Consider the following 288,358-nt stretch of genomic DNA (forward strand, 5'->3'; position numbering starts at 1 on the left):
GGATATATACAAAGGTGTGGGATACGTGGGTCATATGGTGGTTTCATTCCTATTTTTTGAGGAATCTCCATACTGCTTTCCAGAGTGGTTGCACTAACTCGCAGTCCCACCAACTATGTATGAGTTTACCTTTTCCCCGACCTCCTTGCCAACACTTATGATCATTGTATTCCTGATAATTTCCATCCTGACTAGAGTGAGATGAAATTTCAATGTAGTTTGACTTGCATTTCCCTAATTTCTAGATATCTTGAACATTTTTTTTATATATTTGTTGATCATTTGTATTTTTTTGAGAAATGTCTGTTGAGTTCTTTTGCCCATTTGTTGTGTGTTTGTTTGTTGTTTGTTTTGGTGTTAAAGATTTTTGAGTTCTATTTTTTATTGGTTCTTTTTAGTTACACATAACATTAGTATTCACTTTGATGTAATTATAGAAGGCATAGAATATAATTTTCTCTAATTTAGTTCCGATATTTACCCTTTTCCTTACCTGTTCCCTCCCACTGTTCTCTTCCCTCTATTCTGTTGATGTTTCTGCTATTTGCTTATAGCTTTTTCAGTAGTGTCTTGTGAACATATATAATTGTGAGATTCACCATGGTATATTAATATATGTACATAGGAAAGTTAGGTCAGATTCATTCTACTGCTTTTCCCTATCCAGTCCCTCCTCTCTTCCCTTCATTCCCCTTTGTCTACTCCACTGATCTTTCTTCTGCTTTTACCACCCCCTCCCACATTTTGGATTAGCTTGTGCATTATCAGAGAAAACATTCAACCTTTGATTTGGGGGATTGCCTTATTTCACTTAGCATGATATTCTCCAGTTCCATCCATTTACCTTCAAATGCCATAATGTCACTCTTCTTTATGGCTAAATAATAATCCACTGTGTATGTATATATCACATTTTCTTCATCCATTCATCTGTTGAAGGGCACCTAGGCTGGCTCCATGACTTGGCTCTTGTGATTTGTGCTGCTATAAACATTGATGTGGCTGTGTCACTGTTATATGCTGATTTTAAACTTTTGGGTATATACCAAGAGTGGGACAGCTGGATCATGTGGCGGTTCCATTTTCTATTTTTGAGGAATCTCCATACTGTTTTCTAGAGTGGTTGCAACTAATTTGTAGTCCCACCAACAACATATGACTATATCCTTTTCCCCACATCCTTACCAATATTTATTTTTATTTGTACAATAACATTCTGACAGGAGTGAGATGAAATCTCAATGTAGTTTTAATTTGCATTTCCCTAATTATTAGAGATGTTGAACATTTTTCACATATTTGTAGACTATATTTCTTCTTTTGAGAAGTGTCTGTTCAGTCCTTTTGCCCATTTATTGATTGGGTTATTTGTGGAATTTTTTTTTTTTTTTTTTTTTGGTGTTAAGGTTTTTGAGGTTTTTGTGTATCCTAAATATTAATCCCCTATTTGAGGAGTAGGTGGCAGATTTTCTCTCATTCTGTAGGTTTTCTCTTCATGCTCATAATTGTTTCCTTTGCTGTGAAAAAGAGTTTTAATTTGATGCCATCCTACTTAATTATTTTTTATGTTACTTCTTGTGCTTTAGGAGTCTTTTTAAGAAAGTCAGTTCTTGTGTAAATATGTTGGGAATTTTGGGTGTACATTGTCTTCTAGCAAGTGTAGGATTTCTGGTCTAATCCCTAGTACTTTGATCTATTTTGAGTTAACTTTTGTATAGGGTGGGAGACAGGATTTAAATTCCATTCTACTACATATGGATTTCCAATTTTCTCAGCACCATTTGTTTAAAAGGCTATCTTTTCTCCAATGTCCAATTTTGGCACCTTTGTGTAATGTGAGATAACTGTATTTATGAGAGTTTGTCTTCGTGTCTTCTATTCTATTCCATTGGTCTTCATGCCTGTTTCTTGTGCTAGTACCATGCTGTTTTTGTGACTAAACCTCTATAGTATAATTTGAGGTCTGATATTGCAATGCCTCACTAAGGATTGCTTTGATTATTCTAGGTCTTTTATTTTTCCAAATGAATTTCAATACTGCTTTTCCTAGTTCTGTGAAGATTTTTCTGTATAGTGCTTTTGGTAGTATGGTCATTTGGATAATATTGATTCTGGCTATCCAAGAACATGGGAGGTCTTTTCATCTTCAAAGGTCTTCCTCAATTTCTTTCTTTAACATTCTATAGTTTTCACTGTAAAGTTTCTTTACCTCTTTTGTTAGATAGCTTCCCAAGTGTTTATTTTATTCTAATTTATTTTATTTCATTTTTGGAGCCTATTGTGAATGGTATAGCTTTCCTAATTTCTTTTTCAACAGATTCATCATTGGAGTATAGGAAAGTGATTAACTTCTGTATGTCGATCTTATATCCTACTGCTTTAAAAAATTTATCAGCTCTATAAGTCTTCTGGTGGAATTTTTTGAATCTTCTAAATATAGGACCATGTCATTAGCAAATAGAGATAATTTGAGCTCTTTGTTTCCTCTTTGCATCTCTTTAATTTTCTTTTCTTGCCTAGTGTTTCAAAAACTATGTTCAATATGAGTGCTGAAAGCGGGATCCTTCTCTTGGTTCTTATTTTTATTATTTTTTTATTTTTATTTTTTTTAATTTATTTTTTTTAATTTACTTTTATTATAAACAAATGGGATACATGTTGTTTCTGTTTGTACATGGAGTAACAGCATACCATTTGCATATTCATAAATTTACATAGAGTAATGATGTTTGATTCATTCCATTATTTTTTCCTTCCCCCCGCCCCTCCCACCTCTCTTTTCCCTCTATACAGTCCCTCCTTCCTCCATTCTTGTCCCACTCCCACGCCCCATTAAGTGTCATCATCCGCTTACCAGTGAGAACATTCCTCTTTTGGATTTTTGAGATTGGCTCATCTCAACATGATATTCTCCAATTTCATCCATTTGCCTGCAAATGCCATAATTTTATTATTCTTTATAGCTGAGTAATATTCCATTGTATATATATACCAGACTTTCTTTATCCATTCATCAATTGAAGGGCATCTAGGTTGGTTCCATAGTCTGGCTATTGTGAATTGAGCTGCTATGAACATTGATGTGGCTGTATCTCTGTAGTATGCTGATTTTAAGTCCTTTGGGTATAGGCCGAGGAGTGGGATAGCTGGGTCAAATGGTAGGTCCATTCCAAGTTTTCTAAGGAATCTCCACACTGCTTTCCAGAGTGGCTGCACTAATTTGCAGTCCCACCAGCAATGTATGAGTGTACCTTTTTCCCCACATCCTCGCCAACACCTATTGTTGCTTGTGTTCTTGATAATCGCCATTCTAATTGGGGTGAGATGGAATCTTAGGGTGGTTTTGATTTGCATTTCTCTTATTACTAAAGATGTTGAACATTTTTTCATATATCTGTTGATTGCTTGTACATCTTCTTCTGTGAAGTGTCTGTTCATTTCCTTAGCCCATTTGTTGATTGGGTTATTTGTATTCTTGGTGTAGAGTTTTTGAATTCTTTATATATTCTGGAAATTAGTGCTCTATCTGAAGTATGAGTGGCAAAGATATTCTCCCACTCTGTAGGCTCTCTCTTCACATTGCTGATAGTTTCCTTTGCTGAGAGAAAGCTATTTAGTTTGAATCTATCTCAGTTATTGATTCTTGCTTTTATTTCTTGTGCTATGGGAGTCCTGTTAAGGAAGTCTGATCCTAAGCCAACAAGGTAAAGACTTGGACCTACTTTTTCTTCTATAAGATGCAGGGTCTCTCGTCTGATTTCAAGGTCCTTGATCCATTGTGAGTTGAGTTTTGTGCAGGGTGAGAGATAGGGGTTTAGTTTCATTCTGTTGCATATGGATTTCCAGTTTTCCCAGCACCATTTGTTGAAGAGGCTATCTTTTCTCCATTGCATATTTTGGCACCTTTGTCTAGTATGAGAAAATTGTATTTATTTGGGTTTGTGTCCGTGTCCTCTATTCTGTACCATTGATCTCTACCTGTCTATTTTGGTGCCAATACCATGCTGTTTTTGTTACTATTGCTTTGTAGTATAGTTGAAGTTCTGGTATTGCAATACCCCCTGTTTCATTCTTCCTGCTAAGGATTGCTTTAGCTATTCTGGGTTTCTTATTCTTCCAGATGAATTTCATAATTGCTTGCTCTATTTCCGTGAGGTACGTCATTGGGATTTTAATTGGAATTGCATTGAATCTGTATAGCACTTTTGGTAGTATGGGCATTTTGACAATATTAATTCTGCCTATCCAAGAACATGGGAGATCTTTCCATCTTCTAAGGTCTTCCTTAATTTCTTTCTTCAGTGTTTTGTAGTTTTCATTGTAGAGATCTTTTACCTCTTTGGTTAGATTGATACCCAAGTATTTTATTTTTTTTGAGGCTATTGCAAATGGAGTTGTTTTCCTCATTTCCCTTTCAGCAGTTTCATCGCTTGCATATAAAAATGCTGTAGATTTATGCGTGTTGATTTTATGGCCTGCTATTTTGCTGAATTCATGGTTCTTATTTTTAAAAGAAACTTTTTCAGTTTTTCTCCATTCAGGATGATGTTGGCCTTGGGTTTGTCATATATAGTGTTTATAATGGAGAGTGAGAACTTTCTATCTCTAATTTCTTTAGTGTTTTAAACATGAATGGGTATTGGATTTGTCAAATGCTTTTTCTGCATCCATTGAGATAATCATGTGTTTCTTGTTCTTAAATCTTTTTATGTGATAAATGAATTTGTTGATTTGTAAATATTGAACCATTCTTGCATCCCTGTGATGAAATCCACTTGATCATGGTATAATATCTTTTTAACCTGTTTTTATATGTGGTTTCAAATATTTTATTTAATAATTTTGCATCTGTGTTTATAAAGAACATTGACCTGAAGTTTTATTTTCTTGATGTATCTTGGTCTAGTTTTGGTATCAGCATGACACTGTCTTCATTGAATGTTTGTGGAAGTGTTTGTTCACTTTCTATTTCATGAAATAATTCTGGATTAGTATTAGTTCTTCTTTAAATGTTTGCTCAAGTTCGGCTGAGAATCCTTCCATTCCTGGGCGTTTGTTGTTGTTTTTGTTTTTGGAAGGGTTTTGATAGTTGCTCCAATTTTATTACTCGATGTTGATCTTTTTAAGTTTTCTTAATCTTTATGGTTCAATTTGGGTAGGTCATATATCTCTAGGAATTTGTTCATATCTTTAAGATTTTCTAGCTCTTTGGAATATATATTTTCAAAATAGTTTCTGGTAATTCCCTGGATTTCAGTAGTGTCTGTGATGGTATTTTCTTTTCCATCTCTAATTTTGGTAATTTGAGTCTTCACTCTCTTTATTTTGATTATTTGACCAAAGCTTCATCAATTTTGTTTATCCTTTCAACAACAACAACAAACCAATTCCTTGTTTAATTGATCCCTTACATTGCGGTTTTTTGTTTTAGTTTCAGTTTTATTGATTTTAGCCATAATTTTAATTAATTTATGCGTTCTACTGATTTTGATGTTTGATTGTTCTTCTTTTTCTGGGCCTTGATAATTTATTTGGTATTATAATGGTTAATTTGAATTGTCAACTTGATTGTGTTAAGAAATGTCATTGATTAAGAGGCTTCTGGGTTTGTCAGTGAGGGCATGTCTAGGAATGATTGGAATGTGGGATAGTGAACTGAAATGGAGACCCTCCCTAAGCATGGGCAGCACCACCCAAAAGGATAGTGGCTTGGATGGAATAAAAGTTGGAAGAACAAGGAAGCAGATGCAGATGCAAACATGAATTTTCTTGAACGAGTTCTTGATTGCTGCTTTGGTCGTCTGAGGATATTGGACTCTTGCTTCTTTACTCTTCCTAAGCTGGCTCTGCCAGTGATTCTCCAGGGAGTTTCCATAAGACGTGGTCTTGAACTAGGATAGCACTGTTGATCCCTCTTTTTTCTGGGGCTTCTGCCTCTTGGACTGCACAACTACTGGTTCTTTCAGCTCTCCAGCCTGCAGATGGCCCTTTTGGACTATCCAGCTTCTGGGCATATAAACCAATCTAATAAATCCCCTTTTTGTAATATACTTCCTGTTGATTCTCTTCCTCTAGAGAACCCTAGTACAGGTATCTTCCTTTTTTTAATTTATTAATTCAGTGCTACAAACTTTTCTCTTAGAACTGTCTTCATAATGTCCCAGACATTTTGATATGTTGTGTCTCTACTCTCATTTGTGAGAGTTTTTATTCCTACCCTTAGTTCTGTTATCCATTCATCATTCAAATGTGTATTATATAGTCTCTGGGTGTTAGAGTGGTTTCTGTATTTTATCTTGTCAATGATTTCTAATTTCATTCCAATATTATCTGATAGGATCAAGGAATTATCTCTTTTCTCTTTGTATTTGCTAAGATTTGCTTTGTGACCTAAAATATGATGTATTTTATAAAATCTTCCATGCACTGCTGAGAAGAAAGTGAATTGTCACTGATGGATGAAATAGTCTGTAGATGTCTGTTAGGTCCATTTGATTAATAGTAATTTTTAGTTCTGAAGAATCATAGTTTTATGTCTGTATAATTTATCTAGTAGTGAGAGAGGTCTCTTGAAGTCACACAATATTATTGGTTTGTGGTCTATTTGATTCTTAATATTGAGAAGAGTTGTTTTATGTATGTAGATGAACCATTGTTTTAGGCATACATATTTGCCATCATTGTATTTTGTTGTTGGATGAGTCCTTTAACCAGTTGATGAATTTTGTCTTGACATCTACTTTGTCTGATTGGAGAATAGCTACCCCTGCTTCTTTTTGGGTCCCATTTGCATGTTATATCTTTTCCCATCCTTTCACCTTTAGTCTATCAATGTCTTTGTCTATAAGGTGTGTCTCTTGCAAAAAACATATTGTTGGGTCTTATTTTATAATCCAATCTGCCAATCTATGTCTTTTTTAATTGTTATCTCCTTTAAAATTTTTTGACAAGCATAGGTGCATATATTTAACATACACAAGAAATAAGTATACACCCATGAAACATCACCACAATCAATGCCATAAACCTATCACCTACAACAGATTCCTACCACCCTTTTACTTATTATTGACATGTTTGGTGATAAAACACTTAACATAAAATCTACCATCAAAAATAAGATATATTATCTTAGCAAAATTTTAAGAGTGTATTATTAAAATTGTTATCATAGGCTCTGAACTGTCTTGTCTTGGTGTAACTGAAACTTTGTGCCTTTGACTAATACCTTTCCATTTCTCCTTTCCCCAAGGTCATGACAACCATGGTTCTACTTTCTGCTTTTTTGAATAAAGCTATTTTGGATTCCTTATATTTGAGGGATCATGTAATCTGTGTCTTTTGATTAAAGAGTTTAAACTATTCATATTGAATGTTATTATAGAGAGTTGATTTTTGTTTCCTACCATTTTGATTTATTTCTGATGCTTAGTTCAGACTTGGTTCTCCTTTAATTGACTATTGTTTTAGTGTAACTTATCCCTAAGCTTGTTTTCATTCTTATTTTTCATTTCATCTTCATGAAATATTTCATTGAGTATGTTTTATAGTGCAGGCTTTGTGATTATAAATTCTTTTTGCTTCCAGTTTTCTGGGAAGTTTTTTGTTTCATCTTCAATTCTGAAGGATAATTTTGCTGGGTATAATATTTTTGGTTATTGTCCAAAAATATTATTCCAAGCCCATCTGGTTTTTAGGGTTTGGGTTTATATATCAGTTGAAATCTGAATTGGTTTACCTCTAAATGAGACCAGCCCTTTTTCTCTTGAAGTTTTTAAAATTCTATTCTTATACTGTATATCAAACTTTTCATGTAGATCTATTATGACTCCAATTGAAGTTCTGTATCCCTTTTGTATTTTGATTCACATCTCATTCCTAAGGATTTGGAAAAATCTAATATTACTTCATTAAAATTATTTTACATCCCTTTAGTTTATATTTTGGAGCCTTTATATATCCCAGTGATTCTTAAGTTTGATCTCTTGATGTTATTCCAGATTTCTGGAATATTCTGATCTTGGTTTCTTAACATTTTCTTAATGGTGAACTTTATTTTCAAGATTATGTACTTCGTCTTCAAGACCTGAAAATATATCTTCATAGTAGTCTGATCATATGATGATGCTTGCAATGACTTTTAATTTTGTTTATTGACTTTTTCATTTCCAGAATTTCTGCATGGTTCTTTTTCAGAATCTCTCTTTATTGAAATGATCTTTAACTTCCTATGCTTTTTCTCTTATTTCACTCCTTACATCTTCTTTTAGCTCATTGGACATTTTAACCATGAACTTTCTAAATTCTTTCTCTGACATGTGACAGTGTCAATGTAGTCAGTTTTTTAAGTGTTATGGACTTTTTGGAGTGGTTTGTTCCCTTGCAATGTTGCAATGAAGGTGTACTGTTGGCTATTAGATAACAACTAACAATCAGGATAAAGAGCAATATATATGATATATATGATTTAATGTCAAAGTTGATATTAAAGTTATTTCCAGTAAACCATGCCAAGGTGAAGAAAATTCTTGTGGAATCTTGGTATGGATCTCATTAGGATTTGGGACACTTAGAATGTGTCTATCATTCTTTGGCTTTGGATCTCTCTAGAAGTACTAGAACACATGAACCACTCCACTTAGTTGCTATGGACTGACCTCCCACTGGCTGGTTCTGGTTGGTCAGCTCAGGAGCCATTGACTGACTGCTCACAGGGTGTAGTATTGTTTCTGTTGTTTGTTTCTGTTGTGTGTAGGAGTTCAGAATGCAAGGATCTGCACTGTTGCTGTGATTACTGTGGGTCACTATATACTACAGAATCCTTTTCATGGTGGCATAGAACCTGGTGAGTGAATGCAGGCACGGGTCCTGTGGTTGCAGATTCTCCATGGATTATCTGTGGTTCAGAAACATTCCCCCTGGCCCATGCAGCTCACTGAGGTACTGTCCTTACTACTAAGTAAAGGACTCAGCTGGCTAACTGGGTTCTAGTTTCTACTGTCCCAGGTTTTGGAATTGGTGTCAATTCCTTTTGCTGACTGACTGAGGTAGAGTCCAGCCTATATGCAAACAGTTCTCTGCCACAGGGCTGTTGCAGCTTAGGGTAAGACTGGGGTCCTTTGCTCTCTACTGCTATTATCCAACGTAAACTTTTCACCTTGACTGACCTCCCACTGGCTATGGTAGTAATCTGGGTGCCTTCCCTTCAAGCTTCCTGGGAACTCAGGCAACTTCTCATCATGGCCTTCCACCATCTGCTGCCTCGATCTTGGGAACCATCCCTTTATGTTACGGGATATTCGGGTAGGTTCCCTTCTATATACAACAGGATATGTCCTGACATTATCACAAACGCATGGAACACAGCCTGCTCCAATTTAGTCCCGCCTGCAACTCTCCTAACTATTTCACTGATTGTTCTTCAATCCATTTACTTTTATTTTAATTAGTTTCCTGTGAATACACCTGATGCCAGGACCTACCATGCCACATCCATGCATGCGCGTGTCAGAGTTTGGTCTGATTCATTCCACTGTCCTTCCATTTTCTTTTCCCTTCTTCCTCCTACTCGATCTCCTTTGTCTACTGTACTCATCTTTCCTTTATTTTGAAAAATTCCTTGTTCTTTTTATTCTTTTTCCTTTCTAGATGGAGTCTGAGGAGAACTCACTGCAGGTTGCTCCTTCTGGTTTAGTTTGCTGCTATCTAGAGATGGGGTGATGCTATGTTGATTTATGGGCTGACTGATCAGTTCTGGGCTCCACAAAGTGACTTCAGAGCCTGGAATGGCCTTCTTTTCAAGATTTGGTTTATACTGCTTGATCTACTTCAAGGACACCAGTGTTCCATCACTCTTTAATTTTTTCTGTCTTTTTTCCCCCAGTTGTTGTTAAGGGGGTGAGTTTATATGCTTTTCTGCTTCCTCTTTCTCTTTCTCTCTCTATTGTCCCTCCCCACTTACCCTATGCTTTTCCAGGATCAGGATTAGGGAACTCTGCATTTAATTTAATTTGTACTCCAGTAACTAATCTTCAAGTTTCTGCAGGGCTGAGAATTTGTAATATTGGATCTTAAAGGATTTATTTTATCACCCACCTCTCAGATCGGTTGTTCTTTCACTGCCTCTTTCCTGTATTGTGGGGAGATTGGAGTATAACTCTACCATCTTCAGGACTCTCCCCTTTTCTCTTGGTAGTGTAATGTTTTTGATATATTCCAACAACAATTAATGTCGGAGTTCTGTAAAAACAAGTGATTAGACATTGATCCCTCAGAAAATGATCTTTTTCTGGACTTGGATTATCAAGATTGGTTTCACTAATGTATCAAAGTTGCTCAGATTGAAGCAATAAGAAATAAAGGGGTTTTAACAAAATCATATTTTGATGGTCTTTTAAACCACCCTGATAGAGATTTATTGTTCCATAGAATGTGCAGATTTATTATTTCTCTAGTAATACCGATAGGCTTGACAAATGATGTAATATTTCTTACAAATCTGGTAGCTTTATGTCAAATTAATTTTTGAAGGATTTTCCTTTCCAGTTTTTTATGTACTTGTAGGTTAATGGCATATGCATTCAGTTAATACAGCTCGGACATTCATCCAGTAATTTCCAAAGCAGTAAAAGAGGTTACCTTGTTGTCTTCACAATTACAATGGAGGGACTTGAATCTTATTTCTTTGTGTACTTGCTGTGCCATCTTGGGCATATGGTTTGACCTTTAAGTGCTTCTCCACATCTGTACAATAGGGGCGGAAATAAGAGTACTCATCTTATTGGATTGGTAAGAAGATTAAGAGCTAATCTATCTGAAGCACCTGAGACTGTATGGCACTTAACAATCAAATGCAGAATTTTTCTGGATTATTTTTTATTTCCATGAGGAATCAAAAGGATTTCTAGGCTATAAAATACTAGATATTAGAATTAACTATCTGCTTCATAATGTCTTATGGATCCTGACAGATTCTACTTCAGCTGAACTGGCTTTGGTGAGTTTACATTTAATTCTTTAAATTGTTCTACATAGCTCCTTGAAGAGCGAGGAGAGTCATTCCTTTACCATATGGCTCTAGTTTGGATCTTGATGGAGTAGGTTCTACTTAGAACAAGGATGTTTTCTTCTTGTTGAAAGAAAATACCTTGTGCAATTTAAGATTAGGTATCTAACAAAATCATTGACTTATTAATTTCCCCTTCAGACAATGTGAAGAAAAAAAAAACGTCTTCTGCCCACCCCTGCAGAAGTAACTTTTAAAAATTTTCTTAGCGCTCTCAAATGTCAAGTTGAATGCATTTTTCTTGGACATCCAAATAGCATGCAATGTTTTAATATTAATGCTTACATTCCATAGGAGAAAGTATCGGTGCTAGAAGTCCAACTCTTTCTCAGGGACTTTTTACAGACATCCTTGCAAAAATTGTTCATGATAACTAAATAAAGTCTCAGATTTTGTTTCTGTGAATATATAAGCCTTCAATTTCATTTAACAGTTTACTCTAAATAACTTTATAGTTTAAAATTCTATCTTCTTTTCACACAGTGCTCTTGTCTGAGTAAGAGTTCTCTTTGCAAGCAATAGTTAATTAGCATTGCTTATAGTTTTCTGACTATAGAAAAATTTTATTTGACTAGATCGAATGAGAAAAATATTTTCTGAAGATTCAATTAAAGAGAATAGAAAACAGACCAAAATAGCACAGTAAAGCTATTCTCCTCTGCTACAGTATTCTCATTGCCCTTAAGTATGTCTACTGATAGCCATTACTTTGAAGTAGGACATGTGGACACAGAAAACTGATATTCATGATGATGCTGATACACATTACAACTTATTGGGACAGTGTGTGAGATTTTGTCTATTGTTGACTCAAGCCATATGCCTCTGCTTCTCAGCTAATTGAATCCCAATTTGTTCAGACAGGGGCCTTTCCCAGAGATGAACTATACATAATTGATCTCACCCCTCTTGGGTGTGGTCTGATGATGGGCAGGTGACTAGTTCAGCCCATGAGATATGGAGAAACCTGGAGACAGTATGTTGAGTTTGTTTTACTGATTCAGAACACAAAGTTGTATAAAAAGGAAAGCTTTGACTTTCTCCCTTTCTGTATGCATGGAATATGGCTCTAGTTTCTGAGGTACAATGCATTATTTTGTGACATGAGTCTAAAGCCCAAGGAAGAAAGGTAAAGATGTTGAAACAGGAATATAGATGTGATCGTTAGCAGTTGAGTCTATTCTCCCAAATTCATCTTCTATTCTTTAAAGTTACTGAAATTAGGTTTTCTATTTCTTGTCTTGCAAATGAATGCCTGATGTGGGTGAATTTTCCTGAGGTGTGTTGTGAAAATCTATTACCAACATAATAGGTAATACGGACATCTCTGTTTGGGTTCCCTCAAAAATAAATTCTGAGGATTAGGGTGTAAGCAATTCATTTGAGAGGTGAAGGAAACATCAGGTAGGGTTTAGGGAAGTGAGACAGAGAAAGGAAACAGCCACTAAAGGGTGTATGATCAAGTCTTAAGACCCTGTTTCAAAGGAGAATATCTAAATGAAAAGTAAGTGAACAGAGATATTTTTATGCCAACTCTTATTATTTAGAGTTGTGGCCTATTCTGAGGTAACATTAATGCCCTAGCATATCTGTCTACCATGTAGGAGTCAGATTGGGCTTTTAGCAGTCAGAAAAAGCCCTCGGGAAAAGAAATGCAGGGACTGGGAGTTCGAAGTCCACCTCAAGTGCCCTGAAAGGCTAGGATACATGGCTGTGACTATAACTAATAAGGTGCTATTATAGGCAAATAAGGTTATTGGATTAGTAGATATACTCACTGCATTGATCTCTTATGAGAGACATTGTAGAGGTTCTTAACAGGAAAATGTGTCTTCCCGTTGACTAAATCTAGTCAAATTCTTGTGTCCTTCATAAATCCTCATAAATGTGTCTCAAAAGGCATTGGCCGTTGAATTCTTGTGCTTGAGATTGGTGGTAAAATGAAAAAGGCATGTATTCAATATAATCTTCGGCTATGACCTTGACTTACCTTGGCCAAGGAAAAGAAGACAATCAGTATTTGAGTGATTGGTATACAGACAACATTTATCTTATCTGTATTCATACTATTGTGTTTTCCAGAAGTACCATCCTAATCAGTTATAATAGTTTAATAATTTCCCCTCTATCTCCTCATGCCCCCCCCCAAATTCATCTCTCCTCTTCTGTAATTTCTATCCCATATTGAAAATAAAAACAATTGAATGACCCATTCACTTATGTTTTATTAGATTAACACACATTTTGGAGCAGAATGATATGGTTGCTAAAAGCAGCACTGGAATAGATGTTATGTGAGACCTGAATTCTTATACCAAATTTATGAATACACTAGCCAAACAAGCATGTACAATTCACTTAGCTTCTTTGCAGGCAAGTTTCCTGAAGAGGAAAATCCAGAATTTGGCAAAACAAACTTGAAGGGTCCTTCCAGATCTGAAGGTGCAATAATTCACTTGCCTTAGAGCCTGGCTGCCTCTATGTTGAGTTTATTTTATTGCTTGTCATACGTTATTCCCTCCTAAAGTCTCTCTACAGAGCTAGACAAGGGAGTGAGGTAGGAAGTTAATCCCATGGTTCTATTGAGAAGAAACTGAGGGACTCCTTTCCTCATTCAGTCCCTAGTGCCTGTCATTCCACTGGTGTGGTTTCCTTTTGCATTGTGTGCCAGTTTTGCTGAGTGTCACCTTGAAGAATTAGGCCTGCTCTTAAATGAACAAATGCCTCATCAGTTAACAGAATAGCAGAAAATAGTGAGGGTGGGCATGTGATGACAGGTAGAGGAATGAAAGAGTGTAAAGACCAGGAGAGAAGTTAAGAATGAGGCTACGGAGGAAGATGGAGGATGCAAAAAATAAACTTTACCCCCTTTTTTTTCTGACTGGAACCTACTTTATGCAATGCCCAGAATGGCCCCAAATCACGTGTGGGTGGATGATTTCCATGGAATAGTGACATGATGCTTTAAAACAGTGGTACTTATAGAGGTTAGAAGTTATTTGGGAAGAAGTATGAAATTAAATCAAAACAAAAATAAATAAATGTTTCCCAAAACATAGTCTTACTTTCATTCAGTATGAATCCACATCTGTATTTTGGATGTCGCATCACAGTGACATTTACAATCAAATAAATCGATTTTTTAAAAACACAGCTTTCAGCAAAATTTGTGCATTTATTAATTTTGAAATGATTGCTAAACTTTTGCTTGTGTAACTCCTATTATTTAACATCTACAGCAGCTACATGTGCTTCGATGGAGAATACCCTGCTATTTAGAGCTTCCTAGCCATCATCACACAGTCTGAGCGCCACTGAGCATGCTGTCATTTAGACAAAAAAAAAAAAAAAAGCCTCCTTATCTGCAATTTGTCACCTGAATGGCTCTCTAAAACTCTTCTTCACAGCTAGCATAGAAGTTAATCTGTGATCGTTTTTTAAATACATCAGCTTGATACACTCAGCACACGTACATATGCACAAAGTTACCAGCACGCCCCCTTTGTAGCCTCACCGTACCATCCATCATGTGTACACATGACATAAGGAAATAGCTCCAGATGTGGTAGTAAATCTATGGACTGTCACATTTTTCTATCAAAAGAAAAAAAAATGGAAAAATCTCTGGAACCCCACTCTTTGTGCAGTTGGTGTGAATTTTCATTTGGCCTCTGTTTCCCAAACATAGCCTGAGGTCTGAGAAACATTTGCTTCAGCAGGACAGATTGCTATTCCAGCAATGAACACGCCTGAACTCTATAGTACTGAACATGACATTTGAGTGCCTCTTCAGTACAGCCTGTCTGGATCTTTACACTAAGGCAAGAGGCAAGCAAAAGCAGACAGAGAAATGAGAGATCCCCAGGAAAGGAAGCCCCCTGATCAGGCTGCCTGGGCAGAAGCAGCTTTGCTCTGAAGATTCCCCGAGCCTGAAACTTCTGATGCCCTCTACTTGCTTTGGTTTCTGACAAACAAATATTCCTCTTTTTATATATGTTTGTATTTGTAATATCTTGGATTTTATCCTAAAAGAAATTGAACAAGCCCTTTGTGGAGAGTAGGTTGTGCTCTGCTCTGAATTACTCCATCACATGTAGAACAGCACTTTTCAGACTGCCTAAACCTTTGGTACTTCATTTTGTAAAGCAGTAGTTTGCCATAAGCGACTCCATTTTGAATTTAAGTGCTGAGGTGGAATGACTCAATACCTTGTTTGTACAAGTAAACAACCACCATCTCACAGGCACTACCTTAAGTCATAAACTGAAAATAAATTAATCATGCCAATAAGAATGTCCACCTGTGAACTTACTGAATTAATCAGAAGCACATGGATACATGGGCATATCAAACTCATATACAAAACAATGATCCATGAGTTTATTGAACGCACCAGCAAGCACACCAGACTACCACATGATGCAACCCCCTCACTTAAAAGAAAGAGCTCCCTAAGACTGAATATGGTGGCACTGTGATCACTTGTCCCAGGAAAATCACCACAGTGATGAACCTCCAAATGTTTCTGTTAAACCTGAAAATACCATTTCATTGAATTAACTTTTCACAAATAAATAAATATTATCATTTGGATATATAAGGTGTTCCCCAAAAAATCATGTGTGAGATAATGAAAGAAAGTTTAAAGATAAAATGTTTGGGTTATGAAAGCCTTAACGTAATCAGTATGATAATCTCTTGATAGGGATTAACTTGGTGGTAGCCTAGCAGGTTGCATGTGGTAGGAGGAGGTGGGTCATTGGGATGTGCTGTTGGGATATATATTTTGTTCCTGATACCTCCCTCTCTCTTTCTCTCTCTCTCAGCTGCTCTCCTCTGTCACTCCCTTCTGCCCTGATGCTCTGCCGTACATGGGGCCCAGCCCAATGGTGTCAGTCAAGTATGGAATGAGACCTCTGAAACCATGAGCTTCCAAATCAACTTTTCTTCCTCTAATTGTCTGGTCTTTTAGTCACAGCAGCAAAAAAGGTGACTACCACAACAAAAATTTTAATTATTGTTGACAGTTCTTTTATAAGACTTCAGTTACTTTCCTTTCATTACTTCAAATAGCAGTATTCAAAAAATAGCTTTTATTTCCAATCTTGATAGAGAAACACCAAATGCAAAGAGCCAGAAAGTATAAAATCAAAATAAATATTACATAACCATTAAAAACCATGTTTTTAGTGGAGACAGATAATGGAGAGTTATTGTTTGGTGAGCACACAGATTCATTTTTTCAAGATTAAAAGAGTTTTAAAAACAGTGGTAATTTTGCACAATAATGTGAATGTGGTTAATGCCAACAACCAATTAATGTGAATGCAATTAATTTTGTACAGTTGATCAAATATCTATCTCTTGAAAATTTTAAAATCTAAGAGAAAGAAAGCTAACTACCAGAGTTCTTTTCAGTAAAGTAGTTGTTCATATTTGTCTTGTATAATTACAGTGTGCTTTCGTTTTATACAAAAAAAAATGATACAGGAAAATATTCATTATGGAACATTAAAGTAGAGGAAAAAATGCAAGATAGAAATCAAATACAGTAATATCACAAGATTTTTTCTTAAAACTTTGCACAGTTCCACACTAGAGATTGGAAACACATGATTACCAAAATAATATTGGCTCCTTCTGGATCAAGGGTCAGCAAATTTTTTCTGGAAAGGATCAGAGAGTAAATATTTTAGGTGTTTCAGGCCTTCTGAGGTCTCTTCATTTATTCCGAGAAGAAGGTAGAAGTAATCATCATAATATCCTCCTTCATTTAGCATCACCTTGCCTAATAAAGTGTTATTCTTACTAAATAAATAAATAATAACTAAATAAACCAGAAAAACACAAATAGCATTCTTTCGTTGGTCTCTTGTCTCATGGTATCGTAAAATTTTCATTATGATTAGAATATAATAGTTTCAGAGAGATAAATTGTTCTAATTTGGGGAATCTCTTGGAGATCAAAGATAATGCTTCTTCTCCCCTCACAGGAGGTTCAGACAATTCAGATCTAGTTTATTTTTTTTCTTCTTGAACCTCTCCATACCCTCTGCTTCTCCAAATAAACTTTCTTTCCTTATTTTCTATTCTCAGTCTTCATTTTCTACTTTTTAAAAATTATCCTGATACAAATGATCAGAAATTCTTATATCCTAGAACCAAAATTCCTGAGCTTGCCAATTAAGTTTTACAAAGGTATTTTCTTTAATTATGAAATTCATGAAAGGACAATTTGGCAGTAATAGAAGTGTGTCTTTGAAGCCCCTCAGAATCATGGAACTAATCCTCAGGGTTTCATGGAGCTGCTAAGTGGTGTCAGAAGCTTCTCGTGTTTCTTGTGCAGCAACACAAGATTTAGTGACAGCCAGAGCAAGTCAGGAAGATGACCAGACATTTTACTCACAGGTCACACAGATTTTTGTTAATGTTAATCAGATAAGAGAAGATGCTTAGAGTACCAGAGTCCTCCCTTGTTAATTACTGGATTTTTATTCTTTAGGGACATAGAGTTGCCTGAATTAGCTCTTTGTATGCTTTGGTCATGTAGGATCTGCCCTAATTAAAAATGATTTTCGGAAATGCTCCTGTGATCAGAGGCTCTGAAGAGGAATTTTTAATATAAAATAAATTAAAGCAGCTACCAACCAAAGGCATGTTCCAATTTGTCCTCTTCATTGACCCTTCCATCCTTTTCCCTTAAAATGAACTTGTGATATTTTTATTAGCGCTTGTTCCTGACCTTGTGCTTAGAGAATGAATATGCCCTTTGTCATTATACTCCAGAAAGAGAGGGAGGCAGCGTTGGTGTTCAGGGCTGACTTGAGCTAATGAGTCAGCCCGTATTCCAGCAGGCGCAGGAGCAGGAGGGCTCTGAACACAGCGAGCATTCTGAGAGGAGTCTCATGGGCTGCGCTCAGGGTTTTACAGCCTCATTCATAATTTGCAAGTCATTATCTCAAGCATATCTCTGGTATCATTAAATACCATCCTCATTCTCTGTCCTTTTTTTTTTTTTTTTTTTTTTTTTTTTTTACTTTGCCTTCAATCTTTGAAAAGGGAGTTGGGTTTGTCACAGACAGAAACACCCACAGTAAACACAGTGCTTTTTGCCCTTCTTTCAGTTAATCTTTGCTGAGCTGGTCGGGTGGTGCTGTGTTCTCTGGCAACACTCCAGAGGACTCCAGGACTGACCCAGTCTACCTATCATTGTTTCCTTGGTGGGTTATTTCCCTCTGGTTTCCTCTAGTAGGAGCACCTCTAGTAATTGGAGCCACCTGTTGGTGACATGCCCTCTGTTCCCTGAGAGAAGCTGAAACTCCACGTGCTGCCCCATTGTCGCCTCACGTTGTTGATATTTGAATTAGATCGCAGAAAAGGAGCTCAACATTGGCTGGAACCAAAATGAACTTACTGTGCATTTTCAGAAACTGTGACTAAAACAAGTGCATGTATATTGCCCTGCATTTCAAGTGTGCTTTGATTTAAACAAATTGTAATATGCTAAAGCATAATTTAGAAAAAGTGGAATACCCCAAAGTAACAGTTTTTAGAAAAATAATCTCTTTCTTTTTTTTTTTTTTTTTTTGGTACTAGGGATTGAATCCAGGAGTGTTTAACCACTGAGCCCATCCTCAGCCCTTTTATATATTTTATTAGAGACAGGGTCTCAGTGAGTTGCATAGGGCCTCCCAAGTAGCTAGTATTACAGGCGTGCACCACCACCCCCAGCTAGAAATATAATCTTTTGACGATGAGGGATACCTAGATGTCACTCAATTCAGCTTTTGATCTAATATAGGAGTTTTTCTTTCAAAGAAACATATTCTCTCAAGAAGCACTCTGTGAGATTTTCAGAGAATGAAATTTCAGCTGCATATTAAGCCAATATCTAGCCCTGTCTTCAGCCCATTAGCTTGCATATGGAAAAAGAAAACTTTTCTCCCAAACTTGAACTGTTTAAAGACAATCATAGAACTCCACAGATTAATTTAATTTCATGATTTTTCATTTTTCATGATTTATAGATTTTTTTCCTTCCTTCATCATTCCTTTTTTATTCTCCCACAAAATTGTTTCCCTTAAGGTGTGAGTTCCAGAACCAAACTAGTCATAGAAAGGAACTTGTCACTTTCCTTAGAAGCTGTCTTCTGAAATTGTGGTCTGTGATGTTGTTTTAGATACACAGTCATGTTTTTTGCTCTACCAAACAAACCCCAATTCTCAACCATAGGGAAAGTTACCTTATAGTTGAGAAAGGGTCTGGAGACTATCCTCCATTTTGTGGCCAAGCCATTTGTTCCATGTGACTCCAGAGGTCACCTGGAAGTGAGGATTATAGAGTCACTCTGATTTTAAGAACTAAGCCTAGAAATAACTCACATTATTGTGATCAAGCCAGTAGACTACCCTGAGTTTTCAGCTAGAGAAAATGGTGTGGAAAATACATAATTTTGTCTCCACCACAGGTCTTGCTATTATAGCCTAAAGTCAACTTTGAAAACTGAACTCAGGTTATCTACTATAACTTGTACATAGTATGATAATGAATTTTATACCCACATACCTTATAAGTTGATATTTTTATTTCCACATTAAACAATGAAGAAACAGAGTTCAGAAAAGTTAAATAGTACAATCAGGGTCAGAGCTTGTTATTTTCTTGAGATTTTTCAAATAGTCATGTCTCTTTTCAAACTTAAAATTTAACTTGCTATGGTTTTAATGTATTCAGCATTTAAGAGCACATGATATATCAGTAGTGGTAGGAACTTCTAGAGATCATATAGTAGATCATTCTAATTTCTATCTAACCAAATGTCCCCTTTTTATAATAAGTAATGCCCTCTCAGCAAACATGAAGTAAAATTCATAATAAGATTATAATATTTGATAGACGAAACTAGACTAAAAGAAAAGAAGAAAATGAAAGTAGCTGTATCGGTCACTGATGCTATTGACAACAACCTGTAAGGTATCGAAGGTTTGTAAAAGTAAATATTTATTTCTTACAAGTTTTAGAGTTAGTCACGACACCTCTGCTGGAGGGCCTCTTCTCCTTGAGGCCATCATTCTCCTCCTGGAACCCAGTGGCAAAAGCAGCACTCCCTGTTGACTATGCCAAGAGGAAAAGTAGAAACAAACAAGGATTTTTTAGACCCAGGCTTGCAACTGGCATCACGCAATGTCTGCCCAAAAGTCCGAGAACAGAGAAAAGACATCACTTTCAAGGGGAGGGGAAGTACTGCACTGTTGCATGGCAAACAGCATGGGTACAGGGATGGTGGAGAATTGGGCCTACTAATTGATCTAACAATAGCTGGAGTATTACTAGTACTTCACTGATACCCCACTCATCTAGATCTAGTTAGAGCACCATATAAGTTTTATAGTGTCGCCTTAACCAAGTACCAGGTAAATAAGTAAGCTGGGTGGCTTAAACAATAGGAATTCACTCTCTCATAATCTGGAAGCATAAGTCTAAAATTATCAACCCTCACCAAGACTGATTCCTTCTAAGGACTGTGAATGAGAATCTGTCTCATCCTTCACTCCTAACTTCTGGGGTTTTCTGTACTTCTTGGTTTTCCTTGGCATGTAGATGCATCACCCCAATATCTTCCCTCATCTTCATATGACATTATCCCTGTGTGTGTCTTATGTTCAGATTACACCATTAGATAAGGACACTACTCATACTTGATTATGAACCTACCTTGGTCCAGTATATTCTTGTATAATTAATTACATCTGCTATGACACAATTTCAAAGTAAGATCACATGTTAGGTACTAGAAGTTGGAAGTTTGATATATTTATTTAATGTGATAACTATACTAAAGAATGCCCAGATAGCTGCTAAATATTATTTCTAAACATGTTCCTGAGAACATTTCTGGAATAGATTAGCATTTGAATCCATAGACTGAAAAACAGAAGATTCACCATCCCCAATGTGAGTAGATATCATCCAATCCCTTCAAGGCAGAAATAGAAGAAAAAGATGGAAGAAGGGTGAATTTGCCCCACGTTCTTAAGCTAGCATATCCATCTTCTGCCACTGGATATTGCCACTCCTATTTTATTGACCTTCAGACTCAGAGTGGGATTTATATCATTGACTTCCATGGTTCTCAGATCTCTGGGCTTGAATTGAAGCTATGCTTTTGACTTTCTTGAGTCTCCATTTTACAGATCTCAGCTCATAGGACATCTTCATGAACCAATGCCTCATAATAAATCTCTTTGTCTACCTGTTCTGTTTTCTCTGTTTCTCTGGAGAAACCTGATAAATAAACTTTAAAGTATACTTTTGCTAGGCAAAGTACACAATTTAACCCATAGCAACCCACCCCAACAGTTAGTTTTGAAGTGTGAAGGACAACCCATAACAACCCACCCCAATAGTTTTGAAGTGGTGGAGTAAAGAAGTGCCATCGTGTCTGATTGTGAAGGTTTTGCTCTGTTTCAAAGTTCTTGGTTAGTCAGTTGCAGGTGGGTTTGCAATGCAGTTTTGCTTCCCTCACCAAGCCTTATACCCAGAGCAGGACTTCCATCATCCCAGGAAAAGGAGAACTCTTTCCTAACTGGGATAGAAATACTTAGCAGTATGTACTAGCCAAGAACTCATTCGGTTTGTATAGTGGGGTTCAAAAGAGATGGAAGGGAATAGAATCAAATGCATTGGTGAAAAAATTATTTTTCTTAGACTAAGAAAAATAACACAGAAACAAAATCTTCCTACTCTCTAGGGAAGCACTTTGTATTCCAGTTAAAAAGTTCTGTAATATATATGGTTGCCTGCTATGTGCCACACATGTTGTCTCATATTCTTACAATAACTTGTGAGCTCGGCAGTACTGTATATGTGAGGAGCTTGCCAAAAGAGGTTAGAAAAATCGTTTAACTCACAGTTTATAAGACACTAGGTTTATCCAATTCCAAGGGTGCCTGTTACATCTCAGAAAAATTTGTCTGCTGTTGCATTTACAGCTGCTCCTACAGAACCTAAGAAAATCCCACATCATTGATTAGGATGTGACATCCTAGAAGTCGTTCCTGTCTGGACACAACATTCTTCATGGAATAAAAAATGAGAGGACAGTTTGATTGCCCGATTTTGACCTATAAGGCCCATTTTTGTGGACACTTTTATTCATTAACTCCTAATGCTTAATTTATTCCAGTTAGAATGTTAAATTTCTTTTCTTGGTTTCCAATACCTCTTCTAGGCTTACCTTTTAATATTTATCATGTACTTATTAATTTATATGGACTTTCCAATTGGACTACAGTTTAGAAAATTCTTTTGTCTTTGTGCCTCCATTGCCTAATATAGTGCCAGGATGTGGCTGGGGTCAGGAGTCCTGGAGGGTGTATTTTGAAATACAAAGGAAGATGGCCTCTCAAATGTCTTTTGAGCAAGTTGGGGATGGGGATTGGTGGAGGCAGTCTGTATCTCAGCACCAAGAGCTGTATTGTTGATGGGGAGTCAGAATCCTCCTCCCCATCCTCTCCACCCTTTAAGCAGGTGGGAATGGGCCTTGGTCTCTACCAGACTGATTGAATCTCAGGGCAGACAGGGCCAGTGACTATATGGAACCCCAGGTGGCGGAGGCTTCTGCAGGAGGCACCAGGTGAGTAGGAGAAGGGCCTTCGTTGACTGGGGATGGAGAAGCACCCACACCTCTGGGTGCTGGCTCTGTGCTAGCTGTAATGGGCTGACTCAGAATGCAGCAGATTCCTGACTGCTCCATGAAGCTGGGCCTGGTATGAGTTAACTGTCCAGCTCAGAACATGAGGATCCTGCCATAGGAAAGGCCAACTGGAAGCCCTGGAACTGCCCTTCCTTCCCAGATGGAAGCTAAAACGATGCCACACTGGGGATGTGACCATGAAAACCTTGAACACTGTGGGTGTGTGTATGTGTGGATGTCTGCACATCTGTGTCTTATACAGGGACAGGCTCCCCATCAGCTCAGGGAAGCATGACCCATGGGAGGACAACTTACTGTATGGAGCTGAGCCACTGCTCTAACATAAGGGACCCCTGACCCTGTGCCTGACCCACTTTTCGATTTTATCTTGCCCAACGCTCATTCTGCTTTTTTTTTTTTTTTTTCCTTCTTGACTTATCCACCCCCTTGTTCTGCATGGTGGAGTGTCTTCAGGGACCTCAATTGTCTTATCGCCCACAAGAGCTGCATGTTTGTCTTCCACGCAGGGATAAGCAGACTCACTGAGTAGTGTGGCAAAATCTACATGCATGTCAAGGAGAGAGAAATCTGGAAATGTGGATCCAGTAATCTTGGAGCATTTGGAAGGCATCTGTGGCCTGGGCCACCTCAGGATCTGCCTTCTTTGCTCACCAAGGAAAGGGTGAATATTTGATGAGCTTCTTGGGCATTAGGCAGACCCTGAGACCTTGTTTGGATGCTTTCCCTGAACCTTTTTCCAAGTGACTTGCAGGCCACAGCTGAAGTACACCTGTGGCAAAAGAAGACTATGGCCAGTCTGAGCCACCCTCCGCCCGGGGAGCTGGGCACTCATGGTGCTTGCTAGAAAGGGGACTTCTGTGGCCCTTGACCACTCTTTCCAGGAGATCACAGAAGCGTCCTTACAGCTGCAAACTAAGATGTACCCTCCTTGGTACCTCTTATGTGGAAAACAGATTGTTGGCATATGTACCTGTGAACCTGAGTTTCTGATCCTTCCTGCTCCAGGGTCCCTTTATGCTAGAGCCCACTTGGTGAATTACAAATCACATCTAAGAACAGGACTGGCACAAGGGCCTCCCCCATATGACCTATTTACAAAGACCCTCTGCTTCACATTTCACAGTTTCAGTTCTGAAGAATTCTCTTGAGTTGGCACCTCCTCATCATAAATGTAATGCCCTCTTCCTCTTTAATGGCAGAACCACATTCCAGTGAGAGAAGAACCAGTTTCACAACTCTCTCCCACTGATGGACAAACAGTTTGAGGCTTTCTCTACAGTAACAGTGGTGCAGGGCATATTGTAGTGTGAATCTGTGCACATGAGCATGAACCTTTTAAAAATCCAACAGTTGTTAACTAGAGGGAAAGAAAGTTGTATAAGAAAGGAAAAGTTATATTATGCTATAGTGGCTCATGGATGAGATTTATTTTTTTCATACAGACATTCTATTGTTATAGTGACATTTGTAGAAAAAGCTATTTGCTGTTGAATAGTTTTGAACTCTTTCTAGAAAATCAATTGCCCATAAACATGTAGGTCTGTATTCTATTGAATATATGTCTATCATCTGTCAGCACACACTGTCTTGACTATTTAAATCTTGAGATCTGGTATAATAGATCTTCAAATGATGTCATTCTTTTTAAAAAATTGTTTGGGTACCCTAAGACCTTAGCATTTCTGCATACTTTTAAAAAATTTCTCTATCTTCATTTTTTTTCATTTTCATAATCAGTAATTATCCATCCTTCTATTAGCAGGTTTATCAATAAGAAAGAAGAAAACTGACATCTGAAACTATCTGGCAATGAAAATACTGCAGGAAGCCTGCTCTTGGGAATGCACATACTTTTTTCTAATACCTTACTCTTTTTTGTTCTATTGTGGTAAATTTTGGGTAAGCACATACATTTTTTATTACTGTAAAACACAATAAAAATTACTTTTTAAATAAAAACTAAACAAATCCAGATTTCTTCCTCCTCAGCCACTCTACATTTTATTCAATGTACACTGCCAAAAGATCAACTCCTAACTAATTACAGCATTCACACAGCTATACCTGCAGGTTCATTGAAAATAGTTCCCTTGTCATCTCTTTTTATTTTCCAGGTGCCCCATGCTTGGGGATCATTTCCAATTCAGTCATCTCTTCTTTCTTGATGGCAGGTGCCATGGCCCATGCATGGATTTTCACCAGGATAACCTCTTCTTCTAAATCTTGCTGTGAAAATGAAGCTTTCTACCCTAACAAGTGCAGTATAAATCAAGAGAGGTATTCCTTCCTGTGTTAACACATCTCCTGTGACTCACATGTTGTCATTGAGTGGCCTTCAGGGACTCTAAATCTTCTCCAGCTGGAAGGGCCTCATTTTCAGATACTGTAGTTACGGTAGCGCTCCTGCTGCCTGGCTGTGAAAGTATAGGGGGGAGCAGGAGGGAGAGGCAGTGATCTGGCTCTACAACTGGAAACCTGTGCCATGGAAGTTCAGGAAATAACTATTCAAATTAAACACATTGGCAAAATTGGAGGACTCACCTAGTATTGCTTACATAATATAGGCAAAGCAACCCAATAGAAACAAGCTTCAAAACCTCATAAATCTGGGTGGATCATCTCAGTCCTCTAAGAATGATCTTGGAAGTCAGCCACACTGCCTGCCCACTTCGAATCTGTTCAGGACTCTCTTCATCCAGAGAAAAGCTGGAAAAAGTGCTAGAAACATCCTTCTCATTCCTCTGCACAATCACTAATTTATCTTCAGATGCTTTGTTCAAGTACCCAAGGAAATCAAGTTTGTCCAGGTTTTCCACCAAATAATCACTTGTGACTTCCTTCACTGGGCATTATGTGAGTTCTGTATCTCCCAAGGAAATACAGAAAACAGATTTACCTAGAATTGCAAAATATTACATTTGAAAAACACAGCAGATTCAGTCCTTCATGTTTAGATGAAGAAACTAAAGTTCTTGACAGCATGACTTGTTCAGGTCACACACACATGTCTTGTTTTTCTTACCACATTTATATGAAGAGGTGAACCACATTCATTCCCATATCCCATTCTTTATGCTTAGATATGAAAATAGAATTACTGACAAATTGTAGAACACAGTGATAATATCTCTCTGACAACCCAGAGACCCCTCATAGTTGGTTTACATATGGTCAAGTGTATATCTGAAAAGGTAACAACTTATGTGGTATCTCCAGTCAAGAAACAGGTTTAATCTAATTAGCCAACAGTGTCACTAATGTGTGGCCTAGATGTCACTGGCAGGGACTGCCACCACCAACAGATCCAATGGAGGAAGGGACTTTTGTCAGTTACATTTGTGCTTAATAGCACCTCACTAAATCATAGAAACACAGACAAACATAAAAATGCTAGTTTGAAATATGACACTTTATTTTTGGTAATTTTAGGGCAGAAATAGAGGACAGGGATGCAACCATTTTTTTCTGTCTCCAGTATATTTCTAGAATCTATCTCAGTGGCTTGCTCTTAGTACTGTTTACCAAATAAGTTAATCAATTAATGAAAACTTGTTTTTTACTAAAATAGGAACCTTGAAAGCTACACAAATCTGTTACCTCAGATCTCATTTGGTTATAATTCCCCCATTGCAATTAAAAGCCAACATCATTCCCAAGCATATCCGTATCTCCAGCAAAAAGAAAAATAGGAAAGTTATGAATTTACTCTATACCCATGGATACATATGACTTTTCAAATAATCCTGCCATTCAGAAGCCTGTTCTAGAACTCTGAAGAATAAGGCCTTAAAAAATGCTCATAGGTGAAATAGCAGGAAGCATCTTGAGCCATCTGAGAGGGAGCCTCCTGCTTCCACAAATAAAGTCACACATTCACAGGTGCTTCCTGTTTTTTCAGACACCTTGCCCACCTTCTGCACACTTAAGTGTACGTTCTGCAAAAACGTGAGCCCAACCGGAAACTGTCTACAAATTCAGGTAGCTTTTCTGACTCCTAAGGAGGTCTTGAATATACTTTCACAAAAAATGCCAGCAAAAGCTGTAGTCATTTGGGAAGAAACGCATTTCGAAGAAAAATACCCCAAGGACTAGCACCAAGAGGGTGAGAACACTTTTCTGTGAAAATGCTATCTCCATTTTACATTTTTAAACATATAAATGTGTTTTCTTTAGATATTTAGCTGCTGTGGGTGGAATTAGGAGAACTGACTGCGAGTGGGTGGTGTTTGTGGTGTTTGTCATTTCTACCATACGAGGAGGGGAGAGGAAAGAGGAAAGCTAGGGTGGGGAGTCAGAAGGAGGCTGTGTGGCTGGAATAATGTCCCAACTGAGCTCAGGGGAGGAATTATTCTGACAGTCTGTCTATTTCTGGAAGCTCACAAGCTCTTCCTGAGATTTCATCCACCTTGAAATGAGCAGGCAGAGCTCTGCTTAAGTTGTGATAGTGTCACAGCAAACTTTGAACGATTCTAGGGGATTTCTTCTTCACATGGTCACAGGTGGGCTGGTTGAATTGGGAATGGCAGGAGCTCTGTAACCACTTTTCAAAGGAAGTCAGAGTTGTTCAGGGTGATGAGTGCCAAATCACAAATCATAAGACTTTGGATAACCTTGGGTAATAGATTGATTTTTGAGTAACAAAATTCATAATGATGAAATTGTCAATTTCTAGTATCAGTTTTGGTTCAACTCCCAGCATATGACCTTATATTTGCTTTGGTTTTCATTCCATTTTTTTCTAATCCATATTGCCAATTAAATTAAACTATGTAAATGTTTTTGTTTATGAAATTCACTCCTTGATGTTTTTTTCTGAAATTAATCAATATTCACAAAGTTAACTGGTACAAGAATTCTGTGGTAGAATTTTTCTCTTCTAGGAATCAAATATCTGTTACTATTCTGATCATAGAAATCCTAAACAAGACCACCCTTAACTGTAAATTAAGGGAACAATGTTAAGAGTGATGAATGTAATTTTGTTTGTAGAAACAAGATAGAAGCACCTGATCATCTTATATGAAAAATGGAAAACTTCTAATTCTTTTAAAAGGAAATCTTATGCATGTAAGCATTGAAAACATTAATTATTTTTTTAAACTGTAAGATCTGTCCTCATAAGCATTTATTCTTCTTCCACCTGCCTTGTATGATTTGATAACAGATCATATCACTGTGTGTGAATATCTTTTGAGGACCCAGCATGTACATGCGATAGATTGAAACAAGTCCCATTCCTGAAGGAACAACCTCATCCTTTTAGGCCACACACATACCACAGTAAAAAGGTCACCAAGTAACAACAGAGGAGGGCTCGAGTTCATCTTGGTTCTGTCATTTACTCAGTTTCTCTGAGTTTCAAATTTCTCATTAGTAAAATAAAGGAATTGGATTGGGTTTTCTGTGAAACCTCCCCTGGCTTTAAAATGCACTGATTCATAGGCTTCAGGAGACCTGGGATAAAAGAAGCTCATGTTCAGTGGCAGACGTGTCGTTACGTGGTTCCGAGAAGGTTGAGACTGAAGTGCTGGGGCAACTGGGAAAGCGTCTGAGCTTTGGGCTGAGAGGTCTGCGCTGGGCCAGGAAAATGGGACCTGAGGAGGCAGAGATGAGGGGCAGGAGTTCACAAGATCAGGGAATGCTCAAAAATGACTTGATCACACCCTGAGTACCAAAGAAATCCTCTTCTCTGTTTCCTTGAAGAGGAGAATAATGGTCACTGAAGAAAGCTTTGGTAGCTAAGACTGGTGATGTACAGTGTCCTCAGAGGAAGGCCACCAAGAGGGACTGAACTTTAAACCTAGAATGCTGGTCAAAGCATTTTTTACTATCCTATATAGGATATTTCTGTTTGTACTGCCTACTGCACATTTAACTCCTCCCTTCTAAATTGTTGCTTCTTAAGGACATTCAGAGAATAAGATTTTCTGAAAGAAAAAATGTAAAACATCATAGGATTTCCTTTGTTGTTAGGCTGGGAAGGGAGTCACTAAACATACACTGACATTATCCACCACAGAGTGAAGCTTCCTACTTTCCAGTGGATCTGCAGAGCTCCTGCTCTGCCCTTTGGCCTCATTCTCTTCTCAGTCACTCAGTTCCTGTATGGTCTCTCTTGCCTCCAGTAGAACTCAGGTACCATGGCCAACTATTTTTAGATGCTCATACCAGCTCCTTGAAATCCATCACTTCTTCACACACCTACTATATATCATTTGCCATCCAACAATCCCACTGGTTATCCCCAATTCTGTTTCTAAACTACTAGGAATTAGGGGAGAAATTTGGAACTTTGTTACATGTGTCTTCATGAATTTCTTTGAAATCTTAATGGGACCAAATTAACTTCATAACAAAAAATTATTCAAAAAATATTCTATATAGAAAACAATGATGATTAAAGGATGAGTACTTTTAAAATATATACTAACAACAGCAATTGTGTGGAATTTAGATTTAAAAAAGTAGAGAAGGTTTCTGTTGTTTAGAAATGTTGGCTTATAACAAAAATAAAAAGGTAGACATTTTGTGTGTTATAATTTTGTTTTTGATTTCTCTGCCCTCAGTTTCCCACAACCTGTGCCTGAGGCAGGTACTCCTACTGCCCTGCCCTGTTCACCAATATTCCAAAATCTATGTCTGTCTTCAGTCTTAGCAGGGATGCAGGATATTTGACCTTAAAGTTTTATAATCATCTATCATATTATGTTAAACAAAGCAAATGTAAAACATTTTCATTCATTCTCTGGCCTTCCCAGTTTCTTTTTGATCTTGGGGCATACTGATCAGTAGCATGGACAAAGCCAATTTTCCATGTTCAAGCTCAACTAAGCAAGTTACTTAGCCTCTTGGTGTTTCCATTTCCTCCTTTGCAAAGTAGTGATAGTAAGAGTACATATGTCATCGTATTTGGAGTGGGGGACAGTTAAATGAATACACGTGGTGCTTAGAAACAAATTTGACACAAACATTCAAAATCTATCCATGCTCAATACTTCCATGTTTCTTCTTATTCCATATCCCACTTCCCATATCCTAGAAACTGCAAAGTCATCTCTGGTCTACATTCTTCTTTTTTATTCCAATTATTGCTTCCTAGTTCTTTCGTTAGTTCTCCATTGCAGTATTACAATACTCTCCCGGTTATCCTACCTACCACAATTCATTCCTACATTCACTAAACATTTACATAAATTCAACTATGTGCCAAACACTATTTCAGATGGGAGCAAATGAGCCTTTGGGAACTTATAATCAAGCAAAGGAAGGTAGACTTGTGAGCAAAGAAATGTTACACCATTTGCAGATGTTGTGGGAGGAAGTCCCTACAGGGTTCAGTGGTGGAACAAAGCAGGAAGTCAGAAATGCCTCAGGATGGAAGAAGCAGTAGGAAACAGGGAAAATTAGCATGGACTCTAGACTCAGACCAACCTTTACCCCAGTTCCTCTACTTCTTAGCTCCAGGAACTTAGGAAGTTTGTTTGTTTATGTCTTTATAAAACATCTCAAGCCTAGAGAAAAGTATTCAGAATAAAATGAGTGGCTATGTGCCTGTCATACAGCTTTGTTAAATATTTACATTTTCTCACAGTTCCATTTTTACAAAAAATAAAATGTTAAAGATAGAGTTTAAGCAAGTTGTGTGCCACCTCTCAACTCAGTTCTTTCCCCTTCCTCCCTTTTTCTAAAAGCAAACACTATTTTTAATTTTATATGTAGCATTCCCATGATGTTTCTGAATTTACAATGTATAGATAGCTAAAAACATTGAGTATGGTTTTGTGTTCCTAAACTTTATATGAAAGGTGTTATATTTTGCATATTTTTCATATCTTGCTTTGATCATTCAACATTAGATTGCTGAAGGTTATTCATGTTGATAGAGTACTTCCATTTATTTATTTTTAGTGATATGCAGTAAAATATACCACAGAATAATTATTTCAAAATTTGTCAATCTGTTCTCTTACTAATATTCACTTAAATTGCCTGCTACATATCACTGTGTTTAGCAACATTGCAGTGATACCCTTGCATGTGCTTCCTTGTGCACACAGGAAACTTTTCCTAGGATCCACTGTACATCATAACTGCTCTGTGTTTCCTCAGAACTGTGTGAGAGTCTCCATTTCTTCACATCTTTGCCCACATGAAATATTTTCATCGTTTTCAATTTGATAATCTCAAAAAGGGTATATTATTTTAATTTGCATTTTCAAGTTGTCCAAGACTTTTCTGCTTCATTATATGGAATACCAAAAAGGAATCCTTCTTTCATTTCTCTTGCTATATCATCCAGTTTAATGTCTCTTTGTTCAAATCTAATTCCTCTGGGCTTATTATTTTGGATGCCAGATTAGTCACCATTTTTTTTTCTGAGTAAATATATCACTCAGCAGGTGTTTGCATTTTGATAACAGAGAAAGATATCTTATTTGCACAAGTAGAATTGATATCCAAGTGCCAACATTAAGGTTTAGAAAGCATCTGTGATTTTCCCTCCAGTTGATAACCATGAACACCCAAAATACTGCACATAAAGTTATATGTGGGACATTGTGTTAGTTTGAGAAAATCGAGTCACTGAAAATCTGAAAAGGATGTGCTTTTGGCAATTTTCTACCCTTTATACTGGTTAGAGTTTTCAGCCCCAAACAGGTGCCAATTGGACTTGAATTACTTTGATAAAGCTCAAATAAGTGTCTAGGTTCTGGAGTTTTCAACACAAAAAATTATTTTTCCTAGGTTTTTTTTTTTTCTATTCCTTCAGGAGCCTTCATGCACATTTATTCTGTTTTTTTTTTTTTTTTGTTCTAATTTATACATGAAAATAGATAGCATTTTGATACATCATACATAAAAGGAGTATAAATTCTTATTCTGGTTGTACATGATGAGATTACACCATAATCATATGTGAACATAGGGTCTTAATGTCTGTTTTAATCTGTTATCCTTACTACCCCCCCATACTCCCTCCCCTCCCTTCACTCCCCTCTGTCTAATCCAGATTAACTTTATTCTTCCCTAACCCTGCCCCCTTATTGTGAATTAGCAACTGCATATCAGAAAAACATTCAGCCTTTGGTTTTTTGGGATTGACTTATTTCACTTAGCATGATATTCTCTAGCTCCATCCATTTACTGGCAAATTACATAATTTCATTCTTCTTTAAAACTGAGTAATATTTCATCATATATACATACACACACACACACATATGATGTGACTGAGTTACAGTTGTATGCTGATTTGAAGTCCTTTGGGTATAAACTGAGAAGTAGGATAGCTGGGTCAAATGGTGGTTCCATTCCAAGTGTTCTGAAGAATCTCTATATCGCTTTCCATAGTGATTGCAAAAATTTGCATTCCCACCAGCAGTGTATGAGTGTACCTTTTTCCCTACATCCTTGCCAACATTTATTGTTGTTTATATTCTTGAAAATTGCCATTCTGACTGGGGTGAAATGAAATCTTAGAGTATTTTTGATTTGTATTTCTCTGAGTGCTAAAGATGTCAAACATTTTTTCATATATTTGTTGATTGATTGCATTTCTTCATCTGTGAAGTATCTGTTCAGTTCTTTAGCCCATTTATTGATTGGGTTCTATGGTTATTTTGGGTGTTGAGTTTTTTGAGTTCCATATATATCTTGAAGATTAATGCTCTATCTGAGGTGCATGTGGCAAAGATTTTCATGTTATTAATTATTTCCTTTGCTGAGAAGAAGCTTTTCAGTTTGAATACATCCCATTTATTGAATCTTGATTTTACTTCTTGTGCTTTAGGGGTCTTATTAAGGAAGTCAGTTCCTAAGCTGACAAGGTAAAGGGTCTCCATTCTGTACCTAAGTCTTTGATCCACTTTGGATTGAGTTTTGTGCAGGGTGAGAAATAGGGGTTTAATTTCATTTTACTACATATGGATTTCCAATTTTCCCAGAATCATTTGTTGAAAAGTCTATCTTTTCTCCAATGTACATTTTGGCACCTTTGTTTAACATGAAATAACTGTAATTATGTGGGTTTGTCTTTGTGTCTTCTATTCTGTACCATTGGTCTACACGTCTGTTTTGGTGCCAATACAATGCCATTTTCGTTTCTATGGCTCTGTAGTATCATTTAAGGTCTGGTATTGTGATGCCTCCTGCTTCACTCTTCTTGCTAAGGATTAATTTGGCTATTCTTGGTCTCTTATTGTTCCAAGTGAATTTCATGATTGCTTTTTCTAATTCTATGAAGAATGTCATTGTAATTTTAATAGGAATTGCATTAAATCTGTATAACTCTTTTGGTAGTGTGGCCATTTTGACAATGTTAATTCTGTCAATCCAAGAGTATGGGAGAGCTTTCTATTTTCTAAGGTCTTCTTCAATTTCTTTCTTTAGTGTTCTGTAGTTTTCATTGTAGAGATCATTCACCACTTCTGTTAGATTAATTCCCACATATTTCATTTTTTTATTTAGAGGCTCTCATGAATGGGATCATTTGCCTAATTTCTTTTTTAGTGAATTAATCACTGATGTATAAGAATGTGTTTGACATATGGGTGTTAATTTTGTATCCTGTCACTTTGCTGAATTTATTTATTAGCTCCAGAAGATTTCTACTGGAGTCTTTTTATTTTCTAAATATAGAATCATGTCATCAACAAATAGTGATATTTTGAGTTTTTCTTTTCCTATTCGTATCCCTTTATCTTCTGTCAACTTGCTCTGTCTAGAGTTACAAGGATGATGTTGAGTAGAAGTGGTGAAAGAAGGCATTCTTGTCTTGCTCAGTTTTCAGAAGGAATGCTTTCAGTTTTCTCTGTTTTGAATGATATTGGCCTTGGATTTAGCATATGTAGCTTTTTCAATGTTGATATATGTTCCTACCATCCCTAGTTTTTCTAGTGTTTGAACATGATGGATACTGTATTTTGTCAAATGCTTTTTCTGCATCTATTGAGATGATCATATGATATTGTGCTGAAGTCTATTGATGTGATTATTTACATTTATTGATTTCTGTATGTTGAACTAACCGTGTATCCCTGGGTTGAACCCCACTTGATCATGGTGCACTATGTTTTTAATATGTTTTTGTATGCAATTTGCCAGAATTTTATTGAGAATTTTTTTATCATTCTATATATTGTTTATGTTCAACAGGGATATTTGCTGAAGTTTTCCTTCCTTGATGTGTCGTTGTCTGGTTTTGGTATCACTGTGATGCTAGCTTCATAGAATGAGTCTGGAAAGGTTCGCTCCTTTTCTATTTCATGGAATAATTTGAAGAATGTTGATGTTAATTCTACTCTGAAAGTCTTTTAGAACTCAGCTAAGAATCTGTCTGGTTCTGGGGTTTTCTTTATTGGTAGGCTTTTGATGGCTTCTTCTATTTCATTGCTTGAAATTGATCTCTTTAAATTATGTATGTCTTCCTGATTCAGTTTGGACAGGTCAAATGTCTCTAGAAATTTTTAATGTCTTCAAGATTTTCTATTTTATTGGAGTATAAATTTTCAAAATAGTTTCTAATTATCTTATTTCAGTAGTGTCTGTCTTGATATTTCCTTTTTCATCATGAATTTTAGTACTTTTAGTTTTCTTTCTCTGTTAGCTTTGTTAAGGGTTTATCAATTCTATTTATTTTTTCAAAGAACCAACTTTTTGTCAATTTTGTGAATTGTTTCTTTGTTTCAATTTCATTGATTTCAGCTCTGATTTTAATTATTTTCTGTCTTCTGCTTTTGGTATTGGCTTATTCTTCTTTTTCTAGGCTTGAGATGTAATGTTAGGTTATTTATTTGTTGATTTTCTATTCTTTTAATGAATGAGCTCAGCACAATGAACTTTCCTCTTAGCACTGTCTTCATAGTGTTCCAGGGGTTTTGATATGTTGTTATATCAGTGTTCCCTTTTACCTCATAAGTATTTTTTTATTTCATCCCTGATTTCTTCTGCTAGCCATTCGTCACTCATTTGCATATTATTTAATCTCCAGGTGTTTGAGTAACTTCTATTTTTTATTTTGTCATTGTTTTCTAATTTCGTTTCATTCTGATCTGATAGAATGCAGGGTAGTATCTATATATTTTTTTGTATTTGCAAAGAGTTGTTTTGTGGCATAACATGGTATATTTTAGAGAAGGATTCATGTTCTGCTGAGAAGAAAGTGTATTGGCTTGATAATGGATGAAATATTCCATATATGTGCATTAAGCCAAAATTATTGATTATATCATTTAGTTCTATAGTTTCTTTGTTTAGTTTTTTTTTTTTTTTTTTTTTTGGAAGATCTATCCAGGAGTGAGATAGATGTGTTAATGTCACCCAGTATTATTCTGTTGTGGTCTGTTGGATTCTTGAAATTGTAATGGGTTTGTTTGATATACATAGATGCTTCTTTGTTTTGGGCATAAATATTTACAGATATGTCTTGTTGATGTATAATTCACTTAAGCAGTATATAATGTCCTTCTTTGTCCCTTATGATTAACTTTGACTTGAAATCCAATTTATCTGATATGAGGATGGAAAACCCTGCTTTTTATGTGATCTATGTGAGTGATATGCATCTTTTCACCTGCAGTTTGTGGTGTGGATGTCTTTGCCTATGAGGTGAGTCCCTTGGGTCTTGTTTTTTAATTCAATCTGCCAGACTTCTTCTTCTTCTTCTTTTTTTTTTTTTTTTTTTTTTTTTTGATTGTTGAGTTTAGGCCATTAACATTCAAGGTTCTCAGTTATTTCGGTTCATTTCTGGTTTTTAATTTGATTTAGTTTCTCCTTTGATTGCTTTTTCCTTTAGTATAGTTCCTCTCTTTGCTGGTGTTCACTTTTTTTTTTTTTCATTTCATCCTCATGGAATATTTTGTTGAGAAACTTCTCTAGTATAGGCTTTCCAGTTGTGAATTCTTTTAACTTTCATTTATCATGGAAGTTTTTTATTTCATCTTCAAATCTGAAATTTAATTTTGCTGAGTATAATATAATTCTTGGTTGGCATCCATTTTCTTTCAGAGCTTCATATATATTGTTCCAGGACCTCCTAGCTTTGAGGGTCTAGGTTGAGAAATTAGCTGAGATTTGAATTGTTTTCCCCCTGTATTTAATCTGATACATTTCTCTCACAGCCTTTAAAATTCTATCTTTATTCTGCGTTCTAGGCATTTTCATTATAATGTGCTTTGGTGTGGCTCTGTTGTAATTTTGTACATTGGGGTCCTTTTAGGTTCTTGTATTTAAGTTTCCATTTCACTTTTTAGTCTTGGGAATTTTTCTGATATTATTTCATTGAAAATATTGTCCTTTCCTATGGTTTGTATCTCCACACCTTCATCTATCCCAATAAATCTTAAATTTGGTCTTTTCATGTTATCCCATAATTCTTGGAAGTTCTGTTCATGGTTTCTTTCTGTCTTCTCTGAGTAGGCAACTTTATTTTCAAGGTTATCTATTTTGTCTTTATTGCCTGACATTCTGTCTTCCAAATAGTCTATAGTCTGTTGGTGATACTGTCCATTGAATTTTCAATTTGATTGTTTCCTTCATTTTGAGGATTTATGCATGATTTCTTTTCAGAATCTCTATCTCTTTATTGAAGTGATCTTTCACCTTCTGAAATTTATCTCTGATTTCACTCCATACATTGTCTTTTATGTTGCAGATCAGGTGATGTATGTTCTAAACTCCTCCTCTGACATTTCTTCTACTGTGTTGTCAGTGGATTCTATTCTTGGAGCATCTTGGTTTGGGGCACTTTTTTCTCATTTTTTCATGTTGTTCATGTGTCTTCCCTTCTAGCAGAGTGTGTCTGAGGCAGCACAGTTTCTACCCTGTAGACTTTTAGTGCCCCTGAAGGTTTCCAGTACCTCACCTTTAAGGGGAGACCAATATTCACAGCACCCAATGTAAACAATATACAGCCTTAAACCAAATAGCTCCTATTAAGACATCTATAGTTTTGTCTCAATGAAAAGAAATTGATGTTTTTAATTATTGTCTGCAATATATACAGTAAATTTGCAAAAGAGTTTATAATTTCAAATGGTGGACAAAGAGAACAGAAGTGGTGTAGGATGTGATGTTTATGAGGAAGATGAGGAAGGAAGAGAGAATATAGAGGTAAATAGAAAGAGGAATTGATGGAGGCTGACTGTTATCAGGAGAAAAGAGAGAAAAAGAATCCAGGGAAATAGATAAGTGAGAGGAAAAATATACGTGAAGTAAATATATATATATATATATGAAAGAAACAACACAACTGTAACATACTATTCAAACATCCCAGTCCTCAATAAACTGATACATGAAGGATACTTGGTTTCAAAAATGTTTGAGATGTAAGAGATGAAAATATAAAAAGAATCTTGATAAAAAATTGAAGAGTTGTTTCCATTGGAGTTCAAAAGTTTCTCATCTTCCCTTCTCGGCTGATAGATGGGGTTCTTAGGAGTTTAATGCCAGCTTCACCCTCAGGATATTTGTGATTGCTATGGTGAGAGAATTAGTTCTGGAGGCAGAACTCCTGGAGGGCAGATGTAGGTTTAGGAATGCTCTTGGGTGGGAGCCTATTGGTCTGGAGATTTTAAGTCAGTGCACTTTCAAGGACCTGCAGTTGAAAGACTGCACCCTGGAAATCTTCTTTGGGTACCATTGTGTGGTGTATGAGCTTATTCTTAGCCCACTAATTTGCCTATGGACCCCATGATTCCTGGTCTCTGATTCAATCTCTGAAATTCTCTCCAATCACCCACGCCCCCGCTTTTGAATTCCCAGTCAGGTGCTTTTTTCCCAGCTGATGCTGCAGGCAACCTAGTTGGAGAGGGAGGGTGCCAGGTGGGTTTCTATGACCAGTATTCCAATGTGAGACCTCTTTCCATGCTTGATTTTCTCCCGGTCACTTAGGCACACTCTCTGTCATGCAGTCTGGGTTTGCCCTGCTCATTTGGGCCAGACTCTGGGTCTACCAGTAACTGGCTCCCCAAGCTCCTGGCCCCTATGCCATGGCTACTAAATGGTTCCTTCCACTGTCCTCTCTGCATGCTGCCAAGAGTGATGGTGGCTTCCCTCCCATATGAGTGTTGCCAAAAGCTTGGTCCTTGTCCCAGAGGACTCGGTTTTGAAAACAAAGAAAAAGAAAGTTTATTGCTTTGCTAGCAAAGGAGAAACACAGAGGGCTCCTGTCCCAAAGGTTGCCATTCTTCCCATCAGCAGGAATTGGGGACTTTTAAAGAGGCGATTCAAAGGCTACACTCCTCAGTGTTCTCTGTTGGAGTTGTAATTCACTTGTTAATTTGGGAGACAGTAATGTCTGAGATCTTCTGTTGCCATTCCCAAAGTATGGATTACTTAGTTCCTGTGGTGGGAACAAGGACAGATAAATCTACCTAAGATGGGGAAGAAAGGTAAAACTGTCTACCCTGAGATTAGGGAGGGGGAAAGATTAAAGAGGAGCATGGAGAAAGGAAGAGAAAGAAATGTCCATTTTAAAAATAAGTTGCTGCAGCAGGGCAGCAAGGGCAATATTCAAAGCATAAAGTAGACCACTCCTAAACACAGATACTGTGTAGCACAGCGTATTGTTTTTTTGAGCAGTGTCTCTGATCTCTAAGTTGTCTGTAACCCAATACACCTCAGTCTTCCTGAGAATGTGTTTCCTTTATTGCTTTACTGTGTTCACATAGTGACTGTTCTGGTTTGTGCCTCCAGTTGCTATTGTGGCTGTGGAGCTGGGGATCTTTCCCCCTTATTTTATTACACAAGATCTCTTGAGTTCCCAATCTATTTTGAGTGTTCAGTATTAAATTCCAGTAAATTCCCTAATTCTTGATCATTCACCCACCTTGGTGAAAAGCTGCCTGTCTACTTTTCTTGGTTCATGGCATAGACACACCAGGGAAGCAACCCCTCGTTCCACCATCTTCCTCTAAGTTCTACTTTTTATTTATTATATGTTTATTTATTTTTGTATTTTTAAAATTTGTTCTAATTAGTTATACATGATGCTTTGATACATCATACATAGATGGAGTATAATTTCTCATTCTTCTGGTTGTATGTGATGTACATACAACCAGTCGTATAGTTACGTACATATACAGGGTAATAATGTTCTATTCATTCTACTATCCTTCCTACCTCCATGCCCCTCCCCTCTCTTCACTCCCTTCTATCTAATCCAAAGTAACTCTATTCTTCCCTAGTCCCCCCTTCATTGTGAATTAGCATCCACATAACAGAGAAAACATTTGGCCTTTGGTTTTTTGGGATTGGCTTATTTCACTTAGCATGATATTCTCCAGCTCCATCCATTTACTCACAAATAACATAATTTCATTCTTCTTTAAGACTGAGTAATATTCTATCATATATGTGTATACACACACACACACACACACACATATATACACTACTTTTATTTTTTCAATCCATTCATCTGTTGAAGGCTACCTAGGTTGGTTCCATAGTTTAGCTATTGTGAGTTGAGCTGCTATAATCATTGATATGGCTGTGTTACTGTAGTATGCTGATTTTAAGTCCTTTGGGTATAAACCAAGAAGTGGAATAGATAGCTGGATCAAACGGTCATTCCATTCCAAGTGTTCTGAGGAATCTCTATACCGCTTTCCATAATGGTTGCACCAATTTGCAATGTATGAGTGTGCCTTTCTCCCTACATCCTCACTGACATTTATTATTGTTTGTATTCTTGATAATTGCCATTCTGACTGGGATGAAATGAAATCGTAGAGTAACTTTGATTTACATTTCTCTAATTGCTAAAGATGTTGAGCATTTTTTTTCATCTATTTGTTGATTGATTGTATTTCCTCTTTTGTGATGTATCTGTTCAGTTCCTTAGTCCATTTAATCACTGGGTTAAATGTCTTTTTGGTGTTAAGTTGTTTTTTTTTTTTTTTTTTTTTTGAGTTATTTGTATAATCCTGGAGATTAATGTTCTTTCTGAGGTGTATGTCATAAAGATTTTTTCCCATTCTATAAGCTCTCTCTTCACATTGATTGTTTCCTTTGCTGAGAAGGTTTTTAGTTTAAATCCACCCCATTTATTGATTCTTGATTTTATTTCTTGTGTTTTAGGGGTCTTGTTAAGGAAGTCAGTTCCTAAGCTGACATGGTGAGGATGTGGGCCTACTTTTTCTTCTATTAGATGAAAGGTCTCTGTTCTAGTGCCTAAGCCTTTGATCTGCTTTCAGTTGAGTTTTGTGCATGGTGAGAGATACAGGTTTAATTTCATTTTGCTACATATGGATTTCCAATTTTCCCAGCACCATTTGTTGCATAGGCCATTTCTCCAGTGAATGTTCTTGGCACCTTGGTCTAGTATGAGGTAACTTATTTATGTGGTTTTGTTTTTGTGTCTTTTGTTCTGTTCAGTTGGTCTATGTGTCTGTTTTGGTGCCAATACCATCCTGTTTTTGTTATTGTGGCTCTGTAATGTAATTTAAGGTCTAGTATTGTGATGCTTCCTGCTTCACTTTTCTTGCTAAGATTGCTTTGGCTACTCTTGATCTCTTATTTTTCTAAATTAATTTCATGATTGCTTTTTCTAGTTCTATGAAGAATGTCATTGGTATTACAATAGGGTTTGCATCTGTATAACAATTTTGGTAGTATGGCCATTTTTAAAAATACCTTTATTTATTTATTTGCTTATTTGTTTATTTATTTATTTATTTTTATGTGGTGCTGAGTAACGAACCCAGTGCCTCACACGTTCTAGGCAAGTGCTCTACCACTGAGTATGACCCCAGCCCTAGTATGGTCATTTTGATAATATTAATTCTGCCTATTCAGGAGCATGAGAGATCTTTCCATACATAAGTCTTTTTCAATTTCTTTCATTAGTGTTCTGTAGCTTTCATTGTAGAGGTCATTCACTTCTTTTGCTATATTGATTCCAAAGTATTTTATTTTATACTTTTGAAGCTATCATGAATCAGCTAGTTTTCCTAATTTCTCTTTCAGTAGATTCATCAGTGTTGTATAGACATGTGTTTGACTTATGGGTCTTGACTTTATATCCTGCTACTTTGCTGAATTCATTTATAAGTTCTAGAAGTTTTCTGGTAGAGTTTTTTTTTTTTTTTTTTTACATCTTCTAAATATAGAATCATGTCATTGACAAATAGTAATAGTTCGAGTTCTTCTTTTCCTATTCATATTCCTTTAATTTCTTTCTTTTGCCTATTGCTCTGGCTAGAGTTTCAAGGACAGTGTTACAAGTCTTACTTTTTAATTTCAGGATTAAAAAGGCAGATAAAGGTTCCCTGATTTCTTTAGAAAATCTCCCTCTGTCTTTATTCACTTCTTGATGTACTTTCCATTCTTATTCTGACAGGATTTAGAAGAACAATCTGATGTTCATCCTAGTGAAAATATCAAAATATCCAATACCTTCTGATGATTAAATGAAAAACAGTAGATAGTTCTACAGTGCACATCATAAAGCCTTTTTAAACAACCCAAAAAATGTCTGTGCATTTAGAAGCTTCAGCAGTGACCCACAGCTCAGCCCATCCCTACTGGGAAGGATGTGGTCAGAGCTCTGTACACAGTGAAAAATACTCTTCTGAGTCTCTTCATCCTGCAGCTTGGTGTGGATAAAATTAATTCCAAGTGAAATGTAAAGTTGAGTCATTACGCATGTTGAATTTGAAGAAGATATTGGAAGAATTAAGACAGTACATTAAGGACTGAAATTGTAGCTCAGTGATGAAGTACTTGTCTAGCACATGTAAGACTAGATTCAGTTCTCAGCATCACATAAAAATAAATAAATAAAATAAAGGAAAAAATCCTTTTTAAAAGTTTTTTGAGGAATCTTAAGTGATCTGAAAAATCTTTATAAGACTTAGTCTGTAGAAATACACTACGTATCTATTTGTATATCAATAACAATTGAATCTCTTTATCATGCAATTGGACAAGGAAAATACACCAAAATATCAACAGTGAGTATTATCCTAAAAGACTGAATTATTTCTGATTTTTCAATAGTTCTACCATCAACATGTATTATTTTGTAATCCAAAATGATTAGAATAAAAGTACTTATTAATGAATGAATGTGATAAGAGTTCTAGTAAGAGTCTTACAGCATCAAAACTTGATAAGGAAATATAATAGTGTACAATTATTTTCCTCCTTCCTTTTCTTTCATTTTTCTTTTTGTAAACTCTTGCTGAGTTTAACATAGGTTTGGGAGAATAATAATGGGATTGTAACTTTCCCAATATGTTTTGTAAATATATATTCAATATAGTTTATATGTGCAGGCAAGTTTGGCAGTCTACTATAGTTTATTTGCATGAAGGATAGAGGGTCATGGTAATCAGAAGTTATTATTTTCTTGGAGTTGATGGTCCACTATGTCCTCTTAGATATCCCATCCATTATGGCATAGGGGAATATTTTAACCTCCCAAGCGTTGTAGTAAAGAAGGCATTCATCATTACAGGAGAATTAGAGTACGCAAGCTGAATCATGGTTCACCTGGGGGCTAAAGAAGAACTTAGTTGCACTTAAATACAGTGACAATAAGCTCTGTTCCCATGTCTGAATTAGAGTCATGGCCTCTAAGTAAAGGAAACTACAAAGGAGAATGAGTTAAATGTATACTGGATTATAAATGTATACTGGTCACAAAACACTCAGGTTTATGAGTATACATCAAGGTATGATTACATTCATCCTTAACACAAAATCAAGAAGAAATACAATAGGTTATCATGTCTTAGATATCTCCTTCCCATCTTGAGTTCCTATTATATCTAATATAATCATAATAATAAATGAATTCTTGGTTAACAAATTTAGAGGATCTTCTTTATTTTAACTCATTAAAAACCATTTACACAATTTCCTCAAACTAGGAGTATTGAAATAAACGTTTCAAAACAATTTAATGAATATTCATGAAAAGACCATACAATGTGTCTAGCACCATACTAAACATTGTGAAAGCAAAAGAGGTAGATACTTCTTTCAAAGCAAGATACTGAGATCTTAAAGAGACCACATTAGGATACAAATAACATTGCACATTCTAGGAAGTGCAGTAGGGTGAAGTACAACATAGAAAGTTATCTGTTGCTGTTTTAGAATGAGAGCTCTAAACTTGGCTCCCCTAAATTCTCATCTCAGTTATCTCAATTCTTTCAATTACTGACTGTGTCTAAGGGACCTTGGACAAGTTATCTAATCTTTTAATGCCTCTTTCATAAAATGGTGAAATTAATATTTTTCACAATGCAAGCTGTATGTAATATGCTTAGAACAGTGTCTAATACTTAGCGCTCAGTAAACAAATGTCAAAAAAGACATTTGGTAGTAATACATATGAAACAGTGAATGAGATAATACTTTTAAAATATTGATTGTCAGAGTTGGACTAGACTTTTGACATAAAGTGACACCTTTTTAAAATGTCAAGGTAACACAAAGAACATTTCAGGTCATAGTTTATAAAAGTCTTAAGATTATTCTGTGGCAAATGCAAATCATTCCCATACAAAGAAGAAAATAAGTCAGAAAAATGTCAGTTAATTATGTTTTTTAAAAAATCATTTATCCCTAATCTGAGGTTCTTCTGGAGAGTTTCAAAAGTATGACAGTTCATCACTCATGATGGTGACAATCATAAGAAAACAGGAAAATTATCCCCTAGACAGGGAAAAGAAAATGTTCTGGGCTGGCATTGTGGCTCAGTGGTAGAGTGCTTGCCTAACAGGTTTGAGGTTCAATTCTCAGCCCCACATAAAAAATAAATAAATGAATAATAAATAAAGTTATAAAAAAATTTAAAAAGGAAAATGTTCTGAGGAGAGAAGCATATGCCATGAATCCAAAAGAAGTAGGAAATAATATTTATTCATATACTCTTTCTGCAAACATATACTAAGTGCTTACTATATGTTAGGCATGGTACAGGATTTAGAATCCAAAATTACCTGTTAGTCTCTGCTCTCAAGGGAGTTTATGAAATTCTAGTAAATAAGTGCATAAAATATAGTATGGCAAGGATTAGTATAAGGCATGGATCTGAGCCAGGAGAATATAGGCCAATGAAGGAGTTTTGCATTTATTTTGAGATAATGTGAGTCTGTTGAAAGATTTAAACAAGGGAACAGTATTCGTTTACTGGGAGCAAACTAGAAGGTGAGCCAAAGTTGAATTTTTTAATTTTATAACCATAAAATCATTTCTAGTTTTCTGTGTCCATAGAATGCAGCAAAGATAATTCCCACATAAAGCCATGCAGTTGTTGCTCCGATTTGGTGCCATTATCCATCAGCCATCTTCCTATAGTCCTGCTTAGTTCCTACAGTTTATAACGGGGATGCATGTAGACAAAACAAAGGAAGAGGAAGAATGAACTTTTGTTTTCTGTTTTTGAAAGGGAAACTAACAGAGAAACTCAGGAACCCACACCTTGAAGAGAGTATTATGCAGTGGTTAATAGCATAGAGGTTGGATTTAAAAGCCTGCTTTGTCCATTGCTCACTCTGTGACCTGGGGTAAATTTGTCTCTCAGGTTATTTTGGTACTGGAAGTAAAATTATGTCTATCTTTTATTAGTCAGAATTGGCAAACTACCATAACAGATAAACCAAATCCCAAAAGCCTAGCATAATAAAAACTTGTTTCTGATTCTTCAAGAAAGCACATTAAATCAGACAATAAAATAATTTATAAAGATATAAAGATAAAAGTATTATGTATAGAAGTAATTTTTCACATATATAAATAATTAGAAAAAATCATAGAAAAATCCTCATATATAATAGTAACAAAATTATTTAATACTTTGGGATGTACTGAATAGGAAATATGTAAAAACTATTAGGAAAACATTCCTGAAAAATATAAAAGCAGACTTAGACAAATGGAAGAATACTTGTAGGTTTTGGATCACATGACTAAATACCATAAACATTGACTCAAAGTTAATGTATAAATTTAACACTATTTCAATGAAAATAGGAATAAGCTTTTATATATGGAGGTAGACAAGTTGATATCAAAATTATGTGAAAAATCAAGCAAGACTAGTCAGGCAAACATTTAAAAAGAAAAACTGGGAGGAAAACTAATTTTATCAGACATTAAAACATACTATAAAGTCTTTATAATTAAAACAGTGTGATACTTGTGTAAAAACAGACAAACAGATCAAAAGAATATGTTAGAAAACCCAGAAATAAACACAAGTACCTTTGGTAATTTAATACAGTATATGAGGGCATCAAATATTACTGGGGCAAAAAAGAATCAAGAGAGGGTTCTGGAATAAATGGATTGATATTTGGAATAAAATAAGTTTAAATCCATAACTCATGCCATGTATAAGCATGAACTCCAAAAGGAAGAACGAGATAAATGTAAAAATAAAATTTTAAATACTTGAAGAAAACATGGGTAAATTCCTCTTTAACCTCGGTATAAGGAAATATTTCTTAATTATAACTCATAATCCAGAGGCAATTAATAAAAGATTGATAATTAGCTACACAAAAATAAATTTTTTTCTGCATGACAAGAAACACCATAAACAAAGTCAAAGACAATGGGTAAAGTCTAAAAACAATAGCAAAGTAAATCTATTTGTATATCAAATACAAATATTAATAATAAAGAACTCTTAAAACTCAGGAGGAAGGTATTTTTAAAAACATTTAAAATAGGGAAAAGACAAGTTCAGAAAAAGATATTAAAATGATCTTTTAAAATAATTAAAGATATTCAATCTCACTCATAATTGGAGAAATGCAAATTAAAACTATCCTGGGACACTATTTTTTTATATGATTGTCATACTTTAAAAATATGACAACACACACAAAAAAATGACAACACATTCTGTAGGGAAACAGGCACTCTTATACATTACTGGTGGAATGCAAACTGGTACAAATGTTTTGGAAAGAAATTGGGCGATACATGTACACTTACTGTTTAACTCAGCAATTTCGTTTCTGGGAATTTACCCAGAAGATACTTTGCTATTAATACAAAAATACATTTTAACAAGATTATTTATTGTGACATTATTTGTTGTTGCAAAATACTGAAGACAATATAAATATCCAAATATAGAGAGGTTAAACTAATTACATATGTCTACATTGCTGTAAGAAACAAAAAATCTAGAAGAGGATTTCTATGAACTAATTTGGATTGCTTTCTAGGATACATTACATTTTTAAAAGATGGTGCAAAAGAATATCTATTTTGTGATACTTTCCAGGAAAGAGAATCTTCTCCACAAACACACTTCAGACAGAGCACTAATCTCCAAAGTTTATAAAGAACTTAAAAAACGTATACCTAAAATACAAAGAACCCAATCAATAAATGGGCTAAAGAACTGGGCAGACACTTCACAGAAGATATACAGGTGATTGACAAATATATGAAACAGTGCTCATCATCCCTCGTAATTAGAGAATTGCAAATTAAAACCACCCTAAGATTTCATCTAACTCCAATCAGAATGGCTATTACCAAAAACACAAGCAATAATAAGTGTTGGCGTGGATGTGGGGAAAAAGGCACACTCATACATTACTAGTGGAGTTGCAAATTGGTGCAGTCACTCTGGAAAGCAGTATGGAGAATCCTCAGAAAGCTTGGAATGGACCCACCATTTGACCCAGCTATCCCACTTCTCGGTTTATACCCAAAGGACTTAAAATCAGCATACTACAGTTATTCAGGCACATCAATGTTCATAGCAGCTCAATTCACAATAGCTAGATTGTGGAACCAACCTAGATGCCCTTCAATTGATGAATGCATAAAGAAACGGTGTTATATATACACAATGGAATATGACTTGGCCATAAAGAAGAATAAAATCATGGCATTTGCTGGTAAATGGATGAAGTTGGAAAATATCATGCTAAGTGAAATAGGTCGAGCCCAAAACACTAGAGACTGAATGTTTTCTCTAATAAGTGGATGATGATATATAATGAGGAGGGGTGGAGGGGGGAAGAGAAGAATAAAGGAACTTTGGATAGTGTAGAGAAAAATGGGGTGGGGGTGGGAGGACAGAAAAATATTAGAATGAAACAGACAGTATTACCCTATGTATATTTATGATCTACATTGTGTACAACCATAGAAATGAAAGCTTGTACCCCATTTGTGTACAATGAATCAAAATGCAGTCTGTAAAAATAAAAAAAATTAATTAAAAAAATATATACACATCCATTCAATTTGTACCAAAAAAAAAAAAAAAAAAAAAAAAAAAAAAACCCAGAAAGGTTAACCCAGAAACTAACAAAAACTTGTCTACAGAGATAAATGGGGAAAGAGCAAGTGAAGGGAGGGATGACAGAGTAGGAAAACAAAAGTGAGTATAAATCTATAAACAGTTCTGGCTTTTAGAAATAAGAATAATGTTTCCTATATCAAAAATAAAAATAAATTCATTAAAACCAAGCATAAGGAGACAACCCCAGATTCAATACAAATGATAACAAATAAGCCTGTATCTATTTCACACTACATTGAAGGAGGTGGGCAAAGAGAGAATAAAGTTAAGAAACACTAAAAATCAGTCTTTGATAGTATAATCTAAGATCAAAAACAATAGTGTAAATAATCATTTTACACTAGTTAATAAGTTCCTGAACCCATAGATCCATAAGATATTAATTTTCAAGTTGGTTTATGTATATTTTAGGATTAGTCAAATTACTAAATAAAGTATGAATAATGAGAGGCAGATTATTTTTTACCATCAGGGAAAGGAGTTACAAATAAGGAAAGGAAGAAGGGTAGAATGGAATCCTGTGGTGGCAGATTGGAATCACATGTATTGGTATGAACTCATGGTGAGAGATTAGATAGATGATAGACAGACAAACAGACAAGAAGAAAAGGGAGAAAGGATACACACACGGATAGAGATTTAGATTATGTGTACATGCACGTGTTTTTATAAACATAAATTCTGTTCTAGCATTGTCTGATGAGAGAGCCTAGCAGTGACCACTCCAGCAGCAATGAGAACAGCAAGCAACCAGGTCTTGGTTTCTAGATACCATTCTCTAATAAAAGAAAACAGTATTCCTTGGAGAAAATACTCGTCTCAGAGTTGGAGCAGGGAAAGAACAGATGGCGCTGGAGCAACTGATGGTGCCAAGAAGAAAAGAAGTGCTCAAAAAGTTGAGGGTCACATATTTAAAGGACATAGGCATCAAGCTGAAGGGATGCCCAATGGTCATAGATGGACCAATTTCAAGAACAAAGTAAATGGTAATAGTAATGGATTATACAATACAGAATACAATACATACCCATGATTCCCTACTGATATAAATACATAATTGAGTAACTAATAAATGAGAGATATGGGAAATCTCTTTGCTAGAGAATTCCAATTAATTAATGTCAAAGAAATTATGGAAGTAGAAAAATCACCAGTTGGTATTAGTGGGCCAATATATGATTAGAAATGTAATATATGCATAGTCCTAAAGTATCTCTCTGTAATATACTCATAAAGTACAAAAGTAAAAATGGTTATTTTATAGTGAAAAACATGGCAGACAACACCTTAACTAAATGCTCGAAGTTAACATCATCAATAATTTTTAAAAATCAACAAAATGGACCCCCCTGGGGATGATGTACTGAACATCTTATGGTATCACTCTTGTATTCTTATCACATATGTATCAGCAACTGTACTTATATTAATTTAATCATAATCTGGATCCTTGACTATAAAATGGACATCAATAAGACAATTGACCAAAGTTAAATAAGGCCTGTGGATTAGTCAAGAATATAGTATCAGTGTTAGTTTCCTGACTCTGGAGATTATACTTTATATAAGTAAAACATTAGCATTTCGCTAAGTTGGGTAAAGGCTATATGGGAATTCTTTGCACTATTTTTGCAAATTTTTGTTAGTCTGAAATCATTTCAAAGTAAAAATTAGTAAAAATATTTTTGCTAATGAATAGTAAAGAATGAAGAATGAAGAATGAAGAATGAAGAGACAATTGCAAATCTTTCCTTTCCTGCTAGTTAGAAGAGTTCATTATAAAATCTGTCTTTCAAAATGAAAGGATATTTTTTTCTCAGTGCTAAAGAATACATACAGAAAGACATATATAATATAAATTCTTCTCTAGAATGTATGTTCCCTTTCTCTGACACATTGTTTTAATTTTCCTACTGTGATCTGGGTAATGAAAAAATTCTCTAGAAATCAACATTTTATCCTAGTGAATTTTAAGCACCTTAAAGTTTAATATTATGTATGTATTTTTAATCATCAGATTTAGGGAGCATCATTTTTGTACAAGCTACTAGATGTAATTTAGCACCAAAGAAGATTTGTCCCATGTTTAACAAGTACTCATGTGCAATTATGAAAATTCCTTCTTGATTTTGAAAAGGGGAGAAATAGATGAACTTATAAAGGTCTAGGGCTCTATAAGTTTAGGCCAATTTTACAAACTACAAGAGTCTATGGTTACCTCACTTCACATTCTTAACATGAAATAACCTGAACCAGATCATTTATATATACCACACACATTTTCATTTAGTTGCTAATTATGATGAATGCTGTCTTTATTTTTTTTTTAAAGGAAAGTTCTCACATTTTTATTACTAAGCCAACCTACTGCATAGTGTAGAAATAGAGAAAATTGTTTTTCTCAGAAAACCTGTCCAACTACCCAGAGAGTGTTGCTTTCAGTTTGGTGTGGTAAGATGATAGTGACCCTGATACAGCATAAATTGGTGTGCCATAGACCCAGCTTGGTTCTCCTCCAGTGTCTTCTCTTGGAGTTGTACCTGATTTTATCACCAGGTTTCAGTTGACTCCATTGGGGAATGGAACTATTTTGCTTGTTTCTTGTCCAGGAATTGTTTGTTCCTGAAAGTCTTGTCAGAAGACATAGTGAGGAATCACCCACACCCACACACTACCATGGCTGAGAAGGGGAGAGAGAGCTGACTTTATTGTTATCTTAATAAAATGTTTTACTTTGAAGAATTCAAAGAAAAATACAGCTGGTCACCTGATTTTGCCACCAGAGGGCATAAGACATTAAGAAATAGGCCAAATGAGGTCCTCTTGTGCTTGAGATTCTCTGATTTCATGTTTTAAAATCTTTGGGTAGCTATTTCAAGAAATAAACTCATTCAGAAGCCAAATAAGCTATGTGAAAAAGAGAAGAAGAGATTAGGAGGAGAAAAGTATTTTTATAATAATAAAAATTCTTACTTTTATAGTAACAATAACAGTGATAATGATAACAATGGACTTTCCAGAAACCACGGGAATCAAAGTTTTACCTCATCTATCTAGCCACCTGCCAAGAGCACTGTTCCTCCATCACCTCACATGTTGACAAAGAACTTTCCAATATGTCCCTTTCTTCCATAGTTCCAATAGTTAATGAGGAAAACTGTACTTTGTTTTTTACTGAGCAGGATATATGCACTAAAAACTTGTGTTCCCAATTCTATTTCCTGTTTCCCTCTTATACTCCACTGACTTAGAAGGACAAACCTCCTATTTCTTTTTAGGAATTTTTATTTTCTATGAGATAAGGGCTTCAGTCTTGGGAAATGGGGCAAATTTCCCTTTCAACCTACCATGTGTGCAGTACACATCTCTTTCTATACTTCAAGTTTCAATCTTTCTTATTTGTTCACTTCTTATGTCTTCAGAACTCCAGAGGTTATTTGCAATTCTCTTCATCTACCTTCCTTACATCTGTAGGTGAAAGTATGTACCTATGCTTTATAAAGGAATATAAATTTATTGGAAGAAATGGAAGACTCACATGGATCAGTCCTACAAGTCTCTTAAAACTAATAAAGAGCATCTATTTATGTTCAATACTTTTGTGCTACAATTTCTGTCATAAAGTTATTTTTTCCTACTCTGAATATCATCATGGATTCATAGCATTATGAACTCAACTCATTTATGAATAAATATTCTAAGTGATTTTTTTATTTGCATTATAGTTACACATAATATTGGGGTTCATGTTGGTATAATTATATAAGCATGGAATATAATTTTCCCTAATTAGTCCCCATTACTTCCCCTTTCCTTCTCCTCCTCCTACTCCCTGTTTCCTTTTCTCTACTTTTTACTGGTCTTTCTTCTATTTATCTATAGTTTTTAAAATTAGTGCTCTATAGACATACATGTAGATGAAGTTCTCTGTGCTATATTTATATATGTACATAGGATAGTTTGGTCAATATTATCCCTCTTTTCCTACCATTTCTCATTTCTCTTCTCTCCCCATCAATTCCCTTCCTCTACACCACTGTTATCTCTTCTATTTTCATGGAATTCCTCACCCCCTATTTTTTTCCTCCCTTTTTTTTTTGTATAGCTTCCATATATGATAGAAAACATTCAGCCCTTGACTTTCCGAGTCTTGTTTATTTCTCTGAGCATGATGGTCTCTAGTTTCATCCATTTACAGGAAAATGCCATAATTTCATTCTTGTTAATGGCTGAATAAAACTCCATTGTGTGTATATACCACTTTTTCTTTATTCATTCACCTGTTAATGAACACTTGGGCTGGTTCCATAGCTTGGCTACTGTGAATTGCACTGCCGTAAACATTGATGTGGTTGTATCACTACAGTATGCTGATTTTAGTTCTTTTGGATAACCACCAAGGATACAAGGTTGGTTCAATATACACAAGTCAATAAGTGTAAAATACTGCATAGAGTTAAGGACAATAGGTGCAGAAAAATAATTTGACAAAGTGCAGCACCCATTCATAGTTTTTTGTTTTTGTTTTTGTTTTCTTTTTTTGCTTTTAAAGCCAGATTTATTTGGAGGAAATATATGACAAGTACCATTATTTTCTCAAATGGCAATCTCAAGATATCTCACCCAGGAATGAAAATTATGATGTCATTTTGTCATTTTCATGGGTTCTAAAGGCTTGTTAGTAACTCTTCCCCATCTGATCACTGATCCTTGATTCTAAATTGAGATCAGGGCAGAAAGGTAGAGAGATATCTGGTTTTACCTAGAGAAACAATCTATAAGAAAAGGGAAAGAAACCAGAAATTAAAGTGACCCTTTCTCTCTGGAGGTCTAACTTTACTCTAGACAAGTAGCAACATCTGCAACTACAGGGCAAGCACCACTATAGGGCATTCTGTATAAAAACTGCAGGAAATTCCATCAAGGGGCCTTTATGTTTTCCCACATCTCTGAATCTACTACAAGTTCAAGGCTAAAAATGTGGACAGGGAGTGAGAAGATGTTTGTTTTCACTCTGATTCTACTGTGCAAACTCTGAAAACTCATAAGCCTTTGAGACTTTGTTTTCCCCATCTGTGAAATTATTGCATTGGATTAAAGACTGTTTAATTCTAGTACTACAATTTGCAGGAGATATTCATTTTTCCAATTCTCATTTGCCATTTAATTTGTTTGGATGCCGTGTCGAACCAGCCTTTTCTTTTCTTTTTTTTTTTTTTTACTTCTGTAACATTGTCTTTAATTGAGAAATACTTCAAAAATACAGAAAAACAGAAATATTGCAATATCAGATACCCGGCACCCACCAGTGAGATGGAACAAATACTACCATATTGCTACCCTCATTTGTTTAAAACACTAGAGAAACCAGGGATAGAAGGATCTTAACTCAACATTGTAAAGACTATACTAGTGATAGAAAGAACTTAATTCAGCATTGTAAGTTCTAGGACAACATCATGCTGAACAGACAAAAATCTAAAGTAGTTCCTCTAAAATCAGAACAAGATAAGACTATCCACTCTCACCCTTCCTATTTAACATAGTCCTTAAAAATCTAGTCAGACCAATCAGGCAAGGAAAGGAAATTAAAAGGATACAAATAGGAAAATAAGTAGTGAAATTATCTCTATTTGCTGATGACACGATCCTATATTGAGAAGACCCCCTAGCCCGTGCCAAAAAAACCTCCACCAGAAGACTTCTAGAGCTGATAAATTTAGCAATGTAGCAAGATATAAGACCAACACACAGAAATCAATAGCTTTCCTATACTCAATAATGAATCTGCTGAGAAAGAAATCAGGAAGACTACCCCATTAGCAAATCTAAAAAAACTAAAATACTTTGGAATAAATCTAACCAAAGGGGTGAAAGACTTCTATCATGAAAACTACAGAACACTGAAAAAAGAAATCAAAGAAGACCTTACAAGATGGAAAGGCCTCCCTATTCTTGGATAAGAAGAATGAATATTATCAAAATAGCCATACTACTAAATGCATTACACAGATTCAGTGCAATTCCCATGAAAACACCAATGACAGTATTCATAGAACTAGGAAAAATAGCTTTAAAATTCATTTGGAAGGATAAGAGATTAGCCAAAGCAATTCTGAGCAGCAAGAACCATACTAGAGGCATCACAATACCAGACCTCAAATTATATTACTGAGCTATGTAACAAATATAGCAATTTGGCAACGAGGCAGATGTGAAAAACAATGGGATAGAAGACACAGAGACAAACACACATGAATACAGTCATCTGATCTTTGAAAAAGAGGAATTTTGATCTATCACACTATGGAGTTTTATTTTTACCCAACAGGTGATTATAGAACAACTACTGAGTAGTCCAACAGTCCTCAAAAGAATCCTATGAGATAAACCCTACATTTATCCTCATTTCAAAATCTGGAAATTGAGGTCCAGGTCATACACCAAGCAGGTGGTAGTGCTAGGACATCAGCACATACAGCCTGGCTTTAAGCTCTGTCCCTTTAACCATCACACACTTTTTTATATATAGGTATTGACTCCATGTGATTTTTCTTATCACTCTAAGATTTGAAGTCTAGCCCAATTGGATGAATTGTTAAAAACTAAGTGAAACTTCAAAATCTATGAAAATTGTTGGTTTATATATATATATATTTTTTAATACAAGAAGACTGAAAATGGAAAAACATTTTCCTAAAATATCCAACCAGGTAGAAGGATTTAGCTGGGGAAAGGGAAAAGCCAGTGGTGAAAATGGAGTGTAATATTAATTTTCAAATGCATTAGAATGACATAGGGGGACTTCTGAAATTATAGATGCATAGGATTTATTACAGAAATTTTGACTTAGGAGATTTAGAGTACAGACCATGAAACTATATTTTTTAAAACTCTGCATTTGTTAAAGAAAAGTAAACCTGAGGTAACAAACAGATTCCTTAAGTGTTGGTACATTAAAACAATGGAAATTATTTCTTGTTCATAGAATGGTGAGGTTGGTAGGGAAGCTCTTCCTCATGCCCAGTTCAGTCGCCTAGACTCTTTCCCTCTGTGTCTGTCACCTACCCTCAGGATTCAGTTTGCATCTTCCAATGGAAGGGAAAATAGCATGTTAGGGCACATGTGGGGAGTGGTAATGGGCCAGACTGAAAGCAGCATGGATTTTCACTTTGCTCTCATCCCATTAAGGAGAACTCAGACACATGGTGATACCCACCTTAAAGGGAGAAAGGGAAATATAGTCTAACTGCTGAGCAAAGAAAAAGAAGTAGTTTTCAGGGAACAGGAAGCAGTCTGTGCCATAAGCTCACCATGTGATATTGATGTACGGTCCGTGTATGGTTTAAACTTGATGGTTGAAAACATGACCTTTCAGTCAAAATAATCTAGGTTCAATCTTGGCCATTTGACAGCTAAATATTTCCCTTGCCCTATGTCTCAGTTTCTCTTTGTTATAAAATCATAAACATTCTACATCTTAAAAATTATCCAAGACTGAAATGAGATTATATGTTCATCATTAGAATCACAATTGGTAATTTATTAACAGTAAGAAATGTTTTAATTGTGTCAGTTTGGGAGGCAAGGTATTTTATTTCAGGTAAGAACATAGGTGCATCAGCATCAGAATTAATGTTGGTCCAACCAAATGATTAGACTAGGAAGGTTTTGAATGTAGAGAATCTTAACACAATAGCACTGATTTCTAGCTGTCATAAAAATGTCCTGGACAAGTGGACAGCTCTCCATCACGAGACCATTAGGAGATATGAACTTTTTCTAACTAGTGGCTTCGCCATACGCTAGGAATTACAATCACCTTTGTCACTGTGTGAATAAATATGTGGAAGCAGTATGTGCTATGGTCCGAACTTTTTTCAATACTAGGAAATTTGAAATTCACGGAGAGTAAAATTACTCTAACTTAAAAGTGATATGAAAACAACCTTTGAAGGCTAGGGAGATAGCTCAGTTGGTAGAGTGTTTGCCTCACAAGCACAAGGCCCTGGGTTCAATCCCCAGCACCGCAAAAAAAAAAAAAAAAAAAAAAAAAAAAAAAAAAAAACCAAAAAAAAACCCTTGAGTTAAACTGAGAAAGAATGAAAATTTAGTCTTAAGCTAATATTTACAATAATCTCTAATTGTCACATATTTTCATTCAGAATGCTCAGAATGCTTTAGATTTAACTTTTGTCACATACAAATGTATATCAGTACACAGGAAAAACTCAGTGACTGCTGAGCTCTGGGGCGCTAATCATTGGAGGCAAGTGGTACCATTAGTGATGAGCTAAATGTTGTACCAATTACAGAGTGGTTCTGAAGTCTGCAGCACTCTGAGGGCACTGTCTAAACATAAAGTTATCTTTCAGAGGCAGAGAAAACCTTTGTTCACTATTTTTAAAGCTGACTAACACACAGCTTCTTTAAAAGAGAAATAATTTTCACTAAACCACAAGAATATATCTATGGTTCCCTGGTCTCCAGATCTCAGTCTGAGGAATACAACCATATTCTAAATAACCCAGACAAAATGTGTCTCTGCATGCTTCATCTTCCTGGTTTCCCCACCATTTTACAGCCCTCCCAATTTCAGAACTAATTTCCTCCACCCCCTTACCACACACACATTTCTTGTGCTGTTTTCTCCATCAAGCATCTCAGAACATTATCTTCTCCATCTGATTCCCTGGTCCCCAAACTGAAGCTTGTCTTTTAGGTCTTGTTATAATTTGATGCATTCTCGCTGACCAGATAAAAAGTGATCAGAACCTGGATTTTCCTGTCCTTAATGCCCTGACAGAGGTCAATGTTCTCAGCTCTGCAGCCTCCTCCTTCTGTGTTCTTGCCTTGACTGGATCACAAGTTAGGGTAGGGGGAAGAAAGGACATAAGGCCCAGGTGCTAGACCCTGTGAAGTCACTTGACTTATTACTCTGGGATTGTTATGATTTGGATGTGAGGTGTCCCCCAAAAACTCGTGTGAGTCAATGCAAGAGGTAGAGCAGAAATGATTGGGGTATGAGAGACTTGACCCAATGAGCAAATTAATCCCCTGACAGAATTGAGTGGTAACAGAAGGTAAGTAGGGTGTGACAAGAGGTCATTGGAGTATTTACCTTGTATCTGGCAAGTGGAGTCTCTGCTTTCTAATGATCACGTGAACCGTTTCCCTTTGCCACACTCTTCCACCATGATGTTCTGCCTCACTGAGAGCTGTGAGGAATGGAGTTGCCTGTCTATGGACTTAGACCTCTGGAACTATGAGCCCCCAAATAAACTTTTCCTCCTTAAAATAGTTCTTGTAAGGTCACAAGCATTAAAAAAGCTGACTAAAACAGGTATCCTCAGGAAATAACGAGCACTTGAGCTTTCTTTTCCTCCTTTGAAAATGAGGAATGTGACAATGTCCCAGGCTCAATTAATAATCACTGTTAACTCCTAAGTGTACTTGCTTTTCCATCAGGTGTCAGATGTATTATCTTATTTAATCTGCACTACATCCCTTGAAATCTGCCCCAAATCTCTCTCTAACATGGAGAGTGAGGGGTAGGAGGAGATGTGCAGTCAGTTTCCTTCTGAGCACATTTCAAGGGAAGTCATGCCAAGGTCAGGGATACAACCAGACCCAGTGATTTGAGACCATGGAGAGTGCAGTGTGTATTTAGATGAGGAAACAGAGGCAAAGAAAGGTTAAGTAAGTGGTTCAGTCAATTTGGCAAAGTCCTTTGAATTTTTGAGGTTTTCAGGTGATCTAGACTCAGTGTATTTAGTTGCTTCCTAAAGCACAATAAGAAAAGAAAACCACCAAGACCAGAGGCACACACAGATAAACACCAGTGTCTTGTGGGCTCCATTTAGCAGCGCCTCTGTGGTCATTCTTTGCCACACTGGCTCACTTTACAAAAAGTCAAGTACCATAAACTTACATTTGACCTAGTTTAATCAAACTGTGGGTTGTGGTTCAATGGTTCAATAATTGATTACTAAGAAGTTAAACAGCTTTGAACAACCACTGTAAAATCCACTCTTTTGTGGTCTCTCTCTGAAACTAACATCGCTATTTCTCACTACCATGAATGTACTGTAACTCCTTCCAAGAAACCTTACACTGCAGGGGAGTTACATTTCTGTAGACATTATTTTTCAAGCAGCATGGATTAAGAAAGACCATGGAGAGGTGTTGAGTTGATGGTCCATCTAATGCAAGCTCCCAAGGGCATTCTTAGGTTTAGTTTCTGCTGTTCACTGACAGTAGCATTGGAGTCTTCATTTTGCTCACTGATAATGTCTGCATTGCTTACTTCCTACCTAACAAGCAAACTCAAGTGGAGAAAAAGCAGAACAGACCTGGGATTTCTGGTGTCAAGAGAACAGACAAAGCACAGCATGCTGAGATCCACTGGTTGTGGCTCCCTCCACGACTAGCTGAAGTGAGAGGAAAAGGACAGAACAAAATTGGATATCTGAGGCCTCCCAGAAACAGCCAACCTTCTGAAAGCCAAGACTCAGCCCTGCTCTGCAGACCACACTGCACAGGCTAGAGGCAGGAGCCATTTCTAATAGAGAAAGACTGGCGAGAATATAGAGAATCATACAACAGACCCCAAAGCAAGAGGAAGTTGCCTTCTGCTTTTCTATTTGGGTTTCACAAGCCTCCCTCAGCTACTCTGGAAAGTTTGCACAAGCATTCTGCTTTGAGTTTGGAAAGGTGTGATGTTCCTTCATGTGGGGGTGTTAAGTTCATCATCAGAAGAAAAAAATTGCCAGACCCCTCCCTGCTCTCAGCAGTGCAGTGTGGAAGTACAGCAGATCCGCTCTGACATTTCGTTTCTGCCTCCCTTAGCCCTAGTCACTAGATTGCAGTTTAGAGGTTGTTTTGTTTTGTTTCTAATTGGTTTTACCCTTTACGCCAAGTGTCTAAATCACTTTAACTAAAGATCTAATAATTCTGACTAATAGGGGAAACTGGTATCAGCCACCTGCCAGGACTGGATCTATGGGTCTGCTCATGTTCCCTGTCTTATTTTACCCCTCCCCATCCAATCTGCAATCAGGGCAGTTATTCCGAGTGCAGTAGTGAGGGCTACTGAATGAAGAAGGGAGCATGGGCAGATGTGCCAACTTGGCAGAGACGTGACTGCAGAAAGGAGAAGAAACTGCCTGGCCAAGGGAACGCTGCCCCAAATCTCTCTCTAACATGGAGAGTGAGGGGTAGGAGGAGATGTGCAGTCACTTTCCTTCTCCCGAGCACATTTCAAGGGAAGTCATGCCAAGGTCAGGGATACAACCAGACCCAGTGGTTTGAGAGCTTGGAGAGTGCAGATCACCGCAGCCGCTTTAACTCCCATGGACTCAAATTCAGCAGGCATATGTTTGAAGACCACTAACCATACCTATTGTCATCACTTCATATGCATGACATGGTTCAAGTGTGTAAGCGCTTTAATTAAGGAAGGACAATTAACAATGCACAGAGGAGGGGAAGGCCTTTGCCATCAAGTGCAGAAGGAAATTCGCATGGTTTACCTAAAAATAGTGAAAGCTGTTCTTCTGTGGTGTGGTATGGTATTAGGGCTCCCTTGAGGATGGAGAGGAAATGTAAGGTGCAAAAGAGGAAGGTGAAATAGCATGGAGCGAGGAATGAAAACCCCTGGAAAGAAACTAGCAAGTGAGAGCACTGAAAGTGCAGGAATAGCCAAGATGTGCAGGAGGTCTCAGCTGCACTGCAACACAGGCTCTTTCACCATCTTGTCTGAGACTTATGTGGCCAGCTCAGCATGAAATGGTTGTCCTAGTTCATCACATTAGCTAGTAGTACATATTTTTAGCACTTTGACAAACATTTCTGTGAAATTTAGATCTAAGAGGTAGGGTTTAAGATTTGGGATTTATAGAGAAAGAAAGCCAACCCTATTTCCTCCAAACATGAGGGTGGTGGTTGTGACTGCTGAGTGAGGCACCACAGTAAGGACAGCCTCCTCTTCCCCTGACAGCAGACACTATACTGCACGCAGTTTTCTGCATCAGGAATTCTCAGTCTTTAGAAGATGAGTGTGGAATATGATATTCCAAGAGGGAGATATAATAAGACATATGTCACCAAGATATTTAACATTTGATGTCTCCCATTTATTTATTCATTTATTTATTTTTACCAAATCATTAACACCTTCTGAAATAATTTCTGCTGAGTTCAATTTGAAAAACACTAAGTGTGATTGTTAATTTTAGGTGTTTATTTGTCTGTGCCACTGTGACAAATATCTGATCAAACATTAATCTGGGATATTTCTATAAGGGTGCTTTCAGATGAGATTTATATTTAAATCTGGACTTTTATTGAGTATAGTATATTGCCCTCCATAACATGAGCCAGCTTCATCCATTCAATTGAAGTCCTTAGACCTTATCTAAGATTTATTAATTGCTTCACACATTGATTATGTATATTTGATTTTTATACATATACATGTGTCAAATAAATAATTTTGAACTTGATGTTTACAATAATGTCTTGAGAACATATGTCAAAGAAGTCACAATTCCAAAGTCAACATCAACAAATAAAGAAAGGGAAGATTATACTCTGTTTTAAAAACAAAGCAATAGAAACACCAGCAATGTTTGAGATTCAGTTCAACAATCATTAACTGAAGATTTCTTTCCAAAACTAATTTTTCCATTGGCATACCACAAGGGTTACTAAAACTGCTACTACTAGCTGTGATCTTAGACCAAGTTTTTTAGCTGCTCTGTACTTCTACTTTCTTATCTGCAAGTTGGTGATGGGAAAAAATAAAAATAATAAAATTTTCTCAGAAATTGATGCCATTTACATTACTGCCTATCAGTCTCATTCTTAACCCAGTGAAATCTCCTGAAAAAAAAAAGAGTCCAGAAGAAAAGCAGGGAGCCTACACTTATTGTGTACCTACTGCAAACTAGCATTCTATAAGTGATTTTATTTAGTCATCATAGCCTTGTGATAAAACACTTTTATCAATTATACAAGTGATATGGAGTCCTATAGGCCTCAAGGTTTAGATCAGAAGCTGTTAGTTACATGAAATATCTTTTCTTGCAAAGGATACTGTGTAGTGATGCTGCACTGAACAGAACTCTTCAGCCACCTTCCAGAGAACTGAAAATGGCAAACCAAAGAGTCCTGGACTTTCACCCAGGTCCACCTAACTATAAACTCTTGGTGGTAATGGTTTTCAGAAGCTACTCACTACCATGACCCTTTACACTCAAGAGTCATTAGCTCATTGGTTAGGAGAATAGATTCTGAAGTCAGGTTTAATCACAGCTGTTCTGTGTACTAGACACATGACCTTGGTACTATAGTCTAGATCTTAAGTGTCCCCCAAAGGCTCATGTATTGAAGACGTTTTCATCGGCCTATGGCATTATCAGGAGGTGGTGGAACCTGTAAAGATGAGTCTTAGTGGAAGGAAATTAGGTTTTTGGGTTGTGCCCTGTAATGGGATCTTGGGACCCTGGTCCTTACCTGTCCTATTTTACTTCACCATGAGGTCAGGGCTTCTTCCACCAACCACATCACCATGATTAATTCTTCATTGCAGGCCCAAAAGCAGTGAACTAATTGACCACAGACTGAAACTTCGAAACCATGAGACAAAGTAAACCCTTCTTCCCTTTAGGTTGATTATCTCATGTATTTTCTTTAACTCAAAACATGAAGATTACAGATCATCCTTCCTAAAGTTGCACCGTGGTTAAAAAATGAATACAAATGGCCAAGTTCAGGATCTGGCACACAGTAATTATTATTTCCTTCACATTTTTAAAATTTATTTCCTTTTTTCTTTCTCATTCATCTTCACAATTCATTGTCCTTGATTTCTTCCCATGGTTCAACCGAAACCAGTCAACCTAACACGACCTGTTCCAGCGACCTCCTTGCCATATCCAGCACTTCTTTTTTGATCTCATGCAGCTTTATATCCATTCTGTCCAACACATTATCCAGTGTTAATGGAGTCATTAACACTCCATTTTGCCTCCGCACTGGGTCATGCACTGGGCTTGGCATAGGTACACAGTGGTAACTACAGCAGGCACAATCACTACCTCATGGAGCTTTCAAGTTCATGATGAGACACTGATATTCATATATATCAAAATACACACACACATCGATTCCAACAAATTGTGTTATGTCAGAAAATAACAGCATATTCTACAAGAGAATGAAAGAAGGAACTTTTTGTTTAATGGTTGGGGAATGTTTGAGATCCAAAGTGAAGCCAGGTATGGAAAAAGTCATTTCCACTGAAAGAGTAGTAGCATGTAGGAAACCTCTAAGGTAGAAAATAGGTTGCTACATTGGATGAAGTGAAAAAACATCCACACAGCAGAACAAGAGGAAGGGTGGCATGAAATAAGGCATAAAAATGGGCATGCACGTAGCCAGCAGAGTCCTGCAAACGATGATAGCGGTTTGGATTGAATTCCAAGGGCCAATGGAGAGTTTAGAGCCAGAAGATTATATTAATCTCTGTGGGTCTGGTTTGTAGCATGGATTAGAAGGGAAATAGAAAGGAAGTTGAGCAATCACCTGGTGTGAGAGTCTTAGGTGAGCTGGAAAGTATTCTCATTGGAGATGAATTGGATATGATAACAAAGAAAGAGCAGCCATGCTCTTGGCTCATGATTTGAGCAGCAGGCTAGACAGTGGAGTCATTTACCAAAAGGAAGCACTAAATCACTCTCCAGGAGAAAGTTCTGGATCTTTATAGTTTTAGAAGTCTCCCAGGAGATTCTGATGGCTAATTCTAGCTGAGAAAATCTAGAGACATGGTATGTAATAGTGCTCAAATTTATTGGCTCATAAGTTTATCTTTTGATGTAGATAATCTACCTTTTTCAAATCTTACTGCTTACTGGCTGTATCACTGGGCAAGCAAGTTTTCTTATCTGTAAAGTGCCAATAGCAATATGTATTAATAATATAAAACACGGGGAACAATTTCAGTTACTATTTTTTAATAAATCAGTTGAGTAAACTCAGTATTTTCTCTTCTCTAAACATTAGCTCTTGCCCTTCCCTTTGATTGATGTGCTTATCTTGCCTTTTACGTGTTACGATTTCCTGTTTTCTCCTGAGAGATAACTTTCCTCGGACTATCCCCCCAAGTCACCACTGTCTCCAGCCAATCGTATGTGCCATTTCTCCCATTTGTATGGACTGACTCATAATTTTCTGCGGACACTTCCATTGTATAACATAACACATTATGTTAGAATTGCCTATTTTTTTTTCCCTTTGGATTGTCTCTTGGAGAAGACTTAGAACTCCTAGAAGTAGCTCATTTTATCTTACAAGTTACATCCACAAACTCAGACTGTTGTCATAACTCAAGGCCAATATACATTTGTTGGATCTAGTTGAATTTAACCAAATTAAAAGCAGAATACCCTCAGGGAACTCATCTCACAATTTCAGTTTCTTTATTAAAGTAGTGTCTAGTTGCAGATATAGCAGATCATGCCTAAAGTATGTAAAAAACGGACTCAAAGTAACTATTTAGACCCAAGCTTAAACCTAAGCTAGTCATGCTAAATATAATACCTTTCATATCTGCCTCTCACCTAGGCTTTGTTTTTCCTGAGAAATGTGGGACCCATGCCTTTCTGGGAAACAGAGGAAAGTAGAAGGAGTCGGGAGGAAGAGACACTCCTACAGCTTTACAAAATCTCCTCCCCTTGTTCAGAAAAGAAAAGAAAACTGCCATGTGTTCCATATGAACAAACATGCCTAGGTTGGGTGGAGTCCTTCCCAACCATGTGGACTTACAGTAGCTCCAAACACCAGCAGGCAAAAACAGGTGATATTACAGGCATGGTGAAAACTCTGGCACAACTTTTGTTATAGGACCCATGGTTTCTACCATGCTCTGGTGAAGAAGCAGAATTTAATCTCTCTCATACTAATGTTTCTGGAGCTTTCAACCTCTAGAACGTGTACACAAGTCATGCATTTTAAAGAAAAATAATTTGATGAAGGGTTTGGATTCCTGAAGGAAAAGTTAAAGAGGACTTTTTATTCTTTAATCTCAAGGCAGATGGACATAACAGAAAGCAGTATGACATGTGCAAATGGATAGTCTTTGAAGTCAAAAGGATTTGACTTCAAATTCTTAGTCACTAATGATGATGATAGCTAACACTTATATGTGCTTACTACATGCTGGGCTGTCTTCTAAGTGCTTTACATATATTACCATTTCATTCTTAAGAAAAATAAAAGAGAAAGACACTATCATTGTATTTTACAGTGAAAGAATCTGAGACATAAGCTAGAAAACAAAATCCAGGCAGTTGTACTCCAGACATCTATGTTGTCTTTCCCAGGTGCCTCAGGAGCTCATGGTCTGACTTTCAGAAACCAAAAGAGAACTGAAGGAGATAATATGAGTAGAACCCCATATACCAGAGGGGCATCCAGACTAGAGAAGTTTCTTTAAATTTTCAACTTGAACACTCTTAATGTACTATCAGATTTCTAAGGGAATTCTAGTAAGGTCTTGATGTAGCTAGAGTGCCAAAGAACAACAGATGTTTGTATATACTGAATAAACTAGAAACTTTAGCATTTACTTTTTAAATCTTTTCACTGATTGATCCAGAAAGCAATATTCGTCTGGGAAGCCAACTATCCCAATGCTTCTCAATTAACCATCAAAACTGTGAGATCCCAGAAGGAGACCAATTATTTAAACCTGAAGGGGCCACTTAGAAAAGTCCTTGAAAGATCATGAGAATTTATACGGAAAGAAAAGATGAAAGCTTAGTCTACTGAGGAATCTGCATAATCGAAGCACCCAGGAGGCACGAGAATTCACACAGGATTAGGAAAGGGTGAAGAAAACAACAACAGGAATGAAGGAAGCCTGCAAAACTGGACTAGGAAGAGGCTATAAAGGGCCTTAAATGGCAGACTGAAGATACTGGACTTGATTCTGAGTGCTGCAGTGAGCCATGGACAGTTTTTGAGAGAAAAATACATGATCCAACCTAACCTTTAGCAAGATAATTGGTGTTATATTCATTGTGTACTGAAGTGGAGAGTCCAGGTAACAGAAAGATCAATCTTGACATAGAAGTACAAGAAACCATTTGTTATTTTTGTACATCAGTATATTAAACTACACCAGTACACACCAACATGTTAAAATCTTCGGAGTTAAGAGCTATACATTATTTGTCACTGGACTAAAAATGGAAATAAATCTCTATAACCTCTAAGGAAGGTAAAACTGAGAATTTGGAGTTGTTACTGAAACTATCAAAATATCACATAAAACTTCAGACATGCAAAGAAATGGAATTGTAGAATCACACTTGTATTTCAACCAGAGAACAGAATCTGAGCAGCGTGTGTGAAGTAAGCAGTGTTTACAGCTTAAGAAGTGCCTCCTCTTCACCAAGAAGAGCAACTCTTGTTTTCTTTGAATCAACTCTTGAATTTCCTTAAAGAGAAGTCAGTTGTGTTATAGGAAGCTCACCTACTGAAGTGACAGTGAAATCAACAACCAAGATGAGTAAACTGATATTATGTCAAGGTGACAGTAATCACACTTTTGATCTACAACCCCAAAAAGTGAGGCCAGCAGACATTTCAAAAGAATTGTTTGGATACTAGAAAACAGCATTCATTTTCCATCATGTACATTCAAGCATGGGGAGGGAGAGGCTGGGGAATTAAAGCAAATTGTCAGTACTGGAGATGTATTCTCCCACCAAATGCCAGTTCTTCAAAGTCTCTTCAAAGACCATCCTTCTACATGGCCCATCCCCTTATTGATCACCTGTCCTCATATTGGTCAGTCTTAGACATCACGAAAGTGGATAGTTTAAGTGTTTGTTCTTAATCATGGCTTTTTAATTGTCCCTTAAATTTTTTTGTGTGTATATTGTTCCCTAGTTTTCCCCAACATAGCTGCAAGCATTTTAAGAATGGTAATTTTTTAGCATACTTATATAATTTTTATCAACATTTCTTATATGGTATAAGACCCTAGATGTAAATTATCCATGAGATCTGGGGTCAAGTAGGGCTTGTCCTAAAAAGAAAAATCATGAAGAAGTCTATTCATGATTTTTATGACTCTTCATGTTACAGGGACACATTTGACATCTACACCAAGGATAGCATGACTGTTGGATCCTCGAGTGGAACCCACTGCATTACCTCTATCTTAATGTGCTGTCACTGAGATGTGAAGGTAAGTGTGAGTAGGTAAGTGGCGGTAAATAGAAGAAATATCCCAAACAAAACAACACCTCCCTGCTGAAATGGTAAATGCTTATGTCACTTTCTACTTAGCTACTGGCTGTGGTTGATGTATGACAAGAGGGAAGAACAGAGAAACCTCGATGACCCCAGTGGAGTTAAGAGCATGTAACAGGACATCATTAGGATTAGGTCTCCCACCATTCTTTGATACCAAGTCCCCTGTCAACCACCACTGTACGTACCTGCCTTCGTTTTGTCCTGTAAACTAGCATGTTAGAAACCATTTTTAAGTGGAACTGAGCTATGAATGCCACACCTACTGTTTCAGTTTCCCCCTGGCCTTTTAGCTTTGTGTTCGTGCAATCTACTCTTTGTGTTAAACTTTATTTTCTCCAATGAGAAAGTTCTCAACCACTCTGCTTTGACATATCCTCTCTGGATCTCAGAGTTCCGAATTCAGGGTTCTAGGTCTATCCCTATGACCACTTGGTCCATGTGGCCAGCTACCCATATTCTCATGGAAGGACAGATTGACAATAGATAGTTCAGAATACAAACTCTGGATCAACCTACACTCTTAACTTACTCTTACCTTTACCACACCCATAACAAGTCATGCAGAGGTTTATTCTGGACATAGTTTGTGGTAGGAAACTTTTTATACATCCTAGATCCTACTTGGTGAGCATATGATAATGATATGAGAAACATGCTATTAGAGCATTGTTCAACAGTTTTCAAAGATGGCTAAAGGAATTCTTTTTGATTCCAGCATGTGCCTTTTTTCAATGTGACTTTGCCATTTCTCCCATCAAAACAGTCTATTTCCCCTCCTTTTGAATATAGGCTAGCTCTATGACTTCCCTTAATCAGCAAAATGTGGCAGAAGGGACACCCTGTGACTTCACAGCCTCAGTCACAAGAGGCCCTTTTAGCACTCAGACTTTTGCTACCCTGACAACAATATATTAGAAAGAGTAGGCCAGGGTCCATGAGGATGACAGAGCCCTCTCACCCAAGAGGGAAAATCAACCACAAGACTTGTGAGTGAGGCTCTTCAGCTTCACTGAGCTGACAGGCAACTGTAGTCAGATGAGTGACCCCAGAAAGATCAGAGGAACCTCCAGCTGAGCCCAGTCCAATTTCCAAGGAATTGGAATATATGAGCAGATGATTTTTAAAGCAGGTGTGGCAAGATTTGTTATGAAGAAATAGCTAACTGATTAAAATTCCAAATGCTAATTGTGATACGTGTTAAGCAGATTTCTATCATTAAAACAAATACCTGAGACAATCAACTTAAAAAGAGAAAACTTTATTTTGGCTCACAGGTTTAGAGGTTTTAGTTAATAACTGGTTAGCACTATTGCTTTGGGCCTGTGGTGAAGCAGCCCACATCTGGTGAAATGTGTATGGAGCAAAATCTCATGGCCAAGATGTAGAAGAGAGAAAAAGGAAAGTCCTGGGGTCCCACTCTCCCCTTGAAGGGCATGCTCCCAATAATAAAGACCTGATCCCTAGGACCTACCATTCAAAGGTGTCTCACCTCCCAATATCACCAATCTGGGAGGCCCAAGACCATAATACATAGACATTTGGGGACCACCTAAAATACAAAGTGTAGAAAAAAAATCAATATCCCTTATATTATTATGATTCAAATCTATCATTTTCTTAACAGTCATAATTTAAGCTTTATATGTTGAATGTCCTTCCACTACTGCCTCTACTACTTCTATTTCTACTGCAGCTAAAACACACACACACACACACACACACACACACACACACACACACACACACACACCACATGCACACTCATACATACTCTTCAGTCTCCTGCCTACTTGTTTATATGCTCTTTGGGTCTTTTATTTTCTGAGTATCCATATTGCTGTATTTCCACCTCAGTCCATTTACCTATCTCCATTTTAACATATCCAGCTCCTCCAATCTGTGAGGAACAACAGTCACTTACTATATATCAGGAACTCTTCTTCTCTATTACCTTTTAAGGAAGATCACCATTATTCTGCCTATTTTATATATGAAATGCCTAAGTAAAGTAGACTAAGTCTGCCCCAAGTTCCAGAGTTAATAATAATTAATGGAGGTAGAACTTGAATCCAGACAGGGAGGGTTAAGTCCCACCCTTAAAAGTGGCACTGTATTGTACTACTTTCTCTAGGTGACCCCCAGGCACTGAAACATTTACATATTCAGTCCAAAGCTCATCGAGCAAACTTCATATCTCTCACATTCTCTATGTTGATAAATGATTATCAGTCACATATATGCTAAACCATAAACTTTAATTTCCCTTATTCCCCTATGTCTGATACTTGGTTCTAGTAACCCTGAGTAATAAGAGGAACATTAGGCCCCTCTATAGGCAGGCAGGGAGAATTGGGGGTGGGGTAGATAATACCACAGAGACTTGTCAAGCTCCTTATAAAGACCAATTTTATTTATCTGAGGAAGATACAGGTAAACCATTGCAGGGCTTTGACCAGAGAAGGGATATCATCATTTGACTGTGTTTTAAAAATTGATTTTGTTGAGAGCATATATTTGTAGACTAAGTCTGAAAACAGGGAGACCAAATAATAGTACATAAATAGGGGTATTCTCTAAATGAACAATTCACATACTAATAATTATTCAAATATTGCACAAGGATGACTCTCAAGAGAAATGTGGGAAACCCTAATTGAGAATAGAGTGCCAGTGAAGCACTATAGAGTTTTATGAGATCCTTTTTATTACCTATTCTTTAGTTTTATTTTAAGAAACAAAATGATAAGAGTGTAAAATAATAGAGTATTCATTAATATAATGTACTTGGTCCCAACTTGATTGTGGTGCCAGAAATATACAAGATCTCATCTTTTTCTTAGTTGCTGTTCTCTCTTGAATCAGCTTCCTGCAATGTCATTCTCCTGACTAATGTTATAGAAACCCCTTGAAGGGTCTAATTCCTATTCATGCCAGAGTGAGGCTGAAAAGCTCCATCTACTCCTGGGAGAAACAAAGTGATAGGTTCTTATGGCCTAAAAGTATTATAAATATTATTGTACATTATCCAAACATGATGTAAAGCATCCAGGAAGTGGAAAACCAGACACTCTGAGAGAAAAGAGCCAAAGCAACATAAGGTAAATGGAGTTAAGAATCAAGAATTGTGTTCACAATCAAGTTTGGGGAGATGGAGCATGCATCGGAGTTCTTTGTGAGAGATTTGTAATATGGTCAAGGTGGGGTGCCTCTTTGTTCTGAGTGACTTAACAATGTCCGGACTCCCAACACACACCAAATTTTGTGTTCTAGATCATAATGATTTAATTTTTTTCAATGTTGGGAATTAAACCCAAAGCCTTTGTGTGCAGATAAGTGTTCTGCCACTCAGCTAATTCAGTGCCCTATTTTATTTTATGCACCTAAAAGGGCAGTACAATAATGAGAGTATTATTAGGTCCCTTTGCAGGCACACAAATTTTTTTGGAAGAAGTAAATCCCATGTAAAGAACTGTCAACCTTATCCATATTTAGAGGCAATTTTGCTGACATGGAAATGTTTTTCACAGGTAGACTCTGCAGTTTCTATTTAGCACACACTTTTCCACCTTGGAAAGTCCAGCACGTCAGTGACATTTCCAGCTTGGTCATAAAGTTACTTATTGGCTGTTGTGTGTTTTTGAATGATGTATTTTGAAGCCGAAAATTATTTGGAAGACTATATTTGCACTGAAACAAAAGTGATAAACCAACTAACCCACGTGTCATCCTGAAATCTCGGAACTAAATTATTGCCTACAACATACACATACACAAAACCAGTTTTTAATGTTTTTGAGTTTCACCAAGTTCTATCAGATGGCTTCAAAATGTTCAAAACATAAAATGTTTCCTAGAAATTTTTGTACTAATAATTTTATATATAAATATTTATGAAATAGAATTATTTTCATTTATTCAGTAATGAATTCATTTCTTAGACATATATTTAAGTCTACCCTCAGTACTTGACATTCATACAGTCGTAACTACACAGAACTTAATTCCCTGAACTCAAAAACTTCAATTATGTGAGGGATAGACGCATATGCAAGTAGTTACATTCCAGAGACAAGCTGATCGAAACAGTATAAATCAAATATCTGGAGCTAAAAAGAAGGAAGTCATTAACTACCAGGGATTTTGAAGATCGACAGAGAAAATTATGTGCAGCCTAAACATTGGTGGATCAGAAAGAATTCATGATGTAGAGAAGCAGAATGGGTGACATTTCAGTCAGAAGGAATAATAGCTACAGAATAAAAGCACATTAAGACTTATATGTAACATTGAAAGTCTCCTGCCTTTGGTACTACCTATAGCTAGCACCTAACCGGTGGTTAAATTTAACCTGTTCCTTATAGTTGAAAATGCTGTGAGCATTTTATGCTTAAGAAATTATGAATGTGATAATAGCAATAACAAAATAAGATCTTGCAATGAACTTGTCCAAAGTGTTCATGTGGCTATGCTAACCAATTATTTACTATATTAGTCAACCTGATTGCAGTTTTCAACCCTCTACAGTGTATTCTGAGACTGTCCTACCATTTGTAATGACTATTCATTGAGCCTGAAAGATGAAAGATGTTCTTAGCAATTCCAAAGACAGTAATCATTTTAAGATAAATTTATATATTCAAAATAATTTCTGCAAAAATTCTAGTCATAAACACATGCACAAACAAAATTGTTCCAAAACAAAATAAAAAAATAAGACAGGAAAAATAAAGAAAACTAGTAAAAAGACTAAGATTGGACTAATGCTACTGCTATATATATGTTATGCTATTGATATACTATACTAATATGCCATATATATGTTAAATTCCTTTTGAAATAAAATTAATTTGTTATGAGGCTAAAAATAAACAGACAGTGTAGCCCATAAAATAAAACATATTATATATAGCACTCCTGTTGTAATAATAGAGATACTGAGTCAGTGAAAAATTGAAGGTTTAGTCAATGAGTGGTACATGATGAACCAGTTAGCAATTTGGAAAAAAAAATCAATTTAGAGCCTCATTTTATCCTTATAGCAAAGTGTATTTTAGATAATTAAGAAAACAAAAATGAAAATCAAGCAACAGAAACTAGAAAAAAAGTGAAATGAATATCAAATGTCTGAGGACAAATAACTTACCATATAAATGATGAGACAAAAAGGAAAATAATTGAAGATAAACTAAATAACAATTTAAAACTGCTATATTAACTCTAAAAGTCATGAGATAAGTATCAAATTGTAGATATACCTACAGGAAATACTAAAAAAAAATACCTTTTTTGTACTATGAACTTAATGATCAAAACTCCACAGAAAAAAAGGAAGGGTGGTAAATACAAGTAAACAGAAAATTAACTACAAAGGAAAATTTTTAAATAATGATATTTATTGACTATATAACTAATTAATAAACATACAAACCCTACATTTATTATTAATATAATGAAAATGCAAAATAAAACACCATGAGATGTAATTATTTTGTTGTTATAAACAGTGTTTTTCTCTAATAATATTTTCTAACATTCAATGTAAGAAGATGGTGCAGTGGAGGGAGGTTTAGTTGGGTAATCAGGTGGCCATTACCTTTACCTTTGTAATTTGAAACTATTCTTAAGGTCTTTAATGGTGATTTACTACTTTTATAATTGAAAAAATTAAAGTGACATCATGTTTGTACTAATTAAGAAAAACATCTTTCCCAATTGGGGTAAAAATATAATATCATATACTGAACCTAAGAGTATCAGAACCTCCATGGCTTGTGATCAAAGAGCCTGCTTAAAAACAATACATCTTTTAGTGAAGAAGGTGATTCCCATTTATCAGCATGTGCTGAAGCTGCAGATTAGATAAATATCAGTTGTCTATCGACTTAAAATGCTTTGAAGAAAATAGGTGTTACAGCCAGCATGAGTCAAGGCAGAATTTTGCTTATAGAAAAGAACATTTTGTCCCACTCCTTGGTATTTATCCAAATGAACTAAAATCAGTGTACAGTAGTGGCACATACATACCAGTTTATAGCAGCACAATTCACAACAGCCAGGTTACCTAGGTGCCCCTTAACAGACTAGTGGATAAAGAAAATGTGATGTGTTATGGCATTTGCTGTTAAGTGGATGGAAATGGAAAACATCATGCTAAGTGAAATAAGACTTAGAAAATCAAGGGTCAATATTTTCTCCCATATGTGGAAGATAAAAAGAGAGAAAAAAGTAATAAAATAAAAGAGGATTTTACTAAAATGGAAGGGCAACCAATAGAGTAGAGGAAGGGGATAGAGGGGAAAGGACCACGTGTAAGTACTGGAGAATTAAATTTACCAAATTATGCTATGTTCATGTACAAATAAACCACATGAATCATATGTATACAATTGAATGCATCAATTAAAATATTAATAACATAATAATAAAAGAAAGAAGATCAATGGCAATGAGCAAGCAGATCAGGGGGGTGAATATAGGAGGAAAGGGAAGATACTAGAGGATGAGATTGATCAAATTATGTTATGTACATGTACAAATATAGCATAATGAATCCCACTATTATGTGTAATTATAATGTACCAATAAGAAAACTAAATCTTGTCGAAAAATAAAAAACAAAGAAAACATACTAGTGACTGAAACATGTTATCCAGCAGAGATACACTCTACAGAATTCTAGGTAGTGTGATACAAGTGCTAGTTGCTAAATTACTAGGAGCTTTACCTAAAGGTAGATTGTGCATGATAAGTGCTTTGCAAATTTTTATTATCTCTTTTTCTTTTCTTTTAAGAAAGAAAAGGAAATACATGGAGGTATTTGAGTTTCATTCAATGTAGTATTAAAGACTTGTACAATAACTCTACCCCCACAGGATTTGTTGATGGAGAGGTGCAGTGGTGGGGTGTGTTAGTGGGTGAGTCTTGACAGCTCACAGAAATCTGTGAATGAATGGATAGACTGGTAATGCTGATGAGACCCAGGATGGGAGTTGAGGAACAGAAGTGTCCTGAAGGTAAAAGAAAATTCCACATGCCAGCTCATTCCTTGAGCTAAAAACCATTAAGTGCTTTCCTTCTGCCTTTTAGCTTATATAAAATACTTTAAAAATAAAATTAAGGTCCTTCTTTTGAAATTAGTTCACAACATCTTTGGGCCAGCCTCACTGCATAAATTTGGCATCTCTCCTTTTTCAAGATCTGTTTACAACTACTGTCCTGTGAAGGTATCTGTGAATGTATGGCCACCAGGATCAGGGGACTATAGTCCTGAGAGTAACTGAAGCCTAGGAACATGGGGTGAGGAAGGCTGGCCTCTAGGTGCCTGTTCTGACTTTTCAAATCAGTCCTGTAAAATGTAACAAACCTTACTGTCTCAGATCCCATGCACCTGATAGGATATAGAGAGGACTCCCGGGGCTATTGCCCTCAGGGACCAGCTACTGTGTTCTCCCCTACTGACTAGAGGAATTTCCAGTTTAGGAGTTTTGTGGACACCTATCCTGGACCAACTGAGAACAAGAGCACCTGGCCACAAAAGTGTTTTGACTGCATCATTTTCTCCCCTTAGAGTTTGGAAACATGGATTTGGAATAATGAAGACATATAGTAAGGCTGAAACTAACTTGAACTTGGTAGTAAAAGAGTTTGTCATTTACTATAACTGCCCTGTTATCTAAATCAGTATTAAATGAAACCATGATCATTTTTTTTGTCAGAAATAATGTATTTTATTTTATTTTTTTATTTTTATTCATTCTTTTTAGTTATACATGACAGTAGAATATATTTTAACATCATACACATGTAGAGTATAACTTCTCATTTTGTAGTCATACATGATGTGGAGTTACACTGGTCATGTGTTCATATATGGATATGGGAAAGTTGTGCCCCATTCATTCTACTGTCTTTTCCATTCTTGTTCCCCCATCTTCTCCACTTGTCCCCTCTATTGTCCACATATCAGAGATCATTTGGCCTTAGGTTTTTTGGGATTGGCTCATTTTGCATAACATAATAATCTCCAGTTCCATTCATTTACCACCAAATGCCTTAATTTCATTCTTCTTTATGAATGAGTAATATTCCATTGTGTATATGTAACACATTCATTTGTTGAAGGGCACCTAGGTTGGTTCCATAGCTTAGCTATTGTGAATTGAGATGCTATAAACATTGATTTGGGCATGTTACTATACTTATGCAGATTTTAAGTCCTCCAGGTATATGCTGAGGAGTGGGATAACTGGGTCAAATGTGGTTGGTTCCAGTCCAAGTTTTCTGAGGAATCTCTATACTGCTTTCCATAGTGGTTGCACCAATTTGCATTCCCACCAGCAATGTATGAGTGTACCTCTTTCCCCACTTCCTTTCCAATGTTTATTGTTGCTTGTATTCTTGATAATTGCCATTCTGACTGGAGTAAAATGAAATATCTGTATGTTTAATTTACATTTCTCTAATTGTTAGAGATGTTGAATATTTTTTCATTATATTTGTAGACCATTTGTATGTCTTCTTCTGTGAAGTGTCTGTTCAGTTCCTTTTCATACTTATTGATTGCATTATTTGTGTGTGTGTGTGTGTGTGTGTGTGTGTGTGTGTGTTAAATTTTTTGAGTTCTTTACATATCCTAAAGATTAATGCTCTATCTGAGGCACAGGTGGCAAAGATTTTCCCCCATTCTATAGTCTCCCTCTTCACATTCTTGATTGTTTCCTTTGCTGTGAAAAGCTTTTCAGTTTGATTCCATCCCATTTATTGATTCTTGATTTTACTTCTTGCACTTTAGGAGTCTTATTGAGGAATTCAATTCCTAAGGTGACATGATAGAGATTTGGGCCTACTTTTGCTTTTATTAGACGCAGAGTCTCTGGTATAATGCCTAGGTCCTTTATCCATTTTGAGTTGAGTTTTGTGCAGGATGAGAGAGAGAAGGGTCTAATATCATCTTGTTACATATGGATTTCCAATTTTCCAAGCACCATTTGTTGAGTAGGATATCTTTTCTCTAATGTATGTTTATGGCACTTTTGTCTAGTAAGAGATAACTCTATTTATGTGAGTTTGTCTCTGTGCCTTCTATTCTGTACCATTGGTCTTCATGTCTGTTTTGTTACTAATACCACACCATTTTTGTTACTGTAGCTCTGTAATATAATTAAGGTCTGGTATTGTGATGCCTCTTGCTTCACTTTTCTTACTGAGATTGCTTTGGCTATTCTGGGCCTCTTGTTTTTCCAGATCAATTTCAAGACTGCCTTATCTGTTTCTATGAAAAATGTCATCGCAACCTTAACAGGAATCGCATTACATCTGTATAGCACTTTTGGTAGTGGGGCCATTTTGACCATATTAATTCTGCCTATCCAAGAACATGGGAGATCTTTCCATCTTCTAAGGTTTTCTTCAGTTTTTTTCTTCAGTGTTCTGTAGTTTTCATTGTAGACGTGTTTCACCTCTTTTTTTAGATTGATTCCAAAGTATTTTATTTTATTTTTTTGAGGCTATTGTGAATGGTATATTTTTCCTAATTTATCTTTTAGTTGAATCTTCATTGATATATAGGAATGCAGTTAATTTAGGGGTATTAATTATATTTCTTTCTACTATGCTGAATTCATTTATGAGTTCTAGAAGTTTTCTAGTGGAGTTTTTTGGGTCTTCTAGGTATAGAATCATGTCATCTGCAAATAGGGATATTTTGAGTTCTTCTTTTCCTATTCATATCCCTTTAATTTCTTTCTTCTCATTGTTCTGGCCAGAGTTTCCAGAATGATATTGAATAGAAGTGGTAAAAGAGGGCATCTCTGTCTTGTTCCAATTTTTAGAGGCAATGCTTTCAATTTTTCTCCATTTAGAATTGTGTTGGCCATAGACTTAGCATATATAGCTTTTACAGTGTTGAGGTATGTTCCTACTACTCCTCATTTTTCTAGTGTTTTTTGAATGCTGTACTTTGTCAAATGCTTTTTCTGCATCTTTTGAGATAATTATTTGATTCTTATCTTTAAGTCTATTGCTGTGATGAATTACATTTATTGATTTCTGTATGTTGAACCAATCCTGCATCCCTGGGATGAACCCCACTTAATTGCAGTGCACTATCTTTTTAATATGTGTTTGTATGTGGTTTGCCAGTATTTTATCAAGAATTTTTGCATCTATGTTCATGAGGGATATTGGTCTAAAATTTTCTTTCCTTGATGTGTCTTTGTCTGGTTTTGGTATCAGGGTGCTACTACCTTTATAGAATGAGTATGGAAGGGTTCCTTCTTTTTCTATTGCACAGGATAATTTGAGGAGGATTGGGGTTAGTTCTTCTTTGAAGATCTGGTAGAACTTGGCTGAGAATCCATCTGGCCCTAGGCTTTTCTTTCTTAGTAGGTTTTTGATGGCATCTTCTATTTCATTGCTTGAAATTGGTCGGTTTAATTTTTCTGTGTCCTTCTGATTCAGTTTGGGTAGGTCATATGTCTTTAGAATTTTGCCAATGTCTTCAAGATTTTCTATTTTATTGGAGTATAAATTTACAAAATAGTTTCTGGTTATCATCTGTTTTTTATTAGTGTCTGTTGTGATACTTCCTTTTTCATCACAAATTTTAGTAATTTGAGTTTTCTCTCTCTTTAGCTTTGCTAAGAGTTTTTCAATTTTATTTATTTTTTTCAAAGAACCAATTTTTTGTTTTGTAAATTTTTGGATTACTTCTTTTGTTTCAAATTCATTGACTCAAGCTCTGATTTTAATCATTTCCTGATTTCCTGTCTACTGCTTTTGGTATTGATTTGTTTTTTTCTAGAGCTTTGAGCTGTAGTGTTAGGTTATTTATTTGTTGACTTTCTATTCTTTTTTTTAATTGTAAACAAATGGGATACATGTTAATGAATGAGCTCGATGCAATGAACTTTCCTCTTAGCATTGTCTTCAAAGTATCCCAGAGATTTTGATATGTTGTATCACTCTTCTCATTTACTTCTAAGTTTTTTTTTTTTAATTTCATCCCTGATTCCTTCTGCTATCCATTGGTCACTCACTAGTGTATTATTTAGTCTCCAGTTTTAGAGTAGCTTCTGTTTTTTATTCTATCATTGATTTCTAATTTCATTCCATTGAGATCTGATAGAATGCAAGGTATTATCTCTCTTTTTTTATTTGCTAAGAGTTGCTTTCTGGCTTAAGACATAATCTATTTTAGAGAAGGATTCATGTGCTGCTGAGAAGAAAGCATATTCAGTCATTGATAGATGAAACATTCTATATATGTCCATTAGGTCTAAATTATTAATTGTATTTTTTATTTCTATAGCTTCTTTATTTAGTTTTTGTTTGAAGGATCTATCCAGTGGTGAGAGAAGTGTGTTAAAGTCACCCAGGATTGTGTTGTGGTCTATTTGACTTTTGAAATTAGAAAGGGTTTGTTTGATGTATGTAGATGCTCCATTGTTTGGGGCATAAATAGTTATGATTATTATGTCTTGTTGATTTATAATTCCCTTAAGGAGTATGAAATGTCCTTCTCTGATCCTTCTGATAAACTTTAGCCTGAAGTCTGCTTTATCTGATATGAGGATAGAAACCTCTGCTTGTTTACAAGATCCATATGAATGATACATTTTTTTTCTCATTCTTTTCTTTTACCTTCAGTCTGTGGATGTCTTTGCCTATGAGGTGAGTCTCCTGGAGAACTAGCATATTGTTGGGTCTTTCGTTTTTTAATCCAGTCTATGTCTTTTGATTAATGAGTTTAGGTGATTTACATTCAATGTTATTATTGAGATATGATTTTTATTCCCTGTCATTTTTATTTATTTATGGTTTTTAATTTGAATTAGTTTCTCCTTTAATCAACTGTTCTCCTAGTGTAGTTCCTCCTTTTGCTGGTTTTCACTTTTGTTTTTCATTTTTTCCTCATGAAATATTTATTGAGTATGTTTTGTAGAGCAGGCTTTCTAGTTGTGAATTCTTTTAATTTTTGTTTATTATGGAAGGTTTATTATTTCATCATCAATTCTGAAGCTTAATTTTGCTGGCAATAGTATTCTTAGGTGGCATCCATTTTTCTTTCAGAGCTTGATATATATTGTTCCAAGACCTCCTAACTTTGAAGATCTTGGCTCCATGATAATTTTCTAACATAGCTGATGGGGAACCAAGAAAACATTAAAAATGATCAGAATAAATAAAAGTTTATTGAGTGGTATGACACAAGATAAATAAATAAAAGAAATACAATCCATAATTTCCTTTATATCAGCAAAAGCTAATAAGAAAAACTATGGAGAATTAGCCTATCCCCCAAAAGAGAGACAGAGTGTTGAAAACCTATAAAAATATTATGCTGAATGGCACTGAATAAAAACACACTTTCATGAAATAATCTTTACCAAATTAATGAATATTTAGTGCATTTTCAATCCTATTTTAGTATTTTGACTTGTTAAACACATAAAAGTTGCAAAATTAACATAAAAATAAGTGAAGGATATTGCCTAGAAACTTTTAAAGTGATACATTTTGGTACTTTCTGTATAGCTATAAAAAAATGTTTACAAAGGTACATTGTAAAGATTAGTATGATATTACTAAAGGAAGAGAAAAATCAGTAGTATCCAGAAGAAAGGTCTACTTATCTATTAAAAATTAATATATTGTAAAATTAACATTTTCTCTCTAGTGGGTGAAAATTCAGACTATCTAATAGATGGTGTTACAATTGTTGATCCATCCATCTAGAAGTAAACCAAATGTAATCGCTACCTCACAGCTTAATACAAAAATTTCAAATGAGCTTCAGATAAGTATATCATACATATATCTCTGTGTATATATCATCAGTATATATAGATATATCTCATTCTTGAGATAACTTATCTTTTTCTTCACTTCTGTCTTAGCCTCTTTGTCATCAATACATATATATCTATCTTTTCTTGTTTAATGACTTTTGAATGTAGCAATTGAACTAATTTTTATTTCCCAGACATTTGACTTGATCCCAATTTTTTAAGTATATATTCATAGAAGCATAATTACTGGACTGAGAAATCTGAGAATTTAAAATATTAGTAGTTATTGGTAACTAAATTATTGGTCCAAAATTCCAGAAGCAATTTCTCATGTGGTTTCTCTTGTATGGCATATTTTCAGTTGTCTCATGGATGTCTTAATTTACTTACTACTGTACTTAATCAGAATAAGAAATATCCATTGAACAATTTTTTTGCTCTTAATAGTCAACTGAAGATTGAGACAGGACACATAGATAACAATAGAAGGATACAATAGCACCCTTATAATTTTTTTAAAAAGAGGAAGAAATACTGACATACAAGCATTAAATTGGGTGATGGTGCATATTATGTATGCTTTGGAAAAACCAGATAGAGTATTTTTGAAAGATAATTTGACTATTTTTTTCAATACTATTTACCTAAATTTATTATGACTCCAAAGCAATTTGAAACATTTACAGTTATTGTTGATAATTTTCTCCATGATAATTGACTAGCTGAAATAAACTATGCTACACCATAAGAAAATTCAAAACACACCCATGATCCCCCATGATCCTAGTAACAAGATAATGAAAGAGTAGGAAGAAATGTAACCAACACTAATTAACCATGTTCTTCTAAATGACAGGTGCTTTGATTATATTCTCTTCAATATTTTATTCACCTCTGGTATGACATGAAAGGATACTTTGCCAACAGTCTTCTAAAGTGAGGGACATGTTTAGAAGGGATGATATTTGGAAGAATAAAAAAGGAAAGTTGGCATCTACAGAGTCCCTACTCTACACCAAGCACTGAGCTGGAATTATGATAGATATCCAAGTAGGAAGTACCTAGTATAGAATTGAGTCCTCAGGGACACAGCCTTAAGGGTTAGAAGTCTACATGTGCAGAGTAGAAGTTAAAAATATATGAGAATGGGTCTTAGCTAACAGAAGCCACCTCACCCACACATGCCCAGAAGATTATCCTACCACCAGCACAACCACCACCTGCCCCCAAAGTTCCCAGGTAGCCAGTGGCTGACTCATATGGAGCACAAAATACCAGTCTGCCTCAAACCATGGTCATTCTGCAGTACTATCTATGCTCCAGGGTTCCCCAGTGATCAGGTCGAGACAAGACTTTACCCGAGACCACCTGTTTATCAGCAGCTTGCCCTTTCCTGTCTTGCCTCCCTCTCTCTGTTGCAGGTCTTCCCTGAGGACATTCCCTCTTCAGGATAAGTCACTTGACTGGAATTTCTGCTTCACACTCTGCTTCTGAAGAACCCAATGTAAGGCAAAAGGACTTTGGATCCTGGCCACGTATCTGCTTATCACAATTAACAATTTCTAATCTTCACAATAACTCTCTAAGATAGGTATACTGCTATTTATGAATTAGTACTTTAGGTTTGGTACCTGAGCCAGATTCAGTCAAGAGGGAGATTACAGAAAGAGTAAGTCAACTGCTTTGGTAGTTACCAAAGAGAAAGAAAGAAAGAAAGAAAAAAAGATGCCTTTCATGTGGGGTGTATTTGACTACCCAGGTCTAAATCAATTATTCTAACTCTCCATAAACCTGTCCCTTCAGAAGAAAGCCAGAAATGAGAAAACAGAAACCATATCTTTTCCAAACCATGTTACAAAGTCACTGTTCTAAATCTATAAAGTTAATTATACTTATATTTGATACGTTATGTGAAAGATGTTAAATAATTATTTTTAAAATTAATGTATAAAGACTGCAAAGTCTGAATATTGTCATTTCTGAAATGCTGGAACCCAGTTTTTGAACCTTCCACTGGAGCTAAAATTCATATTCCCTTAGATGAACCTTTTGAACTGAATGCTGATAAGATTTCTTTACCTTGCCTTCCTGTTAAGTAGGTCAAGGCCAACCGTAGATTCATAAATATACAAGCCTGGAAGTCTAAGACTAAATGGGTTGCTTTCTGAATCAATTATCCAGTCTTGAAGTAAGCTTTCCTGTCTACAAGAATGACAGTGTACTAAATGGGAAACTGTTAAATTTGACCAGATGGAGGAGAATCTAATTAAGTATATAGTTGGATTTTCAGGGTTTAGAATATAGTGTGTTCTGTGTTGCCTGCTATTAATGAAAGGATTTTCCTATTAAGATTGATAACTAACTTACTAAAGACTCATAACCAAATCTTGGCTTTACTATCTACATAAAGTTATCCACTTGGGTCCTACTCTTTGAAGCCTAAGTGACCTCTTAGTGGGAGCGTACTTCTGAATCGCATCATGTGTCTTGGAACCTATGGTCTGAAGAAAAATGAGGCAAAGTGCAGTTGGTGGGAGCAAGAGGATATTAGATGTGAAACAGAAGTATCTTTAGAGATAAATTATCACTCCACCCCAGCCACCCTGAGGGCTGGCTTTCAGAGCTTATTTTCCACTGATGAGCTGCAGATTCATAAAGGTAGTAAAACACTGAACTGACTGCTTTATAAAACTTCTCTAGAAAATTCCTTGCATCACTACATTTACAAGGTAGTGCCCTTGCCTTCAGCTCCCTCAGTACTTTTAGCATACGCCCGTTATGCCTTTAATCCCAGAACAAGTGTATTTTTTCCCCTTGCAGGTTAGTTCCTTGCAGCTGTCACAATGGAGAAGGGCTGTCAGGGGTGGCAGCAATTATCCTGTCACAAAGATATCGCTTTTTTCTTCCAGGAATAAGTAAGGACATCAGTCTAGAAGATATGGAATTTATAACTACAGGTTTTTTTAAAGTTCATAGTAGAAAGTGAAGAGATTAAAATGGCATGGCAGGTAAAGACATTTGGGACATTTTATAGCAAAAAGCAAGAATAAATCATTATGTCTGTCAAAGCTGGCAGATTTGGAAATTTAGGTCAATTTTCAGGACCAAGATGGTCACGATAATTTGTTTCTCTCACAGGTCTCATACCAGGGTTTTGTTTCATTGAACTTGAAAGGAACTCAAATAACCAATAATAAAAGATTAGTACAGGGAATAATATTAATAGCATTTAATAAATGCCAATATCTCCAGTGAACCTTTATGTCAACACTTTTTGTGATAGGGCTGTTTGTATTACAACCATCTGGAAGATAATTAAACAACAAAAATGAGCAGCCCCAACTCTACTCAGTCATAATGTAACCTGAATCTAAAATATCTGCCCCAGTGATCTAGATTCACACCGAAGTTGAGAACATGACTGTTCTCAGCAACAAATGTTGGGAAGATAGGAGCTGAGGAAATGATATTTTGACGTAAGAAAATTTGTTGACTTTCTTGCTTCCTCTTTAGAATCATTTTTGTGTATCAGTTGACAAATCTGAAGGTACATAGTTCTGATAACCAGGAAAGACCCCCCAGAGCATACACTGGCTAAACTGTCCCTTGACTTCCATCCCTCTCCCCAACCCTACCTACGAGGAAAAGGGGCTAAAATCTCAGAAAAGTCTCTTAGTGCTCAACATGAAGTGGAGAATCCAGAGCAGCTAAAATGGAGGCCCGGCTGGGAAACACAGACATTCTCCAGTTCCTCCTGGGTGAGGCCATCAAGGATGACTTGTGTGAATGTTGACATTTTTAACTTTTGCTTTCCTTTGATGTGCCATAGGAAAGTAAATACTCCACAGATTTTTTTTTTTTTTTGAAAAATGAAACTGGCAAATGTTGGATATGACTAACAACATTGGTTGAGTTTGAGATTTGCAACTTCTTTCCATCTTCATAACTGGTCTTACTCAGTGATTTTTCTTCAGGTTCACACATGATTTACACTGTTTTTCAGACTGATCCTTAGATATGCTTCCAAAGCCTTCACAGAAGACCAAGCACATACTACCCCTCTTTTATTGCCACCTATGTAACTTGAACAGCTTTCATATTTTGCATGATAATTTTTGTTTAAGATTGGATTTAAAGAGTTCTACTGCACATCTCATCCAGGTTTTGAGAAGTATTTCAATTTTAGGAGTCATAGCTCTACATAAAGTAACAGATCCAACATTCCACCACATTTATTTGGTGACTATGTCACAGCACTGTTTTATGCAGTAGAATTTTTTCTCCTATAAAATAAAGATGTGCTTTATTCCTTGTTGGATTAATGTGACAATGAATAAGACAAAGGTTAAAATTATTCATAGAAAAACTGCATATTAAGAGCCGTCACCATACATTAGAAGATTCATTGTTAGATTGTGGTTTCAGGGTGTTAGGATATTTGAACTCTGTTTGCTTAGCTGACTAATCTATCCCTTTGATAAGACTGGTTATATTTTTTTTTTTTTTTCTGTATGAGAAAAGGTTAAGAGATGGGTACGCCTTTGCTCATTCATTAATTCACATTTTAAAAATATCACTTTGAATATGGTGAGAACAGATTAGGAAAAGACCAGCAATGGGGAGAGCAGTTAGGCTGCCAATGCTATAGTCTAGACAAGAGCCAAAAACCCACAATGAAAAGCAAACTTATTTTCAACATAAGTTATAGAAGTAAATAGAACTAAGATGCCTGACAGAATTACTTTGCCTTACTGAAGGAGAAGGGAACAGTGTAGACTCTAGAACAAGACTGCCTGGGTTCAGATTCTAGCTTAGGCTATGGTAAAACCTGGCTTGCACAAGTTGATTCTTTATCTTGGTTGTCTCATCTTTAACAGGGTGCTAACAGTAATACAGTCATGGAATTGTTGGGAATAAAGGAAAAAGTGTTATGAGGAGTTCAGAAAGGTTCCTTCTAGGCAATAAATGCTAATTGTTTTTTGCCTGTCACATAAAGGATATAAACTGGGCAATATGACTAATGGCCCCTAGAGGACAGCAGAGGAATAAGAATGGAAGTGGAAGTGCACGATGATAGATTCACATTACTTACCAAAAAGAGATGTGCTGTGTGATGAGAAAAAAAAAAAAAAAAATGAGAAAGGTGCCATGAGTTATGCAAAAACAGAGGATGAATTAACAGCCACTTAGATTCTTGATTAGAGACTCTTACTCATAGTTCAAGACAACAATGTAGACAAAATTAAGGACTTGAATAAGTCTAGTAATGATAAAGATCCAGGCATTCATCTGGGGACACACTTCCAAGAATTCTCAAAAGGCTATCAAGTCAGTGCTGGCTGCTTTGCTTCTTCCCTTGTGACCCGGGCTTCCTCAGTGCAGTAGCTGTGTTACAAGGGTGAGTATCCCCGTGAGGACAGGGAGAACCAGCACCACATTTTAGGGCCTAACCTCAAATGTTATGTATGTCACTTCTATCGTGCTCTAAGATGTTGCAAAGTCCACCCAGCTTCAAGGGTATAGGATATAGACCTCACTTCTTAATGGGGGATTTGCAAGGTTCTGGAAAAACATATGGAATGGGAAATATTCTATCCATTTTTGCAGATCAAGTGGTTTCCTAGAAATTCCTACTAGATAGATTTTTTCTCATTTACAAACAAAATGCATCAACAAGTCCTAACAGACCTGATTACAAAATACACCCCAAATCTGATCTGATCTTATTTCACTCCCTCCACTACTCGGGCCTTAATCCATCTGTACCTGGATTAGAGCAAACCCTGTGAAGAAGCGTCCTCGGGGACAGTGTAGCTCCATGTGTACTATTATTTATATATTAACCATTGAGAGCTTTGGAAAAATGTAAATCTGCTCCTATCCCTGCTCATTTTAGAACCATCCAGTGGCTTCCTATTATGTTAAGAATAAATGCCAAATCCCTAAATGTGACCCCAGAACTCTCCATATCTGCAGCCTTGTTTATTCATCTCTCTTCACCTTCAGGCTTCTCTCCCCCACACTCACACTGTCCTTCCTCCTCTCTCTCCGACACCTCAGTATGTCTCTGATCCCAAATCTCTTCGTACTCACTCTGCTCCATTATTCAGATCTCTGCTCACAAATCATCTTACCAGACCACCCATTATAAATGTACATCTACTCAGTCACCTGACCCTCTTTTCTTTTTCTTACTATACTTATCACCATCTGAGATTATTATTATATGCATATTTGATTCTTTGTTCATTTTCTCTCTTCCCCTTTAGAATAAAAGCACTTGGTGGACAGGTCTTGGTTTTGTTTACTACTTTATTAACAGTGCTTAGATCCATTCAGTAGTTAAGTTGAATATTGATTTGTTTTAAAGATAAAAGAAAACATACATTGTGGTCTTCCAGATTGGTGGTAGAGTAAATTAAGATCTACTTTCTCCATAATGAAAACATGTCTGTGCCTCCATTTAGGTCTGGGCTATTCTTTCCTCCTGTGCTGTATTTTAAGCACTTTAATTTTGGAGTGTTCACTTACTCCCATGTGTAGTACTTAATGGAGTTGAACCTAAGTGTTTGCAGTGTTGGCGTTCAGTCATATCAGGACATGTTTAGTGACTTGGTGGTGACAGCCACATGGTTAGTGACAGTTTCACTGATGGTGCTGGGTTCTGGCACCTCCCTCTGGAAACTGACTTTACCTGCTGCCATTCTTCCCAGAGTAGACTCTAGGTGGCACATGTTTCTTTGCACTATGTGCTCCTGATCCAAGGCGAGGATTGCCAGGGTCTTTGTCACAGCCCTGTGTCAGAGCTAGACAGGAAATGGTGGGGTTATCCAAATGTAAGAAGTGTGTTCAGTTGTGCTAAGAACCCCAGTAGTGTGACGTGTTCACTTGAACATTGCTACCCTCAGATTCTCTTCCTCTCTCTCCTCCCTATTTCTCCCACCACCACAACTACACAGTCTTCTTCCTCCTCCTCATTCATTCAACATCAGAGGCTCCATTAGAATTGCATTCTCTGTGGCCTGTCACCACAGTTTGTCAAACATTGTTCTCAAAATACATCTGTATATCCACAATATATACTGTTCTAGGTAACAGGATCATGTCTACTTTTCAACTTGGTGTTCTTCTCAGGAATCTCTTATGAAGAGTTTCCACTTTAGTGCTATCCTTTTTGATACTAACAATGTACTCTATTGTAGGTGCATTTGGTTTCAAGTGGGGAACCCCAACACAAATGGACACAGTTGTTAATTTTAAAAAGGAGGCTAAGTAGATTATGGAATCCAAAGTAAGTTTGAATAATTGAGTCAAGGGCAAGTGTGCAGAGGAATCCCAGAAATACTAGAACTAAGGACTATTGACAACCTGAAGACTTCTCTTCTCCTAATCTGTTTTCCCTTGGATTTACGTTTATCTTCTTTCACTGTGGCATGAATTTCTTCACACAGCAGGAAATGTTGCTCTGACTGAACTTATTGTAATCTAGGAGCACAATGTTCAAAGCTTCAGGGAAAGGGCTCATTACTGAATGTTCCAATTATTTGTTAGAATATGGCAGCTCCCATAGTCGCCATGTGACTGGGAAAAGGCACTTCTTATGAGAATAGATGTACTGGGTGAACAAAATAACAATATCCTGATAATGGGTATATGGAAAGCTTATGGTTTTTATTACCATTTCTTACTGTTAATGCACAATAATTAGTTTAAGCCTACTGTGAACATTCTAGTGCAACTAACTTTTAACAGCTATCTATCTGGCAATACCATTCCTCGATGTTGGGATCATTCATTTAATTTATTGACTCAGCAAAAGTTTTTCAGTATCTACTATGTGCCAGGCTCTATTCTAGGGACTAGGAATATAGCAGGGAACAAAACAAAGAAATTACTCCCTTTGCAGAACTTACATTCTAGGAAGGGAAAAATTACAAGAAAATAAGTAAAGTATATTGGTGGAGTAAGGACTGCTATTTTTAAACTGAGTGCTGAAGAAGTCAGCACTAAAAATATAAGCATTTAAGCAGTGAGCTGAAGGAATGAGGATGAGCAATGTGTCTATCTCTAGGACAACATATTCCAGGCAGAGAAAACTGCCAGTTCAAAATTGTGGGGTGAGAAGAGAGCAAGGACCCATTGTGTCTGGGCACAGGCTGATGTTCTAGAGAGGAGCACAAAGAGCAAATGGGAGCCCAGATCATGTATGGCCTTTCAGTTCAGGATAGGGAAGTCACTGAAAAACTTGAGCAAGAAACAGGCAAAATCCACCCTTGCATTCCCCAAAGTGTGAATTGGAGGTTTGTGCCAATTCTTGAGCAGTCCATTACAGGTTCCTGACAAAACAACCACACAAATTAGGAATAAGCATTTAAAATTTGTTACAGAAACTTTGTTTCTTCTCAACATTGAAATGTAATTTCCTTCTTTTGAATCTGATAATAAATATAACATTTTTCATGTTTTTTTAAATTTTATTTTTCTAGTAATTCATTTTACAACAGCCTACATGATGATCCATGATGGAACAGAAATTTTAAAAATATTTCTTTATCACCGATAGTTTGAGAAGAACTGGGTAAACTGCATTTTAAAAGAATCATTCTGATTTGCCATCTTGAGAACAAACAAGGATAGAAATAAGATAAGTTATAAAATGATAAAAGAGTATTGGTAGATTAGGTAGGTACGGTCAGAGATGTTTTTAAAAACATTTGGCAGATCTTGTGTTTGTGTGTATGTATGTTTACTTATTTATCTATATACCTGTTTGGGTTTTCTGTTTTGTTTTTGTTTTCATTTTGCAATACTGGGAATGAAACCCAGGGACACTTTACCATTTAGCTACATCCCCATCCCTTTTTATTTTTTATTTTAAGATAGGATTTCACTGAGTTGCACAGGCTGGCCTTAAACATTCTACCTCAGGCTCCTGAATGTGTACATTTTGAAGGATTGATTTATGGGATTTATTTGAGAGTTGAACACTGTGTATGAGAGTGACAAGAGAGTTAAAGGTGACTCGGTGGTATTTGTCCTGAGTGAATAGGGAAGGCCAGGGAATTCCACTTTGGAGAATTTGATATGCATATTAGACTCCCAAGTGGAACTTGGATTTAGGGGAGAATTCAAATACATGGAGAAACAAAAGATCCAGCAAGGGAGTCTGAGGTGGCCTTTGGGAAAACCAAGAGAGTGATGCCATGTAGGAAATTCAAGACAATTCAAAAGAAGCAGAGATGAATTGTGTCAAATACCACTGATAGTTAAACAGGGCAAGAATGGAGAAATGACTTGGATTTAGAGAAACTGGTAGTTATTTGTCAACATCTATAGAGTGGTGGAAGCAAAAGTACTGATCAGAACAGGCTCATAAAGGAAATGTGAAGAAAAGACTAGACAATGAGCAAACATGACCTCCTCTAGATTTTGCTTTCAAGGTGAACAAAGAATGAGGGTTAGAGATGGAGAGAAGAACAGGAGTTAAGGATTTTTTTTAGAATAATAAAATAAGTTGTACCCCATTTGTGTACAATAAATCAAAACGCAGTCAGTAAAAATTAAAAATTTTAAAGAAGAATTTTCAATCTAGCTGAAGCTTTTGCCAGAGTGGTAATTCAATGTCTCGGTTTTGAAGGCTTTATTATTTTTTTTAATTTACTTTTTTGTTACAATCTAGTTGCCAAATAAAAATTATATATGTGTACAGTAAAAAAATAATAATAATAAAAATAATGTTTGTATTCTAATGAGAATAATTAGTTATTAAAGAGAGGTTGATGATGAAGGAGGAGGATCCCTGGAGCACACTTATGAGTAGGCAAGAGAGGGGTTCAGAGCACAGGGAAGTATGTGAGCACAGAGACAGATGGGTGGGAAAGCAATGTGAGAGAACAAGTGAAGGTCACATCTGATGGTTCAGCTTTCTTTGGGAAATAACAGACAAGTTCATGCTTGAAAGTGAGGCTCCAGGAGGAGGTGTTGGAGGTAGATATATGAATGGAATGAGATACAGATTCGGGTTTTTTCACCTACAAATCAGCAACTTTTCCTCTGTAATCTGAAGGCTTAATGGAGTGGGAAGTACATTCAGAGAAGTCCCATGTTATAATTAGAGCACCTAAAAGCCAGAATAACTAAATGACATAAGGTTACTGAGAAGTACTGATGATCCAGGTTGAAAGTTGTGGTCAAAATCCCTGGTTCCCCAAAAGTGTTCTTATACTTTCTTTTTGAAAAACCAATAGCTTAAACCTAAAAATAATCTAAAAAAAAAAAAAATGACTGGAAGATAATGACATGGTGTGATATGTAACCTTGATATGCAGTCTTAGACAAAATACAGTATTCGTGTAATTTCTCCTTACTTCAAATTCTCAGAATCATTTCCAAAGTGACTTTGTATATTTTTCCTATCTGTAAGTTATCTCTTCCAATAATTTATAGTAAAGGTTTAGGAAATTTGCAAATATATACACAAAACACTATGCTTATTTAAATACCCAATGAAAGAAGAAAGCTGCTGTCCAAAAGAAAAACTTTACTCCTCCATAAAGAGTAATCTATTTTAAAAATAACTAACCTATGAAATATTTTCTCCAAGCACCATTATTAAAATTTCCAAAGAAGATGGAATTTTTCCTATGATCAACTTCACATGATCATACTCTATCCTTTTTTCAGTCGCTGGAACTATATTTAACACATTAGAGTAAATCGTGTCCATCTTTCCTTGAAGGACCACCTATAGTTTCAACTGGAATGGAAAAAAAAGAAACTGATTATACTCCAGTGTGAATGAGAAGGGGGCCACATACAAACCAGAAGCTGAGATATGTGTGTACTTAGAAATACCACAGCAAGTCCAAGGGTCACTGGTAATATGATGGATGGAGTATATAGCATCCATTGATGCCTCTATCCTGCCTAGTTAAGTAAAAAAATGAAGGCATATCTGGTGAAGTTTTCCTTCTCTGCTTGTTCAAGGAACATTAAAACAACATTATAAATATTAAATTAAATGTAAAAAGATGCATGCATAGTATCCTTACACCATCACAACGTTTTTCTTTCTGTTTTTAACTCATTCAACTAGTGTAATGAACATGTTTTGTGTTTCATATTTATTTATACATGCATATGTATTTTATGTTACAATTCACTGCATAAATATTATTGTCATAATGTGACATAATGTTACTATCTATTAGAAACAGTCTTCTCCCATTGTTCTTCATTTTCTTTGGAATATTATCATATATATATATATATATATTTTTTTTTTTTTTTTTTTTTTTAGCTTGTAAACAAGAGATTTATTTCTCACTGTCTGGAGGATAGGAAGTCCAAGCAAAGGCCCCAACAGATTTGGTGTTTTATGAGGGCCCGCTTCCTGGTTTATAAACAACTACCTTTTTGCTGACAGAAGAGGCAAGGAAATTCTCTGGGGCCTCTTTTATAAGGGCACTAAGCCCTAATCAACTTTCTTTTTTTTTTTTATTGTAAACAAATGGGATACATGTTGTTTCTCTGTTTGTACATGGCGTAAAGGCATACCATTTGTGTAATCATAAATTTACATAGGGTAATGCTGTTTGATTCATTCTCATATTTTTTATATAGTTTCTAATGCAATTAAAAAGAAGTTGAACATTTTTTCACATATTTGTTAATCAATAGTATTTCTACTTCTGTGAAGTGTCTGTTCAGTTCCTTTGCCCATTTATTGATTGAGTTATTTGGCTTTTTGGTGTTTTTGAGTTCTTTTTATATCCTAAAGATCAATGCTCTGAGGTATGTCTAGTAAAGATTTTCTCCCATTCTGTCGTCTCTTCTTCGTGTTATTGTTTCCTTTGCTGTGAAGAAGATTTTTAGTTTTAATCCATTCCATTTGTTGATTCTTGATTTTATTTCTTGCACTTTAGGAGTCTTGTTAAGGAAATCAGATCCTAGGCCAACGTAGTGAAGATTTGGGCTACTTTTTCTTCTATTATGCAGAGGGTCTCTGTTCTGGTGCCTAAGTCTTTGATCCACTTGGAGTTGAGTTTCATGCAGGGTGAGAGATAGGGGTTTAATTTTGTTTTGTTACATATGGCGTTCCAGTTTTCCCAGCACCATTTGTTGAATAGGCTATCTTTTCTCCAGGCTATCTTAGCTATAGACTATCTTAGCATGTTTGTTTACTATGATGTAATATGATGGATGTGGGTTTGTCTCTGTGTCTTCAATTCTGTACCATTGGTCTATGTGTGTGTTTTGGTGCCAAAATCAAAACTACTCTAAGATTTCATCTCACTCCAGTCAGAATGGCAATAATCAAGAATAAAGGTATCACTAAATGTTGGTGAGGATGTGGGGGAAAAGGTACACGCATACATTGCTGGTGGGACTGCAAATTGATGCAACCATTATGGAAAGCAGTATGGAGATCCCTCAGAAAACTTGGAATGGAACCACCATTTGACCCAGCTCTCCCACTCCTCAGTTAATACCCAAAGGATTTAAAATGAGCATACTATAGTGACACAGCCATATCAGTGTTTATAGCAGCTCAATTCACAATAGCTAAACTATGGAACCAAACTAGCTGCCCTTCAACAGATGAATAGATTAAGAAAATGTAATATATATACACAATGGAATATTACTCAGTCTAAAGAAGAATGAAATTATGGCATTTTCTGGTAAATGGATGGAGCTGGAGAATATCATGCTAAGGTAAATAAGCCAATCCCAATAAACCAAGGCCAAATGTTTTCTCTGATATTCAGATGCTAATTCACAATAAGGGTTACTTTTGATTAGGTAAAGGGGAGTGAAGGGAGGGGAGGGGCATGTGGGTAGGAAGAATAGTAGAATGAATCAGACATTATTACCCTACCAGTGTGATTCTACATAATGTACAACCAGAAGAATGAGAAATTATACTCCATTTATGTATGATGTGTCAAAGTGTACTCTATTGCCATGTATAAATAATTAGAACAAATTAAAAAAGAAAACTAGTTGATCCAGTTCTGGAAAGGATATTAACATTTTGTTTGACATGAAGCTCATACACTAACATAGTGAAAAATTGCCCTTATTTAAGTGGGCTTTACTAATTAGAATGTACCAGACAATTTTATAAAATAAAAAGAATAAAATAATGGTGTTCATATAACACATGACCTGAAAATGAGTATTAGTCCATCTAGAAATTTAATATGTATCATACATAAGTCAGTCCATTAAGAAAACCCTAACTTAGAAATTCGAATTCCAAATTCTCATTAACAAGTTCTTTCCTTAGACACCAAAATTTTTGTTCCAAAAAAATGAGCAGTTATATAAATGTTAATTTGATTCCTGGGTAGCCCACACAAAAGACTCATAACATAAGGAAATAACCTAAGGAGAATCACTACTATGAAAAAGACACTAAGGCGAAATTAGTTTAATTTGGGAGTTTCCAGAAAGGAAACTTTTCTCTTGTGACAAAGAGACATTCTGCTTTTATTGCCCCTGAGAATGCCTGAACTCCACCTTAGCCAGAGGCAGTTTAGAGAACTCAACTGTCCAGCATCCAGAGAGTCAGGCTCAATAGTTTTGTTATACTCTCAGGAACTACTGACCAGGACACATGACTAAAAGAAACTCTATAAGGCTTCCTAAGCTTTTTAATTGCCCCATATTATTTTTGTTAGCCCCTTTAAGATGAGAGGTTTTCATTGGAGGAAATGTGTCTCTCTTTAACAGTATTATGAGAGCCAGCAGAGGGCCAGTAAGAAGCATCTGGAGACCTGGCAAATGGTGGTCTCCACCAAGGATGGAGAAGTTGATAAGACCCTTGGGCCCATGGCAAGGATAATATAAAGGATAAATTAGTTAATATATATAAACTGCACCCATCAGGACAGAGCGTGGTACATGCTTGGACTCCATAAAAGCTAGTTGGACTTACTTAGGAGTAATCAGGAGGGTTTGAAATCAGAAACTGACTTCCTAATTTTTCTGTGTAATGTTAACTGAAATTAATTTATATTTGCTCTTTAAGCTGCTTCTTTTACCATTTCTTATATATGATGTTTTACTTATTTTTCTCTTACTTCTCCATTGCCTGTCTCATAATGATTTATCTAGATCCTTTATATCTTAAGAATACTTAGTCAGAAAATCCCTATAAGTCTGTCTGATATATATTCAAAATCCCTTTTGAAAAGTTCTTCATTTTCATTCTTTAAAAAGTCAAAACTGCTTGAGTTCAGATTCTCATAAAAACCACACTCATATATGGTATTTTTGTTCACAAAAATTTCTCCAATATGTTATCTTTATTCCTCTTCTGTTGCACAAGTAAATATTATAAGCTCAAGGGCAGGTGACCAAACAGAAGTCGGACAAAAGCAGCCAGACCAAGCTTTATTGGATTTTGGCTCTCAGGTGAAATTCCCAGCCCTCCAGGGTAAAGGTCAGGGTGGAGAGCCAGAGAAAATTACACGTGACTCGGGCTGCCCAGGGTCTTTATAGACCAAAATAGGTGGGAGAAGACTTGAGGGTTTAGTGTGGCTGGGGACTCCATTGATTGACCAGTGTTTGCAAGACAATTCTAAGGTATATCTGCTGGCATCTGGTTGTTCTTTGGCACGCACTGGCTGCCTGATGGCCCGCTCTCTGAAGTTGCAGTGGGTTGCCAGTTGTTCTGCTCCCTCCCATGCAGCCACTGAAATTCCACCTAACATCCTGACCTTTTTGTGGTATCGGGCACCGGAGTCCATCTGGCTACTTCCTGCATGTTAGGGGACGTTGTGGGGAAAGAAGGGTTCAGATTCTAGGTTGGTGGGGAGGCAGCTATAAGGGTGCAGGAGCATCTGGTTGTATGTCACCCTGGCAACCTCACTCATGTGGTTCCAGGTGAACCTGAAAAGACAGGGAGCAATCATTAGTAGGAATCCAATTATTAAATGGGAGTAAGGATAGAGGTCAGCCAGGTGACAAGAGTGGAATTCGGCCATCCTGGCCAGCAGTCTTTTGATTGTTGTTGCTTCAGCCTTTCATTCAGATATCTGAGAATTTCCATATTTTTTCCATCCAACTTGTTTCATTGATGTAGTAACAACATTTTTCTCTTAGGAAAAGACATGTTCCCCTTTTGTCTGCCATCAGATCTAGTGCTCGACAGTTCTGCAAGGAAACTTGGACAATAGATTAATCTTTGTAGGGATGCCAGGGGGGCAGCAGATGCCTCGACTGCCTTCTGGAGTTGCTGTTCTAGCTTTTGGGTGGTAGTGACTGCATAACCAAGTCCTCTTGCCCCCAACTCAGAGGCTGCAAGTGAGGAGGCTAGGAGGAGTTTGACCACCACTGGTAGGAAAATATCCCCTTGTAAAGCCATCTAGGGTGTGTGCTTCCATGAGAGAGAAACAAAAAGACATGAAAACTGAAATGAGATTAATACAGAATAAATGTTTCAGCATCTGGAACATGTCAATGAATATTGTGAAGATGACAGAAGTTAATCTCTCACCAGGAGGTGGAAGAACTAAGTTGTTCCCATAACAAGTCCTAACAAAGACTGCTTTATTGGGGAACTTTAACATTGTCAAGTTATCAGGAATGTAAACACAACATTTAATTCTTAATGTCATTGATGTCACCAGAAAATATAGTTAAGCCACTTAATGTCATCTGAGTTCTGTAAAATATCCTCTTGTTGGTATAACCTGTGTTTAGTAGAGATCTCTATATTTCTGTGACTTAGGGCTAGATAGTCATACTAGCAAACGCAGATTAAGCCTACCTTTGTAGCTTAGGAAGATGTGTAGGCCTTAAACTGACTAAAAATTTCTGACTCTGGTAGTTTCTCTTGATGGTTATCAGTCTTTATTTATTCTAGGGAGTTAACACAAGTGTGCATCTTAAGTTACATTTAACTATTGTTTCTTTTAAATGCCCAAGAATGGCTATATTTAGGTGTTTAAGACCAAGCTGGTTAAATGGACCTGTTCCTGTCTGTTAAGAGTTGGCTGAGTTCCCACAGGTGTCACTCGTAGGGAACCTAAGAGCAGCTTCTTAGCTCCTTTAGTGCCATTCGCTAGGCGGGGTCTCCTTAATGAGTCGGCTTCCTTGGGAAGCATCAGGGATATCTCCCTTTTTCAATGACCCTCCTCTGTAGCAGGTGCACTGATTGGCTTTTCATCCTCCAGTGGTCTCATCAATTTCCCTTATAGGGAGGTCATGTGGCCCAGAGTTGCAAAGCTTCTTACAGAAGCTCTCTTGTTCCCAGGATTCAGGCTGACTCTGAAGGTAAGAGCCAAATACTGGTTTATCTCGGCCCCTTTGTTTTAATTTTATTTCTAAGTTTGATCTTAAACATCCAGCAAGTTAGTTTCACCAGTCATAAAGTAAGAGTATTTGACTTTAACTCCAGTGTCTATAATTTTACCATTATTCACCCTCTTTTATCTAATTGGTGTGTATCTGTCCTATAGGTGATGGCTTACTATTTCAAGTTAATTTATGTTGTTTATTCTTGAAGTAGTACTTCTGCAAAATATCAATCGAGCAACAGTTGTAGAGTTTACAAGGAAAATAAAAAATTGAATCAACAACAGTAAAACATTCAGTTTGTGTCATAGCTCTCTTGAATTTTGACTGAGTTATTCATTATCTCCCCTGTTTGAGATCACAGTAATCTTTACAACAGACATCACACTTTTGAGCACAACTTTAAATGAGTTAAAGTCAGCTTATTTTGGAGCCATTATAACATGCAGCAGGGTGGGAGGCAGAGCCTTATCTCAGGTAAGGCAGGGCTCTTCACAAATCTTAGGTAGAGTGTTCTAATTCTGAAGCTGATTTTTGCCTCTTTTGCCATGACCAGCACGACCAAATTCTCAAGTCCACGGAGGGGCTCAGGAGGATTGGGAAATAAAGATTTATAAGCACAGATTTTGATGATTAAGCTGAGATCAGATGAAGTTCTGTTCTCTGATGGTAATGCAGATCTAAAGAGTGATGCCAGCAATCTTTATTTATATATGTCTTATTATCAGGTTAAAAATTATGTAAGCATTATTCTTTGTTTTCAGGAAAGTTACAGAGACTAGGACATCGATGTAACTTTTTCACAGTTGCAAAGTGCAATGTTGGGAGCTCTGTGTAGCTCTCAAGAAAGTCCACTGTCCAAAGTTACTATAAGGAGGGCAAGACACTGAGAAGGGAGCTGGTGAAACACTGTGATTGTCTAACAAAAGAATTCCTTCCTGCCCAGGGGCTGTGCCTGAGATCAATGTCAGAACTGATTGGACTTCTGCACAGAGCCTCCCCAGGGAGGGTACTGCCATAGTAGCCAGGCATCTTGTGCCCCTGCACATGAACATTCCCAGGCATCAGGCATGCCACAGCCATGAGGTCATCAGAGACCCCAACCTCAGTCACTGTTGTCCCATTTTCCACTATCGCCCTTCACACTCTTTCTTAAATGTCATTTTATAAAGTTTGCATATTTTGCTTTTAGAGTGTTTATAAACATTCGTTAACATAATATAACATTATATCTATAATATAAATTACTGCCACAAACAAGCTTAGCTGGAGAATAGCAGTCTGACAAATTTTCTGTTTAAAGATTTGTGTATCTGGAAGAGATGAACATATTTAACATAACTCTGTAAATTAATCAGATGTGTCCAAGAAACACACTTGAGTAAACCCACACATGTCAAATCCAACTTACTTATTTAACTGTAAAAATCAAGATACCAGATAGGTATATTGAACAATATCTGCCATCTCTTTTCTGTTGGAGAAAAGTCCTAGAAATAATTGATTAATATCAATTAACATTTTTTAACTTGACCACCTGGAGACTTGTGAGATAAGTCATGATATCATGTACATGATTTTTGGACACACAATAGACAGACAACACAATATACACATAACACAAAAGCAAAGGCCTTGTAGCTTTTATAGATGAATCTCCATTGCAGTGTAACAGATGTTCAAAAACTCAAGTTGAATAAAAATTAGGACTGATCAAAAAACATTAATGTTGTGAGCTCAAAAACTACAGAATTTAAGGAAGAAAAAAGAAGAGTCCTGGGAAAATGAGATGGCCGTTAATTATTACTTTACTGGAGCTCAGGTAAAAGGCTCTTTTTGCAGCTATGGGGAAAGTTATGTCCATTATGTGAACCTGGTTGGCATGATCTTGTGCTGCCTGCTGGATGCAAGGTCGTTTGTCTGGGGTGAGAGTGAGGAAAGACATGACAGGTGAGATCATAAGCCTGGGAAAGATATCTAAATTCCTTAATATAAGTAGAGGAAAGACCCTAAACATTTCTCAATCTGGGAAAGATCCTGGAGTGGGAATGGAATGTGGACTCGCACAATGCCCTCTGCACCAGCCACTTCCCAGAGAGGACGAAGGAGTTCCAAGTTGAGTCGGGGAGGGATCAATAAGATTGGGTGTGAGTGCTAACAGGAGAAGAGAGAGGTGAGGAGGGGGAGGGGTCTTCCGAGGAAGGAGGAGGAAGAGGAGGAGGAAGTCTGGCCTGAGTAAGGAGGGGGAGAGGTTTGGGACTGTCCCTGGTGAGGAGAACTGGGGTGGTGGAACAGGTAGAGAAAAGGGCAGGGCGAGCACACAAAATCGAAAAAGCTTGTAAATAAGGAAGGTCTGGCCACTTTTCTGTCTGGAGGCAATAGTTGTCCAAAGTCAGTGAGGATGTGAAAGTCGAGAGTGCCCTCTGGTGGCCATTTTGAGCCATTATCTAACACGTATTGCCACTTATGGCATAAGTCTTGGACAAATCCTAATTTAGTGAAATTCCATAGAGGCAGCCCAAAGGAGTTTTGGGGTCTAGTCTTCCAGTTTTGCCCAGTGGGTGAACAGGAGCGGGAAAAGGTGTCCCAATTACCCATCATGAGCACCCAGAAAATGGCGGACAGGCCAAAAGCCAAAACGTCTTTCAACTTTTGAGGGTCTGGAATGGAATAAAGAGGGCTAGTCAGAGGCTGGGATGTCTTCACAGTCTACCAGGGCCCAAATGGAATGGGTGGGGGTCTGTGGCATGCACGTGACTTACAGGCAGACCTCCATAAAGGAGAGTGTAACCTGAAGGCCAAGGGAAGGGACTTACCCCACGTCTTTTGGCCCAGATAAAGAGAAATGGAGCAGAGTGGAATGGACCAGGAATCTCCTGGTTCATTTGAGGGAGAGGGTGGACCTCAACCCTGATGGGGGAGGCCAGAAAACTTTCCCAGGTTTTGGCACCAAATGTAAGCTTGAGGCCTAGTGGCCAAACAGGAGTTGGACAAAAGAGCTGAAGCAAGCTTTATTGAATTTTGGCTTTCAGGCAAAATTCCCAGCCCTCCGGGGTACAGATCAGGGTGGAGAGCCAGAGAAAATCGCATGCGGCCCTGGCTGCCCAGGGTCTTTATAGGCCGGAATAGGCAGGGGAAGGCTTGAGGATTTAGTGTCCCCCAGGGGTTGACTGGGGACTCGGTTGATTGATGGATGGTTGCAAGATGTCTATAAGGTTTATCAGCTGGTGTCTGATTGGTTGTTCTTTGCCACGTGGGGGCTGCCTGTTGGCCTGCTGCCCTGTGCTTACAGTGGGTTGCCAGTTGTCCTGCTCCCTCCCATGCAGCCGCTTAAATCCCACCTAACAAATATTAAGACATCAATTGTCTGTCAATAAAGTCAGGAAGTGGGGAAGCCAATAAGTTCTTCCTCCCTCATTCTGCGGTCTTTCAGTAAATGGAAAGTGAGAGGAATATCTGGGAAAGCCCAGAGGAGTATCACCAGTCCAGCACTACAGAACAGTTCAGAGCTGTGCTACTCACAGAAAACAATGCTCAACCACAGGGCGGATATGCTGCTTTTCACACCCCCAAGTCATTTATTTGAAAAGCAAATGCAGTAAGTTCTTGAAGTCTTGACTATGTTAGTATTATTCCAGGGGAAAAGAAATGGTAAAGGACCCTAAAGTTTACAGTGTCTTCCTTGCTCAATTGCTTCTCCTAGGCAAATTTTTAACCCTTATTTCTTAACTTTTCAGCAGGAAATTATAAAATTAAAATAATAATTTTCAATTCTAGGGGTATTCTTTTAATTAATATGTCCACTATTATTACTTTGTTGACAATTGGAGGAGCACCCTCAGAAGTGAACACAAAATCCACATGTAATTCTAATACTCTATTAAATAAATGAGTAATAAGAGATTATAAATAGAATTAATTTCCAAGAAGAATTATGCTTCAAAAAGCCAGAGTAATATAATCAATTAAGACCAAAAATATATCCACTGAGTGAGAAAACAAGCATTTAAATGTCCTTTGTTATGTTGGTGTCATGCAGTTCTTAATGCCTATTATTTATTGCCTATGAATTAATGACCTTTAAAGTCATCTCACTTATACATCCTATTTAGAAAAGGCAGAAGTTTGCCCAGTGATTTGCTTAGTATGGGTAAGACTTAAAATCTACTCAGAACATTTCTATTGAAAGCATGCTAAAATGAGAAAGCACCAGAAAAAATAAAAAGAAAAGTTGACTGGATGAGTAGTTGATGCATCAACTATCACCAGTTTTAGTACTGTTTAACTCTTGCTATAATCACAATGATGGGAATGGAAATTCTATACATTCTGTTAAATGATTTGCATACTGGAACGGTATGCAGATACTGGAACAGAAGCCCAGAGCTTAGATCTCTTGCATTTCCCACACCCTTCTCTGAACTCCTGTCTTACTTATGGTCAATACCACATAGCTTACTGCAATGCTCACGCAATGCTCTTTTGTTTGGGCTCCAAATAGATTGGAAGCCCCATATGTAACAGGAACCATTGAAACACTTATTATACATCTTGTTACAATGCCTTTAAGAGAATTGGCCATGTTTAAGTGCATTTTTTCATCTATTCACTGTATTAATGGATATTGAGGAGACCCTATTATGTTTCAAAACCTACTCTAAAAATACGTGCAGGTTTTCATTTCTGTACCAAGTCTCTACCTCTGTAAGGTTTAAATTTGAATGAGATAAGGCAGTGAACAAGAAAAATATCGGAGGTCACAAATGCGATAGAAGAATTAAGAAACATGGTAGATAGGTATTAAGTGCTTTCAATGAACTTTGCAGACAGCAAATTCCTCTCTGAGAAGGTGATAATGTCTAGACTGAGATCTTCATACCCAGGGCCTCATAATAAACGAGGCTGGCGTACACAAAGGAACTAGCAGTAGCCATGTGATCAGAACATAGTGAGAAAAGAGGAATATATTCAGTTTGGAGAATGGCATCAAGAAGTTCTCAGGATTTGGGGAAGCCACATTAGGCATGTGGATTTTATTCTAAATGAGGCTCAAGGTTTTACCCATTAAAATTACATATTCTGATTTACAGTTTTAAAAGATTCCATTAGCTATTGTGTGCAACAGAAAACAAACAAACAAAAAAAAAAAAGAGAGAAATTACATAATGGTCCTTGAAAAAGACTTATTACTTGAATCAGGGCAGTATTAACAGAGATTGAGGAAAATAGGCTAAGGAGATCTTTGAAGGGTATAGTCAAGAGGATTTGCGATGAATCTGTTGTGGGTATAATGATGAAAAGAAGGCAATAAAGAATTGCTCAGCTGTTTGCCACAGGCAAAAGGGGTGAATGATGACTTTTTTGAACAGGGATAAGGAACTCCAAGGAGTGCAGAAGATGAGGGCAGAAGGGCAACCAAGATGTATTTTTAATAGGCCTCTATAAATAGAAGGCCCCAACTAGTTAAGTAGACTCCTCATTCTGCTGCCAGTCAACACCACTGAAGTGCACCTGAGTCCTTTCTGATTCCCCTTCTCCCCAAAGAGTTCCCTTGCCCTTACTTTCCTCCCTCCCATATTAATACAGTAGCCAGCTTAAACCTTTTTTGGGGTATGGTAATTGAGCTCAGGAACTCTTTACCACTGAGCTACATTCCAGCCCTTTTTTTATTTTCTTATTTTGAAACAGGATCTGGCTAAGTTGCTGAGGCTTGCCTGGAACTTGGGACCCTCTTGCCTCAGTCTCCCGTTACTGGGATTACAGGTGTGTGCCACCACGCCAAGAAACCTTAAGGCTTTGGACAGTCTTATGCTATGAGGGATTTCTAGTCTCATGCAACACTGTCTATGCATCACCAATACAACATTATGTATTAAAAAATTATCTTTAGTTTGAGAGACTGATTGAAGATATCCAGGTTGAAAAGTCAATGAGGCAGTTTAATGTAGAGTTTCTAAAAGAAGACTCATCGGCCCATGCACAGTGTCTGAAATTATGGTACTGTATAAGATCACATCCAAAGGTTAAATCAAAATATAAAAGGGACTGAGTTATATTTTCATCACAATGACAAAATGCCTGATATAGACAACTAAAAAGAGGGTTTATTTTGGCTAACAGGTTCAGACAGTTCATTACATGACTGAATCCGCTGTTGGGCCTGAGGTGAAGCTGAATACCATGACAGAAAAGTGTGGCAAAAGAATGCTACTCAGCTCATGTTAGCCAGGAAGCAGAGGGAGAAGGGGAACTGATCCCAAGGGCATGGCCCCCAGAACCCACCCCTTCCTATGAGGCTCCACCTTCACAGTTTCCACCACCTCCCAATAGCCCATTAAAATTGTGAATTCAGCAATGGATTAATCCACTGATGAAGTTAGCACCCCCATGAGGTTAGCTCCCTCATGATTAAATCACTTCATAAAACTTACCATACCTCTTAACATTGCTGTGCCGGGGGCCAAGCCTTTAACACATAAGTCTACGGGGGACATTCCAGATCCAAACCATAACAGAGGCCTTTCCTAAACAGACAGTAACATTTGTTATTAGCAGATAAGCATGCTAAACAAGCAAGAGGGTAGAAGAAGAGATTTCACAATACATACATTTCACAAGAATGCAGAATATCAGTATCAGATTCCCTTCCCTCTTTTAGCAGAAAAGGACATTGATAAGTGATGACTTGATGTCTTTACCAAGTCATTCAAAATAAGGACATCTGATCAAAATCACAGAGTTCTGGAAGAATGATTATACACTCATTGGATTTCCATATAAGTGAATATATGTATATGTTTCACATATCTCAGAAATTGGACTACGAATGATCACATTGTTAATAAGTAGGAAATCAGAATGACATCTGCCCAAGATTGCTCTGTAGTTCACTTGACCTGAAATATGAGAATAAAGAAAGTCCCTGGCATTTTATTGTGTTTCCCTTGAATAAATTTTATTTGTGAAAGGATACAGATAGAAACTTGAAGATGATGGAGTGGGATAATGGGGTACTTTCCAAGGGAAGATAGGAAAATACTTATTTTTATAAGAACATATTTTCTAATGATGAAAGAAATATAATGTATTTTGATTATTAAAATATCAAATATAAAACTGAAGCTCACCTTGACAACAAACTCCAACCTTAGGTCTGTCCCTAGAAATAATCATTTTTCCAGTTTTATATGAAACCCTTGAGTCCTTTGCTCCCTCACATATGTGCTGCTCTTTGTGGGCATGTACCAACACAGGTGCGTGCATATGTGTTGCATTTTGTGATCTGATACAATTTATGAGCTAGAGCACTTCTGTGGGATCAGACGAACAGGTCTCCACCTGAGTCCATGTTCTTGCTGAGCATTCTCCCTCTGTCCTGCACTGCTCCTCATGCCTTTCTCATGAGAGACCTTCTCCAGTAAACACTTGGATGAGAGCCACCATCTCAGACTTTGCTTCTTTGGAACTCAATAAAGACTATATTCCTATGTATCCATATTATATGCATGAGAGCAAGTTTTACACAGACTTTAATATGTTGTTTGTGCTATTTTATAGTTTTTTTAAGTAACAATTTTGTTGGAAAGTTTTTATATCCATATGCATAAATTTATTTCATCATTTTTAACTGCAGTATGATATTACAGTTTAGGAAAATTGAGATAGTTTATCATATGTAATCATGGTCCAAGGTAGTAAACAAATGTCATCATTGTTTGTTACATTTCTATGATTACCAGAAGTAGAGCCATCTTACATGTTTGTAGTCCATTTGTAACTCTTCCTCTGAGAATCAATTTCTTATTCTTTGCCTATTTTTCTTTTCTTTATTATCATTAATTATTTATCAATTCTGAATATCTTTAGTATGTTGTATATTCTTTTCCCTAGGTATCATGGTTTTTTATTTTGTGTGTGTGTGTGTTCCTTTTTGTTATTCAGAAGTTTGGTAATATGTTAAATTTTTATAGGCTTTTTTGGCCTTTTGTGCTATTCAGAAGATTGGTAATTTGTTAAATATAAAACAAATTTTATATTTTATTCTTAGTGAATTTATAAATTTGTTTTAAGAAGACCAGATTCCCAAAGTTAAAAACACATCTTTTCTTCTAGTTTTTCACAGTTTTGTTTTTTAAAGTTATTCCTTAATGTAATGTAATGTATAAAGCTGCTCTCCTGCCCTTTCCGTTGCAGCCATTTCCCCGCCTCCCAACTACTTGTCAGTCTGTGAACATCCTAGCTAGCTATTGGTTCATCAGTTGGCTTGCAAGTATCCTTCTCCGTTATTGGTACCCTGTTAGCCCGGTGGAATTCAATTACTTAGGGATAGCTTCCCCGCCATCTTTCTCTTGCTTTCTCTCTCCTACTCACTCTCTTTCTCTCTCCTCCTTGCTTTTCCACTCTCTCTAGCATGTGCCCTTTCCTCTTTTCCTCTCATTTTCTCTCTTACCCAACAGGGAGACACTCTGTTTGCTTAATAAACTCCCTCATGTGATTTCCCATGTCCGGTGTGGTTTTTGTGGGATTTCTTACACCTTTAATCTATTTGGATTACTTTTAAATTAATGGCATCAGGTATTAATGTAGTTTTATTAATTTTTTCTAAAATCTATAGCTATATTTGAAAAGTGTTTCATATATAACCGGATCCACTCCTGTACTCACAATCCAGTTACATTGATCTTTTTTTCTTTTTTCTACTCTAGTATATAGTATGTGTATTATCATGAGATTGTTAATATTTTGATTCCTGATAGGGCATGATCCCCTTTTTATTCATTGTTTTTTAATTTGCATAGCTATTCTTGTGTATATACTCTTCCATGCTAATTTTAAATTTAGCTTATAAAATTCCATGAAATCCCCTTTGGAAATTTTATTGAGATTGTATTAAATTCATAATGTAACTTGGGGAGAAGTGACATCTTTAAAATACTAAATACTAAATTCCCAAGCTTAAACATTTTACATGTTTATTTATTGTTTATTGTCAACCTTTCCTTTACAGTACTTGGAGACACAAAGACTCCATTTCTTCAGGTTTCCATTATTGCTCTTGAGAAATCAGCTGAGTATAATTGTTGATTCTTTGTAGGTAATTTGTCTTTTCTCCCTGTTTGTCTTTACTATATATACTTAAAACAACTGGACTGCTTGGGGCTCCAGTGTCACATCCCTTCTCATATTAATCTCAGTGACAGTCTTATAGCTAGAAACACTATTTACATCATGATGATTCCCACAATTATATTTCCAATCCGATCTCTATATCTAGCTCCAGATTGACATATACAACTACCTACTGAACAGTTTCTCTGAAAACATCTTCAACATAACACATCCACATCTGATCTCATGATTCTCATGCCTTTCTCCAAACATGTTCCTCTATCAGTCTTCCCTAATTGAGTAAATGACATCCTATTTTTTACATTATCTTAGGACAAAAAGAATCTCATTTGATTCTTCAGAAAACTCCACCAGCTCTAAATAAAAATTTATACAAAATCTAGTCTCCTCTTACCCCACTGCACTAAGGGACCACCATCTTTCATTTGTCTTAATACAATAGCTATTTTGTTGTTCTCTCTGCTTTTATGGTTGGCTTTCCTTTAGTCTATTCTTGACAGAGTATTCAGAATGATATTTTTATCTGTGAATCAGGTAACATTACCATTTGTTTATAAGTTTCCAAAGCTTTTTCATTTAGCTGTAAGTAAAATTAAAAAAAAAAATTTTTTTTTGGCATAGTCTACAAAGCTCTTACATGATCTTCCCCCTCTACCTTTCTGATTCCATCTTCTATTACTCTTCTCCTTACTCACTCAATATAGTCACACTGGTGTCCTTACTATTCATCCAGCAAACAAGCATACTTATGTCTCAGGAATTTTGCACATGCAATTTTTTCCTTAGATAATCACATGGTTCACTCCCTTACCTCTTCCAGGTCTCTGCTCAACGTCCAGATTCTCAGAGAGACTTTCCCTGATAGCCATATTTCAGATTATTCCTACTTCCCCTCAAGAATTCTCTACATTCCTTCACAACTGAATAATCTGCATGGTGTTTATCATCACATATATTATATGTTTAAATTACTTACTTATTCAGTGTCTGTTTTTGTTGTTATTGTTATTAGGGGCTATTTTAACATATTATACATACATGGAGGATGGCCCATTCTAATTTAGATACCATTCTTGTGGTTGTACTTGATGTCCATTTCTCTAATTACTAGAGATACTGAACATTTTTTCATATATTTGTTGACCTGTCATACTTCTTCTTCAGTGATGTGTCTGTTCAGTTCCTTTGCCCATTTATTGACTGGGTTATTTGGTTTTTTGGTGTTAAGTTTTTTGAGTTCTTTATATATCCTGGAGATTAATGCTCTGAGGCGTAGGTGGCAAAGATTTTCTCCCATTCTGTAGGCTCTCTCTTTTCACATTCTTGTTTCCTTTTCAGCACCATTTATTGAACAGTCCCTCTTCTCTCCAGTGATCAGAAACACCAACCATGTACTATATAAAGTTTCCATATACACTTTTTTTATTTCTGGACTCTATTCTCTGCCATTGGTCTTCTTGTTTCACCATGCACAGATATCACCTATCTCAGTTATCAAAACATTTGCAGGTCATAATATCTTATAAAATAAATGCTTCTACCTAGTTGTCCTTTAGTAGCATTTTAGGTTTCTTGACCCCACCTTTCCACATTCATATTAGAATTTGCCAAGATCAGTTTTAAAACAAACAGAAATCTGGTTGAGATATTGATTCTATAGAGTAATTAGGGAAGGATTAGACATTTTTAAAATGTTGTCTTCTTGTCAACAAACATGTGAAAACACAATATGTCTGTCCATTTAGATCTTTTCAATGTCTTTAAAGATAAAATTTCATAATTTTTTGCATGCTTTATGTACCTTTTGTAATAAATTTTCAGATGCTCTCAATCCTCTGGCTTCCGTGTGTTTATATCTCCTGTCCATGAACATCCAGTCATACTTCTTGAAGTGAATTTCATCACATTAATCACAGGCTCAAAAATTCACAGCAACTTCCTATTGCCTATGGGGTTGAATGCAAATGTCTCAGTCTAGGACGAAATGGTTCTGTTTACACATCTTGCTAGTCCTCTACTCCATTTCTTTATTTTGGGCAGTGTTATGGTACAGATGTGAAGAGTTCATTTAGGTAGTAGAATATAAATTAAATTAGATTCAAGCCATGCCTCTGGCTCTTATTGACTTATATTTCAGACCAAAAGACTTAATTTCTTTGATTTATCCTCTGTACTCACAGCAGAGGATTGTTATGAAGAATAAATGAGATAGCACTTATAAGCATTGTAGCACTTGTGATTTGTTAGCATTACTCATCATTAATGTTGGTATTGACATTAAAAATAGATAACTTTATATCTTATCTGGGTGACTTACCATCATCATGTCCATATTTAACTCTTTTTTGCTTATTAAGTCTTTCGGCAAGTTTTCTAACACTAAGCTGGATCTGGAAGAGGAAATAGTCATGCTTTCTCTGGAAGAAGAAATGGGCTGCCCCCATGCTGGGTTATTGGTTAAGAGAGGAAATTGGAAAGAGGCTAGGGTGTGGAGACTGAACTAGCTTACGACTGACCTCTGATAATGCTGGTAGTCAGCAGTCTGGATCATAATTATAAAGGAGAATGCATGACAAATGCAGTCAAAGCTGATTTGAACATGCATGAGAGGACAAGATAAACCATTGGTCCCCAGAGTGCAGGGGTCATCTGGCAATTGTAATGCTCAGAGCCAGGAGAGTGGCAAGATTGCTGGTCTGGTTTAAAGAGTGCTCTGTCCAATGTTGAGGCCAAACACATTGCCAAGCTCTCTTCCACACAGAACTGGGTTCAGAGTAAGGCTAGAAATAGAAAACATGAGTAGTACATCTTTTTGTTTCAATGGCAACAGTTCGACCGTTCAGATCTAGCAGTCCCATCCAGGGTAGAAGAGAGACAGCAGCATCAGTCAAAGCTGATCATTTCTTTGCTTAGCATTTGGCTAGAAAACAAAGGTTAATGAAACTCTAAAGCTCTTTTCTTTTTAGTTTTAACTTAGATATATAGTTGTTACTCTTTATCTTAATGATATAATGCATGATGTGACATATGTAAAAATACCTGTATATGCCCATATGTAACAGTATTTCTCACCAGAGAGAAAACCTGCATCTAGACCTAGGGGAAGAGGGTTTACAAGAGCTAATCAAGGCACCAGAGTCCTGGTCCATATTCTGGATTTATGGTGAACCATTATTTATAGAAGGTATTCTAAACCATCAAACAGGCAAGGCAGACCAGAAACAAGAAGAGACCTGTGTGCATTATGGCCCACTTATAAGGAGTCAGGATAAGCTTGTGTCTCATGATGGCATCCAGAGCTCACATTGGACACAGTGGATACTGATCTGGTTAGCAAAGTAGAAGCATTCTTCTCACTCCTTAGATAACGATGTTGCTGGGCTTGACATTTGAGATGCTATCATTAACCACATATTTACAGATATGAAAGGAGGAAGAAAAAGACTTCAAGTAGCTGGAGATGAGTGAAAAAATATGGGAAGATCGTTTGTTTATCTGCTTTTTCTATGTTCACTTTAAGAGGAGGACACTGGAGCACATTTGGAGGGTGAGAGAAATGATCCTTAAGGATCCTTAGGAAGCTGGAGATTGGACCAAGGGCCCAGATGAGCCCTAAACATAAGGGAAGTGACTTCATTGTCAAAAAGGCAAATTTAACATCACTTTATAAATTAGTCTTGCCAGTAGAAGCAGGGATATGCAGCAGCTCATGGAGAACTGCAGCCAGTGTTACACAATGGTAGCATTCTATCCTGAGATTAAGACAATTACAATTTTTCTTATCTGTCTCAAAGTTAGGAGGTTGAAATTCAACCTGACATGGATTTTCAGTGCTTAGATGGTACCTTAAAATCACTCAAAAACTAGAGGAATTTCATATCATTTCTGCTAAAATATCAGTAGATCCAAGTCACTAAAACTAACTCTCTAAAACTGTGACTGGGGATTTTCCTTCTGCACATTTCTCTGACCATTTATCAGTAGCATGATAAACCTCAACCAAAAGAAAAATAATTCCTTTGAAATGGGTTATAAAAAGTCCCACCAAGACTTTGTTTCTTCATATTTTATCTGACCACCATAATATTATTTCAATTACAGCAACTCAGTGGCAATAACTGAGGTCAGGAGATGGGGTTGGTTATTTTTCCTTCTTGCAACTTAAGGCCAAAGCATTGTGGTGGGACCCAGCTGAGAAGTTTGCTTCCTGTCAGTGCACAGTTTGCTACAAGCAACTTTTTCTCTAGGCTGCCAGGGCCTGTGGTCTGAACTATGTGACACTAACATTCGATTACTGTAAAGTGTCTATTTAATAACTGACATTTCCAGTAAACTTGTTGTGGGTTCGATGTGCTTTGAAGCTAATCAGAAAAGTTTCAGAGGAGACTAAGAAATACTTTATTGGCAAACAGTTTATCATTTGGAGTTACTCTTCTTCTGATTTATTCTGAGCTAAAATATTAAGGGTTCTCCTGAAAGCTACGATAGACATAGTTGGGGTAATTATTGTAAAACTCCAGTGTTCAGAACCTGGGAGTTCAGGAAGTTACAATATTTCTGTCAACAAGAAATATGCTCAGCTGGTGAGGTCCAGAAAAGCAGCTGCAAAGTTCTTTTTTTTTTTTCTTCCCATGATCTAATAAATATGTACCCCCTCATTTGACCCTCACTTGAAACCATCGTGGTTCCAAGCAACACTCTCCTCTGGTCATCAACATGATGCAAAAGCAAGCAAAATTCTGTGCATTCTCCAGTTGACATAATAAGGATGATTTTCTTTCGGGTAAACTAATGTTAAGTTTTCTATAAATTATCAGGTTCTAGATATAGGCACATAATTTATTTAGCAAAATAATTAGAAATATCTACCTTGTAAACTCTTGAGTTTTCTTTAGAGTCTGAATCACTTCTTATTTATTAAAATATTTTGCAAAGAGAATCATCATCTCTTTTCCTTCCTCCAGTTTTGGTGGAGTTAGCCAGGGAATAAAGATTTAAATCAGAACTACCCACAGGAATTCATGGGCCTTTGTTTGAAAAGGCAAGTGTCAAGCTATAAAGATTAGTTGGAGAAATTCAAAAAATCTCACACATTTTTAAATTTTTTTTTTAGGAATATAAATCTGATGGGTTGAAATAAAAATGTCCATAGGTATATACACTGTTGTGGTTAAATTAGTGGAGCTGTAATATTTTTGTCGGATTGGATAGGAATAGATATTTTATCATGTATCACTGTATAGTTCACCATGAAACTCATCATTTCCTTTGATGTTTATATATTTCTGTTAGATGAACATCACACATATTTACAACCCCAGTGCACAGGCAGGAAAATTTGGGGAAGAGTTTAGTGACAAAACCAAGATCAGACAGGAGTAAAGAATATAGGATTGAGTTTGATCTGATTATACCAAAGATAAAGAGATACAGCCTTAGGACATTCAGTACATATAATTTGCAAAACTTTAAACATCTCTTCAGTGAACCATCTTTTATAAAATAAAGGAATCACCTATGTGTATATGTCCTGAAAAAACAGGCTATCCTGGCCCACATTATACATAACTATGTTGCTACTCAGTCCACTCTAACTGGTCTTCAACACTTACCACTAAATGAAATTGTTCTCACCAAAGTTTATGAAATCTTCTTATAGCCCAGTCCAGTGAAAACTTTTCTGGTCTTACCTTACTTTAAATCTTTGTGCCCTTTGTCAATCATCTTTCACTGCATTTTCTCTTCTTCCTTGACACTATTTTCTCTGGGATTTTGGAGGACAGGCATCCTAGGATAAATGAAAAATTTGACCGGACAGCAATACAATATATTTTTGGTTATAATCCTAACTCTGCCACTTACCAGCTTGAGGTCCTAGGTAAATAACTTTAACAAGTCTCAATGAAAATAATTAATATTACAAAAATTACAGGGTCATTTGGGGATAAGAAATAACATGAAAAACATCTAATGCCCAACTCATTAAAAGTGACTCAATGGATGGAGGCTCCTTCTTATTACTTTTTTGTTGTTGTTGTTGTTGTCACTGTCATTGGATTTTTCTTTTTTAGTAACCCCAAAAGTATCACTAAGGTTATCAGGGTTCTGATCTCTGTCAAACCTCTGTTCTTTTTGCTCTATATACCAGTGCTGTCCAGTAAGACTTTCTTTGATAATATTCTATATCTGTGCTGTCCAATATGGCAGCCACATGTAGTACTTGAGCACTTGAAATGTGGTTAGTACAACTGAGGAACTGAATTTTTAATTTTATTTAATATTAATTAATTAATGGATAAATTTAAATAGCAACATGTGACTATTGGCTCCCATGCTGTACATATATATACTCTCCCTTCATAACTTTATCCAAAACCATGACTTCAGCCACCAATCATACCCAAGGGATTTTTAGCTTTATATTCTGGCCTTGATTTCTACCTACTTATTAGTCATAATTGGACCTCTCATCCTGTTTATAACAGAGCTCAGGTTTTCCTTCAAACTTTCTTCACTTTCTGAGACTTTATTCCAATGACTAGAACTATAATCCACCTAAGTGAACTGATCATGAATCTGAAGTTACCATGGGAAGTCCCTTTCCCCACCCAACCAATATCTATAATCAACCTATAATCTTTTGTTCCTGTGAACTAGTATTTTCTCTCAGTCTGTGCTGTTGGGCTTCATACAAGTCCTCAATACTTATCAGCTTATATAATATGATGGCATTTGAATTAACTGACCTGCTTCCTCTCCCTGTTCTCAGTCATCTTCCATATGGATACCAGAGTGTACTTTTACTGGTTTGATCTTGAATTGTACCCACTCAGAATCTTTGAGTGGTTCCTCAGAGATCTAAGGATATTCATTCACAATGGCCTACCCCCATGTAAGCCTCCATGCTTATGAACCATTATACAACTTGTCTTCTACATGTCCTGATATTCGTGTAATTCCTTGTAAGAGTACCACATTCTCTCATATCTTTATTCTTTCATATATGCTCTTTCACCTTGCTACCTAACTACACTAACACATACAAATATAGAGAATTCCTGTGCACATTTTAAGACTTTATTAGACCATTTTTTCCTCTAAGTAGGCTTTTCTGAATTCTTATTTTTCAAGTTCCTATTACAATTTGCACATACCCATCTCATCTCATTTTTCTAATGCTTATTATTGCATAATTATGATTGGTTGACTTTTCTGAGTCCCATTGAATATGTTCTGGGTAGGTTTTCTGCATTTCATCTTTGTATAGTATCCACTGCCATGATGCTTGGCTCAGTAATATCTCAACTATTTCTTAACTATTGAAAGATTTTGTTAATAAATACAGAATAAAATTTTATTAGAAAATGTCAAAACTGACATCAAATTAAAAGTGACTGAATTATGCAATTCTACCTCACTCTTCCCCCTGAAAACAAAAACAACAGAACTTTTTTTTAAAATAAGGAAAAATGTAACTTTATCTTCAATTTTTAAAAGAATTAGAATTTTAAACTGCAATCTATGTATGATAATAGCAAATTGAGAGGAAATCTAAACCAAAGGAGAAATAAAAGGATGCTCCCTCTGTTGCTCCCCTTTGGGCAACAAGGTCCAATGTACCTCCTCAGGGCCCGCCTGAGGAGAATACAGGGCCGAGCAGGATGATGAGTGTTGGCGGCAAAGGAAACACACCAGAGCCGGTAGGTCTGTCAGCCCATGAGGCACAGCAGGAATCTCATTTATTTAGGAAATCACACAGCTTTTATGTAGGGTGGAGGCTAGGCGGGAATCAATCAGCTTAAAGGTCAGCAAGGCATGGGGGGTTCACACAGGTGAGAGTCCCATAGGACTATATGGCAAGCACGAGCTGGTCACATTCACAGAACTGTTGTTAACCAATCCCTGATGGTGGTCCGATTTATCTTCATTAACCATTGAAACCGCCTTTGAGGCCTTGATCTTGCTCACTTGCCAGGGAATAAGGAGTCAGCCTGAGTTAGTTAATGTGTCATTAGTCCCAACATATCTCCCTTTTTTGTTTTATATTAAGGGTGTGTCTGTCTTAGGTTGCCCCTGGGAGTGTCTTACCCGTACGAGTGATCCATAATCCTATAGGGCTCCCAATCATCATTATGAAGGGTGGTATAATGCTGTCGGACCACCATGAGCTGCACAGACTTAGCCTAGCTTTTCAGGAAATGGATAAGCTTATTGATTATGCAAGGTGAACACAAGGATAATGGTGATTAGCGGGCCCATAAGTGGGAGGAGGTAGGGGAGCCACCTGTGTAACCCAGTCCAGAGGAAATTAGAGTGGAGCTCACTCCTACAATGTTCCAGATCTTCTTGTAGGTTTTTGATTTTATCTTGTACAATGCCAGAGTGGTTGGGTAGAAACAGCACTCTTCACCAAGGAACAGGCAAAGCCCTCCTTCCTTCGCCGTTGCAGGATGACAGCGGCCAAGGAATCAAGTTGAACCTGTAGATCTAAGATGGTAGAGCTGCAAAATGTAATGTTAGGATCTCTGTGTAGCTCTCAAGGAAGTCCACTGTCCAAAGTCATGAGGTCAGAGACCCTAATCTTAATCACTGTTGTCCCATTTTTGCTACTGTGCATTACACTCTTTCTTAAATGTCATTTTAAGCAGTTTACATATATTGACTCCTAAGTCTATATGAACATTAGTTAACACAATGTAACATTATATCTAAAACATGAATTAAAGAAAAGCTGAGAGAGCTTTTAAGTTTCCTTTTGTGTGGCAAAGTGGCAAAATGCTTTCATGCTTAACCTTTAAACAAATCAGGCTCTCAATAACTTTTAGAAATACATTTAACAAATTTTACATATACCCTATTGATGACAGGTCCTATATAGAATATTAAATGATAGGTTTACCATTACAGACAAGTTTAATTTGGAGACTAGCAGCTTGATAAATTTTCCGCTTTAAAGGCTTGTATACCTGGAAAATATGAACATATTTAATATACAAAGAATAATGTTTTTAAGTATGTTACTCCATGGAATAACTTTGTAAATTAATCAGATGTCTCTAACAAACACGTTTGAGTAATCCCATACATGTCAACTCTAATTCACTCATCTTATTGTAAAAAAACCAAGATATCATACAAGGGTAAAAAAAACAAGATGTCAGACAAGTGTAAACAGTATCTGCCATCTCTTTCCTGTTGAAGAAAAGTCCCAGAAAAATTGATGTTAGACATTTTATAAACTTCAATGTTTTATTAGTTTGACCACCTAAAGACTCGAGTTAATTTTAAAGACATTTTACTTCTATTAGTTTGCCCAATTTAAATTGAACCTTTTTAAATCACATGAATTAAAAATATTTGGATCCATTTTTAAATTTTAATTTTAGGAGTGCTCAATTTTGATACAGACAAAACATGACATCAGGCAGCACAACATACAAATAACACAAAATCAAAGGCCTTGTAACTTTATAGGTTAATCTCCATTGCAATGTAACAGATGTTCAAAAACTCTAGTTGAATAAAAAAATAGAACTGATCAAAAAAGTCATGAGCTCAAAAAAAATGTAGAATTCAAAGAAAACAAGAGTCCTGGAAAAATGATATGGCCATTGATTACTTTAGTAAAGCACCATAAAATTTACTTTTGCTGGAGTTTAGATAAGACTCTTTTTGCTCTTTTTCTTTTCCCCCCTTGGGTTTGAGATCAGTCTCCTACTAAGCATTCTGTTGTCCTCTATTTACATTTCAATGTAAGCCTTGACTGAGATCTGGAAGGAGCTGACAGGTTTTAGCAGAAACTTTGTGCCTAGGGCATTTTAACCCTTTTTCCTGGTTCAATTCAGGTTTGGACTCAGAAAATTGTGAAACAATTATCTCCCACTGCTTGTGGGGACTGGGGCTACTATATCATACTCCTTACTAGGACATACCACAGATGGTTGGGCTGGTTAATCCCTCCACACCGGCGTATGTGGGACCTCATGGCAGGAGGACTAGGTGGGCTGGGCTGGGGAATGGAAGCAGAAACAGCTGAGTTGAAGTTGGAGGAGGAGGAGGGATTTAGAGGGGGAGAAGAAGGAGGCATTCGAGTTTGCAGGAAGAGCAGAGAAGCACAAGAAAGAAAAGACTTGAAGATAAGGAATCCCTTTCCATCTGCCCGCTCGCTCACGGAAGCTGTGTGCCAATATCTTTGGTAGCCACAATCCACTTTCCCATGGACAGATCTTTCATCCCTGCACAGGCCAATTTGTGATTGGTAGTCATTTCTTCCCAAACTGACATTTTAACATTTACTGGGAAGGCCATACAGGGAGGGGGGAGGTTAGAGTTAGTGAGTTCTTGCCCAGTATCATAAAATGGCCGCCAGGAAGATTTCTCGCCATCCAGAGGCAGCGGCTCTTCGGGGGGGACCTTGGAGCCCCCTTTGGGAGGTCCTGGAGAGAAGCAGGCCTTAAGGGCAGATAATGTAGGGCAGACTCCCAGTGGGGGACCCTCCCCTAAACTGATTTCCCTCTTCCTAACAAGTTGTTCTACACAATCCCATGTGGACCAGTCAAACAAGTTTGCTTCAGGCAGCCAAGGGGCTGCCTTAGTCAGGGCCTTCTGGGTCTGAAATGCCTGGCTATCTGAGAGTTCCAATCCTCTACTTCTGAGGAGAATCCTAAGGGAGTCAAGGGAGGGGTCAGACTTGGAATTGGACTGTCCCATATTTTATGGGAGTACACTCACCCGGAGTTCGATTGGCCTATCGGCGACTTTGTCTTCCTCACCCAGGGCACCAGTTCTTGCTCCCTGTCGGGCAACAAGGTCCAATGTATCTCCTCAGGGCCCGCCTGAGGAGAATATGGGGCCAAGCAGGATGATGAGTGTCGGTGGCAAAGGAAACACAGCAGAGCCAGGAGGTCTGTCAGCGCACGAGGCACAGCAGGAATCTCATTTATTGAGGAAATCACACAGCTTTTATGTAGGGTGGAGGCTAGGTGGGAATCAATCAGCTTAAAGGTCAGCAAGGCATAGAGGGTTCACGCAAGTGAGAGTCCCATAGGACTATATGGCAAGCACGAGCTGGTCACGGCGGAACTGTTGTTAACCAATCCCTGACAGTGGTCCAATTTATCGTCATTAACCATTGAAACCGCCTTTGAGGCCTTGATCTTGCTCACTCGCCAGGGAGTAAGGAGTCAGCCTGAGTTAGTTAACGTGTCATTAGTCCCAACACTCCTTCTATGCTTCAGCAGATGTGAGGTGGATCCCAGAGTGCTCACATCAACGGACAAACCAGCAATTCTTTCTTTAAAGTGGGAGGTTTGGAAGGCACCGAGGGACTCTGGTTGGCAGAATTATAAGAAATATATGATGGTTTGGACTGTTAGAAAGTGTGGAACCAAATGAGGACTGTGCAGATCATACCATCATCACAAGAAGGCTTCTCTGTAGTAGATGTTCTTAGCTCAAGCAAAGTAAGCAGTAATTACTATGCAAACTATCTGTGGTGGACAGTGCTTTATTGCAAACCCACTTCTACAGACACAGAAATGAATCGTTATACCAGAGAAAAGTGTTTGTAAAAATGAAAGTTTTCTGAACTTTATTTTCAGGATTGTTTTTGCTTCTAATATTCCTCTCATATATTTTTAATTCTTTTTCATTTCTTCCTTGACACTATTAGGTCTTTTTTCTATTTTTTTTCTGAATCCTTATGTCTCTTTCTCAACCTCCAAATCATTCCTTCTAGTCACCTGATGAGCACCCAAAGGGAGAGAAGGAGGTTAATAATACTCATCCTTTTCTCTCTCCAGTGAATACATAGCCTAAGAATACACAAAGAGAAACTCTAGTGGTCATAGACTGAGAGTTTCAATGACATCATTAAAAATTAAAGTGCCTGATTAACCAGCATATCAGAGGGAGGGGAGATACATGCTGAGGGCATGGGAAAACCTATTCAGTGAAATAATGGCAGATAAATGTTTACATCTTGGGGAAGACATGGTCATGTAGGTACAGAATGCATTTAGGACCCCAAGTAGACATGACTAGAAAAGAATATTTTCACAATATAAACAAGTTGTTAAAAGTACTGAAAAGAAAGTATATTAAAAAGCTACAAGAGAGAAACTCCAAGTCATATTTAACAACCCCCCAAAAATTAACAAAATTACAGGGAAAACTATATACCTTTAGTGATAACACTCAACATAAGTAGCGTTATTTCTCCAATTAAAAGATTCAGCCTAGTTGATTGGAATAAAAAATAAGACCCAACAATATGCTATCTACAATAAACTCACCTTACATACACAGACTTTAAGTGAGAGTATAGGAAATGATAATCCAAGTAAATGAACCATGAAAGCAAGCAGGAGTATCTATATTTATATCTGACAAAAATATACCACAAGTCAAATCAGTTAGAAGAGACAAAGTATAACTGCAGATTGTTCTAAGGAACAATTTGTCAAGAAAATATAACAATTATAAACCAGGTACAGTGGTGCACATCTTTAATCCCAGCAGGTTGGGAGGCTGAGGCAGGAGGATCGTGAGTTCAAAACCAGTCTCAGCAACTTAGCCAGTCACTTAGCAACTTGGCAAGACCCTGTCTCTAAATAAAATATTTAAAAAGGACTGGGGATATGGCTCAGTGATTAAGCACCCCTGGGATCAATCCCAGTACCAAAACGAAAAAGAAGGTATTCATATTTATAACAATTATAAATATGAATGTTGCCATACTTAATTTTATAAAACAAACATTACTTGACATAATGGGCCCAATATAAATAAATGGATGACTTCAATATCCCACTTTCACTAACAGATTGATCATCCAGACAAAAACAACAACAAAGAAACATCAGAGTTGAGTAACATTTTAGTTCAAAAGAACTTAACAGATATCTATAGACAAGTGCATCCAATAGCTGCAGAATACAGTTTTTTCATCAGTACATGGAACTCTTTCCAAAATTGATCATACTTTAGACCAATAAACCAAATATTAACAAACTCAAAATATTGAAATACTTTCTTGCATCTGATCCCATCACAATGATTTGAAAATAGACAGCGATAGTAAGAGAATCCACAGAAATTATATAATCACACAAAAATGAACAACACAGGAGATTGAACAACAAACTATGGAACAAACAATGGATCACTGAAGAAATTGGGAGGGAATTTAAACATTCCTGGAATCAAATAAAAGTGGAAATACAACATATCAAAATCTGTGGAATACTGCAAAAACAGTATTAAGAAGGGAGTTTATAGTCATGAGTGCCTACATAAGAAAAGCAGAAATACCTCAAACAAATAACCAAACATACATCTTAAGATCTTAGAAAAACACAACCAAACCAAACCGCCAATCAGTACAAGGAAAGAACTAATGATCAAAGCAGAAATAAATGAAATAGAAATTCAAAGAACAATACAAAGGATCAATAAAATAAAGAGTAGGTTCTTTGGAAAGATAAAAAAAAAAAATAACAAACCTTTAGCTAAACTGACCAAAAGAAAGAGAGAGAAGTCCCAAATAAAGAAAACTAAAACTGAAAAAAGAAACATTAAAACAGACATCACTGAAATTCAAAGGACCATTAGGGAATATTTCAGAAAACTATATGCAAATAAATGGGAAAACCTATAAAAAGGGCAAAGTTTTGGATTTACCTGACCTACCAAAATTGAACCAAGAAAATATTTTTAAAAACAAAGTGGATTAATAATAATTACTAATAAGAGTGAAGCAATAATAAAATCTCCCAACAAAGAAAAGCCCTGGGTGGATTCCCTACTACTAAATTTTACCAGACTTTAAAAGAAGAATTAAAAGTGCTGCACATTTTTTTTAGTAAAAATAGGTCAATGTAATCCACAATGGAAATCTGAGTCTAATATTTATGCACCAAATAACATGGCATATAAAGTTTCAAAAATATAAGGAAAAGCAAACTGAAGCACGGTAGTCACAAATGAGTATAATTTGCCTCTCAATCCTCAATTACTCAAATGAACCAAAGATTAGAAATGATACAGAGGACTTAATAACATAATTAAGAAGACAGATCCTGACATGAAAGAATTATACCTTCCTTTGCAGGTTTAATTGGGACAGGTAACAATTTCCTACATAGGAATCAGCCCAAGTACAGGCACCTTTAATCTACAAAATTTGGCTAAGTATTATTTTTCTCTGTAGCAGTTTCCTAGGGCTTTCATAACAAAGTACCATGAACTATGTGGCTGAAGCTAATAGAAATGTATTCCTTCACAGTATTGGAGGCTTGAAGTCCAAAATCAGAACGTCAGCAGTGCTATACGTCTCTGAAGGCTGCAGGGGACTATCCTTTCTTACCTCTTTCTAGATTTCCATGATTGCCAACAATCTTTGGTACTCCGTGGTTTGTAGATGCAGCTCTTGAATCTCTACCTCCATTGTCACCTGGTGTTTCCGTGTAAGTCTCTATGTCCAAATTTCCCTCTCTTCATAAGGATACCAGTCATTGAGTTAGGCCAACTCTAATCCAGTATGACCTAATCTTAACTTGATTACTTCTGCAAAAACTCTGATTCCAGGAAGGCCATATTCATATTCAAACATACCAGGAGTTAGAGTTTCAACGTATCTTTAGGGAGGACAAAATTCGGTCTACCACAGATATCATAGGAAATCTCAGTACCAAAAGTAGGAATAGTATAGATCATATTTTAATCAGAATGCCATGAAATAATAAATTAATAACAAAAATAGAAAAATCTTTGACACACGAAAATTTTAGGGTATTCCCCCAACTCATTAGGAATCCAATGTAGAAATTGAAGCCATTACAGCATAATTCCTAAGAAATAATAAAAAATAAATTTTAAGCAAACATAATTCAGAGAAAAAGTCATAGCCTAAAACATAATAATTACCAGATGAAAAATTTTAAATCTAGAAAGGTACTTCAAACTAATCTTAAAATAGAAGAAAACAAATGCTACAGATAAAATTCAAAGTTAATGACTCAGAACACTAAGGTAATGGACCTAACAAATACATAAAAAGCTATTTTAAAAAAATGAACTAACATTAAAATACATAAGCCATGCATTTCCTAAGCAAAAATGGAATCATAAGATAATTTGGTCAACTTCATGAATATAAATTCAATAGCAAATCATTGAATGACTGCTAAGAAATAAAAAATTCTCAGATTTATCCTAGAATTAGTTTCTAGGCTTGGATAGTAGATATAGATAAGAAGATCACCTCCACATAGTTTAGAAGATAATCAAAATCACGTGGGCCCCAGGACATGTTTCTACTTTTTTAGGCGCTGTTGCATTCACTGCTTAATGAATGTTAGACTTTCCAGAATTCCTGCCCACTACCAAGTGCTTACCTCTCTCCCATTACTGTGATGACCACACCCCTTTCTAAACTATCTTCTGGTAAGGCAGGAGGTTTAGTTATGAACCTACCAGTTTGAAGACCATCCTCTTAAAAGAGAGGTAAAAGGGAGTAAGCCAAGAGTGAGATAAGAAAGAAGGACGAGATTTTAGACACATTAATTGCAATTGTGAAGGACTGGTTCGGAGACCATCTGGAGTGTGACAGAGGGGTAGTGAGCAAAGGAGAAGAATGTAGAATGAGTCTGATTTAGGAAGTAAGGTTGAAAGTGACATCATTAGACAGTGGAGATGGAGGGTTAGGAACATTTTTAGGAATGAACAAGAAGCCCAGAAAGTTTTAAGTCTATTAAAAATTTAATTATATATACTTTATTGTGTATATTTAATTCCGTATATTCACGGTGTGTGTAAGTATGTATGTGTATTATAGGTATTTTCAAGATGGCAACCACTATGTTGCCAAAATGTACTTTGTTTTGTTCAGCACTTCACTGAGAATTTTCACCACTTTGGAACATCACATCACCACCAGCCATGCACTATGTGATGTTCGTATCACTGATACTACACAACTCTATTCATCTGCATTTATAGCTTCCTTGGTCATGGCAATTCAGCGTATGTGCATAAGTGTCCTTGTTAGACCGTTGTGTCAAAATCTCAAATATCAAGAGAACATGTGATCGATATTGAATTAAAAATGACCTTACTCTCTTAAACCTAAACATATTTCTTATAAATTAGGTACAAGCATTTGACTACATCATTATGTCAAAGGTAGATATATCCTAGCATTGTGAGCTAAAATGAATATTATATTCCAAGGAAAGCATTATATGGATTTTTGAAGTTGCATGCATAGCAGGGTTATACTTATCTAAGAATATGAACTTCCTGGAATGTCACAAAATGGTCAGCCTTCCTCAGCCTTCCTCCACAAAGGCCTTTTGCCATCTCCAAGGCACCCTTTGTAGGTAACTCCTGTCTTTGCAGAACTATGATTATTCTCTCCTCCCAGTTACCAAATGCTCGGATAGCCATAGTCTCTCTCTCTCTCTATGACATCAAACTGTAACCCTCCTCCTATGAATGACTACACTGAATCCTATACTCATGACACTTCAAGGAGGGCAGGGGGATGGCGGGAGTTATCTCACGTTCCTGTACACACACATATCCTTGAGAAGTGACCCTCAAAACATCTTTGGGTGGTTACAGTATGTGAAGCAAGGAAGTAGTGCAATTTAGTCTCTAATAACCTTTATACAACAACTAAATGGAAGAAAACAAAACAAAGCACCCTGCCTATCCCAATGAAAACCACAGGCAAATGGAAAGAGTGTCTGTTAGAGTCCACACTGTCCCACACAGAAAAGTCCTTCAAATTACATTTCTTGAATGAAGTTTGGATTAAAAAGCCCATTCGCAGTGTTCTCTAGAACTTTGAATGTACTACAGACAGGCAAAGCTTCTGCTCACTGTCCTGTGGTGCTAAAATTATATCATCCCTTAAATTCCCTAGAAAAAGGAATTATGACATCTTTTTTGGCCATCTTAAGAAAGGTTAGACAACGGAAAAGGTCTTGTCTACATGCTCTGGAAAAAGTTAGTAATTAATGAGAAAATTTCACTTACCTTTAGAACTAGGAATAAGGGTTAAGAGGACAATCAGGCATGAACTAATAGAATTGAAGTCTATGTAACCTTAGGGAGTCTAATATCAGGTGGAATACTTCCGTTATTGAATTAATTCTATTCCTTTATCCATCTATTCAGCCATCTATCCATCTGCCCCTTCATCAAGTGTTTACTGTGTACCACTCAAACAAAATACAGAACAAAGCATCAACCACACACACATTCACTCAGGTGCCATAATTCAGGAAGATAAGCACCACAATAAAAGAAGTAGGAGGTGTTATGGAACCACTCACGAGAATTATGCAACCCAGACACACAGGAAGGACTTTTAGACTTCCTGGAGGTTCAGTAGGAGCTGGAAAAGTAAAGAATAGATAGAGTAGAGGAAAAAGAGTCTCACAAGTATACAGTCATCCCTCATTTTTCTCAGGGGAGTCTTTCCAAGACTCCCCCAGAGATACCAAAGCCCAAAGATGCTCAAGTCCTTTAGATAAGATGGCACAGTATTGCATACGACCTATGTATATCCTCCCATATATTCTAAATCTTGTCTAGATTACCCAACATGTGTAAATACTATGCAAATACTTTATTATACTGTATTACTTAAATGGTGATGACAAGAAAAAAAAAATCTGTACATTCTCAGCACAAATGCAATTTGTTTTTTTAAATACTTTTGATCCATAGATGAGAAACCTAAGGATACAAGAAGGTCAACTGTATTTGAAAAGTCCTAGCAGCAATTTCAGAAAGGGGAATGTCGCAGCCTAGGATACAGTAGAGGGCAACAGAATACAAGGCTAAAGAAAGAGAGGGTACCAGGCCTATGGAGGGGCTTAGACTTCCCCTACTATTACAGAATAACTGAATAATTTAAACAAAGTGGTACGATCCATCTTTGTTGACTTATTTTATAATATACAATATAAAGTACTCATTTTCTTGCCAGGTATGATGATGCATGCATGTAATTCCAGCAACTCAGGAGCCTGAAGCAGGAGAATTACAAATTCAAGCAACTTAGTAAAGTCCTGCCTCAAAATAAAAATAAACAAATAAGAGGGACCAGCGATGTAGCTCAGTGGTAAAGTGCTCCTGGAGTCAATCCCCATTAAAAAGAAAACATTTTTTCTTTCCTTTTCTGCTTCTCATGACTTAAAATATATGCTTCCTAAAAACAGGGTTCACTGCTAAATCCCTAGTGCAAGAAGAAAACATAACTGACATGAAGTAGACTCTCAGTACATATTTGTTTTATGAATGAAAGGAAGGATGGCGAGTATACTCCTCTATGTATTCTTAGCACCCAACACACTTCTCCTCACACATTTACTCAAAATATTGGTCAAAGGGTATTTATGTGATAAATTTTTCACATTCCATAGTTTAGAGTAAAAAGACAACTAGTTTGCATTCAAAATACAAAACACACAACATTTGAAAGCTCTAGGAAATCTAATGCTATTGAAAAAAAATTAAGGGCTAATTAATTATAAATCTAATTAATAAAATACATTCTATTTTTGTTCCAGGAATTTTGAAGTACCTGGTAAAAGTCAGCCAGATTTCTAAGATTGTGACTTTGAGCTGTTTAGTAGCACCAGGACAGGACAAACATCCCTTCCCTAAGAAGCAGCTTACAGCTCATATTTCTAGTCATTGTCTGTTGTCCATGAAGCTTCTACTAATTTCATATACAATTTAACTTATAAAGATCCGCTTGTTTTCTTTAACATAAAACCAAGTTAGCCAATGAGGGATTTTTATGTCCAAAATGTATCTTCTACCCAGTCTTCTGACATGCCCTTTCTTCTTTCTATAAAAATTTTAATTTGGTAACTCTGGGCAACTTTTCTTCACCCATTCATTTACACTGAATTGATTATTTAAACATAAGAACCACCATGTTAGTTTGGGACCTTATTTTCTGCATTGAAAAAAGATAGAGCATACAGATATTTTCATCAGCCTTTTCAAGTTGACTTGCTATAATAATTAAACACATTTAATGCTTACACTCTGTAGGATCTAGGCTTGGTGGAAACTCAGCATGCTTTTGAAGATAGCCAACCTGCTACAGTGATTTATGCAAGTATTTCAGTTAAATGTCTGAGCTTCACACCATGAGGTTACAGATAGCTGTGAGACTTCCCTAATTTAGAAATGACAGAATGAAAATCTCATTCAAGGAAAAAGTTTCATATTGGAGCTACAGGTATAAATATTATATCAATGTCCTCCCACATATGGATTTAAAATAGGATTTTGTTGATCCTAAAATGAGCAATTCTCATAGGCCTGGTGATCTTGTACATCAGACTAAGATAATATTTATTGATTACATTCTTTAAATTGTGTTGTAAAGATTAGATATATCTGAAGAGCACACTGATAAATATTAACACTTTTTAAAAAATGTAATGAAATACTGAAAAATCAAACTAATGAACCTAATAAGCATTTTTAAAATGTTTGTGAAAGGAAGGATAGAAGGCATTCAAGTTTATGAAAATAATAAAAATGCCTAACATTTATTAAGTTCCTTATACATTACCATCTGTGGTGGGTAGATAACCTTAGCACCCACAATTTATAGATAAGGAAACTGCAATGGAGAGGGGTTAAGCTCTCCAGCTGGGATCCAAACTGTGCACACTTACCTCATGCAAGTTTATAAGCTCAGGTTTGAGTTTCTCTGTTGAGGAGATGCTCTTGATACCAACACCATGAAAAACATGAGAGCTGTCAATCTTATGCTCTCTTTGTTTTGTCATATTCTTCTTTACTGTATCTATATGTGTGCTTATTTATTATGTATGTGCCTCCTTTTTTCCCCTTCTGCCTATAGAGCTAACCCTTAAATAGGAATTCCTGACTCATTTCTTCTACTACACACTTTGTTTTCTGGACTTTCTCACTGCCTGCTCACCTTCAATTCTTTCATCTGCTCCAGCCTCCACAAGCTCTATAAAATTGTTTTTAATCATATCCCATATTATCTTCTGTTTGCACTGTCCAATAGACAGTCAGGCTTTATCTAACTCTACTAAGATAATTGACATCATGACCGACTCCTTCTAATATCTTTCCATATCTTCACTTCAATGTCATCTCTTTCTTGTCCTACCTGCTCCTTAACTGGCAGCCTCCAGAGTTCTACCCTTGAACTTTTCCTACTCAATGTGTCATCTGTGATGATCTCTCTCTTCCAACTCTCTCTTGCAGTTTCAAGTCTTAATTTCCAATGGCATCTGGCATCACCATCATGATGTTCCAACAGTTACTTAAATAATATGGTCCAAATTGAACTCATTGTTTTCCCCAATGAATTCCTTCTTACTTACTCTTGAAGAGCCAGCTTAATCATGGCTTCTACTATGAATCTTCATTTACATCTGCTAGCAGAGTTAGTCATTTTCCCTGTGTTCCTGTATTTATCTAATTATACATTTAGTATGATATTTTTCCATATCTTGCTGAATACCAATAATGTACTGATATATTTACAAATCTGTCTTTTACAGTAGACAACTTCTGTGAAATCTCCAAAGATACTGCCCAATGAACTACATCAATATGTCATTATTGCCTTTGTGTAATGCCTCTCATGCTGAACCCTGATTGGCACATTCCAGTGATGTGTGTATCTAGTTCATACCAGCTCTTGAGAACCAGTTGAGCACATCTCTCCCCAGTCCTATGTTCAGTGATGTCACATTTGTAGCTTAAAATCAGCCAAGATTGGAATATTTATACTAGGAAATGCTATAAATAAGTGACAGTTCTTTTTTTGGTGAGGTGGTTTACCAAATACCTCAGCTTATGGTTTGTAGTAACCATCAGAATGCAATGGAAATGGTGCTTGCTCTGTCCTTCCTGGCTTAGCTTCTAAGAAAAATGGCTTCCATTTGCTTCCTTTTTGTTTTAGTCAGCTTTTTCATTGCTGTGACTAAAAGACATGACACAAACAATTTTAGAAGAGAAAAGGTTTATTGGGGGCTCACAGTTTTAGGAGTCTCAGTCCATGGACAGCCAGCTTCATTCCTCAAGGCTTAAAGTAAGGCAGAACATCATGGCAGAAGAGTGTGGAGGAGGGAAGCAGTTCACATGATGATCTGGCAGCAGAGAGAGACTCCACTTGCCAGATACAAAATATATACCCCAAATGTACACCCCCAATGCCCACCTTCTCCTGCCACACCTTACCTGCCTTCAGTTACCACTCAACCCCTGTCAGGGGATTAATTCAGTGATTGGGTTAAGGCTCTCATAACCCAATAATTTCACCTCTGAATGTTCTTGCATTGTCTCACACATGAGCTTTTGGGGGACACCTCACATCCAAACCATAGCACCTTTGGAATGCTAACTTTTTGCCTCCTTTTAGAAAGACCACTTCCCTTCTGGATAGACACTAGTCAAACCACATGGAAAGAAGGAAGGCTCAAGATAATATCAGAGGGGTGAAAGACCCAGTCATCCCAAAAATCACAAATAACCTCCAGTCAGAGCCATCATTCCATGGCAGTCACAGAAGAGACACCAACAAATACCAGCACAAAAACCACAAAATCATGAGAGATGTTCAATGGTTGCTACTGTTTTAAGCTACCAAGGTTGAGAATGATTGGTTAGAACAATAATTATATTAACCTAAATGGCTTCACATGTCAAGATTTATATTTCGTGCTAGACAGAAAGTGGATATTGTCTTTTTTCTTTTAATATTCTCCTAAAGCAACAGTTATCTATTTGCTATCTTTTGGATCTGAAATGTCCCCTAAAGGTCCATGTGTCGAAGGCTTTATTTTCATCTTGGTACCATTAGGAGATTGTGGAAGCCTAGAGAGTCTTCCTTTCATTAGTGATATACCATTGGAAGGGATAGTGGGGACACTGTCCCTTCCTGCTTTTCTCTTTCACTTCCCCACCATGAGGTGAACAGGTCTGTGCTGCCACACACTTTTACCATGATGTATTTGCTCCCCCAGCACAGGCCTAAAAGCAATAGGGCAAACTTACTATAGACTAAAAACTCCAAAATGACCCAAAATTCTCTTGGTAAGTTGTTTTCTCCTAGGCATTTGTTATAGGAGCAGATGGCTGACTATATACCATCTTTCCCACCATTCTGTAGACTGAATTTTTATGTCTCCTGAGAATTCATATGTGGAATCCTAACCACCAATTAGACAGTATTTGGAAGCGAAGCCTTTGGGATGTGATAAGATGATAAGGGGCCAGCCTCCACAAATGGGCTTAGTTCCTTTACCAGAAGGACCTCAGAGAGCTGCCTGGTCATTTTTACCACATGGGGACACAGCAAAAAGATGGCATCTACAAACCAGGAAGCAGAACTTTACCAGACACTGAATCTACCAGTGTCCTCAGTTTGGACTCCTCAGTTCTACAGTAAATATTTGTTGTTTAAGCCACTCCATCTACAGAATTTTTGTTTTAGCTACCCAAATAGACTAAAACACACTGAAGAAATCATTCCTGTCATAATATCACTGTATTATTTATACATTATCACTGTATTAGTTACAAACAAGGATAGATCTTCTCTAGGCAAATACTTGACTGAATCCCTTTCAAAAGTTGGCTGTTGGTACCCCATTCGAATTGTATTCTCGAAGTTCACTAACATATCTGCTTGTTTTCCCTTGATAAGTATCAAAGCTACATATTCTCCTTGACTTTCTCAAGAGCCTTCCTCCCATGATGACCTCAAACCAAGATTTCTGGAGAGCGTAGGTATCTGATAGATGAACTAAAGAAAACCTGCCATTCTCCTTTTGACCATGAAGCTCTTGGCAAATGAGAAAATCTTATTTGAACTCTGAACCTTTGTCTTTTCTCCATATTAAAATCTGTTTTCCTTTCATCTATGTATCATGTGGTTATTTCGTATACTTTCTTGCTCCTCTTGCCCTGGTCTCCTGTCTTACATATTTGCTGTCTTACAGGGCATCCCACTCTCTCTCCCTATAACTTACTGACAATAAGTTGGGCACTTTATAAAATTATACTCATTATCTCATATCATCCTTTCACCAATCCCATTATTATTTTTATTTTATGAATAAGAGAACCTAGGTTCATAGAGATAAACAGCTGGTTCAGTCTCCCAGCCAACAGTAGAGCCAGATGTAAACCTAGACCTGTACACCTTCACAACACAAGAAGTGGGAGATTGGGGAAGGAGTTGAAAAACAGAACAACTGAAGACAAGCAGAAGATGTATATTTTATAAAAATAAACATGGAAACTTGTTGTTAAGCTAGATGCAGTCAGGATTACCCAAGAAAAATATTTCCATTTCCACTTCTGCTTTGGGGTATAAAAGGAATCTTTCTCTTTTTCTTAGAACCCTTACTCTGCAGGGTCAAAATGAGCAAACGGTAACCACATAAGTGAGAAGGTGCTCCTAACTGCATTCTTGTGGTTGGCATAAAATTAGGTACCATAGCCCTGTACAGAAGCTGGATCATGGGCTCAAACAGACAGACCAGCCACTTCTAAATTCTGTATCCAGAGTACCATGCTCTGCTATATTGGAGGATATTGTTGAGTTCCTTCACGCCCAGTCTTAGCCACCACTCACCACGGTGGCAGAAAACTGCAACAGTTTTTGTCAAACTCATTGTCCCAGATTCCACAAAAGGCAGAAATCTTGTCTACAGTCCTCAGGTTGTGCTGTAGATGGCCTGGAAGTTTAACTAAAGGTGGGGATCAGAATTCTTTGATAACTCTTCTGTAAGGTGCCTCACCACTAAATGCTTTGATACAAGAAATATCCCTCAACATGTTTAAGCTCAGTATACCTCTGCCTTTGCAATACATTTTTAAGTGGTTGTTAATTAGTATGACAAAGCCAACATACAAACTATCATATGTAATTATAATATGCTTATTAATAATAATGCCATTTGAATGCTTATTACATGTCAGGAATTTCACACACATTTCATTCTATTAGCAATTGTACTCAGTACAATTGGTGTTACTATTCCTACTTCATAATAGAAAACCCAGTATCTGAGATATTTAGTGTCTTTCCTAGTCACCAAGTTGGTAAGTGGAAGGGTCAGGACATGATTTCCAGTATTTGGTTAATGAGGAAGGGTGATGTGGTGAGTTCAAAGCAAGATTATGGACCCAGGTTGTTTAGACTCAAACCTCAGCTATAACCACAGGCTAGTTGTGTAACCTTGGTCAAGTTACTGTGCTTTTTTCCTTCTATAAAATGAGGATAATAATAGTATCTACCTCATGTTAGATACTAAAATAATACTATCTACTTTATGTTACTAATAATAGTATAATAATAGTATTAGCCTTATGTTAAATACTATAATGATAGTGTCAATTTATAATACTTCATGTTACTAATACTAGTAGTAATAATATAATGAGATAGATTCTATTTTATTATATTTATAGTGTGAGGATTAAATTAATATACAAAAAGCACAGTGCCTGACTTATACACTACATAAGCATTACCAATGATTATTATTATTGATCCCAAGATATTGTTTTTATTTCTACCCCAACTCTTGTGTGTGTTTGTGTGTGTGTGTGTGTGTGTGTGTGTGTGTGTGTGTGTGTGTGCATGCTAAAGATCTAAATTCTGTGATGGAGTTGGAGAGCAGGACTGAGACAAAAGAAAGTATTGGAGATGGCAGTAAAGAGTTTTTTGCAGATATAAAGACCAGTTCTCTGGGCTAAAAGAAGCCTGGGTCAGCTCTCTGAGGCAGGACAATTAGAAAATTCTAAATGTTGTAATCCGACTTTGAGGGTAATTTAGTACAATATCCTCTTCCAACCAGGAAGACTGGAGACCTACTTAGTGTAGTTCTTCCCTGAGGACACTTGACCAATTCACCATAGAGTCAGTGTGAGATCCCTGCAAGTTTTGGAAATGTTTTTTGCAATTCAGGTCACACAGTCAATTAAGCTCAATATCTGTGCCATCTTGAACACTTTACCCATTTGTATGTACATAATTCTTTTGACTTTATTACTGATTCTTTTAGGATGTGTCCCTCAAATAGAAAAGGAAAAGGATTTTAACACTTTAAGTCTCATCATGTACATTGTCAAATACTTTCCAGAGAAGTTGTGTCAGTTCACACTGGTTCAGCCTCATTCACCCACCAATATCATGATTGAAAAGAAAAAATCTTTGCTAATGTTGAAGGAGCAAATAATATCAAGTTAGTTTAACTTGTGTTTCTTTCATTGCTACAGAAGTCAACTGTCTCATATCTGTTTCATATGTACACACACACACACACACCATATGTCCTTATAACACTTTTTTTCTTTTGGGGGATCAACTTTATTCAATGATTTATGGAAAGTCTTTCTATGGTAATAACACTATTCCTTGAGTAGGTTGGTGGAAAATGGTTTCTCCTAGTAAGTTATGTGCCTATTAATTTATTTCCTTTAAAGTATATATTGTACATGTATACTTTAAAGGAAATAAATTAATACATATTTACTTATATTTGGGGGTACCGGAGATTGAACCCAGGGACACTTAACCCTTGAAGCACATCTCCTGCCATTTTTTATACTTTATTTAGAGACGGGGTCTCATTAAGTTGCTGAGGCTGACTTTGAACTCATGATCCTCCTCTTTCAGCATTCTGAACTGCTAAAATAGTTTTAGCAGAAACAGAAATTCTAAGACCTTCCCATACAAATTCAGAAATTATTATTTTTACTTTCCTATACCAAATGAGGTAATTAAGAAACATATCATTCTCATTTATTCTTCTTTGGTCAAAAATATATACTTCTTTAAAGAATGCACAGAAATGTAAGTTTTAGCTTAATATCAGCTCTTTGAGGAGACAGCCCTGGCCCTGTGCACTGTGTCCAGCACCTATAACTATTCCTAGCATACAGTTAGTGTTCTGTTTGTTGTACCAATAAGCTCATTCTTATTTGCAACTTTCATGAAGTCTCAAGATAATATCAGAAGGGAGAAAGGCCCTTTCATGAAGGCAGAAAGCTACTCTCAAAGACTTCTGAGGAATAAAAGACACTTGTTACAATAACTTTTTAGGACTACTTTGAAAATACTTCAAAAGTATGCCTGCTCTTGCACTGGGTCTCCATCATTAGCTCTCTTATCTGAGCCAGCATCCACCTAACTAACCTCTACTTTGCTTTATCTCTGCCTACTCAACTAGAATGTGAGTTCATAGGTGCAGGGATTAGTCCATTTTACTTACCACGCATCTTAACCGCTGACCACAGTCTAGCACATATTTGGTACTGAAAACATACAAGTTGAGTGAGTGAATGAAATATCTGAAATATCCCAGGAAGCCTCCCTAGATTATGCCTAGTCCACTGAATTACTTCCCTTTTCAAATGCCTGGTAGTACTCTTATTTATACCTTTGTTTTGTTTTGGAGAATGTATTGCACTGTAAAAACTAAAATTTCTTATTTTTATCATTCTAGGTCTTGTTTCCCCAGCTATAGTGCTTTTTGAATAGCAATAAAAGAAACACACACAACAACTTCTAGAACCCTACTACTGCCTTCCTTGTTTCCCATCACTACTCTACAGTCACCCTGGTCCCCTTGCTGTCCCTCAAGCACCCTTGGCACACCCATACTCAGAGACTTTGCAGTTCCCTCCTTCAGAACACTACTCCCCAGATATTCACTCCCAGTTCATTCAACCTCTGTTTAAAGGTCACCTGCCCAGGTGGACTTTGCCTCTACCTTCTTTCCTCCCTAAGTGTTGATCCTGTTTGGTTATTCTTCCCAGCTCTTACCACTGCTGGGAAGAAAAGGAATATTTTTTTTTTATTGTGACACTTTTATGAGTGTTTCCATTCCAGCGCACATATGCACGTTTATTATCTGAATTCCTCACTAGAACACGAGCCCATGAGGAGGAAATGCATCTGTTTATTCCCACCATGTGCCTGACTCAGTGCTTCACATAATATTTCACTATAAATATTTATTAAATACCTGAATTTTCAATGAGAGCCCAAAGCTCTGGATCAGATCTACATGGGCTTGGGTAGGTTTCAGCTGGTTGGAGAGGCTTATCCAACCTTGACCTGAGGATTCTAACTTGGGATGGCAGGCATTCCTAAATGATAAATTGCTTCTGAAGCAAAATGGCAGCCATGGGAAACAAGGAAATTAGTGAAAAGGTAGAGTCTAGTGGAAGGAGCGAACTGAACTGAATGAAAGGGGGAAATACTAGAATTCTAAGGATCTGAAATTCTTTTGGTGGCTAGGTGACTATCAAAGAGTCAGGATTCTGACTTGCTCTTTCCTGTGGTACAAAACTTAACCTGTGTCATCAAATAGCTCAGGGCTCGTGCATCTGCTGAGGCATGCCGTGCAAGATTCTAATTAGAAGAAATGCTGAAGTGGGGCTGGGAAATCAAAGGAGAGAAAGAAAGAATTACAATAATAATAAAAAAGAAATTAGATTATGTGGAAGGGGAACACTGATAAAAGTCTCACAATAAAATAAATATTCCCTTCGTTAGCCATACTTTGTATTACAACATACGTAGCTGACATATTGACAGCTTCTACAAGCAAAAGGGATTGAGATGTTTCCACATTGAAAATCACCCCAAAATCTATAACTGCAGCTTCATATGTACATGAAAAAATAAAGTAAGATTATTAAAATGGCACTAGGAATTGGGATGAATTGAGAAGGATGGGAGATTTTCTGCTATTCGATTATCTGACTCAGATAGCAAGTCCTGAAATACTTTTCTGTTCTTGAATGCCTGATGTGAGATTAGAACTATATTGGCAGTTAATTAGTTGTTGCGTGAAAATAGCCACATCCACAAATATTCCAACATATTCTCAGAATCCGAGGTCATCTGAAACAGGCTGTCTTCCACCATGTGCCATTTAACTTTACTCATCAAAGTTCTTCTCTCTATCAGAAATTAATTCTTAACAGAAGTGAGTTCTTAATATTCCCATTTTCTTCCTTGATAAACTAAAGATCTAGGTCACAAAAATCTTCCAGTAAAACTGAAAAAGTACGCTTTGATAATTATGGGGTTGATAGTTATATCACAAGTAAAGATTTAGAAAAGAAAAACAAGCATAAAGCAAAACATAACTGAAGAAAATCTGGACTTTGGGGAAAGAAAGTGAAGCAGACTATATATTAAATATAACTGATATCTATACATTTATCTTTTTCTCTGAATGTGCTAACCATCTATTCATAAAAAGTGATAACATATTATTTTACTTATTCTTCCCCAAAAATATTTAATGTAAAATACTAGCTTCTTATTTATGAGAACAAATTTAAAGAACATAATTTCATCTCAGAATTCCATACAATTAGATGCAAAGTCTTTTTCACTGCTCTCTGGAGTTCCAGATGTTTTTATCAGTCCATCCACATTGTCTCTCCTCCTGCTTCTCCTTCAATAAAATGAAACTTAGTGAGAGAAAGAGAGAATAATACAGGAGATCAAAGGGTAAATTTTTTTCACTTACATTTTTAAATGAGTTGAGATATTTTGCTTGTAAATGGACTTCATGATCCCCATCATGATTCAAAAAAGTGGAAAGCAGAATATTGAAAAAAATACCATTGTTAAAGCCCAATGATTAAAATATCATTTCATTAATTAGATTATCTCAAGCAGAATTTAGAAATTTCTATCCAGGAGGTTTATAACACTGTAAATTCTTAAAAGAGAAAGTAAGATTAGAATATTTGAAATACATCTATCATGAAATATATATGTGATATATATATGTACGCACACGAGATATATATGTATGTACACACACATACATACTTACATATACATTTGGGTGGGAAAAATTCAAATGATCTATGGTTGTTAATTTTATAATCAATCACTGGAAGATTCCATTATACACCATATTAGTCCTCCCAGGCTGCCATTAAAAAATACCATAGAATGAGAAGATTAAACAATAGAAATTTGTCACAGCTGAAAGCTGGGAATAGATGATATCAGGGTGAATATCATCTTGAGGCCTCTTCTCTTAGACTGTAGGTGGCTGCCAATTTGCTGTGTGCTCCATTACCCTTTATACTGTGTGTTATGAGAGAGAATGCAGATACTCTGGTCTCTATTATTCCCCTTCACTTCCTTTTTTTCCTCTTCCTCTTTTCTTCCTTTTTTCATGAAATGGGGTCTCACTCTATTACTCAGGCTGACCTTAAATCCTGGGCTCAAGTGATCCTCCCGCCTCAGCCCTCAAGTAGCTAGGACTAGAGGAACACAGCATCATGCCCAGTTTGGTGTCTTTTCTTATAATGTACTAATCCCATCAGACCAGATTCCACCCTCATGACCTCATCTAATCTTAATTAATCTTAACTTCCCAAGAGCTCCATTTCCAAATGCCACCAACTGTTCAAAGGAGAAAAAGGAACATCAACTACCTTAGCTAACATCTTTGGGATACAGATCATGCAAGGCATGGAGTTAGAAAAAGGAAACAGAAAATGCTAGTGTTTCATGTCATTCTTCCTTAATAATTTGTCTCAAAATATGATCAAGTTGGAAGTCCTAAAATGAATGAAAATTTAAGAAATAATATAAAACTAATTTGCATTACTAGAGCACTTTATGGGAAGAATAATATTGCCACAATATATTTATTTTCATTTGGTTTTCATGATATAATGGTTCCTATTTTAAGATGAAGAAACTGAACCTTAGGGAGAGGATCACTTGTTTAGTAATACAAAGCTGAGCCACTGTGAAACTATGAGTCAGAATAGGTCTCACAACTACACATCTGATATTCTTTATACTTTGACAACATTAATATCATAGAAAATTAGTAAATACTAATGTCTGAAATAAATGGAGGAAATAGCCCTTTTAAAATTAGCAAAGTGCTTTTCTCTCTAGAAACTTGAATTTATCCTTGTGGCAGATAGTCCCTTTGTTCTGAGGGATTTAAAAAAAAAAAACAGTCATATTTGAGAGAGACTCCACTGCTATGCAAATGGAAAGCAAATCTCTGCCCTCCTTCCTTGTGAAAGATTAGGACTCAGTGAAATAACCTCAACATTGACACTTATTTTATTTGTTCCATATTTACTGAATACATTTTGGGTGCCAGTCACTCCACAATGAAGCACTATATGCCTTGTAAAAAAGTAAACAATTTGTATCTTTTGACAGATGTTTATTCCTGTGAATTATGTTTCAGAGAGAGAAATGGTTTGTACCCCTGTAAGCATATTGTCTGCTCTGTTTAACCTGTGTCCTATTTGAACCTTATCACAAAGTAGGCGTGTTGTTGTTTGAGTCTAGAGGACATGGGAGCTGGGAGGAAGAACCCTCCTTAAGCATATAGGCTTGTGCTCCTTCCGCTTATGCTGAAGAAAGAAAGACCAAGAAAGGGACTGCACCAGGTTTGGTGCCATGTGACCCAGGCTGGTGTGAAGAGGCCACTGAAAGCTTAAAATTGAGATGGAAAGTCCAGAATCTGGAAAGCATTAGTGCCTGCTTCAGGGGTTCTTATGATCTCAGGAAGCTGACAGTTAAGCCTGCACTCTGCAAATAAGATTAGGGTTTTTACTTAAGAAGTGGATATTCCCAGGCAGTCATTGTGGGCAGACACTAGTTCTATTAATGAGAATGCAGTGAAGGTGATGGACTTCAGAGGCTTCAGTCTGAATGTGGGAAAGTCTGCTTCCTGTCTCTAGGGCCTCGGGGTGGTTTGCAGGGTTTCTGAGACTTGGGATCGTCCTACTAGTACTGTGATGGGGACGGAGCCAGTCTCTGCCTAGTGGAAACCAACTGGGAGCTAAATGATTTACAGGGTCCTAAGAAGAGCCATAGTTGAAACAGTGGTGATTTAAATTCTACTACCTGTGTTTGGTCTCAGTTGTATTATATGGATCATGAAAGATCTCGTGTGAATTATGTTTCAGACAGGCTGACAAACAGGGAAGCAGAGGTCTGGTTCTTGAGGTCAACAGGAGGGTATGAGAGTGGTGTCTGAGAGAAGGAAGGTGTGATTAGAGAAGCCCAACCCTGAGGATCGAGGAGAATACAAGAGGATGGTGGTGGACTTGGGGGCACTGGGTGACAGTGAGGGTGGTCATTAGGTGCTTTCCAAATCCTGGGAGAGCAGCTGAGGTAAGGGGTGCTAATTTCTAATATGTTGGTCAGAGTAAAATGGTTCATATTTTAAGCAGTTATAGAATTAGAATAATATTCTAATAATAAGATACTTCTATTTTGAAATCATGCTACTAAGACTAAAGACATATGGGTCAAAGACCTCTGTCCATAACTGCTGCACCCCTCAGACTGCAGACAGGCAAAAAGTTCATGGGAAAAATAATCCAATAACCCTGAGACTAGATCAACAAAAGACTTGACACAATTAATTGTATATCTAAAATAATTATACCATTAGAATAATTCACTTACCTTCAGTTACCTCTCCTCCTTAACCATTGAATAATCAACTTAGGGACTATCAACTGCATTGAGTCAACTCAACTCCATTGACTACCCCAATACTCTTTTCTAGGTTCTGGGTCTCACCATAGTTATACCCAGCCCAGCCTGCAGCAACCCACACAGACCTGTCTCCTGCCTGCTAGAGTGAGGTGTTTTCACACAACCTTGAGCAGAGATCAACTAAATTGGAATAAATAAAAGGACTGAGGTACCCACCATATGGAAATAGAGCATAGTCCCCTTTTCATATTCCTAATTTAATATGACTTAGTACACATTTTCATATTACATGGACAAACTTTTCCTCTAGTGTATGTGTGTATATGTGTGTGTGTGTGTGTGTGTGTATTATATATATATAACATTTGTATACATATATATCTATGGGAAATGATATGTATTATATTTACTGAACATTAAGTGTAGCTCATTTATTTCTACTTAAAATAGCACTAAAACCTCATTAGCATTTCATGGGATAAGAACATACATACCTAAGTCAGAACCAGTCTTATATAATGCTTCACCATGGATACCTTACTATCTTCAAAGTTGTCACTTCTTGTCCCCAAGTCTCAGCTGCCCCTACCTGCAAGAAGGACATAATAGATGATAACATGGTTTAAGTGATCAATAAACATTATTATTCATATTTCAATATTTCTAAAATATTGTCAAAGCTACTAGCTACTAATGACTTGAGCATCGCAAAAGAAAACAGATTTAGAAAGTAAGTAACTAGCTATATTCTGAACAGTTCAGTAATTGTGTTTTGACCTTATCATTTGCACTTCCATCCATCTCTTTTTGGTAGCATGCTGGAAAATCAACCACAGCACACTCTAACACCCACGCCCAGCAGCCCTCTAAATCAGTCGTTCTTAAATGAGTCAGCACACACCCAAGCATCTTGGTCACTGGGTGGAAGTGCACAGGCTGCAGATTCCCAAACAGACTTTGTCTGTGGCTCCAAGTATACATTTTCTGGGGGTATTCAGTAGGTTCACAAGTATGCATCTTCTTGGGTCTGGGTTAAAAATTTCATCTTGTACCAAAAATGAGCTAGAGTGCTCACAGATTTTGTGGCTGCTGTGAACTAAGACAAAACGGCAAGGGTGTTGCAGTATTGCACTAAACACTTTGCCCAAGCTGCCTGGAGGAAGCATCTTCTGCCCACATTGCACCTTACTGTAACCAGTGCTAGCAGTCCCACAGTTTCATGACCACCGACTTCACACAATTAGTTGAGCTATATATAAAATTGCTCTATCTGTTCCCACCTAGATTTTTCTCCTTGAGACATAACATTTTTTTTTTTTTCTTTTTAAAGCTGTGGATAAAGATACACTGACTCGAGTGTAGGCAAGTTATTGGCAACACACAATCCTGGGCAAGAAATCATAACATCTGAATTATATACATATACATCTTGCACTTCAGTCTTCTCACAAGTAAAATGAAAATATCTCATGTACTTTACAGGGATCAATTTCATAGTCCTTTGAAAAACCAAAAAAAAAAAAAAAATGAAGAGGAGGAGGAAGAGAGAGAAGGAAGGAAAGAAGGAAGGAAGGAAGGAAGGAAGGAAGGAAGGAAGGAAGGAAGGAAGGAAGGAAGGAAGGAAGGAAGGAAGGAAGGAAGGAAGGAAGGAAGGAAGGAAAGGGAAAGAGGGAGGAGAGAGAAGGAAGGAAAAAAGGCAGGAAAAAATATTAATTAATGAAATACTCAGGCTAGAAATTGTCCTGGTTTTCAAAGTTGAATCTGTTAGCCTTTGGCCAAATATGTTTCTAAAAATGCATATACCTATTGAATAAGTACAGTATAATGACAATTTTGCTATGAGGATTTAGAATCTTGCAGTCAATCAAAGGCATTAAATTGTACTTGTCTTTCTTGATTTTTAAAAATTTGTTCTAATTAGTTATACATGACAGTAGAATACATTTATAGTACATGTCTTTTGATTTTTGGTCATTTACTATTTCAAAAAGCAATTCTTAAAAAATAAAAAAATTAAAAAAAAAAACCTCTATTCACTTGTCTTTCAGTTAAGATTTATATTTCCCTTATAAACATTGGGTTCATTTTCTTTTGGGGGAGAGATGAAGTTAAACTCAATTCTTGTTTTTTATGTACAAAGAGCAAGAATACCTCCATCTCAGGTTCCTAGAGGAGAAGCCCAGGCAGCTCAAAAAGTAGGGTTCTCAACAGAACTATGAAGTGAATAGTGATGAAATAGGGTTTCACAATAAGCTTGGAAAGGTTGACTTACACTAATAAGTGTTTTTTGAAAGAAATAAATGTTAAAGACCTGCATTAATTGTTTTTAAAAAATAACACTTAATGTGTTATGCACATTCAGGAGGGAAAGGCCTGGCTTATCTAGGTTTTTTTTTTTTTTTTTTTAAGTCAGATCTTAGTTAACCATAAGCTAAAAATGAAACACCAATATATGTAATATGCTTGCTAAAAGGCAATATTTCCCTAGCAGTATCACTGAACTGCACTAGATTGCCACATGGTAAAGAACACAAACAAATGAAATCTGTCTCTTCTTCATCATTTTTCTGTTCATCCCACAGCTTTCTAAGTTCTACACCACCCCCCAAGCCCATCAGCACCTCTGAAACTGTGACTGCCAAAGGTCATTGGTGACCACAAATTGGCAAATCAGAGGACTCCTTTCCAATCTTAGTACTTGCCATCTTTCCGCAACTGATATTATCAACTCCGCCCCCTTCCTCTGTCTTCTATGATGCTGCTCTTTTGTACTCCTGACAGTTAGCTACCTCTTTTCGGGCTCCTCTTGTTTTTCTGTCCCTGAATGTTACTATACATGAAAATTCAGTCTAGTCCCTCTAGTGACCTCAACCACTCCCATGATTTCAACTACCATCTTGGGATAATAAGCCCCATGTCTTTCAGCCTAGTCCAGACCCATCTCCTGAATGCCAAACCTATTATATCCAGCTGCACCTGGATTTTCCCACTGTCCAGCTGTTGCTTCTCCTCGCCTTCCTTCTCCTTTACTTTGCAAAACAGCATGATTATCTACCAGTGACTTGAACTTCAGATCTTCTTCAAATTCTTTTGATAACTATACTGAAGCAAAGGCAAAAAAAATTCTACCTCCTGAACTTATTTTATTTCCACCTCTTCCTTCCAATACCTCCCTCTACACTATGATTTATATGAAAGCAGGAAACAACTCTAGTTCTTATTTCATGGGATCTAGAAATATCTTGCCTGCCTTAAAACATATCCTTATAAGTTTTTTTCCTGAAAAAGTTCAACTTTTATTTGCTGCTGTAGAAACAAAGTTCTATCAAAACTTCATTTTAAAGACTGTGGAAGTAGTACTGATAGGAAAAGAAAAATAACTCCTCTCCTTGATTTTAAGGTATCTTGTGACTATCAACTTATGTCAAAAACTTCTCAATAACAATAGAAGAACAGCTATTATTTACTCATTCTTTTTATGCACAAATATTCATTGACTATTTTGTACTAAGTATTCATCTAAGTGCCAGCTGGGCAAGCTGAAATGGACTGGCTTACAGATGATCAACAACCACATAAATGAGAAAATACCAGCTAGAAATAAATGTATGCAGAGTGTAACAAAGAGCGACTTGGAAGCAGCTTTAGACTGGGTAGTCAGGCAAAGTCTCTCTAAGAGCATGCCCCATAAACTAAGACTTCTATGGTAAAAAGGAGGCAGACACAAGAAAAGCATTCCATGCCAAGATGCTTATTCGTAGAAAGCCCTAAGGCAAAAGTGAACTGGGCCTGCAAAAGAAAGAGAAGATAACTCATAAACTCCAAAATAACCCTATAAGGGAGATTTTATCATTCCCACTCATTTTAACCTCATAGAGTGAGAAAAGAAAACCAAGATTTCTGTGTGTGTGGTATCTGTGATTCCAAAACATACTGTTTTCCTCTGAAGACGATTCAAGCAAGTCCAAGGTATGTGGCATGCGAGAAATTTCCAAGTCATTCTAGCCCGAGACTCTGCCTCTGTCAATTTCAGCTTTTCATTGTAACCATAATTTGTTCCTCCTGATCTTCTTATACATAACAAACACCTCTCATATTCAACATAGTCAGAGAAATATATGAAACTTGGGAAGCTCAATGGCTATAAAATAATTATAATGTTTGTATTCTTTTAAAAAAGTATATTCATCCTTTCTAAGTACAAAATGATATATGAATATTTAAAACAATAGACAAACACAATGAGGAAAAATATCCCATGTCCATTTTTGAAATTGGTTTCTTCTTGAGGCTTATAGTTGTTTTATTTTGTTGTATTTATTTATGTTTGAACTTTTTGTGATTTTTAAACATGACTTAGGGTAGAAAAGATAATACAAATCTCTGTCATTATTCATATCGGAAAATAGGTCATTATCAATACAATGAAGCTCTTTATTTCCACAGCCATTTGTACCACCTTTCTTCACTGCAGGAATAATCACAATTTTCAAATTGTTTTTTGTTGCTCCATGAATTTTTTCATGCCTTTACTATATTTATTTATGCTATATGTACTAATAGGTAGAAGTAGTTCCATGTTTTTTAACTTTATGTATTTTCATACCATATGAATTATTTCACAACTACCATTTTTCAACTAGAAGAGGAATTAAGGTAGAATAATTGACATATTAAAGAAGATAAATGATTCTATTTGTATTGGATATGGCAAGTCTGAAATTTGAATGTCTGTTAGACATTCAAAGGGCAAAATGATTTGAAATATTTCCCTTTGAATATTAAATCATTACAAAGGTAAGCCTAAGAGAAACAAATTAGTCATCAGCATAGAAGAGGTGATACTCAGAAAGTAGAACGATTGCCCTTGAAATTAGAAAAAGGTTCCACCTGTTGATCACAACAAACTCTAACTTAGGACCAAGGGAGTAAGCCACTAGGATGGCCTGAAAGAGAAGATCACTGAGAGAAGAAGACAAGAATTTGGAAGGACCATCTTTGTGAATTTGAAAACATCAACAATTCTAACAGTAATATGTTGGGCAGAGCTGAGAAAGAATAGAAATAATCTAAGGAATACAGAAGACTACAGAGAGGGGGATTAATGTAAGGCATAAAATTCAAATTCAGAAGCTGTAAGGAGGTAGGAAAATTATCTGACAGCGGGAACAAGAATAAAGCAGATCCCTGTCTGTCCTGCTTATAGCTCAGAGGTAAAAGGACTTGAGACAAAAAACAGTCACCTTTCGAGATAGTTGCAAAGGAAAACATCATAAGGGGGAGGCTGTAATTCAGTTAGAAAGCATGAGAGCATCCACAGAAGAGGCTAAGGATACAGGGGATGTTACTGCTGATTCAACTGGGTTCCATGGGGCACAGATAAAGGCCCTTAGGAGGCTGTGAAGGATGGGATTCAGGGTAAGAAAGAAAAGGGTAGGGGAGCAGGAACATGATGATTCAGAGTTTTCCAGGGATTAGAGACTGGGGATTAAGGAATGTAACTAAGAAACTCAGAAATGTGTCATAATTTCTCTTTCCTTTTTGCCTTTGTACATGCTGCTCCCCGTGACCACATAACTGCAATAGCAGCAGAAGAGAGATGGAATACTTTGTTATTAAGCATTCATATAACTCTAGAAAATCAAGCAGTACTTCATATTGTTATTCATTAACTTTAAATTTACATAGAGTTCACAATTTAGCAGAATTCTCATATCTCAGCTTCTAAAGCCACCTCAGTGACATCCCTTCCTAAAACTTCCCTTCCCTTTTTGAATGCTCTCTTCTTTTTCCTCTGGGTCCTGCTACCTGTTCATTCCCATTCTGTTCCTTTTCCAGTAGATAATGGGGAGGGCATTCAAAAAGCTTTTTCATTACAAAATTTTCCATACTGCCAAGATGACCTTCCTCTGACTGGCTTCCCTGAACGTTATTATGGTAAAAGAGTCTCTGTCTCTATCATCACCTTGCATTATTATAAAAATATCCTTGTATTTTCCTGGATTTGGGGTTCTTCAGATTCCAGGAAAAGAGAACAGAAAATTCATTGTTCTTTATCTCCAAGGTTCTCCTCTCCTGCCTTACCTAAATAACTTGGACACTTTCCTGTCATGTGTTCTGTTAGTACTTTATTTACATCACCATCACAGTATACTTTAATCTTGCAATTCCATATTTGCTTGTCTGCCTTTCTACTAGATTAGGAGTTCCTGACCTAAGAGCAGTAAATTCTATAATGGAGCCCAAGGGACCTATTCAATTAGGATTACCTACTTTATCGACTATTCCAGTTAATTGGCCCTCCATTGTAATTGACATAAAAGATTGCTTCTTTTCCATTCCCTTACATCCCTCAGACACCAAAAGGTCCGCATTTACTGTGCCCTCACTTAATAATAGTTCTCCTAATAAAAGATATGAATGGATAGTCCTCCCGCAAGGCATGGCCAATAGCCCCACTATGTGTCAAATATATGTAAACAAGGCCATTGAACCCATACGCCTAGCAAACCCTCAACTTTTAATCTATCATTATATGGATGGTATTTTGTTAGCTCATAAAGAAAAAACTGTCTTGGAAAATTGTTATAGTTCCTTAATAAAGTCACTAAAAAGGTGGGGCTTACATATTGCCCTTGATAAGGCACAAATGACAGACACCAAAAACTTCCTGGGATGTATCATAAATGCAACTATGGTTAAACCCACAAAAATTAGTATTTGAGTAGACCAACTTAAGACTTTGAATGACTTTCAAAAGCTATTAGGTAACATTAACTGGATTAGACCTTACCTTCACTTACCCACCTCAAGTTTGGGCCCCCTGTTTGACACTCTTAAAGGTGATTCTGATCCCCTTTCTAAGCGGGTGCTTACCCCTAAGGCTCAAACACCTCTCAAGCTTGTTGAAACAGCTATGGAAAGGTTCATCTGGATCGTATTGACCTAGCTAAGCCTTTATCATTCATTGTCTTGGCCACAAATAAGTTACCCACAGTAACTTAAGTAATTAAGATCAGTCTTTGCTTTTTAGAACAAAATGCAAAGGGAAGATGGGGTTACTGATACTTAACTGTTTTACAAGAAAGAATGGGTTGAGGAAGAAAAGTAGCTGTTCTTTAATTTCTTTTTTTTTCAAGCAAGACATTTATATTGTATTATAAGAAACAAGGTTATCAATGCCATTATAATGGACTATTCTTTTTTAATTGTTTTTTTTTATTATTTTTACAGACTGCATTTTGATTCATTGTACACAAATGGGGTACATCTTTTTGTTTCTATGATTGTACACGATGTAGATTCACACCATTCATGTGTATATCATACATATACATAGGGTAATACTGTCCGTCTCATTGAAGGACAACTTAAGTAACTTATTTTTATCAAACTAAATTTTTGGTATCTTTGTCATTCTGCAGACTTTGGTTATCTTTTACCAAAACATGACAGGCATACAGGGTCTTATCTGTATCATCTACTCCAATAGTGAGAAGGAGGGAGAAAAATGATTCCTCAGAATAAAACAAATTATTTAAGATACTGAATGATTTGTGAATTAAGGAGCATATAATTGGGGTATCTTCCTGTTCCCAATTATCAACTATCCCACCATTCATGCTTCATTTCTTTATGTCTTCAGAATGCTCCATTTTAAAAAGGCTGCTATCTTTAGAATAATAGTAAATAAAGAGGCTGCTATTAAACTATAACTTTCCCTGGAAAATGTTAACACTTAACTATCAGTGAACTTTTAAGAGTTTTACATTATATATTTGCTTGTCACCTTTTCATCTGATTAGGAGATCTGTCAGGGCAGGAGTCACCTTTTAGAAGTATCCAGGTCACTAGTGCATTCTGCAGTGCTTGATTATGTAGGGACTTGATACTTTTTTTAAAATAGATTCAAGGCTGCTACATTTTCTGGGTTTATTCTTTCATTCTTTTTAAAATTGACATGGAAAAATTGTTAACAGTTATGGCATAAAACACTGTGTTTTGATATATGTTACATTTTGGAATGGCTACATCAAGCTATTTAATATACACATTACCTCATGCACTTACCATATCATGTGTGTAATGAGATTCTAAAAATCTACTTTTAGCAATTTTAAATATACATCATTATGAACTATAGACACAATAGATCTCTTGAATAAATTCAGTTAGAATTGATTATTTGTTGTTTTGTACTATTGGGTTGTACTCTTGCAAATGAGTTGAGTTCCTTATGTATTTTGAATATTAACCCTTTGTTATATGTTTGGTTTGTAAATATAATCTCCTGTTCCTTATTTTGTCTTTTCACTGTGTTATTTCCTTTGCTGTGCTGAAGGCTATTTTTATCTCTGTTGACTGTGCTTCTGGGGTCAAATTTTTTAAATATTTTTATGTTTTCTTTTTTTTAGTTTGTTCTAATTAGTTATACATGACAGTAGAATGCATTTTAACACATTATACATACATAACTTCTCATTCTTCTGGTTGTAAATGATGTGGAGCTCATGTAATCATATATGCACATACGGTAATAATTCTGATTTATTCTACTATACTTCCTACCTCCACAGCCCCTCCCCTCCCTTCACTCCCTCTGTCTAATCCAAAGTACCTCTATAATTCCCTAACCCCTCATTTATTGTGAATTAGCATCTGCATATCAGAGAAAACAATCAGGCTTTGGTTCATTGGGATTGGCTTATTTCACTTAGCATATTCTCTGGTTCTAGTCATTTACCTGCAAATGATATTCTTTTATTCTTCTTTAAGGCTGAGTAATATTCCATTGTGTAAATATACCACATTTTCTTTATCCATTCATCTGTTGAAGGGCACCTAGGTTGGTTCCATAGTTTAGCTATTATGTAGTTGAGCTGCTATAAACATTGATGTGGCCCCATCACTTAAAGATTTTAAGTCCTTTGAGTATAAACCGAGGAGTGGGAGAGCTGGGTCAAATGGTGGTTCCATTCCAAGTTTTCTTAGGATTCTCCTTACTGCTTTCCTTAGTGGTTGCACCAATTTTCAGTCCCACCAGTAAAGTATGAGTGTACCTCTTTCCCCATGTTGTTGCCAACATTTATTGTTGCTTGTATTCTTGATAATTGCCATTCTGATTGGAGTGAGATGAAATCTCAGTGTAGTTTTAATTTGCATTTCTCTAATTGCTAGAGATATTCATCATTTTTTCATATATTTGCTGGTCAATTGTATTCCTTCTTCTGTGAAGTGTCTGTTCAGTTACTTTGCCCATTTATTGATTGGGTTATTTGGGGGATTTTTTAGTGTTTGGGGGTTCTTTATATATCCTAGAGATTAATGCTCTATCTGAGGTGGCATGTGGTAAAGATTTTCTCCCAATCTGTATGCTCTCTCTTCATGTTGTAGAATGTTTCTTTTGCTGTGGAGAAGCCTTTACTTTGATTCCATTCCATTTATTGATTCTGTATTTTACTTCTAGTACTTTAGGGGTCTTGTTAAGGAAGTCAGTTCCTAGGCCAACATGGTGGAGATTTGGGCCTACTTTTTCTTCTATTAGGTGCAGGGTTTCTGTCTTCTGCCTAAGTCCCTGATCCACTTTGAGTTGAGTTTCATGCAGGGCGAGAGATAAAGGTTTAATTTCATTTTGCTACATATGGATTTCCAGTTTTCTCAGCACCATTTGTTGAACAGGCTATCTTTTCTCCAGTGTAAGTTTTTGGTGCCTTTGTCTAGTACGAGATGACTGTATTTATATGAGTTTTTCTCTGTATCTTCTATTCTGTACCATTGGTCTACCTGTCTATTTTAGTGCCAATACCATGCCATTTTTGTTACTATGGCTTTGTAGTATAGTTTAAGGTCTGGTATTATGATGCCTCTTGCTTCACCTTTCTTGCAAAGGATTGCTTTGGCTATTCTCTTATTGTTACAAATGAATTTCATGATTGATTTTTCTAGTTATATGAAGAATGTCATTGGGATTTTCATAGGAATTACATTAACCTTGTATAATACTTTTGGTAGTATGGTCATTTTGACAATGTTAATTCTGACTATCCAAGAGCATGGGAAATCTCTCCATTTAAGGTATTCTTCAATTTCTTTCTTTAGTGTTCTGTAGTTATCTTTTTAGAGGGCATTCACCTCTTTTGTTAGACTGATTCCCAAGTATTTTATTTATTTTTTTTGAGGCTATTGCAAATGGAGTAGTTTTCCTAATTTCTCTTTCAGTGGATTCATCACTGATGTATAGGAATGCATTTGATTTATGGGTGTTAATTATATATCCTGCTACTTTGCTGAATTCATTTATGAGTTCTAGAAGTTTTCTAGTGGAGTTTTTTGGGTCTTCCAAATATTGAATCATGTCATCAGCAAATAGGGACATTTCAAGTTCTCCTTTTCCTATTCGTATCCCTTTAATTTCTTTCTTCTGTGTAATTGCTCTGGCTAGAGTTTCAAGAACAATTTTGAATAAAAGTGGTGAAAGGGGACATCCTTGACTTGTTCCAGTTCTTAGAGGAAATACTTTCAATTTTTCTCCATTTAGAATTATGGTGACCTTGGGTTTAGCATATATAGCTTTTACAAATGTTGAGGCAGCTCCTACAGTTACTCTCCCTAGTTTTTCTAGTGTTTTGAACATGAATTGGTGCTGTATTTTGTCAAATGCTTATTCTGTATCTATTGAGATGATCATATGATTCTTGTCTTTACGTCTATTGACGTGATGAATTGTGTTTATTGGTTTTCATATGTTGAACCAAACTTTCATCCCTGGGATGAACCCCACTTGATCATGGTACACTATCTTTTTAATATATTTTTGTATGCAATTGCCAGAATTTTATTGAGAATTTTTGCATCTGTGTTCATCAGGGATATTGGTCTCAAATTTTCTCTCCTTGGTGTGTCTTAGTCTGGTTTTGTTATCAGGGTGATACTAGCTTCATAGAATGATTTTGGAAGGATTTTCTCCTTTCCTATTTCATGGAATAATTCGAGAAGTGTTGGTGTTAATTCTTCTTTGCAGTTCTTGTTGATCAATTTCAAGAATGAAATAGAAGACACCATCAAAATCCTACCAATTAAGAAAAGCCCAAGATCAGATGGATTCTTGGCCAAGTTCTATAAGATCTTCAAAGAAAAATTAGCACCAATACTCCTCAAATTATTCCATGAAATAGAAAAGGAGGGAACCTTTCCAAACTCATTCTGTGTTTTACAGTAGTATCTTATTGTTTCAGGTCTTACAGTTAGCTGATTGTGAGTTGCTTTTGGTATATGGTGTGAGATGATTTCATTCTTCTGCATATGGATATTCAGGTATTTTAGCCCTGTTTATTAAAGGGACTATACTATCTTCTCTCTATTTTGCATTCTTGGCATCTTTATTGAAAATCAGTTGACTGTGTGTTCATTACAGTTTTCTTAGCTCTATTTTACTGGTCTATACCTCTGTTTTTATGTCAGTTCCATACTGTTTTGACTACTGTACCTTTGTAAAGGATTTTTAGGTAGTATAAATTGTTCTTTGTGTTCAAGACTGCTTTGACTATTTAGGATCTTTTGTGGTTTCACACAAATTTTAGGATTCTGTTTTCTCTTTCTATAAAAATGTCATAGGGATTTTGACAGGGATTACAATGAATATGTAGATCACTTTGAGTAGTATGGGCTTTCTAATATTATTAAATCTTTCATTCCATGAACACAGGATATCTTTTCATTTGTTTATATACACTTCAATATTTTCACCTGTTTTATAGTTTATATTGTAGAGAACTTTCACCTCCTTCATTCAGTTTATTCCTAGATCGTCGCTGGCTCTTTGCAGTTCCAAAATCCATGGATATTTGTCACCGCCTGTAGCAACAATTTGCACGGGTCTTATGGGTTGTGGACTGGAAACTGAGCTACTTCTATCTTTCTCTTTAGTGCACTGCTTTCTTGCTTGTTTGTTTATAGAGGACAGAGGAAATGAGGTTTACTTGCTTTGAGAGGAGAGAGAGAGAGACTTTGCTTATTAGAGAGAAAGAGACTTTGCTTAAGAGAGATTTTGAAAGAAGGACAGGCTTTTCTTAGAGCTTAGAGGAAGAGAGACTTGCTATGCCTCACTTAAGTTCTGCTGCTTCCCACTGGTCCGTCCTGCATCCTGTGAACTAAGGGTACGTCTACCTAAGGTGGTTTAGTGATGCGTCTCAGTCCTCCGTTCTGTGATCTGCCTTCCGCCGCTGCCCCTACTCGCTGCTGTGCCGCTTTTCCCTACTAGCTGCCGTCGTGCGTTTCCTAGCTGCTTTTCCTTGCGTGTGTCTTCTTCTACTGCTTTTCTGCTAATGGCTGCTGTCCGTCCCTACTAGCTGATGTGTTCTTTCTTCTGGCTGCTGCCACGTGTTTTTCCCTCTGGCTGCTGCTGCGCGTGTGTCTTTCTTCTCCTGCTTTTCTGCTAATGGCAGCTGTGGTGTGTTTTTCCCTCTGGCTGCTGCCACGCGTGTGTCTTCTTCTTTGCTAATGGCTGCTGTATCTCTGTCTCGCTCCACCTACGCTTATATCACCTCCAGGAGGCGGAGAGCAGGGCCACGCCTCTTACGCAAAGATTAGGCGAGTCGCTCTGAGCAGGCAATTAGTGCTCGAGAACACATGCACATACATTGTGTGCGTGGATGATAAAATCACCTGAGTGTGCTTATGTCAATTAACCTCCTCACTGCCGATGTGATCAGGCACCATCCCGGCGCCACCAACATGGCACAGCCCCCAACACTAGATATTTTATTGGTAACTATTGTAAGTGGTGTTTTAGTCTTTTTGCTGCTGTGACCAATGGACTTGACAAGAGGGTTTACAATTTCAGAGGTCTCAATCCATAGAGAGCTCCATTCCTCAGGATTATGGTGAGACAGAAAAACATGGTGGAAGAATGAGGTGGAAGAAAGTGCCTCAGGACATGGCCAGGAAGGAGAGAGACACTCCAGTTGCCAGATACAAAATATATGCCCCAAAGCCATGCCCCCAATGTTCACCTCCTCCAGCCACAACCTACCCATCTTCAGTTACCACTCAGTTAATCCCTATGGGGGAATTAATTTACTGGTTGGGTTAAGGCTCTCATATACAGTATAATCATTTCACCTCTAAGTTTTCTTGCATTATCTCACACATGAGCTCTTGGGAGACACCTAGTATCTAAACCATGACAGCAGAATTGTTTTCATGTTTTCTTTTTCAGATAGTTATCTAGTAGCATATAGAAATGCTACTAATATTTGTATTTTGATTTTATACACTGCAACTTCACTGAATTTGTTTATTAGTTCTAATAGTTTGGAATTTTCTTAACAGTTTAGAGTTTTCCATACATCAAATTTTGTCATCTGCAGAAACAATTTAACTTTTTATTTTCCAATTTGAATGCCTTTTATTTCTTTCTCTTGTCTAATTGCTCTGGTTATATCTATGTTAAGTAGTATTATGTTAAAAAATAAATAAGTAAATAAATATTATTATATTAAGTAGAAGTGGTGAGAGTGGACATTCTTGTTTTGTTCCTCATCTAAGTGAAAAAGCTTTCAACTCTTCACCATTGAGTATGACATTAACTATGAGCTTATCATGTAAGACCTCTATTATGCTGAGGCACATTCCTTCTATACCTAATTTTTTAGAGTTTTTATCATGAGAATATTGAATTTTCTTGAGTGCCTTTTCTGAATCTATTGAGATAATCATATTGTTTTCGTGCTATTTTCTATTAATGTGTATCACAAAAGGATTTATAAGTTGAACCATCCTTGCATCCTAGTGATAAATACCATTTGATGACAGTGAATGATCCTTTTAAAATGCTGTTGAATTTGGTTTGTTAATATTTCATTGAGAATTTTTGCATCTATGTTAGTTAGGGGTATTTGTCTGTAATTTTCTTGCATTGTCCTTTTTTGGATTTGTAACAATTTATATCTGTGTACATTTTGTCTCCTTTAGCAAATTGTTGTAGCAATATTATTTTATTGTTGTCTTTTAACTTTCATGCTAAATACATGTGATTTACATGCTACAGTAACAATATTAGAGTATTCTGAATTTCATTATATACTTACTTTTACCAGTGAGTTTTATACTTTACTGTACTTTCATGTTACTAATTAGTTTCCTTTTCTTTCTGTTTGAATAACTCCCTTTACCATCTCTGGTAACACTAGTCTGACAATGATGAACTTTCTCAATTTTGGAGAAAATATTTATCTCCTTTTTATTTCTGAAGGACAATTTTCCAGATAATGTGTTCTTGATTGGCAACTTTTTTCTTCAGCACTCTCTCCTAGCCTTTAAGTTTCTACTAAGAAGTCCCCTATTCCTCTTACTGGGTCTTCTTTATGTTGTTTTCTTTTTTCCCTCTTGCTACTTTCAGATCCCTTCCTATTTGATTTTTGGTTTTTATTAGAGCTTTATAGTTATATAGTAGTTGGGTTCATCCAACAAACTCAAACATGCATGGAATTTGATTTCAGTTTACCATGCCCCCCACATTCACTCCCCCTTTTCCCTCCTGTCCTCTTTGTTCTCTCCTATTCTCCTTCCTCTACCCAAGTAGACTTTCTTTTGCTCGTCTATTTATTTATTTTTTATTCTTTTTACTTATACGTAAAGGTTAGAGTCCCTGCAGTGTATTCACATATGTGCATAATATTATTTTTAAACAAGTCATTCTGCATTGACTTCCCTTTCCCATCCCTCCACTCTGCCTCTCAATTGCCTTCTTCTATATTATTGATCTTCCTTCATCTAAAATAGCTACAGACCAATATCCCTGATGAACATAGATGCAAAAATTCCTAATAAAGTATTAGCAAACTTCATTCAAAAAAATATCGAAAAGATAATACACCATGATCAAGTGGGTTTCATTCCAGGAATGCAAGGTTGGTTCAATATATGCAAATCAATAAATGTAATTCACCACTTAAATAGAAGTAAAGACAAGAATCACGTGTTCATCTCAATAGATACAGAAAAGACCTTTTCTAAAATCCAGCACCCATTCATGTTAACAATGGGAGAATCTAGGGATTGAAGGAACTTACCTCAACTTTGTAAAGGCCATTTATGACAAAACCAAAGCCAACATCATACCGAATGGAGAAAAGCTGAAATATTTCCTCTAAAATCAGGAATAAGGTACTACTATCCACTCTGACCACTCCTTTTAATATAGGGCTCAAAACATTATCCAGAGCAATCAGGCAAAAGAAAAAAAAACAAAAGGGATACAAATAGGAAGTCAAGCAATCTCAATCTGCCAATGATATGATCCTATATCTAAAAGACCCAAAAATCTCTACCAGAAGACTTCTAGAGCTTATAACTGAGTTCATCTAGCAGAACAGAAGATCAACACCCATAAATTAATAGTTTTTATATACACCAATAGTGATCCAGTAGAAGAAGAAATCAGAAAAACCATCCTATTCACACACACACACACACACACACACACACACACACACAAAAACCCTTGGGAATTAATCTAACCATGGAGGTAAAAGAGCACTACAATGAAAATTATAGAACACTGAAGAAAGAAATTGAAGATGACCTTCAAATATGGAAAGACGTACCATGTTCTTGGATAGGCAGAATTAATATTATCAAAATGGTCATACTACCAAAACCAATATACAGATTCAACGCAATCCCCATCAAAATATATCAATGACATTCTTCACAGAATTAGAAAAAAAAATCTATTTTAAAACTTATCTGGAGGAATAAGAGACCCAGAATAGTTAAAGCAATACCAAGCAAGAAAAGTGAAGCAGGAGGCATCATGGTACTTGATCTGAAATTATACTAACAAACTGTACTAACAAAAGCAACATGGTATTGGCATCAAAATAGACATGAAAATCAGTGTAACAGAATACAAGACACAGAGAAAATCCACATACTTACAGCCCTCTGATACTTGACATAGTTGTCAAAAATATATTTTAGAGAACAGATAAATGGCACTGCAAAAACTGAATTGTATGTGAAGAAAAATGAAACTAGACCCCTACCTCTCACCCTGCATAAGACACAAATTGAAATGGATCAAAGGCTTAAAAACTATACCAGAAAACTTGCAACTGCTAGAAAAAAACATCATATAGGTGCTGGCACTGACTTCCTTAACAAGACCCCCAAAGTGCAAGAAATAAAACCAAGAATCAATAAGTGGATTGCCAACAAGCTAAAAAAGTTTCAGAAAAGTAAATGATTAAGAGCTTGAAGAGAGAGCCTACAGAATGGGGGAATATATTGGCCAGCTACCTCTCCCAATAGGGGATTAATATCCAGAATATACAAAGAGCTGAAAGAAAACTTAATGCCACAAAACAAATACCCCAATCAGTAAATGGACAAAAGAATTAAACATAAACTTCTCAAAATAATAAATACAAATAGCCAACAAATATATTTAAAATGTTCTGAAGTTCAGTAGATTGGACAAAGGGGAATGAAGGAAAGGGATTAGGGACAGGAATAGGAAAGACAGTGGAATGAATCTGACTTAACTTTCCTATGTGCGTATATAAATATGCCACAGTGAATCTCCATTTCATGTACAACCACAAGACTGGAATCCTAATTAGAATAAGATGTTCTCCATGTTTGTATATATGTCAAAATATACTCTTGTATACTAAAAATAACAAATAAATGACCTTTTAAAATGTTCAACATCTCTAGCAATCAGGGAAATGCAAATCAAAACTACACCAAGATTTCATCTTACTCCAATCAAAATAGTAATGATCAAGAGTACAAGCAATAATAAATGCTGGTGAGGTAATGAGGGAAAAGGAACACTCGTGTATCATTAGTGGGACTGCAGATTAATAAAACTACTCTGGAAAGCAGTATGGAAATTCCTTAAAAAACTGGGGTTGGAACTACCATATGACCCAGCTGTCCCACTCCTTTGTATTTCCCAAAAGATCTAAAACCAACATACTATAGCAATATAGCCACCTCAAGGTTTACAGCAATACAACTCACAATTGCTAAATTATGGAATCAACCCAGGTGCCTGTCAACAGATGAATGGATTAAGAAATTTGTATGTGCATGTGTGTGTGTGTGTGTGTGTGTGTATACACACAGCTATAAAGCAGAATGAAAATATGGTGTTTTCCAGGAAATGAATGAAAATGGAGAATAACATCTTATGTGAAATAAGCCAAACTCAGACTAGGATGAGTGCAGGTGTGAGAAAGGAGACTCACATAAAAGAAGGGAATGGGCATAGGATACAGGTCTCCTACTTGGACACTTTACCTGATCTTTTTACTTTCTCCCCTAGCTTTAACTTCCCTGAAGCTGTCTGTAACAAGGCCTCTGAAGCCGAGCTTGAGACACCATGGTCATCTTTCTTTTCTTTAAATTGCACTGATTACTTTCCTGCTGCAGTGGCTGTTGCAACAACTGACCAAACTGCTTCCTCTTCTCACTCCATAGGCATTGCCAGGACTAAGTGATCCCTATGGGTGAGGGTAAGATGGGAAGGGTTGTGTAGAGGCCATTATACAGCAAAATAAATGGCTGCTAGGACCGCCTCTGCCCCTGCAGACCTTTCTGACTAAGGGCTTCTCTGCTGTGCAAGGAAGATCCATTTCCTGTTTCCAGGATTAACTGCCCAGACACAATGCCCTATCAGGTACCAGATCAGATCATCCAGTTCCTGACTAGCTTCCCTTTTTCTCAGGTGAAATGTCCTCACAGAAAATATGGTTTCTGCAGCCAGGCTGCCTGTATTGGCACTAGATGACTGATCTTGGGCCTCAGTTTCTTCATCTGCAAAAGGGAAATAGTCATAATACCCCTGTCAAAGAGCTACATGTAAAGAGTTCAGTACCACTTCTGAACTACTATACTAAATGGACACAAACATAGTAAATTCAAAATAAATGCGTGGGACTATTATTATCACTGTGACTACTTCAATTAATCATCCAATCAACAAGTGTTAATGAAGATACTTTGTGACATTTGATAGTCTGAATAAAATCTCCGCTAAAATGAAAAATGATCCTAACAAAACAATGACTTTCACTTAGTGCTAATTTTCTGCCAAGCACTATGCTAAATTTTTAGTGATCTACATCATCTTTTTGCTCTTCCAAAGCAAAATTCTGAGGGCAAAAAGAATAGAAGAGATAGGAGATTGAGAAGTAGTACTTTATATCTCCATTCTGAGGACATGTTTTGCAGAAAGTCCAGATTGTTTACCTGAATTGAAAAGACTTTCTCCGAGCTGGGAAGCAGTTTACCTCATCCAAGTGCACTCCCTGGGATCCTTTCTGCTGCAGTCCAGTACAGCATCTTTAGCCCTTATTTAGTGCTATTCGAATCTTCTATTAGCCTGTTTCCCTATTTCCCCTACCACTCTTCTCTGATAAATCTAGAAATGACTTCTCATTTCATGTCTGAGAAGCTATTTCCTGTTGTCTCTTCACAGTCTCCCTTTTCCCCACTGACTGTCTTTAATAAGGAGCAGAAAGCAAGTCAGGAAACTTCTTCAAGTCCCAATATCGCCAAGAGCACATCTCTTCATGTTTTGCCATTTGGTGTGTAATTGTTTTGGTGAGGAATGTGTGAATCCGTTTTTAACACCATCATTCTGATCTGACTTTTAAGATAGGAAAAGATGAAAATAAATATGTTTCCACATTTTAGGGTAGAAAACCCAGTCTGTGGTTTCCCTGGCACTGCTTGCTAGACCATTTAGAACCTCAAGTCATTCAGCCTCACAAGTTACAATTTTCCTTATTTGCTAGCCTGGTGTTCAAAATAAAGACCTGGTTTCCTTAGTAGCATTTGATTTTGATTTTACTGAAACTTGTGTGGTTAAAAACATTCTTATACTAATAGGTATGTGACCTTTAAGATATTTGTCAGGAAAAAAAAATTTCCTAAGAGTTCTATAGAACTTTGTTTCCTAACTCAGTCTCTTCTTACTTCAGAAATAGTGTCCCTTGAAATGCTCTTTCCCCTGACTGTATATCAATATCTTCTTCAAACCCCTTTCTTTTCAGTTCAAGAGGGAGTCTGGGTCACTGTCCCATTACTGGAAGTGATAGTTACTGGTTTCAGGTATTATCTATCTTTCTTTGTGTCATTCAACCTGAACTCGCATGAAGTAACAGTAGATAGGACAGCGGCAGCCACAAGACTCATCTTTAAAAGTTGAAAAATAACATTTAAACAAAGGTCAAACATTACATGAGGCAGTTCATTTCTTGCTGATACACACATCAGTTAAGAATCTAATACCTTGATGTTCTGGGAAAGATGCTATCTCAGATGTTGAGTTCACTGTTGAAAGTCGTATGGACTTTTGGGGAATATAGTTGTTCAGAGATGCATGGCACATTCATCTTTGTTGTTGCTTTCTCTCAGTGTGTGTTTTGTGCTTTCCTGATTCACCTCTGTTAGCCCTGAGTCAGGAATTAAAGTAGAAAAAGAACTCGGGGAAACAATTATTGCTTTTAACAACATTATGACAAACTTCCTTCACTGATAATATTCCATTATTTGTTGCACTTGCAGACCAATATGCTTTGAAAACTGGCCCTTCAGTTACTTTTGATCAACCCCAGTATATTAGCCTAAGGAAACTGACAGTGGGGATTTCCTAACTCCTGTACCAGAGTTTTCAGCATGCCAATTTCCAATTACACAGCATTTTTCTACTTTGATCATAGTCTCTAAACTTAATGATAAAAACAAAAAATATCTAAGCTTCAGTTACCCAAAATTCCTGATGCCCCTACCAATTCATGCAAGACTGGTTACTATTTTATTGGTTGGCTTCATGTTACTGTAACAAATACCTGAGATGATTAACTTTTAAAAGAGTAAAATTTTATTTTGGTTCAAGGTTCAAGATTGGGCCATCCCCATTTTGGGGAGCCTCTGATAATAACAGTACATAATGATGGGAGAAAAAACCACTTACATCACAAACCCAGAATGAAGGAGAAAGAAGATTGGCTAGAGCCCCACAATTTCCTTTGGGAGCCCACCGCCAATGATCTCAGGACCTCCTGCAAAGCTCTGCCTCCCAAGGGTTCCACCACCTCCCAATAACACCACTCTAGGGATCAAGACTTTAACACAGGCATCCTCTAGAATTTACTAAGGGTGTAAGAAATCACTTTGGACACCAGAGAGTTCTTAGGCTCAAAGATTAATTACTCTTAATATTTTCAAATTAAAATAAGTATTCCTTGTAAAATCTGACAGAATTCCTTGAAATTTCACACAAAGTTCACCACTGTTAAGGTAATTTTGAGCTACTATCCTACCAGAGCACACTGAGTGCACTTTTGTGCAGCTCCAGAAACATCTTTTATACTTCCTACTTCTTGTAATTATGATATAAAAAAAGTCTTAAGAAATACAAAAGATTCACTCTTTTCTCTACCAAATTTAAGTGTCCCCACTCTACTACATGTATATGGCAATAAATAAGGTCTGCCTTAGGAAGATTTCCTTATTTTTCTAAATGGTTGAATTTAAGTACTAAATAAGTAAAGGTTACAAGATAAATTATTTCCATGACAGTAAATGTAGTAGGACAAACACTGAGTTCTACTTGGTTTAACTAGGAAATAATGCATAGCATTTTGGTCTTTGAATAGCTTACACAGGAAAAGCATTTCCTGGTTCCTTGAAAGAAGAATTATGTCAAAGTGACTAAGATTCTGCCCCACTGGTCAAGTATTAGAACTGTAAAACCATGTAAGATTGAGAAAGAGGAATAAAAATGGAATCTGCTCATCCACCTATACCTGAGTGATCATTGTAACTAAACTGAACTTGTTAGACTGGTAAGACTAAAAACTAGCAAGACTTCCAGTGAATAGATTGATACTATTCTCACCTCTCTCATGAGGTTCACACCTAGACACCCCAATTCACAGAGAACCTATTTTGCTTTTCCCTTAATTCAGCTTACTTCACTCTCCTAGGGAGATAAAGACAACTCTTACTTCACTGATCTGAAAATAATTAGGACCATCCACGACCATGTGACACTACCTTATATGTCTTTAACATTTTTAAAAGACAGAAACAATATTGGTTCATGTTCCTTGCACCTCAAAGTCTAACCTACAGATCATTAGTGTGCCATGTCTTTATTGGCTCACCAGTAGGCACCTTCATTTTTAGAAAGGTTTCTAGCTATCTAGGCAAAGACCTCAGAAGACCTTAGCAACAAAAGGGTTAACACAGAGGGAATTCATTAGGAATATGTTAATGGACAATGAGGGCTTCCTACAGTGCAGCAAGCTCATCTTCCTCAACATTAATGAGGTGCAAATAATCCATGAATCTAAGCGTCTGCTAGTGGGTGTCCTCAAGCAGTAACAGGAGACTAACTTACAAAGGTTGTTATTGGTTTTTCACCAAAAACACACCCCAGCAGAAAAATGTCTCTATCAAGTATAACTATATTAGGTACTAAGTAAAGCCTCAAAGGTAAATTAATAATGATAGCATATGTATTGGGACAAAATCCAAGTTCTCTTTGGTTTAACTAAGAAATCATGCACAGCATTGTAGTCTTTGAATAGCTTACAAAGGTAAAGTATTTCCTTGTTCACTGGAAGCAGCATGATGTCAAGGTGGTTAAACAGATTGTGTCCCCTTTTATTTCTATTTTAACTAATAAAAGTCTTGATACACCTATGGCAATGTACAAATCACATGAACTTACGAAATTTCAGTATTCATTTATCATTCAGCATTAATATTTTTTCTTATGGTTGTAAAGCAAGTGCATTATTTAAGTGCTATTGTGATGAATAAGACTATCAACCACATTTCTTAAAACATAAACAGGAAAACAAAGCAAAATCACATGTTAGTATGTTGGAGACCATATATAAATTATGCATTTGTTTGAACCATTAAGGCAGGGAAGCTGCTACTCTGGGAACTCCTGGGTAAAATCTGCCCAGTTCAAGAAAGCCCAGATTATGCTGGCACCCTGTCTCAGCTCACAGTCTTAAGATCAAACAGCCTCCTGGAGGTGGGCAGAGATGAGCAAGATGGGTGGAGATGGGCATAACCTGCTAAGCACTAAGCAACCTGTTTACCCAAGATCCCCTGCTACACTGAAACCTTATACCTACCCCCTTTGATCTGTACCGCTATAAATAAAGCAAACTCGGGCTTTTTCTTTGTTAGAAGTCAGATCCCTCTGGCTTATCCGGTCAAGCCCCTGCTTTGAAAATATGTAAGTCTTGCCTTTTTGTCTTTATTTCTTGATATAGTGCTTTCATAGCTTTTATTTTGCAGCCAGCCCATCCCTCCAAAGGGTACCCACTCCCTCACCCAAGGCAGAATGTGATTGAGACTAGCATCTGATGGGTTATTAACAGAGTTTTCTAGCCTAAACAGAGTTAGTAGCCCAAAGTCCCTTGGTGAAATCAAAGAAAATGTTCCTTAGAATAATGCCGTATCTGATGAAATATGGTTACCTTGCTCAAGGAGAAACTGGAGCTAACCTAAATAGACTCCATTGTAGACCACACGATCCTCTCACATCCAGCATTGTTATCTCAGCTCACTGACATTTCTCTGCATCATCATATTTATATTTTTTCCTCTTCCTTTTGGTCTGAGGGCTGTAGAAGCTTTTCTCCTCTAGCAAATGAGACTTGAAGACAACAAACATTCCTAAAATTTTTCAGCTAATAAAATTTAGGTCTAATTGAATCCTGAACAAGGCTCTTATCTATAGCATGGGACCACTAGTTGCTCATTAATACTGTTTTACACTAACTTATCACACAGCCTTGGGAGTGGTCGTACCCTGGATGGCAATGACTCTCTGATGTGGCTTTACAACCGCAGTTCAGGTGGTGGTGTCACTTTCACCCTTGGTCCTTCGTCACCATCTGACTGAAAGAAGCCCTGTTGTGAGGCAGGCATGTTCTCATTCTAGGTAAACAGAGCAGAGTGAGGCTCTTGGTTTTGTGTCTTGCTCCTAGAGCACTCAGATGCTGATCACTTTACAGATGAGCCAAGATTCCTCAATCCATGCCAATTATTTCAATCAACTATCATTCAGGGTAACTATTTCATAATGCCCAACACATAAATCATTGTGAAAACAATTCTAAAAGTAATAAAACTAGACAGGAAAAAAATATATTCTTCTTAGTAGGAAGTATTTTGTATGAGAAACCTAACTATAGAAAATGGTTTGATAAGACTTAGACTAAAAACTGAACCCTAGGTAATGGATTCCATTCCAGTCACAACTTCAAAAGAAGGAGGGAAACCACTACATATAATAAAAGAGTAAGGAAATGGGAGTTTATAGAAGGTACCCTGTTGAGAACATAAACTGAGCACTATGCTGAGAAGTAGTAAATTTTCATTTCCCATGTAATGGCACAGCTGAGACAAAGCTTTGGAAAATGGAAATCTCTTGATTATGGGGTGGTCATTCTTCCTCTATGAATACTAATGCTTTTGGATGAGTGGGCTATTAAGCTTCACACCTGGGTTAGAACATATTAAAAATAGATGCCACACATCACACAGGGGTCAGAGCTCATAGGACAGACTGATAATTGGATAATCATAAGAACTGCATGTCTACATCACCTACATATCTAAGTTTGCCTGGATACAGATGACTTAAGTATTTGTTCCAGAAAATTATTTTATAAGAAAATAAGCCTATGAACCAATAACAATCTTAATGATTTTTTCAGGAAATCATTGATCATCAATTTATCTGAACAAATAGCTTGCTCAACTGAACAAGCAACTTCCTTCTCAGAACACTGGATTGCTCACCTGAGCAAACAGATTGTCGAATAACTGCTTATATATCAAAAATTATTTCAAGAACCTTGCCCCACTGTTTCAGCTAGACCTGAACTATTATACCATGAAATCCTCCAATCTCAATATCCCTCCATTAACAGACTCTTTTCAAACCATCTGATTCCATAGCCCCTCTATATATAATATGCACACACCACTTGCTCTAGTAATATTTTTCCCAAGGTTTCTTTCCCTTATTTCTGTAAGTTTAATAAACAGGTTCTTTTTGTTAGAGAAGCAACAGGGCCTTGGTTTCTTTCATGAAATCCAAACTCCAGATACAGGGGGCTACAATGAATTGTTTTACCTTAATAGTCAGGATAGAAAATAGTGAACTCAAAGAATGATTCTTGTACTGAAAATAGAATATCTGTATTTTTTTTTAATTTATTAAGTTTTCTCTCTCCTTCTTACAAATAAGAGTTTATAATCCATTTTTTCCCTATAACTAGTTTCGACGTGCCACAATACCATTTCAAAGAAGAATGAAAATTGTAGTAGTATCCCATCCCACAATCCTCCTTCGTTGGCTGTGAAAGCTTCATTCATCCAGAAGACCATCTCCTTGGCACCAGTCAAGCATCAATCTCTCTCTCAAGGAACACCAAAGAATGTAAAAGTGTTTGTCTTGTAGTGTTCCATAGAGTCTCATTGTATTTGTTACAATTACATTGTTTACTAATTGTTAATAATTGTTAGCAATAGAAAAAATAGCAAATTTTTAATATTTTATCTAATTTTTTCTTTAAATTTTTTTCCTATTTTTGGGTACCAATGCCATAATTTTTTCTGGAATTTTTTGCATATTTACATCCAGTTATTTCAGAAACATTTGTTGAGATCTTTTTTCCTTCATTGAATTGCCTTTACTCTTTATCAAAGATCAGTTGACTGTCTTTGTATAGGTTCTCTGTGCTGTTCTATGGATCTCCATGTATATTCTTTCACAATATCATTCAAGTAATGTAGCCTTATAAAGTCTTAAAATCAAGTAGAGTCCTCTTTGTTCCTCCTCAGGATACTGTTAGCTATTCTATGTTTTTCCACTTTCCATATAAATTTTAGAATTTGTTGATTATCTATAAAATACTTATTGGTGTTTTGATTGAGATTTTGTGGTGTCTATTGATCCAGTTAATAAGCCTTGGCACCTTAACAATAGTCTTCAATAAACAAATATGGAATATCTGTTCATTAATTTAGATCTTCTTTGAAGTTTTCCATCAGTACTTTGTAGTTCTCCACATATATTTCATGCACATATTTTATTAGATTTATTTAATTTGGGTGGTGCTATTGTAAATGATATTTCTTTGGAGAGAAGTAATATTTATTGAGGACTTTCTTATGCCTTTGAATTCTTTTTTTAAAAAGGTTTTTATTAGTTAATTATAGTTATACATAATATTGGGGTTCATTTTGACATAATCATACATGCATGGAATTTAATCTGCTCCATTTTAATCCTCAGTATTTCCCCTTTCCCTCTTCTCCTTCCTCTGCTCTACTGATCTTCCTTATACGTACTCATTGGGTTTTTAAAAAATATTTTTAGTTGTAGATGAACACAATAACTTTATTTTGTTTATTTTTTTAATGGGGTGCTAAGGGTCAATCCCAGTGCCTCACATGTGTGAGGCAAGCACCTACAACTGAGCCATAACATTTATATATATTCATAAAGATGAAATTCACAGTGGTGTACTCACATATGATCATGGCATAACTCAACTGCTCATTGCTGATATCTAGGAAAGCAGTTAACTTTTATATATTAACTAATATCCTGCAACCCTACTGTATTGTCTTAATAGCTCCAAGAACTTTTTTCAACTCATTGCCATTTGTGGCATAGACCACCATGTCATTGTGAGCTATTTAATTTTTTTCCTTTCTAATCTGTATATCTTTTGTTTCCTTCTATGAATATGTTAAGTTAAATGGCAGAAAGAATTGGTGTTAGAGATGAAATTAAAGTTGATAATCATGTGACCTTCAGATGGGGAAGTTATCCTGGATTATCTCTGTGACCCAATGTAAACGTAGGTGTTCTTGTAAGTGGAAAAGTTAAGTAGAAAAGAGAGAGCAAGAGAGATGGGAGCATGAGAGGAACCCGTTCCAATATTTCTGTTTTTCAAGATGGAGGAAGGGATCCATGAGCCAAAGAATGCAGGTAGCCTTAGAAATTGAAAACAGCAAGAAACAGATTTCTCCTAGTGTCTCCAGAAGGAACACAAAGCTACACATCACATTAATTTTAGCCACTGAGATTAATTTTGGACTTTTGACCTCCAGAACTGTAAAATAATAAATTTGTGTTGTTTAAAGTCACTAAGTTTGTGATAATTTGTTACAGTCACAATGGGAAACTAATATACATGACTTCTGACATAGGTAAGATTTCTTCCTTTCACTCTCTCACTTTTTTCTCTTATCTTTGTTCTTCTGTAGTTTGAATATGACATTCCTAGGGTAGTTTATGGGAATTTGTCCTGCTTAATACTTTTTGAGAAACTATAGTTTTGTTATATCTTTTAAAGTTGCCTTCCAGATTTTGGATATTCTGTTAGGGTTTTTGCTTTGTTTTTCATTGTTTTTCTCAGCATTTTACAATGGGAGGTTTCTATTCACCCATTTCCCCCACTGATTCTTTTCTTGGCTATGTTGTGTCTACTGACAAGCACATCAAAGGGAGTCTTCATTTCTGTTGCAGTGTTTTTGATTTATACTACTTCCTTTTGATTCTTAGAATTTTTATCTTTAGGCTGACATTACCTATCTGTTCTTTCATGTTGTCTACTTTTTCCATGAGAGCTCTTAATATATTAATTGTAGTTAGTTTAAGTTTTTTGCCTGATATTTCCAATATATTTCAGGTCAGAGTCTGGTCCTGATGCTTGCTATATTTCTACAGACTGTTTTCTTCTTCCCTTTTTGCCTTCCAGAGACTTTGAACTTCTCTAGTGTCCTTACTTTTGTCTTTCTTCTTTACTTCAGGTTTCCCTAAGTACTCCTTCTTAGAAAGAGTCTGTATCTTGAAGGCTTTCCACCTGTCATCTACTGTAAATAACCAAAGCCCTAAGGTGTATGGTGAGGTTGGGGAAAGAAGAGGGATTCATAGTCTTTCCCCTAAATCTTACTCATTGGGTGATCTGTGTCTTAGGGCTGTGATCTTCACAAGCATTTCTTCTTACATAGCTTTATATGAGACAGGAAGACTGGAAGGGGCAGAAGTTAGAGGAAGATCCTTTCCCATGGCTCTTGTACAAGATTCTGATAGAGTCTTTTCCCCCAGAGAGTAAGCCCTTTTTTTGGACCTGTTTCACAAGGATTTCTCTTCCCTTCCCCTTGCCAGAACCTCAAGGGATCCTTTCTCAGATCTTTACCATTAGGACCTGGTGAGGTTTCTATAGATAAAGTCCATGACAGCGTAGGAATCACTGACATGTCATCCCCTAAGTGTTTCTCACTCCAAGGCTAGTTCACTCTAAACCTCCAGCAATTCATCAAATTTACCATTTTAGTATTCTTATCAGTTAGTGATTCTGGTGGTTTCTGGTGGTCCAAGTGGGCAGATTTTGGTTATAAACTCAGTTCTCTGAACTGAGAACTAAGAAACATTATTGATTTTTCAGTTTTTCCAACATATTCTTGTTTTAAGAAATGGAGTAACAACTTCTATACTCTATATATTACACCTGAAATTAGAAGTCTGACATGATGTTTTTTAATCACAAGAAGCTTGAGTGACTGAGACCATAGGTAGAAAATTGCTTAGAGCCAGAAGCAATATGGTAATTGATGCTGGGGTTGGCTGGATGCCTCACTGGGACTATTAACTTGACTGTCCACAGGTAGCTTCCCCACACAGTATGAACCTCTCAACATGATGACAGAACCAGAAGTACAATGATGGCCTGGAGGTGGGAGTAGATAAAGCCAGGCAGAAGCTGCATCCTTGACTTAAAAGTCACATAATTTCACTTCCAACACACTCCACTGGTAGGGGGAGTTACATACTCCTACCTATGATTAAGTGGAAGGATATATCCCTACCTCTTAGGTGTCAGTTACACTGTACAGAAAGCTTGGGGATAAAGTGAGTACATAGGTATCGTCATCTTTGGAAAATTCAACCTGCCCCAGGTAGAAGATGGGAAATTCTAAATTATCTGGTATGATTGTATTGAAGTATCTCAAAAATTTAGCCTATAACTGAAATAATTTCACGGTAACTTCTTCATATTTTTATTTTGAAACAATCACAGATTTACAGGAGAGTTGGAAAATCTTGATGTTTCCTGAACTACCTCAAAGTGAGTGCTGCCTTGATGCCACATCACCTTGAAAGTTTCCATGTGCATTTCCCACCGGCAAGGATATCTCCCACATAGCGACAATACAGCTGTCCAAATCAAGATGCTTATCTTACATTGATATTTTACTCCCATATCATCTTCAGACCTTATTCAAGTTTCACCAAGTGCTCTAAAAATGCCTCTAATTTCAAAAGGATGAAATTCAGAAATACATAATGCATTTAATTATTCTGTATCAGTAATCCACTTCAGTAGCAGCTATTCCTCTCTATTCATTCTTTTCTTAATTTACATGATGTTGATATTCTGAAAGCTACAGACCACCTATTTTGTATTATGTTCCTTGTTCTTTCTCACAATTAAAAGTTTCTGCATCTTTCACAGGAATGTCACAGAGGGTGTGTCATTATGTTCATGTCATGGCATCCTACCAGGTAGGACATCATTTTCATTTACCCCATTACTAACAGTGTGCACTTTTTTTTCCTTGATTGGTATGGTGTTGTCTGCTAGGTTTCTCCACTACAAAATTACTCTTTTCCAATTTGTGATTAATATATGTCTTATAGTGAGGAAGCAAAGCTATGTAAATATCCCATTCTTTATTCAACTTTAAGCTTATTATATACTTGTGGTTTCATTTCATATTCAACAGGTTATAAAAATGTTGCTATCACTGTTCATTTTGATGCATAAATTTTTCCATGTCTGGCCAGTAATAGCAGTGTCTTTTGGCATGTTTCCAGCATAACACCCACTCCAGGCTGTTTTTCCTTGTTTTGCTAAAGTTCTGACTAATCTTGTCAGATTGCCTCTTTATGATAAATAGAATAATGACTCCCCAAAGGTATTCTACATCCCAATTCTCAGAATTTGTAAATGTATCTTTATATGGAAAAACAAACTTTTCAGATGTAATTAAGTTGAAAACCTTGAAATGGAGACATCATCCTGAATTATTCAAGCGGTCCCAATATAATCACAAGGGTCCTTATAAGAGGGAAGCAGGAATATCAGAGCCGTAGAGAAAGAGGACAAGAGATCAAAAGGTGCTACACTGCTGGCTTTGAAGGAGAAGGAGGAATGGGCATGGCCTTCAGACACTGGAAAAGGCAACGAGACAGATTCTCCCTTAAATCTCCAGAAAGAATGTAGCTCTATCAGTGTCTTGATTTTAACCCACTGAGCCTGGTTTTGGACTTCTGACCTTCAAAACTATTAGATAACAAATGTCCAAAGTCCAAACCCACAACACACTCCCATGTACATGTCCTTTTATGACATGTTATGTATCAACTCACTGGGTTGTCTGAAACTTGTAGTCCAGAACTAACCAAATTCATCATATCCACAACTTCCTGTTACACAAGTTACAGGAGCTCTCCACTAAGGACACTGTTTCCTTCCCCTGCACCTTCCTTGAGTGATGGCCATTTTTTCTCTTCCGTGTTTTGGGACCACCATACTGGTCTTCCAGTTTTTCTTTTACCACCAGATAATTTTCTACCTCAGCTTGTTTTAAGCAGCTAAGTTTGTGATCGCTTACCACAAACACAGTGGAAAACTAATATGCTCTCCCGCCCCTTCTTGAACACTCACTCTCCTTGTGCTCAGGCTCTAAAACCTTCCACACTGAATTTTGCCCTGCATGCACACCCTTCATATACTGTGCTCAGAACTTGACTCCCTAAACTGGGCAGCTGTAGATGCCTACCTTACTCTGATGCACCTAATTAATTCTGAATTATATTGTCGGAATGGGAACGAATGGGAAAGGAAAAGTGAAAAGAAGAGGAAGAAAAAAAAGAGGGAAATCCATTAATATTTTTTAAAATACCTTTATTTAATTTTATGTGGTGCTGAGGATCAAACCCAGGGCCTCACATGTGCTAGTCGAGCGCTCTACCACTGAGCCACAACCCCAGCCCCAATCCATTAATATTTAATGCTCAAATTCCAGTCATCTAATCACCAAACATCACTCTACTGACAAGGCATGTCTGCTATTTATGAAAGTCATGAGGATGGGACTTTAAACATTACAGGTTCTCCTACTCCAGGCCTTTGGTCTGCCTCTAATGCTCTTGAGACTAAGGAGTGACTTGCCCCTGCAGGCTCTGGGAGAGGAGCCACTGCCATGCCTTAGGTCCCTTAGTCTAAATCACCATCTATTCTTCCCATAAATCCCATAATGCTTCTGAAACTAGGTGCGTGCATTTATAAAGTAGCATATGGTATAGAGAATATTTTGTAATTATTTGTATAGGCCAGTCTCAACTCAAGTTCTCGTAAAGAACCTTTTCCCTGTCTTACTCTCTGCTACCCTTGACACCACGGAATACAATTTGTATCTCTCCATGTCTCAGAATCTGGGCCAAACTGATACCAACCTCAGGAAGAAGGGGGAATTTTATCAAGCCCTAAACTAGGGCCTCCTGGTGTTTCATTTTCTATCATTAATTACTTCCCAAAATGATTGAGAGCAAGAATTTCTAATCCCCTCCCCAGAGGTATGGTCTGGTTCTATAGTCCAGACAAGACAACCTCACAGTAGCCCTCCATCTGTAGATATCTTAAAGTCTGCATCAATCAATCTTACACCAATAAGAGGAGAGACCCCAGCAGCATCTCATGTCAGTTACAGTTATGCCAAAATTAGCCTAAAGTTTTTTATCTTGCCTCTTCAAAGGTTTAAAAGTTTTGGAATCAACTCTAATGCACTGTCAGCTACCCAATAATCAGCATAACACTGATTATTGTTAAGGACTAAATTGATTCCTTCACATGAACTATTTCACTTAATTCAGCTATTGTAGGAGGGTTAAGTGAAATTGTTGAGAAGGAAGCTCCAGACACCTAACCTTTCTCAATCTTGTCACCACTAAGTTCCAAAGCCACCAGAAATAATTTTATTGTCTCTATTATCCTTGTTCATGTCAGTTTTTGTCCAAAGTCCAAACCCACAACACACTCCCATGTACATTTCCTTTTATGACATGTTATGTATCAACTCACTGGGTTGTCTGAAACTTGTAGTCCAGAACTAACCAAATTCATCATATCCACAACTTCCTGTTACACAAGTTACAGGAGCTCTCCACTAAGGACACTGGTTCCTTCCCCTGCACCTTCCTTGAGTGATGGCCATTTTTTCTCTTCCGTGTTTTGGGACCACCATACTGGTCTTCCAGTTTTTCTTTTACCACCAGATAATTTTCTACCTCAGTCTTTGCAAGAATATTCCTCTCATCTGGAATGCAAGTGGGCTCCTCCCTTACAGGTCTTCCTCAAATGTTTTCTCTTCAATGATATCAACTATACTCAGTCTATTTAAGCCTCTCAACCACCCACCCACCCAACTTACAGTATTCCCAGTTCCCCATCCTGCTCGACTTTGTATTTTTTTCCATGGCACCAATCATTTTCTAACATACAGTGCAATTTACTTACATAGTATTTTGTTTATTGTCCATCTCCCGTTTGCTCTATTCCAAATCCCCCAAGAGCAGGGATTCTTGTCTATTTTTGTTGACTAAGGTATATGAAGCTGCTAGGCACATAGTCTGTGCCCCAGTAAATGCTTTTTAAATGATAGAATGAACTCTTAACTACAATATTAGGAGGAGACATAATTATTTCTCTTTTTCAGACAAGGATACTGAAGCTTAGAGAATATAAATAATTCATTAAAGGTCACTCTACTTGCAATGGCATAGCCCAAATTCCAATCTAGGTCTCTCCCTAGAACTAACACTCACTGTTCCACACCCAATAGTATTTGCCCACAGTAGAAGGGAGATGGAAGATGGGGTAGAATAAATCTCTGTGTACCAAGCTAAGCAGATTCTTTTCATAGCAGAAACTGAATTGCATGATGACATAATTAAACCTACACCTTGGGAAGATCATTCAAACAGGTGGAACAGTGAAAACCAACAAAATGCCAGTGGAGAGAAATATCACATTTGATGGGGCCTAATGCTACTCCAATATTTCCACAGCTAAAAATGACTTTCTTCTTTCCATTTAAATAGTATTCAGTTCAATCATCCCAGTCCTCACTTAGAAAAAAGTCTGATGCAGCATGAATAGTTGTGGAATTATGCTTTATTCAGATACATTAGGTATTGATAAACTGAACAAGTGAGAACTTTACATTTGGGTGCAGTCACAGTTGTCAACGATATTCAGAAGCACCAGGTGTGAATCTCCTGAGATGCCGATGTTATCAGGACACAGGTCATATCACCCGACACATTCAAGTGCTGTCTGATGTGCCATTAAAGCAGTGGCTCAGAATGCAGACATGTTCTCAAATAGGCAGCAACTGGATGGTACCATTTCATGGATAAGAGTTCCTTGTATAAATAAATGCACAACCCACAGGGTCTTACTTAGGTCAGCTGTTTAGATGGTCCCTTCCCTGAGATAAAGACTTTTAATCACATACTCTTACCTAATTTTTCAGAAACAATAAAGGGTAAAGTGAAATAGTTACAGGATACAGGAATTATAAATAATACATATAATTAATACATAGATATTCATTTTCATTATATAAGTTGCTATTATAAATACTTTTTTGATGAGTCTAAAAATATATTCCCCATATAAATAATCTTAAATATTAATAAATAGATTTAGATTTTAAAATTCAAATATTGCAGGCATGAGGACTGTTATTTGGATGCTCTCTGACCCAGAACCAAAGACTGACTCCTTTTTCGCTTCCTTAGGGTAGATCTTGGTGACAGATCACTCATCACTTTGAAGAGCTCACTGATTGCTTTGCGCTGGATCTGCAGGTCATTTACCTAATGGGAAAGAACACAGCAAAATTAATTTCAGGCCTACAGACCATCAGATTATTCTCCTTTTAACATCATGGTCACTGAAAATGTAATTATTCATTATTAAAAAGATGATTCTGATTAGCAATATATTATCTTAATCTACCTTATTAACTTCTTCCACCATTAAGGCTAAAAGAATAACTGAATTGATAGTTGTGCAAAATTATGGTGGGTTACATCATATATTTCTAATTTTATTGCTACAGAATTCTCAAAATTATTTAGTAAAGAAAGACTGGAAGTAGTCTTAAAACAAAAAGGAGGGATTGAATCCTGCACATGTAGTAACTCTGAGTCAGTTACTTAACCTTTGTGAACCTCTGTTTTCTCATCTAAACAGAAGAGATTATTGAGATGACCATTAGTCTACTAATTCCATCACCTTACACTTTGATCTGTCTTTGCTGTACATATCAGATGAGTTCCTATAAACCACAGTTTCTCACTCTGGGTGGATAGCAGACTGACCTGGAGACCTAACAAAGAACTCAAAGACTGGAGCTTGAAGAAGAACACCTTGCTCTTGCCCAGTCACTGATGCCCCAGGTGATTCTGACACCAACCACAGTAAGAGAGCTACTAATATATTTTAATTCCTTTGTAAAACACCAAGTTCAAAACAGATGGTCAGTGTTACCATTTCCAGAATGGGATTAAAAATAAATGCCAGTTGTGCTCACATGGCAACAAATGATTTACTTATATAGAACATTTGGAATTAGAATTTGTAACAATTTTTACTATACCCTGTCTTCTACGCCAGCTGATTACACTATTTGATTTTCTTTATACTAACCAATAAAGCCATTTGGATGATTTCATAATTAATAAAATGAAAACCACTTATTTTCATCTTTTCTCTGCCACTCCATTTCTTTCTAATGCTGGAAACACTATTCCCAAGGGTGACTAGGGGGTATTTAGCCTACAGACTAATTATTAAAGGGCATAACATGCCTAATACATGTTCACAATTGAGCAAGGGATGGTGGTTAAGATCTCACTCAGTATTGCCCAGCATGAAACAGGAGATTTGAAGATTCCAGAAAGATGCAACCCATAGATTTTTCTCACTTTTCAAGAACCAAATACTAGAATAGGAAAAAAAAAATTCTACCACCTATGCATTATAGTGGCAAAAAATAAAAATTTAAAAATTCTGAGTGTACAAATCATCACCAAGAATCTAAGAGACTTGGATTCAAGATTAAACAAGTCAGGGCATGGGTTAGGAACAAGTGCTTTCTCAGTCTCTAGCCTGTGGCCCAAGGAAAACTGGTTCCATCTCTCTTTCAGTTCCTGGAAGCTATATGAACCCAGTGAGAAGCAAACCCAACTACAGTGAAAACTCTGCACAAATTCTAAGAGCAGAACTCATAGCAAGACTTCTGTCTCTCTTGCTCAAAACCATTGATGTTAAAGTCAAAGCCAAAGGATCCTGGAGGCTTTTGTCTTCTAGACAAAATTTTAGAAAACATGATTTGTCTTTATGCTTTAAAGTTGTCTTTATGCTTTAAAATTGCCATAATTTAAAGATCCAAGACAACTTCATGAGATAACACTTAGGAGCCTAAGGATTTCTCTAGCTGAGATATTTTAATATATGAAAGTTAATCAAATAACCTCTCAAAAGGTGTAACTTCTATCCCTTTTCCCCACTAAAAACAAGCAGTAAATATTCTCACTTCTAGTTAGGCTGCATAATCTGAGATGTTAACCAGAGACTACAGCAGGGTCACCTGGTGGCTCCTCAAAAGCTATAGCTCTCTCCTCTCTCATTTTCATCTTCTAACCATTTCATTGTAGAATTTTAGAGAAAAGGAGATCATAGAACTTTTGTAGTGAACATAACAAGTTCCTCTCAATATGGGGAAATGGAGCACCAGCCAGGCATGTGATTCATCTGAGGTCACAGTTGCTTAGTGGCCACGCTGGGAGGAGAACAAAAATCTTCTCACTCACTCCCACATGTCTTTCCACTAAGACAAGCAGCCTTCCATCCAAAGTAAGAGAATTTCCATCACACGAACAAGGTGCAAAGAGAGACCTGCTTCTCCATACTCCTTGGTATGGCTTCACCTACTTCTTCCTGTCTGGATTTATCTATTCACCTGTCCTTGCACCGTAGTTTTAATGCCTGTGTTTCTCGAAATGATACAGTTAAATGATTCCACACACTGATTTGATAGTTACCCAAAGCATGTGTGGAATGAGTAAGGAGGAGTTTCAGTCAGAGGTTCAAATCACAGATTTAGCCAGCTTTTAAGTAACTAATTTCTATTTTCTGACAATTAAATAGTCTGCAAATGAAATTAAAGAATTGAAATAGTCTCACCTGAATTTGAGACACCTTTAAGAAGTCCTCCAGTTTGCTGACACTGCTATTGAAGAACTTAACAATCAGGTCCTCCTTGATGGTATCCATGCTCTTTTGGATGATCTTGTTGTCTTTTAAGTGTTCAAAGAGTTTGAAGTAGAAAGAGACAATTTGGCTCTGAATTACTTTTTGGTCACTCACCTTGAGAGAAAAGAGCACGAAGAGAGGATGATGTTAGTTTAGCCATCAGAAAATAAATAACAGGAAAACCAGCCAAATGGGAATGTTCAACTTACCTCCTTCCAGTTATTCAGAATATCCAAGAAAAGAGGCTCCCCATCTCCCACATCTGAAGTACTTGCATTCTGAGAAAAGAAAGGAAAATTGATTGATAATTTGTTCATAAATTGTCCTAAAAGTATTTTCAAGCCTAGCTAAAAACAAAAACTGCAAAGTCATCACACTATAATATACTGCCCCCCTATGGTATAGTTTTCTCTAACATCTATCAGTTCCCTCATTTACAGTTTTACTATGTCAGCTTTAAACACCTTCAAATAGGTGTGTGTGAGAAAGAGGTCTGATTTACGTGGTAAGAATAAAAATCAATTGTGAATGTTTGAGCAATATAATAACTATAATTACAATAGCTAATTTTGGGAAAAATAATAAATTATTTAAAATGCAAAAAAACATTTTATTAATCATAAATAAAATTTTAAACATTCATAAACCAAAAATTTTAAAAATCCCTAAGCCAGAATAATAACTCCAAGAAAGTCTCAGTTAGTGACTGACTGAAGGTATAATTCATAGGTCATATAGATGGAACAGCAGAATTCTGAAATCATCTTTTGGAAAAAGAAAACATGTATAAGAGACATTTTTATGCCAAATTTTTGAGGACTTCACCTTCTTTAATTTTAACAGATAGTTTCCTATTACTGCTTTTAGTGCTAACCATGACCTTTTACTGCCATTTTCATAAGAGTTTGAGAAATCAGAAACTTTGGCCAATCATTTTTTTTTTAATATAGACCCGCTTGCTTTATCACAACTTAACCGAGGCTTGGGATGTGACTCATGATAGAGTGCTTGCCTAGCATGCACGAGGCCCTGGGTTCAATCCCCATCACAAAACAAAACCAAAAAAACCTTGATTATATTCTCATCATATAATTATCAATATAATTATGATTTTGGAAGATTCATATTCATGAATCCCCTCTAAGTCTCTATAGCAAATTGAGCAGAGGGTTAGAGCAAAATCTAAATTATTTAGTCAAGAAACATCTGTTAACTACTAGCAAAATACCACATCTTCTCAAAATGACTGTGGACTAGAGATGACAGCCTACCAGACACAAGTACAAGTCAACATTCAGTCATTTTCAGCCACAAACAAGCATTATGAAAAGGTCATACTTACAAAATATTCTTTTAAATTTTCTATTTCTTTATTAATTGTGGCTTGGGAGTAACAGCTGGAAGATCCCAAAATGATGCAGAGCTGAAAGGCCAAGAAATAAATTGTGTATTTCATTGTTTCGGAGAGAGTTAGGCCAAAGATATCGTAATCAGTAGCTTCTGTATTAATCCGATCAGATCCAAAGGACTTGTCTGATCTTTCTCTCCTAATAGCTGGTCTGCAATGATCAGAACAATGTACTGCCTCTCCTTTTGCTGCTGGTATTTATACCTAATTGAAGTCTCATCAGGATTACGTATTTTCACAAGTTTTTTAAGATGAGATGGTGACAGATAGGCAAGGATTCTAGTTAGTTTGTATTAATAACTATGGTTTGTGGCATTTTGGTGTTGTAGTTAGAGTTTCCTTTCAACTCCTTGGGTCCTTTGACGATGAGACAGACCCATTGTGCCCACCTGCACCACTCTTGTGGGATCCTTTGAAAGCACTCTTACTTCACACCATTCGGGGACTGGAAATTTTTTGCATCCCCCACCCCTTTTACCCTTGTAAAATGTTAACTCCTCATCCACAGGGCACACTGATCTTTGTTTGTGGTTGCGAACAAATGAAAAAGGAAATTCTAGGGCCTCTCAAACCTTACAAAGGGGGAGCCTTTTAAAATTTTTCTTGCAAATGACCAGAAAGCAAGGAAAGAATATGGTTAAAAAAAACCAATGTGTGAGGAAGTCCTTCATTAGAGTTGGTTAGTGAAATATCCACCAGAAGTTTCAAATTGCTCTAGGTCAACATTGCCCAATAGAATTATAATACAAGTCACATAGGTGAATTTAAATTATCTAGTAGCCCCATGAATAAAAGTAAAAAAAAATGCAAAAATAAGTTTGTTGAAATGTTATATTTAAACCAACATATCCAAGGTACCATTTCAATAAAAATCAATATTCTTGATTAAGAGGATATTTCACATACTTTTGTCACACTAAATCCTTAAAATCTGGTACACACAACACACCTCAATTTGCACTAGCCATATTTTCAAGGCATAATAGTTACATGGAGCTACAGGGTACTCTGTTGAACAACGTAGCCTGAGACAATCAATTGTTCATTAATAACAGAGCAGGTTTTTATCTATTTTTTCCTCTCAAATTAAAAAAAAATAGAAATTCCTCCTCATCCCTTGGTAGTTTTTATTAAAAAAAAAAAAAATACAACACTTCAAGATGGTGCAGAAGGCCCTCCACTCTTTTGTTACAATCCAACTTGCCCTGTACTGTGTACATTAAAGTAAGGTGGTTATGGGTGCAGACTTCAATCCTGACTCCACTACCATCTAGCTCTGGGACACCGAGTAAATGCCTTAAATCTTCTATTACTTAGTTTCCTTATATGTAAGATGGGCTTAATAATAGTGTGTCTCCTTCCTAACTTCAGTTGAAATTAGATCAGATAATACATATGAAGTGAAAAGAATTTTCTCCGTGTATAGTAATCACTCAACTAAAGTTAACTAATATAATTCAGGCATGTGGAATGACTAGTCATTCCTAAAAAGAAAAAGCATACTCTGAACTTTGCTCATACAGTATCTTTGACCTTGCATTCCCTTTCCCTTCATCTGTGCCCCTCAGACTGGTACCAAATCATCCAGTCCCAGCCTAAATATCATCTCCATGAGTTTTCCCAAAATTATCGTACTTAAAATTAATCTGACATTCTCCATACTGGTTTAACATTTGGTTTACACTCTATTTTTGTTTTTGATCCATCAGAAAAGGAGAGTTAGTAGTCATATATTTTTTCCATGTTCAACGAGTTTCTTAAAATCCATTGTTTCTATGACATCATTTTTCCCTAAAACATTTCAGCATGGAAATTTACTCATAGGCAGCACTGAATAAATGGATATTTGAATGTTTGCTTAAGGATTTATTTTGAGTTACATACCCTCAAATTATAATCCCAATGCAATCAGGCCTAAGCCCAACTACTTCTTAACTAAATAAGAATTTTTTTAGTTTATTTTCTCCATATTTTTATTGAAGCATGATAATTATACATAATAGTGGGATTCATTGCAAGATATGTGTGTATATATATATGTGTGTGTGTGTGTGTATATATATATATATATATATATGTTACAACAATATAATTAGGTCAATATTATTCCCCAGGATTTTCCCTTTTAGTCCCCTCCTCCTTCCTCCTGGGCCCTTTCCTCTATTTTCTTGGTCTCCCTTCCATTTTCATGAGATCCATTCTCACCTTTCTTTTCCTTTTTCTCTCTAACTTCCACATATGAGAGGAAAACATATAACCCTTGACTTTCTAATTTTGGCCTATTTTACTTAATGTAATGCTCTCAAGGTCCATCCATATCCCTGGAGATGATATAATTTCTTTTCTTCTTTATGGTCGAATAAAACTCAATTGTGTATATATACCACATTTTTTTATCCATTCATTCATTGATGGATGCCCAGGCTGGTTCCATGATTCGGGTGCTACATACGAGTGTGCATATACTGCTGTAGTATGATGCCTTTAATTCTTTAAGATCGAGAAGCGACATAGCTGAGCCATATGGTGGTTCCATTCCTAGTCTTTTAAGGAACCTCTATTCTGATTTCCATAGTTGTTTACTAATTTACAATCCCACTAACAGTATAAAAATATTCCGGTTGCCCCATCCTTTCCAGCACTTATTATTACTTATATTCTTGATGGATGACATTCTAACTAGAGTGAGATGAAATCTCAGTGTACTTTTGATTTACATTTTTCTAATTGCTAAAAATGTTGAATACTTTTTCATATATTTGTTGGCTATTTGTATTTCTTCTTTTGAGAATTGTCTGTTTAGTTCATTTGCCCATTTATAAATTGAGTTATTGTTTTATTGGCATTAAGTCTTCTTAGTTCATTACATTTTCTAGATATTAATTCTCCATCAGAAGAGTAACTATCAAACCTATTCTATAGGTTCTCTTCACATTCTTGTTTTCTTTGATGTGTGGTTTATTAATAATGTTAGAAATATGAAGCTATATGTCCTTTCTGACTGGGACATTTCCTTGTATTATATTTTGTTTTTTAAAAAGCCAGAAAGGTCTTTGAGGATCTATATTTCCAAAGAACAAGCAAAATCAAAACTTATCTATAAGATGAGAGGTTCCTGTTAAGCATGTGAAGAGTGTAGAAATTTCAATGCTGCACACAAAGCTCTTTTCTTATTCTCTGCGAAAATTATGATCCAGAGAATGTGTTTGTAGGGCAACACAGTGATGTGTGTCAAAGCCTTGAGACACACAGTAGGCACTCAGTACCTTCCAGGTAACCAATCAGTAAATGCTGTGTCACTGGACGGAATATTCCAAATTTCTGGAAAGGGCAAAAAATCGTTCTATTTACTTCTTGATTCATCCACTGGAATGTAGTGTTGGGAGAGAGGAGTTAAGAATAGTGGAATCCATAATAAAGAATTATATGCAGCCCTAGCACTTCTAATTTGAGAATGCCTGTTCAAAATTATAAATACATATTGAGTATATGTTTATGATATGACCAAATGCTTAGAGGTAGTAACCACATGGCTAAAATCAAGCTCTAATTCTTGATCTCTTGACCAAGCACAGAATTATGAAATTATTGAGATCGTCTGTGGTCTATCTCTTCACTTTATAGATCTTTAAGTCAAGACCCAGAGAAACAAAGTGATGTGTTTACATTCACCCACTATCTAATAAATTATTGTATGTGCCCCTAATTAGGCTAGATATGTGAGTTCAAGTAATTAAGTTTAAGCTTTGTTTCCTAGGATTTCTCCCCAGAGAATTTGTGAGACAGTAGATACACTTTCATTCCTTGAAAAAATAGTAAAAACTGAGAATAAAGGTTTTGAAATTATTGAGCCATCATCCCAGCAGACTGAACTTCATGGGCATGCAAACTATGCAGTCTGTCAGGACCTTGAACATGGAAAAACCCATATTTGATTTAATGCTCTGTTGTCACCATCTTGGAATTCTTAATAATTTTTTAACAAAGACCCCACAGTTGTACACTGGTTCCTGCAAATTATGTAGCTCATCTGCATCCCAGGCTGGATCTTCTATCAGGTTTTCATTTATGATTTTATGATTCTTTAGTTCAGAATACTGTTAGTATAATGGTATATCCTTGTGATCTTTTCCTGTCTTGTCAACCTGCAAACAAAGAAATTTCTCTCTCTTTTCTGCCTGTAAAACACCTCATGTTATACATGCAAAGTAGAGGTTTCACACTTTGCTGGTTCTACCAATAATGAGAATGCAGAAAAATCCACCACCAAGATATCCTTTAAAAGTTTTACAAAGCCACCAGGAGCCAAGGTGTGACAATATTACTAAAACAGAGGGGCAAAAAACTTTCTTTTTTCTCTTCAGCTAGACTTTCTTTCTGAAAACTGGCTATGGTTATGCTTTAGGCATCAGCAAGATTTCAAGCATATCTCGTGCTACCTATATGAACAGAGTAGGTAGTCAGTAAGATATAACTTACACATTGGTTACCCTTTTCCTCTGTGATCAGCAGTTACTTCCCTAGCACTCACAACCAAATGATCTCATCCAGACTTTGGTGCTGATTTCTTCCACTCAGAATGAGTCAATATCGGATCCATGCCCCCACGCTCTGTTGGCTCCTGGAACTCGTGACGCCATGTGAGCCAAACCTTCGGAAGAATGGTGACATATACAATGGAAGTCCACACGGAGTCAGATTTTCCCCATGGTTTGACACATAAAATCCTATATGTTAAAGGAGAGTTTTCTGAATTCCCCTTTTTCTTTTGGGCCAACTGGGCAACTTTGAAGTATGGATCAAAGAATATAGAACACATTATACTTCTGAAGTACAATCATCAATTTATAATATTCTCAATTTTATATCAGATGAGGTTGTGCATTGAAATCTAGAGATTTGTGGTCCTGCTTCAAATGTCATGTTTCTGTTCCTTAAGAAATTTTAAATTACCTACTAAGTACTTGTCATAGCATTACCAAAGAAAAATGAAAGCTTTGTGGTGAAAGTATTTGTTTATATGCTAATTTCAATCAGTTAGTATGTCCTCATTGAACACCTACAACCTGCCCATGGCCTCAGGGGTTTACAAATAAGCTATAGTGAGAGAATTTGGTGGGAGCATGTATTTACGTGTGGATAGCTAGAGTTAATCCCTTGCTCCAGTTACTGGATACAGATCCAGATTCTCTTTCTCTTCTCCGTGTATATTCTTATATAGGGTTAAAAGGACTTGTTTGTTATTAGTAAGAAAAAAAACCCCACATTTCTGACACGTATACATTCCCTTATACTAGTAATAGATGTCATCAATAAATCATGACATTCTACCCCATTATATCCAGCTATTAATAGATATTAAAACTGAAATCACCATACATACTACCTGATCAGGATTTCATTACCCATTTTGTACTCTTGAAGCAAAGGATTACTTGTTTGCCAGGCCTCTTAGATTTTCTCAGTGAGTTACTTCAATTCTGTTACAAAAAAAGTAAAAGACGTGATCTCTTCCTCCAAGAAAATCTGTATTTGAGAAAAAATATATAACGTGTAAAGTAATATAAGGGAAAGAACTTTGGCCTAAAAGATAGAGTCCCAAACTCTGTTCCTAAGACCTGCTACTGATAGGATGTGGGATTTTTGAGCAAAGCCTTTACCCGTGCCAGACACCTCAACTACATCATCTTTAAAATGAAGTTAGATCCAGCAAATGATAAATTTCTTTCCATTTCTAACATTCCTTTTCTATGAATAAGATTAACTATAAGACATTTCTAAAGATACATAAGGTAGAGGCTCCAACTTATATAGGAATTTAAAGAGAAATAATTCTCTGAATGAGAGGAAAGTTGGAGGATTTCACTGATGACTTAAGTTTTGAATCTAGATTAAATTTCAACTTTAAATTTTAATGAAACTTTAAAAAACACATAGAATTTTAAGAACAGATGAGGAATAATGCTTTGAACTTATACTGAAACCTCCAGGCCATATGACTTTTTCCCTAATGATCTCAAGGTGTCAGTTTTTCTCTGGATATCCCCAGGAATGGCACTTTTCCAAGGGATATTTACTACTCTATCCTCTGTCATAAAAGTTCCTTACAACAGACTAGCAGATTCATATTTTTCCCTAGGAATTCCCAGAATTCCTTGGCAGGGGAACTCTGAATCCATAGTGATCTTAATCCATATTAAGTTTTTTCTTCATCATTATTACAGTGTCCCCAGTCCCCAAACCTATTCATGAAGTACCTGAAATAACTTTCCATCCATTAATTTTTTTTGATGGAAATAGTTAAAAAAAATATATAGAATCTTTCAAATGAAAAAAACAAACAGTGCAGTGGCTCAGTGGCTCACACCTATAATCCCAGCAGGTTGGGAGGCTGAGGCAGGAGGATTGTGAATTCAAAGCCAGCCTCAGCAACTCAGCAAAGCCCTAAGCAATTCAGGGAGATCCTGTCTCTGAATAAAATTTAAAAAAAAGGGCTGGGGCTGGGGCTCAGTGGTTAAGTGCTCCTGGGTTCAATCCCCAGCACACATACCCCCAAAAAAAGAACATAAGAAAAACATCACCTACAATTTCACTACTCATAGGCAAACACTATAAGCATTTGACACAATTTGCTTCGTATTTTCTGTGTTCTAACACAAGTGTCTGTCACAAAATCACTCCCCAATAAATGTTTGTGGATTGACTAAATGAGGAAAAATAACCCAGTGGTTAAGTTCAAAGTTTCTGAAGTTAGTTTGTGTATGTTCAATCATGATTTTGTTTCTCAATGATGATTTTAAATAAGTTGCTTGCTTCATTTTACTTTGGTTTCTTCATCTATAAAAAGTTGATATAAATAGCAGGTGTCTCAAAAGATTAGATGAGTTTAAATTATGTCTAGTGAGATTTCAATAAATGTTTTGTCAGTGTTACAAGTGTCTTCCAATATCCAGATCTAGGCTCCTTCCTAGCAGAGGCAATAAAACGTATCACGGCCTCCTTTAGTTAAATTGTGTCTTGTGATTTTTTTTCTGGCCAATCAACTCTTAGCTGAGATAATGTGTGTCACTCCTGGGCTATGACAAAAATAGGCCCCTGGGAATCCTTCCAGCCCTCTCTTCCCTTGCTGTTGTAATGGTGGTCAAACATTTGAGGAGATAAAACATGGCTCATTGAATCATATTACCTCTACTTTCTCTCAGAACCCCTAAAACAATAGTAAAGACATAAATAATGCTAAAAAGACAATGAAAAAAAAAAGAATCAGATATAGCAAATGACACATGTCAGTAAAATTATAGAAGATAGAAGACAAGCTGACTTCAACTATAGATTTCTCCACTGTCTACTGTGTCAAGTACCTGAATAGAGGAATTAAACAAAGGGAAAGGTCACACTGAAGGTCAACAGAAGATTTGGAAATTGGAATATCCATCATCTGTGAAGGAAGAAGTTCAGGGCAAGGTTGAAAATAGGACAATTTGTTGGAAATATGTATACAATGTTCTCTCGATCAGGCCACCATCCCATTATATCTTGTTGAAAGACTGGAAGTTTACCTTCTAGCAAGGTTCCAAATACCTAGCACAGCTGAGAAAGAAATGAGTAACCTTATAATAGTCATAGTTAATTAAAGTTGTCATATTGAGCAGTGAGATCACTAGGCTTCCATAATGCTACCAGGTTTATATCCCTCAAGCAGGTAACTAGAGAATTCCTCTCCAGGAAATGGTCAGTCCTAAATATACCAAGAGGGTTTCCCCCAAGGAAATTCATATTTCAAGTATCTCCCTACCTGAAGACTTGTAAGTCAAGAATCTCCATTTATGCATGTAGTATATCAAATCAAACAAACAGGACTTAATTATGCAACACAACAATACACCATGGCCAAAATGCCCTTCAGAAAATACTTTAGGATTGATTACAAAGTTCAAAAAGAAACATAGAAAAATAAACTTGAAGGTAAGAGCAATAAGGCAGAAGAAAAAAACAATACAGAGGAGAAATTTAAGAGAGAGAGACCTCATATGAAAGAATTCAAAAAGAAAGCTCATGGAACTTAAAGCTATAACTTAAGTTTAAAATGCAATAGATGGGTTGAAAGATAAAGTGATATGTGTGAGTGTGTGTGTATAAGTAAATCATAATGTTTTACTGTAGGAAGTTTATAGATACCATCTGAAATGGGAAAAATTCAGTGTATTTTTTTATATATATATATACTGGGAATTGAACTCAGATGCACTTTACCACTGAGCCACATCTCTAGCCCCTTTTTGTTTTTTATTTTGAGACAGAGTCTTGCTAAATTGCTTAGGCCTCACTAAACTGTTAGGACTAAACTTGAATTTGCCATCTTCCTGCCTCAGTTTCTCATGTTGTTGGGATTACAAGTTCACGCCGCCAGTGTAAGAAATTTTAGTGATGTAGAATTAAGTAGAAATTGGACTAAAAACTGAAACTAAACAAATTGAAAGTGACTTCCAAAGAGAAATGTGGTTCAGGAATGGAAACACATGGACCAGAAAACTACTAACTTTTCATTATAGGCCTTTTGTTATAAGGCTTTGTTATTTGTAAAATTTCAGAGTCCCCACGACCACCTTTCTCAACCAACTGCAACTTTGAAGATCTCCAAGACCACTCATGTTCTATAGTTTGTTGCAAGGACTCACAGAACTCAGCAAAGTCCTTATGTTTATGATTATGGTTTTTTACAACACAAGAACACAGGTTAAAATGGGAGAGGAAAGAAGCTTATAGAGCAGGGTCCAAGATTAGAGCCTTCAGTTGTCCTCTGCCAAAGCAGCAGTGGACAGTGCCAACTTTTCCTGGTAGTAATGTCTAATAATATGCACGGAATACTACTGACCAGAGAAGCTCTGCCAAGCCTTGGTGTCCAGAGATTTTATTGAATTTTCTCACACAGACACTGTTGATGACCCGCATGACCCACCTTCTTCTCCAGCACTTCCAGAGGCTAGTCTAATAGTTTGTAAGCCAAGTCCCCCACCAGAAATTACATTGTTAGCATAGACTATCAACATGGCCTGCTACCCACAGGTAAACAAGGAGGATCTTGTCAGATAGGAAATTCCCAGCACTTACAATTTATAACCCAGAACTGAAGGCAAGATCAAACCTCTCTTTGGACAAAATTAGTATTTTATTGTACATAGCCTGTATTTTTTCTTTTATACAGTATGTTCTGTGAGGATATGTGGAGAGTTTGCTTACATGATTATTTTATATTCAGCTGGTGACTAGGAAGATGATATTAATAAAATGTGAAATTCAGTTTGGTTCACATTAGATTTTTCCAGCAGGTTAATGTTTTCTCATAAGCAAAATCCTTAGTGATATTTGAAACTATTAAGGAGAAAACTAAAATGTTTCAGAAGTGTTTTATTTTAAAGCAAGTAGTAGTTGGTTTAGTCGATTCAAATTGCCAAACTTTCAACTCTCTCTGAATCAGAAAGTACAAAGAAACTGCAAGACCTTCCCTCCTGTTTAAAAACAATGGATTAAGGAAAATGGCTACATCTCAGATGGAATTTTTAATTGGGATGAAAATTTTCTGTATCAGGAGCAAATGACCTCAGGCCCTCCATCTCAAAGGAGGAGCAGCAGCCCAAGTTGTAAGGTTGCAAAGGATTGGTTCACTATGATAATCAGAAGCGACATCCCCTACAGATTTAGCATGTTATATTTTGATTAGAATTTTTGTGCTTTTGTCAATGTTTTAATTGTAAAGTTCAAGAAGTACTGAACAGTATATTAGTCGATTTTTCATTATCATAACAAAATACTTTAAGTAGTCTAACTTTATAAAGAAAAGAGGTTTATTTAGCTCACAGAGCCTGAAAACAGCAGGTTCTGGTGAGGTCCCTATCTGATGCACGACAAATGGCAATGGTGGAAACAGGAGCAAGAGGAATAAATCACATAATGAGAAAGAGCCAGAAAGAGGCTGGGGCCCTACCATCTCATTGGAGGGTGCAACCCTAATTGGTCTAAGAACCTCACACTAGGCCCTACCACCTAAAAATCCCTCTTCCCAACATTGCCACACTGAGGACCCAGCTTCCAAACCTTCAATGCTTAAGCCATATCTGAACCATGGCAAATATGCTGTCCCAGTCTTAGTTGTTCACACTGGTCCTGATATTTTTAGTTTGAGATTTTGCAGAGGCTATATGTTATAATTTACCAAATTAGTTTAGGCTTTTATTGTTCAAAACGATCTATAAATTGAAGACATTTAACCTTAGCATGAAGACTGCAAAGTTAAAGAAAATATCAATAAATGAGTATTTAGCTCCAATGACATAAAGCTTAGGAACAAGCATTTTATAACCAAATATTTCTGCCAGGAAAAATACTGGTCCCTAAGAGTAAATAATTTTGCCCACAAAATAAGTAAATGTTCATGCTCTCATTTAACTCATATGTCCAATGGTCCTATTTATGCAGCACCTAAAAAACTTAAATTGAGCAACAAATATACCATTCATGGTAACTTGAAAATAAATATTTATGTTTTTACAATCCTGATTTTTTGAGAGAAGTAGTAAGTGAATGATTAGTGATAATATTCACTAATACTATTAATGATATCATTAAAGATTATAATTCATGTTAATAAATTGTATAATAAGCTCCAGATTGTGATTTCCAACCTATTTTAATGCATCTACATCAATTTCATTGAAATGTTCTCAGAAATGAAAACTTAGGACAACCATCTAAGGGAAATTAAGTTTACTTTCATTTAGTAGAGGAGAAAAGTGGCATTCAGAGAGGATAAACTATTTATCTAAAATCACTGAGCTAGTAAGTGACCAAGTCACGTGTGGTTTAATCTGTGTTGGTGGTCTTAACTATCCTGTTCCAACCAAGCTAGAGGCTGCTCTCTAATTCAAGTCCTGAAAGTTTGTCTTACCTAATGTATCATTTAGAATTCTTTATTCACATATTTTAAAAAGAACTATGATTACTTTATCTATAGATCACACTTAATAAAGGCATATGGAGGAGCTCAAAGATGGAAAACAAAGTTGAAGAATCATATTCAAAATAGAACAATCTTAAGTTTCAGCCCCAGAAACTTTTCGACCCTCCTATAGGACACCATGCAGGTTGGAATTGGTAAATTCATGACTTACTAGCCCAGCCTGGCCATCCATACTGAAAGTGATAAGAAATCTCCAAAAGAAAACTAAGGAACCATGAGAAAAGAGAAAGATGCTTGGTTACCAAAAAGGTGGGAAAGTGACCTTAATAGGAGTTTTCTGAAGAGCTCATGGAATGTCAAAATCCTCAGTGGAATTTATAAAATATCTTTTTTCTCTAATTAGTTATACATGACAGTAGAATGCATTTTGATACATTATACATAAATGGAGTATAACTTCCCATTCTTCTGATTGTACATGAGGTAGAATCACACCAGTCATGTAATCATATATGTACATAGGATATAATATCCAATTCTTTCTACTATCCTTCCTACCCCATGCCCCCTCCCCTTCCTTCACTCCCTCTGCCTAATACCTATATCCTTCCCTAGCCCCCCATCTTACTGTGAATTAGCATCCACATATCAGAGAAAACATTCGGTCTTTGGTTTTTTGGGACTGGCTTATTCCACATAGCATGATATACTCCTGTTCCATCCATTTACCTGCAAATGCCATAATTTCATTCTTCTTTAAGGCTAAGTTATATTATTGTTTATATATATCATATTTTCTTTATTCCTTCCTCTGTTGAAGGACACCTAGGTTGGTTCCATAGTTTGGTTATTGTGAATTGAGCTGCTATATATAAACATCGATGTGGTTGTGTCACTTGCTGTGCTGATTTTAAGTCCTTTGGGTATGAATCAAGGAGTGGGATAGCTGGGTCAAATGATGATTCCATTCCCATTTTCTGAGGAATTTCCATACTGATTTCCATAGTGGTTGCACCAATTTGCAGTCCCACCAGCAATGTGTCTCTGTCCCCACATTCTCACCAACATTTATTTTTGCTTGTAATTCTTGTTAATTGCCATTCTGACTGGAGTGAGATGAAATCTTAGAGTCATTTTGATTTGCATTTCTCTAATTGTTAGAGATGTTGAACATAAAATATCTTTTTAAAATATTTCATTTCAAGGAAATTTCTTGATCTGTTAACAATTTAATGATCAGAAATTTTAAAAAATAAATAAAAACCCACTCATCAATGCAGTCAATGCAGAGACTGCGCACATACTGAATTATCTTATGTACATTTTATCTGGAATGACTTTAAGGACAGGACTGGCATGTTGTTCATCAAACCTGTTTCTTCTTCCTGGCACAGAACTCACCTACACTTCCCAGATTCCCTTCCAGTTGCATGTAGACTTGTAAATGAGTTCCAGTCCCTGAGTAGACCTGATGTGTGCCACCTTGGTGGACTATCATTTGTGCTCTTTCTCCATTAACTAACCTGATGTGAATATACACAGTGACCTCACAGTCCAAGGAGTGAAATGGTGAAGCCACAGAAAGAAAATCTCTTGGTCCTGCTTAGAGAAGATACCTGCTGCTCTGATATATTCATTTTGGACTTTATAGCAAGAAATAAACTATTGTTAAGTTTAGGCCATTTTACATTTTTTAGGGGGGTTGTGTTACCTTAACTATATAAACTCACTAAACTTAATTAATATTACCGTAACTAATGTTGCCTTAACTAATGTAAGTTGTGCCTTAAGGAAATATATTGCCTAAACTAAAATATATAGCCATAATGTTACCTTAATTAATATAAGTTGCACCTTAACTTAAGGAAATATTTTTCTTAAACTAAAATATATAGCTATATTGGTTTAACTAAGAGTTCTTGAAACCACAGATCTTGACTTAAAACTTCTACCTGATTAAGAAATATCTAAATTCATATTTGTATTGCTCTGAAGCCTGTTCCCTTCATATTTACTGTAAAAATGAAGTCTGGTCCTATATTTTCACTTATTATTGTCTTCCTAAGACCTCTTTACTTTGAGGAACCTATGAAACCATTCTGTTTATTTTCTATTCATCAAACTTTTTTTTTTTTTTTTTTTGCATTCTGATGTTATTCCTTTTATCTTGGTTTATTTACTTGCTTGCTAATGATAATTTTCCTAATTCCACAAAAGCTTTGCAGTGACTGACATTTAGAAGTTTTGCCTATTCTTTTAATTTTGAAAGGCAACGTACCACATGCTAGATTAAAAAGTTAAAGTTCTCATCTTTTTCATCCAACAAATTGTCTTACCTCTTTGAGAGTATAGCACAGATTTATTACTCCAAGCAACTTGAAACCCATATATATCAGTTTCTTTAATTAATATTTGGCATTCCCAAGCATAATGATATATGGCTTGCCCTATTTGAAAACATTAGAATCATAGATCATAACCTACATGCTGGTCACAGTTATGATTTCTTAGGAAGCCTATTCAACAACGACAAATGCTCTGCATTCTGTCACCTTATTTTCTTCCTCAAAAGAAAAAAAAAAAATATCCACCACCAGAGGGGAAATCTAAATGACATTACAAAGACACTTAGGCTGTTCTATTAGGAAAGTGAAAGCACTCAAGACTGGGAAAAATTTCTTGTCACCTCAGGTGGAATTTGAAGTGTTTTTCAAGTTGGTTTTTCAGCAAGGCTAGCTACCTTCTGTTCTATTGGCCTGTGGTCAGGGGTTTCCCCCAAGGTGCCTCCCATCTCTTGGTCTAGAGCAGCATCTTGGTGGCTTAGGTTTTCTTTTAGTCATCTGATAGGATTTCCCAGGACAGAGGTGTCAAGCCAATTTTGACCTGACTTCCCATTGCCTTCCTGCGGGTCACCTTGAGAAGAAGGAAATGGCTCTCATTCCCCGCCTGGCACTGACATCATACTTCCTCTCTTCTCAGCCCAGCACACTGGTATGTGGAGATGCACTCAAAGACACTCCAGCCTCTGCAGAGTATGCAGGGCAGGGCACTCTGCACAGTCAGGAGGCTTTTGACTTCCTCTTGTTTGAAGAGCTGTAAACCACCTGCAGAGCTCTAGGGCTGACTGTTTTGTTCTTCCCTCTTCTGAGGTAACCATACTCCCTGCCAGAGTTGCAACAGTTGAAGCCATAGTAAAAATTGTGCACAAGTGTGAAAATCCATATGAAATTGAACTCTCTGCGTAATCTCACCTGAATCTTTCCTCATAAAAGCATAAAATTCAAGTTATCTTCACTTTCTTCTTCCCTACTATTGTCCTAAAAAGCATGCACTGTGTCTTAGTATCCTAGTCTTTCCCCAGATTTCCAGTTCAGTGCTTTACATGAATACCTCTTGACTGCCAGACCTGGGGCATGGAGCCAATGAGACCACTTGGCCAGGATGCCATTCAGAGACCTCAATTCTTTAGCCATAGTTTAGTGTCAAACCAAGGCAGGGAAGAGGGTGGTATCTCATGATGTATGGTAGTATTAGCTTCCAACTATACCTGCCCACTGTTTACCTAACAATTGTATTGCTGCCAATCACAGAAGATGCTGCTAGTGGTCATTCACTGTTAGATATTGATGACAAATCACTTTCATGAACAACTAATTGAGTAACATTAATTTAAAAAGACTTTTAAGGAATATGTTTATCTCATAACTACTATTTTTGTGGTGACTTTCTAATCCTTAGATTATAGTGATTTCAAATTTATTTCTAGAACTACTTATATATGTGTGTGGGTTTCTATGCTTGAATAGTGCTATGTATCTATATAAACAATTTAATTATATGCAATACCTACATGATATCTTGACATTACTGATAAATCATCTTCTAGAGTTATTTCTTCTTCATAGTATCATGGTGAACAACATAGACATAGGAGAGAGACTGAGTTTGAATCCTGACTCCATCTTTTACCAGGTATCTGCAGTTGGGAAAGTTCCTTAAACTCTCTCAGTTTAACTGACAATAACAACATCTATCTCACAGGAGTTTTGTAAGAATCAAATGAGTTGTATGCGAAACACTGGGAACAATATTTGGCATATGTTAAGCATAATAGGCATTCATTATTTTGATGAAGTTTTTCTTCTACCACCCGATTTACAATAAGTTGTATTTGTATATTTCTTCATTTTCAATATATTTGTTAATGTTCGATTGAAGTATATATTATATAGAGAAACTTAAATTGGGTTACCCCAGAAGTAGAGCCTGAGACAGGATCACTGCAGAGGTGATTCTAGGAAGCACCAGTAGGGAAGAGGTGACATGATTCAGGGAAGAGAAGGAAGTCAATAGAGAGTAGTTAACAAACAGAAGGCACAGTGGGAATTGGAGTTCAGTTCACTAAGGTCTCTGGGTGATGGCATAGAATCCACTGTAAAGTGGTCCCATCAAAGCGGAGAGGAAGCTGGAGTATTTACCCTCCACTCTCTTCAGCATTGTCTAAGGGTTCCTCCAAAAGCATTGACCCCCCCCTGCTCCCCACAGCACCTCCAGTCTTCCCCACACACAGACAGAAAGAATTTTCAGGTCAAGAATTGTAAGTTGTGAGAGTTAAAGGGAGTGGGTCAGGACTGAAAGGGGAGCAGCCAAGAGGTATGGGCAAGCCGTGGCAGCATCAGCAATCTTTGGAAGTTTGCCTTACTAGTTTTCTAATTTTTTCAGTTTTCGTTATTTCCTTTATTTTTCAGTGTCAGTGTCAGTACACTGAGAAGTTGCATTTCTTAGGTCTTTCTGGATAGCAAGAGATGGACATCCCAGCCACACTATTTTAATGGAAAAGTATTTATTGGAAGGACACAGCTATCACTGTAACAGAGGGAAAGCGTCAGGGACAGCTGGAACCAGATAATGAAGTGCCAACAGGACTTGTTTCTGGCTATTGTCTCTGCTTCTCTTGGTGAGACAACACAATATCTCCTACCACAAAACAGAATCCTCTAGTTGGAAGGAAACTGGGCTCTCACAATACTCCTCCAAAATGTCATATTTTTACATGCTTTTGCCCCCAACAAACTTTCTCAATTGCAGTTTGAAATACAGCACAACTCCATCAAACACTTTTGTATCATATCCCCAGGGAAATGCAAATTAAAACAACAATGAAATACCAGGACACACCTGTTAGAATGGCAAAAATTGGAACACTGGATGCTGGCCAGGAGATGGGCAACAGGAACTCTCATTTAGCGGTGCAGCCTCTTTAGAAGATAGACTGGTAGTTTCTTACCAAAGTAAACATATTCTCACTACATGATCCAGCAATTGTGTTTACCCAAAATTGTTGAAAACTACAATAGGTGTTGATGAGGATGTGGGGCAAAAGGCACATTCATACATTGCTGGTGGGGTTGCAAATTAGTGCTACCACTCTGGAAAGTGGTGTGGAGATTCCTTAGAAAATTTGGAATGGAACCACCGTTTGACCCAGGAACCCCACTCCTTGACCTATACCCTAAGGACTTAAAATCAGCATACTACAGTGATGTAGCCATATCAGTGTTTATAGCAGCTCAATTCACAGTGGCTACATTGTGGAACCAACCTAGATACCCTTCAATAGATGAATGGATAAAGAAACTGGGATATATACACAGTGGAATATTATTCAGCCATAAAGAAGAATAAAATTATGGCATTTGCAGGTAAATGGATGCAGTTGGAGAATATCATGCTAAGTGAGATAAACCAAGCCCAAAAAAACCAAAGGACAAATGATTTCGCCAATAAGTGGATGATGATACATAACGGGGGGGGGGGGGGGGTGCAAGAAAGGAGGAAGGATGGATTGTATAGAGGAAAAAGAGGGGGAGGGAGGGGGAGGGAGAAGGAAAATAACAAAATGAGACAAACACTATTACCCTATGTACATGTATGATTACACAAATGGTGTGACTCTACTTCATGTACAACCAGAGAAACAACAGTTGTACCCCATTTGTATACAATGAATCAAAATAAAAAATTTTAAAAAGTGTTGAAAACTCATGCACATGGATGCTTGTAGAACTTTACTCACAGTTGCCAAAACTGTTTTTTCTGACAATGGAATATTATTCAGCAGTAAAAAGAAATGATCTATCAAGCCATGAAAAGACATGAAGGAGCTTTAAATGCATATTGCTGAGTGAAATAACCCAGTCTAAAAAGGCTACCCAGTGTATGATTCCAACTTTGTGACATTCTCAAAAAGACAGATCAGTGATTGGAAGAGAGGTGGCAAGGCACAGCACAGAGGACTATCAGGGCAGTGAGAATACCTGTATAGTACTACAATGAACACGTTATTGTGGAATTTTTTTTAAACCATAGAATGTAACACACCAGGAGCAAACCCTAATGAAAACTATGGGCTTCGGGGGATCATGTGTGGATGTGTGGATGTGTGGATGTAGGTTCATCACTTGTAACAAAGGTACCACTCTGGAGGAGGGGGTGTCCATTATGGGGGATGTTAAGCCTGGGTAGGGAGAGGGTGTATATGGGAAATCTGAATTTTACTTTCTCTTAATTTTGCTATGAAATCAAAACTTCTATAAAAATATACATATAGTCTACTTTGAAAAATACTTGATGCACAAGACATGGTTCTAGGTATTGGGGAAACACCAATAATGAAAAAGGTGAGAGGACAAACCCCTTTCTCCATGGATCTGACATTCTGGTGAGGAGACTGATATAAACAAACGTGTAATTACATAAACAATGTCAGGTAGTGACATTGATGACAAAGTAAAATCGGAGAAGAAATGGTTGGTTTGAGATGAGGGCAAGAGGAATAGGCTCTTCTGAGGAAGGACATTTGAGCAGAGACCTGACAGAAATGAGGGAGGAAGTTGTGAACATGGCTGAGAAAATAGTGTTCCAGGCAGAGAAGAGCAAAATGGAAAAGCCCAAGACAAAAGCATCCTTAGCCAGTTCCAATTATAGAAAAAAGACCAGGATAACTGGACCTGAGGAGAAAGTAGTTGGGTCAGAGAGGAACCAGAGACTAGACCATCATCTAGAAAGAACTTCAGATTTTATTCTAGAGAAAAAGAGGGTGTGTCTGCTGCATTTTGACCAAGAGTGTGACATAATCTGCCAACCATTTAACAGGCTCATTGTGGCTGGTAGATGAAAAACAGTCTCTAATGAAGCAAGAGTAGAAACTGAGAAACCAATTAGGAGGCTCTGCAGTCATCCAGAAAATCCAAGTGAGAAATTCTGTTAGGTCAGGGGCCCAACTCAGTTGCGCACCTTAGGAGTAATCTACCATAAAGTCACACAAAAACATGGTGACTCCTCTGCTTCCACCAAAAACTGTGAACAAAATATAAGCCAAGTTATGAGGAGGAAGGAAAAGTGCTGTACAGACAAATAATTAGATCCATTCATACAATTAATTTATAAACTACCTCACAAGAAAAAGTAATTATTTAACATTTACACACACATTCTGTCAATTCAGAATCACATTTTAGCATTAATGTGTAAATGAAACATGTTACAGTTTTGAGATTTTTATTTGTCAAAGATAGGAATGTATCTTTCTCCTAAAATAATTACTTTGTTTTTTTAAATATATTTTTGTTTGTTAATTGACACATAATAACTATATATATATATATATATATAATAACTATATATATATATATATCCATAGCATACGTGTGATATTTCAATATATGTGTGCAATGTGTAATGATCAGATCAGGGTAATGTACATACATATCATCTCAAAGAAATGTGTTAGGAACATTCTTTGGGGAATGTTCAAAATCCTCTCTACTAGCTATATTAAATAAATTTTTTATCAAAATGTTGCTTTGATGACAGTAACATTATCCTTTAAATGCACATGCTGAAATTTAACTGTCAATTTTCATTTTTATTATTTACTTTTCAAATAGGTTTTCACTGTTACCCAGGTAGGCCTCAAACTTGCACTACTCCTGCCTGGGATTACAGGGAAGTATAATCATACCCAGTTCTGATTGGCAATTTTTAAATTTTATAACCCAGTATACAAAAATGCATTGTCAAAACCAACTAAAAACCAAGCTCATAATTATTGCTAGATGTCATGAAAAAGAAACTCAAATTTTGACATTTTTTCATTTATTAGCAAGTTGCATGCCCAAGGTCAAGGTTTAAACAGCACTCCTACAAGTAAATATAATTTCCTATAGCATTTATCCAATAAGGAGTATGTTTATTTATATATTTATCCACCTTATTCATGCTTCCATATTTCACACTTCAATTTTACTCATTTTTTCATAGAACATTGATTTTCTTTTTTATATCAGCACTAATATATGATTGCTTGAGAGACCATTGAAAATCACACTGTACCCCATAAAAAAGGACAAATATGTGTTTTAAAAATCCACTTGTAACTCTCTTAGTATCCACATTATCATTCACTTTTGAGTAAGAACGGTTACCCAAGCTGCTCAGTTCTCACAGTTCTGCTTCTATACGCTGAGTCTCTATTTCCAGGAAAGACCTCTCTCTAGAACCTGATGCACCCCTCCCACAGCTGTGTAGACATCCCTGATCAGATGCTATATTGCTTAAGACTCCTTTGTAAAAGAATTATAAATCAACTTAAGCTATTTTATGGAGGGGAGAGAGATGAGAGGGAGATTATTCTAAAGACCCAGGTTTTATTCAGAGAATCCAAAAGAGGAAGTTCAACAATTGTTCAAGAAGAGTCTCTCCATTTTTCTGGCTGTGGGCTACATGATATTTCATATCCACCATTCTGTGCACATTTGCTTTTCTTTCTCTTTCTGCATCTTTCTCTGCTTCTCAGCCAATCAGCTGTCTCTGAATTATAAATCAAAATTTTCAATAGGAATTGAGTGACATATCTAGATTTTCTGTTAGTCTTGCAGAACCCTTGAACCATTCTAAAGTTTTCCCTGTGGTGCAAACTGCATTTCCCAGAATCCTCTTCTCTGTACATTCCTTGGACAGAGCTGGCCAATTAAGGCATTCGCAGAAGATTTAGAAGGCAGAGGCAAGGTGAAGCCATTATTCTCTGTAGGCAGGCACAAGGACAGATGTGAGATTCAAAGTAGCTTCCAGGTAAGCCTCCTGAGAACTGCCCACATTAGTGCTGCATGCTGAAATGATTCACAGGAGCCTCCCAGGTTCTTGACATTCACATCTGCTTAGAGTAAATATTAAGAACCATGCAGTTCAGTGCAATTCCCTACAATTGACAAAACACACACCCACTAATTATCACCATTGAAACCTGCCTTACATGAAATACCTTACATGAAATGCCTGGCACATAATAGATGTTCAATATAATTTCTGACTGTTACACCTTAGAAACCAACAAACCAGGATGCCAGGAGCAGGGTAGATCTCAAAGCAATTGTTGTACAGTCACCTCAAACATAATATGTGTACCCTAAGCCTCCTCAGCTTATGTTCTTCCTCCGTGGTGGCATCGACTCCACCCAGTCCCCCAAGAGGGAAACTTTTGCATTGACTTAGTTTCTTTTATCTGCCAATTATATCTCCTAATCTGTACAATGTTTTTCATTTTTTCCCATCCTTGGAAACAGGCTTGTTGTCTTTCCTGAACCCTGACCAACTTCAGTCTCGGCTCACAGCCCTCTCAACTCCGTTCTCCAGAGAATTTTTTTCCAGCTAGATAAAAGTTATGCCCGTCCTCAAGTAGCAGTTCTTTATTGTGATGATAGAAACTATTTATTGACTTCTGCCCACCTCATCTCAGCATCCTCTGACTTACACGTGAGCTCCTGCATCACTGTGTGGATTTCAGTTCTCAGCTCATGCTGAACCCTCTCCATCATTCCTACTTTTCAGATCAGCTTAGAAATCACCTGTTCTAGCTGGCTCACTCAGGATGGACCCAGTTCTCATCCCCTGTGCTCCCTTAGTATATTGTGCATATCTCTGTTATGTACTTATCATATTATATATTTTTTTGATATGTAGGTGTTCTCCACCAAGTTAGGAGGTTTATTAGGACTAGGGATTTTATCTTATTCTCCTTTGTTATTCCCAATCTATCATAGTGCCTGGCACATAATAGATGTTCAATATAATTTCTATAAATGATTAATGAATAAAGACTTTTTAAGAGAAAGAAAAGATAATATACAGACTTAAATATACATGTGATTTCATAGGACTATTGACATGGCTTTCATAAACCTCTGGCCCTTCCCATTTGCAGTCCCTGTCCTTTCAGGAGTCCAGTCCACTGAAAAATTTATAACCCATTCAGCCTTGACCCTGGCTTCTCTTTATGTTCTTCATCCCCACCCCCTTCAAATATTCCATTTTCTCATATTCTTTACTAGGTTAGGCCACTTCTAGGGCATTCTATGTTCTGGTTATTTACCCATGGGAGATCTATCTCCCCATCTGAGATCTATCTCCCCAGGGGAAACTACTTTGGTGGCCAATAAGAACACCTCAAAGCAAACAAAAGTAGTTGTCCATTCATTTTATGTATGTGAACATGGCCCAGATAACCAGCCTATATGATGTGGTCCAGTTTAATGAGGTTAACACAACTCTCTCCCTCTTCCCTATTCCAGAAATTATTTCCTAAAGATCTTAATTTCCTAGAAGCCATGCTGGAGACAGAAGTTATTTGGAAAGGTAATTTTTACAATATTTGACTTTTATAAAGTGAATGAATTTTAAACATGACATTTGTTATTTTTCTAGCCTCATATTGAGTGTGGTGTTACACTAATACATTTATTGGTGAGATTCTAGTGCTTATTTAGCAAACATTTTCTTTCTGATACAATAATGTCTTATCCATGGTTTCATTTTCCATGATTTTAGTTAACCACAGTCAATGATGATCTGAAAATATTAAGTGGAAACTTCCAGGAATACAAAATTTATAAGTTTCAATTTGCATGCCATCTGAGAAGCATGCTGAAATCTTACACCATCCCACTTCAACTTGTGCAGGAAATGAATCACCCCTCTGTCTAGCATATCTACCCCAAATACAATGCCAGCTGTTAGTCCGTGGCCAGCTTAGTTATCAGATCGACTGTTATCTAAGTACAATAAGATATTTTGATATGGATCACTTTCACATAGTTCTTATTATGGTATAGGGTTCTAATTGTTCCATTTTATTTTATTATTATTGTTAATCTGTTACTGTACCTAATTTATGAATTAAACTTTATTATATATATGGGTTTTAGCTTTCTGTCACTATAACAAATACCTGACATAATCAATTTATGTCACAATTTTGGAGGTTTCAACCCATGATCAGTTGGCCCTGTTGCTTTGAGCCCTGTGATGATGCAATATGTCATGGCAGGAGCATGTGGCAGAGCAAAACCGTCACCTCACCACTGGGAAGCAAAAAGATGAGGGTCATCTCCTTCCAGGGCATTTGCCCAATGACCTAAAGTTATCCCTCTATGCGCCACTGCTTCGTGTTTCCATTACCTTCCAACAGTGTCTATTTGTATATCAAGCCTTTAACACATGGGTCTTTGGGGAACATTTCAGATCCAAACTAAGCCATATGTTCATGTATACAGGGGGGAGAACATAGAATATATAGCGTTCCACTTTATCTATGGTATTAGGCATCTCCCAGGGTATTGGACCATATACACTGCAGAGAACAGGGACCAGTCTCTCTCTTTGCAATTATATTATTATCCTATGACTGTCAAAACAAATTATCACTCCTCTCTCTTCCTCCAGCCTCATATGGCAAATTTACTCAGTGTATATACATGTCCAATTTTCTCTCTTATTTTAAGAATACCAGTCATTTGACTAGACTGTGCTACTCCAGGACAACATCATCTTAATTGGTTGATATCTGCAATGGCTGCATTTTCAAATAAGCTCACATTCACAGGTTCCAGGAGAATATGGATTTTGGAGAGACACTATTGGAACCAGTACAACCACCTTTCATTCACATATAGCTGGTTTCTCTAGCAATTATATTTTATACAATAGTGGTATATTGCCATTCCTGTAACAAGAAATTTTATAATAACAAATATTGTCAAATTGCTTAATGAATAATTACTGCATACCAATTACATGCATTAACTCATTTAATTCTAAGGCAGTTCTATGAAATAGATGCTATTTCATTCTCTCTTGCAGATGAGTGGTCAGAGTTTACCTAGGGCAGATTTCACCATTACCCAGATAGGAAAATATTCACACATGCACATGTACACACACACACACACACACACACACACACACAATAATCATTCCCTTTGCATTTTGGTGACTGAAAAGAGAGAAAAGCTGCCATAGAACTAGAGTGGATCTCATGGCAGAGAGTGGTTGATCAGTTGAGTGACCTACGCTGGATTCAGTTCTCAGGAAGTGCTTCTGGGGCCAAGAGGCAACTGAGAGGCAGCCACATGTGGGAACTCAAAGGTTAATCATTAAAAGCATCAAGGTTGAAAGCTGAAGGTGGCGCACCTTGGGTAGTTAATCACAAGAAGACTGAAAGCACCTCTTTTAAACAGTTTGGTAGCCTGTGCAAGGACAGAGCTAGCCTTGGCTCACCACGTAAGGCCATTCTTCAGCAATCATCTCAAGTGGCAGCAGAGAAAATGACTATAGAGGACTGCTTCAATGGACAACTACCTTTTTGGATCTAAAAAAGTCCAAAGTTTTTGTAAGAGAAACTTTGTAGAAGCCATAAGAAGGAAATGCTAGATATTTTGTTTTGGTTTGTATTTGGTAATTGGTTGGTTGGTTGGTTTTCAGTGAGTGAATTTTGGAATTCTATGGTACACCAAATAAACAAGAGTCCTCTTTCTAGTTCTGTGCCAGTTTAAAACCAAAACAAAAGGTGGAACAAACAGAAAGGCAAAATATCCTTGTACTGGTAAAACTGATACTAGCTGATATTAAAATATGTGTCAAACCTGTGGACAAGTGGGAATCCTAAAATGGATTAGAGACTAACATGCAGTCCCCCCACCCTAAAAGAAGAGAGCAGAAGAAGGTGCTGGGATATGCACATCCTATTTGTCTCCCAGACAGCTGTCAGCTGAGTCCCCACCTTGAGCAACTGAGTGAGAAAGAGGGTGGAGAACAAACAGGAGTGTTCTGCCCATGTAGGTCATCATGAGAGCAAGGAGAAAAGTTCCATTCAACAGTGGCAGTGAAACTGTAGGAGACATCATAGGATCCCACAGTGAGCTTGTGAAGCATTTCATGCTGGCTACACAAGAAGACTGGTCCAAGAAGCCACCTTCATGGAGATTGCTTCTGGTACTTAGATCACTGGCTCCTACATAAGTAAAAGTGGATACACAGAGCATAATTTGGTCATTTTCATTCTGTAGTTCCTCTTCTTTCCCACTCCTTCTCCCTCCCCCTCAATTCCTTTCCTCTTCTCCGTTGTTTTTCCTTCTATTTTTCCTATCTCCTTTTTTTTTGTTTGTTTGTTTAATTCTTTTTTTCTCTCTAGCTTCTGCATATGAGAGAAAACAATCAACCCTGGTCTTTCTGGGTCTGGCTTATTTCACTTAGCATGATGTTCTCCAGTTCCATCCATTACCAGCAAGTGACATAATTTTATTTGCATTATTCTTAAATATATCTTGTTTCATTGATGTTTGTGAAATTTGACAAACTATTTGATAAATTTAGATTTTCTGGAAGGTATTCAACTAAATTCTATTATTTTTCAGGACTTGTATTGGCTATTTTGATAACTATAACTTTCCAATATAGATTTTTGGAATTCTTAATTGATATTTTGAGGACCAAAATTATTTCTGCCATAACTTAGAGCAGCTTTTGCAATAATTTTTAGCAGCACAAATTCATTTCATGTGTAAGGTCTTTATCAGTTTTTATAATTTATAATGTATGTTGATTAATAGAATTTATAACTATATTTTAATTTCTTTTCTTTCAATTTATTTTTAAAGCGATATAAGCAAGTGGATCATTTAATTTTTGCCACAACTTCTTCTTATCCATTGATTTTGAAACCACATTCAAGATAATTCTCTTACCAAGAATTGGCCCCAGGGGCAGCAGCAAGATAGTTAATGAACTATCATTTCCACTGACAGCTGGGGTTGTGGTTTTACATTCAACACTTTTTTCCTTGTGTGGAGTATAGAGCAAAAGATGTTACTAATGTAATAATGTGAGTAATCAACCAAAGCTGTGGTTACTACTACCATGAAAAATTTTCTTTCTCAGTAGGAAAGTGTCATTGGTCATTCCCAAGATGTTACACATGAACAGAAAAAAACGTGAATTTTGTCTTACATTTTGTCGAGGAAATACAACTTAGTTCCTCTCTTGTGGTTAAAGACAGGTAACTGTGGTGACACATACCATTTTTTCATTAAAAGATGAGCTAAGCAGGAAACAGCAACTTGAGATATATTATCAGCAAATTTACACTTAGGATATTCACTTTGTTTCAATAAATACAAAGTTTAACATAAAAATTAATGTCCAGATGCTTATGAAATGTTCTCCTAATTTCCCCAAAACAACACAAGCTACATTAATGTTTTGCTTCCTTAAACATTTTGCTTTTTGAAAAATCCAGTATTTGCTTTTTGTTTTCCTCTTCCTGAGTGATACACTGACCCTTCTGTTTTCCCACTAAGTTGATTAAAAAAGAATAAGAGAATTAACCTCTTTGTTTTTAGAATCAAGCTTTGTTCTAGGGCCATGATATCAGAACCTAAGAAATTGGGGATAGGATTCAAGTCAGGAGTCCATAAAGTACATGGTTGCTAAGCTGAAGTGATAGCTCCAGTTGAGACAGCTCACACACTGGGCACCCCTAGATCTTTCCAAAGCTTTTAGAATCCAACCTTCCCCTATCTCTACCTTCTCCTGGGTCCAAGTCACCATCATATCTTGGAATTGCCTTCCAAGATTCCACTCCAACAATCAGGACACAGATTCAGTGACTGTATCTGCAGGCCTCTAGCTAGTCAGAACTCATGCAGTATAGTTAGGTAAATATTTTTATTATCATTTCTGCCAACAATCCTTCTGCACCATAATAGTCAGAATTGTCTTTGTAGCATAAATCATGGCTTGCCACTACCTATTTAAAATGGTTTTATCTGACTGACAGCATCTGAAACCACTGATCTATCTTAAGATCAAGAGAAGAGACACAGCCAGGTGTCACATGCCTTCTGCAGTGATGCAATATGTAGTTCACTGCACACCATGAGAATTAGTGCCAAAAACTTGAACATCTAATTGCCAGTTTACAGGAAACTGAAGAAACAGGGCATATAACTGTCACTATAAGGATATCAGCAGCAAAATCCAGAAGGTAGAAAATTCTATAGGATCAATAATAACCTCATTTCTTCTGCAATTAAGTGATGGGAGGGCTGCTATAGATTTAAGAAATAAGTCTGTCCATTTATTTTGAATTTCTTTTTTTTTTTTTTTTACTTTATTTTTATTTTTTTATTTATTTATTTTTTTTTATTGTAAACAAATGGGATACATGTTGTTTCTCTGTTTGTACATGGCGTAAAGGCATACCATTTGTGTAATCATAAATTTACATAGAGCAATGTTGTTTGATTCATTCTGTTATTTTTTCCCATCCCCCCACCCCTCCCACCCCTCTTTACCCTCTATACAGTAGTTCCTTCCTCCATACTTGCCCCCCTCCCTAACCCTAACTCTAACCCTTCCCTCCCCCCCATTACGTGTCAACCTCCACTTATTAGCGATATCATTCGTCCTTTGGCTTTTTGAGATTGGCTTATCTCACTTAGCATGATATTCTCCAATTTCATCCATTTGCCTGCAAATGCCATAATTTTATCATTCTTTATGGCTGAGTAATATTCCATAGTATATATATACCACAGTTTCTTTATCCACTCATCAATTGAAGGGCATCTAGGTTGGTTCCACAGTCTGGCTATTGTGAATTGAGCAGCTATGAACATTGATGTGGCTGTATTTCTGTAGTATGCAGATTTTAAGTCCTTTGGGTATAGGCCAAGGAGTGGGATAGCTGGGTCAGATGGTGGTTCCATTCCAAGTTTTCTAAGGAATCTCCACACTGCTTTCCATAGTGGCTGCACTAATTTGCAGCCCCACCAGCAGTGTATGAGTGTACCTTTCTCCCCACATCCTCGCCAACACCTGTTGTTGCTCGTATTCTTGATAATCGCCATTCTAATTGGGGTGAGATGGAATCTTAGGGTGGTTTTGATTTGCATTTCTCTTATTACTAGAGATGTTGAACATTTTTCCATATGTTTGTTGATTGCTTGTAGATCTTCTTCTGTGAAGTGTCTATTCATTTCCTTAGCCCATTTGTTGACTGGACTGTTTGAATTCTTGGAGTAGAGTTTTTTGAGTTCTTTATAGATTCTGGAGATTAGTGCTCTATCTGAAGTATGATTGGCAAAGATATTCTCCCACTCTGTAGGCTCTTTCTTCACATTGCTGATAGTTTCCTTTGCTGAGAGAAAGCTTTTTAGTTTGAATCTATCCCAGTGGTTGATTCTAGCTTTTATTTCTTGTGCTATGGGAGTCCTGTTAAGGAAGTCTGGTCCTAGACCAACAAGGTGAAGATTTGGACCTACTTTTTCTTCTATAATCTGAATTTCAATTCAACAAAATCAAATATAAAAAATTTATAAGATGTTCAATTTGATGGTTTTAAGAATTATTTTTGTGTACTACTATTCCAGTTATGTTGTTAAGAGTCCTGAATACTGAAGTAAGTCTAAGTATCATGGATAACACTGTATATGGAATTTTCTTTAAAATACTCTGCATGGGGGGAATAAGAAGTATTTGTGAACCATGCTTGCCAAGTGTTGAGAATTTTTTAAGCCAAATGCTGTGAATATGTTTGGGTTTGTTATCTTGGATATTTGGGATCTATTTATTTATTTTGTTACATTATTCTCTCTATTTTTTGTAAGTTCCTAAATTTCATAATAAAGAGTTGAAATATTAATTTAAAAAAGAAACCCTACAAAAACATCTCTATTTGCAGAATAACATTCAAACTCCTCACCCTGCCCTACCATCCATCATAATCTATTTCCTGTTTCTCCAACCTCATCCAATGTCTTTCCTACTTCAAGGCCCTTGCCCTTGCCATTTCCTCTGCCCAGGATGCTCTTTCTCCAGCAACTCATGTGTCTATCTCAACTTTGATCTCTCAAGTCTCGACTCAAATATCAATGTCATTACATCTTAGAAATCTGTCCTGAGCACCCAACCTAAGATAATTCCTTGTATACCCACCCACCATCAGGCAGTTCCTTTTTATATTACCTTGATAATTTCCTTCATAGTACTTATCACATTCTGAAATTACCTATTTTGCTGTTGCTGTTTGTTCTCTGTTACAAACATCATCCAGGTCACAAAAATTTGTAAGCCAGTCCCATCAGATAATACAGAAATGAGTGGATATAAATTCTACCAGCTTGGTGAGGCCCTTAGTGTAAATTAGATTATTGTTTGAGTCCTTAACTTTATCACTGTATTAGAACTATTCGCCCATACCCCTTTGCTATATCACAGCCATCATTTAAGGCAGTTTATTTTTCTGTCCCAGTGATGTTGGGAGTGTCAACTAAGTGGATTTGCCAATGGAATGTTAACGGACTTTATGCAACACAAGTTTAAAATGTGCTGCATGATTTGGCTTGACCTCTTGCAATTCTCCCATCTACCACCAGAAGGGCATGCCCTAGGTTGCTACTGTTGCACAATTAAAGCTGTGTGGCACATACCTGAAACAGGACCAGCAGCTGGAAGCCTATATCAGAATAACTCAGCAGATCCAGAGACCCAAGAACCAGACATTGTTTAAGACACTGAGATTTGGGGTTGTTAAGTAGCATTATTATAGTTCATATTAATCCTCTCAGTGCAGATATGGAAATATCAAAGCTCAGTGAAATGATTTGTTACTTCTCTCCCCTTCATTAGTGAACTTGACATTGTTCAAATAACTTGACATTGTTATTTGCTCAACTGCTGAAGATTTCATCTTCATCAGTAACACATTATGAAGAACCAAAGCTCAGCCAATGAAAATTTCTAGATTATTCAAAGTCTAACTAATGCAGGCTATCATCTCCAGTGAGGGAGACATATGTCTTTTTACCTTTGGGAGCCATTACTGTTTTCCATCCTGATAATTAACATACACTATATTCACCTGTTCAAGGATTTATGTTGTAGCATCATAACAGGTTCTCACATTTATTCCAATAATTTCAAAGCAATGTTTGTTCAAGTTCTTTTAAGAACCCTGTAGTGGGTTGTTTTGTATCTATGTCAGAGGACTACTACCCAAAATGGAAATCATCTGTGTTCCCCAATACTCTTCCCCAGAATGCTGCTTCTGTAGACCTTGCCAATGGAAGCAAACTGTTTTTATTTATTCATAGTTCAGATTACTTCTTAGAAGCAGCTTCTAAACTTATCACCCCCTATTACAGATTATGTTGTGACCCTAATTCTTGACCCCACCTTTTATCCCTTCCCTTTGTCGTGTAACTTTACAGTTCCTCCCAGGAACCGGACAGAAATACTTCTTTGTTCCCTGTCTTTGGACTGGACTTGCATTATCCAATCAAAGAAGGAGGATGTGACAATTTGCCTGTTCTGAGCCTAGGATTTGAAAACTAAGGTCTTAAGAGGCCTTGCATGCCTTCATCACTCCCTTAGGTCCTAGGAAAGGAATGAAAAATGGTGGAGAACAGAGTCATCATAAGCCATGCCAAACCTTGGCCAGTGGACCCCCACATGGCCTGCAGACATGAGTGTTAAATGAGTACTCAAATTGTATGAGGCAAATATTTGGTGGATGTATGTTATGACCAAAACAAATGGTTAGACTTCCCTGTCTTCTTCTCCTTCCTCTCCTATCTTCCCTCTGTCTCCTCAACCCACCAGTCCCTCCTTTTTCTTCTTCTTTTTTTATTTTATCTTATTTTATTTTATTTTTGGTATTGGAGATTGAACCCAGGGGTGCTTATCACTAAGCCACATCCCCAGCTTCATTTACATATTTTTTTTTATTTAGAAACAGGGTCTTGCTAACTCGCTTAGGGCCTCACTAAGTTGCTGAGGCTGGCTTTGAACTCATGATCTCCCTGCCTCAGCTTCCCAAGCCACTGAAATTATAGGTGTGTGCCAAATCACCCAGCACTGCTGGTTTTTTAACCAAAAATCTCTTTTAGGTCTATAACATTTATCTATTATACCACTTTTTACATCTACTTATTGACAAGAGCACTTCATATATTAAAGATAATAAAACGATACAATTTTTAAAAATTTTTTAACCCCAGCCTTTGTTACAATTTTTAAAAGAATCTTTTTTCCAGTATGCTTCTTACCTTTTACATTTGTTTAAAGTAATTTTGAATACAATTTTTAAAATTTGGCTAAATAAAACCAATTGGTCTATTATTCTATGATACTGCCTATTATTTTTGTGTTTACAAAGTTGATCATCAACCTAAGATCAGTAAACTGTTTATCTCTATTTTGACTGGAACATATTTATTCATACATTCAGTTCCTTTGTTGTAATCTGTAAAGTGTTCTACAGTTATGTCTTTGTACATTACTGCTATTCCAGTCCAGGGCAGAGAAGTTCTTTGACAATATCTGCATTTCTTAGATTTTGTATTTGAGAACATGAGATAGAATTTATGGGACACATTCCATCCAGCTATGATATTAACAAGACACAAGATTAGGCATTGGAAATTTTGAATTAGGAGTCCTGGAAACAAATAAAAACTGCCTAGTTATTTGTGAAATTACACAAATTTGTCTTTTTCATTCTTTATAAATCTCTTTTGGTTCTACTAGTAACACTGTTTCTTGAAAGACAAAGGCCTAATGTGGAAGTCTAATATTGTTAACTCCTCTTTCTGCCTTCTGCAACCATTTAAAGAAAATAAAAATCCAAAAGGCAGCTTCAGTAGAAGTCATAAATCTTGTGGGATAAGGAGAAATATTGATTACCAAGATACTTCTGAAGAAAGATTATACTTCAGTCAAGAATGCACTCAAAAAAGTCAAGCCTAGGATAGTCAAGACCAACCCAGAACCTCAGAGACTCTGGATGAGGCAAGCTGAATTCTCTGAGTTATGTATTTGCCTTCAACATTGTTTTAGTCAACTTTTTTACTGCTGTGACTAAAGGATCTGACCAGAACAACTGTAGGAGGAAAAGTTTATTTGAGGGCTCATAGTTTCACACCCTACCACTTCAATTACCCCTCCGTCGATTCATTAATTCACTGGTTGGGTTAAGACTCTCACAACCCAATCATTTCTCCTCTGAACCTTCTTGCACTGTCTCATACACGACCTTTTGGGGGACACCTTACATCCAAACCATAACAAACATCATATACATTCTAGGAATTCAGGAGCTTCCTACTTCAGGAAACCAAGTGATGACAGAGGAGTCTCCATTCTGGAATTTCTCCCATTTAAAAAATCAAATCATTATTTAAACCAGAAATCGTTGAAAACCTACAATGTTCTAGACACTGAGAAATCTGAGTATACAACTATGAACAAAGTTCCTGATTTCATGTAGTCCTGGATGGGGGAGGATGGATAGTAATAAAATAAATGTACTAATCAGTACAATTCAGTTGGTATTTAACTAGTATTTACAGAGTGACTCCTGTGTGCTTGATCCAACTCTTAATGCTGGGGATACAAGTCAGGCAAAAATCCCTATTCCTCAGAGCTTAATTCTAGTGAGGGAAAAAAAGATGACTGATGATCATGATGATCATGATGCTGGCAATTATGGTGAGGGATGACAGATAATAAAATTCTAGGAAGAAAATGGAAAACAGATAATTGATAGCATATAACAAACAAATCCAATTAAATTGGGGGCAGTTCCAAATGGCTTACTAATGTGGTTAAGAGGATGAGCGCTAGAGCCAGAACCAGAATACTCACACCAGCTCCTAGTCAGCTGCTGCATGACCTTGAACAGTTCACTTAAATGTTCTCTGCTTTGGTTTCCTCAGCTGTAAAAATATGCAAAAATCATATTATTGTGTGGATTATATAGGTTAATAGCTGTAAAGTGCATAATATGTACCTGGAACATAGTATATACCATGGGAAGATTTTTGTTGTTGTTGTTCTAATTAGTTAGACAAGACAGTAGAATGCATTTATACATTTTGATAGATCATACATAAATGAAGTGTAATCTCTCATTTTCATGATTATACAAATTGTAGGATCATATCAGTCATGCAGTCATATATGTACCTGAGGTAATAATGTTTGTTTCACTCTACTATCCTTCCTAACCCCATACCCCTTTCCCTCCCTTCACTCCCCTCTGCCTGATATAAAGTAACTCTATTCTTCCCTATCTTCATCCTTATTGTGAATTAGCATCCACATATCAGATAAACATTTAGTCTTTGGTTTTCTGGGTTTGTCTTATTTCACTTAGCATGATATTCTCTAACTCCATCTATTTACCAGTAAATGCCAGAATTTCATTCTTCTTTAAAGCTGAGTAATATTCTATCATATATACATATGTCACATTTTCTTTATCCATTCATCTGTTGAAGGACAGACCTAGGTTGGTCCATAGTTTAAATATTGTAAATTGAGCTGCTATAAAAATTAATGTGGCCCCATCACTGTAGTATGCTGATTTTAAGTCCTTTGGGTATAAACCAAGAAGAGGGATAGCTGAGTCAATGGTGGGTCCATTCCAGGATTTCTGAGGAATCCCCATACTGCTTTCTATAATGGTTGCACCAATTTGCATTCCCATTAGCAATGTATAAGTAAGTGTACCTTTTTCCCCACATCCTCACCAATATTTATTGTTGCTGGTATTCTTGATAATTTCCATTCTGATTAGAGTGAGAAGAAATCTTAGAGTAGTTTTGATTTGGATTTCTCTAATTTCTAGAGATGTTGAACATTTTTTAATACATTTGTTGATTGCTTGTATTTTTTTATTCTGTGAAGTGTTTGTTCAGTTCCTTAGCCCATTTACTGATTGGGTTATTTGGTTTTTTTGGTGTTAAGTTTTTTGAGTTCTTTATATATCCTAGAGATTAATGCTTTACTGGAAGTGCATGTGGTAAAGATTTTCTCCCAAACTACAGGCTCTTTCTTCACATTACTGATTGTTTCTTTTGCTGAAAAGAAACTTTTTAGTTTGAGTACATCCTTTTATAAATTCTTGATTTAACTTCTTATGCTTTAGGGGTCTTGTTAAGGAAGTCAGATCCTAGGCTGACAATGATGAAGATTTGGGCTTCCTTTTTCTTCTAGTAGTCTCAGGGTCTCTGTTATAGTGTCTAGTCTTTGGTTCACAGTGAGTTGAGTTTCATGCAGGGTGAGAGATAAGGGTTTAATTTCATTTTGTTACATGTGGCTTTCCATTTTTTCCCAGCACTTTTTGTTGAATAAGCTATCTTTTCTCCAGTGAAAGTTTTTGTCACCTTTGTCTAGTATGAGATACCTGTATTTTTTGTGGATTTGTCTCTGTGTCTTCTATTCTGAACCATTGGTTTACAAGTCTGTTTTAGTGTCAGTACCATGCTGTTTTTATTACTATAACTCTGTAGTATAGTTCAGGGTCTGGTATTAAAATGCATCCTGCTTCACTTTTCTTGCTAAAGATTACTTTGGCTACTCTGGGTCTCATTTTTCCAACAAAATTTCATGATTGCTTTTTCTAGTTCTAAGAAAAACATCATTGGGATTTTAATAGGAATTGCATTAAATTTGTATAATGTTTTTGATAGTATGGCCATTTTGACAATATTAATTCTGCCTATCCAGGAGCATGGGAGGTCTTTCCATTTTCTAAAGTCTTTTTCAATTTCTTTTCTTCATGTTCTTTAGTTTTCATTGTAGAGGTCTTTCATCTCTTTTTTAGATTGATTCCCAAGTATTCTGTGGGGTTTTTTTGAGGCAATTGTAAATGCAATAGTGTTCCTTACTTTTCTTTCAGTGGATTCATTACAGATGTATAGGAATGCATTTGATTTATGGGTATTGATTTTATATTTTGCTTCTTTGCTGTATTCACTTATTAGTTCTAGAAATTTTTTGGTGGAATTTTTTGGATCTTCCAAACAGAATCGTATCATTGGCAAATAGTGATAGTTTGAGTTCTTCTTTATCTATTTGTGTACATTTAATTTCTTTCTTCTGTGTAATTGCTCTGGCTAGAGTTGCAAAGACAATGTTGAATAAAAGTGGTGAAAGAGGGCATCCTTGTCTTGTTCCAGTTTTTAAAGAGGAAGATTTCAATTTTTCTCTGTTTAGAATTATGTTGGCCTTGCTTTAGCACATATAGCTTTTATGATGTTGAGGTATGTTCCTATTATCCCTAGTGTTCCTAACAGTTTGAACATGAATTGGTGCTCTATTTTTGTCAAATGCTTTTTCTGCACATTTGAGATGATCATGATTCTTTTCTTTAAGTCTATTGATATGATAGATTACATTTATTGATTTCCATATGTTGAACCAACCCTTCATCCCTGGAATGAACCCCACTTGATCATGGTGCATTAAATTTTTAATATGTTTTTGTATGCAATTTGCCAGAATTTTATTGAGAATTTTTGCATCTATGTTCATGAGGGATATTGGCCTGAAGTTTTTTTTTTTTTCCTTGATGTATCTTTCTCTGGTTTTGTTATCTATGTTAGTCTCATAGAATGAGTTTGGAAGGGTTCCCTCCTTTTCTATTTCATGGAATAATGTGAGTAGTATTGGTGTTAATTCTTCTTTGAAGGTCTTGTAGAACTCAGCTGAGAATTCATCTGGTCCTGAGATTTTCTTAATTAGTAGACTTTTTAATGGCATTTTCTATTTCATTACTTGAAATTGTTCTTTTTAAATCATGTATGACCTCCTGGTGCAGTTTAGGTAGGTCATATGTCTCTAGAATTTTTCAGTGTCATCAGTATTTTCTATTTTATTGGAATATAAATTTTCAAAATAGTTTCTAATTATCTTCTGTATTTCAGCTGTTTCTTGTGATATTTCCTTTTTCATCATGTATTTTAGTAATTTGGGTTTTCTCCCTTTTTCTCTTTGTTAATATGGCTAGGGGTTTATCAATTTTATTAATTTTTTTCAAAGAACCAACTTTTTGTTTTGTCATTTGTTTTCAATTGTTTCTTTTGTTTCAATTTCATTGATTTCAGCTCTGACTTTAATAATTTCTTGTCTTCTGCTACTTTGGGTGTTGATTTGTTCTTCTTTTACTAGGACTTTGAGCTGTAATGTTAGGTCATTTATTTATTGACTTTATTCTTTTAATGAATGAACTCAATGCAATGAACTTTCCTCTTAGTATTGCCTTCATAGTGTCCCAGATATTTTGGTAGTTGATCACTATTCTCATTTACCTCTAAGTATTTTTTCATTTCATCCTTGATTTCTTCTACTATCCATTCGTCATTCAATAGTGTATTATTTAGTTTCCTTGTGTTAAAGTAGCTTCTACTTTTTATTTTATCTTTGATTTCTAATTTCAGTCCATTATGATCTGATAGAATGCAGGGTATTGTCTTCATTTTATTGTATTTACTAAGAGTTGCTTTGTGGCATAAGATATGGTCTATTTTAGAGAAGGATTCATGTGCTGCCAAGAAAGAAGTGTATTCACTCGATTAATGACACATTCTATATATATCTGTTAAGTCCAAATTATTGATTGTATTATTTAGTTCCATAGTTTCTTTATTTAGTTTTCATTTAGAAGATCTGGCCAGTAGTGAGAGAGGTGTGTTAAAGTCTCCCAGTATTATTTCATTGTGGTCTGTTTGATTCTTGAAATTCAGAAGGGTTTGTTTGATATATGTAGATGTTCCATTGTTTGGAGCATAAATATTTATAATTGTGATGTCTTGCTGCTGTATAATTCCCTTCAGTAGAATGAAATAATTTCTTTGTCCCTTCTGACTAACTTTGGTTTGAGGTCCACTTTATCTGATATGATGATGGGGGGAAATCCCTGCTTATTTGTGCAATCCATATGAGTGACATGTTTTATCCCATCCTTTCACCTTCGGTCTGTGGATGTCTTTCCATATGAGGTGTGTCTCTTGGGACAGCACATTGTTGAGTCTTGTTTTTCAATCTGATCTGCTAGTCTGTGTCTTTTGATTGATGAGTTTAGGCCATTAGTATTCAAGGTTATTACTGAGATATGACTTGTATTCCTGGTCATTTTGGTTTATTTCTAGCTTTTAATTTGATTTGGATTCTCTTTTGACTATTTCTTTAGTGTCATTCCTCCCTTTGCTTATTTTCACTTTTTTTTTTTTCCACTTCATCCTCATGGAATATTTTGTTGAGGATGTTCTGTTGTGCAGGCTCTCTAATTGTGAATTCCTCTAACTTTTGTTTATCATGGAAGGTTTCTATTTCATCTTCAAATCTGAAACTTAATTTTGCTGGATATAAAATTCTTGGTTGGCATCCATCTTCTTTCAGAGCTTTAAATATGTTGTTCCATGACCTCCTGCTTTGAGGGTCTAGTTTGAGAATTCAGTTGAGACTCAAATTGGTTTTCCCCTATAAGTAATTTGCCTTTTTTCTCTCATGGCCTTTAAGATTTTATCCTTATTCTGTATTTTAGTCATTTTCATTACAATGTGTCTTGGTATGGGTCTTCTGTAATTTTGTACATGGGTCCAGTAATCCTCATGTATTTGATTTTTCCATTTCACTCTTTAGGTTTGAGAAATTTTCTGATATTAAGTCACTGAAAAGATTATACATTCCTTTGGTTTGTATCTCTGCTACTTCTTTTATCCCAATAAAAAAAAGACTTTGGTCTTTTCATGTTTTCCCATATTCTTGGAGGTTGTGTTCATAGATTTTATCATCTTCTCTGCATGGTAAACTTTATTTTCAATATTAAATATTTTGTCTTCATTGTCTGAGGTTCTGCCTTCCAAATAGTCTATCTGTTGGTGATGCTTTCCATTGAATTTATTATTTGGTTTATTGATTCCTTCATTTTGAGGATTTCTGCTTGTTTTTGTTTTCACAATCTCTAACTCTTTATTGAAGTGATCTTTCACTTCCTGTATTTTCTCTTTGATTTCACTCTTCATACCATCCTTTAATTCACAGATCAGATTAACTATGTTAATTCTAAACTCCTTCTTGAATATTTCTTTCATTGTGTTGTCATTGGCTTCTCTTATTGGGGCATCTTGGTTTGTTTGTGGCATTTTGTTCCTTTGATTTCTCATGTTGCTTGTGTGTTTTCCCATCTAGTTGTATGGGATCTGAGACAATACAGATTCTACCCTAAGATTTCTAGTATTCCTACCATAAGAGGGAGACCAACATCAATAGCACCCAGTGCAAACAATATACAGAGACTCAAATCTATCAACTCCCAGAAAGTTGTCCACTGCCCTCTCATTATAAACAGCAATGGTTAGTACAATCACTGTCCACAATAAAAACAGAAAATTCACCAAATGAATTTATGATCTCAAATAGTGAACAAAGAAAGTACAGAAACAGTGCAAGACATGGTGTTCATAAGTGATAAAGAGGGCACAGAATGTACAAGCTGCAGGGCTGTTGCTTACACATACCAATAGAGACACACCAGTTGTTTCCAAACCACCATTCATTCTGATGGTCAAAGTCCATGTTTTATATTTTGACTCTGATTCTTGCAGATAGTCTAGGCAAGAAGTTGGAAGACTACGAGTCTAGAACTTCAAGTGCAAGGATGGTTTTGGGGAGGGTTTTACAAAATGAGTTTGAATGGGAACACATAATACCCTGGAAACCCAGGCCAGAGCTAGGGTGAGAAGAGTAAGGTGTTTAGGGTACAAAACGTAAGAAGACACTCTCTGGATCAGACTAGTACCATTTACACAAGGATAAGAGTGAGTGTTTCCTTAAAAGTTGCACCCTAAGTACTTCACTGGCCTCCTTCTGGAGCAAACCCTGCTGTAGTCCACCTCATGGAGCTTGCTTATCATAACAGAGGCAATGAAAAATCATGGAAGGTTTGAATGGTAAGGAATGTTGACTTCGTGCCAGCATTTACTTCTAGGAGGTTATCCAGATAAGGAAAAAAACAGCTAAGAAGATTCAGTGTTGATAGCAGAGGGAGATCATAAAAAGCAGTTCCAATCTGGGAATTCAAACCATTCACTGCCCAAGAAGGTTCTGAATACTGTCAACCTGCCAAAATGTTCTCCAGTGTCCTCAAACCTAGCCCTTAGAGACTATCAGACTTTAAAAGCTGTCTCATAGGACTTTCTAAAGCCCAGCATTCATGACACCATCTGGAACTTCAACACCTAAGCCAAAAATGCTCCTGTGCAATTTGAAACCTAGTCCTGGCACCTAGATACTGCTGAAATATCTTAAAAAGAGAGGGTAACAATGTGAGAAGAGGGACAACAAATGAACCTCTAGAAATACCCCAGAATCATAACAATTGTGTGTAGGCCCCAAGATTCATGTCTGTGAGAACTAAAATCTAAACTGTATAGCTAGTAGAAGGGTTTGGGTTGTAAATCATAGAAAATTCTATACAGCTTGTGTTAAAAAAATGAAGAGATTAATTATACTACTCAAAGAGGACTTAGGGCACATTTGGATTATAGATTGATTTAGAATCCAGCTCCACTTATTTAGGATTCTCTGAACTTCGACCTTATTATACTGTTTTTTTTCCTAAGCTATATTTTCTAGTGGTAATAAGATGCCACCAACAGTCATTCGTCATTATCATTTGAATCTTAAATGCCCCTCGACAGGCATGTTTTGAAGGTTTGGTCACCTGCCTATGGCACTATTTGGAGGTAGTGGAATTTTTAGGAGGTAGATCCTAACAGAAGGAAGTTAGGTCATTAGTTATGTACCCTTGAAGAAGATATGGAGACCACATCACCTCTTTCCTTTCTCTTTGCTTCCCGGTCACCATAAGGTGAAAAGCTTTGCTCCACCGTGCATTCTCCACTATGATGTTCAGCCTTGTCACAGCCCCAAAAGCAATGAAGCTAGTCAACCATGAACTAAACTCTGGATCCATAAACCCAAATAAATCTTTACTTCTTTTAAGGTGTTTATCTTACATATTTTGTCACAGCAACAGAATGCTAACCAACACACTGATATTGTAATCTTTCTTATTCACATCAGGAAATAATACTCCTCCCCTTAGTTACTGATAAAAAATATTTATGGACTTCAAAATAATTGGACTTCCTATGAGTCCCCATTTCCTGATTAATTCTATTGATCCCATGTTGCCTCAACCACTCACTATGACAAGGACATTGACCAATCTCTCTCTTTACCCTTTTCCACTCCTGTCTTCTTTATATTGCTTTAGCTTCTTTAACTCTGATCATCCACGTATGTAGATACTTGTTTATGTATGTGTTTGTTGATTTGCTGCCCGTTTCCCACTAAAAACTGTAAGCACCGTGAAGGCAAAGACTGTTTTGTTCCCTGTGCCCAGAATTCTGCCTGACGCAAATAACTATTTGTTGAATGAATGAACAAATTAATTGGAGAAGCATGAGTAGTAAAAGGTGATTGAGGAAGTGGAGGACAGTTATAGACTACTGTTGCAGGAATGTTACCTATCAAAAGAACAAAAAGTCTGTGGCTATAGGTTGGGGGTAAGTTTTAGGCAAGTTTCTTTTTATAAGAGATTTCTGTGAGTTTATGTGCTTAAGAAAGAGATCCAGGGAGAGCTTCAAGTGTGACTGCAGACTCTTTTCCTAAGAAAATGTATTTGAAGGAAAAATTGGCTTCCCTCTCTTATTTTAAGATGCAAAGCAGATAAATTTCAACCCCTATTTTGTTTTCCTTGAGTGACATCTAGAGTTAGGCCAGAAATACTAACTCATTTCCAGCTCTTGCTTCATCTCAAGATTATCATTTGTATGGGCTAGTGTTGCCCAAAGTATCTTCTGTGAAACAAAGACAAGATATTTCTATAGAGCTAAGAATATTCTTGGAACAAACAATCTCCTAGAAACTCTAATTAAATAAGGTAGAAGAGTTGTTTAAGTGCAAAACTTCTCCAATCTCTAAATATCCTAATATGCATTATAATTCCCCAGATGGAAAATATAGCTTGTACTGTTTTCCCAAACTTGCTTAATAAAAAGACACTTCTGTAAGTTTAAAATAAGAAAACTATCAACATGATGGGACATGCTTAATATTTCATAGAACCAAGTGAGAAAAGCTAATTTTGATCATGCTTGCCTTTTTTTTAGGAGCAAAGTACACTGTAGTTTTGTTTAGTGCTTGCTGTTAGGTCCAAGGGATCTATATTGCTCTGATGACCACATGCTCTTGATTTAGTGTCAACTCTCAGTTACTTGGCCCCATTGTCTCTCTAAGCACTTTTGAACTTCTCAGAGTTTCTTGCTCAATTTTTCCTTCAGAAAATTGATTCACCATCAGTAGATGAACAGCTAGGTAAAGAAAGAGTGCTTTGTTCTAGAAGGTGAAGAAATAATTTTTGTCATTTATTAAGTCATCAAATAACTAAGATACTTTCTGCAGAAAAAGCAAGATGATTCCCAAAAGTAAGCTCTTCTGGGGCATGGATTTAGTCTGCTTCAAACTAATTATGTGATGCTACTGAAAATGTTTACTCTCCCCTAGCTTCAGTTTCTATATCCACACAAATTACATAAACATAAAATCAATAACACATTTGCTGCCATTGTGAGGATCTGTTAAGTCTTAGCACATATGTATCAGCTCATTATAGAGCCTTTTCCTGACCATACTCTTTAAAGAGCAAATTGTCCCTGGCCACCTACTTCTTCCCTCCCACCTCTCTCCTCTCTCAGCAGTACTGGGGATTGAACCCACGGCTTTGCACATGCTGCACAGCTCCCAGATCATCCATTCTTCTTGACACTTGCCATCATCTGACATGCTTTATATTTATTTTCTTATTTGTTTATTGTTAGAATAGAACTTGACACATAATAAGTAAAATAAATATAACTTTGTTGACTAAATGATGTTTAAAAACACAGTGGGATCAAACTTGTAAAAATAATTGGAAAGCTACATTAAAATAAATTGGCAAAGTTGAAAATTACATTAATAAAATTAGGTATGTTATAAAAATATTTGTATAGCTAATCTTTGATACTACTGGGAAGTTAACTGAAAGGTAATACTCATCGTGGGCTAGAGTAGCTGCAGAATACTCTATAGACCAGAGGAAATCAGGAAGAAAATAAAGAATTACATTCGAAGTAAAAAAAAAAAAAAATGAAAAGGACAAGAGAGCATCTACAAGGACATGAAAGCAGAAATGAGCTTTTATTATGTGAAAAGCACTTACTTTTAAAAATGGCCCGGTCTCAAAGGAAGCATACATGCCAAAGTCTAAGGAAAGATGGATTTGTAAACTCATTCAGTCACTGATGCTGAACTTCTAGTTAGGAAGTTTGACAGTAGAGACCTAATTAAGGGTTCTCCGAAAGTCAAACTAATAGGTTAGTAACTATTCATGCCATTCTATGGGATTATTTTAAGGATCAACAAAAACTCATGCACCTAAATTGCTCCATAAGCCATTTCACTGTATGATGATAAAGATCTGTATCATTATCCAGCTGGGGACTGTTGTGGTGAAAGCAGCATATTAGACTATGCACATTTAATCAGAGGGCCAAGACCAATGTATTTCTGAAGATCACACAATGTGTCAGAATTTAGAAAGCATGCTTGTGGGGAAAATGTAAAAGTCATAAAATAGATTAAGCACCCCAAGACCCAAACCTCTTTAGTTCCTTAAGTACAGAAACTGCTAGAAATAAATTATAAATTCAGCCTTTCCAAGATGGGACCCAGACTAAAAAATAAAAATTCTGAAATGAATAAAAAATTCTTCCATTACCTCATTTAGAAGTTGCTGAGTGGAAAATTATAAGTGACTGAAGAAAATAATGATAGGTAGCTCTCTGTAAGATCCAGCATCTACTGGGAATGTATAGAAAATGCAAACCTATGTCATATCCCTCAAAGCACTCTTCTGTCACTTGCTAGTTAATGGCAAAAATAATTTTTCTCAAAATATCTCTTATTATGAAAATTATTCCTTTCATCCTCAAAAAAGTGATCATGCCTCTTTTCATTCTCAAAAAGTTGTCAAAATCTTTGCAAAATGTAATAACACCTAATTAATTCATCCATTTGACCTTTTTTGAGCCCGACTGTTAACCCAATCAGTGAATTAGTCCCTTGATAGGGATTAACTAAGTGATAACTGAAGGCAGGTAGGGTGTGGCTGGAGAAGGTGGGGCATTGGGGACATGTCTTTGGGACATGTATTTTGTTTCTGGAGAGTGGAGTCTTTCTCTGCTTTCTGATCATGATGGGCACTTCTTCCCTCTGCCACTCTCTCCTGCCATGATGTTCAACCTCACCTTAAGCTCTGAGGAATGGAGTCAGCCTTCTATGGACTAAGACCTCTGAAACCACGAGCCCTCCAGTAAACTTTTCTTCCTTTAAAATTGTTCTGGTCAGATCTTTTAGTCACAGCAGCTAAAAAAACTGACTAAAACACTGATTGTGTTCTAGGCTGTTTAAATGTTGGAAATACAAGATCAAGGCTTACTCCTACTCTCAAGGAGCTTTTGATTTAGTTAGAGATTCAGGCAAGGGAGTCAAAGGTTGCAATTCAGTGCAGCGAGTGGCAGATCATATTCAGCAGGAATCATGTCAGGAAGAGGAATCTGAAGGACTCTAAATGCACCAGCAATGGGATTGAGAACATGACAGGTGGCCACAATGAACAGCTAGGTAGAGCCATAAGCAGTATGAGCAAGGCCTCTGTTTTCATGAAGCTTGCATGTTAGTAGAAGCAGAGGGGGGGGAAGATAATAAATGCGAAAGTCAGCAAATAGGCAAGATAATGCGTGTGTGTGTGTGTGTGTGTGTGTGTGTGGTATTAGGAATGGAACTCAGGGCCTCACACCTACTAGGCAAGCCCTCTACCACTGAGCTACACCCCTCTCCCTAAACAAGATAATTTCAGAGTGGAGGAAGTAAGCAAGGGGGTTTGATTAGAGTTACTAGGGGTAACCGAGGAGCCATATTTAGCTGGATTGAGAACTTCATCTCTAAGGAAGGTACACTGGAGTTGAGACCTGAATGAAAAGAGACAACTGTGCGAAGAACTGGGGCTTGGTGTTCTTGGGAGAGAAGTAGCAAGCACAAGTGCTCAAGACAGAATTGAACTTGCGCGTCTCAGAAACAGAAAGGCCAACAAACAGATGAGGTCACAGAGGAAGGATCTGTGTTCATGCATTATTGTTACCTGACAAATCGCCACAAGGCAGAATTATTGTAAAGTCTATTGGCCACATTATAATAAGGTTCATCCACAATTTAAGGGAAGCCATGAAAAGGTATCAAACAGGATATGCCTGATTTTCATTTTTTAAATTCTCTCTGGAAGCTGTGATGAAGCTGGGCTTGGGGAAAGGGCTGAGTGGAAACTATGAGACCAGGTCAAGTTAAATCTTATGCAGTTGGGGCTGGGTTTGTGGCTCAGTGGTGGAGTGCTTGCCTAGCATGTGTGAGGCACTGGGTTTGATCCTCAGCACCACATTTTAAAAAATGAATAAAAAATAAAGTTATTAAAAAATTTATGCAGTTTCTAGGTAACAAATGGCACTGACACACACCAGGGTATAATACTTGGTTTAGGAGATTTGGGGTATGTTTGGGAGGTAGAAATGAAAGGAAGTTCCAATTAATTTGATTTGGGATATGAAGGAAAAGAAGAAATCAAGGACGTTGGCAATTGACCCTAGCAATTGAGTAGGTAGCATTTATCATGTAACAATACTAACACATGCTCATAAAGTTTTTATTGCATGCCAGTCAGGACTCAAAAACTTCACATATATTACCTCATTTAATCCTCTGTGCCATCACTCTTATTCTTCAGATGAGAGAAGAGAGGGGTAGAGAGATCAAGCTCACTAGGCTAAGCTGCAGTCTGGATTTGAACCCAAGCTTTATTGGCTTCAGCATCTGTGTGCTTAAATACAACATCAGTCTTGTCTTACCAAGTTTCTAATGACTACAGGATGAACTGATATTAGAAGGAGATGCAAATTTCTGTTTTGGACATTATTTTTGAAATGACTAACATGGAAATTTCACTGTTGAATATGTGAACATGGAACTCCAGGAAAAGGTCAATCTTGGAGACATTAACCCACTGCTAGTATTTAAAGTCATGGAGCTACACTGGATAAACCTAAAGTGATAAAATAAAAGAAACCAGAAGAAGCCCAAGTGCTAGCCCTTTGTCCTCCAATTTGTAGTGTTCAGGTAGAAAAGACCTCACTTTTGAGACCAAGAAGTAACATTCAAGTGAGAAAGAAAAAAATCCCAGGGAGTGTTGATTCCCAGAAACTGAGTGACGAACATGTTGGCTTGATTCTCAGTCAAGTTCTGACCTCATGGTAAGTCAGGTTCTGACCTCATGGTAACAGAATAACTGCAGTGGTTCCAGCCTATATTCCTCCAAGCTTCAGGTTCACCCTAGGGTAGGATCCCATGCATAATGTACAGATGAAAAACTGAAAGGCTGTCCATCTCTAACCCCCAAGTACGCCTTCTCAAGCTAAGCCACTCTAAGCCTAATCTAAAAGGTCTCAATCATAAATGACATGGGTAAATGCAAAGTAGAAAGTCACCAGAACCTTATTTTGAATAAACCATTCTGTTTAGAGAAAATGTGACCACAGGGTTGGGAAGCCATTTCACCCACTCCTTGAAAGAGTTTCTAGCCTGTCATAAAGGGTAAGATGAGAAATCAGCCATGACTGGGATTTTCAGTACCCTTAGTCACAGGCGTCTCTGGGTTCTTTCCTTTTTTCTATGAATGCACAATTTATACATTTATTTATTCCACAGAAGTTTATTGAGCACCTATTCATGTAATACACCATTCAGAAACTATAGATTTAGCACTGAACAAAACATATGAAAATCTCTCTTGACAAGAAAATGAGGGGAAAATAGGTGATGTCAAATAAAAAGAAAAATGTAAGGGGGATCATGAACTAAATTGATTTCCATGCATGTATGAGTCTCTCAGGGTGAACCCAGCTACTATGTATAACTATAAAGCTCTAAAAAAGATAAAGAAAGAAAAAAGAAATGCTAAAAGGAGTCCTGACAGCTAAAATGAAATGACAATGAATAGTAGCTTGAAGTTATACAAATAAAAGGATTCGTAAGTAATTGGGAGAGTGGTACATGTTGTACACAGGGAAGAAATTCTTGTGGAAAGTCCTGGTTGGGAAGTTTGCAGTTTTAAAGAGAATGGCCAGCTCTCTTTAATTCTTTCATCTGCCTGTCTTTATGAAGAATTTATTTATTGATATCAACTATCTCTATTCATGAAGAATTTTTCCTAATTAGTTAAAAGCATAAAACCAGTGACACAAGAAGGTATTTAATACAGAGGAGGCTCCGAAATCAATATCACACCAGCCCTGGTCTCTAATGGCTGCTGGGAGTACATTCTGGAAATGCGGAGCTTCCATCACTTACCTCAGATCGACTGGGACTATCATTTCTTGTTTGGGGGTGTGGGAAGCAGAGGGAGCCAGAAGCTTTGGTCAGGACCAAAACAGGCAAGTAAGGAAAAGGTTGACTAAACCTGGAGGATTTTCAGTCTCCCTCAACCTCCCTGTTCCTTGAGCACCAGAGCAGAAGAGAGCTGGCGTGGAGCATCCTCAGTCTAGGCTGGGGGAGGCAGGGAAGCTGTCCTCAAAGCAGTCTCTTGCTGAGGGATGTTGACCCTGTAGGAGTGGAGAGGAAGCACAGTGTGCTTCTCCAGGGTGTGTTCCTCTTTATTAATTTATTTAAAATGTTAAAATGAAATAAAATGTACCATTTGTACTTAGGTTCAGGTAAGATTGCAAAGTTATTATTAAATAAATGACCCGTAGGACATTTGGAAGTTAACATCAGAAAAGACAAAATATAAATGGAGTATGTATATATATAACATATATAGATATATAGAGCTATAGATAAATATGATCAGTTTAATGAATTTTAAAAGTAATGCAAATTAAAACAATGCAATACCATTTTCAGCCACCAGACGGGAAAAAAAAATTTCAAATATTGATAATTCAGTGCTAGAAAAATTCAGGGGAAATTAACAAAAAATACACATATGAAAAGTAATTTGGCAGTATTTGGCTATCTTCTGACCTCACAATCTTTTTTTTTTTTTTAAATATGGAAGACTTTACAAATTTGCATATCATTCTTAAGCAGAGGCCATGCTAATCTTCTCTGTATTATTTGAATTTTATACGTGCTACCGAAGCAAACACTGACTCCACAATCTTGCTTCTGGAATGAGTTCACACAAAAATAAAAGGGCAGAGAAACAACATGTGTCCCATTTGTTTACAATAAAAATTAAATTAAATTAAAAAAATAAAAATAAAAGGGCAGATGAAGTTATACATGAGAGAAAACTCATTGAAGCCTGTTTAATATGAACAAAAAAATGAAAAAAACTACAGTGGTTGAATAAATTGTGCTATATCCTTTCCATGCAATATTTTGTAACTAGTAAAATTAATTCTATATATTTATGCATATAAAATGTATAATTGTGTGCATGTTCATGTGTGTGTGTGTGTGTGTGTGTGTGTGTGTTCACATGTTCAAATAGCTGAAAAGATGTCCTGATAAAGTCAAAATATCTAGTTTGGAGGACAAAATAAATGGTATGGTACCATTTTTTGTTTCTATAAAAAGAAATGAGACTACATACATACATATTTTTATTGTTGTTTGTAAAAACGGAAAAATTGTGAAGTCACAAAAAAAAAAAAAAAAAACTGTCACCAGTAGCTTCCTTAGGAAAGTAGAAGTGGAGAGGCAGGAACATATTATTTTTGGCTTATTAGGCTTGATGTTGCTTCAATTTTACAGCAAGCATGTTTTATTTTTTGTAATTTATAAATTTATAAAGTATGGAAGAGAAAAAGAAGAGTACAATTGTGAGAGAGTGTGGCTTCAAGAACCCAACAAAGATTCATGAAGAACAGTTGGGAGTATGTTTGAAAGAGAATAAATTCTATCTGTTGAAAGCACTGAAACCATGCCATTTGACAATAGATGGGAAGCACTGGAGCTGTTAGCCTAGAGAAAAAGTTTTGGTGGGAGGAAATGATGAACCTGGGTTGGAGACAAGGGGGAACGATGTCTGTCCAGAAGTGTTAAACATGTGGCTAGATTACCTACTATCCACGCTCCCCGTCTTCTGCATAGCATGGAATCTTCGATTTTTATCTGGCTGCATGACTGCCCAGAAAGCCTACAGTCTCCCCATACTTTGCATCTCAGTGTTACTGTGTGCCTAAGTTCTGGCCCTGGTCTGTTATGACACACTTGGTGTACGTCACTTCCAGCTTGTTCTTTTAAAAGGATGGGTCAAGGCCTCCTCTTCCTCATGAGACTCCCAATTAATCCATCTGTTCTGTGGAAATGGGGCCTAATCACTCCACACCCAAAGTTGTGGAACTAGAGAATATATAAAGAATAATATAAGTTTCAAGAAGATAGATTTCAAATTAGTATTAATAATTTTATAATAGATCAGATTATTTAGAGACAAGAAGACTCTTGCAGGAGGTATTTAGTCTCTCCTAATGGTAAGTGACCAAGCATGTGCCGGATAGGGGCAGTATTATAAAGAAGACTCTGGTACAAGGTGCCAAGTTGGACAATATGACCTTTCAAATTATGAGATTCTATGTTACCATGAAGTCCAAATTCCAAAGCAATTTTGTTTGGTTAAAATAAGATGCTATAAATAAAATGCTGCATTTTTATGAGTCCTCATTTACTACAAATCAGTTCCTTTGCTGATTTGTAGTAATCACCTCCCAACCAGTTGGCCACCAAGTACATCAATTTTTACCTCCTAAATAGCTCCCAGATCTATTTTCTTCTGACAGTCTTACTGTCATTGTTTAATTTCATCAGTTTAAAAAATGCAGCTTGTCTTATGCAAAGCATGTCTTTGCACAAAAAATGTTGATAAAAGCTTTATTCATAATAGTCACAAACTGGAAATAGTACACCTGCTCATCTTCTGTGGGTAAATGAAGTGTGGTACATTCCACAATGTACTTGTTATGGTTTCAATGTGAGGTGTCCCCTAAAAGTTCATGTATTAGGCAATGCATGAAGGTTTAGAGGAGAAATGATTGGGTTGTGAGAGTCTTAACCCCTTCTGTGAATTAATCCCCTGATGGAATTAATTGAGTGGTAATTGAAGATAGGTAGGATGTGGCTGGAGGAGGTGAGATATTGGGGGCATTGCTTTGAGGTATATATTTGTATTTGGCAAGTGGAGATCTCTCTCTCTCTCTCTCTCTCTCTCTCTCTCTCTCTCTCTCTCTCTCTCTCTCTCTCCCTCTCTCTCTCTCTCTCTGCTTCCTAATCATCATGTGAGCTGCATCCCTCCGCCACACTCTTCCACCATGATGTTCTGCCTCACCTTGAGCTCCAGGAATGGAACTGGCTGTCCATGGACTGAGACCTCTGAAACCCTGAGCCCTCAAATAAACTTTTCCTCCTCTAAAAAAAGTAAAAAAATGCTTCCTGAGTGTCTGCTCTGTAACAGTCTTAGGGCTGGGCACTGAGGACACAATGCTGAATAAGACTCAAGTCTGAGCCTTCATCAAGGAGATAAGCAAGCAACTGGAAAGTTATAGGACATTGTGAAAACACTATTCTGAAAACATGCTGTGCAAGGGGCATAAACCAGCTGGAAGTATGGTATGAGGGCTCAAGGAAGGCTTGCTGGAAGAGGGGACCCTGAACTGAGTCTCAAAGGGTAAGTTATCTCAAAACTCCCTTCTTTCAGGAAAACGTGTGCAGACCTCTGCACTTTGTATGTATCTCCTTGATTGTTTGCATTATTCCATCTAGTTATTTGTCTTCATATCTGTCTTCCTCCCTAGGTTCAAAATTGCTATTAAGTATCTATGGGTTTTATTTTGTGACTGTGTGACTAGTAGATTGTAAGCATTAAATAAATGCTTACAGAACGAGTTGGGTTTAGTGTAGCAGTGATTCACGGCCATGGCAAAGGACGTGAATTCGTAGGAACTGTAATGGCATACAGTCATTCACCCGGCACTGTTTGGTGTCTGCTTTTGAGATATTCTGATGCTCTTCCTGCTCCGCCTGCTTGGACTTTCACTTTTGTTCCTATCAATCACTGTGCACATCTGAACAATCCAGAAGCTTCACTAATAGGAAGGCAGTGCTTCCCTTCCTTGGAAGCTGCATCCACTGTAGAAACCTGACCAGGGCTATGGGGAAGGAGGAGGGCCATATAGCCACCCCAGTGTCCTCCGTCAAGAGCCACAGTCAGAACCATGGAACGACTGACTGGGTGAACATGCTTTTGTCCCTCCGTCTCCGGAAAAAATGACAGGAGCTCTGAAACCAGTTTGAAACCTGAGCATCAGGCTTGATTTTTTCTAAACTGGTATCTGTGGGTAGGGTAAAATGACCTTGTTCCAATTTTATGCGTTTCTAAGCTGGACCAGAATGAGACAGTGGAAATTCATTACTATGCAGTGTTTCCCAAGGTGTAAGACACCGTCTACCCAGAGGTTTGCAAGATGATTCCATGCTACACATGCCAACGTGCATTAGTTAAGAACACAGTTGTTTAAATTCAAGTAATCTATTTTTTTGAGTCAGATATTTATTTACCTTTTATTTAGGGAAAGTAAAAAAATATGTTGATTTAAATTCATTGCTGTGCAAATAGTAATCTAGGTACTCTTAGAGGATTAAAGTCAGGAAGCACTATTAAATTCTATTCCTTAAGGCTCATGCCAACCAAGAAATTACAGTGGTTAAAAAAAAAAAAAAACTGCCAGAGCTGGAAGAAACCCTAGAGATCATCTAATTCAATTCACTACTTAATTTACTTATTTACTCAACAAATATTTATTGCAAATTTCCTATATATAAGGTTCTAGGCAGGAATACAGTGAATCAGAGAGACAGTCCAATGGGAAATACAGATGTTAAATATACACCCAGTAAAGGAATTATAATTATGTGGGTTCTGTGAAGACATACAGCATATGAAAAACCATTACCATCAGGAGGATGCTTGAATGAAATCTTTAAGGATCATGAAAAATTAACCAATCAAAGCAGGACTTGGGATGTGGCAGAACAGGTGAGGGGGAGGGAGGAGAGGGTGTGTCTGAGAGTGCCAGGGTAGCTAGAGTGCACGAGACCTCAGTCTCTCCATGGGAAAATGTCGGAATGAAGCACCTGTGGTAGCTAATTTCAGAACCCACCTAGAAACAGAGGCCCAGGAGGCTATGTGACCTGGCCACAAGTTCCAAGATGGCCACACACCCCAAGAGCAGCCAGACCCAAGCCTCAACCATTCTCTCATGGGTTAGTACATTACACCAATGCTGGTATAGATAGCCCTGTGTTCAGATTCTGTTCAGGTGCCAGGGACCCTGGAGAGAGGAAAATGTAACAGATCAAAGCCCTGCCCCACAGAGCCAACACTCTGAGATGGTATAGACAGTCCATAAACAAACACGCTTGTCAGCAGGATAAAAGTGATTTAGAGAAAAGTGAAGCAGGAAAGAGGGGCTTGCTGAGAGGGGATCACAGGTTTATGTGGGTGACTCCCAATGATGCAGGCAGAGATGTGAAGAAGTCAGGGCTGGCCACAGCCCTTGACCTCACTGACAGACCTTTCCAACACTCAGCACTGCCTGTTGATGCTCGGCCTCCTTCTGCTCTACCCTGTGCTATGGATTTGTTTAACTAGCTCTAATATATGCTGACAGACTAAACATTTTAATAGGACAGTTAGTCTCCTAGGAATGATCCAGAAGGTGTCTCCTTTTATTAATGCTAAGTGGATTTTGAGTTGATGTAGCATGGGCATTCGGGGGAGTGCAGCCATTTCCCAAAGTGCCATCGTGTCTGGTTAAAGCCCAGAGGGTGACCTGCACACCAGAAGGCTTCACCCCTGAACCCACAGTGACCCCAGGAAGACACATTTCTTCCCTATGCAAAAGGACACCAGCCTCTCTCTTCCTAGCTGCCTCTTCAGTATGCCAGTCTTTATTTCAACACACAAAAATTGTGCTTTTCCCCCCTAAAATTTGAAAATTACTCACTTGAGAATAGGTACCAACACACAGACATCGTTTGCTCACACAACAAGCACAGTTACCTTCTCTCTCATCACTGACTCTGGGGGTTCTTGTGCTTTCAGAAGAATCAGATAAAAGTACAGTGGCACAGGAACAAAGTTTTATTCTTTTTATTTTTTGTAATTAATTTTTTTTTTATTTTTACAGACTGCATTTTGATTCATTGTACACAAATGGGATACAACTTTTCATTTCTATGGTTGTACACAATGTAGATTCACACCATTCATGTTGTTCTTATGCTTGAGCAAAAGGGAGGCAGCACATGGGGGACAGAAATTCCACACTGACTAACAAAGGACAAAGGTGTTCAGCTTTTATGGCCTCTGCAGGGGAGACAGGGACCTGGTCTCTCCATGTTAGCACGTGTGGCAGTGGAGTTTAAATTGCTCCTGTGCTTTTCTTCATCATGCTTCTTCATGCAACACATGTCTCATTGCCACAGGAAGTCTCCACCTCAGGGTGTGATTTTTACTATACTAAGAAAGTAAAAGTAACTGGAGATTCCAGGAGCTGGGGGTACTGGGACTCAAACCCCAAGGCCTTGGACTCATGCATGTGAGGAAAGTGCTCTATACTGAGCCTTATCCCCAACCCTTCTCCATTTTATTTTGAGGCAGGTTCTAAGTTGCCCAGACTGGCCTCAAACTTGTGATCCTCCTTCCTCCGCCATCCGCATAGCTGGGATTACAAGTGTGCAGCAGCACGCCCAGCCAACTGGAGGTTACTTTAGATAAAATTCTATGCATGTGTTTGCCCCCACCATCTGGAGTTGTTTCTTATCATCAAAGAGAGTCTCTGATATTATTTTCAGAGGAGGGAAGGCTGTTGTCCTGTTTCATTTTAGTGACCTTATCTTGTCTCCCTCTAGCTTCTTGGTATTTCTGCTGACCACATGGTCCCAGAAGGCTGAGCTGACTTCTCAACCTCTCATCTCCTGGTGTGTTATCTTAATTTTATAGACTTGAAGACTGGTCCACTTTTTAACTTATACTTTTCTGGTTTTACTTATACTTTTCTGGTTTGTATGTTAACACTATAAGACTAAGAGCTAACTTGACTGTCTTGTCTCTTGCCCTGAGAGTTTTTACTTGCTTAATCCTATTTTCCATGGGAATCACAAATTGTCTCATTTTGAATTTGGGAAACAATCAAATATTGACTTTAATTTCCTAAAAATATCAGGGAGGCAGGTGAGATTTTATCCTTAAAGACCTAAAGTCCATATGATAAATATTTCTTTGCTGGCTGTCAGAAAAATGCTTCTCAGCCTCACTGATGTCTAGAGAGCCTAAGTAATGGGCAGATTAAAAATGACTTGTCAGCAAGACTGGCCACTTGGGGAACCTATGGAAGTCCAGCATGGTTAGACTCAGCCATGAGGGAACCAGTTCCCAGAAAGCAAGTGGGCAAGGAAAGGTTGCGAATACACCATCTCCTCTCTGTGCAAGGCGAAGTCACAGACCAGGTTTCTGATTCCGCAGATCCCAGTTCTGTCAAATGCTCCTGAGAAAAGGCTACCTCACTACTGATGGCCTCAGAGCATACTCAGGAAGCCCCACATTGACATCATGAGATGAAGATAGTCCCCTAGGCTCCCCTTCAGACCCCCAGCCCATCAACACATCTTCCCTGTCCTGTTGTCTTGTCTAGTAAAGAGGTCCACATAGGGACTAATATGGGATCACAGTTGATGGGGAAAGAAGAAAGAGGTGACTTCGAAATACAAGATCAATCAAGAGAGGATGGTTCCTAGTGAACAACCTAAGGACCATATGATTGAAAAGACCTGGATGGTAGGAAAATAAGTGAAGTGCTGCCACATTCACCATCCATGAATATATTGGGAAAACTCTGCAAATTCATAGCATAGGACACTAGATCAGTGTTGTCTATACACAGCAGGATGTTATGGCTTAAGAGTGAACTAGCTGGCTGTCTGGCCATGGTGTCAGAAACAGCCCCAGTCTTCTATGCTGTGTGCCATCAGCAGTGAAGCAGGGCCCCTTTTATGAGAAACAGTGGCCAGGCCATATAATTCAGTTAATGTAAAAACTAACTGAAAATGAGGTTTTTAGACACTGCAGAAGTTGATTGTATGACATCTGAGCTGCATTTTTACTTTGACTTTGCCTCTATCAACTTTCCAGATTTTATGGCACCCAGAGGAGCATTATCAAGCTTCGGCCTCATTTCAACTTGATTGCTTGTGGTCTTTTTGGCCTGTGTTATCTGTCGAATCGTTCGTTCCAAATAGGCAGTTGGCCTGTATGTTCTATTTGATCTGATCCTATCATTCTCTGTTGCAACCAATGAAATAAAAGTATTCTCTCGAAGAAAAGCTTTCCAACAGAAAGAAATACCATTTAATTAAAATCAAAATCTGTTAAGAGCTAAGTCATACTGGGCATACTTAAGTAGTCCATTAAGCAAGGCGATACCATGTATATAGCATCTAGTTAAGTCTCCACAGCATTACATCATAACCCAAAAATCTGTCATTTTTATTCCACAAATGATATGTGAGTTAATTCAGTTTGTACATCTTGAAATTATACTATATACTTGTAAATAACAAAAGAGGACCAAAATATTCTTTAAAAATACAGAAAATGTACAATTTAGTGACAATTTACTTATTTCCAAGATTTATTACATTAAATCTCTCATCTATTCCGAATCACCTAACTTACTGCAAGAAATATGTAGAAATTCTTTAATTTTTTTTATTTGTTCTAGTTTGTTGTACATGACAGTAGAATGCCTTTATACATTTTCGTAGATCATACATAAATGGAGTATAATTTCTCATTTTTCTGATTATACATATTATAGGATCACATTGGTCATGCAGTCATATATGTACATGAGGTAATAATGTCTGTTTCATTCTACTCTCATTCCTACCTCCATACCCCTTCCCCTCCCACCACGTCCCCCTACCTGATATAAAGTAACTATTCTTCCCTATCCACCCCCGCATTGTGAATCAGCATCCACATATCAAAGAAAACATTCGGCCTTTGGTTTTTTGGGTTTGTCTTATTTCACTTAGCATGATATTCTCTAACTGCATTCATTTACCAGCAAATGCCATAATTTCATTCTTCTTTAACGCTGAGTAATATTTAAAATATGGAACCAACCTAGATGCCCTTCAACAGATGAATGGATAAAGAAAATGTGGCATATATGTACAAATTTTTAAAGTATGCTGTTATAAATTTATTTCTGTTATCTTTGAATTTCAAAATAACTATCAAATCAATAGGTTTGGTCTCCTGATTTACTGAATGTTTTCTAACAGTTCTTTAATCCAGGACAGAAGAATATCCAGTTCACTGATGGCTTTATAGATTCCTTTGTTTCCAATCTGCAGATAAAGTAAAAACATAAAAACAGAAGTCTTTCATACTTAAGAAAACAAATCATTCAAAAACAAGGATTTGAAATACTTACCCCATAAAATGTCCTTTTCATTCTGGTAATGATTATCACCTCTCTAGCTGGTGCAGCACAGGAAATCTAAGAAATCAACAGTAAGTACAGATAAAATTGTTGAAGATGCACTTATAATGCTCTTCCATTCATTCAACAAATGTTTATTGAGCAAGTATTATGTTCTGGTCACTGGATATGCAAATAAATAATACACAGTCTCTGTCCTCACAGAGTTTATAATTTCAGGGGAACAAAGTTGATAATAAGAGAATAAAAATGAAGACTTGCAAATTACAATTAAAGCTATGTTTGCAATAAACAAGTGCTCTGTGATAGAGATTTATAGCAACAACCAACTTTCAACTGGGTACTCAGAGAGGGCTCCTTTGAAATATAACATTTAAAATGACATCTGAAAAAATGAGAAGGAGCCAGCTAGGCTGTATCAGAAAGCAAGGAGAGCAGAGGGGAAGCTGGGAAGAAACACAGGCAGGAGTGGTTCAGACGAAGGAAAGATGTCAGCATGGATAAGGCAGGGAAGAGCTCAGTGCTTTCCAGACACTGAGAGAAGGAAAGCATGCCTGGAACAGTTGGGGAAGAGAGATGATGGGAGAATGACAAGAAATATTTACTTTCTGGAAACTCAACCCAGCTGTCAGGTACAATTAACAGTACAACATTCAGTGTGGATTATCAGGCGAAAGCTTCCAAGAAATTCATATGAATTTTTCCAGGAGTGAGCTGGTATTTTGAGAAGCTGGCTTGTAGCCTGGTCAGGAGAAGCTGCCAGTCTCCTTTGTGCAGGTGAACTTTCAAACCTTATCTGAGGGTAGAAATCATTAGGAATCAAATAGGAAAACAACCAACATCTCCCGCTATTCTCCCACAAATTTTTATTGGGTTAAAGAAAAGGGGAGAAAAGGAAAAATTGGAAATGTCTCATTTATTCACTGAATTTTTATTCATAAAACCTTAGCACTGGCATAAACCAACCAAGGAGATTTTATAGATTTAATATTCTCAATTTGCAAGAATGAAACCAAGGGTCAGGTGGTTTACTCACTCACTAAGGTCTCACAAGAGGTTCTATCCTAGTGACAAAATAGTGTAGAGGCACATCAAGAAAGATAATAATTAAAAACTCATGAAATGACAGTGGCTAAAGGATAACGCATGGCACAGGTCAACCAACAGGTGTTTTCAATGCTCTTAATGGTAGCAACAGTGTCTTGGCTATGCCTAAATGCAAACTATACTTTCTGCTTAGGAAGAAAGAGACTGTTCATGTGAAAGGGGACTTCATGGTTAGGTCCAGAAGAGTTGTGAGCTTAAGGGCTGCAAACATGTGATTCATGTTAAGGGACAGTTTGCAGGATTCACAAACTCAGGGGGAGAACTTTTTGTGCTCAGCCCTGAATAAAGAATACATTTACACCACACTATGTAGCATGGAATCCTCCCCTTTGAGATGGGTGGGATGTTCTCATCTACTATTACTATGTACATAAACTTTCAGTAAAACTTCATCTTTATACTGAACCCTCTGTTTTTAACAACAATAGCATCATTCTTTAAGTTCCTACAATGAGGTATTAGGATTTAACGATTTAAATAACACAGAAGGCAAGAGAGCAAATGAAGGAACCAAATTCTGGACATTACAGAAGTTAAATTACGTTAAGTCATTCCTTAGGCTATGCCCTCTGCCCGGAGACCTTGATGTGTGATGCACTGCACAGTAGTGTGAAAAACTCCAGAAAGACTCCTGACCTCACTCACATCTAAGATACCTGCCACCCCAGCAAGAGCCAGAAAAGTGGAAAAAGAGAAAATTAGGGTGTGTTAATATAAAAACTAACAGTGCCAGTGTTGTCCTTAGAGCTACACTTTGGCTTATGGATGCTTTGGGTGCCTTGCAAACCATTTTATGTAAATGAACCCTAGAAAATAATCTGTTGTCAAAGTAGTCACAGATTTAGTAGCATAGCTACATTTTACTACCATAACTAAAATAGCTTTGTTTGAAAGGAAAATTCTAAAAGAATGATTTCCTTCTTTTTTTTTTTTTTTTTAGTATGTAGTTGCAGTTGCTAAAATTGGGCTGAATGACAAAAGGGTTAGTACTCTTATTATCAAAAAAGCTAAATGACAAAACACTCAACTGCAACAGACATGATTTAAACTAAAGGCAAGTTATTAGTAGCACCAGAATAATTAGAGAACAAATTAAAGTATGTGATAGTCATGCAGTAAAAAGCACTGCATGCTTATCATCGACTATGGCTTATTGTTCACCATTAAATCAACACAAATTTATTGAAAACCTGGTATCTACTGGGCATTCAAATATGTATCTGCTATATTTAATTCATTTAGAAAAGTACCCTATAGGAAGGGGAAAATGGTAGACTTGAGGCACCCAGTATATACTGAAATATACCTCCATGCAGGGAATATTATAATGAAAAACTACTCACTGAAAAGACCCTCACACAACAGAGGAAATCAAATCCATTACAATAGATGTACAAGCAACAACAAAGAAACACAGGAAGCATGAGCAAAAAGGCAAACAAGTTCATAACTCCCAACTAACTGAAAATATTGAAGGAGATAAAATGCAAGACAATGAATTTTAAAAGTTGATTGTTAAAATGATTAGTGAATGAAAAGAAAAACTAAGGAATAAACTAAGGGAGAAAGTACAGGTTATAAAATAACATATGAATAAAAAGATATTCTGAGAAAGAGCCAAATGATAATCATGGAAATTAAAAATTTAATAAATCAATTAAAAATTTTAGTAAAAATCTAACTAACACACTAAATTGAGCAGAAGAAAGAATATCAGGGCTTGAAGACCAGCTTGTTGATTTAGAACATTCAGACAGGAATAAAGAAAAAATAAGAAACATATACAAGCACTCTAGGGCAACATTAAAAGACCAAACTTAAGACCCATAGATCCTGAAGGAGATATAGACTATTGGCATAGAAAACTTATTCAGTGAATAAGATTAACATTCAGGCATTTGAAGCACTTACAACCCTGAATAGGATCAAAACACATTATAAGAACCACAGCATATTACAGTTAAAAAGTCAAAAATTCAGAACAAAGAAAGAATCCTTAAAGTTGTAAGAGAGAAGCACCAAGTGATTTACAAAGGAAAATTCATCAGAATAATAGAAGATTTCTTAGCAGAAACTCTATAGGCCCAGCAGCATGGAATTATGTATTTCAAGACCTAAAAGAAAACTACTACCAACCTAGACTTACTATATCCAACAAAGCTATTCTTCAGAATCAAAGAAGAAATAAAAACCTTCAAGATAAATATAAAGAAATTCATGACTACTAAGACAGCATTGCAGAAGATAATTAAAATAACCCTTCATGTAAAGAGAAAGACAAAAATAACCAAGAGGTTCAGAAAGAATAAATCACATTAGAAGAATAAATAAGCAAATGAGAATTAGGAATGGTTCAAACATTAAAAATCAAAATAAGAGGAAGTAACACATGCCTCTTTATAAAAAACATTAAATGTAAATGGTCTTAATTTCCTAATTAAAAGACACAGACTGACAGATTGGATTACAAAATAAGACCAACTATATGTTATCTCCAGGAACTATACCTTACAGGCAAAGACATTCACAGACTAAAAGTTAAAGGAAAGAAAATGATATTCCATGCAAATACAATTGAAAATCAAGTTGGAGTAGCTACTGTCATATCAGACAAAGCAGATTTCAAACTAAAAATTGTCAGAAGAGGCAAAGAAGGAAATTATGTGTTGATCAAGGGAATAATCCAATTAGATGGTATAACAAATGTAAATATTTATGCTCAATACATTGGTGCACCCAATTCCATAAGACATTGATCAACATAAAGGGACAGATGGCTCCATTACAATAATAGTAGGAGATTTCAAAATACTGCTTTCACTTACAGATGGGTCATCCAGACAGAAAATCAACAAAGAACAGATTTAAACTACACTGTAAATCAAATGGATTTTACAGATATTAGCAGAATATTTCTTCCAACAATATCTGAATACCCTTTTTTTCAGCCACTCATGTAAGTTTCTCCAAAACTGATTATTTATTAGCCCATAAAGCAAATCTTAGCAAATGCAAAATGTTGAAATAATCTCTTGCATCTTTTCAAACCAAAATAGAATTAAATTATAAACCAATAGCAAAAAAAACCCAAAAACTACACAATTCATGAAGATTGAAAAATACACTTCTCATTGATGGCTGCGTCACTGAAGAAATCAGGGATGTTAAAAAATTCCTAGAATCAAACAAAAAATGAAAACACAACATTCCAGAATCTGGAAAATGCAGTGAATGCAGTTATAAGGAGAAGGTTTATAGCCATGAGTGCCCACACTAAAAAATCAAAAAATCTCAAATAAACAACCTAATGATACATCTCAAATTTTTAGACAATGAAGAACAAACTAGTCCCAAAAGCAGTAGAAGGAAAGAAGTGTAATAAATATCAGAGCCAAAATTAATTAACTAGATAATTAAAAAGTAATACAAATGATCAATGAAACAAAGAGTTGGTTCCTTGAAGAGACAAACAAGATTGATAAACCCTTAGCCAAATTGACCAAAAGAATGAGAGAAAGGGCCCAAATTAACAAAATTAGAGACAAAAAAGGGAATATGACAACAGACATCACTGAGATCCACATGACTATTAGGGACTATTTTCAAAACCTGTAATCCAATAATTTGGAAAGTCTAGGAGAAATGAATGCATTTCTAGACATATACAACATACCAAAATTGAACCTTGAGTATACAGAAAACATAAACAGACCATTAACAAGCAATTAGATTGAAACGGTAATTTAAAAAAAAAAAAAAAAAAAAAAAAAACTCCCAACAGGAAAAGCCCAGGACCAGATGAATTAATACCCATGCTTCTTAAGTTATTCCATGAAATAAAAAGGAAGGGAAAATTTCAAAACTCATTCTGTGAAACCAGTATCACCCTTATACCAAAACTGGATAAAGAGAAATTAAGGAAAGAAAATTGCAGACCAATTCCCTTGATGAATGAATATACAAAAAATCCATAATAAAATACTTTTGAACCAAATTCAGCAACACATTAAAAAGATCATAATCATGATCAAGCTGGTTTCATCCCAGGAATCCAGAAATGACTCAAAATTCACAAATCAATAATCATGATACGTAACATAAATAAAATCAAGGACAGAAATCACATGATCATCTCAATAGATGCAGAAAAAGTCTGTGACAAAATTTAACACACCTGCATGATAAAAACTCTAAGGAAACTAGAGTTAGAAGAAACTTATCTCTTCATAATAAAGGCTATATATGACAAACCTAAAGTCAATATCATACTGAAAGCATTTCCTCTAAAATTGGAAACAAGATAAGAATGTCCGCTCTCACCACCCTATTCAATATAGCACTTCAAATTTAACACAGAACAATTAAGTAAGAGAAGGAAATAAAATGGATGCTAATAGGGAAGGAAGAAATCAAATTATCCTTTTGCAGATGATAGGAAACCTAACAGTCCCACCACAGGACTTCTAGAGCTAGTAAGAAAATCCAGCAAAGTAGCAGGACACAAAAATCAGTACAAGAGATCAGTAACTTTTCATACACCAATGACGAATCTTCTGAGAAAGAAATAAGGAAAACAATTCCATTCACAATAGCTCCAAAAAAATGCCTAAGAATGAACTAACCAAGGAGATAAGGGCCCACTACAATGAAAATGATAGCACACTGCAGAAAAAATTGAAGACACTAAACACTAGAAAATGGGAAAATGCCTAAATTCGTGAACAGGCAGAGTTAATACAGTTCAAATAGCCTATCAAAGGCAATCTAATGCGGGTCAATGCAACTCTCATTAAAATACCAATGGCATTCTTCATAGAACCAGAAAAAACAGTCCTAAGATTCATATGGAATAGCAAATACCCAGAATAGCCAAAGTCACCCTGAACAAAAAGAGTAATGCTAAAGACATCAAAATATCTGATTTCAATTTATACAACAGAGCCATAAAAACAAAAATATCATGGTACTGGCATAAAAACAGATACATAGATCAATGGGTCAGAATAGAAGACTCAGAGACAAACCCACAAATTACAGTCATCTGACTCTTGACGGAAGTGCCAAAAACATGCCTCAGAGAAAAATACAGCCTCTTTAACTGCCGGGGCCCAGCCCTAGCAGGGGTCAGGGGTCCTAGGTGGATGGGAGGCGTCGGCACAGTGGAAAACAGCAGACAGAGACACCAAGTGTTCTGAGGCTGAATCTGTCTTTATTTTTTCTGCCAGCCTTTTTATAGATATTTTTCTTTAGTAATGATTATATCATTTTATGGTTAGTTTAAAATAAGAAAGACCTTTAAAAGTACAATCTATGCTTCTTCTCAAAGTACACATTCCCTCTGTATGACAGCCCAGACCAAAACAATCTTATTTCCCAGCTAGATTAAAACAACCTCATTTTCCAGCTAAACTGAGGGCACCATGATCTGCCAGCCTTCAACCTTCAGAACAAACATGTCACTAGATTTTCTGAGAAACCACCCCACCATGAACTCCAGTGTTCAACAGTGAAAAAGCTTTTACTATGATTAAAGGACAAAGAAATCAACTTATAGTTAATATTTAGTCTATTCTATTTCATATAATGATGGATTACAATCTTATTCTGATTCTCAAAGAATCATACTAAACATAGAAAAAACACAAATTATATTTATAACTAACCTAAATATTTTTATTATGTAAAGAATCTCTAGATTTAACTATTCAACCTAGGAAAGCAACAAAGGCTAAACATCACATCCAAGTTCAAAGGAATGCCTCTTCATCTATGTATATTTAGAAATTATTATACCAAAGCAATCACAGGCTCCTTTTAACTTGAGCATAGCTACAATTGTTTATTTTCATATATTTTATCTATATATTACTGCTAAATTTTTATTGTGTGCTATTTTGTGTCCCAATACAGTAAAACCTTCCCAAAGTTTTTCCAATAAGGTTCTAATGATATATTGATTATTAATATTAAAAAGCAACTACACATGGAGACATGCCACACCTATGGCCCCCAAGAGGGAGGACAATCAACAGAACCGTGTCAAGTATTGAGTCCTCTATTCCAACAGAACCATGTCAAATGTCAGAGTGGCAGGAAGTAGATGTGACATTTAACAAATGAGAAAAACTGCATATCCACATGTAGAACAATAAAACTAGATATCTCTATCTCACCCTGTATGAAGTCAACATAAAATGGGTCAAAGACCTAGGTACACCACCAGAAACTTTGCAACTGTTGGAAGAAGAAATAGGAAAACACCTCTACATATAGGCATAGGAAACTTCTTTCTGAGCAGGACTCCTACAGTTCCAGAAATAATATCAAGAATTATAAATGGGATGGCATCAGATTAAAAAGCTTCTGTACAGCCAAAGAAACAATCAACAAAGTGAACAGAAAACCTATGGAACAGTAGAAAGTCCTTACCAGCTACTCTTCCTACAGAAGATTAATATCTATAAACAACTCAAAAACTCCACACCACAAAAACAAATAACCCAATCAATAAATGGGCTAAATGAACTAAACAGACATTTCTCAAAAGAATTATAAATGGTCAAAGATTATATGAAAAACTGTTTAGCATCTTTAGACATCAGGGTAATGCAAATAAAAACTACACTGAGATTCCACGTCACTCCAATCAGAATGGCAATCAAGAATATAAATTACAATAAATGCTGGCAAGGATGCACAAAAAAAAAGGAATTCTTGTACACTGTCAGTGGGAATATAAATTAGTACTGCCACTATCATATTCAGTATGAAGTTTCCTTGAAAAACTAAAAATATAGCCTGGAGCAGTAGGGCACACCTGTAATTCCAGTGGCTGGGGAGGACGAGGCAGGAGAATCATGAGTTTAAAACTATCCTCAGCAAAAGCAAGGTGCTAAGCAACTCAGTGAGACCCTGTCTCTAAACAATATATTTTAAAAAGGGCTGGGGATGTGGCTCAGTGGCCGAGTGTTCCTGAGTTCAATCCCCAGTACCAAAAAGAGAAAACTAAAAATACAACTACTATATGATCCAGCAATACATTTTTTTGGTATTTATCCAAAAGAATTACTTTAGAAATATATGCACATTCATGTTTATCACAGCATAATTCACAAAAGCCAAATCACAGAATCAACCTAGGTGTCCAACAAAAGATGAAGAAAATGTTACATACACACACACACACACACACACACACACACAAAATGTTGTTTTTATTCAGCTATAAAAAAAGAATAAAATGATGTAATTTGCAGGAAAATGGATGGACCTACAGAGCATCATGTTAAGCAAAATAAACCAGACTCATAAGAAGATGAGTTTTGCAGGATTTCTCTCATATGTGGAAACTAGTAGGGAAGAAAAGGAAATAAAGGAATGTCATGAAAAAGGAAGGGAGACCAATAGGGAAGAAGATCAAGATGGGAAAGAGCGAAAGTGAAGGCAGCAAAGTTGATCAAAGTGTTGTATGCATGTACCAATATACCACAATGAAACACACCATCCTATATAAAAGTACCCTACATGATAAAAATTGTCTCAGGACATACCTGATGGCTCATAGTCTACCAAGAGACAGAGCAATGCAAAATTACAGTACTACGTAATAACTACAGTGATCAAAACAAAAATCCAGCTGTCCTGGGAGATAGAGGAAGAGTTAATCCGACCATGCAGCCCAGAAGACTTCTGGGAAATAAGTGAGCTGCATCTTGAAGAATGAGTTGAAGGAGCAGAGAGAAGGGACAGGTAGGCAGAGGAAGCGAGTGTCCCAAGGATACAGAGAACAGAGACCATTTAAACACATCTCAGATCGCAGCTGAAATCCTTGGACTAACCTACTTACGTCACAACCCCAACCTCCACCCTTGAGGTAGTAATTCCTGCTGCCTGCTCCCTTCGCAGCAGCCCCACCTCAATCTGACACCAGCAGAGGCTGACTGGAAACATTTTCAGTGATCTCCATGAGGACAGAAAAATTAACTGTCAATTTTTGGTGAATCCCCAAGCTCTGGGATAGTGTTCATCAAATACGGATAATAAATGTTTGTTGATAATAAATGTTTGCAAAAGAAATGCAAACTTCAGTCCAACTGCTTCAGCATCCCCAGCCCCCTGGTTTAATTAAAGTTTGAAACATGCCCTAGACATCAGTAAGCACCAGAACCTTGTTTAAAATAACCAGATAAATACATAATAGAGTCCTTTTTTTTTTTTAACATGCCATTTTTAATTGGTCAATTAAATTTTACTACAGCCAGAAAAACATTTCTAGGTTGATTTCAAAGAAGGAAAGAAGAATGAGAGTTCCAGGTCCCTGAGATGGAGTATACAAAAATTCCTTAGATAGTGCTCCTAAAGCTAGTTAGTACATGAGAACAAGAAATACAAGCTAATGTGCCATTTGCATTAAAATGCAAGAAGTGCTACTCCATTCAGGCCATAGAAGCCCCCCAAATTATTTCTTAACTACCCCAGTCCTATTTCCTTCTTCCCCACCATATTTGTCATTCAGGTTTCCCCATTAATTTTACTGTATATGTATGTTTCCATAAAAATATATGATATTATTTTTTTTCTTTTTTTATTTATTGTAAACAAATGGAATACATGTTGTTTGTCTGTTTGTACGTGGGTTAAAGGCCTACATACCATTTGTATAATCATAAATTTACATATGATAATGTTGTTTGATTCATTCTATTATTTTTTCCCTTCCCCCCCACCCCTCCCTCCCTTCTTTTCCCTCTAAACAGTCCTTTCTTCCTCCATTCTTGTCCCTCTCCCTAACTCTAACCCTAACCCTAAGCCTAACACTAACTCCCCCCACCCTCCCCCTTATGTGTCATCATCCACTTATCAGCGAGATCATTCGTCCTTTAATTTTTTGAGATTGGCTTATCTCACTTAGCATGATGGTCTCCAATTTCATCCATTTGCCTGTAAATGCCATAATTTTATCGTTCTTTATGGCAGAGTAATATTCCATTGTATATATATATACCACAGTTTCTTTATCCACTCATCAATTGAAGGACATCTAGGTTGATTCCACAATCTGGCTATTGTGAATTGAGCAACTATGAACATTGATGTGGCTGTATCTCTGTAGTATGCTGATTTTAAGTCCTTTGGGTATAGACCAAGGAGTGGGATAGCTGGGTCAAATGGTGGTTCCATTCCAAGTTTTCTAAGGAATCTCCACACTGCTTTCCAGAGTGGCTGCACTAATTTGCAGCCCCACCAGCAATGTATGAGTGTACCTTTTTCCCCACATCCTCGCCAACACCTGTTGCTTGTATTTTTGATACTCGCCATTCTAATTGGGGTGAGATGGAATCTTAGGGTGGTTTTGATTTGCATTTCTCTTATTACTAGAGATGTTGAACATTTTTTCATATGTTTGTTGATTGCTTGTACATCTTCTTCTGTGAAGTGTCTGTTCATTTCCTTAGCCCATTTGTCGATTGGATTATTTGTATTCTTGGTGTAGAGTTTTTTGAGTTCTTTATAGATTCTGGAGATTAGTGCTCTATCTGAAGTATGATTGGCAAAGATATTCTCCCACTCTGTAGGCTCCTTCTTCACATTACTGATAGTTTCCTTTGCTGAGAGAAAGCTTTTTAGTTTGAATCTATCCCAGTTATTGATTCTTGCTTTTATTTCTTGTGCTATGGGAGTCCTGTTGAGGAAGTCTAGTCCTAGGCCGACATGTTGAAGATCGGGACCTACTTTTTCTTCTATAATCTGCAGAGTCTCTGGTCTGATTCCAAGGTCCTTAATCCATTTTGAGTTGAGTTTTGTGCAGGGTGAGAGATATGGGTTTAGTTTCATTCTGTTGCATATGGATTTCCAATTCTCCCAGCACCATTTGTTGAAGAGGCTATCTTTTCTCCATTGCATATTTTTGGCGACTTTGTCTAGTATGAGAAAGTTGTATTTATTTGGGTTTGTGTCCGTGTCCTCTATTCTGTACCATTGATCTACCTGTCTATTTTGGTACCAGTACCATGCCGTCTTTGTTACTATTGCTTTGTAATAAAGTTGAAGTTCGGGTATTGCGATTCCCCCTGCTTCATTTTTCCTGCGAAGGATTGCTTTAGCTATTCTGGGTTTCTTATTCTTCCAGATGAATTTCATGATTGCTTGCTCTATTTCTGTAAGGTATGTCATTGGGATTTTAATTGGAATTGCATTGAATCTGTATAGCACTTTTGGTAGTATGGCCATTTTGACAATATTAATTCGGCCTATCCAAGAACATGGGAGATCTTTCCATCTTCTAAAGTTTTCTTTCATTTCTTTCTTTAGTGTTCTGTAGTTCTCATTGTAGAGGTCTTTCACCTCTTTTGTGAGATTGATTCCCAAGTATTTTATTTTTTTCGATGCTATCGTGAATGGGGTAGTTTTCATAATTTCTCTTTCTGAGGATTCATCACTTATGTATAAAAATGCATTGGATTTATGAGCATTGATCTTGTAACCTGATACTTTACTGAATTCACTTATGAGTTCTAAAAGTTTTCTGGTGGAATTTCCTGGTTCCTCTAAGTATATAATCATATCATCCGCAAATAGGGATAGTTTGAGTTCTTCTTTTCCTATTCATATTCCTTTAATTTCCTTGGTCTGTCTAATTGCTCTGGCTAGAGTCTCAAGAACGATATTGAATAGGAGTGGTGAAAGAGGGCATCCCTGTCTTGTTCCAGTTTTTTAGGGGGAATGCTTTCAGTTTTTCACCGTTTAGAATGATATTAGCCATGGGCTTAGCATAGATGGCCTTTACAATGTTAAGGAATGTTCCCACTATCCCTATTTTTTCTAGTGTTTTGAGCATGAAGCGGTGTTGTATTTTATCAAATGCTTTTTCTGCATCTATTGAAATAATCATGTGATTCTTGACTTTAAGTCTATTGATATGGTGAATTACATTTATTGATTTCCGGATGTTGAACCAACCTTGCATCCCTGGGATAAAACCCACTTGATCGTGGTGCACTATCTTTTTAATATATTTTTGTATGCGATTTGCTAAAATTTTATTGAGAATTTTTGCGTCAATGTTCATTAATGATACTGGTCTGAAATTTTCTTTCCTTGATTTGTCTCTGTCTGGCTTGGGTATCAGGGTAATATTGGTTTCATAGAATGAGTTTGGGAGGGTACCCTCCTCTTCTATTTCATGGAATACTTTGAGAAGTATTGGAATGAGCTCTTTTTTAAAGATTTTGTAGAACTCGGCTGAGAACCCATCTGGTCCTGGACTTTTCTTTGTTGGTAGGCTTTTGATGACCTCTTCTACTTCATTACTTGAAATTGTTCTATTTAAATTGTGTATGTCCTCCTCGTTCAATTTAGGTAATTCGTATGTCTCTAGAAACCTGTTGATGTCTTCGAAATTTTCTATTTTGTTGGAACATAGATTTTCAAAATAGCTTCTAATTATGTTTTGTATTTCAATCGTGTCTGTTGTGATATTTCCTTGTTCATTCCGAATTTTAGTGATTTAGATTTTCTCTCATCTTCTCTTTGTTAGAGTGGCTAAGGGTTTATCAATTTTGCTTATTTTTTCAAAGAACCAACTATTTATTTTGTCAATTTTTTGTATTGTTTCTTTTGTTTCAATTTCGTTGATTTCAGCTCTGAGTTTAACTATTTCCTGTCTTCTATTTCTTTTGGTGTTGGTCTGTTCTTCTTTTTCTAGGGCTTTGAGCTGTAGTGTTAGGTTGTTTATTTGTTGATTTTTACTTCTTTTATTGAATGCGCTCCATGAAATAAATTTTCCTCTAAGTACTGCTTTCATAGTGTCCCAAAGATTTTGATATGATGTTTCTTTGTTCTCATTTACCTCTAAGAATTTTTTAATTTCCTTCCTAATATCTTCTGTTATCCATTCATCATGTAATAGCATATTGTTTAATCTCCAGGTGTTGGAGTAGCTTCTGTTTTTTACTCTTTCATTTATTTCTAACTTCAATCCATTATGATCTGATAGAATACAAGGTAGTGTCTCTATCTTCTTGTATTTGCTTACATTAGCTTTGTGGCATAATATATGGTCTATTTTAGAGAAGGATCCGTGTGCTGCTGAGAAGAAAGTGTATTCGCTCTTGGTTGGATGGTATATTCTATAAATGTCCGTTAAGTCTAAATTGTTGATTGTGTTATTGAGATCTATGGTTTCTTTGTTCAATTTTTGTTTGGAAGATCTGTCCAGTGGTGAGAGAGGCGTGTTAAAATCACCTAGTATTGTTGTGTTATGGTCTATTTGGTTTCTGAAATTGAGAAGGATTTGTTTGACATACATGGATGAGCCACTGTTTGGGGTATGGATGTTTATGATTGTTATGTCTTGCTGATTTATGGTTCCCTTAAGCAGTATGTAATGTCCTTCTTTATCCCTTCTGACTAGTTTTGACTTGAAGTCCACATTATCTGAAATGAGGATGGATACTCCAGCTTTTTTGCTGAGTCCATGTGCATGGTATGTTTTTCCCCATCCTTTCACCTTTAGTCTATGGGTATCTCTTTCTACGAGGTGAGTCTCTTGCAGGCAACATATTGTTGGATCTTTCTTTTTGATCCAATCTGCCAGTCTATGTCTTTTGATTGATGAGTTCAGGCCATTAATATTCAGGGTTATTATTGAGATATGATTAGTATTCCCGGTCATTTGGTTCATTTTATTTATTTATTTATTTATTTTGAGACGACTTGGTTCTTCCTTTATTTGACAATTCCTTTAGGATAGTTCCTCCCATTGCTGATTTGTTTCTTTGTTTTTCATCTCTTCCTCGTGGAATAGTTTGCTGAGAATGTTCTGTAATGCTGGCTTTCTTTTTGTAAATTCTTTTAGCTTTTGTTTATCATGGAAGGATTTTATTTCATCATCAAATTTGAAGGTAAGTTTTGCTGGGTATAAGATTCTTGGTTGGCATCCATTTTCTTTGAGGGCTTGAAAAATGTTGTTCCAGGCCCTTCTAGCTTTTAGGGTCTGGATTGAAAAATCTGCTGATATCCGTATTGGTTTCCCCCTGACTGTAATTTGATTCCTCTCTCTTGCGGCCTTTAAAATTCTGTCTTTATTTTGTATGTTAGGTATTTTCATTATAATGTGCCTTGGTGTGGGTCTGTTGTAATTTTGTATATTTGGAGTCCTATAAGCCTCTTGTACTTGATCTTCCATTTCATTCTTCAGATTTGGGAAATTTTCTGATAGCATTTCATTAAATAGATTGTTCATTCCTTTGGTCTGTTTCTCTAAGCCTTCCTCAATCCCAATAATTCTTAAATTTGGCCTTTTCATGATATCCCACAGTTCTTGGAGATTCTGTTCATGATTTCTTACCATCTTCTCTGTTTGTTCAACTTTGTTTTCAAGGTTAAATATTTTATCTTCAATGTCTGATGTTCTGTCTTCCAGGTGTTCTATTGGTTATGCTTTCTATGGAGTTCTTAATTTGGTTTATTGTTTCCTTCATTTCAAGGATTTCTGTTTGGTTTTTTTTCAATATCTCTAACTCTTTATTGAAATAATCTTTTGCTTCCTGTATTTGCTCTTTTAACTGTCAATTGGTGCGATCATTCAGTGCCTGCATTTGCTCTTGCATCTCGTCATTTGCTTCCCTAATCATTTTAATTATGTACATTCTGAACTCCCTTTCTGTCATTTCTTCTGCCATGCTGTCGTTGGGTTTCATTGATGTAACATCTAGATTTGTTTGCAGCATTTTCTTTCCTTGTTTTCTCATATTGTTCAGGTATCAGTTGACCACTGTGATATTGCAGATTTCCTCTATTGTCTTATAATATCCCTGAAGATTTCTAGTATATCCCCTCTTAGCCTTCAGTAGTCTGAAGTCTTGGAGGAAGTTGAAAATCGGGGCTCCACAAGGAAGCTGACTCCCTAGGGGAGTGGCCTTCCAGTGGGGTATATTCCCTGCTAGTGGGCAGAGGTACCTTCACTTGCTGAAGAATGGTCATCCAAAGGGGAAGTAGGATGTGGGCTGATGCAAGGCCAGTTTGGGTCTGTGTCTCTGATTTTACAGTCCTTTTGGGAGAACCTCACCCGACAGGGAGGACTCACGGAGTGGGGAGGTCTCGCTGGTCGGTTTCCCTCCCAGAGGTTCCGTTCAATTCACAACTACCGCCTGGGCTGGGCAGCCTTCTTCTGCAATGTTTCCAGGGACCCGGACCTACCTCCTGGGCCTGGAAGCCTCGCCCTTCGCAGACGAATCTCCTTAGGCTGCCTCTCCTCAGAGAAGCTGCCTGCAGTCCTGGAGCCTTCGCTCCGCCCCTCAGTTTGTCTGTGGGGCTCTTCCACCAAGAAGCCTTCTAGGACCCTGCTCTGCACTTTTCGCCTGGCTATGCGGCCCCTCCTCTGAGCAGCCACCTGGAGCCCCTTACAATCGCTCCAAGTCCCAGTGACCCGCCACACGCCTTTTCCTCCAGCAGCCACCTGGTGTTCCGTGCGGTCGCTCTAAGTTCAAGTGACCCACCACGCACCTCCTTCTCCACCAGGCAGTCACCCAGAGATCTGGTGCGTTCGTCACGAGTCCCAAGAACTCACTGTGCACCTTCTCGTCCCGACTGCCACCCATAGCCCTGGTGCAGTCACTTCGAGCGCAAGCACCCCGCCGCGCTCCTCCTCCTTCTCCAGACAACCCCCCTGTGTTCAGGAGCGGATGCTCTGGGTCCAAACCACTCACCACGCTGCTCCACCGGATAGCCGCACCGAGCCCTGGCGCAGCTGCTCCAAGTCCAAGCGACGTGCCAAGCCCATATTTCTCCTTCTCCTCTGGGCAGCCCCCTGTGTTCAGGGGTGGTCGCTTTCAGTCCAAACAGCTGACCAAGCACCTTCTCCTCTGGGCAGCCTCCCAGAGCCCGGGTGGGTTGCGCCGAGTCCAAGTGCTGTGGTGAGCAGCCACCTCTCCAATGCTCCCAGTTGTCCGCGTTCACTGCTCCAGCGGGGGGGAGGGGCGTCTTGCCGGCAGCTCTACTTCACAAAGTTCCCTGCTTTCGGGGCTACCGCCCCATCCGGGACACCTCCCCAATGGGAGACACTCACCCGGCTGCTTTGAGTTGGTCCCAAGTCTCTCTATATCTCCTCTTCTTGAGTCCTGAGTCCTGAAGCAACACGAAACGCGGCCACCCTCTAGTCTGCCATCTTGAATCCCCATAATACAGTCCTTAATTTGTGTTCCTGGTATTCTCAGGTGTTTGGGAGAAAAAGAATTTTATTATAATGTACTATGTCATGTTATAAACACATAGCATTGTGGAAATGAAAAAATATATAAGAGCTTATGTTTTTATTTATCTCATTATACTTCAGATTGGATCACAATCACCTTTTTTGTTGTTTTTGTTAATTTGGGGAGGGTTTCTGTTGATTTTAATGGCTAAGATAGTTCCTACTCTGGCATGGTCTTAATTTCCTGAAACATTTTTCCCAAAAATACAAATGACAGATAAAGGATTAAAGACTAAATGAATGTCATTATATCATATGACACCAAATGTAGAGTTTTAAGAAAATCTAATTCAGTGGTTTTTTTGCACAATTTTTCATATGAGGTCCTATAAATGTTATCCAAGGTGCCTTTAAAGTAATAATTGAGAAAAGTGTGTGCATATAACCTGTTTTGAAAATGAACTGCATAAATAAATGTCAGTTTGCAAAAGAAAAGGCACTAGGATCAACACAAAACTACTGAGACCAGAAAGTCTATGGGAAAGTCAAAAAGAAAATAACAAAATAGCATTATTCAAAAAAATTACTGTATTTAAACAAAGTTTTAAAGAAAAGAGGAAAAAGTAAACTATTAGCCAAGTGTCTCTGCAAAACCAAATTTCACATTTAATTTTAACAAAACAAATGATAAATATCTAACAGCCAAGTAAATATGTAACAAAAGAGCTCATAAAACATTATTTAATTTTTATGTTCTCTATAACTGGAAGAATGATCTGATTTGGATAAGCATAGATAATCTTGGTTGCTTGGAATAATTTTAGGTCCTTACAAAAGATTTCTCCATGTTCTAACCAGAGGCATAAAATTAAGAGTTTTCAAAACCCTTACCTACATACAGATACAAGGGTAAGGAAACCTTATTGCAGATTTTTAAAAATTCTCAATGTAATTACCACTCAGTAGAATGAGTCTATATAATTGAGCTCCTGAAAATTCTTAACCCAGCAGGAGAGCTGTACCTCATCTTTTTGACAGAGATGTTATGTATCATTAACCCAGGAACAATATTGTTGACAAAAGGATTCTATAACATAATGAGAAAACACATTTATTAAGATTTAAACCAATTACTCATAATGATTTCTTCATTTTTAAATCAAAGTACTACTATAAATTATACACATTATACATGGTAGCACTAAGATAAGGTACTAAAAAGGCATTCGATTATTTAAGAGAACCACTTTCATAAATTGTTGAGAAAATGTAACTGAAAGCAAATCATTGGTCTGTGTATAGAAAGCAGACAGTTTTGCAAAACCATGATATGCTAAGCACTCTGGCATTCTCTTGCTTAATTGTCCCAACAACCTCACAGGGAAATTACTGTTATTGTTAAAGAGATGGGTTTTGCACTTCTCAGTTACTGAAAGAATAAGACAAAATTGGTTTCACTTCCTCTTTCTTGCTTAACAGTTCAAGTAATTGCAATTTTAAAATTTGACATTACAAAGATGAATAATAATTCATAAGTTGATAAGCTAATTGCAATTAATGAAACAAATTTCTTTTCAAACTACATAAAAGAAATAGAAACACAAATATCACATTTGCCAAGACATTAGATTTTAAATGTAATTACACACAATAAATATGAAAAAATGTAACTTTGTAATTTCCAATTACTCTTCGGGCTATCAAAATGTTCATTAAAGTAAAAGAGGAAATCTTGAAAACTAATGGAAATTTTTTTCAGTTTCAACTTCGATCACTAACAATTAGGCAAGTTATTTTATGAATCCAGGGAGGCAACTATTCAATTCCCTTTCAAGTCTGAGAGTATGAGTTCTATAAGAATCTTTAAATGTCTTCTTTACACATAACTTATTTTGTTTGAACAATTATGCCATTAAACTAACTAAACCAAATTACCCAAATCAAACTAACTGGAAAATGTAATTTTTATTAGCTGCACCAAAATGCTCAGAATGTTACCACAAGCAATGAGATGATATTCAAATACGATGGTACTGGAGACTCCAGCCCCTGGAGTCTCCCATAATAACTGTCATAGTGTTGTATGTATCTTAAGAGTGGCTCAAGAAGATGCTAATATCAGAGAACCTGCAAATAAGCCCCAAAGGAAGGTGGCTTAGAGAAATCACAGAGCTTTCACAAAATTTTTTTAAAAAATCAAATCCATGAGCTAATAATGAAAATGAGAGAAAATGACAACAAAAGTAACAATTTGTTAGTCATCATAGGAGAATATTTTAAAAAATCCTTTATCTCAAAAACTGATAGACAAAGAGAATTAAATATTTACCCTGCCTTTCTTATATGGTAAGTTCTTCAAGTCAGCCAAATAGTAAGGAATAGATTCCATGTGCAGAATTATCCCAGCTTAAGAATAAAAAGGTGGAATAGAATTTTAAAGTCATTGATTTATCATGCCTTATGAATTAATGAATCTAGACAATAATTATCAATGACTGCTAACATTGTAAAACAGAGACCAGACATTAGGTACCACAAGAAAATGGCTACTACTCCCCTGAAAAGTGTCCCAGTTGAAAAAAAATCAACCCTGATTCTGGTCATGGTTCCATATAACCACCAATGTTTGGAAAACAAATGTGAAGGATGATAATAAATGGAAACCTGGTCCTACACAAAAGAATGGAAAGTCTCTAAAGCAGCAAAACACAGAACAGTTATAACTAATGAGTCAAAAAAGGTAAAAAAAAAAATGGAATCATTAAAATGCCAATCAAGAAGTCAAAGAGGAGGAAAATAGAACAAAGAACAGGCAGGATAAATAAAAACAAAGATCAACGTGGTAAATTTAAAGCCAACTATATTAATAATACATGAAATGTAAATGTTCTAAACACACCAATAAAAAGATTGCTGGGGCAGACCTTTTTTTAAAAGTACAGCCTAAATAAATGTGACATACAAGAATGTCATTTTAAGTAAACAGCAAAGAAGAGTAAAGGGTTGAAAACAAATACAGCACACTAATTCTAATCAAAAGAAAGCCTGAGTGGGTCACCTGGTAAAAGAGGGAACCAATCAACATATCACAGCAGGGACCTCTGAGAAGACAGGAATATAATGTAGACTTTACAACAACCCCCTGGTGGTGGTATGTAATACTAGAAAAGTTGAGGTTTGCGGGTTCATAAAACTAACTGGGTCAACTGAAGGCAAAGCTCACAGGACAGGGAGAATTAGTCCAAGGAGACACTCATGGATTAGACTCAAAATAAGTTTTGTTTTTTTTGTTTGTTTGTTTGTTTTTTTAAGTTTGAATAGTGGCCATAGACTAGAGTGGGATTGTTGACAAAAAGTCTACATCTTTTTTCTAATTTGCATAAAGGTATCCTATAAGATAAGAGTGGCCCTGGTTATGAACACATGTATGTTACACATGAATGAACAATTCTTGAATAATTAGCAAGGACTACTACCTATGGATCGAAATTTGCTTCTCTTCTTTCTAGTCATAAACAAGACTATATTTCCCAGGAGTCTTTGCAATTATTTGTAGTCATGTGACTAGTTTTTGCCAAGGGAATAAGATCAGAATGATATCTGTCATTCTGGAAGCAAGGCTTATATGAAATGGATAGGCTTCTTCCTGCTTCCATCTGCCTGTCACACACTAACTGCAGAGAGTTCAGGAATGACACAGCGACAGTCTGGAAGTCTACCTCCCTGACTCATAATGTAGAGGAGAGTGATTCCATCCAGTGAGACCTGACTGTACTTCCACATGAGGGGCCCATGTAAAATAAAGGCTGAACATCTGAAGCCACCAAACTTTGGGGGGCATATATGTTACAATTAAAATTATCATTCTAAAATCAAAATTAGTACATAAATATATTTTTGTTATGGAGAATTCATCATATATGTACATATATACACATATGTATATCAATGTTAACTATATTCATAAAAATTTTCATGTTCAAAAACATTCAGTTCTTATGACTTTTATGTCCCCTCGTCTCCCCTTTCTCTACTACTCTCTCTAATTTCAAAAGTAGGGAACTTGGAACAAAGACAAACAGAAGAGCCCTCAAAATGAAGAACTTCTTTCTTATGAAGACAGAAGTAGACCTGGTCAACTAAATAAAAAAATGAAAATTCAACAAGTTGGTCATTTGACAACTTGGCCATTCGACAAAATGTCCTGGAACAGGCAAATGTCACATTTTCGAAATATGTTTAGCGGGGCAAAAGGATTAGATGAAGGAAGGAAAGAAAAAGAAAAAAAGTGAAGGAAAAAATGAAGAAAAATATGTGGTCCCACTCATTTGATGACTACCCATCAAATGTAATCCATAAACCCTCAAAATATGGCAGTGATTCATTTCTTTGCCTTTGTCAAATAGTAATGAGCGACAACAGTATCTGATTTCAAACTATCTACAAAAGCAATAGTAATTAAAACAGCATAGTATTAGCTTAAAAACAGACTCATCAACCAGTGGGACAAAACAGAAAGCCTGGTAATGAACCCAAGCATGTAGTCAATTATTTCCAACAAAGGTGCAAAGCACATGCATTGGGAAAAGGACAATATCTTCATGGTGTTGGGAAAACTGGATATCCATATGCAGAAGAATAAAATTGCACCCTTACCTCACATCATATATAAAAACATCTCAAAATGGATGAAAGACTTAAACATAAGACCTGAAGCTATAACATTACTTTTTTTAAAAAATGGGAAAACTTCATGACATTGGTCTCAACAATGATTATTTTAGATTTGACCACAAAAGCACAGGCAAAAAGAAAAAGGCAAATGGGACTATATCAAAATAAACTCTTCTGTACAACAAAGGATAAAACATAGGAGAGACAACCTATGAATTAGAGAAAATATTTGCAATCCATATATCTTATAAGGCATTAATATCCTTAAGGCAAAATATAAAAGGATCACAAACAATTGTACAGAAATAAAACAAATAATCTGATTAAAAATGGGCAAAGAGAATTGAAGATATTTCTCAAAATATTGTGTTAAGAAAATGCCTGACTTCACTAGCCATTAGAAAGTGTAAATCAAAACCGCAATGAGACAGGCGGCACATTGCCTGTGTCAGAATGGCTGTTATCAAAAAGACAGATAACAAGTGTTTTCATGAATGTGGAGAAAAGGGAATGCTTTTACACTGTTGATGGGAATGGAAATTAGTACAGCCAGTATGGAAAACTATATGGAAGTTCCTCAAAAAACTAAAAATAAATCATCATATAATCCCATTTCTTTCTCTTTTTTTTTGGGGGGGGGGAGGGGGTGGGTGCTGGGAATTGAACCCAGGGCCTTGTGCTTGACAGGCAAGCACTCCACGAACTGAGCTATATCCCCAGGTCATATAATCCCATTTCTAAAAATAAATTATAATCCTACTTCTGAATATTTACCCCCCAAAATTCAAAATAACATGTCTAAGAGATATTTGCAGTCTTATATTCACTGCGGCACCTAAATGTTCATCAGTAGATGAATAGATAAAGAAAATGCGGTGTACATACACACAGTGGAATACTATTCAACCTTAAAAAGAATTTTTGTCATTTGTGACAACATGAATGAAATTGGAGAACGTTATGCAAAATGAATTAAGTCAGACACAGAAAGGCCAAAACCACAGGTTTTCACTTACATGTGACATCTAAATTAATGGAACTCAAAAAACAGAGAGTAGAACAGTGGTTCAGAGGCTGAAGGGGTTGGAAGGGAGATGATGGACGGAAATGTGAGGCTCAAGTTGACAGGAGGAATACATGTTTTTGTTTTTTACTTTGAGATATACTGCACGGTATTATTAATATAGTAAATGACAATGTCTTGCACATTTCAAAATTATTGAAGGAAATCTCAAATGTTTGCCCCCCCAAAATTTGAAAAGAAGCAGGAGAAAAACCAAACCGGAGTCACGTGGCACTTGGGAAGGTTGATGGGGTGGTATGTTCAAGTTAGACCACAAGGGGGAGCCAGCCACTTTGGCAAAAGGCAACCACCAAGATGTGCCACTGCTCCATCCCGCGGTGCGTCGTGACCCTGAAAGCAGCAGCATCTCTACTGACACGTTGAGGTCCCTTTAGAGGAAAAGCTGCTCAAAAATAAATTAGGGAAAACCAGAGTTGCTGGACACATTTAAGTTTTTTAAATTTTCATCTAGAATATTGCTTGATTTGGGTTATGGCTATCACTATGTATTTAGCTATTCGAGCCAATGAAATCAAGCCAGTGACAACACAGACATGGATTGGCCGGTTCCCAGTGCCCACGTATCAGGGGAGGATTCCTGCAGTGCCTTGCCGACACTGACAAACTTCACTTAGAATAAGGTAAATTAAATCTCATGGGTAGTGCCCTGGATAGCACTCACAGAGGAGCCAACGACTTTAGCCACAGGAGAACCAGAGAGTACTCTGTTCCTAATCCTGTGAAAAAGGTTACTCAGGTTTCCAGATACTACAATGGGGAAGACTTTCTTGTTGTCCCTTTGGGTGGCTCCGCCCTGACCTACAGTGTCTGCCAAGGGTCTCATTTCCTTTATTCTGGTCCTCTTCACATCTTTGGTGACCTAAGACTCTCTAACTGGGAGTGATGACAACATAATCAGTTGGTAGTAAATAAAATGTAAAATTCTATAATTTAATTTACATGTAAGAAACTAAGAGATTATTTTTAATTATTCACTGCCTTAATAAGATGACCTTCTGTATAAATACAGAATAAACATAAGATAAATGACCACCTTTCCATTAATACAGACACTCTCTGGATTCTACAAAAAGATATCAGGTTGCAGTTTTGCTTTTGTTTGTTTTTAACTTTGTTGTTATGTTAGTGGAATATTAGAGTTTATGAAAACACTCTTCAGTCCCAAGTCCCAAAGACATAAACACAAACAAAAGAGGAAAAAGAGAGCATAAATGTGTTGAATTGTTTTACCTAATTGATCAGTTCACACTCATAAAATACCTAAATACCTTGGCACACTCCACTCAGGATCCATAGGTTAAGGACATTCTCACTCTCAGAAATAAAAACCTTTCTGCACTCCCCACAGGAGAAATTCAACTAACATTGCAAAGATCCTGACTCCCCTAGCCAGCCTTGATATTTTATCACTGTGGGTGTTATTGTAGGAGTGTGGTCACTTTTACCTTGTTACTTTCCTATTGCTTAGTGTGACAAGAACCACTCTGAAGCCTTGAATAATCCAAAATATGAAAGAAGACGCTCCTTTTTAGATTTTGACTGTGACTCTTTTTTAAAAAGCATATATGGCCTGATTCAGATGCTCACCTGTAACCCCAGAACACTGGGAGGCTGACACAGGAGGATCTCAAGCTCAAAGTCAGGCTCAGAAACTTAGGGAGATCCTAAACAACTTAGTCTGACCCTGTCTCAAACTTAAGATCTAAAAGGGCTGGGAGTGTGCTCAGTGGTTAAGTGCCTCTAGGATCGGTCCATGGTACAAAAAAAAAAAATAGACAACTATAAATTATAGATAATTAAGAAAAAGGCAGTCTAAAAGCTCCCATCGTCATGGTCCATAGAGACATGGAGAGAGAAAAAGTAGAAGACGGAGAGATGGTGAAAGGACAGAAGAGAAAAAGCAGTCTAGACTAGTGCTTGGCACCACATTAGTGCTCAAGAAATACTTGTCAAATGAAAGAGGGAATTACTTGGTATTATGTGACAGGGAGATGATTACAAGATAAATATTTACTTGAGGACCACACCATGTTATTTCAGCTCTTTTCATATGTGCTGTTCTTTAAGAATTAATAACTAGTGCCGTCATGAGCTATGCATGGTTCTTTGATGCTATTTCCCTGGTGATGGACTCTCCTTTTGGACTACAAACCAACAACCAGAAAGCCTTTTTACTCACCTGCTGATATGGAGACAGCTTCCCACATGCTGTTTTTAGGTAGTTTTCTAGGTTCAAACTCACCTCATTTGCCAGGCATACTTACACAATGGCTCAATTTCTGCCTAAGGCCATGAAAGTCTTCAACAAAGTCTATTTCCTTGCCTGTTTGTAATTGGAGTTGACCAAAAACATCTTCCATGAAGAAGGACAGAAGTTGTTCCTGGAATCTGCAGTTTTTCTACAAATAAGACACAGAAATTTTTAATTCATAAGGTATGAATAGTTTGGGTCATTTTTCTTGTTAATGTCACTGAAACATCCCCCAGATTATTAATTAATGACTCTCTGGACAAAATTAAAATGCAGGGGGAAAGCATTGAACAAGTAGAAACTTGAAAATGAAGACTCTCCAGCTTACCATAAATAGCTTTTTTGTTTTCTTTTTTAATAATCGTATATTTTTCACACGGTCTTCCTACAATAAAATAAAGCAGAATCAGTTGTATCCAGGGTTCCAGTGTCCTTCAGGTCCTCCTTGCAAGAAGAACCTAATACTTACCGGAATTGTTGCTTTCAGCCAGGCTGCCTTGACATAGAAGTTGTCGACAGCTTGGGACAGCAACTCCCTTGAGTGACAAGGTTGGATGAAGGAGAGTCGGGATGGCTTGTGCTTGGCAATGGCAAGAGACAAAGTGGCACACAGCAGCCCAGACCTCAACATGCAGTGCACCCACATATCCTTCTCCCCACTCTGGGTCGTGTCACTCACAGGGTCACGTTGGTTAGATGAGAGGATAACCTACTTACGTGAACCCTCAAAGCCGCCTCCCCAATGTGATGCCAGGAACGAGCCCTTACAATTTATAGAGAGGATGATCACTTTGGTGTTCTATTTTTCAGAGATTGTTTCATAATCAAAAAAGGTTGACCACACCATCTGTAGCATTATATAAAAGTTCAAGTTTACCAGCAAGATCCAGCCCCCATTTCCAAAATAAAATTCAGAACTTCAGATGCGTATCACAGCAGATCGAATTATTTCAGAAGTCATGCCATTTCCCAACGAAAGCGTGAGCTCCGGGAGGCTGTGTGATTATTTGTTTTAATCCTCATATGCAAATCTTCTTTTTAAACCAGAATCCCTAAAAATTTTAACCAGTGGTTAGAAAGGACAGCCTTGTAAAGCTTGCTCGTGATTTCAAGTGCATTTTATGTCCACTTCTTGTAAATCTTCCACATGGCTAATTCTCTCACCCAGAAATCCTCAAATTGCACCTAACAGCAAGATTTGTTTCTACCTTGGAAATTGTATCTCCTCTAACATTTTCAAGATTTCTTTGGATCTGGACTTGGGATAAGGTCTACAACTTAATAGATACTCTATTATCTTTATCCAAGTTTATCACTCAGATTTTTCCTCCAACTGCATGTCCAGTAAAATGAGAATTCCTTGAAGAAAGGGACTGTGTTGGTCAACTTTCCATCACTATGACAAAATGTGGAGAGCGGTGACAGAGGATGGGAGAGCAGTGACTGAGATTGGGGGTCTCTGATGACCTCATGGCTCTGATGTACCTGGTGCCTAGTGAAGGGCACAGGATGCTTAGCTGCTGTGGCAATGTCCTGCATGAGGAGGCTCTGTGCAAGAGTCCTATCAGCTCTGACCTTGATCTCAGGAAGTAGCTCCTTCTGGGGAAGGAAGGAATTCTTATGCTAGGCAACCACACTGTTTCACCAGCTCTTCTTCTCCTGTTCCTGCCCTCATTACAGTAACTTTCAGCAATGGACTCTCTTGAGAGCTACCCAAAGCTCCTAACATTGCACTTTGCAACCGTGGATTGCAAATGCAGAAAAGCTACAGAGATATCCTAGTTTCTGTAACTTTCCTGATACAAAGAATAATACTTGCATAGTCTTTAACCTGATAATGAGACATATATAAATAAAGACTGCTGGCATAACTCTTTAGATCTGCATCTCCATCAGAGAACAGAACTCCACCTAATCCCACTTTAATCTTCAAAATCTGTGTTTGTGAGTCTTTATTTTTCTAACTCCTATCACCCCTCTCCAGAACCACCAAATTTGACTATGCTGGTACCACAACAAAATACCTGAGAAAACAACTGGTTCCATTGCTTCAGGCATCAGGCAAGCCAAAATATCATAGTGATAGGAGTGTGTGGCAGAGGAGGCTGCTCACCCCATGACAGCCATGAAGCAGAGAGAGACAAGTAGGGGGAGAGAGAGGGAGACTGGGGAGTCAGGAGAGACCAGAGAACTGGGGACAAGATACCCTTCAAAGCCATGCTCCCAGTGATCCATCTCTTCCACCTAAAGTTCCCACCACCTCCCAATGGTGCAACCAACTGAGGACCAAGTCTGCAATACGAGACTTTCGGGACACTCCAGATCCGTACTATAGCAGGAGCCATATCTTTTCATCTTCAAATCCTCAGTATCTACCATAGTGCCTCATCTTAAAAAAAAAAAAATCAATATCGGTTGAATAAATACTTCCTTTTTCTCATTTTGAGGTACTACCATACTGCTTTTTAAAAAAATTTATTCCATTTTCCTTAAGGACCTGCCTATACAAAGAACCATCCTCAGTACTAAGGGACTAGCAGAAGGCTGCTCCATAGACTCCATCCTCAATTCTGTCCCAGTTCTTCCTGTGGTGAAAAGTAAGGTTCATTTTGGATAGCAACCTCAACATAAGAGATGGGCACAGCCCAGGGTCACTTACAGAGAAGCAGAAGTAGGTCACCAAGGCCTAGTAAGAATAGAGTTAATAAAGCAACAGGACAAGTCAACACTGGGAATCTGGTTGTAAGAGATTCATCAAAACTAGGCAGAGTCAATAGTAAGCTTCAGAGCCCAAATTCTATTTCTGAATTCTAAATCAAAGCCAGCAGACTGGCAAAGGAGCTGGAGAAAGAAAGAAGAGGGGAGAAATCTAAAACCTGGGAAGTATTTTCTATTGTTTCCAAAGTGAGAGGATCCCTTTGAAGATTGCAAGACGCACTTTATTAAATGACGTGAGGACTATTCACAATGAACAGTAGAGACAACGGAATGGGGCTGGCACATGAGACTTGCTGGATTTTATCACAATTCAGAAGGAAGAATTATTGTTGACTGGGAGTGGCTGAAAGGGCGTTTGAACTGGAACATGAAGTGCCTGGAGGCTTTTGAAAACGGAGGAGTGCCTAGTATTCAAGGTTCTCTTGGAAAGAAAAAGCGTGAACTCCAGCAATCAAACGCTCACATGCCTTTGGAGGGCGTGGGATGAACCTGAAAGCTCTGCAAGACTTAATGTAGGACACTGTGGTTAGACTGCCTGTGTTGTCACCAACCCCCAAATCCGCCAACTGCATAGCCTATTGACACCCTGTGTGGTGCAATCAAAGGACCACACAAAACACCTCCAGGAGCTCCATTCTGCCTTGAAGGCCAAGTTGGGATTCCTGATGAAATGGTTTTCCAAGAAAACCTCTGTGCAATTTGAATTGCTAGTATTAATAAATAAAGATGATGGGTTTCTGGCTATTTTTTAATCTCTGGTACTTCATTTTCCCAAATGTCTTGCATCTCTCAAATCATCCTCATTCAAGGAAGATTAGACATATTCTAAGAATGCCTGTGTGTTGGTCCGTCACCAACAAAACTCACTCTGTTGATCGTAATCATCATCTGGGTCCACAGACCTGCCTCATTAGGCTCCTTTAACCGTTAGCTGGACCTCAAAGGATGAACAGTGCATGCTACAAAGCATACTAAGCACACGGGCGGGGCCTGATGGCCATTCCAACGGGAAGTCCCCAATATCCTTGTAGCAACAATTTAAAAGAAAATCCTCTGCTTGTTGGGATGTATGTTTATTATGCCACTTTCACAAGTTTCTTATACAGAAATGTATAAAAATTGTTCTTAATTACAAGGAGGCATAATTTGAAACTCTGATCCACCACTCACTAGCTATGTGGCCTTGAGGAAGTTACTCATCCTCTCTAAGCTTTGGGTTTTGTCATCATTAAAATGGGACAATAAGTACATTTCCTTCTGAGAGTTTTTATAAACAGAAACTGCAGTAATACCAAAAAATGTCCTCAAAGACAGTCATGGAAGCACTCTGTAATCAGCGACAATTGCATTACTATTTGTCAGTCAGTAAATAATAAATGTATGTGTAGTACTTTGAGCAATGTTGAAGTTCATCACAAGGCTTCAGAAGCTTTGAGAAGCTTTGGTTGAAGAAAGTGAGACAAGACGGATTCCCAGTCCAACATTTCAATGTGTGTAGGCGTGAGAATTCAATTACTCTCTCTTACATCCAGAGGGCAGACGAGGACCATCAAGTGGATATTTTAAGGTAGCCAGTTCTGCATAATGTACAGTGAAAACTTAATTGATCTGCCCAAAAACATAGCAAGTGCCCCAATTCCCAAATACTAGCAAAGCAGTCATTCCCCTTAAAAATTAAGTTCTGTCCCACCCAAAAGAACACAAGCTGCAAAGTCCCTGATGGCCCAGCTTGTCCAATAAGGGAAATGAGCACACCAACTCAAGCAGAGCACAGAGCGTTTCCAGTCCTGGACAACACAACTTCTTATCTGCTTTCCTCCTATGGGAGAAAAAACCACAGAGAGATTCCTAATTTGCTAATCCATTTAGTTGACTCTAAAACATTTTTTTCCTGCATTTTAATGTCTTTGAAATCACAACATGTCTTATAATCCACAGAAACTTAATTCCGCCCCCACCCATCTGAGTCCTGTCCCAAGCAGTCCCAAACTTGCCCATAGCCAGTAATGTTGTAATCACTTCAGTTGAACTTTGTGCATATGGACAGTTGCTCTGCAGATGTCCTCATGGAAGTATTTTCTGTGTGAGATTGCAGTGACCTTTGTACAAGGATGTGGTCTAACAGAGCCTTTTGAAACAGTTCTTGTTATCAGGCATATATGTATTAGATCCTCTCCTTCATAAACTCCTGGCTTCATTTGTTAGAGGCAGTTGTGGCTCGTCGTTAGCTCCCAGAAAAACGCTCCGCAGACATAGGTCTCACACAAGGAACTTTTATTTTATGCGGACAATTCACTTCCGCTCGGGGAAAAAAGAAAGAAGAAAAGAGAGAACATGGTGCATGGTTTCTCTCAGATATTGAAATTTCGCGGACTGAGAGGAACCAATCGCAGAGAAGAATTCTTACAGACTGACTGATGGACCAATGACATATTAGAACGTAATGTGGGAGGCAGGAAGATTACGGCAACATAAGCTGGAAATTCCTGTAACGGGAGAGGCGGGCGGAGCACAGATTGACAGGTGGTGGGGAGGCCGGAAATTCCTTACATTCCCCCATTTCCTTTTTTATAAAAAATAAAAAAATCTTGATTTCCAGTTCTTTTTGAAGCCTTCTCTCTCCTTCCTGCCTAGGTGACGGGTTGGTTTTGCAGGTGAGATGTAAAAAGTTCATTCTCCTCCCAGGCTTCCAAAGGCAGATGATTTTCATGGACTTCATTTTCTCGATTTGATTGATCCCCTATTTCTGCATTAACTGCCTGTTCCCAATTCTGACTTCATTTACCCCTCTAATACTAGGAACTCCTTCACTGCTGTAGGGAAAAGGGGTGATGACCGATCTGACTTCTTCGAGCTGGAAGTGGGCAGCATGGGGCAAGCAGTTTGGAGGTTCCTTTTTAGAAATCAATTGAGGGGTTCATGGTAGAAGTCCAGTTGGGGGAGAGCAGACTGTAAAGGCATCTGGGGATGGGTGCTTCCATCGGAGAAGAACAAAAAGACATGAGTACTGAAATGAGATTGATACAATATAAATGTTGCAGGATCTGGAACATGCTAATGCATATTATAAAGATGACAGAAGTCAATAATTCCTCACCGGGGATGGAAGAACTGAGAAGTTGTTCCCATAAAAAGGCCTAGCAAAGGCTGGAGAGGACAGGCCTTTATTTGGGAGCTTTAACAATATCTAGTTATCAGGAATGTGAACACAACATTTAGTAGAGATCTCTATACTTCTGTTACTAGCAAACATAGATTAAGCCTACCTGTGTCTGTAGGCCTTAAACTGACTAAAAACTTCTGACTCTGGCAGTTTCTCTTGATAGTTACTATTATTTTTAAATGCCCAAGAATGGCTATACTTTGGTTTTAACTGATTTGCTAGGTATTTAAGATCAAGCTGGTCAAAGTGACCTGTTCCTGTCTGTTAAAGAGTCAGCTGAGTTTCCACAGGGGTCACTCATAGAGAACTTAAGAGCAGCTTCTTAGCTCCATTAGTGACATTTGGTTAGGCAGGGTCTTCTCGATGACATGACTTTCTTTGAAAGCGTCAGGGATGTCTCCCTTTTTCCATGACCCTCCTCTACAGCAGATGCACTGAGTGGCTTTTCCTCTAGTGGCCTCATCAATCTCCTTGGTCAGGAGTTTGTGTGACCCAGAGTTGCAAAGCTCCTTGGAGAAGTCCTCTTGTTCCCTGGATTCAGGCTGACTTTGAGGGCAAGACCCAAATATGGACTTTTCTTGATCTCTGTATTTAATCTCAATCTCTAAGTTTGATCTTAACCATCAAGCAAGACAGTCTCACCAGTCATAAAGTAAGAATACTGGGCTTTAGCTTTAATGTCTATAACTTTACAGTTATTTATCACCTTTTATCTAATTGGGGTTTACATTATCTGTTCTGTAGGTGATGGCTTACTATTCCAAGTTAATTTACGGTGTTTACTCTTGAAGCAGTACTTCTGCAAAATATCGATCAGGCAACAATTAGAGTTTACAAGGAAAATACAAAATGGAATCATCAACAGTATAACATTCAGTTTATGCAATACCTATCTTGAATTTTGGCTGAGTTCCCATTTGAGATCACAGTAATCTTTACAACAAACATTAAACTTTTGAACACAACTTTAAATCAGTTAAAGTCAGGCTTACTTTGGAGCCATTGTAATGTGTAGCAGGGTGGTGAGGTAGAGCCTTATCTCAGGTAACGTGGGGCTTTTCAGTGAGGGGCAAAGGAGTATATAAACACAGATTTGAAGATTAAGCTGAAATCAGATGGAGCTCTGTTCTCTGATGGGAATGTGGATCTAAAGAGTTATGTCAACAATCTTTATATGTGTGCAATGTTAGGTTATATATACCCTATTGATGACAGGTCCTATAATAGAACATTAAATGATAGGTTTACCATTACAGACAAGTTTAATTTGGAGAACAGCAGCTTGATAAATTTTCTGCTTTAAAGGCTTGTATACCTGGAAAATATGAACACATTTAATGTACAAAGAATAATGTTTTTAAGTACATTACTCCATGGAATAGCTTTATAAATTAATCAGATGTCTCTAACAAACACATTTGAGTAATCCCATGCATGTCGACTCCAATTCACTCATCTTATTATAGAAAAACCAAAATTTCAGACAAGTGTACCAACAGTATTTGCTGTCTCTTTCCTGTTGAAGAAAAGTCCTAGAAAAATTGATGTTAGACATTTTATGAACATTAATATTTTATTAGTGTGACCACCTAGACACTTGTGAGTTAATTTTAAGGACATTTTACTTCTATTAGTTTACCCAATTTAAATTGAACCTCATTAAATCATATGAATTAAAAATATTTGGATCCATTTTTAAAATTTTAATTTTTATGCACACTTATATCTAACACAAAGTAAAGGCCTTGTAATATTTATTTCCATTGCAATGTAATGGTTGTTCAAAAATAACTCTAGAGTAGGATAAAAAGAACTGATCAAAAATCATTAACCTAGGTCTGTAGGATCAAAATTGTGAGCTCAAAAATACAGCATTTAAGGAAAACAAAGTCCTAGAAGAAAAATGATAATGGTTATTAATTAAAGCATGAGAAAATGAGAAGGAGAGAAAAGTTGAAAGGGAGAAAAGTATTCTGAGTTGTAGCCCAGGAGAAATTTAAAATGGACACTTTTTTTTTCTTGGGTTTGAAACTGGTCTCCTTCTGCGCCTTTCTTCATTTACATTTCGATGTAACCCTTGACTGAGATCTGAATCTGAAAGGGGCTAATATGTTCTAGCAGAAACTTGATGCTTAGGTCCTTTTAATTTATTGAACCTGCAGGGAGAGCTAAGAAGCGAGAAAGGAAAGATTTGAAAATAAGGAATCAGCCAAGAGAACGTGTTCAGGTTTTACTCCCTCCGCGCCAGCCACCTCCCGTAAAGGAGCTAGAATGTGTGTACAAGACCACGTGGTGGGGGAACTTGGTGGGCTGAATGGAGGAATGGAAGGAGGAACAGAATGAGGCAAAGGAGAGGAATGAACAGGAGCTTCTGCAGTAGGAGACCTGTAAGGAGATGACTCATCAGCTGGATCGAACTCGGAAGAGAAAGGAGGGTTAAAAGGTGAGGGAGAAGCCAAGAGAATGGGTTCAGGATTTTGAGGAGAGCAGAGATTAGGTTTAGCCTGAAAGCAAGGAAAAACATGAAAGGGAAAAGTTCCTTTACATTCACCAGGTTGCCCACATATGTACTTAATTATAACTAGTACAATTAGGCATATAATTATACCTAGTACAAAGCTAGAATTTAGGGTGTCATAAATAGACCATTCTGACTTACTATCTAAAGGACAATTTAGCTCTGATTCAGGGAATAGGTGAAGGGGTTTGAGATGATTCAATAAACATCTCAGGGGCGAGTTTGCTGGGCTGGATGTCCTGGATCCCATGGTAAACTGAGACCCACCTGGCTAGTGATTATTGGCATCCCAAGAACTACGGTGCCAGGCAACGAGAGGTTAGAACAGAGGTTTGTTCGTCACCAAAAACCAGTGTTTATCCAGGCATTAACAGAGAGAGTTGGAAGACCTGGCCAGGATTTCGAGCGAGATGCAGCAGGAAATAAAAGAGCTTCAAACCCTGAGAAAGAATCTCAGCACCATTAAAATCAGGAATCCACCCAGCAACTAGGACCAGCTATGGGAACCAAGGAGGTACCCCCACACCTCAGCAGTCAGGCAGCGGGAGCCGCGGCAGGGGGGTGGGGGGGGGTGGCGGGAGCTGCAAGCAGTAGGAGGGAGCCACGGGAATGGCTGCTTCTCAGATACAGAGGGGGGGCTGCGGTGGGAGCCGCAGGAGGCCGCAATGTGTTTAAGTGGTCAGGGCCTGCCTAAGGGGAACTCACCAATTCTGGAGTCCAGTGTTGTACGCAGAAAACTGGACATCCAGGTAAATGGAAGGTGAGCCTCTATCCGTGGGTGCTGGGGCTATCTGATGGGATTCCACTTGCTTAGTCAGCAGAAAAACCCACATCCGAGTCACGGCACCAGATGTTAAGAGGCAGTTGTGGCTCGTCGTTAGCTCCCAGAAAAACGCTCCGCAGACATAGGTCTCACACAAGGAACTTTTATTTTATGTGGACAATTCACTTCTGCTCAGGGAAAAAAGAAAGAAGAAAAGAGAACATGGTGCATGGTTTCTCTCAGATATTGGAATTTTGCGGGCTGGGAGGAACCAATTGCAGAGGAGAATTCTTACAGACTGACTGATGGACCAATGACATATTAGAACGTAATGTGGGAGGCAGGAAGATTACGGCAGCATAAGCTGGAAATTCCTGTAACGGGAGAGGCGGGCGGAGTGCAGATTGACAGGTGGTGGGGAGGCTGGAAATTCCTTACATCATTCACTTCTTTATTTATTTATTTATTTTTCTTTTTTTGCAGTGCTGGGGATCAAACCCAGGGACTTGTGCTTGCAAGCACTCTACCGACTATATCCCCAGCCCTACTTCTTTATTTTTGTTAGAGTTTGAGTCTATCTTCATTCTGAAAACTTTCCCAGAGATGGAGGTACTGAGATGGGTATGAAAATATGAACGGGATGATCATAGAAACCCTCAATATAAAGGTAACATTTAAGTAACAGCTTGAACGAAGTAAAGGAGTCACTGTGATAAACCATGTTTCAGTCAAAAGAAACAGTCAATGCAGGAGTCTCAGGGAAAGAGTATGCTCAACACAACTGGATAGAGGGGCGTGGGAACCATCAGAGAGGAAACAAACCAGATCACATGGAGCCTTTTGGCTATTGTTAGGACTTTGAATTGTATTCTGTTATATGGGAGTTTTGAGCAGAAGGGCTCTATCATTTGATTTCTATTCCTTAAAAAGAAAACAGGACTCACATGTCATCATGTCATCAATGAATGGAGGGATAGGCTAGTTGCTAGAAATACATATGGAATATTACTGAATCATAAAAAGGCATGAAGCACTGATACAGGCTACAACATAGATCCACCGTGAAGCCGTATGCCGACTGAAAGACAGTAGACACAAAGACCACATATTTTTAATTCCATTTATATGAAACATCCAGAATGGGCTAATACATACAGACAGGAAACAGACTGATGGTGGCCAGGAGCTAGAAGGAGGGGTTAAGAGGACCTAACTACTGATAGGTATGGGGAGCAGGTAATGAAAATGCTTTGGAAGTAGGTAGAAGGGGTTGCACGACAATATGAATGTGCTAAATGCTAACGAATGATTCACTTTAAAGTGACTCATTTTATGTTATGTGCATTTCATCTCGATAAGAAAGAATGAGTAAGAAGAGGAAGAGGATGAGAAGGGGAGGGTACTGGAGGAGGCAGATGAAAGAGAGGGAGAACAAGAGAGAGAGAGAGAGAGAGAGAGAGAGACGCACGGAGAGCCCACTGCTGATGCTTCAGGAGAAAGAGGAGCCACATCTGAGTCCACGGCAAGCTACACCACATCTTGGTATATCAGGCTTATATCATCTCCCTCCCAAGCCTCATCTGTAGTCCTGGCACCTCTCTTCTTGTATAATCCAGAAGAACATTTTTATTAAAACAACATTGTAGGTATAAGCTTTTTAAAAAAATTTTAAATTTTATTTGGTCTAATGAGTTGTATATGACAGTAGATAAGCTTTTTTGATAGCTCTATAAAAACAATTTTAAGAAGAGACATCTCATCCAATCATTAAAATACATTTAAACCCATTTTAGGAGGAAAACTCGTGAGCCCATCACTTGCTTATCTGTTGAACTGGAAACTGGTGGACTTAGGAGAAGCCCTGAGCTTCATATGTGGCAACTGAATATTCCACAGGCTGGTTGGGGGAAGGCAATTTTTATTTCCTAAAATACAGGAATGCCTCCTACTATGTTTGAAATGTTATTAGTCCTTACAGCACTGTGTATCAAATCTGAGCTCCAGGGACATTTAATCACATGCCTGGTGCCACGCAGCTCCTAAGAGGCACAGAATAGGGCATGCCAATCCAAGTTTGTGTGACTCCAAAGCCCACGTGTTTCCCACAGTCTGTGCAGCCTCCCACCATATTGCAAAGCAAGACACTGGAAGGTCTGAGGCTGTGGCACACTCTAGAGAATAAGAGATGGGACAGTGGCCTGGAGGGAAGGGAAGGGATGGGACAAGAAGAAAAACACCTAAGGAATAATAAAACTGAAATGCTAGTGGTTCTCTGAGCCCCTTGCACAGACATTATAACAAATACCTAATTTTACAAGAGGCACAACTTTTTATTTCAAAAGGCACAATTTTACTTGACTGTGCTAACACCTCTGTAGAGAGGAGAGGGGGGTTTTTTTGCTGTCTTTTCCAGGTGCGAGAACCAACACTGAAAGAAGTGACTTGTCCAAAGGAGTAGAGCTAGGAAGTAGCAAACCTGGGCCTCAACCCATATCTTCAAGCAACAAACCCAGGTGTGTTAACAGTGTTCTATCTTGCCTCTGGCTCATAGGTAAACTTTATTTATGTATTTATGTTCCAAGATATTATTAGGGGTGGTCTGAGAATAAAGCCATCTTTTTTAAAATGAAGCATTGTATACTCTCATAGCTATTATGCAGTTATCAATACTCAGCAGAGCTGTAGTGGTTGTGGGTCTTTATCAGATTTGAAAAACTGGTTTCACACATACTGGACAATCATTCTCTGGCAATGAGAGACACATCATCCATACAGTGTGTGAAGAATGTAGTACCCTAACTGTGATTACAAAAATAGCAAGTCAGAAGCAGATTTCCCAAAACGGTCCCTACAAAGGATGATTGGAAATAGGCCTCCATGGTCCCTCTGCTCTCAGCCCAGCAAAAGGAAGGCGGGAAAGGATGAGCCAGGCACCAGTTCAAGCATTCTCCAACATCTGGGCCAAGCACACGTAACTTAAGAACTGCCCTTTCTAGCTCATTTCCTAAGTGCATCAAGAGTCATTGTTCAGAAGCTGTGAGAATGACAGCCCTAGAAATGTGTGTCTTTCTTTAGTCTTTTGTCCCAGGGGTGGTCAGCAATAAGCACCTAATAGACTCCACGCAGGCTGGCTGAGCACTGCATCTGAGCCTGACCTTGCTGAACAGCAGCAGTGTGACTTCTCCCTGAAGGACTCCCCACACACTCAGAGAAAAGACCACAGTCCTGAGTGCAGAGAAACACACCTGTAGTCCCAGCCGCCAGGGAGACCGAGGCAGGAGGATCGCTCAAGCCTGGGAGTTTATGACTAGCCTGGTCAATGTAATGAGACCCCCATCTCAGAAATAGAAAACTCCAAAAACCAAGTCATTCTCCTGGTCTCAAGACCTTGTTTTTCCTCATTGGCCTCTTGTCCTTCTCTGTCATCTTGCTCACTCACTCCAACCACAGTAATGACCTTACTGCTCCTCAAAATCACCAAGTAGGTCTATTACTCAGAGACTTCACACTTGCTATTCCTTCTGCATGGATACTTTGACCTCAGATGTCTACAGGTCCAACTCTCTCAACTCTGTCAACCCTTGGTTCAAATACCACCTTCCCAGCAAGAATTTCCCTGGATTCCTGTCATGAAATGAACTGTGTTTCCTTATTCACCTCAAATTCAGGTATTAAACCTGAGGACCTCAGATGTGACTGTGTTTGAGGTAAGATTGTACAAGTGGGGTTAAGTTAAAAGGAGGTCATTATGGTGGACACTAACCCAATATGACTGATATCCAATAAAAAGAGATTAGGACACAGGCACAAAACAAAGACCAGGTGGAGACACAAAGAAGGTGGCCAGGTACAAGTCAAGGAGGAGAGGAACAACCCTGCTGACCCCTTAATGTTGGACTTCTAGCTTTCAGAATAGTAGGAGGATGCATTTCTATTGCTTACACCTCCTAGTCTACAGAGCTTTACGGTGGCATCCCTAGTAAACTATGAAATGCCCAAAATAGAATTAACCCCACTACCTCTCCCTCTATCTCTTTTTTCACTTTGATTTTTTCTGAAGCCTTTATCATTATCTAACATGTTTTGTCTATGATTTTTACTCACTATCTCTCCTTGTGCTAAAATCTAAACTCTGTTAGAACAGAGATTTCTGTCTGCTTGCTCATTGCTATTACACCAGTTCTGAACAGTGACTGGCACATGGCATGTGCTCAGTGTATGCTGTCGGATTACTGTGTAGATCCCCTGTGGTCACCACAGAAGGCTCTCTGAGGGGAGAAAAGACTGAAGGGCAGTCAGGGCTCAGAGGAGGGAGCAGGAGATGCAGGCACACTTGACATGAAGATGCTAAAGTCGGCTTGGGGAGGACCTGTCTGGAAGCCTCTTCACTCACTTCAGAGATAGAGTGGGCAACCACAAACAATTCTTTATCTTCTAATGTTGCCTAAGAGATCTACAGAACCCACTGTGGGCATCCTCTGCCCTGCCTTCATCTTCTTTTCTTGTCTTTCTTCTGCATTTCTAACAAAACCAAAAGGGTAGGAAGGTCAGATCAGATGAGCATCTGGGCAAGAAAGAAACCTCAAGGACAGCTTTGCCTTAGCTGATGCTGACGACTCCTTTTTGTTCTATATCTCCTCTTTCATAACTTCCTGCACAGCGGCTCTTCTCTTGCACAGTGAAATGCACCTGTATTTTTGGTTTTGTTTTTGTTTATGTTTTGTATTGCAGTTCTGGATACTGTCTGATGATGGAAATCAACTAATAAGAGGATTCCTATGCTTCCTGCAATGCTGTCTAGGTGCTCATGTCTGTCAGTGGTTTTATACATACAGAGAGAGAGGGAGAGGGAGAGAGAAAGAGAGGATATGAATCTTCTGGATGCCAGGCAATATTTTAGGCAATGAACAAAATAGAATAAAATCCTTCCCCACATGGAGCTTGGGTTCTTATAGGAAATTGACTCAACTGGGTTCCAGAAAACAGAGCTTAAGGATGAGCTTGTGTGCTGATGTTCTATTCAGGAACATAAGATTGTGGTGGAACAGAGAAATGAAGCCAAGGATGGAAAGAAAGTTCATGGAAGTGCATGAGTGACTTGGTCATGTTTCACAAAGGACACAGCCAGTCTTTTGACCATGGAGAACATTTCCAGATAGACTATGCAGAAATCCCATGCCTTGGGTCAGACCAAGGGAAGAAGAAAAGGGATGGGAGTTTGATGCCAGCATCCTCCTGTGAAAGTGAGTCCCTGGGGAAGTTAACTCTCACCTCTCTGGGTATTGCCTGGCCCCTTAAGTGACCAAGAGAAAGACAAATTCCACAACCTGCTTATGACACTTTTCTGAGTCCAGAGGGACAGAAGGAGTCAGAAATTTTCACTGCAGTATCAAATGGGAAGAAGAGAAGACAAGAGAGTCTAAAATGGCTCATATGAGGATATAGAGATTTACTTTCTACCGTAACAAAAAGTTCAATGTCATCAAAAATGACTAATAGCAATGTAACAAATACATATCACACTGGTGAGAGATGTTGAAAATGGCAGAGGCTATGTAGGTGTGGGGGCAGAAGGTATATGGGAACTCTCTGTACCTTCTGCTCAATTTTGCAGTGAGCCTAAATAACGGCATTGAAAAAATAAAGTCTATTTTTAAATGGCTAACAAGCTGAAATGCTACCACAGCCATAGTTATACTTCACTGTTCTGGAATGGCAACTTGTGGTTGATAGGGAAATTAAATACAATTTTTGTTAAATCCCAGTATCACTCAATGCTGAATACATTTGCCTCTCTGCTGCCCATTGCAGATTTTATTAGTTACCCACAAAATGATTTTTCTTTAATCTGTTTGTTTAAATATATTTTATTGGAGCATTATAGCTATATACCATAGTTGGGTTCATTTTGACAAAATCATACAAGCTTGGAATTTGATTTACTCCATTTCAGTCCCTGTTCCCCGATCCCTGCTTACCCTCCGCTGGTCCCTCCCCCCATCTCCTTCCTCTACTCCACTGATCTTCCTTTTATTTATTTATTTACTTATTTTTGATGGGTGCTTTCTACGTATACATAAAGGTGGAATTCCCTATGTTATAATTATGTATGTATATGAGTGATTTTGTTAAATTCATTCCTCATTTCCTCCTCTTCCTTGCCCCTTCCCTCTCAATCATCTTCTTCTATTCCACTGATCTTCCCCATGTCTTTATAATAACTGATCCTTTTCTTTTTCCCTTATTTCAGTTTAGCTTTTACATATGAGAGAAAATATTTATCCCTTGATTTTCTGAGTCTTGCTTATTTCAAATAGTATTATGGTCTCCATTTCCATTCATTTAATGGCAAACGGCATAATTTCATTCTTCTTTATGGTTGAGTAAAACTCCATTGTGTGTATGTACCACATTTTGTTAATCCATTCATCTGGTTATGAGCATCTGGACTGGTTCCATGATTTGGTTTTTATGCATTGTACTGGTATAAACATCAACATGGCAGTGTCACTATAGTCTGCTGATTTTAATTCTTTTGAATAAATACCAAGGAGTAGGGGAGCAGGGTCCTATGGGGGTTCCATTCCTTGTTTTGTGAGGAATCTCCCTTCTGTTTTCCAGAGTGGTTGTACTAATTGGAAGTCCCACCAACAAAGTATGAGTGTACCTTTTTCTCCACATCCCCACCAGTATTATTTGTATTCTTTTTTTTAATAAGAGTACAAGCATGCTTTGTGATTTGATTTTTCTATTTTATTGTTTTTAATTTATTTTATTGTAAAAAAATGGGGTACATCTTATTTCTCTGTTTGTACATGAAGTAGAGGCATACCATTTGTGTAATCATACATTTACATAGGATAATGGTGTTTGATTCATTCTGTTATTTTTTCCTTTCTCCACCCCTCCGACCCCTTCCACCCCTCTTTTCCCCCTATGCAGTCCTTCCTTCCTCCATTCTTCCTCCCTCCCAGCTCCATTATATATCATCATCCATTTATCAGCGAGATCATTCGTCCTTTAGCTTTTTGAGATTGGCTTATCTCACTTAGCATGATATTCTCCAATTTCATCCATTTGCCTGCAAATGCCATAATTTATCATTCTTTATAGCTGAGTAATATTCCATTGTATATATATACCACAGTTTCTTTATCCATTCATCAATTGAAGAGCATCTAGTTGGTTCCACAATCTTCCTATTGTGAATTGAGCAGCAATGAAAATTGATGTGGCTACATCACTGTAGTATGCTGATTTTAAGTCCTTTGGGTATAGGCCAAAGAGTGAGATAGCTGGGCCAAATGGTGATTTCATTCCAAGTTTTCTAAGGAATCTCCACACTGCTTTCCAGAGTGGCTGCACTAACTTGCAACCCCACCAGCGATATAGGAGTGTACCTTTTTCCCCACATCCTCACCAACACCTATTGTTGCTTGTGTTCTTGATAATCGCCATTCTAATTGGGGTGAAATGGAATCTTATGATGGTTTTGATTTGCATTTCTCTTATTACTAGAGTTCTTGAACATTTTTTCATATATCTGTTGATTGCTTATACATCTTCTTCTGTGAAGTGTCTGTTCATTTCCTTAGCCCATTTGTTGATTGGGTTATTTCTATTCTTGGTGTAGAGTTTTTTAGTTCTTTATATATTCTGGAAATTAGTGCTCTATCTGAAGTATGAGTGGCAAAGATTTTCTCCCACTCCGTAGGCTCTCTCTTCACATTGCTGATAGTTTCCTTTGCCGAGAGAAAGCTATTAGTTTGAATCTATCCCAGTTGTTGATTCTTGCTTTTATTTCTTATGCTATGAGAGTCATGCTAAGGAAGTCTAATCCTAAGCTGACATGTTGAAGATTTGGACCTACTTTTTCTTCTATAAGATGCAGGGTCTCTGGTCTGATTCCGAGGTCCTTGATCCATTTTGAGTTGAGTTTTGTTCAGGGTGAGATATAGGGGTTTAGTTTCATTCTGTTGCATATGGTTTTCCAGTTTTCACGGTACCATTTGTTGAAGAGGCTATCTTTTCTCCATTGCATGTTTTTGGCACCTTTGTCTAGTATGAGAAAATTCTATTTATTTGGATTTGTGTCCATATTCTGTATTCTGTACTATTGATCTACCTGTCTATTTTGGTACCAATATCATGCCGTTTTTGTTATTATTGCTTTGTAGTATAGTTGAAGTTCTGGTATTTCTGGTATTGTGATACCCCCTGCTTCACTCTTCCTGCTAAGGATTGCTTTAGCTATTCTGTGTTTCTTATTCTTCCAGATAAATTTCATGATTGCTTGCTTTATTTCCGTGAGGTACGTCATTGGGATTTTAATTGGAATTGCATTGAATCTGTATAGCACTTTTAGTAGGAAGACCATTTTGACAATATTAATTCTGCCTATCCAAGAACATAGGAGATCTTTCCATCTTCTAAGGTTTACTTTAATTTCTTTCTTTAGTGTTCTGTAGTTCTCATTGTAGCAGTCTTTCACCTCTTTTGTGAGATTGATTCCCAAGTATTTTAATTTTTTTTGAGACTATTGTGAATGGGGTAGTTTTCCTAACATCTCTTTCTGAGGATTCATCACTAACGTATAAAAATGTATTCGATTTATGAGCATTAATCTTATATCCTGCTACTTTACTGAATTTATTTATGAGTTCTAAAAGTTTTCTGGTGGACTTTCCCAGTTCCTCTAAATATATAATCATGTCATCAGCAAATAGAGATAGTTTGAGTTCTTCTTTTCCTATTCATATCCTTTAATTTCTTTGATCTGTCTAATTGCTCTGGCTAGAGTTTCAAGGACAATGTTGAATAGAAGTGGTGAAAGAGGGCATCCCTGTCTTGTTCCAGTTTTTAGGGGGAATGCTTTCAGTTTTTCACCATTTAGAATGATATTGGCATTGGGCTTAGCGTAGATGGCCTTTACAATGTTAAGGAATGTTCCCACTATCCCTATTTTTTCTAGTGTTTTGAGCATGAAGGGGTGCTGTATTTTATCAAATGCTTTTTCTGCATTTATCAAAATAATCATGTGATTCTTGACTTTAACTCTGTTGATATGATGAATTACATTTATTGATTTCTGGATGTTGAACCAACCTTGCATCCCTGGGATAAAACCCACTTGATTGTGGTGCACTATCTTTTTAATGTATTTGTGTATGCGATTTGCTAAAATTTTGTTGAGAATTTTTGCATCGATGTTCATTAAGGATATTGGTCTGAAATTTCCTTTCCTCATTGTGTCTCTGTCTGGTTTAGGTATCAGGGTGATATTGGCTTCATAGAATGAGTTTGGGAGGGTTCCCTCATCTTCTATTTCATGGAATATTTTGAGGAGTATTGGAATGAGCTCTTCTTTAAAGGTTTTGTAGAACTCGGCTGAAAACCCATCTGGTCCCGGACTTTTCTTTGTTGGTAGGCTTTTGATGACTTCTTCTATTTCATTACTTGAAATTGATCTATTTAAATTGTGTATGTCCTGCTGGTTCAGTTTAGGTAATTCATATATCTCTAGAAACCTGTTGATGTCTTCAAGATTTTCTATTTTGTTGGAGTATAGATTTTCAAAATAGCTTCTAATTATGTTTTGTGTTTCAGTTGTGTCTGTTGTGATATTTCCTTGTTCATTCTGAATTTTAGTAATTTGAGTTTTCTCTCTCCTCTTTGTTAGTGTAGCTAAAAGTTTTCAATTTTGTTTATTTTTTCAAAGAACCAACTTTTTATTTTGTCAATTTTTTTGGTTGCTTCTTTTGTTTCAATTTCATTGATTTCAGCTCTGATTTTAACTATTTCCTGTCTTCTACTACTTTTGGTGTTGCTCTGTTCTTCTTTTCCTAGGGCTTTGAGCTGTAGTGTTAGGTCATTTGTTGATTTTTTCTTCTTTTATTGAATGCACTCCATGAAATAAATTTTCCTCCAAGAACTGCTTTCACAGTGTCCCAGAGATTTTTATATGATGTTTCTTTGTTCTCGTTTACCTCTAAGAATTTTTTTATTTCCCCCCTGATGTCTTCTGTTATCCATTCATCAGTCAATAGTGTATTACTTAATCTCCAGGTGTTAGTTTCTGTTTTTTACTCTGTCATTTATTTCTAATTTCAATCCATTATGATCTGATAGAATACAAGGTCGTATCTCTATCTTCTTGTATTTGCTAACAGTAGCTTTGTGGCATAATATATGGTCTATTTTAGAGAAGGATCCATGTGCTGCTGAGAAGAAAGTATATTCACTTTTCATTGGATGGTATATTCTATATATATATCTGTTAAGTCTAAATTATTGATTATGTTATTGAGATCTTTGGTTTCTTTGTTCAATTTTTGTTTGGAAGATCTGTCCAGTGGGGAAAGAGGTATGTTAAAGTCACCTAGTATTATTGTTATTCCGTCTATTTGACTTCTGGAATTGAGAAGGATTTGTTTGACGCACATGGATGAGCCACTGTTTGGGGCATAGATATTTGATTGTTATGTCTTGCTGATTTATGCTTCCCTTAAGCAATATGAAATATCCTTTATCCCCTCTAACTAACTTTGGCTTGAAGTCCACATTATCTGATATGAGGATAGATACTCCAGCTTTTTTGCTGAGTCCATGTACATGGTATGTTTTCTCCCATCCTTTCACCTTTAGTCTGTGGGTATCTCTTTCTATGAGATGAGTCTCTTGCAGGCAGCATATTGTTGGACCTTTCTTTTTAATCCAATCTGCCAGTCTATGTCTTTTGATTGATGAGTTCAGGCCATTAACATTCAGGGTTATTATTGAGATATGATTTGTATTCCTGGTCATTTGGCTCAGTTTTGTATTTTGACATGATTTGGTTTCTCCTTTATTTGGCTATTCCTTTTGGGTAATTCCTCCGGTTGCTGATTTACATTGTTGTTTTTCATCTCTTCCTCATGGAATATTTTGCTGAAAATGTTCTGTAGTGCCAGCTTTCTTTTTGTAAATTCCTTTAGCTTTTGTTTATCATGGAAGGATTTTATTTCGTCATCAAATCTGAAAGTAAGTTTTGATGGGTATAAGATTCTTGGCTGGCATCCATTTTCTTTCAGAGCTTGGTAAATGTTGTTCCAGTCCCTTCTTGCTTTTAGGGTCTGGATTGAAAATTTGCTGATATTCTTATTGGTTTCCCCCTAAATGTAATTTGATCGTTTTTTCTCACGGCCTTTAAAATTTTTGTCTTTATTTTGTATGTTAGGTATTTTCATAATAATGTGCCTTGGTGTGGGTCTGTTGTTATTTTGTATATTTGGAGTCCTATAAGCCTCTTGTATCTGGTTTTCCATTTCATTCTTCAGATTTGGGAAATTTTCTGATATTATTTCATTGAATAGATTGTTCATTCCTTTGGTTTGTTTCTCTGTACCTTCCTCAGTTCCAATAATTCTTAAATTTGGCCTTTTCATGATATCCCATAATTCTTGTAGATTCTGTTCATGATTTCTTACCATCTTCTCTGTTTGGTCAACTTCGTTTTCAAGATTGAATATTTTGTCTTCAATGTCTGAGGTTCTGTCTTCCAGGTGTTCTATCTTATTGGTTATGCTTTCTATGGAGTTTTTAATTTGGTTTATTGTTTCCCTCATTTCAAGGATTTCTGTTTGGTTTTTATTCAGTATCTCTAACTCTTTATTGAAATGATCTTTTGATTCCAGCATTTGCTCTTTTAACTGTTGATTAGTGCGATCATTCAAAGCCTGCATTTGCTCTCTCATCTCATTATTTGCTTCATGATCATTTTAATTATGTACATTCTGAACTCCCATTCTGACATTTCTTCCACCATGCTCTCATTGGATTTTATTGATGTAGCATCTAGGTTTGTCTGGGACATATTCTTCCTTTGTTTTCTCATATTGCTCAGGTATCTACCCCTCTAGTAGCGAAACTCTGAGATATTGCAGAATTCCCTTATTGACTTATTGTGTCCCTGTAGATTTCCAATAACTCACCTCCTAGCCTTCAGGAGCCTGAAGTCTTGGAGGAACTTGATAATGCAGTGATACACAAGGAAGCTGCCCCTCTAGGGGTGGTGGCCTTAGGAGGTGCTAGTGGGCAGAGGTGCCTCCACTTGTTGACCAATGGTCAGCCAAAGGGGGACTAGACTACGGGTTGGGGCATGGCTGGTCTGGGCCTGTGTCTCTGGTTCTAGTGCCCTGGTGGGAAAGCCTCGCCCGGCGGGGAAGACTCACCCGGTGGGGAAGTCTCACTGGGCGGCTCTCCTTGGAGAAGTTCCCTTCATTCCAGAACTACTGCCTGGGCTGGGCAGCCCTCCTCTGCCACGTTCCCTGTAGTCTGGAACTACCGCCTGGTCTGAGGAGCCTGGCCCCTGTGTGGGACTCTCTCACTGGGCGGCCCCTCCTCCAAGAAGCTGCCTGCGGTCTGGTCCTGCCGCCCACGCCTGGGACCCTTGCTCTGTGCAGAAGCCTCTCACTGAGAAGCCCTCCTCTACAATGCTCTGGGTCATCTGGGTTCACGGCTCCAGCAGGGGAGCCTCACTTGGCAACTCTACACCACAAAGTTCCCTGCATTCCAGGACTACTGCCCCCTCCAGGGAGCCAGGCCAGTGGGAGAGATGACCCAGCAGCTCTGAGTTGGTCCTGAGTCTCTCAATACCTCCTCTTCTTGAATCCTGAGTCCTGGAGTGACATGAAATGCAGTCACCCTCTAGTCCACCGTCTTGAAACCTCTTGTATTCTTGATAATTATCATTCCAACTGGAGTGAGATGAAATCTTAGTGTAGTTTCCATTTGCATTTTCCTGATTACTATGGATACTGAACATTTTTTCATATATTTGTTGGCCATTTGTGTTTCTTCTTTTGATAAATGTCTGTTTAGTTCTTTTATTAAAAGATATGATTTTTAACCATAGATTATTTTTAAATTGTAGATGGACATAATACCTTTACTTAATTTACAAATGTTTTTAATGTGGTATTGAGGATTGAACCCAGTGCCTCACACATGCTAGGTAAGCACTTGACCACTGAGCCACAATGCTAACTCTCCTATTTAGTTCTCTTGTCCATTTATCAATTGGGTTATCTGTCTTTTTAGTGTTTTCTTTGTAAAATCTGGATATTAATTTCCTATCAGAGGAGTATCTGGCAAATATTTTTTCCAATTTGCTAGGCTTTCTCTCCACACTCTTAATCATTTCCTTTGCTGTGCAGCTTTTTAATTTGCTGGCATCTCAATTATTGATTCTTAGTTTTATTTCTTGAGCTTTAGGGTTCTTGTTGAGGAAGTCAGTGACTGCACCAATATGATGGAATGTCGACCTCATGTTTTCTTCTAGCAGTTGCAAATTTTCTGATCTAATTCCTAATCCACTTTGATTTGGCTTTTGTGGAAAGTGGGAGATAAGGGTCTAGTTTCATTCTTCTACATGAAACCAGCGCCATTTGGCAAAATGGCTACCTTTTCTCCAATGTATATTTTTGGCACATTTGTCAAGTATCAGATGGCTGCAATTATGTGGGTTCATCTCTGTCTTCTAGTCCATTGGTCTTTGTATCTTTTTTTATGTCAGTACCATGATGTTTTTTACTACAGCTCTGTAGTATAATTGGAAATCAGGTATTGTGATGCCTCCTGCATCACTCTTCTTACTCAGGATTTCTCTGGCTATTCTGAATCTCTTATTCTTCAAAATAAATTCCAGGATTGTTTTTCTGGTTCCATGAAGAATGTTATTCATATTTTGATAGGGATTTCATTGACTCCATATACTGCTTTTGGTCGTTTGACCTTTTTGATGAAATTAATTCTGCCTATCCAAGAACATGGGAGGCCTGTCCGTCTTCTAAGGTCTTCTTCAATTTCTTTCTTCAGTGTTCTATAATTTGCATTGTAGAGACCTTCACATCCTTAGTTAGATGAATTCTCAATTTTGGGGAGGGGGTATTGAGATGGTTTTCCTGGTTTCTTTCTCAGCAGAATCACTTTCAGAGTATAGAAAAGCTATCCATTTATTAATGTTGATTTTGTATACTGTTACTTTGCTGAATATGTCTATCAATTCTAAAGGTCTTCTGGTGGAGATTTTGTTGTCTTCTAAGTATATAATCATGTCATCAGCAAACAGAAATAGTCTGACTTCTTTTCCTATTTATATTCCTTTAGTTTCCTTCTCTTGCCTGATTGTTCTGGTTAGAGTTTCAAGAACTATATTGAATAGAAGTAGTGAGAGTGTAGAGTGTCTTATTCCTTATTTTAGGGGAAATGCTTTCAGTTTTTATCTGTTTAGTACGATGTTCATTTTGGGCTTTTCATATGTAGGCTTTACAATGTTGAGACAAGTTCCTTCTGTCCCTAGTTTCTTTAGCATTGTTAATATGAATGAGTGCTAGATTTTATCCAAGACCTTTTCTGCATCTATTGAGATGATCATATGATTCTTGTCCTTAATTCTATTTATGTGGTGAATCACATTTTTCAATTTGTGATTTTTGTATGTTGAAACAACCTTGTAACCCTGGGACAAAACTTTGGTTGATCATGTTGTATTATCTTTTTGATGTGTTTTTGAATGTAGTTTGCAGTATATTATTAAGAATTTTTGCATTTATGTTCCTCAGGAACATTTGTCTATAGTTTTCTTTCCTTGATGTGTCTTTGGTTTTGGTATCAGGGTTATATGGCTTCATAGAATGTATTTGGGTTGTTCCCTCCCTTTCAATTTCATGGAATAAATTGAGAAAGACTGGTGTTAGTTGTTCTTTAAATGTCTAGTAGAACTCAACTGAGAATCCATTTGGTCCTGGGCTTTTATTTGTTGAAAGTCTTTTAATTGCTGTTTCAATTTTATTACTTGGTATTGGTCTGTTTAGGTTTTTAGTATATTCTTAGTTCAATTTGGGCAGGTTGTATGTTTCTAGAAAGTTGTTAATGGCTTCTAGCTATTCTAGTTTATTGGAGTATAAATTTCCAAAATAGTTGGTAATCATCCTCTAGATTTCAGAATTATCTATAGTAATACCTCCTTTTTCATTTTTAATTTGGTTAATTTGGGTCTTTTCTTTTGACTAGTTTGGCTAAGGGTTTATCAGTCTTATTTGTCTTTTCAAATAATCAACTCTTTGTTGCATTGATTCTGTATTTTTTATCCTCAATTTTATTAATTTTGGCTTTGATTTAATTATTTTTTGTCTTCTACTGATCTGACCTTTTTTAAAGCCTAGTTCCAGAAAATTAATTGAGAATTATCTAAGCCAGAAATCAGCAAACTATGGCCCAAGTCTAGTCAAGATTTGTTTTTGCAAGATTTGTGAGTTAAGAAGGATTTTATACTTGTAAAGGGTTGAGAAGGAGATGGAGGAGAGGAGGTAAAGGGAAGAGAGGATGGAGAAGATGAAAGAGGAGGAGGAAAAAGAAGAAGAAATATGTGAGAGACCATATATGTCCCCTGATACCTAAAATTTTTCCTATTTTTCTCTTTATAAAAAATGTTTCCCATTCTTAATCTATGGCAATGTTGTCATGAACAGATGAGCCATTTCTGGCCAAATAGATGTGAAAGAAAGTTTACCTGAGGCAGGTCCACTTTTGTGGCAGAGAAAACAGGCCCTTTCCTGGGCTCCACACTTGAAGGGAAGGGAAAGGGCTTGGAGGCGGTGGAGAGGTCCTGCACCTTATTTCTCTTTTCTACATATCATTAGGATTCAATTTACAAAATTCTACTTCCAGGTAAAATCAAGTGCTTTAATCCTTCCATGAAGGTAAGTGTCATTCTCCTTTCTTTAATGACAAAAAAATAAAAATTTGCAGTTCAAATATTATGTGAAGAATAGACCTTAGGAATGCTGTGGACAAGACCCAGTGCACTGGGACCACCTCTGAAGATGAAAATATGGAGAGTTCAGGAAGAAAGCTCATGATGATGTTACCTGGTCTCAGAGCAGGGGCCTCCCAGAAACCTTCACATGTCAGTGGTTATCAACAAAAGGGAAGAAGATTGAGGATGGGTCCACCACAGTTTTACTCTTCCCCATGAAGTAACATCTCTGGTCTGACTGTGTCAGAACCATTTAACTGCTTTGTCTTTAGTCTTTTGGTTAAATTTCACTCCACTCCACCACCAGCATCAGCTTTCCCATTATTCTTATAGGGCATTTAATGGAGGAAAGTATTTGTGGGTGTCAGCTGGCTAAGCATAAGAGAAAGCTCAATCAGAGTGTTAATGCTGTGATCTCATTAGCCTGAGGTAGAGTAGAGTCCAAGGTTTGGTGTTAGCCCAACTTCTGAGTCCACTGACTGAGCTCTCTTTTCATTAGGTCTCATCAAATGAGCTCCAGAGTCTAGAAACAGAAAGTTGTATAGAATTAGTGTTACCAGTTGCTAGCCATAACCCACTGCCAGCCCACACAACCTGTGCCCATCACACTGGACCTCTGGCCTTCTCCTGAGCACTCTGCCCCACTTCATATCTTGAACCTTTTCCTTTTCCATAATGCTGTTCAAGCCCCTATCCATCCTCCAAAGTATTTTCTGATAATGTCAGGCATTGTTAGTCCACAGGAACACAAATGTGAACAACTTTTTCTGTCCTTGAAGAACTCTCAAGATAAGGTTATAACAAATCTTTAAACCGACAAATATTAAGAAAGATGAAAAATCTGCTTTAAGAGTTCTGAGGATTAACTATGCCTAGGTAGCAAAGGGGAAGGAAAAAGGGACATTTCACAGAGGAGATATTTGAACCTGGTAATACCGTTTCCATCCTTCAAAACATCAGCTCAAATGCAACCTTTGGTGCCTCCCCCAGTGACAACTATCATCTCCTGGTGCCTCTGCTGTAGCATATTTCAACCCTTGCGTGTCCTATGCAGTTGTGTGCTTATCTTGCTACAAGAGTTCAGGCTACTTGAAAATGGTATTCATATAGAACCTAACCAGCTTGTTCATAGCCCCAAACCCAGGATCATGTACAGTCTATGATCTAAATAGTGGGTCACTGAACAACACTGAATTGTAATTTCTAAGGTCCTCATTGTGACAAGCAGCAACATTAGATTCGTTAAATTCCTGGCAGTACTTGTACCCAAAAATAGCACCTGCAGCAATGGCAGAATGAAAATGTCACAGATGAAATAGCTCAAAAAGTCATCTCACAGCATGTGGGCCTCTAAGAGAAACAGCACCTACCAGTCAGGGCACAACTGGTCAATTTCTTGGAGGGACAGAGGTTAAACTGTTAGAGTAAGATGCAGGATGCAGAGAATGACCCCAGATAGTTGAACCCCAGAGAAATAAGGAAGGACTGTCATTGATAGAGGCACAGTCACCTGAAAACCTTTAGCAGCTGTAACAAGGAAAAAGGAGAAGGAGAGCTGAAGCCAGAATTGGGGACAGGCAGTTAGTGTAGAAATAGGGAATCGGGTCAAATTGAAGAAATGGAGGCCATGAAAGCCATCTGCCTCTGGAAGTGGGAGACTGCCCCTGGGAGAAGGGAATGTCAAGGATCTTTGAAGCCCATTGATTACCAAATTTACCTGCCCTTGTCAAGGACTACAGGCAAGGAGCTGCTAACTGATGCTCCCTGGGCCCTTGCCTGGCTGAATCACTTTGGCCCTCCCCCTGCCCATCTCACCTGCAAAACTGGGTCTCGTCACAAAGGCAGGAAGGAGAGATAAGGGGGTAGAGAACTGGAGAACAAAATAGATCTTAACCTATAAAAGATATAGGGTGTGCTCACTTCTTGGGACTTTAGAACATCAGCCATGGCCCCCTTCTTCCCCTCAGGAGTAGCCTGTATTGTTATTTTAAATAAAACCTACTTAATATGCTTGCCTTGGCATGCTTCTCTAGTGTTCAAACTTCAACATTAGAGGGAACAGAACTCATCACTGGTAAATGGTGGTACCAGAGTCACATAGAAGGAAAAGCCAAGAGCAAGGTAGAAAGGGGTCAGAATTATTCAGGGGCAATTCCCATCCTCTAGTTGGCATAGCCTGACTTTAATAAAAATGTCCAGGTATGCCCAAGGGTGCAACAAGGAAAGAGTGACCACAGAAAGGTGCAAGAGCACTCCTGTGGCCGGGGAAAGAAGAGATGCTTTAGGTTCATTTAGGTAATAGTGCACATTGACCTAAACACCTCTGTTTCCTTGTAGAAGAAACTAATGGGGAAATGGGGTGGAGGGGAATTATTAAATGAAGTTCTTTAATCTTAAAAGCCAAATTGTTATTGTTTCTCATTTTGTTTTGTTACAGGATCAAACTCAGATATGCCAAAAACTGGTTTCCTTTTTGCCTATAAATAATCTTATCTAGATCCCCTACTACTGGGGGTGGGGAGATAGGAGGAAGAGTGGAAGGGAGAAGCTGATACATAGGTCAGAGTCCCAGTAGAAGACATTGGCACATTCAAACTAGGTAACAAGGAAGAGTTTAATAAGAGGATGGTTTTTATAAAGGTATACAAGGAGTTTAAAGAAACCAACAACAAATAGTGCAGAGACAGGATCCAAGATGGCGGACTAGAGGGTGACTGCATCTCCCGTCGCTCCAGAACCCAGGATTCAAGAAGGGGAAGCAATGAGAGACTTGGACTAACATAGAGCCGCAGAGTGAGTCTCTCCCACCGGGGGAAGCTCAGCCCAGATGGCAGGCCCGGACAGGGGCAGTTTCTCAGAGCAGGGCAGGGCAGCTAGAGTCTTCCCCAAGCAGCCCTCCTCCCTCTGGCAGTAGGCTCCTTCCACAACCAGCTTCTCAGAGCAGGCTGCCCAGTGAGAGCCTTTCTGCACAGAGCCAGCTCAAAGCCCCAGATCCAGTGGCGGGCTCCGGCTCGCAGGCGGCTTCTGGGACTAGGGCAGGGCAGCCAGAGACTTCCCCAAGCAGCCCTGCTCCCTCCGGCAGCAGGCTCCTTCCACAGCCAGCTTCTTGGAGCAAGCCGCCCAGTGAGAGCCTTTCTGCACAGAGCCAGACCCCAGTCCTGGAAACAGTAGCAGGCTAGGGGCAGCTTTCTTTGGAAGCACTGCATTATCAAGTTCCTCCAAGACTTCAGGCTACTGAAGGCAGGGAGGTGATATACTGGAAATCTACAGGGACACTGTAAGGCAATAGAGGAAATCTGCAATATCTCAGAGTCCTACTGATATCTGACCAATATGAGAAAACAAGGGCAGAAAATGTCCCAAACAAACCTAGATACTATATCAATAAAACCCAATGACAGCACAGCAGAAGAAATGCCAGAAAGGGAGTTCAAAATGTACATAATTAAAACAATCAGGGAAGCAAACCAGGAGATGAAAGAGCAAATGCAGGCATTGAGGAGGAGATGAAAGACCAAATGCAGGCATTAAATGATCGCGCCAATCAACAGTTAAAAGAGCAAATATGGGAAGCAAGAGATCATTTCAATAAAGAGTTAGAGATATTGAAAAAAAAAACAAACAGAAATCCTTGAAATTAAGGAAACAATAAACCAAGTTAAAAACTCCATAGAAAGCATAACCAATAGGATAGAACACCTGGAAGACAGAACCTCAGACATTGAAGATAAAATGTTTAACCTTGAAAACAAAGCTGAACAAACAGAGAAGATGGTAAGAAATCATGAACAGAATCTACAAGAACTATGGGATATCATGAAAAGGCCAAATTTAAGAATTATTGGGATTGAGGAAGGCTTAGAGAAACAAACCAAAGGAATGAACAATCTATTCAATGAAATAATATCAGAAAATTTCCCAAATCTGAAGAATGAAATGGAAAACCAGATACAAGAGGCTTATAGGACTCCAAATATACAAAATTACAACAGACCCACACCAAGGCACATTATTATGAAAATACCTAACATACAAAATAAAGACAAAAATTTTAAAGGCCGTGAGAAAAAACGATCAAATTACATTTAGGAGGAAACCAATAAGAATATCAGCAAATTTTCAATCCAGACCCTAAAAGCAAGAAGGGACTGGAACAACATTTACCAAGCTCTGAAAGAAAATGGATGCCAGCCAAGAATCTTATACCCATCAAAACTTACTTTCAGATTTGACGACGAAATAAAATCCTTCCATGATAAACAAAAGCTAAAGGAATTTACAAAAAGAAAGCCGGCATTACAGAACATTCTCAGCAAAATATTTCATGAGGAAGAGATGAAAAACAACGATGCAAATCAACAATGGGAGGAACTAGCCTAAAGGAATAGCCAAATAAAGGAGAAACCAAATCATTTCCAAAAAAAAAAAATGAGTCAAATGACTGAGAATACAAATCATATCACAATAATAATCCTGAATGTTAATGGCCTGAACTCATCAATCAAAAGACATAGAGTGGCAGACTGGATTAAAAAGAAAAATCCAACAATATGCTGCCTGCAAGAGACTCATCTCATAGAAAGAGATACCCACAGACTAAAGGTGAAAGGATGGGAGAAAACATACCATGCACATGGACACAGCAAAAAAGCTGGAGTATCCATCCTCCTTTCAGTTAATGTGGACTTCAAACCAAAACTAGTTAGAAGGGATAAAGAAGGACATTACATACTGCTTAAGGGAAGCATAAATCAGCAAGACATAACAATCATAAATATCTATGCCCCGAACATTGGCTCATCCATGTACATCAAACAAATCCTTCTCAATTCCAGAAGGCAAATAGACCACAACACAATACTAGGCAATTTTAACACACCTCTCTCACCACTGGATAGATCTTCCAAACAAAAATTGAACAAAGGAACCATAGATCTCAATAACACAATCAACAATTTGGACTTAATGGACATATATAGAATATACCATCCAACAACAAATGAATACACTTTCTTCTCAGCAGCACATGGATCCTTCTCTAAAATAGACCATATTTTATGCCACAAAGCTACTGTTAGCAAATACAAGAAGATAGAGATACTACCTTGTATTCTATCAGATCATAATGGATTGAAATTAGAAATAAATGACAGAATAAAATACAGAAACTTCTCCAATACCTGGAGATTAAATAATACACTATTATATGATGAATGGGTAACAGAAGACATGAGGAGGGAAATAAAAAATTCTTAGAAGTAAATGAGAAAAAAGACACATCATATCAAAATCTCTGGGACACTATGAAAGCAGTACTTAGAGGAAAATTTATTTCATGGGGCTCATTCAACAAAAGAAGTAGAAATCAACAAATAAATGACTTAACACTACAGCTCAAAGCCCTAGAAAAAGAAGAGCGGACCAACGCCAAAAGTAGTAGAAGACAGGAAATAGTTAAAATCAGAGCTGAAATCAATGAAATTGAAACAAAAGAAACAATAGAAAAAATTAACAAAATAAATGGCTGGTTCTTTGAAAAAATAAACAAAATTGATGAACCCTTAGCCACACTAACAAAGAGAAAGAGGGAGAAAACTCAAATTACTAAAATTCGGAATGAACAACGAAATATCACAACACACAGGAGTGAAATACAAAACATAATTAGAAGGTATTTTGAAAATCTATATTCCAACAAAACAGAAAACCTCGAAGACATCAACAAGTTTCTAGAGACATATGAATAACCTAAACTGAACGAGGAGGACATACACAACTTAAATAAATCAATTTCAAACAATGAAATAGAAGAAGTCATCAAAAGCCTACCAACAAAGAAAAGTTTGGGACCAGATGGGTTCTCAGCCGAGTTCTACAAAACCTTTAAAGAAGAGCTCATTCCAATACTCCTCAAAGTATTCCATGAAATAGAAGATGAGGGAACCCTCCCGAACTCATTCTATGAAGCCAATATCACCCTGATACCTAAACCAGACAGAGACACATTGAGGAAAGGAAATTTCAGACCAATATCCTTAATGAACATCGACGCAAAAATTCTCAACAAAATTTTAGCAAATTGCATACACAAATATATTAAAACAATAGTGAACCACGATCAAGTGGGTTTTATCCCAGGGATGCAAGGTTGGTTCAACATCCAGAAATCAATAAATGTCATTCACCATATCAACAGACTTAAAGTTAAGAATCACATTATTATTTTGATAGATGCAGAAAAAGCATTTGATAAAATACAGCATCCCTTCATGCTCAAAACACTAGAAAAAATAGGGATAGTGGGAACATTCCTTAACATTGTAAAGGCCATCTACACTAAGCCCATGGCCAATATCATTCTAAATGGTGAAAAACTAAAAGCATTCCCCCTAAAAACTGGAACAAGGCAGGGATGCCCTCTTTCACCACTTCTATTCAACATCGTCCTTGAAACTCTAGCCAGAGCAATTAGACAAACCAAAGAAATTAAAGGGATACGAATAGGAAAAGAAGAACTCAAACTATCTCTATTTGCTAATGACATGATTATATATTTAGAGGAACTGGGAAAGTCCACCAGAAAACTTTTAGAACTCATAAATAAATTCAGTAAAGTAGCAGGATATAAGATTAATGCTCATAAATCGAATACATTTTTATACGTTAGTGATGAATCCTCAGAAAGAGATATTAGGAAAACTACCCCATTCACAATAGCCTCAAAAAAAAATAAAATCCTTGGGAATCAATCTCACAAAAAAGGTGAAAGACTGCTACATTGAGAACTACAGAACACTAAAGAAAGAAATTAAAGAAAACCTTAGAAGATGGTAAGATCTCCCATGTTCTTGGATAGGCAGAAATAATATTGTCAAAATGATCTTCCTACTAAAAGTGCTGTATAGATTCAATGCAATTCCAATTAAAATCCCAATGATGTACCTTACAGAAATAGGGCAAGTAATTATGAAATTCATCTGTAAGAATAAGAAACCCAGAATAGCTAAAGCAATCCTCAGTAGAAAGAGCGAAGCAGGGGGTATAGCAATACCAGATCTTCAACTCTACACAAAGCCATAGTAACAAAAACGGCATGGTATTGGTACCAAAATAGACAGGTAGATCAATGGTACAGAATAGAGAACATGGACATAAACCCAAATAAATGCAATTCTCTCATACTAGACAAAGGTGCCAAAAACATGCAATGGAGAAAAGATAGCCTCTTCAACAAATGGTGCTGGGAAAACTGGGAAACCATATGCAACAGAATGAAATTAAACCCCTATCTCTCACCCTGCACAAAACTCAACTCAAATGGATCAAGGACCTCGGAATCAGACCAGAGACCCTGCATCTTATAGAAGAAAAAGTAGGTCCAAATCTTCAACATGTTGGCTTAGGATTAGATTTCCTTAACAGGACTCCCATAGCACAAGAAATAAAAGCAAGAATCAACAACTGGGATAGATTCAAACTACAAAGCTTTCTCTCAGCAAAGGAAACTATCAGTAATATGAAGAGAGAGTCTACGGAGTGGGAGAAAATCTATGCCACTCATACTACAGATAGAGCACTAATTTCCAGAATATATAAAGAACTCAAAAAACTCTACACCAACAATACAAATAATCCAATCAACAAGTGGGCTAAGGAAATGAGCAGACACTTCACAGAAGAAGATGTACAAGCAACCAACAGATATATGAAAAAATGTTCAACATCTCTAGTAATAAGAGAAATGCAAATCAAAACTACCCTAAGATTCCATCTCACCCCAATTAGAATGGCGATTATCAAGAACACAAGCAACGATAGGTGTTGGCGAGCATGTGGGGAAAAAGGTACACTCATACATTGCCGGTGGGGTTGCAAATTAGTGCAACCACTCTGGAAAGCAGTATGGAGATTCCTCAGAAAACTTGGAATGGAACCACCATTTGACCCAGCTATCCCACTCCTTGGCCTATACCCAAACGACTTAAAGTCAGCATACTACAGAGCTACAGCCACAATGTAGAACTACAGCTACAATCAATGTTCATTGCTGCTCAATTCACCATAGCAGATTGTGGAACCAACCTAGATGCCCTTCAGTTGATGAATGGATAAAGAAACTGTGGCATATATATACGATGGAATATTACTCCACCATGAAGAATGATAAATTATGGCATTTGCAGGCAAATGGATGAAATTGGAGAATATCTTGCTAAGTGAGATGAGCCAGTCTCAAAAAACCAAAGTACAAATGATCTCGCTGATAAGCGGATGATGACATATAATGGAGGGTGGGAGGGGTTAGCGTTAGGGTTAGGGTTAGGTTTAGGGTTAGGGTTAGAGAGGGGGGCAAGAAGGGAGAAAGGAAGGACTGTATAGAGGGAAAAGAGGGGTGGGGGGGGAAGGGGGAAAGATAGCAAAATGAATCAAACAACATTGCCCTATGTAAATGTATGATTACACAAATGGTATGCCTTTACTCTATGTGTACAGAGAATCAAAATGTATCCCATTTGTTTACGATAAAAAAAAAAAAGGCTCTCCAGAGCCATAAAGAAAAACATTGAAAAAAAAAAAAAAAAAGTCAATGTGGTTTTGGATGTAGGCCTATAGTCAATATCCGTGAAAAATAATGAAAATAACTTAGATGTATAATTTACTTTGTAATTTATAGAGCACTTTCACAACTATCTTACTTGCTACTCTTAGTAGCCTGTACAGCAGAGATTTGAACACAAGAGTAAGACTCAGTGAGTAACCTGCTAATGCTCACATAGTCAAAAGATGATAAAGATGAGAATCTAGGGCTTCTACCCTCCAGTCCTGTACATTTTCCCACTATACCATATGAGTGAAACACCATATGTCTCTAATGAAATGCATTCTCAGCTGATAACCTAACCTTCAGGATTAATCACTGCATGAAGTCCAAAGACAGCAGATATCACACAGCCGGAGAAAAGAGTAATGGGCGCAACTGTGGGAAGAACCAGCAACAGAGTCCTGTGATTTCCTCAGTGGATCATTTCTTTAAAAAATTGAAAAAGAGATACCATTATGCCTAGCATAATAAATTTTAATATCTCTCAAAAAAAAAAAAAAATAAAGAAAGAAAAGAAGCAGTGCAATGCCATGGGGCTAACATGTGGAGTCCACGTTGAGAGCAGTTTCCAGAAACAAAAAAAGAGAGCAACTGGAAAAAGTTCGGCTACTAGGACCTTTGGTTTTCCAGAGAAATGTACAGCTAACCTGAATGGCAACCTGGCAAGAAGGCTCCCAGGAATCAATACTCTGTCCCTATTCTCCTCCCACTCTTCAATTTCCTAACTTCTCCCATTGACCAAATACAACCAAAAGCCAGAGAGAGAGCCAGCCTGGATGTAAGGCAATCCATACACCAGACCCTCTGGGCACAAAGCAGAGTGGGGCGGATAGAGTATGAAAGTAGAGGGCAGATGGGAACAGTCCATCTCTTTGGTCCTCAGTACTCGATCTTATCTTTGTCCAGCTGAAAATTAAATGTATACCCTACCCGTCAACACAGGAAACGCATGAAATGTTATCAGTCACCATATCATTAAAATGATATTAAAGTGATCATATTCTCACCTAAAAACCAAGATATTAGTCACCACAAATATTCTTCATTATAAGGAGTGAGGGAGAGAAGAAAGTACAATTAGTTAATAGAAAGTGTATCTACTACAGTTTCTACTTTTGTATCTGTTCGCAAGACCTAACACAAACTCCTTCCTCCTCTACCTCTTTCACTCTCCCTTTGTCCTCTCCCAACACCTCAGTTGGATGGGGTTCTTCACATGGCAAAGTCATTTAAACCTTCATTCCTGTACAAATGGGGTGCTTGATGATTCTGCCTCTGGAGCTAATGCAGTTTTCCATTAACAAGACTATTGGGCAAGAAGGTATTACAAGACAATGCAGTGAGCCCCATCGTCCACCTAGCCCCCGTGGTGCGGCGGCAAGACAATGTCCCCTTGGTGGTCAGGATCAGTCATTTCAACCTTCTCCACCTTGTTTTTCCAGTGATGAACATTCTTCGAAAGTAAAATTTTAAAGATAAATTTGCAGAGGCAATGGTGGCCTCAGGGACAATAAGACCTCAGTCTTCAATCCTTGGTAACTTCAGTCTTTGGTAACATTCTCATTTAAGTGTATTTACTACAATCCTAAAATCTTAACCACCTTTCAGAACAAACTCACCTGTCTTTATTTCCACTTCCACATAAAGCTCTGCATGCTAATAAATAATACAGTACAAGAGAAGAAGGAAGGAAAACTGACTCCTATTTCTCCAGCAGTCTGTGCCAAGTATCACACATCAGTTTTATTTGGCTCTAATTCCCATCTATTCCAATATAATCCACACCCGTTTCCTGGGCTCTTACCCTGTCTGGCTTCTGTTCTTTTCCCTCCTAGATTCAGCCTCCCTCAGCAGCCAGAGTGATCTTGACAGATCACAAGTCACATCAGGTCTTTCCCATGGTCAAAACTCCTCAGTGGCTTCTCATCAGCCTTAGAATAAAATCCAAAGTCTTGCCCTGGCCCACAAGCCCTACACACCCAGGCCCCAGCAGCTCTCTGGTCCCATCTTTGGCTTTGTCCCCAGCCATCCTGCTCTAGTCTCAACATCCTTGCTGTCTCCTGGACACCCCAAACTTGCCCCCATCTCAAAGATGACTTTTTGACTGTTTCCCAGTCACCTGGCTTATGCCTGCATTCAGGCATCTCTCCCTCCCAGAGGCCCTCCCTGGTCTCCCTGTCTAAAATAATCTCCAGGTTCTACCCCCACATCCTTATGTCTCTCCTAGCACTCTTCAGTACATGTATTACACTACGTGTCTTCGGTTATATTTGCATTCAAATATAAGTTCCATGTGGCCAGGGGCTTTGTCCATCTGGTATTTATCACCATAACCCACAGCATAAAGTGAGCATTCAATAAGGACATACCAAAAATTAAGTGAATGACCAAAGTGGATAAATAACTTGGTGTCTGTGTGGTAAACACGCTAAAAAGAATGAAGTGGGATGATGAGGAAGGGAGGCTGGGAGGGGTGGTGAGGAGGAAATTTTTGATGGGGTGATCAGGGTAGGGCTTTCTGAGGCAGTAGCATCTGTGGAAACCTGAAAGAAGGGAGGGAATGACTTTGAAATACTCTAGGGAAGGTTGTTTGGGCATAGGACCAGCAGGCGTGGAACTCCCGGCAGGAGCAAGACTGCTGTGTGGCAGGACCAGGAAGGAGGATGTGCAACTGGAGTGCTGAGGGCAGGGGTTAGGATGGTGGGCCATGAGGTTGGGGAGGAGGAGGGGGACATGGCGAGCACTGCGGGTCTCATTCTTGGCATGATGGTGAGCCATTAGGGGAAACAGGGAGTGCCCAATCTAAATTTTTTTGCTTTTTTAAAGTTTACTTAGAAAATAAACAGTAGGGGGACACATAGAAGCTATTAGAATAATGCAGCACAGAGATAATAGTGGCTTAGGGAGGATTTAGACATTGAGAGAATGAGAAGATTCAGTCCTTGTTTTGGAGTTACAGCAGAGGAGATATCTAACACGTTCAAGGTGCAGGGCTGGAAGGAGAAGCCAAGGTTGACTCTAGCATGGAAAGGCTTTTCAAGTCTCATAGAAAAACCTCCCAATTTTAGGGATATTCTTCCAATCGTGGCTAAATTTCTATAAGTTTGGCTTAGGAAAAAAACACAATATCAAATTTTGCTCAAAACATTGCACTAGGCCTCATTTTCTAGAGGAGAGGAAACGTTCTAAATATCAGCTTATCCCAGAACTCATTATAATTTTATTATCCCCAAAGGTATTCCACATTGTTCTCTCTCAATATTTGGAACCCAAACCCAGAAGCACTAACTCCATTTTATCCACAAGTCAGCCTGCTGTTCACCTGCGTGCTCACCTCTCCCCACCAGGCTTGACCTGATCTGCAGAAACTTGGCAAGTTACTCATGAGTGATATGTAGAATAATTTCACAAATTCTGATTTTTTGGAGAAGAAACAGTTGACCACTGACCTCTTCTGACTACTGACCTTAACCTTCTGTGAAAAGATCTATTATCACGGAATGGTTCTTCAATGAAGGTGTCATTTCTCAATTGTTCTAGATAGAAATAGTTCAGCCTTTATCTTTGCCTTTGCTCTGTCTTCTCTGTACCATTGAACAGATCTTAAAGATGTACACTTTCCCTCTCTGGGTTTTATATGTTGCTCTATGAGAATTCTCTAGCAGAG

General features: G+C 37.1%; 2 protein-coding genes, 1 long non-coding RNA gene and 1 pseudogene across 6 annotated transcripts; 1 reads left to right on the forward strand and 3 right to left on the reverse strand.

Annotated features, from left to right (window-relative positions):
- The first annotated feature begins 26,762 nt into the window (after nucleotides 1-26,762).
- Nucleotides 26,763-193,662, forward strand: LOC306662497. 3 transcript variants are annotated; one of them, XR_013764128.1, is made up of 4 exons: nucleotides 26,763-26,884; nucleotides 65,225-65,327; nucleotides 65,429-65,572; nucleotides 193,610-193,662. It is a non-coding gene; the product is annotated as an uncharacterized lncRNA (long non-coding RNA). The 3 variants fall into 3 exon arrangements; XR_013764129.1 differs by lacking the exon at nucleotides 193,610-193,662 and adding an exon at nucleotides 159,493-159,605; XR_013764130.1 differs by lacking the exon at nucleotides 193,610-193,662 and adding an exon at nucleotides 79,605-80,481.
- LOC306662284 (ribosomal protein eL39-like 2) lies at nucleotides 49,473-49,716 on the reverse strand (annotated as a pseudogene). Its single transcript has one exon. The product of its transcript is annotated as a ribosomal protein eL39-like 2 (transcript).
- On the reverse strand, nucleotides 167,460-172,172 carry IFNG (interferon gamma). Its single transcript, XM_079142219.1, has 4 exons — nucleotides 171,959-172,172; nucleotides 170,826-170,894; nucleotides 170,548-170,730; nucleotides 167,460-168,173 (listed from the first exon to the last, which is right to left on the reverse strand). The coding sequence occupies exons 1-4, from the start codon at nucleotides 172,070-172,072 to the stop codon at nucleotides 168,039-168,041; spliced, it is 501 nt and encodes a 166-aa protein (XP_078998345.1). The 5' UTR covers nucleotides 172,073-172,172; the 3' UTR covers nucleotides 167,460-168,038.
- A 32,978-nt stretch (nucleotides 193,663-226,640) lies between the features above and the next one.
- On the reverse strand, nucleotides 226,641-251,777 carry IL26 (interleukin 26; the record flags this gene model as incomplete). The annotated part of the gene is made up of 5 exons (XM_079140494.1): nucleotides 226,641-226,727; nucleotides 226,814-226,879; nucleotides 251,145-251,279; nucleotides 251,460-251,516; nucleotides 251,601-251,777. 5 exons carry the CDS (start codon nucleotides 251,775-251,777, stop codon nucleotides 226,641-226,643), a joined length of 522 nt encoding a protein of 173 aa, XP_078996620.1.
- Between the last annotated feature and the right edge of the window lie 36,581 nt (nucleotides 251,778-288,358).

The sequence above is a fragment of the Sciurus vulgaris genome (genome assembly GCF_902686455.1).
Source record: "Sciurus vulgaris genome assembly, chromosome: 5".
Lineage (NCBI taxonomy): Eukaryota > Metazoa > Chordata > Mammalia > Rodentia > Sciuridae > Sciurus > Sciurus vulgaris.

Bases quoted from the DNA above. Each gene is read 5' to 3' on its own strand.
- IFNG (XM_079142219.1), bottom strand. From the start codon at position 172,072: ATGAAATACACAATTTATTTCTTGGCCTTTCAGCTCTGCATCATTTTG. The intron at 170,895-171,958 runs GTAAGTATGACC...TTCTTTTCTCAG, and splicing joins AAAATTTAAAAGAATATTTT to AATGCAAGTACTTCAGATGT. The intron at 170,731-170,825 runs GTAAGTTGAACA...TTTTCTCTCAAG, and splicing joins TTCTGAATAACTGGAAGGAG to GTGAGTGACCAAAAAGTAAT.